This window comes from Panthera leo, chromosome D1 (assembly GCF_018350215.1).
Source record: "Panthera leo isolate Ple1 chromosome D1, P.leo_Ple1_pat1.1, whole genome shotgun sequence".
Taxonomy (NCBI): Eukaryota; Metazoa; Chordata; class Mammalia; order Carnivora; family Felidae; genus Panthera; species Panthera leo.
The window spans coordinates 9,358,239-9,602,031 of record NC_056688.1 but is presented as its reverse complement, the minus strand read 5'-3'; the positions used below and the strand labels follow the sequence as shown (position 1 = coordinate 9,602,031).

General features: G+C 44.0%; 3 protein-coding genes and 1 long non-coding RNA gene across 5 annotated transcripts; 1 reads left to right on the top strand and 3 right to left on the bottom strand.

Annotated features, from left to right (window-relative positions):
- The first annotated feature begins 974 nt into the window (after positions 1-974).
- On the top strand, positions 975-23,897 carry POU2AF1 (POU class 2 homeobox associating factor 1). Of its 2 annotated transcripts, none has more exons than XM_042905508.1 (5): positions 975-1,508; positions 19,702-19,832; positions 20,357-20,399; positions 20,484-20,749; positions 23,383-23,897. In XM_042905508.1, exons 1-5 carry the CDS (start codon positions 1,493-1,495, stop codon positions 23,695-23,697), a joined length of 771 nt encoding a protein of 256 aa, XP_042761442.1. In that variant the 5' UTR covers positions 975-1,492; the 3' UTR covers positions 23,698-23,897. The 2 variants fall into 2 exon arrangements, with proteins under 2 accessions (XP_042761442.1, XP_042761441.1); XM_042905507.1 differs by lacking the exon at positions 975-1,508 and adding an exon at positions 6,687-6,784.
- A 7,012-nt stretch (positions 23,898-30,909) lies between these two features.
- On the bottom strand, positions 30,910-52,669 carry LOC122200726. The gene is made up of 5 exons (XR_006193906.1): positions 52,507-52,669; positions 50,126-50,185; positions 33,408-33,512; positions 32,784-32,918; positions 30,910-31,091 (listed from the first exon to the last, which is right to left on the bottom strand). It is a non-coding gene; the product is annotated as an uncharacterized LOC122200726 (long non-coding RNA).
- A 6,756-nt stretch (positions 52,670-59,425) lies between these two features.
- Positions 59,426-67,926, bottom strand: COLCA2 (colorectal cancer associated 2). The gene is made up of 5 exons (XM_042905939.1): positions 67,715-67,926; positions 67,071-67,179; positions 62,926-62,980; positions 61,420-61,649; positions 59,426-60,023 (listed from the first exon to the last, which is right to left on the bottom strand). The coding sequence occupies exons 1-5, from the start codon at positions 67,924-67,926 to the stop codon at positions 59,652-59,654; spliced, it is 978 nt and encodes a 325-aa protein (XP_042761873.1). The 3' UTR covers positions 59,426-59,651.
- Positions 67,927-78,528: 10,602 nt separating this feature from the next.
- On the bottom strand, positions 78,529-107,905 carry CD1H11orf53 (chromosome D1 C11orf53 homolog). Its single transcript, XM_042905937.1, has 5 exons — positions 107,866-107,905; positions 105,121-105,230; positions 83,844-83,886; positions 80,501-80,799; positions 78,529-79,273 (listed from the first exon to the last, which is right to left on the bottom strand). The coding sequence occupies exons 1-5, from the start codon at positions 107,903-107,905 to the stop codon at positions 78,872-78,874; spliced, it is 894 nt and encodes a 297-aa protein (XP_042761871.1). The 3' UTR covers positions 78,529-78,871.
- Positions 107,906-243,793: the final 135,888 nt, after the last annotated feature.

Here is a 243,793-nt window from a genome sequence, read left to right as displayed (position 1 = left end):
GTTAGGGCTACCATAGAGCTTGGAGCCTCGTAAGTAGTTGTTATTATGATTTGCTTCATGAAACTCATCATGCTAGGCCTGTGAGGAGAGACCAAGATACGTAAGAAAAAGTTCTTAACTTCGTGGAACTTGGAGAAACAGGACAAAACGCAGAACGATGTGAGACAGGACAAGCGAGGTCACATATCTTTCCTAAGAACCCTGGGGGACATTCAGAGAACTGCTTCGTAATTTTATAAACAAGGAAAACTTAGACTCAGTGTTACATGACTTGGTGGAGAGGACGCAGGGAGTGGCACAGCCTCCCCGGGAACCCACCTCTCCCATGACTGAGCTGGGCCGGATGGATGTGCCTCTGTTTCCAGTGGACAAAGTTGTGTCAGATGGCTCTGAGGTAGCATAGGGGGCAAGGCCCCAGGCCTGCCCTGGGGGACCTTCGTCGGAGGGTCTTAATCCCAAAACCTGGGTCACGGGGGCCTGAGCATGTGAATTCAGATACAGAGAGGCGGGAGGCTTCCAACCTGGGAGGGAGTCTGTGGCCTGCTACTTGTACGCTCTCAGGTGGTGAGCCTCGTGACTTTTCCTTTGAGAAGCTTCATGCTAACAGGTGGGTGGGTACTAGGAAAGAGGCCCCGCTCATTGTACCTGCACGTTCCCTTTCAGTTACCAGCTCTGGTTAAACAGCAAGGGTGTCCTCTCCTCTCTTCCCTGAGCGAGTTGGCCTTTTTCTCCACGGGCATACGGACCACGGGAACCAGCGTCTCCCATATTTAAGCATGATTAGGCCTCGCCATTTTGGTCATGGCCGGGGGGCAAGGGAGGGGCTGTTGTGTTTCAAAATGGAATAAACAGAAAAGCAGTATTAAAAGAATGAAGAGGTTGTTTAGTGAGGCTTGAAGAGACTACAGGTGTTTCCTCCTGTGTTGAGAACCAGCGGCCCCTGGGAATTGCATTTCCCGTTGAGCAGGGCCCATGGCGGACTGAGTCCTGCTAACATGCCTGTGGCGTAGAAGCCTGAAGGGGCGCCGCAGAAAACCCAGAGTTTTCCAGGGGTCTTTTGGGCTCCTCGTGGGTGTGGAGAGGTCCAGGACTGACACACATGCTCGCTCAGCTCGCACGCACAGACATTTTCACGCTCATCGTGCACCGCACCACACTCTGATGACCCCGGTCATCAGGACGCAGGCTTCTATGCTGCGTTGTTGTTCAGATCCAGCTGGCTGGCTCTGCGGGTCTGTGGCCGGTGGGCCTCCAAGGGAGCGCACAGTGGGGTGACGGGCAGCCCTGCTACAGAAAAAGCGCCCGGGTACCTGAGGTGGGAGGATGTGACGACGCTGTGCCCCCGCGCAGCGGGGACTCGGGCCTTTAAAAAGCCGAGGAAACAGCCTCTGAGCAGGCGGTGGCTACACTGGAGGAGAGCACACCCAGGTCTCACGTGAAAGCAGCCAAACTGTCTGCTTCAAAGAGAAAAGGCAACATCCTGTCACAGGCCATGCTCTGGCAGAAACGTAAGTGGTTTGACCGTGGCTGTCAGAGCCGTGCAAGCACGGGCAGGGGCCGGGGCTTCACCGGCGAGCCCACCCGGGGACGGGGGAGGGGGTGGTGGCGATGGAGGCACCGGGGGTGCCCGACCCCAGCCAGGGGGGCGCAGGGGCCAGGTGGGCGACGGAGCCCGGTGGAGAAAGCGACCTGGCAGAGGTGATGCTGATTTTCCAGGCTGGAGGGGAACGAACTAGTGTTCCAAGGTGGGACAGCTCATCGTGTCTCCGCTGCGAGGCATGAATCACTGTGGTGAGGAAAGGGCAGTTCATGATTCACACAACAGAAAAGCCAACTGTGACATTGGTTTGGGGCCGAGAGGGGAAGGCCGTGGGGTCCTTCACATGATTGGCTTTGTTTTTCATCCACGGCTGCCCTGTGGCCTGGGGTTCAATTCCTCGGGCCTGTTGCTGTCTGAGTGACTTAGGTTTCTGCCGAAGGCGTGATTTGTTTGCGTGCGTGCCCTGGGACAATGTGGAAACTTGGCTTTGGTCAGGCGTGCCTCCACTCGCTCCGCTGTCCTGCCTAAGTCACTCTTCTCCGCGCCTTGGTGGTGAGGCCCGTGTGTCCCAGTGCAAGAGGGCAGAGGGTTTATCTTTAACCTTAATGTTTATCCCTGGGGTCGGATGGAACAACTGTGAACTTTACTTTCCATTATGTGGGATCAAACAGAGACTCCTGTTATTAATAATGGAAATCATACAGAGATTATCTACAACATTCCTTTCTTGAAATAACAAAGTCAACTCAACAGCCTCATGAGACTTGAACCTTACCGGGGCTCAGTTCTGTGCTACCTCAAGAGAGAAATATTACCAAAAAAAAAAAAAAAAAAATCACTCTGTCTTTTCCAAGGTGCTTGGGTCTTTACAATGCCTTTTAACAAATTCATGTACACCCTACTGCAAGCAAACTTCATATAAGAGAATCTAGATTTACAGAAGATGGTACATTGGGGAGTCTTTGTTTATTTTACACAAAGATATTCTCCTGGAGGCCTTGTAGTTCTGAAAATACACCTTCATCGATGAAAATGTAACTTAGAGTCCTTTATCGCCAACTCACTGTTCTCCTTTGTTACTTGTGTAAATTCTCTGGAATTGAACTTGTTAATGTATAATTTGGAGGAGTGATTTCAAAATCTCTCAGACTGCGAGCTCTCATCGTTGATACTAGCAAGATGCAATTTTTTTTTTTTTTTTTTTTAATGAAAAGAGATGAACTTCCATTTGGGCTTGAGAGCTATGGAATCCTTCCATAGCAATTAGAGGTATGCTGATATGGGTGGTGTGCACAGTTACGTGAAGCAAGACCCTGACCTGCAGAGGTAACGGCAGCCGGCCCCACGGGACAGCTATGCAGCCGAGGCAGGCATTATTGTCTTTACTGGAAGCGCTGAGCGTCCATGAGCCCTTACGCTTAGAGCTGAATTGGTGGATTTTATATGAGCCCTTGGGGGACTTCTGCCTTGGTTCCTACCTATTCAGAGTAAGTCATTTTCCTTTTCTTTCTTTCTTTCTTTCTTTCTTTCTTTCTTTCTTTCTTTCTTTCTTTCCTTCTTTCTAAAGTTTTAGGTTTCTCATATGTAAAATGGGGTAAAAATACTACCTATTCCTCAGAGCTACCCTTACCTTGGTGAGCTGAGATGCCACCATATTGTTGATCGCTGTCGTTTGCCTTCAGTGTCTGGGATACGGGTTGCTTTCCTGCGTTCATGAGCCGCCATATTCCCCCTTTTTGGTTATACACTGCATTTTTTCCTTCTCTAATTCCTCCTGCGATATAAGCAGTGTTTTGTTTGTTTGTTTGTTTTGCTTTTTAAGGGGATGCTGGAGGCACGTTTCTTGCTGATACCCAGAGGTCGGTCAGGTCCAGCAAAGCCGCATCCTTAGGGAGACTGTATTGTAAACTCCTCAGTGGAATAACCGGAGTGAATGGTGTTACAGGTTCGGATGCATACAATCCAAATTATCTTTACTTGCCCTTTGGCACCTTAAAGGAAATTAAGAAAGGCCCTGGGCACCGGACCCCTTACTCTGGATTCAAGTAAAACCTTCCTCCAGGACACTGAGGGGTCATAGGAGACTAGACTCTGTGGGGAAACCAGTAAAAACAGGGCAGCATTGTCAGCCCACTTAGAATCACCTGATGGAAGGGCAGAGTTTGAAATCAGACACCAAGAGTGCTGAAAAGGCACTTTCTTTTTTCAGAAAACACCCTCGGGCCATGATCTGAAATGACTGTACTAGGGGGTTCTGGAAAGGGTTAAGAAAACATCCACTTTGTAAATGTTGCCTCCTCCCTGCCTGGCCCATGATCCCTGTTTGTGAACGAAATGTGAACGCAGACTCTGGTTCAGATCAGCTCGGAAATGCTGACACACAGAAGTGGAAATCTTCGGGCCTCATCCATGGATCTGAGCTTTGCTTGACTGGCCGGTTAGATAAAGAAGTCACGGCACCTGCAGATTCCCTTCTGGGCTCTGCACTTCGTCCTACAGGTCCCGAGTGGATATGAATTCACATCCACCCCAATGAGAGGTCCTTGTTAAGGCCAACTGGCTACAGTGAAGTAGAAACAGCAGAAGCGATGGGGTGAGGCAGGTCTGGGTTTGAAAGTTGGCTCGGCAGCTTAATTATTCAACCTTCTCAGGTTCTTAAAAATCTGGAAAATGGGAATTTTAATGCCTGCCTTACAAGGCTTCTGTCAGAGCTAAAGTAGGGAATGTACGTAGTGTTATCAAGTCTCCTGAGCGTGGTGAGAGAGAGTATGTGCTGTCCTGTGATATCTCCCTTGTGTCCATCTGGAAGGATCAGGGTTATGCTAAATTCCTTCCTGTCTCTCCTTTTCCACAATTTGATTAGAAGAGTTAAAAAGACATCATCAAAATATTCTTGAGTGACAGCATCTTTCAAACAATTTTTCGCGGGTCTAAATCAGGGATCTGCAAACCACAGCCTTAGTGCCACATGGGTCCCACTAACTGTTTTTGCAAATAAAATTTTATCAGAGCATAGCCATGTCTATTCACATATTGTTGGGCTGCTTTTGTTACAATGAAAGAGTTGAGTAGGTGCCATATGACCTACAAAGCCTACAGTATTTACTATCTGGTCCTTTACAGAAAATAGTTTGCTGACCTCTGAACTAAAATGATTTGGTTCATACTTTAGATACTCTTTTCCTTAGGTTTCTCTGCGTCCTGGGGTCACACAATGCCAGCGCCAGTGGGAGGTAAAATTTGCAGTCAATTGATTAAGCGATTTGCATAATGCTGAAATTTGATTTGATTGACTTCTTCCTTGAAAGCTATGGAACCGTGTATAATAAACTCAACACCATTTGTTACAAAATGAATGAGTCACATAACTGCTTTTTCTTGTTGTTCTTTGTGTAAGGGAAGGTTTACACGATAATGAAAGGCAGGCTGCCTGATTTTCTTTGAACTGGCTAGTTGCCTTGATACCCCATAGACATGGCCTTGGTGTTTCTTTGCTGTGGTGCCCAGGGAGGCACTTTACGAACAGGAAATGGTTATTAAACTATTATGGCATGAATGTGCCTTTGCTTTCTGACAACTTCAACAGAGCACAGGTTCACAAATAGATACATTAGGTGTCAAAATTGTCATTCACGTTAGAACTCTGGATTTTACTCCAGGGTTCCACTAAATAGTCAATTAGAAAAATTTTTTTTCCTGACATTTATTTTTGAGAGACAGAGAGAAACTGAGCATGAGCAGGGGAGGGGTGGAGAGAGGAGACAAGAATCCGAAGCAGGCTTCAGGGTCTGAGCTGTCAGCACAGAGCCCGATGTGAGGCTCGAACCCACAAACTGTGAGATCATGACCTGAACCAAAGTCCGATGCTTAACCAACTGAGCCACCCAGGCACCCCTGTAGCCAATTTTTTTTAATGTTTACTTATTTTTGAGAGAGAGCACAAGCAGGGGAGGAGCAGAGAGAGAGGGAGACAGAGAATCTGAAGCAGACTCCAGGCTGGACTGTCAGCACGGAGTCCGACATGGCACTCGAACCCACAAGCCTTAAGATCATGACCTGAGCCAAAGTTGGATGCTCAACTGACTGAGTCACCCAGGCCCTCCAAAATAGCCAATTTTTAAAGGGAAGTGAAAATTCAGTAAAACATAAGAAACGCCTATAGTAGTCATCTACTATTTGGAAGTCTATCTCTTGCAGGAACTCAGTCAAACTGGTAACAAGAAGTAATTTAGGTCTGTGCAGTACCTCTAACATTTCTATTGTGTGTTACAACCTTTGCCCACTTAGTAAGCACCTTTACTTCTTACCAAGTTTATGTTATTGATTCAGTGGTTCTTGTTGATAAGGACAAGTAGGGTCTAAAAGACAGACACAAAGTCACATGCACAGAAGGAAGTAAAGTAAGTGACAAACATCTACCAAGCACACAGATTAACTGGTAAAAAGAGTAATCTTTCAAGGTGGACACTTCCTTCTCCCTGTATTCACTAAAGAAAAATGCCAACTTTGTTTTTCTCTATACCCAGAAAGTTCCCAAGTCAGAGGTTTGGAAATCTCTCCTCCAGTTTAAGTCGGTAAATCTGTTCTGTTGTAAGGAACAAAAAGAACCAAGGTTGACTACACTTATTAGCTAAATACCTGGACATTTAATTAGCTTAGAAGTTCTGTAAATTTTAGTTTCTTTCCTCCTTCTGACTTCTTTCTAAAGAAGTTTATTTGCCTACTGATGAAGATGTCCACCAGTTTCTGACTTTGAGCCAACCAAGTCAAGGTTGGTTAATTAAGATTATTAACGTAAGTTTCACATTTATAAAGTACCTGGCAACATTCTAGTTTAATCATTTTTGTAGAACAAATGCTTGAGGAGAGTGGGCTTGCCTGGGATAGAGAGGCTTTCTCTGGAATCTTCTTGTCCCGGTTGTGTGATGGTCTGCCCAAAGCATTGTTCTTTAAACTTTTTTTTTTTTTTTATGTTTTCATTTATTCTAGAGAGAGAGAGAGAGAGAGAGAGACAGAGTGTGAGTGGGGGAGGGGCAGAGAGAGAGAGGGAGACACAGAATCTGAAACAGGCTCCAGGCTGTGAGCTGTCAGCACAGAGCCCTATGTGGGGCTCAAACTCACGAGCGGCGAGATCATAACCTGAGCTGAAGTTGGACACTTAACCGACCGAACCACCCAGGCGCCCCATGGACAAAGCACTGTTCTTGCAGACAGGAGACGTGGAGTTTACTTTCCAATCTACAGGTAATTAGGTGTGGGGTTACAGGCAAGCCACCTAAGCACCTTATTTCTCAAGTGTTCCAGCTATAAAATGGGACTTGCCTTTTCCTGGCTAAGAGCAGGGAGAGTGCACTTGACTTCCTCTTCTTTTTCTAGCTGTAATTTCTGAGCTTTCATGAATGCTTATACCAAATAAATACATGTTTTCAAACCCAAGTCTTTAATTTAGTAGAAGGCATGCTCCCATCTGCACAGAGCAGTGCTTTTCAACCTTGGCTACGCATTGGAATGTTCTGGGGAATTTAAGAAATCCTAATGCCCAGGTCCCAACCCGAGGGTTCTCATTAAACTGCCCCGGGCATTGGGTTTTCAAACCTTCCCAGGCAATTCTCACGTGCAGTCAAGGTGAGAACTACTGGGCTGGAGGTTACAGGGGACGGCTTCTAAGATTCCTCTGGACATTGCAGTGCCGTGGGCAGGACACGTTCCATCCTGTTCATAGGGGTACGTACCAGCTATGGGGCACGGAGTACTTACTTGGTGCCTTGCACTGTGTCACATGTTCTGTCGCATCAGACTGATTACATTTGGTTGCTAGTGAGGAGACCTGAAACAACGTGGATTTGAATAAGACAGCGGCATTCGCTCTGTCACACTGAGCAAGTCCACAGCAGGCTGTGCAGGACTGTACGCAGACTCTACGGTCCCAACGACGCCTCTGGCTACTTCCGTCTTTCCGGTCTGTTGTCCTTGGCATGCAACTTTTGTCAAAGTTGCTTTGTGGTTGTGCCACTTTAGCTCCAGCCACCACCTCTGTGTTTTGGACACGGAAGAAGAAGAAAAAAAGAAAAAAAACAACCCCCCCACCCCCCATCGTGTAGGGTTGTTAAGTCAGAAAGGATAAGGCTGATGTTGGGTGTGGCAGTGGCCAGTCTTTGCCACACTTTGGATGTATTATCTCACTTAATCCTCATAGAAACTCCAAGAGGCAGGTTCTGTTTCAAGCTCCATTTCCTGGATGAGAAAATCTGAGCTTAAAGATTAGGTTAGTAACTCACGCTGAATATTGTCTTACAAAGCTGTCCTGTGTCCCCGCCACAGGGCTCGGCTCACTCCCGGGGCTCAGAAGGATGCTCTTGGTAAAGGCACAGGCCTTCCGCGTGAGATAAAGGAATGGACACCCGATGGCAAAAATCAAGTACGGCAGCTGGCAGACTGATGTTCATACTTCGCACCCTCATTCCGATGCGTGCGTTTCATCTAACTTACTGAAAGAAATAAGGTCTTTGCTTCCTTACCTCCCGCACCGGGCTCTTTGCACACATTTCAGCTGCAATGGGAGGGCTCAAAGCGGAGAGAGTGACCCAGAATCTCCCCCTCCTGCCAACGTGCAGCCCATCTGTTTTCCGGGCAGCACTAATGAAGAGCTGTGTGGAAGCCTGAGCTGGGACCCAAGCTTCTGCCTCCTCGGCACTGCCTTCTTTTTGAACTATTTAGACTTTGGAAGAGTCAGGCTATCCGTTCACACACGCGTGTGGTGTGGTGTGGAAAGCAACATCTAGAGAGTAGGGGTTTATTTGGAATCAGAGTGCCGTCTCTGTTCTTTCTATGCCGTTGGCGGTTTAAAGTTTAGCCTCTAGTGCAGACAGATCTGAGTTTGAGTCCTAGGTTTATGCCTCACTTTGTTGCCATTTCCTTAAGTATATAATGGGGCTGTAGCTCTTACCTCACAGGCTGTGTGGTACGTGTTTACTACTGTGCTTTGCATTAAGTCAATGCTTAATAATAAATATTAGTTACTATTCTTAATTTCCCGCTCCCTCTCGCTCTACGTCTGAGAATAAAGCTGATGCGGCTAATTATAGATCGTAATTTGTGTGGCCTCTGAGTTCTGCATTTCTTGTGAAATAGCAAGGCGGCACATTTCCAGTCTTGTAACTTGTGGTGGGGTTAGTGATCAGGGCTAATGCCGATGGTGAATCTGGCCATTCTGTGACCAAACCTGGAACTTGGGCCACAATTTTCAATCACGCCTCATCAGGCGGCAGGCTCATACTGACCGACCAATTGTGTTTGTTTTTTTTTCAATTCACAAAATTGGACTGAGGTGTTTATAATCTAGTCGTCAGGAGAATGACCCTTGAATTTTTCAAGAAATAGCACAATGATACCGAAAACTGAAACACCAGTGTGCTGCCTTTCTTAGTAATGGTTTCATCAGTATCACTTTCTGGGAAGAACAGGCAGCCAAAGAGTTATAAACCAGAGATATTCTCAGACCAGGTGTTGGGACCAAAAAGGATCTGACCACACGTGAGAAAAGCTGCATTCCTCTTTAATCCTCTAGAAAGACTCATACATTTAATTGGAAGATAGGAAGCAAATATACAAAGATTGTTATAAATTTCCAGGACTGAGAAATTCTGGGGAGATAGAAAAGAGAGAAAAAAAAGAGAGACAAGAGACTTGAAAGTTCGAATGCTGGATGAAAGCAACACCAATTCAGGAAAGAAACGCATGGAAGGAAAATCAATCACCCGTGTGTCATCCTTTGCGTGGGGACGTCCACCCAATAATGGAATTATTCCTAGTAGGGAAATCAAGCGATGAAATAAATTATCTTTAGCAGTGGAGAGTGGAGGATGGAATCAGGGAAGGTATCCTGAAGCAGGTGGCATTGGATATGGATCTTCAAGAATAAATGATAAAACGATAGTCAGACTTCTTGTTTAGAACTTGGGAGAGGAAGAAGCCTATGAGGATATAATATATGAGCATTAGGAAGAAAATCTGAGGATGTGTAGCCTGGTGTTTACAACATTTTTTTTTTTTTTTTTGGCACAAACCTCTTTATTCAAACCAAACCTACTGCAGAACTCCAATACAGAAATAAAAATGGAGCCATTTGGGGAGGATATTGAAGCTCTGACTGCTTATTCACCCCCAGACTCTCCTACTTCCTTCCCGTTGTTGGCCACTCCGGGTGCCTTCACTGTATTCCAAAGTTCTTTAGGTCACAGCTGGACAACCATGACCTGGACCCATCCTCCACTCATTCAGCAAGATTCCTCACAGCTGGTCATAAGTCCTTGGGTTAAATACTTCCAGGGTAAAGGCTACACTCCCAAAGCAAAGTGAGTCACTGTGAAGCATGTTGTATTGGTCTCCATTAAGCTCTGAAACTGTGAAGGTCATATTTTCAGTCTATGTGGGTATCTTGTGAACAAAGAAGGGCATCTGTTCCTCAAAGATTGACCTGGTGACTCCTCTCCCCGGCTTGCTATTCTAGCAACTTCATGAGGGAATGCTCCCACGTCATGAGGCATGGTTAGTAAGCCAGAGACTTGGCAAAAAAGCTCATCTTGACTGGCAGTTATACCTCACATCGTGAATCAATTATAAGGTCTAATTTCACTCACAGGGGCTCTGCCCCAGGCCTTGGGGTTGGAGAATTTGGATCTGACCCCAAATGTACAGCTGGTGTTGGGTCTGAAGAGTCTTCCTCCAGGGAAGTGGTCTTGGGAAAATTTGATTTCCTTAATCTCTTTGGTCTGGAAAATCTCAAACTAGATATTACTTAAATCAACAAATAAACAATTGGGTTTCTTCTCCTCTAGCTGCCTGACCATAGGTTTTTCCTGTTGTTGATCAGACTGTCAATTCTAGATTCAGCCTCCAGGTCGTAATCTAGTAAGGAAAGTTATATTTGTCTCCTCTGCTCAGTCTCCTCACTTTGGTGCTACCTTGCTACAAAATTTGGGTAGACACCTTGGATTGGCTCATGCCCTGTTACGGTCTTGTGCTCTCAGTGTAGACCCTCTCTCTCCCCATTCTGATTCCTGTTTCTCTTGATAATGCTAAGGCAATGCTCCCAGTATGTCAACTGGAAGTCTGCCTTGCTCTAATAGGTGATAAAACTTCCCTCCCTGACCACCGAAGAGCCTTCCCATTCACACTGCCATGTTTCCAACCCATATGGGATATGTGCTCCTAGATTTCTAGCCCTGTGGAGAAGTACCATGACCATGGTCTCAGTCATGGCTCTGTCCCTGTCCTTTGGGAGATACACAGAAATTCCTTGAGGGGCTGTATCTGAGGTCAGGACAAGGACATGCCAAAATCTCCCAGGTGCTCCTTCCTGGCATTCTTTAAAAATTTAAATCTACCACAAACGTACTCCTCTACTGGCTTCTGAAGAAAGACATAAAGGCATCCTTCTGCTCAGCTCATGGTACCTTTAAGAGAGACCAATGCTAGGATTTTGATGTCTCCTGTCCAGGCTTGTTCTGTTTTCAGTTGCAGTCTTTGACCAGTCTCTCTGCAGCATCTTTGGCCCCCTGTCTCCTAAGCATGGCTCTCCTGCTGCTTGGAGACACCAGGCCCAGATACCTGAGGGATGACTTCCAGGAGCACAACGAAGGCAGGTTGAGACAGGCCTTGCTGGCCACAGACGCTCTGGGTGTGTTGAGGATAGAGACATTCAGGATCAGGATGTAGCAAGACAAGGGCAAGTTAGAATCACCACACAAGGATTAGCTACTTCCCTGATGAGCGAGGGGCTGAGGTCACAGGAGAAATAGCCATTTGATGAACACCTGCTATGTACTAGGTGCTTAACTGTGTTAATTTCATACAATCCTCATGATAATCCCATGAGATGGATATCATTACTCTCATTCAGCAAATAGGGAAACTGAAGCACATACGTGTTAAATGATTTGGCAAGGGTCACACCGTGATAAGCTATGTAGTAGGCTTTCCAAACTAGGTCTGCTTGAGTCCCAACAGCAGCATGCCACTTTTCAAGGCCAAGGATTTTAGGGTTCCGTTAGATGCTTCTTCCCCTCCCCACTGAAAGAAGTCCACCCTTAGATGGAAGTGGATTTTTACTTCCCTGGGAGCAGTTGTATCCTGACTCAAAAGCTCCTGCAAATATGAATCTCAGGAAGTTAGATTTGAGATATAGAACCTCTGGAGCCAGCCAATTTCTATCTCAGAATCTGAGTTCCTAGGACTGGCCTTCCATGGGCTAATCGGCCAAGATAGGATAAGACCAGCTGGTGTAACATCTTTGGAGTTCATCCAGGACCCCTAGGCTGGGGGTGGACCCTGAACATCTGGAACTACTTTGTGTGTCTTGGGCAGGACTTACATTCGTGGTGTGGGCTGAGCCTGACCCCAGACTAGTTTCTCTGCCTCAGAAGGAGAACAACCATGCCTCTTGCACTGTCCCCTTTCTATAGCCCCTACAGACTGGGGACCCCCATTTGCTGCTTAAGTAAGTCCAAGTAAGAATAAAGTGGTGGTGGAGACCAGCCAAACAAGCTAAAACACTTCAACTGTGAGGCACTTGCAGCTCTGTCATAGTTTGTAATTCTAGCCTGTGCATTTATTCAATTAATGTCGATATCCCACTAGACTAGACGGTGAGCTCCATGATGGTTGGGACCTGGTTTACTCTGCTTAGTGAGTATTTGTTCAGGGCTCTCCTAGTCTTGTCCTCTGCACTGGGACCCAGTGTATCTCAGATGGGAGCACTTTCTGCTCTGGTGACCCGGGTTTCTGTAAGAGACAGGCAGATGCAGCTGGTTTCTCAGGTGGACCTATCCACTGTCATTTCAGTCGAAAATACCAAAAATAAAACTTTGCGGGGAATTGTTTGGGCCTCTCAGTTCTCGTCACTCATGTGAGCACACTGCTGGTAACCTTCTCATGGACTTCTTTTTCACGTCTCAGCTGGGAAACACTATTTCTTGGGGGAAATTGGCAGTCAAAGGAGACTGGATCAGGGTGGTCCCATCCCAGACTCCAACGAGAGGAATGAGGGTCAGAACCTGGCAGGGGACATTTGGTGACTGACCTCCAGGGTTACCCAGAGAGATAAATGGACTTGCCCAGGCAGAGGACAGGCAGGTGATGAGGCAGAAATGGACTGTGCTTGGAATCAGAGGTCCTGGGTTTAGCTGATGACAAAGCTATTTACGAGTGTGGACTTGGGCAAGCCACTTAACATCTCTGGGCCTCGTGTTCCTCATCAGTGGAAAGGAGGGTGAGAGGGAGACTGACCCTGCCTATTTCAGGAGTTGTGGTGAGGCCACACTTGAAGTCATTTGTGTCAAGGCTGTGTGAGTCACAGAACATTGTGTGCAAACGTGAGCATGGTGATCTCTGAGTTCCTGGGGGCTAAGCTCACGACCAGGAAACACAGGCCCAAGTCTCCACAAAGAAGAGGCAGAACACAGACACTGTCTCTGGGAGTAGAGAGAGCAACGCAAGAGCCTTGTGTGGTCTGCTTGTTCTGCTGGAGGTTTGGAGGGAGGATGGACGTATGGTGTGGAAGGCCCTGAGAGTCCTCGGGGGAAGGATGTCTCTGCAGCGGTGCCCATGAAGAGAGTCTGAAGGCTCTGGCACTAGCAGCCTTTTGGCTGACCTCTCCCAAGGTCATGGAGTGGGACATCCAGAACTTTGGGACAATCCAGGTAATATTGAGGCTGTGGAATGGGAACACCTCATGCAGGAACCTGGTGGAGGAGAGCAGACTGCAGGAAAACTAGCTCTCTGCTTAAGCCTAACATAACCTGAGAGCAGTGTGGTGACCCTGGGTATTCATTCCAGGCTGACTGGGGCTTCCCTTCAACAGGGATCACTCGGCCCCTAGACCCCTTTGGTCAGGGACTCTGCGCTTTCTAAGACCGAACAAACCTCAGTGGTCACCCCAGATGTACTTTAGGAGCCTTCCCTGGCTCTCTCAGGTCGTCAGCTCTAGGTCCTTTTGGCCTGCCCAGGTCTGTGGCTCTCCTTCATCCTTTCCCAGTGACCTGCCTCTGTGGGGCTGATGGAAGTATGCCTCTTAGAATGGAGACAAAGAGAGAAGAAATGTCACTACTTTTCCCTTTCCTTCTCTGGTGAGACCAGAGAGCCCAAGATCAGCTGCCATCTTGGAGCTCTCCTGGTGGAGACGCACCAGTCTACACATCAAGATGCCACGACTCACTCCTTTTCGGCTGCCTTAGCAGCCTTACAAGCAACACCAGATTGTAATTCGGTTGAGGTTCTACTTTCTCATATCTTCTAAACACCTTCAAAGGCATTTTTTGTCCATCTATCTTTTTCCGCCTCTGCCCTGCGTGTTATCCAGATTGCTAGAACGTATGAGTGACGTGGTGGTACCTCCTAGCAGCACAGCCCTTTCAGTTCAAACACCAGTGAGTGGAAAGCCCACATTTACATGCGCATGAAATCTCTTTGTTGGAGTCCATTAAAAAAAAAAAAAAAGTAAACAGCAATCCAGTGTAAATTGGGCGGGAAAGCTTTTCTGTAGCGTGTCAAGTCCAATCTTTGGCCAAAGCCCAAGTTCTTGCTTCCTGTTTGGAAAAAACTCAGCCATTGTCCATGAATGGAAAGAACAAATTCGAAAACTTTGACTCAGATCTTCACCAGAAGAGGAACATTCACATTAGTGTTTCAATTAAGGATGTGGATAATCCTTTAGCCACATGAGCTAAACTTTCCCAGGCGCCCTCAACTACCTTAGGCAGAGAACACAAACAAACTTCTTTACGTTAAAGTGAAAAGTGTCAGCAACTTTTATGACTTTGTTTTCACTTAGAAGCTAGGACAAGTTTGTTAGCCCTGGGCTTGAATTCCTATTGCTCACTTATTTGTTTTTGGTTTTGCTACAAGTGAAGAGAAAATTATTTGTATTTCTCCTTAGTGGATCTTTAAAAAAATAATACTGAAGGTTCAACAGCAAAAGAGAATAATATTTACCGAGGTTACTTGGAGTGATCAATAGTGTGTCATGTGTCCTTCTGGGCTAGGAAGGTTTTGTCTTTCAAAATGGCATTGTGTGGCTGCAGGAGGGAGGTTCAACCAGTCAGTTGTAAATGGAAAGCACTTTCAGCGAGGTAGATAGTCGACATGAGCGAGATGGGTTCCTCTTCCGGGTTCCTTGATGGTAGAAATGTAGGCTTACCCTGGATCCCAACTAGCCCTTACAGCAGCAGTCCTATCTGCTGTTGAACTTACTGCCTGGCTCTGGTGGCTCGCAAGAAATCTGTAACAGGACAGCGGCTAGGAGAAGCGTCTTCTTTCAAGAGGACCCTCGACACTGTTCTAGGTAGAACCTGGCTGGTGAAGGCTCTCTGAAAGCTGACTGGAGGAGAAGTTACAGTGACAAACGCCTGGGTGTCAGCTCCACCAGGAGCCATGAGGAGGGACTTATCTCCTTAGCTTCGTCACTGTGGCGTGAATGTGGTTTACATGGGGCGATTAAATAAACAAGTGCTGACAATTTTGCATATGTCCTCGGTGATATTTATTATCCCTTCTTCAGGGAACTGGAGGGCCGTGTTTATTTAAATGAGTAGCATCCATATGCTTCCTAAGCTCGGGGCGAACACACACGATGCCTGCATGCAGACAGAGCACTGCCAGAAGTGACCAGTCGGCTTGATCTGTCATGGTCTGTGCCCTCCAGTGGAACGACAGCTGCAGGGCTCTTATTTTTGTGAGGTGGAGCCTGTCCGGCTGTGTGGCAGGGGGAACTGAAATGTCTTCTGCTGACTTTTTATACCTTCAGATTTTTTTCATCGCTTATTTTGGAAAAGGAAAGCCCTCACTGGGGCCAAAGTTATAGGTTTTTCTGTAAACGAGTTTTGTGGGGTTTTTGTTGTTGTTGTTTGTTTTGTTTTGTTTTTTTCCCCCAAACTCCATTGGCGACTGTCTTCCAGTGGTGGGAAGTAACATGGCTGAACGTTACTCGGCCCGAGGAAAGGAGATTCCTAGCAAAGGCCAAGAGGCTCATGTTTAGGTGGAAAGATTTTTCTCAGTGACGGACACTTGGCTGCTCCCAGGAGACTTAACGGGCCTTCGACCACAGGATAAATGGTGAGGAGGCTTCAGGCTTTCAGGACAAGCTGCCGTTTGGCCAGGGGGCTCCTAACACTTCTGGTCAACTCTACTCTGGGAAACTGGACCGGGTAGCATCATTTTGATCTCCTGCTTTCTTTTCTTTGTCTCTTATTTATTATTAAGAAATTATTTTAAGAATCTTAAAAATGTTCTTCTCAGTATTCTAGTTTAGTAGTTTTAAAGTGGCTCCGTTCAGGGATCCCCACGCCCCCAAGGCAAAGCAATCTCGATTTCAGACAAATTTCTTTTCACCTTCCAAATTTTTATGCTGGTTTCTCAGGCTGGTGGCGGTAGGGGGGTGGGTACAGTGTTTACCACAGAATTAGAAACGTTTATTGTTGCTTTACAAAGGTTGGTGTGAAAAGGACTAACTGCAGGTTTTGGCTTTGCAAATAGGCTTGGCCACTGGGGTCCTTTGGGAATTGTCCTGAGGCTTCTGATTCTGGTATTTCACGGTCACTTTGCAAAGACACCGGCTGAAGCACCCTCGAGCACTCGAACATGCGCACTGGCAGTCAGTTTCTGGATTCCTTGGCAGCTGGTTGTGGGCTGGTAGGTGGGGAGGCAGCAGGTCCTTGAGAGCTCTGGGAGTTTTGTACTAGGAAGAGGTGGGGACTTAGAAACTGCTCTCCATATGGTCCTTGTGCCAGGGCACACCTGTTGACACTGTGGCTTCGAAGGAAGTCCAGACCTCAGAGGGTGATGCCCTCGGCTCACAGCACCTCCCCCAAGCCCTCTTTGTTCATTGATTCAAAAACAACAGGAGGTAGGAAGCCCTCCCTTGACAAGATCCTGGAAATGCCCAGCTGGCCCCTTTGCAGCCAAGTGTTCGATGTGTCCACTTCCTGGGAGGGAGCGGGTGGGGAGTCCTCTGGGCCCTTCCCCACAAGCGTACATGCAAATCAGAGAGGGTTAGCCGTATACCTGTCTTTGGTCTGGACTGAGATGTGAGCACGTGGGATGGAGCCTTTCTTGCCCCTCAGCTGAATTAAGAGTGTGGCCACCGTGATCAGACCCCCAAATAACCCTGTCCCCTGAGTTTCTTCTGAGTGTGCAATGCCTCAGGCTGCACTCGTGCCTAAGAATAGCTGGAAACCCAGCTGCAGACAAGTGTGGTCTGATATGGGCGCGAATAAAGCCACTGTGGGTGACTGAGAATGAGTGAACAGAGTGTGGGAGGGCAGGCGCCCCTGTTTGCTGCCATGTGGGGCCCCACCTGGGGTCTGTGGCCAATGCTGGGCATCACTGATCATGAGAGAAAGTGGCACAAGGAACCCGTGTAGGAGGGAGGCATCCAGAAGGAGGGTTAGAAGGATTCAGAACATGTCATTAAGAAATAGCTGGAAGAACGGATATGCATTCAGACTACGGGGGACCTGGTATCTGCCTTCCAATGCTGGAAAGGGATATGACTACTGCTGATACTATTAGCTCACATGTATTTAATGCTTGCTGAGCACACGCTCTGTTTCAAGCATTTACTTGGAATTCTCAAGCCTCCCAGGTATGTGCCATTATGATCTTCATTTGCAGAGGTGAGAAGGCTGTCAATGGATTCTGAACGGCGAGTTTCATCAGAAGGCAATGCCAGGCAAAATGGCGCTTGTTACCATGCGGCCGGTCAAGCAAGAGCTTAGAGCTTCCTGACCCTGAAGCTCCCCAGAGGAAGGTGGAAATGGGTGGAGGGAGGGGAAGAAAAGTAGCATCTACCATAGCTGGCCCTGGCCATGGCTTTGAGAACCTCTGGCGTATTATTGCAGGGAATCCTCACAACTACTGTGTGAGACGTGGGTTATGGAGGCCCAGGGGTGTTAAATCATCCGAGACCTTGCCACCTATAAGCAACAGCCCAGTTTTGCATACAGGTATTTTTGGCTCTCAAGTCTGTTGTTAATGCTGCTTTTACAAAGGTGATGGTGCCCAGGTAGTGCTGGGGCACCGGTATGGGACTGGATCTCTCTGCTCCACACTCTAGTTTCAGTCTGATTTTATGTCGGTTGTAACTGTTTCATTGCATGTCTCTCCCACTAGATGCAAGATGCATGTGGGCAGGAGCCATAGCTATCTTGCTCAGTGCTGTATTCCCAGTGCCCAGGGATAGTTGGAAGAATGAATGAGTATCAGTTGAGACTCCTTGTTACGATGGGGCGGGGTCGGGGGTGGGGGTGGAATTAAAAAGAGGATAATTTATCTATCAGGACGTTAGAGGGAAACTCCGGTATTCGATTAGGGGTGGTTATCAGTGATGCTAACCCCAGCAGAGCTTCAGAATCACCCAAAAGACTTTTAAAATATAGATTCCTAGGCCCACATCAACCCCCCAGAATCGGAACTACCTGGAAGCAGGGCCTGGGTATCTGCACTGCGTACCACTCCCTGGTCAATTCTGCTACCTGGCCAGGTGAGGAGGCCCCATGGATGCATCTGAGTCTGGGGTTCTCTGTATTATGTGTCCTTGGGGCTCTTGGACACCCCTTTCCCTCCCCCTGCTGCCTCTCTACCTGCTGGGCTTCAAGACCAACTGCGTGTGTGCCTGGAGCATGGATGGAGGTCTGGTGCCGGGTCAGGCATGAGTTCTTATCAGTTGGGTATTTACTGAGCAAAGTTCAGCCAGGTAGCCCTATGGTTCCGGGTTTAATAGATACCTAGGCTTCCAGGCTTTTGATTCAGAGTCCAGGTCCCTGGGACCCTTATCAGTGGATGATAATGGGCTCCCTGTGTGAGTCCCCAGGGCCAGGGCTACTCACTATTCTTGGTTGACCCAGGCCTGCCCTCCAAAGGCCCAGGGCCCTAGACTGTGGGCTGTCTGGGAGGGCAGATGGTCAGTGCCCAGCCATGACTGCTTCTGGCTTGCTCTCCCTGGCCAGGAAGTGCCCGGTTCCAGCTCAGTGCTTTGGTTTCCCAGCTTTGATGACAAAGGGCACAGGGAGCCTTCTCTCTACAGCAGGGCTGGACACTCTCTGGCTCCCCGTATGTGGATCACCAGTGGGTATTGGTCCTTTGCCCTGGGAGCCACGGAGAATCAAGGAACCGTTCACTGCAGCCCATTCTATGGTTCCAGGAGAGGGGAAGGGTGGGGGGCGTGAATGGCAGCACATTCCAAATAATCATCCAACCGGTTAATCAGCAAATCCCTTACTGAGCTCGCTGTGGACATGCTACTTGGGAAGATATAGAGAAAGAAGGTATAGTATCTCATCTTGAGAAGCTTATCATCTGGTTAGGGGCATACGAAATTTACACCGAAGGATTACTAATTATTATATAGCAGATTGCAAATTTATTAAATGCTTGCTCTGTACCTGCTTTATACTAAGCATATACTGCGCTCCCCATTTACTAGGTCAGCGACCCCTTATGACATTCGTTTGGTAAGAAACTGCACAGAGAGGTTTAGTAACTTGCCCAGGATCACATAGCTAGAATGTGGCAGGGGCAGATTTCGAGGCCTGTGCCATCCGACTCGGAGTCCCTGCTCTTTTGCCGTCCTCTACTGCCCCCTATGATGAGCACTAACCAGGCCTGTCTAAGAGGCTGGAGGATGAAGCCACTTCTGTGGGCGGCCATGGGCCACCAGGAGGGTTGCACTAGTCTTGAGCGAGGACAAATCAGGAAGCTGAGAAGTGTGAGCGTGAATCCTGACCACTGGAAATCTCAAGTAAAGGTAAGGAGAGGAGACAAGCAGGAAACCAGAGAAGTCTGAGTAGACCTTCTGGCCAGAGTCAGGGCTTATTAGTCCTTAGTGTGCAAAGTGGTCAGAAAATGGGTTGGGCTGACGCAGCCCAGGACTTTCAATTGTACATTAAGTTTACAGGACTGAACGAACTGGTCAGGCAGAAGGGAGCTATAGACGGTTTGGGGCAGGAGGAGTGGCAATACTGGGGGAAATTGTCTAGGAAGTCTCCCGGGTCCGCCCTGCTCAGGCACAGCTGAGGTGAGCCGGCAGACCCTTGAGAAGAGGGGAGCATACGCTGGGGTGGGGGCTCGTCTGAGAGGCCGATGAGCACCAGCAACATTGTTTTTCGCAGCCTCGGCACCAGAACAGGCCCCGGCTCCACCCCGGCCATACCAGGGTGTCCGTGTGAAGGAGCCAGTGAAGGAACTGCTCCGGAGGAAACGTGGCCATGCCAGCAGCGGGACGGCTGTCACACCTACGGCGGTGAGGGGGCCGCTGTGGCCCGAGTGTGTGTGTGCGTGTGCGGTGGGGTGTCCAAAGGGGCCCTGGCTCTAGGCGAGGCTCAGCGAGGCCACAAAGGCAACACGCTGCCAGGTACGGCTGCTGAGGAATGGGCTTAGGGGAGAACAGGTCAGTGATCCCTGGGTAGACCAAGGAGGACTGATGCCATGGGCAGGCTGGCTTGGGACATTGAACAAAGCCAATGCCGGGGGCCTGAGTGAGCAGATGACTCACACGTCCTGGCGTGAGCTGGGTGCCCCCCTTGGGAAGACGACGAGGCCAGTTCCCTACGTGCACAGGCTTCTTGCTAAACGGAAACACGAATCCCCCAAAAGTATAGGTGGTGACGGCTGGGACATGACATGGATGTTTTAGTCTGAGAAGGAAGATTCCCCCCCATCATCCCCCAACTTATACTTTCCTCCCCTGGGGCCCTCTGGGCAAGTTTTCTGCAGAGGGCCAGTTGGAGAGAGCTGAACACTGATCCTAGTCTCTCCTCCCTCTAGGTGGTGCTGCCCCATCAGCCCCTGGCTACCTACACCACAGTGGGTAAGAGCTCCCCACAGCCCTGGTCCCCTCCAGGCCCCTCGTCTGGGCCACACCTGCAACTCTGTAATTTCCTTCTTCCCACAGGTCCTCCCTGCCTTGACATGGAGGTCTCCGCTTCCACAGTGACAGAGGAGGGGGCCCTGTGTGCCGGCTGGCTCTCCCAGCCGGCCCCGGCCACCCTCCAACCCCTGGCCCCGTGGACACCCTACACGGAGTACGTGTCCCACGAAGCTGTCAGCTGCCCCTACTCGGCTGACATGTACGTGCAGCCCATGTGCCCGAGCTACACGGTGGTGGGGCCCTCCTCCGTGCTGACCTACGCCTCCCAGCCGCTCATCACTAATGTTACGGTACGTCACACAAAAGCATTGCTGCACCAAGGACACCCTTTGGAACCTGGGCTGACTTCCTGACCCCTGATCGTTCTTGCTACTGATTCTCAGGATAACTGAGTCATCAAGCCCTTCCTGTCCTGCAGGGAGGCCTGCTCTTCCCATTGACCTTCCGCAAAGAAGGTGGATGGCCTCCCTTGTCGTACGTTGTGCTCTTTGGGGCGGGGATGTTCTCCAGCCTTTCTGCCCTAAATCTCCCCGTCCCGCCCCCAAAGCAGAAGGTCTTGGTTGGAAGTTTCGGTTTTCAGTGACTGGGGGTATCAGGTGAGGTCTGACTGGGGCCTTGCGCCACACCAGGGCTCTCTTTCTATTCCCCTGACTTAGAGGCTGATCGGTCACCTAATAGTGGGATTTGCAACAGGTGACACGACTTTTCAGAAAACTACTTTTGATGAAGTCAGACCCACCTATTGCTTGGGTTCAAATCCTTGTCCCTTACTAGCTATGTGATCCTGGACCGAGTAGCTTAATTTCTCTGAGCCCCGGTCTCCTCATCTGTGAAATGGGTATATTAACAAGAGGGCTGATGTCAGGCTCAATCGGGATGATGCCCGTGGAGGACTTAACACAGCTCCTGGCATACGGAAAACACTCAATAAATGTTACGTTATGATTGTCTCAAAGTTGGCCAGCAACATTAACCAAGGGCTGCCTTCGAGTGCCCGATGGGAAAGAAAGGGCCTGCTCCCCCAGACACAAAGAAAGGAAGAGAAGTGGTTTTATGTGAATAGTATCTGTTTGAGCAAAGGAATGGGAATCCCCTAAGCGTTCGGAGGAGGAAAGGTCTATGGGTGTAGCTATATCCGGCCTCAGTTCAGGGAACACTCTGGGGGTGCGAGTTGGGGCCTCAGGAGTAGCTGCAAAGCCCACACTGAGGTGGAACTGGCTTTGGTTCCCCACCTCCCCCCACCCGTTTCCCTCAAGGGTTCAGCGTCATGCTGTTGCACCTGCCCTTTCATCACCATCCAGGCCAGGGCCCACAAGAGCTCTCCTCCCCCAACCCTACCTGGCTACTCCGCAAACCGGTTGTGGGCATGGATGATGGTGGCTAGAGGAGTGAATTCAACATCTTTCCCAAGAAACTCATTTCCATATCAGGGGCCTTTGGTGGGGGCGGGAAGCGGTGGACGTAATGGTTCTCAGTCATTTCAATCCCAAGGATTTCTTTCATTATTTATCCTTTCATTATCCCCACCTCCTACCTTGAAAGGCTCTGTGTATCAAACAGACCGTATTTATTAAGAAATAATTTGTTTGTTTTGCCGCTTTGTAAATTAACGCATCAAAGCTGGTGAGAGCTACTAGTCAGCACCCCTGATTAGCAGGAGATAAGACCTGTTAAAGCCCGGGGTTGATGGAATTCTATCGCTGAGCAAAGAAACCTGCAGTCCCCGGTTTCTGACTCCACAAAGTAGGATTTCCATGGGAATTTTGAAACGCTGGAAACAGTCAGGCTTTGCTGGGAGGCTGGAAGGCCTCTGAGACCCTTCCCAGCTCTATCATTCTATAGAAAAACACCCTAAAGCCTTGCTACTCGAGCTACGTACGGTCCCCGGACCAGCCACCCTGGCGTCACCAAGGATCTGATTGGACATGCAGAATCCCGGGCCCTACTCCAGACCTCTTGTACCAAAACGGGCACTGTAGCAAGATTCCCAGGGGACTGACATAATCTCTTTTCTAAATGACTCTGTTCCCAGGGGCGGTAGGGGGAGACTTCAGCCTCTCTCACATCATTTCATGCAGAGATCTTCCTCCCCGTCCCTGCTTCCTCAGCTGTGGGAGATAGTCGGAATCCAGGCCCTGCCTCTCTTGCAGGCTTGACCTCAAGTGTGGTTTTATAAAGTGACCTTTATAGTGTGGTTGTTGCCCACGTGAGGGGTATTGTTTGTAGGGCACCTGCGAGAACGGCCGGGGACAGCCACGGGGGCCCAGCTCAGAGACAGAGGAGGATGAGGATGTGGCAGGCACCGGGCTCCCCCAGCGGCCGGGTGGGTCCCGAGAACATGGGAGATGAGTGGCACCGTGTGGGCGGACCTCAGGGCGGACCACACACCGTGTGTGTCCAGGCGTGACAGTGGCCGCCTGGCGATACAGCTGCTACCCAGGGGGCAGGCTCGTTAACATGCTGTATTTTCACCAGTTTTTAAGATGTGCATCCCCCCCTCCCCCGCCTCCACAATTTAATATCTCTGAAATTAGGATGGAATTCATATGCAATAAAATCTGGAAAAGCGTCTCCAATTGGCTCAGCCCTGCGATGTCAGTCCTGCTCGTAAGGGACCCCACAGAAGAGAAAAATGGAGGCGGGGGGGGGGGGGAGGTGGTGGGAGCCAGGACTTGTAGCTAGTGAGAGTCAGGGGTAGGGATCCAGCTGAAGTTTGCGTGGCTTCTCCTTGGGGGGCAGACACCGAGCAGGTGGAAATGGAGCCCCCCCCCCCACCCCCCCCCCCCCCCCCCGGGCTGAGAGCGCAGGCAGGGGCCAAGTTGAGGGGGCCGGAGAGCTCCCCACCGGGAGCAGGACGAGCGCGGAGGACGAGCGGATACCCCCGGGGCTGCTAACCCTTGGTCCCGTGTCTTCCCCATCACAGACGAGAGGCGCGGCCGCGCCCACCGTGGGGCCCCAGCTGGAGGGCCCGGAGCACCAGGCGCCCCTCACCTATTTCCCATGGCCGCAGCCCCTGTCCACACTGCCCGCCTCCACCCTGCAGTACCAGCCTCCGGCCCCAGCCCTGCCCGGGCCCCAGTTCGTCCAGCTTCCCATCTCCATCCCCGAGCCGGTCCTTCAGGACACGGAAGACCCCAGGAGGGCCATCAATTCCCTCACCATCGACAAGCTGCTTTTGGAGGAAGAGGATGGCGACGCCTATGCGCTCAACCACACGCTCTCGGTGGAAGGCTTTTAGGGCCTGCTCGCCGGGGAGTCCTGCTCCCCAAGCCTGGGATTTTACACTGAGCCTGGGATTGAGCCTCAGATTCACACCTGTTTGGAGTAGCTGTCTCACAACTACACTTTCCACCCTCAACTAGAATAATTGGCTTTCCTTCCTCCCTCCGCTCTTCCTCCTTCTTTCCTCCCTCCCTCCCTCCTCCTCCCTTCCTTCCCCCTTGCCTTCCTGCCTTCTTCCTCCTTTTCTCCCTCTCCCCTCCTTCCCTTTCTGCCTTCCTCCCTCCCCCCTCCTCCCTTCCTCTTTTTCTCCTTTCCTCCCTCCCCTGAGCCCCTTCCTCCTTCCTTCCTTTTTTTTTTTTTTTTTTCCATTTCTGTTCCTATCTGAGAAGGAATTAGAGAGATTTTTGTGGTAATATTGATTCCAGTGTTGCAAACCCATGTCGCAGGTGCTTTTATTTCTGCCTCATTTTGTTCATTGGAGCAGCAGCCCAGCTGAGCTGTCTTGGGGCCAGTGCCGCCCTGCCCTCTGTCATTTTGAGGTGGATGGGGTGGCCTTGCAGACCCACTGCCCAAGTCCTTGAGCTGTCAGTTCTCACAGTTGATTCTTTGTTTGCTGTTCTCTGTGCTGGCCAGATTTACAGTCTAGGCAGCAGAGTCCCAAGGCCTGGGGCTCAGTTAGGTGGTGGGGGTGGTGTTCGGGGGGAGAAAAATCAACAGCAGAGTGGGTGGGTTGAGGGACAGAGGAGGGAGGGGAACGGGGTGTGTGTGTGTGTGTGTGTGTGTGTGTGTGTGTGTGTGCGCGCGCGCGTGCGCGGGCATGTGTTGCGGTGGGGGGAGGGGGAGGAGAAGGTTGGGTGGGGAGAAGGAGGACTAAGGAACCACTGAGCTTCAGATTACTTGGTTGTTAAGAAGGAGAATAAACTTAAGAGCCATAAGTGCTTCGATTGGTGGTTTTGTCGCTCTCCTTGAGGATACTTGCCAGGAAAGCCGAGCTCTTATAATCGGGAGGGTTGATACCTCTGATCGCGCCTTCCCACGTGCGGACCCTCCGTGGTGCTCGCTGTGTGTGAACAAAAACTCACTGAAGCCCCGTGGGGGCGGGGTCCTCGCTCAGTGCCACATGTGGCTCTTCTGTGTCTTATAAAGAGCCATCATTGTGTGGGACCACAGCCTCCTTCTCCGGCACCTTCCTGGGGGCTTCTAGAACCTCAGCCAGAAGTACCACTGGGTTTAATTTCAACGGATATTTTCTGGCTGGGGGGCCTCCAAACTGGCTGGTGCTGGAGCACAGCTGTTGCCGGGGGCGTTCATCTCCTGACAGGGGCTGTCATCTGCTGGCTAACCCCACGGTCAGCACTGGGCAGACAGCTTAGCTGGCAGAATCCATGACGAGGTAATAAACTTTTCTCAGAAACAATGGCTTCTTGGACACATTTTCTTGCCCTTTTAAAATAAAAACTCCAGAAAGTTGTCTTTCATTGGATTTTTTTTTTTTTCTGCTTTGGGTTTATTTTGACCCAAATGTCTCAGCATCTGCCTAAAATCTTGAATTATTTTTACTCAGACTTACTCTTTGGATTTAAAAGCGTAAAATTTCAGGTACCGAATTGACATCTTTGTTGGTAGTGATGGCGAGTAGGCAAAGGAGGTGGGGGGGGGGCGCGGTTTCAGGCCTGTTGGATCAAACACCCTGGTTTCCTTTAAGAAAACACTATGCAAGATTTTTCAGCCTACTCTTGGAGGGCTTGAGAGGACGTAGAAGCAATCTCTGGAGGGGAGTTAAGTTGGCAAAAACTACCAAGGAAATAAAGTACTTTAAGTGTTTGCTAAGATTTAAACAGTGTCTTTTTGTCTCCTTACCTTGAGGTGCAAAGGTCTTGGTTGTAATAACCTCCCTCAGTTTCTTCCTGGGTTTTCCTGCTAAAATGGAAACATGTTAATAAAGATTTGCTCAGACTCCTGTGCCGAAGCGTTTTATTTCTTATCAGATTAATCCCCCTTCACCTGCAGTTCCGTGTCGGGCAGTGTGAGTGTAGGCAGTCGCTTACACTAGTCTTGTTGACTTTGCAACTTGATCTACAGCAAGGGAAGAAGGAACCGGCCCCACCTGCCTGCTGCCCAGCTCCCGCGGGCACAACGTGCGAGGCCCGTAGCCTTGTCTCCAGGCGAGCAGGGATCTGAGATGATGAAGGAAACTGTTTAACCCTATTGCCCCTCCTGGGTGTTATTCATGCTACATGAGTCAATTCTCGTGATGCTGGGTGTCCAGAGGTAAGTTCAACCACTGGTACCTCCATGTGTCAGAAGCTAGGCCCACAGGAAGCCAGCTCTCAGGGCCAGACATCACAGGGAGAGGGACGGTCAAGAAGCCTGCCAGTCCTCTGGAACACCAGTCCTTAGAGTGAGTAACGGTTTGGAAGGTCTCCTTTTCCAGGTGATTTTCTGAGTTACTAAGAACTTCTGAGATCACTGCCTTCACTGTTCATCTCTCCTGGGGTGACCGTTTTTGTTTTTTTTTAATAGTCCACTTTATTCTGCCATATGTCTTGTGTCCAGATTTTGGGGGACAATAGTATCTCCAGCTATTTCGTGTGCTTGACTTGATCACCCCTGTTGTCTTTCTTCTTAGTCTCTGTGTAGATCATAATCCAGAATAAAGACACGAAAGGACACGTCCTCGAGGATTTCTTCCCCCTCTAGTTTTACCAACACTCAGTGGGAGGGGAAGATCTTTTAAAAATGTACTTTGCCTCTGTCACCAGCTTCCGTGATGCCCTCGGTCTGCGGTGTGGAACATATGGCCGCCCTGGTCTAGGTCGGTGCCCTGTCAGATTCTGATCCGTGAAGCTGCCCATTTCCAGCGTGAAATGAGGCAGAAAGGAGAAGATGGGTACCTGCTGGGACAAAGAAGCTGGGCCTCTACGAAATAATAATGCCACCACGAGGCTCAAATTCTCTGATCCTTCGTCTGCAATCATCTCTCAGTGCAATTTGGAGACGTGTTCTAAACACGAATTTCCTGAAATCAGAAATCAAAGATCACTCATTTTGTAGTAACCTACTTTGTGAGTCAGAGGTGAGGTGCTCAGTAATTCCTCGCTGAATTGCATGAATTTGGGAGATTTTCCATCGATTCTGTTGAAGGAATGCGGATATGGATGACACAGTTGATTACAGTGGAGCCTCCTTTCTGAGACTCACAGACACATGACATTTCTCAGATGCTTCTTTTTTTTTTCCCCCTTAAAGCTTGGGTAGGAACTTCCATAAGCTGGTGTTCTTATTCGGTAGTTCTTCCAGGTACACCTATGGATTCTTCGGAAGGGCTTTACATTTTTTTCTTAATTAAAAATTTTTAGGGGCACCTGGGTGGCTCAGTCGGTTAAGTGCCTGACTCTTCATTTTGGTTCAGGTCATGATCTCGCGGTTCTTGAATTCAAGCCCCGTTGGGCTCTGCTCTGGCAGCCAGAGCTTGCTTGGGATGCTCTCTCTCTGCCTCTCCCTCGCTCTGTGCCCTTCCCTTGCTCTCTCTCTCCCTCAAGATGAATAAAATAAAATTTTTATTTTTTAAATTTTGTTATTATTTTTTTAAATATATGAAATTTATTGTCAAATTGGTTTCCATACAACACCCAGTGCTCATCCCAAAAGATGCCCTCATCAATACCCATCACCCACCCTCCCCTCCCTCCCACCCCCCATCAGCCCTCAGTAAAATTAAATTTTACAAAATTAATCAATTTTGTCAAGAACACTCAACATACTTGTAAGTATACCATACAGTATTGTTATCTCTAGGCACAATGTTATACGTCAGATCTCTAGGAACTTACTCATCTTGAATAACTGAAAGGGAATACCCGCTGATTAGCAACTCCCTCTTCCCCCTCGGCCTAGCCCCTGGCAACCACCATCCCATTCTTTGCTTCTATGTGTTTAACTATTTTGGCAAAACACTCGTGGACATGGACTTGTACAGTGTTTGTGCTGCTGTGACTGACTTTTTCCACATTAGCATAATGTCCTTGATGGATAAAGAAAATGTGACCTATACATACAATGGTTATTCAGCTTTAAAAAAGGCAGTCCTACAGGACATGACAACATTGACGAACGTGACCATTCATTCACTGAATATATGTTATTCAGTGGCAGCTCTGGGCTAGGCAGGCATCAAGAGTTATTACAGATTTCTGCTTTGAAGTAGTTTGCTAGTGCAGTGATCTTTTTTCAGTGTGAGTGTCCATCCCTATACATGTATATTTTGTTATTTATAAATCGTATCCCTGAACTCCTCTATGAACATAATATCCATTATAGAACGGTCACAAGAGAAATTTAAAAGATGAAGTAAATATAAAACATAATATTTTAAAGCATTATTTCAGTCATTAATATAATAAAATTCTTTTAACTTTATTAATAATTAAAGTTATTTGTTACTGATAAATAACAAATAATAATAAATAATGTTTAGAAGGAGAAATATTATTGAATATATCTAAATTGATTTTTAAAATCTTTGTGATTCTCCAGGGATACCTGAGTGGCTCAGTCGGTTAAGCGTCCGACTTCGGCTCAGGTCACGATCTTGCAGTTTGTGGGTTCGAGACCTGAGTCAGGCTCTGTGCTGGTGGTGTGGAGCCTGCTTGGGATTCGTTCTCTCTCTCTCTGCCCCTTCCCCTCCTTGTGCTCTCTCTCTCAAAATAAATAAATAAACTTAATAAATTTAAAATAAAATAAAATAAAATAAAATAAAATAAAATAAAATAAAATAAAATACTTTGTGATACTCCAAGTTGGAGATCTGGGTCTAAGTTCTATTATTTAGGTACTTGGTTTCAATGGCTGTCATAGCTGAAAAAGATACCATACCAAGATATTGAGATCCAAATAAAAATAGTAAATCATTGGCTGTGCTAAACAAATTAAAAAATCATTTCATAACTGCTTCCATCAATTTTGCAAAGCTTTATTTGTAAATCTGGCTAGTAAATTACCATCCTAGCTGACATCAATTAGTCTTATAAACTCACTGAGGGGGCTGCCTTTTTATATTTTCAACACACTGAGTTAAAACCACTCAAAATCTTTATCTGGAAAGTTCTTAAACAAGCTAAAACATTCTGCTTCTACTTAAAAAAAAAAAAGGTATGAAGACAGTTTTCATAGGTGACACACACCTAAATCATAATTGTCAGCAACAATAGCCCATGATGATGGATATATCCCTCAAGATCTACTAAACTTCCACTTTCTAAATGTTTTCCCCATTGCATGAGTTTATAAAAACATCATTAAAGTGTCATCTTTGTTTTGATGGGCTGGTTAAATGTAAATTATGTTCGTTACTTAAAAAATATCTGAGGCGCCTGGGTGACTTGGTTGGTTGAACGTCCGACTTCGGCTCAGGTCACGATCTCCTGGTTCATGAGTTCAAGCCCCAAGTCGGGCTCACAACTGTCAGCCCAGAGCCCACTGCGAATCCTCTGTCCCCCTGTCTCTCTGCCCCACCCCTGCTTGCACTCTCTCAAAAATACATGAAACATTAAAAAATCTGCAGGTAACATATTTTGCACAGTAAACTTATCAACCAAAAAAGAATAGCAAGTTTAGGTAAAAAATATCCATAATTCATGTTTCAGTCTGACAGTTCTTTGGAGTTTTAGCCGGGAGATAATCAGTGATTCTCTTCATGGTGCAAGAGTCCCATCCCACTATAAAGCTTGCGTCACTGAGAGGTGCTGTGTCCATAAGATTAATCACACAGATGATCATCCTGTAAAACTCACTATGTTGCAATTTGATGGAAGTGAATGAACTGAGCAAAGGCACCGCCATCAACCTTTCTCCCCCGTACAGGACGTCCTTGTCTCTCTGGGGACACTCTCAGACCCACTTGTCACACAGTTTGGGCGCCAGCCTTAGTCCATGCTGAGGTAACAATCCACTCATGATTGAGCGCTGAAAATCAAGTGTTCTAGGAAATCTTTAGTCTGAGGCAAACAGGGACATCTGGTCCCCTTAGTTCACATATTCAATCCAAGTAGATTTAATTTCTTTTTTTCTCATAAATGAGTAGTTTCTTTCTATACCCCAATGGATTGTCTCTTGTGATACCTAGGATATACACACCCCACTTTGGAGCTTGGATTAAAGATTCTTGCTTGCTGGAGTTGTCACTAAACCCCCCCCATGGGGACCACCCGAGGGAAGCTGGCTGTGGCCTGAAGAACCTTGGCACTAGAACGACCCATGCAGGGCTGAAAAATCTGCTTATCCCAATGATAGGGTGTAACTGAGCCATGACTAATGTCTTTAGTTACGGTCTTAAAATTCTATCTATTTCTGTGAAACAAGCTGTTGGTGTCTACAGTGACTCAGGAGGGCTCCAGAGAGGTTGTAACTAACTTCTGATAAATGAGACTGGAGACTCTTGCCTCATATGCCACATGCAATAAATAACATGTATGTACCGGGTACTGGGCTACTTGTTGGGGAATTTAAAAAGTCAGGCATAGCCCTCATTACAAGCCACTCAGGGTTTGCGGAGCAAATGGAAGGTTATTAACGTCGTGAAATGAGTGGTAAGTATAAAGCCAGGTGCTTTACGTATCTCACATTTACTAGTAAAGGTGTTGCCACTATCTCATTTAATCCTCACAAAAAGCAACGAAGGAATGCACCATTTTAACTCCTGTTTATAGGGAGAAGAAACCCTTAAAGAGGTTAAGTAACTTATCCAAGTTCACATGTTCACCTCAATTCATCCAGCAAGTATTACTGTTTGCCCTGCGTGTAAAGATGGGTGCAGAAGAAGATACGGATGAAGACGTGTGGTTGGCTGGAATGTTCCCACGTGGACGACCTCAGATTGCAATCACTCAGGGGTCTACATATTGGGAGAATCACCTGGTCAGCACTGAATCCAGAATGGATGTGCAGAGAGAAGGGCACCATTTTAGGTCAGCCGGCTGGTGGCTGTTTGACCTTGAGATCTAGAATCTTGATGGTTAGTGGTGTCCCCCTCCAAGGCCTATATGCTCTCACGGTGCTAATTATCTATGTGCCAATATCCAAACCCTCCTGTTTTGCTACTAAGCGAGGTAATATCATTTGGACCTGCGGTATACACACAATACAGATAGAAAACTGAATGGATGTAGATTTACAAAACAAAATATATTTAATGGATTACACAGACTGTAGCCAGAAGTCTTACCTTCTCGTACTTTTGTGGTCTCTCTGAAAGTGTGTCCTTCAATGGACCTGTAGCCAACGGGTGTGTCCCCAGAGGCGGTTTCTCAGGTGTCGTGACTTTCAAAGTTGCTGTTAAGATTCCGAGTCTGCCATGCCACCTGTGTGCCTGGGTTGTTTTCCTCTGTCGAGGGGAGTATCATTTGCCCATTTCTGAGGGTGAGGAATTTTGAGAATTAGTAGATTGTAGCTCCAAAGCGCTCCGTGCACACTTCTGCTTGGGTGCTTTCCAAATCCAGGGACATGATGATGGTAGCTGTGTATTCATTATGCTCCTTTTTTGCATTCCTTTTGATATGTTAGCCACCCATTTAACAGGTGCTTTAGGGAGTCCAGTTCTGTTACCCATGTCTGACACCATCACCTGGAAATATCTCGGATCCCACAGGTGACGGACTCAGTCCCAGGAGACCGCACCCCCACTGATTATAGATTGGGGGTTCCAATGACCTCCTCCTCAGTTTCCATTAACTTGCTAGAGTGGCTCACAGATGTCAGAGAAGTATTTTACTTAAGGGCCGGGCCAGTGGGGGGGCGGTGCCCCGGGCAAAGGATGGGAGAAAGGAAGCTGTGCTCCCCTGCTCTCTCCCACGCACCGCACGCTTCTCTCCAAATCTCCAAGTGTTCACCAACCCAGGAGCTCTCTGGACCCCACCCTTTTGGATTTTTATGGAGGCTCATTACACGGTCACTGATTGACTTAAATCATCCGTCCTGGCGATCAGTTCAATCAACCTCTGGCCCCTCTTCCCTCTCAGGACTATCTAGCCTCAGTTGGCAGGTTGGTTTCTCTGGCAACCAGCCCCTCCTCAAGTTACCCAGGGGCTATCCTAAACTGCTTCATTAACAAAACGTCTTTATCCCCCTGGTCACTTAGGAAATTCCAAGGGTTTTAGGAGCAGTGTGCTAGAAACAAGATGAAGACCAAATTTCTATTTCTTAAAAATCACAATATCATAGTGAGCAGCTACCATGTTCAGCCAAGGTGCTGGCACATTTCCTAAATCTAGAATTCCTTGCCTTTCTTTTTTGTTTCCTGACATCGTTAACATAAATCAGAATATCTAAGGGGCTGAAATTAAATGGGTTAAACACCTTGGTAAATTTCAACACAGAATTCAGTTCTGGCAAATTATTCATGAGACTACCCTGTTCTGTAGATTTGATTTAAAAATGCCTTTCTGGGGCGCCTGGGTGGCTCAGTCGGTTAAGTGTCCTACTTCGGCTCAGGTCATGATCTGATAGCTGGTGACTTGGGAAGCCTGAGTAGGGCTCTGTGCTGACAGCTCAGGGCCTGGAACCTGCTTCAGATTCTGTGTCTCCCACTCTCTCTGCCTCTCCCTTGCTCTGTCTCTGTCTCTCTCAAAAATAAACTAAATTTAAAAAAATGCCCTTCAGAGGAAGGAAAGATGTAGTCGGTATGAAGTTTTTATGAGATAATGTGAAACAGGTATTTCTCTTTATTCTGAAGGGGATCCTCTTTTGTTTTTCCAAATCTCTTAGACTTACAGATCTACTTTCTCCGTTTTAAACAGAAATCTACACACCATCTTACTAAACAGAAAAAGCATAATCCTTTCTGCACAAGCCAATAAAGAGTGCAAGGGCTTTGGGGTAAAGATGCATCGAGAACGCCTAAATGCCTTTGCAGACCTGAATTTCTGTCTTTCTGCCTCAGGAAGTAAGTCAGGATAAATATTTTTTTGGAGTTGTGGCATTCGGCCCTATTGACACCCCCCCCTCTCCCCCCCCCCCCCCCACCGGGGAACAGTGACTCTGGTCTATGAACTTGAAGACAAGAAGGCTTTTGAGCTGAGTCATTGCAGTGACTCAACACCGACTCACCTGGGGCGAGTTCAGACGCTAGGCGTTTGCTGCTGTGTGCCCTGTACAAGATCTGTTTACCTGCACCTTTGAAATGGAATAACAGACTCTTTCTCACATCAAAAGCCATTGTTACCCCATCTGCCGCAGAGGTACCTGGTGAAAAGGAGAACAGCTTAGAGCAGACGAAACTAGGTTTGAATGGGTATGATATATGTCAGAGTAGAATTAAAGTGCCCGTGGGAACATCTGACGTAGCTATCATAAACCTTCCATGAATGTTAGTTCCTCCTGAGTAGAAGGTAAAGAAGATCTTCCGGCATCTTGTACTGAAACTTTAAAACCAGCTCACAGGTATGGTAGAAACACTTCCGAAAAAAAATTTAAAGGCAAACTACCTTTCTTATAGCTGATAGTAAAACAGAATCACCTGGCTGCAAAATAATTATATTTTTTATAGTTTGCTTATTATATAAATATAGTTAGAGTTTTATTTATTACACAAACTGCTGTATATAGCAGTTGTGTGTCACTAGCTTTACATCTGAAATAAGGGTACCTTTCATATACTTAAATAATGTACTTATCATAAACCTTATCATACTGGCAACCACTATTAAAATTAGAAGGTACGCACAGACTTACTGAAAACACTGTATATTCTTTTGGGCAAGTTCAACGTAATGATGTGGGTTTATCAGACGCCTGTGTTTAGAAGAACCCATTCATGGCAACAGGTGGGCCGATGGGCTGGAAAGAAACAGGAGAAGCGCACATACCTTTGCCCTGAGGCTACCAGGAAGAGTTCTGATATTTCCCATCACCGTTACTTTTTTTCCCTGCATTTCATCATGAGAATTTTCAAACAGGCACCAAAATTGAAAAAAACATACAGTGAATGCCCATATGCTCACCCCCCACCCCGAGCTACAATGAGCATTTCTCTCTAGTTTATTATAAACTGATCTAATGCATCTTTTTCTCCATTAATCGATTGTATATTTAGACGTATCTCAAACTAAGTCATGGACATCGGTGCACTCACCTCTAAGTACTTTAGGACACGTATGTTAAAAATGAGATGAGAAAAAAAAACAACTGAGATTAGGGCTCTTATTTTTTAAAAACAACTGAGATTAGGGCTCTTATTTTTTATTGGGAGGGCAAATTTACGTAAAACGAAATGTAAGAATTCAATGAGTACACCTGTATAACTCGAATCTCTATCAAGATCCAAAACGTTACCATCGCTCCCAAATCCCCTCATGCCCTTACCTAGGCAGTCTCCACTGCCAACTCCATGGAGGCAACCACCAATTATTTTTCACCATAGATCAGTGTTGCCTGTTGGAGAATTAACATGAATCGGATCGTACAGTATACACTCCCTCGTGTAACTCTCCTGTCACTCAGTATAATGCTGTTCATACTTACCCCCATTGTTGAACGTATAGTTTCTTTGAACTGCTGAGTACTACTCCATGGCAAGAACACATCACAGTCGGTTTACCCATTTTCCTATTGATTGACACCCGGGCTGTTGCCAGTTTTGGGCTATTCCGAATGCGGTTGCTAAAAACACTCCTGTATGAGTTGGTTTACTTTGCCTATGTCTGTGTGGGTACACATAGGTTTTTATTTATCTCAGGTAAATGCCCAAGAGTGAATTACTGTATCATATAGTAGGTATATATTTAGTTTCATAAAAAAGCTGCCAGATCTTTTTCCAAAGTGGTTGTGCCATTTTACTCCACATCCTTGCCAATGTTTGGTGTATCTCAGTTTGCATTTCTTTGATGACTAATGATGTTGGATACTGTCCTACACATATTTATTGTTCATTTATCTTCCTTTGTGAAATGTCTGTTCAGATATTTTGCCCATTTTTTAATAAGGCAATTTGTCTTCTTTTTTATTGAGTTATAGGATCTTTATGTATTCTGAATATAATTCCTTTGCCCCGTATATATTTTGTGACTATTTCTCTCAGGCTGCAGCTTGCACATTCATTTTTCCCATAGTATCTTTTGGTGTGAATAAGATCTTAATTTGAGGTAGTAGCTTCTTTTATGGGTATTTATTTCTGTGTCTTACCTAAGAAATTTTTGTTGCCTACCCTCCCCACCAAGTTGTGAAAATATTATCCTATTTTTTTTCTAGAAGCTTGGTAGTTTTATGTTTTATGTTGAAACCTAATATCCATTTTTTTGGTGGGGTATGAAATAGTCTTTGTTGAAAAGCCTTGCCCTTCTCCATCAGATTTTTCTGATGTTTTTTGCTGAAATTAGATAAGTACATAAGTCTAATTCTATTTCTGGACTTTCTTTTCTGATCTATTGATACATTTATCTATTCTTATGCTAGTATATACTGTCTTAATTATTATAGCTTTGCAGTGAAACTTAAATCAAATATGCAAGTTCTCCAATTTTGTTCTCCTTTTTCTCAAGATTGCTTTGAATATTGTAGGTCCTTTTCATTTCCATGTAAATTTTAGAATCAGCTTGTCAAATCCTACTCCCACCGCCCCCCCCCAAAAAAGCCTGGTGAGATTATGATTGGATCTTATTAAATTTGTAGATCAATTTTCAGTAATTCACATATTAAAACATTGCATAGTCCAATACATGCACATGGTGTATCTCTCCATATATCTAGTTCTTTAAAAAGTTTTCTTACCAAGGTTTTGTAGTTTTTAATGTACAAATCCTATACATGTTTTCAAAATTTATTCCTAAGTATTCATTTTTTATGTTATCATAAAAGAAATTATATTTAAAGATTTCATTCTCTAATTGCTGCTAGTATATACAAATACAATTAACATTTGTGGATTGACCTTGTACCCCACAATCTTGCTAAACTTATTTATTGATTATAGTCGCTATTTTTCATAGGCTTCTTAGGATTTTATACATAGACATTCATGTGTGAACAGAGTTCTTTCTCTCCAGTCTGTTTGGCTTATTTTCGTTTCTTGTTTTATCACATGGGTTAGGACCTCTAGTAAATGTTGAACAGAAGTGGAGAGAGGCAACATACTTGCCTTATTCCCGATCTTAGAGAGAAACCAATATTTACCATTATGTATAATATTAATTGTAGGTTTTAATGGATGCCCTTTATGAGATTGAGGAAATACCTTTTTATTTCTCATTTGCTGAGTTAAAAAAAGTCCCAATGATGCTGAATTTGTCATATGACTTTTTCTGATCCATTGAGATAATCATGCAGTTTTTCTTCTCTTTCTGTCAATATGGTGAATTATATCAATAGGTTTCTTTGGAATTTAAACTAACCTTGTATTCTTGGAATAAATCTCACTAGGCCACAATGTAACTTCTTTGGTAAAAAATTTTCACCTGTATATATGTCCTGTCTTTATCAGGTTTTAATAACAGGTTATGCTAGCCTCATAACATGAATGGGGAACTGTTTGTTTGTTTGTTTGTTTTCCGTATTCTACAGTAGTTTGTGTAAGATTGGTATTCATCGTTTCCTGAAATGTTTGATACAATTTACCAATGAAATTATCTGGGCCTATAGCTTTTTTTGTGGGGCTGTTTTCCAGGCCATATTTAATTCCGGTTTCTCAACCCTGGCACTATGGACATTTTTGACTGGATAATTCTTTGTTGGGGGAGGCTGTTTGATTCGTTGCAGGATGGTTAGGGCCAAACCTGCCCTCTATCCATTAGATGCTAATAGCTCTCCCTCACCCAGTCGTGACACCAAAAATGTCTCTATACATTTCCAAGTATCCTCTAGGGAATAAAATCACTCCTGGTTGAGAATTACATTTGACCTATAGTTTAAAGATATATCTGAGGTCACTGAATTTTCTTTTAATACCTTTTAAAATATGCATTTAGAGCTATAAATTTCCCTTAACATTACCTTAGCTGTGCTCTGCAAATTTTTATGTGTAGTATTTTAATTATAATTAATTTAGGGATATTTTTAATTTTCCTTGTGATTTCTTCTGTGGCTCATGGGTATGTGGGTATGTTTTAATTTCCAAATGCTTTGGAATTCTCTAGAAATCATAACATTCCTGGTTTGCAATTTAATTCTATTGTGGGAGAACATATTCTTTTTTCTTTAATGTCTATTTATTTATTTTGAGAGAGACAGAGAGAGCATGAGCAAGGGAGGGGCAGAGAGAGAGGGAAAGAGAAAATCCTGAGTGGGCCCGGCATTGTCAGTGCAGAGCCTGACATGGGGCCCAATCCCATGAACCGTGAGATCATGACCTGAGCCGAGATCAAGAGTCGGATGCCTAACCGACTGAACCACCCAGGCGCCCCTGTTGCGAGGGGATACAGTCTGTAAGATTGCGATCTTAAAATGTATTGAGGCTTGTGTTTATGGACCAACATTTGGTCCTTCTTGGTGAATATACCATGATCTCTTGAAAAAAACATCAAATTCTGTAATTGTTGGATGTGGTATTCTATACACGTTAATTCAATTAAGATGGTTGATAGTGTTAAGTCTCCTACGTATTTACTGATTATTTTGGTCTACTTATTCTATCAGTTGCTGAAAGACGGGTGCTAAAATCTCTATGATTGTGAGTTTATTTATTTCTCTATTTAGTCCTGTTGACTTTTGATTCATGTATTTTGAATTTCTCTTGTTAGGTAGATACACATTTACGTTGTCATGGCTTCTGTATAAATAGATTCTTTTATCATTATGAAATATCCCTCTTTGTCTCTGGTCATGCCGTTTGTTTTGAAGTCTACTTTATTTGATATTAATATAGCCACTTCAGCCTCATTGTGCTTACTGTTTGCTCATTGGTATTGTTCTTTTGTAAGTAGAAATAATACTGTGATATTTTATATTTATACTGCATTATTTATGAACAGATTTAGCTTCTATGTTCTCCTTTGATCTCCACAGCAATCTTACGAGAACATGATGCTGTTATCTGCATTTTACAGAGATGAAACTGAGTCCACAGGGATTAAGTGACTTTTCTAAGAGCACAGTGCTTAGTGAGTCCTGTTCTGTCAACTGATAAGTGAGGGCAAATGTAGGAAGCATATGTGAGAAGGTGGTCCATTTTCTATCATCTAAAACCATGGATGCTCACAGTTCCTCTCCAGGGTTCCAGGCTGACGCTAAAGAAACAGCTTTTGGTTATAAAGGCAGTGAGGGGCGCCTGGGTGGCTCAGTCGGTTAAGCGTCCAACTTCGGCTCAGATGGTGATATCGAGGTTCATGAGTTCCAGCCCTGTGTCAGGCTCTGTGCTGACAGCTCAGAGCCTGGAGCCTGCTTTGGATTCTGTGTCTCCCTCTTTCTGCCCCTCCCCCACTCAGGCTCTGTCTGTCTCTGTCTCTCTCTCAAAAATAAACATTAAAAAAAATAAAAATAAAATAAAGGCAGTAAATATCGTCACCATAGGGTGAATGGAATCAATAAGATCTCTGAGCATCAAAGGACAGGCTGGGCTGGGAACAGTACTGTCACAAGACACATTTGATGAGCATCATCTCTCTGTCTCCATTTTTTGTTAGAGGTAGTACAGTTGGGCCTAGAAATAGAAGGATGGATCAGGTGCTCTCTGGTTGGCCACCCGCCCTGAGATCCCATGACTCCTTCTTATGGAGGCCATAAGAAAAGCTGATGTCTCAGATTGCCACTCACAAGGGGAAACTGGCCTTTCTGAGGGACCCTTTGCTTGCTTCTCACTTGGCAGTCTAAGCCCCAGGTGGCCAAGCTGTTGGCCTTCCTGGGGCTTGTCTGCTCCAGCTGGACCCGGGAGCTCAGCTATGCAAATGCCAGTTATGAGTTTGTATTTGTGCCGACCTTACCTTTTGCTTTGGAACCTCCAATGCCCACATGCCTGCCGGTAGGAAATCTGTCTAGTGAGTTTGGGCAATTGTTTGTTTGTTTGTCTTTTGTTCAAGTGGTAAATTTTATAGCTCATAGATATGAACTTGGTGATTTTAGTAAATATCCCTAGCTTTGTTACACTGATTTCTGTAACACAAAACGCACTTTGCCTTTGTTTGTTACCTAGTCCGCTTAAACCACTTGCTGTCCTCAATATAAACCGAAGACTTTTCTGCTTCTGTGTCCCTGACATGCTCTTTCTCTCTGGTTGATTCACCCCCAATGTCAAGTTCAAATACCACCTTTCTGAGAACCCCCACCGCCTTGTCAGTCAGAGTAAATGACTCTGAGCTCCTGGGGCCCGTTGGAGGAAACTCCCACCCTCAGTGAGCCCCAAGGATCCCCTGGAGGAAACACATTCCCCTTCAAGAGGTATGGGAAGGCAGAGTTCGGGCTTCAAACCAGCTGTAAGGGCAAACCGCAAACCCACTGGGTGAGTCCCGTGCCCGTCACACCCATCCTGAGTGGTCACTGTCTGCTCATCAAGTTATCAAGTCCTGGGAAACTTCGCATTGATCAGCAGTGTCTGTTTTCAATCTGGAGCTGGATGGAAAGGGTTAAGCGGTTAGGCAATTCCCCTGTGGCTTGGTTATTTCTGGAGAATCCTGGCACAAGTAATTTGCATAATGCAGACTTATCTCCTGGATGATGCGGTGCCCGTGCGATCCCAATGCAAACGAACTCCAGCTGTATTAACGTCCAGGCTTAGGGGGCTGAGTGTAGCCTTCCTGGGAGCCCTTGCAGGAGATCACTCTTGCCCTTTCCAGCCCCAGGGACCGTCAAGTACAGGCAGAGCCAAGAACTGTGCCGGTGGCTCCCACTTCCTCCTCAGCACATGGGGTTAGGGGGACAGTCAGGAGTTCGAAAGGGGCAGAGATCTGAGAGGCTCTTCAGCCTGGTCCCAGGCCACTCCTCCATTTGTGGGCTGCATCCTGGCCATGCAGATGCTCGGCATCATCTTCTCCTGTGGTCCCACAAGGCTTGTTATGAATTAATAAACCCTGCACAGTGTTACAATGTTGTAGGCTCTGCTCTAAGTACTTCATGGGTAGTAACTCATTTCATACTACGGTAACCTCAGCGGTCTTGCCCTAGAGTCTCCGACTGGCTGAGAGCTGGTCTATGAGGTCGGATGGATCTAGTTTCAAATCCTGATTCTGTCACTTAGTCGCCACGTGACCAAGGGCACGTTGGTTGCTGCCTCTCTGCCCTAGTTTCTCCATCTATAAAATGGGTTCTCAAAGGATTACCTTGAAGATTAGATGAGCTACTATAATACACAAAGCACTTGTGCTAAGGCCTGGTGTCTTGAGTGACAGGTGGCACCGGGGAAGAACGAGAGAGAAAACCTGACGTCTCAGAGATCCGTCTCTGTGGCCTATGGGATCCGACACCAAAACATTCTCCCCTGAATAGAAGACCATATCCAGCGTTCTAGAGGCGTGTGGCTCTTCTCTGTCACAGAGCTCTGGAACTCGTGATCTCCTGCCTGGGGAGCGGTGGAAGGGAGTGTGAGATGGCAGCGAATCAGAGCTCTTAACACAAGGGTCTTAGGATGCGGCGCAAACTGAAAACTTGGTCTTGAGCATTTGTGCTTCTGATTAGATTCACTTGTCTGCCAGGGGCTGTGGGGTGGAGGCGGGAGGGGGAGAGAGAAACCTCTGACTCACACCTGCAGAGCAGGGGACCTGCCTGGGGGAGTCACAAGTGCCCACCCTCCTTTCTGCCATCAGAAACCCTCCTCGCAAGGGACACCCTGATGACCTCTGCCAACAAAGAGACCTAGGGCGTGGGATCACCCCTTCCTCATCTCCTGGGAGATAATCGTAATCTAATCTTGCCCCTTTAGCAGGGTGCATAGTGGGGAAATCAGGGGTCCGAAGCAGGGGGCTGGCATGTTCCTAGGGAAGACACAGCATAGAGGTCCGGGTCCTGGATGGCACAGAATAGCCTGAGGGCCCCGAGCGACTGGGCAAGCTTGGACTGAGGGTAACATCCGCCCCCTGAAGATTTCACTTCAGGCTAGTCCTTTCTTTTAGGTCTGGCATTCTTGGACTCCCTCAGACCTCGCAGGCCCTGGCCCTGGATGGGGAGGGCCTGGATGGTCAGCAGACTCAAGCACAGGCAACAGGGATCTGCGCCCGGGCCTTTCACACCACCCCCCACGGAACCTGCCAGGAGAAAGTTAATGAGTGATTTATTAAGTCACACAGGTGACATTCCTGCTATTCACCTCCCAAACCCAGATGGCTGAAGGAGACTTTTATTTAGGCTTTAACAGTCAGACAAACGATTTTGCTAAAGTAAGTATTTAAAACACAGATTTGGATTTTACATATTTTAGAGCAGTTTCTTTGCAGAGATGACTCAAGGAAATCTCCTTGGCATGTAGCACAGCAGGTAAATCCCAGCCTGAATGCACAGCTCCCCGGGGACCAGGTTTCCACCAGATCAAGATAAGGCAGGTAGAGCTATTACCAATATTTAATCAGGATACATAGCATTCGGCTCTGTAAAGGCAACGCTCGGGACGTGTGCTTGTAGACTCTGGCTAAGTGCCAAGGAAAGTATTAGTCCCTCCCTCGCTTGAAGGGTAAGATTACAGAGTTATTTGGCCCCGAAGCCAGTCACTGGAATTCAGATGGATATGTTGTGCCGAACAGCAGCCCTGCTTCCCCGGACTCCTACATCCTTAACAGCCATGCTGTGGTTCTGGGTCTGTGCTGGGCTGGGATAGACACAGCCTGGTCTAGCCTTACTCTCTGTAGAAAGCCCCCTACCCCACCACTCTCCTAATTGGACCTTCCCAGCCACCACCTCATTATTGTCCACCTTCCCTGCTCAGCCAGCGCTCAGCACAGTCAACTGAGTGGTGGTCTTACAGGAAGGAAGAAATGCTCTCTTTCAGTTCTTATATTTGCTCCTTTCTATTTCCAAATGCCTTCTTCTAGGGATCTGATTTCCCTGGGGGTGAACTCTTGCCCTCAGAGCTAAGGGGATCAGCCATGTTGGGGAAAGGATGTCAGATGAGTCCTGGGTTTTGGGGACCTGCTTCAGTAAACATCCTCTGACCTCAACAGACAAGAGCTCTCATGCCTGTTCTCCATCCAGCTTCCCTGTTGGCTGTCACTTGTCCTGCCGTTTCTTCTCCCCTGGTGTGTGTGTGTGTGTGTGTGTGTGTGTGTGTGTGTGTGCATGCTGGGGGTGAGGCATGAGCTCTGGATATTTCCCTGATAGAAATCCTGCAGTTGTGATGAGACATTTAGTAATTGCCAGTAGATCTCTGCCAGTTCCAGGGCAGAAGTCACAGCTCCTCATAGGTCTTCAGGAACCAGACGAGTTGCCAATATTACTTATCACTTAATGCTCTAGGCACAGAGTTGAGTGCTTACTCCATTACCTCATTCAATTCCTCCCTACACCTTCTGAGCTAAGTGCTAGCATCAGCTTTGTTTTATAGAAAAGGCTGAAGAGACGCAGAGAGGTTAAGTAAACTTATTTTAGGTCACACAGCTATTGAGTGGCCAAGTCAACGTGGAAGCCAAGATCTGAACCTACGCTGCATCCTTTAACACCATATGTTACCGTTTCTCTAATGTAAATAATCAAAGCGACTTTATTTTAAGTTTTCTATAATTGCATAAGCAGCGCACGGATACATTATTCTTGTGGAAAAATTAAGACGGCTCAGAAAAAGCTGCAATCCCCTATTTTTGTGTCACTTTTCCCCATTCTGGTGGTAATTATTGTCAGTTTGGCTAATTCAGAGCTTTTTCTATCTCACATTCATGTTAAGTAAATGCAGAGAAAGCATCAGCATCCCTTATTATCCGTTAATACACGGAATGGTGTTTACAAGCATCGTTTTCGAGATTCTTTCACTTCACAATATGTCCTGACCCTCTTTCCATGTACACATAGCAGATGCATTCATCCCTGTCTGCCACTGCCTGGAGTTTCCCGTTGTGGGTACGTAAGCCGTAGTTGTCTGGTTCCTCTGTTGTTCGTTGTTTGTTTGTTGGTGAACAGTTGGTGAACGTTTGTTACCCAATTTCCACCACCATGATGTTTTAACCAAAATCCTTGAACATGGATATATGAAGCATTGATGACAATGGTCATTAGCTACAGGAAGGAAATGATGACAGGGGAGACTCAGAGGTGTCTTTCCTGGGAAATCTTTAAGGATGGCAAGCTCACACCTGGACTGGACCCAGGAGCCATCCTCCGGGGGCGGAGGACTGGATGACAGGGTATTAGTGGCCAGTCGATTTCAGAGCAGGGCTGTAAAGCCACAAGCCATGACCTTGACTTTGACCAGCCAGCCTAGGAGGGGTGGAAGGCCAAATACCATGGACATTCATCACTTTTTATGAGAATTACAAATTCGCAAGAAATGCTCTTGTGCTTTTGAAATGTCAACTCTTTGCCTTTGAAGTGTCTTAACTTTGCAACCCTAACTTCTCTCACATTTTGTATGGCAAATGTGCGGGCGTCTAGACCACCGAGGTAATGCTGATAAAGTAGTGATGCTTTCATTCGGTGGGTTTTATTTTCCTGTCAGCATTGCACAGTCATCTTGGCTCTGACCTTCACTCGGTGTGAGTAACTTTGAGAAAATGGTGGAACTGTCTTAAGTGTCAATCCTTTGTAAAGATTGGATGACAATCATGTCTGTAAGAAAAGCTAATGACTATGGAACACCTAAAATGCACCAGACATTGTGGTTATTTTTTTTGAAATGTTCGTTTATTTGTTTATTGAGAGAGAGAAAGAGAGAGAGACATGGGGGAGGGGGGAGAGAGAGAGAATCCCAAGCAGGCTCCTTGTTGTCAGCATGAGATCACGCTCACAAACTGTGAGCTCATGACCCGAGCGGAAATCAAGAGTCCGTCGTTTAACCGCCTGAGCCACCCAGGCGCCCCCAGATATGGTGCTATTACTCACTTCACATGTGTGATTGGGTTATTACCTAATTTAATGCCACAGCAAGTAGAAGTAGGTGGTGGACCCTGGAGGCAAATCTGGGTTGAAATCCACTAGCAGTGTAGCCTTGGGAAAATGACCTAGTGTCTCTGTGGCTCAGGAAGTTTTGCTGAGAAGGGTAAAGGACTGATAAACCAGACTCCAGAAACAGCCCATGGGCTTTCAGTGTGAGAAGTCCCTCCACCCCCAGCCGCGATGTCCCCACCAGGTACTACCCTGGTGTTGGGCTGGCAGCAAGGGAGGTAAAGGCCTTGGTGACAACCTAGGTAAATATAACCATGACAGCAATAACTGACCCCACCTGCCAGGGCTGGGCCAGCTCTCCTGAGGAGTGGTCTTCTCTTGGGCCTGGTAGATGGCCCCAGTGTGGACAATCCTTGGCTTGAGAAGAAGCAAAGGGGGGTCATACATTCCAGAGGGAGGTGGGGCCTCGGGGGTTATTTTAAGGAATTGGCTCATTTGATTAAGGAGGCTGGCAAATCCAAAATCTGCAGAGTGGGTCAGCAGGCTGGAGATAGGGGAAGGGCCGATGTTGCATTTCAAGTCTGGAGGCCAGGGAAGAACTGATGAGAATGGACACTGAGGCACAGAGAGGTGAAGGAACTTGCCCAAAGGCAAACAGCAGGGAGAAGAAGAGCCAAAGTTTGGACCTCGGCAGTCTTTTCTCCAGAGCTTATGCCCCTAGCTGCTCTATAGTCTGTGGCCTTTGTATAATGAGGCTATTAGTGTATCTGTTCCCTTGTTGAATTCTCGTGAGGTTAAAAGAAGGCACGTAATGTGCATGGTGACTGGCAAAGAGGAGACACTCAGTGCTTGCTAACTCTGTTCTCTTTGCTCTCTTCTGTTATGAAAACTGAGGCACGGGGCACCTGGGTGGCTCACTCGGTTGGGCGTCCGACTTCGGCTCGGGTCATGATCTCACGGTCCGTGAGTTCGAGCCCCACGTCGGGCTCTGTGCTGACAGCTCGGAGCCTGGAGCCTGCTTCAGATTCTGTGTCTCCCTCTCTCTGACCCTCCCCCGTTCATGCTGTCTCTCCCTGTCTCAAAAAGAAATAAACATTAAAAAAAAATTAAAAAATAAAATAAAATAAAAGATATAGTAAATATTTTAAAAAAAAAAAAGAAAAAAAGAAAACTGAGGCACGTGCCCACAGACAGCCTGGTTGCTATTACCATTTGACTCAGATCCCTGTGCAGCCAGGAATGGATTTTTAGCCAGTGGAGAATGCTGCATGTGCACGTGTGAAGCTGGGCGGCCCACGGCTGCGGCACCTGCATTCCTCTGTGTGTGTCTCCACGTGAGACTGGGGCTGAGCCCTCAACAGGGCAGAAGCCTGGAGAGAGATCACAAGGCTTGAGGCTGACCTGTAAAGCCCAGGGCCCTGCAGCTAGCGGGAGATTAGGGGCTGGGAGGCTTCAGGGGCCTTTATGAGGGTGCCCTTTGTCCTGGACTGTGGCCTTGGCATGCACCCAACCCCTGTCTCTGCTGCCAGACGCCAGGCACGATCGGGAGGACAAGGAACCAGTCAGACGATGATCCCTGAGGCCACCACACCTGACCCTCTGCCCCTGTTATCAGTCCATCTGACTTGAGACCCAAGATGAAACAGTTGAGCCGTCTGGCTGTGGCCTGTGCGAATGATACTCCCGCCCATGTCTGCGGGCTGTGCACACTGGCCCCTGTGGGGTAAGTGACCAAGTGCAATGAGGCAAGCTCTGGGGCCAGCAGGCCTGGGTTCAAATCCTGACTCCATTTACTAACATCATGACACTGGTCAAGTCACTTTCCCTCTTCAAGCCTCAGTTTCTTCATCTGTAAAATGGGGGTTATATGACTGATCTCTGAGCTGCTGGTTGGTTCAGTGAAAGGTGCTCACATATGTCAAAGGTCTTGGCCCCAAACAGGAGTTCCTTTCTTCTTGTCTGTCCTTGGAATCACTCCTTTTCTGATTAAGACGTTGGTCCTAAGGCTACCTTCTCTGACAATCTGCTGTCTTCCTTGAGACCACAAGCACGGAGGAGGGTCCAAATCACCCTGGGCTGGCCCCATACGTGGGGCCTGGGCATAGAGTGACTGACAAAGCCAGGCCAGGGTCCCCGCCCAGCAGTCTTGAGAAGGGGAGGCCCATTTGGCTGAGACCCGGACAGTGGTGACAGTCCCCCTTCAGGGAAAACACCCCAAACTGCTGGGGTGGATGAATTCTTGTACATTTCAGTTATATCTCCTGGGAACATGTCTCAGCTGGCTCTGATTGATTTATTTTGGCTTTCAAGTTATAGCACACGAATTTCTGAATTTCAAAGCCCTCTAGCCAATATGCAAATGGTTTTAATTTGAGGTGTAACAGACAGGTGGAATTAACACTCAAAAGCCAGCACTTTCTTGGTAGTTCCTGCCATAGAGCTGATCACTAAAAAGCAACATTATTTTTTCTTGTAGAAATCGTAGGGGTCTCTTCTATCCCGTGGTTCTTTTAGGCTGTGGTGTTAAAGGGAAAAATCACTTAAGGAGAAAATTCTAAGAAGAAGGAATTTTTTTTCCTTGTTTTTGAATACAATACATTGTTTTCTGTGTGTGGGTGTAGCACGAGTGGGTTGGGGGCTGTCGTTCGAATGACAGTTGGGTCCATCCTGGATCAGAGAGGAAGATGTCAGGCAAATCTGGGACTCCCCCCAGAATTTGTTTTGGTCCTTCCTTGTCTATTTTTCCTTTTTTTTCCCCCGTTATTTCTTTGCGGGTTTTTTTGTGGGACGTTCTGGGCCAACAGACTAGATCGTGAGTAAGTAATGGGAATTAAGATAATGGTTAAAAGCACGAGCTTTAGAGTTGGACAGATGTGGATTCACATCCTGATTTTTTCCACTTCCTGTCCTTGTGACCATGGGCACTTTGTTTGACCACCCGAACCCACAGGTAACTTGGTTACCTATAGAATGGAGAACAGCACCTGCTTCATGTTGCCAGGACGAAATACATAATTATGTACATCATACGGCACCCAATCCTTAAAAAGACTCTCATACAACGTTCAGTTCTTTGTTGAATGTGTTACCAACGAACTTAGGAGCCCAATGCACCAGCAACTGCTAAGTGCTCTGTGGGGAGGTAAGAGAAAGGCTGGCCTTGTGTTTTGGCTCTAAGATCTGGGAAAGAGAGGACTCACACGCGACTGGAACAAGATGATGGATCCAAGCCGGGGCGCGACAAGATGGTAAGATGAATGAGGCGGGTGGTGATAGGAACTGAAATTCAGGGAAGGAAGCCCCTCGAAGGGAGGAGGTGCCTGGCATTTCCTGAGCACTTACCATGTGCCCTGCAGCCTTTGCGGCACTGGACGGACCCCTCCATTCTTGCCAGAGCCCTGGGAGGTGGGCATTTTTACTCCCATTTTATTCGCAAAAGGGCACTGAGACTCAGAGGCATGAAATGACCTGTCTGAGGCCCTCCAGCCAGAAGCGGCTGGGTGGCAATGGAGTGTGTACCATGGCGGACAGGCTTGAGCTGACCTTGAAGGAAGGGTAGGGTTCAGAGAGGCAGAGGCTTGGTTTGCTGCCTTCTCGGCTGTGGGAATGTGCCTCACTGGGAAGCGCTGGGGCGCGAGGAGGCCCTCTGGGGACGCACCGCCGGGCATGTCGTGGCTGGCAGGCTGTGGACATCTGTGCCAACCAGTCCTGGCAGGTAGAGACCACATACGGCTTTTGCCCCGCCACAGCCCGGCGGCGAAACCTGACTCGCATCTTGGACACGCAAGGTGCCCGTCATTTGCCTTCTTATCAGGCTGGGCACATGCCACGGCCAAGTGGCCACCCGGGCCGCCCCTGTCGGGGTAGATCCACTTCGCGCTGTGTGGGCGTTTGCACCGCCCGGACTTCGGGTTTTGCATTTTTGAGGGTTTCGCCTGTGGCTGCAGGGGGTGGGGCGGGCAGGAATGCTGGGTGCTCGCTCTTGAGCACCAACCAGGCTTAGGGCGTCCAGGGACGGGCCCGGTCACGGTGTAAGAGGGGCTGGTTTGAATCCTGCCCATCTTTCTTGGTCGTATGCCCTTGGGCAGGCCACCCGGCCTCTCTAGGCCTTCTCTTCCTTACCATAAAACGGGAATGGCAAAAGATATTAACCTTCAGTTTCATTTTGAATATCAGATATTATAAAGAGCCTGCTCTACCTTGCCAGGTGCCCCGTCAAATGAATCATCATTATTTTCAGGGGTGTTAGCTGCTTCTGGAGCAGTGAGAGCTCTGAACGCTAGAAGAGTGCCCAGAGAGGAGGGTCCAGGGAAGAGTGCAAGACTGTGTCGGGGGCCTTGATGCTAACTTGGTGCTAACACTCGGAAGAACCCCGGCTTCAAACCCTAAGCTGCCAGGGGGAAATGGTGCTGCACGTGAACAGGTGGAAAACCCGTGTTTCACAGATTGTTCAAAAAGGCCGCGTGATTGTGACACAGCGTTGCCCCTAAAAGGTCACAGCTGCGCTCAAACAGGGCTTGAGGAGGGTGTAGTTCACACGGGATCGTCCAGTCGGCAACTGTAGCAACCACAACGTGCAGACACAGGCGTGTGCTCCTTGCCCGTCAGATGCAGGGCTCGGTGGAGAGAACAGAGTGCGTGTCAAACACCCTGGATTTAACTGCCACTTGCCACCGTGTGACAAGTTCCTTCCGCCCTCTCTGACCCTTTCTCACGCCTGGAGCCTGTGTCCCTTCACCCCTCCAGTCCCCTTGGCATTTACAAGAGCCCTGTCAGGTTGGCATTATTACAATTATTATGATGATGAGCAAACAAGTGCAGACCGCTTAAGGGACTCGCCCAAGGTCACTTCTAAGAAAGCCAGAGTGAGAACGAGGTGTCACGCTGGGATTGAGCCTCCTGTGTTGAAAACCTCTCAGCCAAGGGGCGCCTGGGTGGCTCAGTCAGTTAAGCGTCAGACTTCGGCTCAGGTCATGATCTCGCGGTTCATGGGTTCGAGCCCTGAGTTGGGCTCTGTGCTACCAGCTCAGAGCGCAGAGCCTGCTTCGGATTCTGTGTCTCCCTCTCTCTCTGCCCCTCCCCTGCTCATACTCCCCCTCTCTCTCTCTGCCTCTCTCAAAAATAAATAATAAAGACTAAAAAAAAATTTTTTTTAAAAAAAGAAAACCTCTCAGCCAGGACCCCTGGGACCCTCTCGAAGAAGTTCTGGGCCAGTGGAGACCCTGAGCCTGTCCTTTGGCATCGTGATCACTGCGTTTTTCCAAACTAAATTCCTGTTCTCTGGTGATACCAGCTGGATATTTGCATACTATATCTCTGAGAACAATCTCAGGCCAAAACTCTGACATTTTACGAGAGGTTGGCTAATTATATGAGGCACCATTGGTCTGCTGCCACGGAACAGTTAGGGTAGAGTGACTATTTCAGAGGGTTGTAAAAATTCCCTGGACAGTTATTGCCAAAAAAGCTCTCAGTGGACTGCACAGTGTTTTTATGGAGACATTTTTTGGGAGGGTGGGTCTGGCTTTAGGGAGCGTCTCTAAAGAATAGTCTTCATTGGTCTGGGGTTTTGACTTTGATCAGTTCAGTCTTAAATCAACTTTATTCTCAAGTACTTGGCTGACCAGCCTGTAGCTTCAAAGCCCCAGTCAAGTGAAGGCAACACAGGGTTGGGCCAGAGAGTGGAGGGTAGTTCCAGTTCAACTGGGGTTCTCCCCTGAGTTGCAGAAATTGGGCTGTCCCCTTAAACATGGCGGTCCAGTGGATCAAACAAGAATTTTATTTTTTTCTCCAGCAATTGTAGGAACGAGTCAGCGTGGTTGGAGGAGAGGCTGTGGCTTCCATAGATGCAACCTTAGCAAGGTTTTCTCCCCTTGGCCTTACACTTGTTAGCAGAAGGGCATGGAAGCGTATCGCTGTGAGAGGCCAGGGAGCAAGAAGTCGGCCCTTCTTGGCCCTCTGCACGGGGCCAGGAGGAGCAGATTTCTGCAAATCGGGCCTCACGGAGGTCCAAGACCTCAGCTTAATCTTACCTTGCCCAACGGCCAGCTTGCAGAGTCATGTATAATCCCCACCCCACTCGGTGAGAGGACGTCGTGGCAAGAGGGGAAGGGCATGGGTAGAGGAGTCGGGCCTAGAGCTGGAGACACAGTGGCCAGTTCTGAAGACATGTGACTGGGGCTGGGGAGCTGGCTGACTCTTCGTTCCATTCCTTCACCCCCAAGGGGAATGCCATCCCTCCCGAGCTTCCCGTGCTGAAGTAGAAGGAATAGTGAACAAAGAATTTCTCACAATCCTCCTTGAAGAAAAGGTAGCCCGTCAAAAGGTACAAACTTCGAGTTATAAAATAATGAAGTCCTGGGGACACGGTCTACAGCGCTAAGGATACTGCATTGCAGATTTGAACGTTGCTAAGAGAGCAGTCCTTAAAAGTCCTCAAAAGTTCTCATGAGCCAGAAAAAAACTTTTTTTTGGTAACTACGCGCGCTGTGGATGTTAACTAGACTTACCTGCCGTGATCGTTTTGGAATGTGTACAAATATCGAATCCCCAATCACTGCGTTGTATACCTGCAACCAATATAATGTTATACGTCAGCTATACCTCAAACAAACAAACAAAATAAATCAGAGGCTCAGTCCTCACCCTAAACCTATTGAATCATTTTAACAAGATTTCCCCTCAGGTGATTCATATGCTCATTAAACTTTAAGAAAAAAGGGGGGACAGAAAAGAAAAACGTAAAGGTAACCCAATAAGCCCTTCGCAGCACAAGCTGCCAAAATCCATCAAATTCTTTGAGTGTGAGCAGTTCCCCTCCCCCACCCGCGGGTTCAGGGGTCCCTGCGGAGGAGGGGGGCTGCTGTGGTTCCTGGAGGAGTCGGGGTGCATCCCACAGGGGGTGCTTCAGCAGACTCGCACTTGTTCCTTCTGTTTGATCAGCATCTGTGACACATTCTTGGAATAGACTCCTTACTTTTCTTCTTTCCCTCCTTTCCCCCACCCTTTTTCCCTTTCTCTCTCCTCCTTCTTTCAACTTCCTCTGCCTCCTTGGTCCTCCTTTTTTCTATCTTCCGGTCCCCAACTTTCCTCCTTCCTTTCTTACTAGACACTGATTTTGGTCCCTCCTGACAATCTCACCTCCTTAACAGAACTGTGGGCTCCCAAAGCTGGAGACCACGTCCTGAACTTGCACCCCACCTGGCAGATGCAGAGACTTTCTAGAAGTATTTGTCAGCCTGGTTCTCAGTGAGGCTGTGTCCTTCCTGGCCAGTGCCTGTGCTGCAGAGACCACAACAGAGGCACTGCTCTCCCCTCCAAGCCTTCCTGGGGCTCCTTCTTTGGCTGTGGCTCTGCCTCTCGGGCAGCTTCAGTAGGTGATGATAGCCTGCCTCTGCCCTGGATGGCTTGTCCTGTCTTCTACAGCCCAATGTTCCATCCACAGACCCTTGTTTCTACTGCAAAGTCCCTTTTCTGGAACCGAACAAGCAAGGTTAGAGCTCCCCTTTTCTGTGTTTCTTTATTCCCCTGATGGAAGCAATTCTTAGTGGCCAATGAAAAACTAAAAAAGTCTGAGCCTTAAGTTTCTGACTCAGACTGTCTGAAAAAATAACACAAAGTAAAAAATGAATTTGCTGAGCTCTATCCACAGGATATTATCCACACAAACATGTATCATTATCCACACTTGAAGGGCGAAATCTTGGCGTTTCGCGAGGACTGTGCCCATGATGCAGAGATGCGTGGGGGTGGGGGCTCAGGAAGCCTTAAGGTTAAGCAGCTAATGGCAGTGGTGCCCTTGCTATGAGGCAGGCACCAAGCTAGCTGTTTCACGGACATCCTCATGGAGTCCCCCAACAACTGTGGGAGGCAAGCAAGTGTTATTTACATGCCCATTTTACAAAGGAGAACACTGAGGCTTAGGAAAGACTAAGTCATTTAGTGAAGGCTTCCACGCCTTGGGATTCAAGTCAGAGATGACCCTGGTTGTAGCCCCTCTATTATACTACCTCGGAAAGGAAAACCACAGTGTCGATGTTTAGAAAGGCTTTAGGATTAGACAGATTATGTTTGAATTGTGGTCTTCTAACTAATTGGTGTGGGCCTTTGGCTCAAACTCCGGATTTCAGTGGTCTCATCTATAAAACGGGATAACAACACGTAGCCCATTGGTTGGTTATGGGGGCCAGATGAGACAGTGGGTAGGTGGTCTTGCTGACACAAAGCAACTGGGAAGCCCCATCTAGCTGATGTCAGCAGAAACACGATTTTCTCCTGAAGTGCAGAGAACACATAAAACCCAGATAGGCACAGGAGTCTTTCCCGAAGGCTTGAAGGATGACATCTGTGCCCTTGATGATGCTCTCAGAATCCCCATTCCCTCCAAGGCAGGATGGCCCTTGTGTGGGCCAGAACACAGATGATGCTCTCAGAATCCCCATTCCCTCCAAGGCAGGATGGCCCTTGTGTGGCCCTTGTGTGGGCCAGTGTCTCAGAACATTTGGAAAGGTCTTGGAGGTTCTGGGCATACCATGGGACCTGACTTCCTGGGATGACCTCCTCGTCATCCAGAAAAATAGCATCCCACAAGTCATCCCCAGGACGAAAACCAATGTTGAAGAGGTTTTCTGAATGAGTGGGTTTTACCCCAATGATTGGTGTGCTTTGGGCACTACATGGTACCCGGAGACGTTAGAGTCCTTGTCCAACGTTACAGAGCAAATGAGTAAGTGGGGGATCCAGGAATCAAACCCAGGTCCGTCTGCCCCGAGGGCTCTAAAGTCTGGGCTGTCCTGCTCTCTGAGGAGACCATGAGGTCAGTGTCTGGGAAGCTGGACTCCTACTCCCCGCCCCCGGGCGGCCGGAAGGGGACCTACAGAAATGCACGCACCTGTCCCTGCGGTTGGGTGGAGGGAACACCGAGGCCCAGGCTCCGCATGGCTGACCAGGTTGGAAGGCGCCCTCATGTCCTCCGCAGGAGAGAAAACTAGCCTTGGAAAAGGGCAGCCAAGCCCATCGTAGCTCTGCTCCTTTCTCTCGTCCCCGCAGAGCGCTGGGTGCAGAGAGGAACGCTTGGCCTTTTCATCTCCTAATTCACAAAGCCTGGTTGCCGGGCAGCGCATAGAACCCTGGGAAGGGAGCCTGAAAGAGGCCGCAGCGGGTACTTGCGGTGCAGGTGTACCTCTGCTCACGGAGCAGTAGCCCGGGTACTTGTGGATGGTCCGGCTCCTCAAACCCAACTCAAAGGGGCTGCTGCTGGGACCGGGGCGCTCAGAGAAGGAGAGCTGGCTCAGGAGCTCCAGGGGTCAATTCTGCCACACTCATCTCCGGAGACCCTCAGTTCCCCACCTCGGCTGTCCTGGGCCCAGACTCCAGTGAAAGTGTAGCTGGAGTCCTGGCTGTGTTTGTCTGTTTCAGGTAAAGGGCGGTGTGCAGAAAGATTTGCTGAGACCAGGGAGGTGCTCAGGCTGAGAAGGGCTTCGGCTGGAGCCATGTCCCCCATATGGGGCTGTCTTCTATGCCCCCCATTGCATGTGCTTGCCTGTCACCAGAGCAGTTTGAGGCTCACCGTGTAGGAGCAGGCTGCTGGAGAAGGGAGAAGCATTTCTGTGGCTTTCGTCAAGGCCAAAGAGCGCGTAAAATGAAGACACCAGAAAGTGAGCTCTCCCACCCGCCTGGCTCAATGCCTCAAGTGGATGTAAGAAGAATGTCCCCCAGGGAGAGCATGGCAGGAGCTTTTTTTAAGCCTGACACTGTGTTCCCAACCATTGACCAGTCCCTTTGCAGCAAGAAGAAAACAGAAGGAGCCACACACTGAAAACGTCATAGAACATGAGAATTTCCATGTGATGCCAGACCTGTGATCTCTCCAGGTCAGAATTCGCTGATAATAATGATGAACACGGGAGGTGGGGGGAGGATGTTCACTATTGGCCGAGACCTATGCTTTTAACGAATTTTAAAACAATGTCATTCAACAACCTCATGAGGTTGGAAGAGCTACCAAGAGTGGGGTTTTGTGTTTGTCCCGTAAAGAGTCCTCAAAAATTAGGCACACCCTTTTACCTCCTGCTCTGACCCTCAACCAGCTCTTTTTCAGTAGCACATTGTTGACTCTTAACAAACTTATGTGCAATAAAGATTGTTGGACTAAGAAAGTCTACTGCCTTCCCTACTGAAAGATGGCAGTGTCCTTGGGCAGGGTACTTTGCTACTCTGGACTCAGTTTCCTCACCTGTGGAAAGAGGGTTGATCGGACAAAACCACTGTTCAACCCTGGCTGTGTATTAGGATCTTCTGAGGGAGTTTAAAAAAATACTAAGGCTTATTCATTAGAAACCTCCATACACCCTCGATACATGAATACATGCCTGTAGAAAATAGTGAAGATTGAGCAAGATCCATGGTCTAGTTAGCTCCGGATAGAGGGTGTGCATTGTTTTGTAACTATAATTTCAAAATAAGGAGTTAAAAAAATCCTAATGCCCAAAGGGATTGTGATTCATTGGTGTGGGGTTTGGACGTCAGCGTTTTTTACAACCTCGTCAGGTGATGGTAACGTGCAGCCAAGGGTTGAGAACTACTGAACTAGGTGATCTCCGTGTCCCTTTCCAGCCCTAAAATATTATCAGCCAAATTAATCTCGACCCCTCTTGAAACTATTTAAATGTTCAACTTGTAGGGGTAATTTTTTGTAAATGCATTACCTGCTATGTGAAAACTTTTTTTTTAATTTGTCCTAAAGTTACCCCTTATTTGATGGACCCAAGCTCTTGCCTGCTTCACTTGCAGGTATTGTTATCCTCTGGCCATATCTTGGAGCTGCCGCTTCTCAACCGATCCCTTCCCGGGATTCCCGCCGCCGGTGGGGCCACCGCACGGGCTGCAGACAGCTTCCAGTTTGCCCTGGACCACAAGTTCCTGCAGCTGGTGCCACCAGCACTGCTCAGGTCTCGGCAGAGAGCGAGAATGCTTCCCTTTAAAGTGCCTTCACTTTATCCTCTGTACTTCTACTCAAAGCTCTACGGGGAACCAGATGTCCTGAACAGCTGGGGTTCCTATAGGAATTGTAATGTGGCGGGGTGCATATTCAAGCAATGCTGAATGGGACTGTGCTCCCACAGTCTGAAAGGAAAGGTCCCCCAAACTGGACCTCTCACAGGAAGCCCACTTGAGGATGCTCCCCAATTCTTTAAAAAAATTTTTTTAATGTTTATTTAGTTTTGAGAGAGAGACAGAGAGACAGAGTGTGAGCAGGGAGAGACAGAGAGAGAGAGACACACACACAGGATCCGAAGCAGGGTCAGGCTCCCAGCTGTCAGCACAGAGTCTTGAACTCCCGAACTGTGAGATCATGACCTGAGCCAAAGTCAGACGCTTAACCGACTGAGCCACCCAGCTGCCCCAGATGCTCCCCAATTCTTAATCTGGATCCTGTGTCCTCTGATGGGTCCTCCTCTCAGAAAATGCCTCCTTCTTTGCACAACCACAATGGAATTCTTACCTTAGCTCCCCTTTAGGGTGACTGTCACCTAGCCACAAATTGGTCTCTCCCTAGGATTCACCACTTCCCCTCATCAGGACAATCCTAGGACTTGAGTAACCGTAGCAGGGCTCCTCTTGAAATCTGGGTGATCCAACCAAGAATTGCACAGGAGGGGAGGGACGTGGTGGCCTCGAAGCTGGGAGGGAACTGGGTACTCCAGATCCATTCTTGACAGGCTAAGGGTAGATGTCTCCTCTTTCCTCCTGATTATCCAGATGGCAACGAATGGTGCTCTCTCTCTCTCTCTCTCTCTCTCTCTCTCTCACACACACACACACACACACACACACACACACTCTTCTACATTTGCCAAGGACCAGCAGCATGTTCTCTATCCATTTAATTTAAGCAAGAAAAACTATTTTCTAAGTGGATGCTGATTCCTGCCCTCAATGCATTTGATGCTTAATTATAACGCAGAACTGTGTCCTCTCAGATTTTTTCATCCTTCCAACTCCAAAGTCATGCCCAGAGGCCTATTGGAACCTAAGACATGGGGCCACTTATGCTACCTTTTAAGGCACAAATCCATGTGGCTCTGAAGACCAGAGCTAAAATCCCAGCTCCCAGACCTTGAGGTACCCCAAAGACCAAATCTCCTTCAGGCAGGGCATCTCTGTACCTTCATCTGTAAGGGCAGGGGAGGCACGACAAGAGTCAATTACTTTTTTGAGAAGCCCTTCCGGACGTTGTGCTGGGGTTATTTAGGGTTTGAGGATTTGGAAATGGTGGTGAGTCCATATTTATTTTAATCCATATTGTTCACAACTTTGACTGGCTTTGATTCCGGACTGAATATATGATTTTTAAAACCATTTCCGGGGCGCCTGGGTGGCTCCATCGGTTAAGCGGCCGACTTCGGCTCAGGTCATGATCTCGTGGTCCGTGAGTTCGAGCCCCGCGTCGGGCTCTGTGCTGACAGCTCAGAGCCTGGAGCCTGCTTCAGATTCTGTGTCTCCCTCTCTCTGACCACCGCCTCTCCCCCGTTCATGCTCTGTCTCAAAAATAAATAAACGTTAAAAAGTTTTTTTTGTAAAAAATAAAACCATTTCCTATCAAAAGGTAGCACCCCCTTCACCCCCTCCTCACCATCCCCTCTTCTCTATATGTCGCTCCCCGACACCCACTTGTAGCTCAGGCCAGCAGCCAGGATGTCACCACGCTGGGCCATCGCTTGAGGCAATAATTACCAAATGGTCACTACCTTCAACTTTGTCTCAGGCTCCAAGGGTTGACCCCAAATTTAAGTTTCCCAAGAATTTGAAAATTAGTCTATGCCTACTCTCCCTGAACTTCTCCCTGTTTTATGTTTTTGAAGTCACATATCCTCTTACCTGTCGACCACATTTTGAGGGCACATAGTCAACCATGCACACAGTAAGTGCTTAATTAATATTTTGTTGGATTAATTGAATGGTTCCGAATAACAAAATTATTCACTCAGTGACTCTCCCATTTATAATCTTATTAAATGCCTCTGTGGTGTGAGAAGAGGGGTACAGATGTACATACAAGAGATCCAGTTCCAAACAGATGATTCCTCCAGGTATAATACATGGAAAGTATGCAAAGGGCATTGGACGTTCAGACCTCCTGGGTTGGAGAACTCCTCCTGATGACGGGTTGTGTGACCTTGGACAGGCTAACTCACCTCTCCAAGCTGCACTTCCATTGCTGATAAAAACAAGGACAGTGATAGGATCTGTCTTGTGTTGCTGTTTGAAGATTACATGAGATGAATGCCCACAGCACTGGATCATAGGAAGGGCTTAATACATATAAACTATCATTGTGTTGCTAGGTCCCAGAGGGGAACAATTTGGCCATTGAATATGTGACTGTTTTCAAGTGTAGACAGAGGACCGTCTATATCAGATTCCACTTGGGTCCACTTAAAAAATGAAGATCCCTGGGTCCTACCACAGACGTACTGAATCGTGCTTTCTCACGCTGAGACACAGGCTTCTGGATTTTATGCGGCTTCCCAGGCATATGCAGAGGAGAGGCACTCCAGCTTGTCCCCGTGCTGCGGGCAGATGTTTTACCTGCCACTCTAGGGCTCCTGAGATGTTCTGTGTGAGCTGTCCTGCTTAAGAGACCAGGTGGGCAGTGTTCATCCGCTTCTTCGTGTGCCAGGTGACCTGTTGGCCCAAATTTCTGGAAAGATCTTAAAGGCCAGTTTAAGGTGGGGTCATTCATTGTGATGCATAGCAGCTCTGTTAGCCCATGTTTCACATTCTTCATTTTTAATCTCTTTCTAGACTAGACGTAGGCAAACATGAAGGGACATATGAAGAAAGAATAAGAAGCAAGAGGGGAGGCGAATGCTGTTAGCAAAGCAACAGACACAGAAGGCACAGGCTAGAAGCAGAGAATGAAAAAAAAGAAGAGAATGACATCAGGAAGAGGATATTTTGGTGCCAGCCACTGGCCATCTTCGGGTTCTCTGCTCTTTGTCCCTTGGGGACAGCAGGGGTGAAGTGGGGTGGATCGTAGGCAGGGGCTTTACAGCGTCAGAGCAGATGTTTGTTAACAACGGGCCAGTGTCAGTTCAGTGTGAAACTATTAAAAATTTAGTTTTATTGGCATCTCAGAAAGGCAGCAATTGTTCTATTTCCCTGGCACAACGCTCCCACGAGGCAGGTTGCAACTTGCCGTGTTTACCCAAGCCTCAGCGGAGTGCCCAGGGAGGCGACAACTAGGCACGTCATTTTGAAAGCCTATCTGCCTCCCGATAGGAAAAGGCCCCCTGAGGTGGGGGTTTGTCAGCTTCTTCTCCTCAGTCCCCAGAGGAGGGGCCTCCGGCAGCTCTTGGGCTTGGCATCTTTATGTCTGTGGACAGTCAGCCCTTCTGGAGAGCTCTGACTAGCTGTGTGGAGGCACACCTGTGCTTGTATGAGGAAGTCGAGGTTAACGGGGGACGATTTCACAGGTTCCCGAGCAGCCTTTCACAAACGACGGCTCAAACTCTTCACCACCGGAGAGTGCGTAAAAAGCACAGCTTTGGTGTTCTTCAGACCCAAGCCTGGGTGCTCACTGGCTGGGTGACATTGGGTAGGTGACGTGACTTCTCTGACTCTCAGACTGTTCATTCTGCTATCAGTATTGCTGTGAAGATTAAGTGAGAGGATGTGTGAGGAAACCCTCAGGCAATTCTGGCACACAGGAAGGGTTTGCAAAATGGTAGCCGTGGCCACTGCCAATGGTATGAATGTCGGTGCCATTGTGCAGAAACTTGGGACATGGAAAACGCCCCTCCAGGCTTCACTGCAGGGATTAAGTCCTGTGATTTAATGCCCTCAGTGAACAGGATTGAACAGTAGAGTGTAGCGTAGGTAGCTTAAGTAACTGCCCTTCACCTTGAAGGATGGTTGGGCTTGTTCAAGTAGATTAATCAGAGGAAGTCGACTCTGAAATTCAGTTGTAAACAACACGGTCAATCCTATCAACCAATGTGTAGAAACAAATGGCACAATGCGTATTTAAGGACTTAATGAAGACACTTGGAAATACAAGATAACGACGACTTCCAAGCTTTGTGATACATCAACAGCATGGCGGCTCTCAGGAGAAAAAAAATCAAGTATTTGCCCTTAAAGTTTACAAAACAACATTTTGGGAATGAAGAATTATCTACAGGTTAATATTGCTGTAGGTAAGATGTGCCTTTTGGGCATATTAACATTTCATTGACGAATGTTGGATAGGAGAAGCTAATGATTCATAAATGTCTTTCTCTGATGTTGCCTTAAGACGTACACCCTCATTTGGAGGTGAGGCTGCCCCTCCTTTTCAACCACCACAGCTGTGTCTACCCTCCACCCCCATGGGAGCCAAGGCATCTGGCCACATTAAAATAATTTTAGGGGCACCTGGGTGGCTCAGTTGGTTAGGCGTCCAACTCTTGGTTTTGGCTCAGGTCATGATCTTGTGGTTTTGTAAGTTTGAGCCCTGCGAGGGGCTCTGTGCTGGCACCAAGGAGCCTGCTTGGGATTCTCTGTCTTCCCTTCTCTCTGCCTCTCCCCTGCTGGCACTTTGTCTCTCTCAAAATAAAATAAAATAAAATAATTTTAAATTCATGAATAAGTGAGTTCAAACTATTGAAGACTAATTGGTGATTTACCAGAATTAATTGTTATTATTCAAACCAACTGGAAACTGCTACTGGAGAATTAAAAATATGTGAGCCAATTTTTAATAATACAAAATTTATTAGTAAAAAAAAATTATAATTTGTTCATTACATAGAAAAGTAACACAGCTGAACATTCCCTACAGAAATGTTAACCGTAAGCACAAAGAATAGGAGTGACGCAGTGATCAGGTCTGAGGACTTCCTATTAATGCCTCGTGAGCCTCGGAAAATCGAAAATGGTGACGTGCAAGCTGGGCTTGTGACGTTTTGTCAATGGGTTGGATATTTCGAGTTGTCATTTGGGGCGGCCGAAAAACAGATATGTGTACCGTGTTCCGAATTACCGTAACTGCCATTAACTATAGCAGATGTCACAGTCTGTCCCCCTCTTATAGAAATCACTGGTGGCCGCTGCAGAGGGGGCAAAGTTCACGTAGTCCGAGCTGGGGTAGGACAAGTACTCCGATGCCCTGATGGTGTCCAAGTGTTCTGCCTCACACGACGCACAGTAGCAGACGGAGGTGCCGGCCGAGGAGAAGCAGTCGTACTGGGCGTCCGGGGGCAGGTGGGCATAGGAGTAGTCTTCGGAGGGGAAGCCACAGTTCCTGGTGTCCAGAGAAGGGGGCGAATTGTAATTCTCTGGGGCATATGACGGTAGCTGAGCCGGCGAGTAACTGTAGTCTAAGGAACCGGAGAGAGTGGAGGAATCAGAAGGCGATCCCGGCGTCTAGAGAAACCAAGGAACAAAGAGCTTGATGATACTTTAGACGGGATTAAAAGAGCTGCATGGAGTGGATTTAGTAACTCAGAGTAAGAACACTGGGGGAAAGAAATACAACACAACACAACACCCAACCTAACCCAAGTGTGCAGAAGTAATTTAATTTGCAGACTGCATGAGTTCACGACACCCTATTCTGTATTTGCCTATTTCTTCCCCAACAATAAATTGCCTTGCTTCACTGGCCTCCTTTGTTGTGAACCATACTTTAGAGGATGCTTTGTTCTTAAACCACAAAATCCCATTGTGCGTCAAGTCACCTGCATGTCAAATCTTGCCGTGTGCCCCGATATAAGCCGCAGGTGGCACCTGGGATGTTCCTCCACACCCTTGACTGTGGACAGACGAGTGAGCGCGCACAGGCAGAAGTGAGATCTTCAACAAGCCAGTGTCTGGGAGACTCCAAGACGTGACTCACAGTCACTACAGTCTTGTCCCCAGAGGAGAAAGATACCTTCTGCTTTCTCATAAGCAGGGCTACGGTTATTACTGAGAAAGCCTTCTTTGGAAGCCAGAAGTGAACTGGATGACTGGGGCCCTGTGTGCATATTCCGTGGAGTTAATTTCCTAGACCCTGAAAATTTAGTCTGCTACATTTTGACAAACCAAAAGAAAAAAAGTATTTGCATTAAAAAAAAAAAAACAACCTTACTTTTTATGGTTTTAAAAAACTGTATGAGTATCTAAAAGACATCTCAAACAATTGGTATCTATTAATGGCAACCTTACTCCATTGTAAATGGTACCATATTTTCCAACATTTGAGGTTCATGAAGAATAGACTGTCCAAATTCTTAGAAGGATTAAGGCTTCTTTTTCACTAGCCATCTCAGACCTAAATGAGTTCTTGTGCCTACACCACACCAAAACAGGCACTTAGGAGAGCCAATTCAGTGTCAAAAATGAAACAAAAACCCGTTACTGGAATGAATGCCAGTTTCATACTGTGTAGATGCAGCCTTAATTCCATTTTCAAGAACTCAAAATCAAAAATCCAAGGACTGCTGTTTAAATCAATGATTTCCAGTTAATAGATGTCTTAACTACAGTTTTTAAACATTAAATGAACACTGTCAGGAAACCTCTTTTTACTGCCACCCACCACTTACTTGGGCATGGCCAACTTGGGAAATCACGATTCCGCGTGTATCCAAAGCTTTGCCCCCTGCGATGTGTGGTTATTTTGACCCCCACTGAATTTTAACTGGTTCTCTGCTTGTTTCCTGGATGATTTCCTTGTTGATAGTGTGATTTCTCACGAGATGATGCAAACTCTCTTACAAAGCATTACCACCCCAGAGTAAGCAACAGTCAGGTTTTGTAAAGAACCGAGATAAATTACCAGGCTCTGGCTAATGCAGAAAGGGGCGGCTTGGAAGCTGTCAGGGAAATAGTGTGGAGCACTTTGCGCGGAAGTGAGCGAAGGGTCCAGGTGTGTCTCTGTCTGAAGGTAGGAATCAAAGATCTGGTTGAGGCAGCTTGTGTTTTCCTCACAAGAAACACAACTGGAAAATTCTCGGGGTTGAAAATAACTGGGTGTGGAAGAAACCGGTTCAGGCTCAAAACACAGCCCTAGAAGAGAAAGGAATAAGCTTTTTGTTGTTGTTGTTGTTGTTGTTGTTGTTGTTGTTGTTGTTTAAAAATTGCCCTTACAACTTTGAATAGAATTCTCTCCTATATTCTGAATATTTATCATGTGTGGGGGGAGGGGCAGGGGGGCTTAAGAAGTTCTAGAAAAGTAAATAGGCAGGCAATTTGGATTTTTTTTTTAGTTGCCTTAGTGAATTCAAATCTCAATGGAATAAATCTGGTTAATTATGTGGAAAGAGGCTGTAAATGTGGCCAGGGCACAAAATAAAACAATGACAATCCAACCTGAGTCCAACTGTCATAGTCAAATAATGGCTCAAGGCTCTGCTTTCTTGGACTATAAGGCATCAACATCCCATTTGCAGTTCAACTTCACCTCTCAGAAGTAACATACAGAATTGCATGAGGCTTTAAGAAAACTTCTGATGCCATGGGAAACAATTCTCTTGATTTTGTGTTGCTGCCTTTCTAAACTTTCACACTTACTCAGTAACTTAAATCTTGAGGAGTGATACAAATAGCCACGCAAATAATACAAATAGATACCAAGAACATAAAGTGAATTAGTGGTATTTGTTACGAGTTCAAAAAGCAAAAATGTTTTCTTAGTAGCCATGTTAACGCGATAACAGAATTAAAATAAGTTGTCAGCTACCAAACAAGAATAATTCTGAGAACAGGGCTCCTCTTCCGTGTTTTTTATTAATAGGCTCGATTTCTGATTGCAATCTTTCAATGCTCAAGGAAGATAGGTTTAGACTGTGTTCACCAGAGGACAACAGAACCCTGGATTTTTGGAAGTCTCACGGTTCCTTCAGGCTAAGCTACAGTGGCCCCTTCAGTAGGGTGCTAGCTGTTGGATGGCATAGGTAGTGCAGTTGTTCGTATTGGGCTGAGAAAGCATATTCTGGAACCTGAGGGGGTCCTGCATTCAGCAGTAAGTACACTGAAAAGGATAACAGGTTCCTGAAAACAATGCTGATCTGAGTTTAGTTCCTTGGAGATTGAAGGAGGTGGAATAAAGGTGGAGATAGACTCTTGGGACAGAGCAGGAAGCAGAGAATAGACGTCTCAGAAATGAGGACGAAAGCGTGCCCTTGTTCCCTTGCTGGGCTTGCATCTGGAGGCACGATGCGATTGGTCAGATTCCAATTAAATGGTGGTGCCTCTCTTAACCCCTGAATCAAGCACCTGAAAGGCTTTCGAGAGGGACTTTTGGGAGAGGTTTTGAGGGAACCGCAATGCTGGCTGTACTGACCTGTAGAAGATGGTAGGACTTGGTCTGAAAGACGGACGCTGTTGCCTCCGGACGGCTGCCAAAGCAAGAACGTGACCACAGAGCAGAGTGAAATCAAAGTGCTATGAGGGGAGAGCTAAGACATTGTCACATGAACTTTGTTGCCTTCTCCTCTAAGGTAAGCCAGATTCTTTCTTCTAGAAGACAGTGGCTGTCGTTACATATGACCAATGTTACATTTTGTTTAGACTCAGTTTTTGTTTGCTTTTTTTTTTAATATCAGATTCTCCCACTTACATTTTAAAGGTTAATTTCAGTAAAAGTGAATGTAAATGATTTTCATATTACAGAGAAATGGAACAGTTTGAGACTGCTCAGCAAAGAGCTTTTCTATTAAACTATTTAATTTAAAATGAATAAGACCTAACCTTATTTAGCCCCAACTATCTATGACTTCATCCATCATCTTCTTCAAAATTTTCATATACTCTCTGGCTGCTTAGCCTTAGGAGTTTTGTGTTTTTTTCCCCCCCAAAAGCACGCAATTCCTAACTTTGCTCATCCTGGGTTAGCTGAAAATATTCCCATGTGCTTACTAGCTATGAAATAGTAAAATAGAAAATATTTTCTTAAATCTGTAGTCAGTGAGCTGAAGCCTATCTGCCCTCTAGGTCACGGTCAGTAAGTATTTAAACTCTTTGTATGTTCTGTACTCCTTTCTATAAGAATTGCTTTTTTCGCGACTATATCTAAATGCTTGAAGTTTATGAGATTATTCCTTTTGAATGGATCATTGTATTGAGCAATGTAGGATTTTCTTTTCCTTTCTTTTTTTTCTTTTTCTTTTTCCTTCTCTTTCTTTCTTTCTTTCCTTTTTTTTTTTTTTTTTTTTTTTAAGGTTTCAGATGGTGGCTTTAAAGTTTAAAGGGACCAGCATTGCTCTGTGATTCTGCACTGGGAAGCCTCGCTCACCACACCTCTCTCTCGGATTACAGGGTATACTTACTCCCGTGCACCATGTCACCCAGAGACTGCACACTCAGCCACCGCTGAAACAGGAGGTGGTGTTAATTTTGAAAATGATCCATGCTGTAGTGTCATGAACCAGGAAGCTGGACTCCTTCACTAGCTCTTTATGCAAATATTTGACTTCAGCTTGAGCTGAAGGACATGGAAGGAGTGGGTTTTAAAAAATCTGCTTCATTGTGGAGCTCTCCTTAACCCCTTTCCTCCCCGGGAATGGGAACGGTCTGTTTGTCCGCCTGCCCACGTTATCTCCCTCAGGTATGTTTACAATCTCCTACTCGATGTTATCTTTCTGGTCATGGGTTCCCTTTCTACTCTGCTCTAGGAATACAAAGACAGACACCGTTCTCTTCAATTTCAAACAGCACAAAAAGCCACAATCTACAATTTATGAAAACACATCGAGGCTGTTTAAAAAAAAAGTTAATGGTTGAAAAGGGTAAAATATCTCTTTTGATAAATACTAACTCAAGTTTCCCTTTCTCCTAAAGGTAAAAGGTGTGTGTGTGTGTGTGTGTGTGTGTGTGTGTGTGTGTGTGTGTGTAGGGTTGTTTGTAAACTGACCTGGCCGAAATAAGTTTGTTTTTTTTTTAATCCAGTTCAGAAATCTGGCATAAACACACTTCTCCTGGCACCCTGTTTGTGACCTGACATCTGCCTCAATCTATAACTTCCATTCACGATTGCTTTCTTAAAATGTCAAACTGTGGCTACTATTCTGACTTTATAACAAATTACGATAAATTTCTTCCTGCTTTGTATATTTGAGAAAATTAACTCTGTTCTTGGCTCGAAGCTTCCCAGAGGCGTCCTTTCACTGGAGATCATCTCTGCTAAACTAAAGAGTCTACACCGGGAAGCAGGCATACACTGTCCCTTGAGTACACCCTCACAGCTTTCCTAGAATCCCAGATCCTCCTGCTGGCTCCCAGTGAGGGCTTTTACATCTGGCTCTCATAATGAAATCATCTGTGTGCTACTTCTCCGTGCCCGTGAGGGCACGGGTCGATATACTCTTCCAGGAAGTGAAGGAGAGCAGGCTTCGCTGTGCATGTTCCTGCAAGGCAGTGGTTCAGAAGTACGGCTTTATTATTTCTCAGGGGTGGTGGCGGTGATTCAGAAAAACTTAGACAAATCAAACAGCTCCAGGAAACAGATACTGGTCAGATACACAAGCGAAATGTTCTACCCTTGCTTTCATTCCCGCAAACAGCTAACGGGCACAGAAGCCAAACCTGCCTGTAGGAGGCCAGCCTTACAATAAAATCACTGTGCCGAAAGGGGGTTTCTCTGGGTGCATCGAAGCAGAATTCTACCATGCCCCCCAAACTCCTTAATGAAAGATTATATTTTGTTGTGAACATCCTGATGAGTTTCTTTTCCTTTCGCAACCAGAAGCATTTCCCAGTTCCCGTGTTCCTGTTTTTGTTAATTTTATAACCATCTCTGAACTGAAGGAATCGAGAGCTGAGGCTACCAGATTCCTGCTCAGCGCAGCTGGACATGTGGAAGGGTGAATTTAGGGAGCCAATAGGTGGGAAGGTTTTTTGTTTTTTATATGGAGAGTAAGAAGACATTGGTCCTGTTTTTTAGCTCTGCCTGTAGTAACTGTAAGACTCTGAACATTAGCTGTAACAGAGGCATGGAGATCCTGATTTATTTACCCCACCCGGTTGTTACAAGAACTAAATGAAATAATGAGTGCGCAAAAGTGCTTTCTTTTTAACCACTGTAACCCGCCCCCCCCCCCCCCCCCCCCCCCCCCCCCCCGCCGCGCCCCGCCGCAAATGGAAGGAAGCTTCATTGTGTTAGCTAAAATCCTGTACGTGGAGGTACTAACCTCTCCAGGAAATGTAAATTTTGCTGTGCAGGTTGTATCACGGCAGGCCCACACCTGAACTCTAAACTCTGAGCAAAGGGAGTGAATGGACATTACTGGATGGCCGGCTTTCAATTCTTGGCTATAATTTTATTTTAGTTGCTTTTTGCAAATAATAATAACGACAGCTAACATTTATCGAGCACTTGCTAAATGAACATACTCTTTCATTTCAAATAAAGTGCTTTATTATATGCTTTATAACTCATTCAGCCCTCATTAAATTCTATTATCTCCAGCTTAAAGATCTGCTCAAGGATACGCTTGCACCACGGAGGTTCTGAACCCAGCCTACTGGTTCTAGAACCCATGCTCACCACTTCCATATCGCTTGCCTCTTCCCACAAAGGGCCATTTCAGGAAGTCGTGCGTTGCACACAAAGAGCACCAGGCTCAAAAAGCATCGTGGGGAGGATGCCAAAAAGCTGGGGACGGGACCAACCCTAACGCTGACAATGTGGGCCCATCTGTCATATCCCACACGCACACCCAAAGCAACCCACAAGCGATTGTATGACCAAGGGCTTTCAGCAATGAATGGCCCTACGGTGGAGGATAACCCCACCTAATTTATTGGGTTCTGCTGCTGCCCTGAGCACTCCTAGCAATACTATCTGCTTTGGAAAGTATATAAAGTGGCTGGGTACCCTTACGCCTGCCTCATATCACCTCATGATAACCTGGAAGTGCTTAAGGCTTTACTACATATTAAGGAGGAGGTTCTCTACCCCATGTATCTGTCTCTTCTGCAGATACATGGCCCGTTTGTGCTAGGAACTTTCTGTGCCTGGTGATTTACAGATAAATGACCTTAGAAGCTGGGTTTCGTAAGAATGAGAAGCAGGGGGCATGTCCACAGAGATTCTCTCCTTGAAGGGCTCCCTAAAGGAAACGAGTTTCTGGGAGAGATTTTCTCTCCATGTGTGAGGGCACATACAACTGTCTTCCTACCCGAATAACCACCGACTTACCTGCTGGCTGCTACTGTCCCTGCACCAGGTCAACAAGCCCTTTGTATTCAACTGTGGCCAGTGAGGGATGGGCTCCCCTGAATCCTGAGCCCCACGACATGCCCCAGCTGTGTGTTGTGGCTTCCTGTGCTGAGCTGGGAAGAAGCTGGGCACAGAAGTTATAAAGGCAGCTTTGGAAGGCCAGGTCTGGGGTTGGTGGCCGAGCTTAGGGTGGCCTCCCACATCTTTCCAGACACAGGGTTAAGTGAGGCCGAGCACTAGGTGGGGAGTAGGTGAGGGGTGATGCTTACGGTTCCCCCGGAGGCTGCCTGGTGCGCCCTTCTCTGCTGCAGCAACTCCTTCACCGTTATCTTCACCCGGACACCTTGATACACCTTCGGTTTTTCTGGGGAAAGGCGACTGAGTCAGTGGTCAAATGTGAGGTTTGGGTGTAGACAGGGGTCGGGGGCAGGGGGTCCTCTTATAGACTATGACACCGGAGGCCAGGTTTCTAGGTTCCAAGAATGCAAAGAGAATGCTACAAGACAGGTGGGAAGGGACCCCAAAAGTCTCCGACCTGAGAGGATGAGGAGGAGCTGGGCAGGTTTCCGGGTCCCCAGTGGAAACAGAATCTATGGGAATCTGTGGGGCCACCCACGCCAGGCTGGGCCCTATCCCTAGGCCAGTAGCACACGGGCGTTTCTGCTCAGGAATGCGGACAGCAGTCTAGGGAAGCTCACCACCTTGGCTAAAATAGGGGGACCTCGGGCTCTGGGCCCAGCCTGCCGCCGGGGAGAGGGTATTGCGGGCCTGGGAGGGGCCCGATGGCCAGAGCAGGGACGGCTGCTCTGATCTGGAGCCGGGGACCCAGCCCACTCCCCTGTGATGCTGTGCGGAAGCTCGGAGTCCCTATCTTCTCCATCAGGCCAAACGCGGCTTCTGGGGAGGCCCCGACCCCTCGTGCCGTTGGTCTGGAAGCCAGCCCCGGGACGAGCAGCGGCCAGGGGGCGGGGGGCTGGGGTGGTGGAGAGAGCTGTCCTCGGGCTGCTGAGGGACCTGCTCCACCGACCTCAGTAAAGGGCCCAGGCCCGGAGCACTAACCCCCTCCCGTCTTTTTCTCCGGCCTGGTCTCCCTCGCCCCCTTTCTCCGCCTTTCCCGCTCGCCATCCTCTCCCCCTCCCTCCTTCGGCCCCCGCTCCGGCTCTCCCTTCCTCCCGTCGCTCCCCACCCCCTCCCTTTCGAGTGCAGGCGTTTCCCGGCGGCGCACGGGGCCTCCGGCCTCGCCGAGCGAGGCTCCCGGGGGTGGCGCGGCCCGCCGGGAGTCAGCCCCGCGGAAGGGGTCGCGCTCGGGGCCGGCGGGGCCCGGCCGGACTGCGCGGCCGGCGGGGAGGCCGCGCGGCGGCGGAGCGCCGGCGGGGAGGGAGCCCGGGCGCCGCAGGCCGGCCCCGCGGAGCCGCAGTGAGTAGGTGGGACCGCGCGGGGCCGGGCCGAGCCGGCGGGCTTTGGCGGTCGGGGGTGGCCGCGGGAGCGCCCGCGCCTCCGGCCCTGACCCGGACCCGGGAGGGAGCGCCGGGGCAGTCGCGCGGGGGAGGGGCCGGGCCCCCGGACTCGCGGCGGCCGCTCGAGCTGCCCGGGCGCCTGGCGACGGTGCCGCCAGCGCCGCGCCTGGTCACTGCGGAGACCGCAGCCGGACAGCCGGGAGCCCCCGCGCCACGTCCCGGGAGCCGGGGGTCTCCCCGGAAAAGCGGGCTGCGCCGCTCGCCGCGCAGACCCAGGGCATCCCGCGCCTGGCCCGCGAGGCCCGGGCGCCGCGCCCTCTGCGCGGCCCGGTCTCCCGCACCCGCCGTCCCCGCGCGGCTCGCAGCCCAGTGGGCAGCGGGTGCAGCTCGGGGGCCGCAGAGGGGGCCGCCTCCGCCCGGCGCCGTGCGGCCGGCCCGCGCGCCCTCGCTCGCGTCCCGGGCTCACCGCGAGCCTCTAGCTCCCCCCGCCGCCGCTTCTGGGCACGCAGAGTCCGCGCCGCGAAGTCCCAGGGTCACAGCCGTGCCAAAGTGGAAGGGCGGGTCGGGGGTCGGGGGTACGCGGACGTCCACAGCGGCCGGCCGGGCCTCTGGGCCTCAGCCCTCGGGAGCAGGCGCCGAGTGGGAGCAGCCACAGCGTGGCCCGTGCCCTCTCGGGGTCCCGGGCTCATACTTGCACGCCCTGACTTTGTGCCTCTCTGTTCTGTGCAGGAGAAGCTGTGGAAGTACACCCGGATCGAAACGCCCCTGGCTCGCGTGACCCTACCCCGGGAGAAGCAGCCCAGTTACCCGACATCGTGGTCAGCAGAAGCTGGGTCGGTGCCTGGGTGCTGCAGCTGCAGGAACTCGGTGCCTAGGAGGGCTCCTGTGCAAGGAGAGAAGCAGAGATGCCACATTTTTAAAGTTTCACAAAGCATCCAGCTGCACCCAGGTTCCTGGAGCAGGAGACAAACAGAATTAATGTTTTATACCTTCGGGTATAGGTTTGAGTTTTTTCCCCCTCATGCCAAGTATTTAAAACCTCTAGAAACCCATGATTTGACAATCAATGATTGCGCGATACTTTCAATTTGAATATTCAAAGGCTTAACAAAATGGACTATCTTCTGCAGAAATCCTGCACACAGGCACCCCACAGACAGTCCAGAGAAACAGGGAGTGAGACCCCTGTGGGTCCTGGGCCTTGCTTTTATTGTATTTTAAGCATTTTGCCCACCTTTCCACAGACAGAGCAGGAGTCCTCAAAGATGCTCTGTATTTCTGCCTCAAAGGCAGCTCCAGGAGCCCTGAGTGACTCAGGCTGACCTTCATGACCACCTGAGCCAGGCCGGCTGGCCAGACCGATTCCCACGCCCCTAGTCTCCATTTTAAGGGAAAATCTCAGGTTTTGGGGAGCGAACACGGCAGGCAGTAGGTTCAGCTTGGGAAGGAGTCTTGCAGGCCCCAGGTTGCAGGCCGGAGGCCTGGCAGAACGCTCAGCTGTCTGTGCAGCATCTCCTCCTGGCCACTTGCTGCCGGCCCTGCCTTGGGTCCTGCTCTCTGTGTGCGCCCCAGACCCTGGGGTTTCAAGGCAGAATGCCAACCCATTTGCTTCTCCACAAGGAGCTGGGGATGCCTGTGTGGCCTCACTCTGAGTTTTTTTCTGAGGCTGGCGTTTCTTCCTGATGAAGTTCCCTCTTCTCTCATCTTTCTCTGTCTTGAGCCACCCCTGCCCTGTTTGCTGCAGGAGTTTGTATTGAGAGACGATGTGGACGAGCTTGGGTCCCGCTCATTTGAGCTGAGAGGAGGTGGATTTGTGTTCAGGCATTCACACTTTGGGTGAGAGGCGGGAGAGGCTTGCGCTCAGGATGCGGGGCCCGTAGGTCCAGGCCTAGGCCCCTCAAAAATGACGGAACTGTGCTGAGTTGTGTTCTCCGAGCACTTGCCGTGACTCTTCCGTGTGATGTGGAAACTTGAGAAGACAGGAGTGGTCCAGAGAGGGAGTGAGGGCCAGGCCAGACCCTCTTCCAGCTCCTGAGGGGAGGGGGCAGCACCAGATGACAGAGAAGCAGGATGGGGTTCCTTTTGCAAATGAGCCAAGACATTCCCATGAGGCCGGGCCAGGCGATGGTGACGGGCCTCTGTTCCCTGAGTTCTGTGAAATGCAAAACCCCATAGGCCACCAGAAAAATAATCCGAGTTCCCTTGAATGTGTCCAGTGCAGGGTAGAACGTACATGCCAATGGGAGAATGGAGGCCCCTTGGGGCGACAAGATGCTGGAGTCTGTGATGGGTAGGAGTTGCTTGGCAGAGGATCGGGGCTGGGAACACCTGAGATGTTAGCTGGTGGTGGAAGGCAGAGTGGGGTGTGTCCGTTCACAGCCCAGCTGGAATCTCTCAGCTTCCGGAGTCTCTTTCGACAGAGGCCTCTGAGTCTGTGTCCTGAGTTTCCCTGATGGGCGTCAAGCTGGAGGACGAGACTGGTGAGGAGGGGAAGGACACTGGCAGTTCAGAGAGCCCATTTGCTCTCCCCCAGCCCTGCCTGGTCTGGGCACCGCTCCTTCTAACGGAATTGAGAACAGAACTGTGGACTTAGGGATGGTGGTCTCTTGCCCTCAGAGTTTCGTCCATTACTTCTTTTCTCTTGTGTCTTCCTCCTTTTCTTGTTTTCCACTTAGTGTTTTGTTTGCTTTTTAAAATCTTCCTCTCTGTCTTTTGGACTATTTACTTTTTTCCCCAAGTGTCTTTTTCTTTGTCTCGCTTCCTGTCACTGCTTTCCTCTATTTCTTGACTGCATTGCTGTTTTTCTCCCTGGGCCCTTGAGTGTGTCAGTTTCCCTCTGTTCTGGGGTGCTTTCTCGTTTTTTTCAGGCTTACTCTCCTTGCTGACCTCTCCTTTTGCGTGGAGATGGACAGAGGTTGTCGGAGGTCACTGAGTTCCCTTGGCAACATCACTGAAGCTGATGCTGATGATTGGTACGTGATGTTTGCAGAGGGCAGGTGGGGGGTCAGGGACAGCGAGAGATGAGGTCCTTGGAAGTCACGGGTCTTTGGGACAGCGAGGAGCTCAGTCCCTTCCTTGAGAAGTCTCTGCCTGAACCATGGCAGCCGTTCTGGGGGCTTCTGTGTTGGCCCTGCTGCAGGGATGGATGTCCCAGGGCTGTCGCTGGTGAGCGACTTCAAGAAAATTGGGTTTCCTCAGGCCTCAGCCCTGTTTGGAGAAATATGTCTCCCAGTTTTCACCCCAGTATGAATGGAATTTTGTTTCCTGCTCTTTCTGTAACTGCAAAACCCCAGCCCAGATATTTCATGTCCAAATATCATGCTTGTGGATGCAAGGGAGTGTTCTTTCTAATGAGTCCTATGAATCTTTCCCGCGGATCTGCATGTGTCATGAAGTCTGGAGTAACCAGGTCTACCCTGAGACCCCATTGAGTTGGATGGTCCTCACAGGAGACTTTTTTCAAGAAGTTGTCATTTACTGAGTGTTTATTGGATATCAGGCACCGCATTGTACAGCCTCCCCCTTTCACAGATGAGGCTCAGAGAGGGGTAAGCAACATGCCCAAGGTTATTGAGCACATAAATGGCAGGAATGGGTCTCAAACCTTGACAAGTCTGATACTAAAGGTCTTGCCCTTAACTATCGTTGTCTTCTTGATCTTTTATCACAGAGGCTTTCAAAGCTTTTTGACTTCAACCCATAATAAGAAATTCATTTTACATGTTCACATGCTATACGGCAACATCTACATGTTTATTAAACTCCTCACGAAACAACGTATGCCCGTGGATAAGAGGCATTCTGACATTTGCTATCCCATCTTGTCCATTTCATTCTATTCATGAAACATTTATGTCGGTTGGGAGTCGCTGAGATAATTTGCTGGCCCACTAATGAGCTGTGACCAGCCCTGGAGAGATGCTACATGCAAGACAAACACACTTGTCAGTGGTGTGCGTGTGAAAGTATTCGGGACTGTTTTACTGTCAGGGTGTGTGAAGGGACACACAGGGCAGCATGCAGACTGGAAAGCATTCTGTAAGGACTGGGGACACAGAACCCTGAAGGAGACTGGCCGGCGGAGAGGTTGAACTGTTCACTAAGCTAATTATAGTTTGTGCTTCTCAGACTAGCAACTCTTCCCTCTTGCGGGGGGCGTTGTCACCTCCAGGGTATCTGCCCCGAAGTCCTGATAATCACTCTGGGGTTTTAATAAAAGGCTGAAAATAATGTTGTGAGCTTTCAACAGCCTTTAACAGGCTCACCTGCTTAAAAATCTAACACAGGGTCCTGAATTTTGGATGTTGAAAGGGACCCTTGAGGTGCCAAGAGAGATGTGGAGCCTTTCTCCAACATTCCTGCTGGTGATCATCCAGCCTCTGGCTCCCTCCGCTGCCTGGCTGAGCCCCTGGCCCCTGATGGACGTGGGTTAAGGCAATGGGAACCGACTTTGTAAGGGAGCATGTTCCGCCATCAGCCTGCTTTAAACACAATGATCATTGACTGAGCCAAAATCCAATTATGTGTTAGTTGACCACCAACTGTTCTCTCGCTTCCACTCTCTCATTGTTTGGTTTGTTCACGGATTCATGCTTCCAACAGCATATACTGATTATGAGTATACACGATACTGAGATCATGACCTGAGCCGAAGTTGGACACTTAACCGACTGAGCCACCCAGGCGCCCCTGCCCCGAGCCATTTCTTTTTGAGGCTTATTATCTGTAGTTTCTCTAGTTTTTCATATATTCTAGTTTTTCAGATCTCTGAGCCACTGAGCTCAGCCACTGAGAAACCCTTCAGTGTATCAGAGACCTTCTTAGAGTCACTGAGCATCCAGGGTAATGGGAATAGAATACATTTATTTTAAAGGTTTTAAATGGAATATTGAACTGAATTTCTTTGGCAGGCTTTCGTATGCAAATGACACTGGTGAGCATTATATTTTACCCCCAAAGTAGGAGATTTCATGAATATGAAAAGACTTTCAGTATAAGGAAGGAGGAGTCTATTCCCTCCAAATTTGACTACAGCTCTAAAATTCTCTTTATTAATGCAAAGTTCTTTTGTCATTTTGACTTTGGGACACTGTTACCAAACCTTGGGGGAAATATCAAGTTCCAAAAACATGGCAGACACGAGTACTTGCTGGGTCCGGAGTGAGTGTTTGGTCCATATGAAAATGACCAGGAAGACTTACAGATGGAGGTTGTTTAATGATTTGTGATAACTCCGTCTCCTGCCGTAAAACATATCCAAACTTTTAACTTTTCCTGAAGAGGCTTCTGTAGGGAACAAGCATTTGCTAATTTATCATTTAAATAAGGAAAATATTATCAGACACTGCTTGAAAAGTTCACCTTTTACTTAAAACATTTTTATTATGCCATATAAAAACATAGAAAGATGACTGTGATAAAAACCAATGAATATATTACCAAGGTTAAGAAATAAAACACTTGAGTGATCTTTCATTTATGACTAAATTAATTTACTAAGCATTAAACTTTTGGATTATTCCACTCAAGGTATTTCATCAGGAAGAAGGCCAGTAGGGACATTTATCAGTTTTCCTAATGCAAAGGAGCTAATTCTTAGATATTTTTTTCTCTACGTTTTCTTCCTTTTGGAACTTGTAAAGATCTTAATACTGTCCTCCTCTTTCAGCTTATAAATGCACTGACAATGATATTGCATACTGCAAATCCACACATCTTATTTACTGGAGTGAAAGAGTAGAGGACACTTCTGTATCGGAGATCAAAGATAACACGGTGTTATCATTTACAGATAATTATAGAAGATTTTATTATTATTTATTTAACCTGATCTTTAGGGATTCTAGTTCCTTATCGATTTATCATATTTGTTTTAATCACAGCAGAGAAAACACCCAATGTTGAATAACTTTGATTTATAAGATTTCTTAGCAACATATTATGCTATGTATACTACGTAGATACTAAATGAATATATGGACATTTTCTGTGTGCTACATCAGAGTTCAGTAGTATTCTTTCTTAGAGATATTTAAAAATACGAAGTCAATCATCTTAAATATATTACCATTAACACCCAGTATCTACTACTGCCATCAACATTTGCAGAGAGTTTGGCTCATGTCAGGTAAGAAACATGGTAGTGTTTTCTCATACATCAGTCTCAGAGACCTGTCACCCATAGTGTCAGGATGCAAACAGTTACTCATTTTTGTGGTGCTCTTTTAGTTCAGTTTAACAAAGATATTACTGAGCACCTACAACATGCTGGGCACTAAGCCAGACACATCGCTGAGCCACTTGTGAGTGCTCTGCTTGATGAGTCTAGTCAGAGAATCACTCTTTACCCAGAATGAATGATTTTACATTTAAACACTCTACAGTCAGTCGTTACTGAATATAATCTGTAAAGGCACAGACTGATGTTTTAAATAGAAAGGATACTTGAGACAGAACATAACGACGAAACCTAAAGAGAGTATGATTTTGGTGTGTGGTTGGTAGAATCACTATAGTGTAATGTGACTTAAACCTTGGATCAATCTATAGTTACTTCAGTTTTTTAAGTGTAACTGATGTCTTCTTTCTTATGACTGTACTGTTTAGATTTACATATTAAAAAATGGATCAAGGGTGCCTGGGTGGCTCAGCTGGTTAAGCGTCTGACTCTTGATTTCGGCTCAAGTCATGATCTCATGGTTCGTGGGATCCAGCCCCGTGTCTGGTTTGGTGCTAACAGTGCAGAACCTGCTTGAGATTCTCTCTCTTTCTGCCCCTGCCCTGCTTATGCATGTTCTCTGTCAAAAATAATTTATTTTAAAAAGAAAAAAATGGATCACAAAGATACTAGTAACACATATGTATGTGTGTGTGTGTGTATATATATATATATATATATATATGCATATTTATACATATATGTACAAACACACACACGTATATATACACATACGTATATATGTATATATGTGTGCATATGTGTGGGTACATCTGTATGCATGTAAATGTGTATTTTATTATTGGGATTAGGAATTATTTTCCCTTTGTGGAATTTCTTGTAAAGAATTCAATGCTTAAGAGAACTGGAGTATTTCTTCCCCTACCACAATAATACCATCATATTCTATTAAGTGAGCTGTCAAGTCGTAATGCTCATTTAAAAGCATTTATTAAATAAACCAGGTAGGGGCGCCTGGGTGGCTCAGTGAGTTAAGCTTCTGACTTTGGCTCAGGTCCTGATCTCGTGGTTCACGGGTTTGAGCCCCGTGTTGGGCTCTGTGCTGACAGCTCGGAGCCCGGAGCCTGCTTCAGATTCTGTGTCTCCTTCTCTCTCTCTCTGTCCCTTTCCCGCTCATGTTCTGTCTGACTGTCTATCTCTCTCTCTCTCTCAAAAATAAATAAATATGTTAAAAAATGAAATAAGCTAGGTAAGAATGTGGTTTCCTTTCATTCTCTGGGGTTTGTATAACATTGTGGGAGGAACACAAACACTCAGCTACATACCGTAATGTCTGTGTCCAGCGATTTGGGAGGACTGTGGATACTGCGGTTTCTGCAGGGGCAGATTTGCTTTCTGCTTCTTCTTGACATTATCATCTAGCCAGCTGTCTTGGGTAACTTGAACGTGCCATCCCCATCTCGGCCTACTTTAAGCCTCACGCACCTAAAAGAGATCGTGTTTTGAATCCGAGTTCTCTAATTTTCCCTCCTTTCCCAAGAAAGTTATGAGTCTGAGGAAAGCAGGTTTAAGGAAGGAGAGGGAGAGGATGATGAGCATTTCTTTCTGACGCCGGCCTTGTACATTCTTACGAGAAGGTGCAGTAAGTCCCTGACGTGCAGCAGGAAATAGAGAGTAGTTGGGACTAGGGAAATAGGATTAATTTCTGTGTCATAATTTTGTAGCGTGGTTTCGCTTTTTAACAAAGTATCTCAGCTTCCCAGAATAAACCAGAACCAACTTGAAATACATGTAATAAGATAGAAACACTTTGTCAAGGAAACAGAATTCCTAAAAACCATCTACCACTTGGAATTACTAACCCCACTCCCCACACCCCAGTCCCCCTTAGACTGAGCAGCCAAAATGGATACTTAGGCACCGCGTGGGCCTGTGCAGGTCTCCTTGCTTGTAAATTAATTTTGTTAAATGCTACAATGCTTCAAGGAGAGTATAGAGTGCACCGAGCTCGCTGCACTTACCCTGGTCTGAGGTCTGGTTGTGGAGCTGTACTTACCTGAGAGTCAGTGCATCTTCAGGTTGTGAGGAGACGATCGTAACGCGTGAGAAGAGCAGAGCAAACCACGGGGAATGAGCACGTCTAACATTCAGCGTTAACAATCAGAAGTTAAAGCGATGTGGACACATATTTTTGGTTTACACAACTACTATTGTGTTGTGTGCTTCTTAGTAACAATGGTAAGCAGCAGTGGACATAACCAATATAGAAAAATGGCTTTTGAGACCCTTGTGGAGACCCCTAGATCCAGAGAGAGGCCAAATCTCTTCTTTCTGGTGCAGGGGTCTGGATGAGGGAGGGCTCTGCTAACGATTCCGGGACCAGGACTGAGATGTCAAGTCTCACCAGACTTAAAGAGCAGCTCTCTGGATGCCTGGGTGGCTCAGTCGATTGAGCGTCTGACTCTTGATTTCGGCTCAGGTCGTGATCTCACAGTTCATGGGATCAAGCCACACGTCAGGCTCTGCACTGTCGCAGAGCCTGCTTCAGATTCTCTCTCTACCTCTCTTTCTGCCCCTCTCCTGCTCTCTGGCTTGCACATGCTGTCTCTCTCTCTCTTCTCTCTGCCCCTCCCCCTGCTTGCAAGTACACACACTCTCTCTCTAACTAAAGACATAAACATTAAAAAAAAGAAGAAGAAAGAGCAGCTCTCTTGTGCACAGAAGTTGCCCCACTGCACTCAAGAGCTAATGTTGAGGGAAGTGAAGATAAGGCTGTGACAAGAGGTGGTGAGAGAGAAGAGCTGGGGCAGGGGACCCAGGAGAGGGCAGCCCAGTGGCCGGGAACCCACCAGTGCTCCTTCCTGATCTGCTTCTGCAGGGCTGCTCTGCCAGGAGGGTGCTGAGGGGTGTGCGGCAAAGGAAGGCTCCCTATCCAAGCATTTCTGCGGGCACCCCATAAACAGGGAGTGTACTTGCTTAGCCAGAAAATACCATTGAAGGCACAGAGGAGGAGTATCAATTAGTCACTTCTAAGTGTGAATTAATGCCCTTATTTGGTTTTTCTGGACTCCTACCTAGATGGGGTAAAGCACAGGACACCATAACAGAGGATGTGATCAAAACTGTATTAAATGGCTTTACGCAACCAGGTGGAAAACGAGAGCAATGGCCCCCAGGAGATGGAGGAAAAAGGCATTGGGTCAAGAGGGACCAGAGGGGTCAGGAAAATGTGATAAGGGAATAAGGAAAAGAAGGTGGCAGGAGAGTAATAGAAAGAGTGTGGGTGTGACCTGTGGGCCTTGACTCATGCTTTGCGAAGTCAAAGGGCATGCAAGGCTTTTGTGACGGGCTTTGTGAACTCCACTGGCAAAGGAATCTACAGCAGTCAAACTTATACATGAGACAGACAGAGGCTTCAGATGTCAGTTTCTTCATTTATACACAATAGGAGCTATACATTTCTGAGCAATGAGCCACCAACAAGGTCTTCCTTCAAATGGGGGATGTTGTGTGTAATGCTACTGATGCACACGTGACAATCTGTCTTTGCTTCTTGGTATTCTGTGGTCTGTTGTTTCTTGTCGACAGACTAGTCCTGTCCTCAGCATTTCCTTTATTCTTACTTGATCACAGAACACCCATTTCACTAATCCACTCTAATAAGTATATATATATTTTTCCATCTGAGAAACAATGTAGCTTAATTAAGGCTATCATGGATCAAAGAAACTTTGGGGCCTATTTTTTTTGCTGGGAGGGGGGATGGTGATTAGACTTGTTTTTTGACATTCTAGGCTTTAGGGCAGAGTCAAAGCTGTGTATTTATGAAGCCATAGTCTCCTGACCTCATCCAATTTTAACCACAATAAAGCATTTATATATGGTACCATATCTGTTACTGGTCCTTTTTAAGTCACTAAGGAGAGACACATGGATAACACTTTACTCTTCAGAAATCCCATGGTACAAAATGAGTTTGGTTTTACGTGCCCTAATCTACACTGTATCCTATGCTTTCTCTCTTACTGTAGGACACACATAGCTCATCACCAAGAAAAACTGCACAGGAGAATCAGTGTATTTCACGATCTGCATAAACTTTTTAATGTAATTTAGGAAAACTACGAGCGCTAAACATGATAGTTCAAAGATAACAGAAATTCAGAATGTAAGGTGTTACTAAAGTTCCAAAAAGGCATCGCTCTCAGGTGTCTCACTAGAATACGGTCTGATGTCCCGAATTAACGTACGTTGTATTTCATGGGGCTGTGGTAGGGAGGATTACAGATGAATCCCGTGGTCTGTTAACAAAGGGCAGCCTGATGGCCTGTTCTGAGAATCTGGTTCTGAATGAATAAGCTACCACACTGCAAATGGTCCGTGAAATACAGAACCCCAGAGAGAAAAGCCCAGCAGAAGTCCTTCAGTGCTCCCTTCAGTAAGCTCTACGGCACTCATATGACCCCCACGCCATGCTCCCGTCTTCTTTGGTCCACGAAGAAGGGTCCTGAAGGGAAGGGGTGTCTACCCCCTCCTCTGGGGCGAGGGGCACCACCTTGTGCGGTAGATCATTGGACATGGTCATGAAAGGGGTGAAGGGATACGGGGGTGGGGTGGGGTACCCTGGCACATGATACAGATCCTCTAGTGCATGCAGGGAGTAGGACTGAGCCCCAGCTAGGGGGGCCCCCCAGCTGGAGCTCCTGTGCTGAGTGCTGGTCCCAGACTCCAGCGGGGAGAGACATCCTGTGCTGGGCGGCAAGGTCTGCGGGGTATCGGCGGGCACGGGGTCTGCCTGGCTGAGACCATCGGGCACCGTTTGCTCCCATGAGTCCCTCTGAGGAGAACGGAAAGGTCACTGGGGTTAGTCATTAGATGATACTCCGACGTGGACAGATTTCCTCACCAACACTGGCTGTGGTCACACCATGGCTTCCAGAGGGGACTTGGTGTCCCCTCTCTGCTGTTCCAGCTTCCTTACCAGGCACCTGTTCCCTCTGGTGTCTAATACCAGCAGTGAGAGTTTTCGTTCCTTTCTTACTCTAGAATTAGATTCTCTATATTTATTACAATTCCTTTCCCCAGAAAACACCACTAAAGGAGTGAAAGGAGGGAATAAAACAAACATTTATACAGCATTTCACCCATTACGACGTACTATGTCTTGCATTCTTTTTAAGCTTCACCCTACCCGGGGTCCTAGAATGCCGTTTCCACAGTGGGGACGCCAGCGCTGGCCGCTCCTGGGAGGAGTACGTCTCTAAACTACATGGTGGGCTTTTGCCCTCAGAGAGCCAAGAGGTAGAACTTCCATAGGCTTAGAGCTGGAAAGACTTGGGTTCACTTCATGGCTGTGCCACTTACTAACTTTCTCACTCTGAGTACCTCACTTTGTTCATCTGTAAAATGGGGCTTTAAGAATTGTATCCTGAGTCGTTGCAAGTATTAAAGGAACAAAGGCACACAGGAGTTCCTGGCTGGAGGAGGTAACTCCATAAAGTTAATTCACCCCCTTTTGTCTAAAATCCCATCTTTAGAGATTCATTCCTTTGTAGTTGAAGGCTTTACAGTTTTCTGTAAGTTGGGTGTTGGTATTCTTCAGATCTTTAGGAACTCACCACTTTGTTAGGATTGAGGAAGAACAAGATTCTATAGGGTAGAAATATTGTGGGAGAGGGTGCAGGGGGACTGGGAGGTTAGGAGACACCTTGGTGGCCTGCCCTGGCAGATTACAGCCTAGTCTCGTGGGAGATATCACTTCAGTGAGCTTTCCTTGTGTGCTGCGGGAACGATGGGGGAGCGTCTGGCAAAATGAGTTGAGTCCTAACAAGATGGATATAAACTTGCCTTAGAGTTGTTCCCTCCCAAGACCCTAGACAGACAGACCTTGCGGGGGTCGTGGTCTGCGTGGATTTTGAGGAAGGGCCCCTCTCGGAGTGTATCCTGGGAGAACAGCCTCAGAGGTGTGCCGGGCAAGCCAGACCTGACTTCCACCTGGTTACCAAGCGCAATGACTGGCCAGACCTCACCTTACTCCCTAAACGGGAGACCCCTGCATACTCACAAGCACGAAGTGCGTGGGGTCCCCAGGGAAGGGTGGAGGCAGGAGCGGCGGCAGGGGCGAGGCGCTGAACAGAGAGCTGGTGCTGGGGGTCAGGCCAGGCGGGGGCCGGTGGTCTGCGTAGGGTTCCGGGAAGTAGGAATCCAGGAGGGCCGGGTGGCTCTGCCCTGCGGGGGACTCACAGGGAAAGGGCTTCGCCGGTGAGGTGCAGACGTCATTTGCAAACTGTTTCGTGTTGTGGAAATCCGAGTCAGAGAGGAAAGATCTTCTGACACCATAGTAACCTGACGTTACCGGTGAACCTGTTGCCAAAGGAAAAACAAACTGGCAACAATCTCTCCATGGGAAGTCCAGGCAAATCTGTTGCAGCTGAGACCCTCCACGTGGGAAACGGTCTTTTTTTTTTTTTTTAATTCAAATTTTCATTTAAATTCTAGCTAGTTAACATACCAGTGCAAAATTGGTGTCGGTAGTAGAATTCAGTGATTCATCACTTACATACAACACCCAGTGTTCATCATAACTGCCTTCCATTTTTTTTTTTTTTTTTTAAGTTTATTTGTTTTAAGAAAGGGAGCGCCAGCTGGGAAGGGTCCTAGAGAGGAGGAGAGAGAATCCCAGGCAGGCTCTTTGCTGTCAGGACAGAGCCCATTGTGGGGCTCAATCTCACAAACCTTGAGATCATGACCTGAGCAGAAATCAAGAGTCAGACACTTAATCAGCTAGGCCACCAGGGTGCCCCAGAAGTACCCTCCATAATGCCCATCACCCATCTAGCCCATCTCCCGCCCACCTCCCTCCATCAACCCTCGGTTTGTTCTCTAACGTTAAGAGTCTCTCATGGTTTGTGTTCCTTTCTTTCCTTCCCCCCTCCAAGATGTTCATCTCTTTTGGGGAAACCGTCTTTCTAACATGGCTGAACACCAAGGCAAACATTTAAATAGAGAAATGCCTTGAAAAGCATTAAATATTGCTGCATTGCCCCTTTTAACTGGTCCAGCCCAAATAACTAATATGTTTAAAGTTCATTCCGCCTTTGGAGAGGAGCTCATTGGAGACGGTGCCGTAACTTCTCATTCGCTCACTCCAAGTGCATTTACTGTGCACTTTCTGTGTTCCAGTCACTGTGCTGGGAAAAGTTTGGGCTTAAGGAGACAAGGAAAGGAATCCCTTGACGTTTACATTATATCAAATGAAGCGGCTTTTTTTTTTTTTTTTTTTTTTTTTTTAACAGCTTCTGAGCTCTGTCCCCATAGACTCAAGACTGCTAACAACAGGCTGCTTCTGGGTGTGTTATCCGAGATGCAGTATCTCTAGATAAGGTGATAGGATAACCCCACCCCCAAATCAGAGGTAGGCTGTATGCTGCTTCCACCTCTTTGTATACTGACCTTTTATCAGATGTCTCATACCTAGCAGGCATCAAGAAATGGCTTGCTTGCTTTGGGATGATAGAGCTTCTCTGCAACCAAGTCAGAAAGAGGACTGCCAAAAAATGTGTTTGCTGGCTTTGAGGAGTCTGGTGTTATTTGCTGCCCTCTTGTGTCCATGCCGAGTCCCTGACTCAGCTCACCTGGGCCCTGGGCGAGTTTGGGAAGGGAATACCTCCCACAGAAAGCTTCCCTCGGTGAAACCAGGGGAACCAGATGAACCTGAGAAGAGTCTCTTTTACGGCAGGGCCAGTGAAATTGTCCCATAGGGGAAACGAGGTGTTCGCTAAAGACTTTCAGACCCAGTGGCTCCGCTGTAGCAGGAAACACATTAGCGTTTAGAACATGTTCCGGGAGGTAGACTCAAGCTCTGTACAAGTGATGGTTTAATTATTCCAGCTGGTGGTGGATGTGGTCTAATTAGCTAAGATCTGCGCCCTGAGGTCACAAAAGGGCTGAGCTTGTCTTTCTTCCCTTCCCTCAGCCAGAGTGGGAGCTCTGTCCCACCCACTCTCTACTCATCCTCCCCAGACATCATACCCCTTTGTTATCGTGACACAGTCATCCATTACTCCACCGACACAGGACTTTGGCCCTTGACACGAGGTGTGGAACTTTATATTATGCTCACTACTCCCTCAGCTGAGTTGCAGCCCTCTTTCTAATCTACCTGCCAGCTCCATGGGGGTCAGGGCTTATGTCTTATATTTTGCTGTAAATCCAGTAGCATAACACCGTGTTCCACAATTATATGTAAATTTATTCATTCATTCGGAGGATATCAAAATTCCCCGTAGAAACTTACAGCAAATTCTACTCCTTCTACTGGCATCTGAAATTCTATAGCCCCAGACTTCTAATCTGCTCATGAATTTGAAAGCTGCAGTCAGGGGTTTCATCATAAGCATACTTCCACAGGGGGAAAAATGTGCAAGTGAAAATTAATATCAATAAAGAAAATTCTGTTTCATGCCATGAATTTGTATCCACGGGAGTGACTGAAGCTGAGGGGAGAATGAAGAGTATGTAAACAAGTCTTCTAGGATCTCATGTCTATATTCCCAGTTTCCAAATAAAAACAACCATGAAGAAAAGAAAGAAAGGAAAAAAAAACCACAAACCCTTGTGCTTTCTTAAGTGCATATTTTTCTCCTTAAAAAGAGGAGGAATAATTCTGGAAAGTACGGGAAGCTGCAAAAATTTCCTTCTATAGGAGGGAGCAGATGTAGCCAGATTCCAGGGATGATAAACATGTTTGGGAAACACAACATACAGACATTCAGATATGCGGGGTCTCCTTTTGGCCCTTATTCCTTTTCTTATCCAGCTGCGAAGCTTCCTAAAATCATTTGAGAAAGCCTATGCCATCTCCGAGTTTGGGCTCTGAAAGGAGTGTGTGTTAGTGTGCACAGGCGTGTGCACGTGTGCAAAGGCATCCCCAACACTTTTGCTAAGAATCAGAATGCCCCTTTCCCACCTCTGCAGGAGCACTGAAGGACACATATGTATTGAAATGAATACCAAATGCTTAAGGTGCCTGATGCACAGAGAGCCCTCCATAAATGGTAGTTTTCTTCACCTGCCTTTCTGTTTCAAAGCAGGCGCATAATCTATCGGATCATGGTCCCAGAATTGTGCACATTTTAAAACCATATCGAGGGCCTGTTACTGCTTTCGCTCACTAAGCTTCTGCAAGGCCAGGGATGGAAAGGCCGCCTTCAAGACAGAATGAATTCCAAACTCAGGAATGATTGAATTAGGTCTGTCTTCACTGATTTTCTATTTTAAAAATAACTTGTTCGAAAAAGTAAAATTTCGAAGGAGCTGTAAGGCACTTATAAAAGAATGGAAACCCCAATGCCGGACTGAAACTCAAAAGGGAATTACGTAACTGCTCGTTGAGCTTCAGCACTCACCTGGCATCTGGGCAAACGGAGACGGGGAGTTGCTGACTCCGCTCTGGAAGGCAAAGAGAGTGTTAGTGTTTTCTTTAGTTCCGAGCTCAAATTAAAAAAAAAGAAAAGATTAGGGATACATTTGATAAGGTTTATATCCTGATACTAAGAAACATTACTTGGGGGCTGAACTGGGAGGGCAACCTAGGTTAAGAATTCAAGTATCAGCGGGGCGCCTGGGTGGCTCAGTCGGTTAAGCGTCCCTCCGACTTCAGCTCAGGTCACCGTCTCATGGTTCGTGGGTTAGACCCCTGCATCAGGCTCTGTGCATCAGGCTCTGTGCTGACAGCTCAGAGCCTGGAGTCTGCTTCAGATTCTGCATCTCCCTCTGTCTCTGCCCCTACCCTGGTCATGCTCTGTCTCTCTCTCTCTCTCTCTCGCTCAAAAATGAATAAACATTAAAAAAATAAAAACTTCAAGTGTCAGAGTACAAAGTTTTATGAGGGACAGAGTCAGAAACCAAAGTTCGATTCTAGTAAACATGCCGAAAAGCTCAGGCTAGATGAAATGGAATAATTTGTACTTCATTGTTTTTACTGTTTGTGGTAATATAAAATATATACCATGTGCTTTATATACACACATACATATGTTTGGCATTTGGCTTCAGCACTGAGTGGTCACTGTTTTACGGTGTGCCTTTATGTAGAATCAAAGCTCCAGCCAGAGTAGGGACCTTGACTGTGGCTTGTGCTCAGTGCCCAGAACAGAATGTGGTTCATAGTAGACACAATAAAAATGTGTGGAATAAAGATACAGTCCTCAAAGAGCCCACGGTCTAGTGATCATGGGAGGTTGGGGGATGTTGTCTGTTTGGTTATGTCCCCTCAGAAGATGTATGGGAGTCCTAACCCCAGTACCTGTGAATGTGACCTTATTTGGAAATAGGGCCTTTGAAGATACAACTCGTTAAAGTAAGAGGAGGTCATACTGAATGAGGGCGGGCCCTAAATCCAGCGTGACCGGTGTCCGTATAAAAAGAGGAGAGAGAAACACAGAGACACAGACACAGAGGGGAGAAGGACACGTGAAGACAGAAGGAGAAGTTTGAGTGATACAACGTCAGGCTGAGGACCACCGAGGACTGTGGGCCGGCAACAACCAGCAGCTGGAAGAGGCAGGGAGGTGTGCTTCCCTAGATCCTTCAGAGGGAGTCTGGCCCTACCGATACCTTGATTTTGGACTTCTAGTCTCAGAGCTGTGAGACAGTACATTTCTGGTATTTTAAGCCACTCCGTTTGTAGTTAATCTGTTCCTGCAGCTTTACTTAGGTGATACCTAAGCTGACCTCTGAAGGAAGCGTATCCGGGGGTGCAGAGTCTTAAAATATACAACTGCAAATTCTGGCTCCACGATGCCCCCCCAACAAAGTTGTGTAGGGAAAAAAATAGCTGTTGCAAAAGTTGAGAGTCCTCAGCATCTAGTTCTTTGGATCTGAGCTCTTAGCCTGGCATTCAAAGTGCTGCAGACCCTCGCAAGTTGGAAGAGACTTTATGGAGAGCCTCGTGCAAGCACCCACTCAATGCCAAGGTCCTGTCCATGTTATTAACGCTGAGTGCATTGAGCTCCGAGGGATGGAGAGCCCAACACCCTCTGTGAAAGCCCATTTCTTCTCTGGGCACTTTCGACTGTCACAAAGCAGGCAGAAGAGAATCATTTTCTTATTTCTCATCTTTTTGGTCCATATACAATAAGTTTAACCCTTCTTCCATATATGGCTCTCCAAATATTCAGAGACAATCCACCATTTCCCCAAGGTCTTAATCAGTTTGGGCTTCTCTACCAGCAAATACCATGGACTGGGGTGGCTGAAACAGGAAACATTTCTCCCAGCTCGGAGGCTGGAAGGGTGCCCATGTGATCAGGTTCTTGGTGGGGAGACCTCTCTTCCTGAGTGGTTTGAGCATGGCCTTCTTCTCACTGTGTCTTCATGTGGCAGAAAGAGAGATCATCTCTCTCATGTGTCTCTTCCATGAGGGCACTAATCCCAATCACAAGGGCTCCACGTTCATAACCTAATTAGCTCCCAAAGGCCCCATTTCCGAACACAATCACATGGCGGGGTCAGGGCTTTAACATATGAATTCTGAGGAGTCGACGAACATTCAGTTCATAGCACCAAGCTGGAATTCAATCTCGTCCAAGCCAAAATGTTCTCCAACCATTCAGAAGTAGCACAAGTTAATTTGAGCGAAGAAGATTCTGGACCCAGAGTGTATGTGTTTGAATCCCAGCTCTGCCTCTTATTAGCTGTGTGATCTTGGGTACGTGAACATCAAGTTGTATCACACCTGCACGTAGGTATGCACATATCACGCAAGCACATAGAATAGCTCCTGGCATAGAGTGAGCAGGAAATGAGTGCTAGTTACGTAGTGCTTATCATTCACATGCGTTCTTATGCCCCTTCAAATCTATGGCAAGTTCCTCTAAACATGCTCTGATTTATGTGTCTTCCTGTTGAATAAGTTAACACTTTTACGTGGCAGGAGGGAACCACGGGCAGGCAGGGCCAGGGGTGCCTACATCTCTATGGGAAGCAAAGGAAGAAGCAGTGATTAAGCACAGAAGCACTTGTGTTTGGGCACAATTTCCCATGTTGCGGGGCCCATCTTATCCTGGGGTTCCTCCGAGTCTCAGCTCTGTCTGGCTGGGTGTTTTCTCGAAGGCGGGCACCAAGGCCTACACCCTCTGGCTTCTGCGTCCGCCTCCTTCCGGGTGTCTGTGGGCTGTGTCCTGAATGCTGGCCAGGGGAGATGTCCTGCTCCCCTTCTCCCACCTTTTCTCCCTGCCTGCTACCCTTAAGCCGTTCTGGCCAAGGCTGGGCCAGGCTGAAGGCTTCTGTGAGACGCAGACATAGGCCCAACCTGATGGACGAAAGTGTCAGCACCCTATTCTGCTCTCAGACGGCTCTTCGTCCAAGCCTCTTCCCCAAGGCGTGGATAAGGCCCAGTCTACGCCCTACACATCTCTGCTGTGAAAGCTTTCCTGTCATTCACCTGTGCCACCAGTCAGTCCCGGGGATCTCCTCACACCCCTTCTCCTTCTGCCCAGGCCCCCTCATTCCCGTGGAACTGGAGCGCTGTATCCTCCCCAACCCAGATTCAATACCCAAAGACCCTACAGCAGTTTCCCAGTTACGGGTCTCATTGATTTTATTTATGATTTGATGAAAAGAAGCCTCTCGTGTTCATTTCTCCTACACGGTTTTTGCTTTCTACCTGCTGTGGAAATTACCAGTGTGTTTTCGTTGTTTATGGTTACCCACAAAATTTTACCTTGTGTATTTAACAAAGACTACGATCGATACCTGAAAACTCCCACTGACAAAGTCCTCGGAACATTAGCTCTCACTAGGCCTCTCCCTAATTTATGTGACTGTGCTATTTTCCGGCATTTTAGGTTGTTTCTTTATATTGCATCTTTCCAATTAGACATCATAATTATCATCATTTTTTAAAAAAGTTTACTTATTTATTTTGAGAGAGAGAGACAGAGAGAGTGAGCAGGGGAGGGACAGAGCTAGAGGGAGAGAGAGAATCCCACGCAGGCTCCGAGATATCAGTGCAGAGCCCAACTTAGGGCTCGATTCCCTGACTGTGAGATCATGACCTGAGCTGAAATCAAGAGTCAGACGCTTCACCGACTGAGTCACCCAGGCTCCCCATCATCATTTTATTAAGTAAATCTGTATTAGATTTACTTATGTATTCACTATTTTCTTTGCTTACTCTTCCTCCAGACTATTTTTTTTTTAGGATTCATTTTCCTCCTTCTGGAGTAATCCTTCAGGGGCACCTGGGTAAAACCTGTTTGAGATGCTCTCTCCCTTCCTCTCTGCCCCTCACCCCCTCTCTCTAAAAAGTAATCCTTCAGAAAATTCCTTTCCTGTAGGTGATGTTGGTGGTAAAATGCTTCAGTTTTTGTTTATCCTGAAAATATAGTTTTTTTTCTCTTGTACTTAAAAGGGAACATTGCCAGGTTCACAAATGTAACTTTATAGTTCTTCCTGTCTCACCACTTCAAAGATGTCACCCCACTGTCTCAGCTTCCATGATTGCTCTTGACCTTATAGTTATTCTTTAGACAATTTTTCTTTCCTTTATGCTTTTTAAAAAAAAATTATTGTGGGAGTATAGTTGAATACAATGTTACATTGGTTTCAGGTGTACAAATGTAGGGGTTTGTCAATTCTACACATTACTCAGTGCTTACCCACGGTAAGCAGAGGTGCCCTCTGTCACCATACAATGTTACTCTAATATTATTGACTACGTTTCCTGGGCTGTGCTTTTTTTCATCCCTACGACATTCATTTTATAACTGGAAGTTTGGACCTCTTACTCCCTTCACCTATTTCACCCATCCCCTATATATATATATATATATATATATATATATATATATGGGATATATATATATATATATATATATATATATATATATATATACCACATCTTCTTTAACCACTCACCTGTTGAAAGACACTTGGACTGCTTCCATAAGTTGGCTATTGTAAATAATGTTGCAAGAAACATAAGGGTACATATATCTCTTTGAATTAGTGTTTTTGTTTTCTTTGGGTAAATACCCAGTCATGGAATTACTGGATCATATGGTATTTCTATTTTTAACTTTTTGAGGAACCCCCATACTGTCTTTCACAGTGGCTGTACCACCTTGCTTTCCCACCAACGGTGCACAAGGGTTCCCTTTTTCTCCACATCCCCCCAACAATTGTTTCTTGTGTTTTTGATTGTAGCCATTCTGACAGGTGTGAGGCGATATCTCATTGTGGTTTTGATTTGCATTTCCCTGATGATGAGTGATGTTAAGCATCTTTTCAGGTGTCTATTGGCCATCTGGATGTCTTCTCGAAAAAAAATCTCTTTAGGTATTCTGCCAATTTTTAAAGTCTCTGCTTTTTAATATACTCCTTTGGTCTTCAAATTTCTTCAAAGTGACCTCATTTTAACTCTGGAAAAGTTTCAACTGTCCTCTCTTTAAATATTGTCTTGTCTGTATCGTCCCCATTCTCTCCTTCTGGGGCTCTGTGAAGATGTTTGTTAAACCTTTTACCTTCACCCTCTATACCGAAAACCTCCCATTATGCTCTCTATATCCATGATTTTCTTTTCTATATTTTGGTATAAATTGCTATCGACTTCTTCAGAAATACATCCAGTTCACTAATTCTTTCTTCAGCTAATTTGTTTTATTTATTTATTTATTTATTTATTTATTTATTTATAAGTTTATTTATTTTGAGAGATACAGAGACAGTGTGAGTGGGGGAGGGGCACAGAGAGGGAGAGAGAGAATCCCAAGCAGGCTCCACACTGCCAGCACACAGCCCAATGTGGGGCTCAAACTCACGAAGCTGCGAGATCATGACCTGAGCTGAAACCAAGAGTTGGACGCTCAACCAACTGAGCCACCCAGGTGCTCGCTCATACGTTGCGTTTTAAACATTGTCAATGAATACATATTTTTTCATTTATATAAATTCCACGTGATTTTTTTAAAAAAATCCACCGCCTAGTGATTTCTGTTAGTCTCTAGTTGAATGTTTGCTACTTAAGTGACTGCATATTTTGTATTTGGTAGTTCTAATACCTAAAAGCTTTAGGCATTTGAATGTATTGTTTATTGTTTATGCTGACTCTCGCTCATCCTGGTTTGCTTCCTTATGCATTTGGCGATCTTTGATTGAAACTCATATCTGGTTAACCTTCATCTGTGAAAATCTGGGGTTCTAATTTGAGATTGTTTTCCTCCAGAAGATTTATGTTTGTATTTCTGGGGAGCCAGCTCCCTTCCCGGTTCCCCAGTTAATCTTGGAGTCCCAAGTTCAGCTCCAACCTTGGCAACTGTTTAAGGACTGTCATGCATAAAGCTAACTTGGACACCTGTTCTCAGGGGAACTTGCCTTTTTGGTGTGATCACCTTCTCATCATTCAATGTCTTAATTTCTCATCAAACAGTTTCCCCAGCCTCCCATACCAGCACTCCTTGCCCCTCTTCCCCAGCCTTGGAGACTTCCCTTACTTCCTGCCAAGTCAACAAACTCTTACTAAAATGTGTTTTATGCAGGACCCAGTTTTGTTGTGGGTGAGATCTCCCCACCCCCAGACCATCTAGTCTGACCCAAACAATTGAGTACCTAAATATTGAGTACTTAAATTAGACATAGATACCTTTCTGTTTTTTACACAGCACAAAATATTTTATTTTCTCCTAATTTCCAAATTCTCTCACAGAGATGTAAATTACAATAGAAGTAATTCATAAACCCATACTTGCCATTTCATAGACAAACTGTTAAGCATGTGCCCAGATGTGTTATATGTATTATCTCATTTAATTATCACCACAGTCCCTAAAGAGAGGGAATATGATTCTCATTTCAATGATGAGAACTGAAGAGTAGAGAAATAACCCAAGTTCCCAAATGGGTGGAGGTGATGGTGATCGTGGTGGATGGACTCAAATAAGGACCTTTGGAATTTCAGATCCTATTCATTAACTAATATGCCATGCTGTCCTCCAAGAATTTTAATATCTCAAAAATAAAAATAGAAAAATTTCCTATGTAGCTAATTTTTTTTAAGTATATAGGAGACTTGGGGACATCCAGGGAGAGGATGTAATTATACCAAAGCTCACAAAGAAAATTGCCACTTTCCTGTCTGACACCTACATATATATATATATATATTCTTAGTCCTCCAATGGATATACTATTTTGGGGGGTCAGCTTTACTGAGGTGCAATTTACACATAATAAAATTCCCAAATTTTAAACATACAATTTGATGAATTTTGACAAATTTTGACAGACTCCTGTGACCCACCACTATAATCATGACCTAAAACATTTCCATCAGATTAGTTGTTTTATAGCGATACTGAGCACTGCCCTCTCTGTGGTGGCCTGGGAAATATTTAGGGGGGTGGATATAAAAGGCAATGATCATGCCTGTGATCACCCTGTCACCTGGCCACCCTGTCAGCTGGCCTCACAGAACATAGAACTGAGTTCCAATGGCTCTGTGTAGGGACTGGAAAGGATCTCCCTGGACAGAGTTCAGGGCTGGTACTTACTCCCCATCTCCTTCTCAGACCTCATAGGTTGAGGAGGAACAGGCTACCACGTGAGTCTTTAGCACGCGCCCTCGCTGTCATCGCACGTGTGAAGGGAAAGCTCACGTCCCCTTCTTCCTGCTTCAAGATACTATGTTCACACAGTTGCCTCTGATCATATGAATTCTCCAGAAATAATATTGAAATTAATACTGAAGAGCCCATAACTTTTGACCAAGCAAGATGGTATATAATTTTTATTTTGCATATAGCAAACAACAGGATCTCACAATGCCAGGTAGCCAAATTCAGAGGTTTATATTTGAATGAAATTTGCCAGTCTGCAACTTCCTGTAGCTAACACAGCAGCCTCACAGCTGCCCCAAAAGCCCCTCCATGAAAATGAGTTAATTTGAACTAATGGGTCATCCAGGTAGTGAAGTGATAAGATTAGGAGTTTCACCTTGAGTACATTTATTGTCATTTTTATGACCCAATAATATTTTCAGTTGCCAATCTGGTTGAAGAAATATACTGAAATGTATAAGGAAAAGATCTCCGACTGGTATAAGATTTTTCACACTACTATATAATTTATTTCTAAATTCTAATGACATACTTTAGAATGTGGCTCTTTAATCTTAAAGATAATTGCTACTAATTAGTAATTATTACTAATTACTAATAATAATCATAGCCACTCATGGGTAGCTGGGCTTCCTTTTCAATTTCTATTTGTTTTTGAGAGAGAGAGAGAGAGAGACAGAGTGTGAGAGGGGGAGGGGCAGAGAAAGAGGGAGGTACAGAAGCAGGCTCCAGGCTCCCAGCTGTCAGCACAGAGCCCCATGAGGGGCTTGAACTCATGAACTGTGAGATCATGACCTGAGCCAAAGTCAGATGCTTAACTGACTGAGCCACCCAGGTGCTACCCAGGCACACAGGCACCCAGCTGGGCTCCCCTTTAAAGGAATTCATAGCAGTCTATATATTTAATACCTCATTGTCATCACACCTTTGGTTGAGAGAGGGGTTGAGGATACTATACTGTACATTCTAAAACCTTGTTTTAATATCTGAATTTAGGGGCACCTGGGTGGCTCAGTCGGTTAAGCGTCCGACTCTTGGTTTTGGTTCAGGTCATGATCTCACGATTTCGTGACTTTGAGCCCCATGTCGGGCTCCAAGCTGACAGTGTGGAGCCTGCTTGGGATTCTCTCTCTGCCCCTCCCCCACTTTCACTATCTCTGTCTCTCTCAAAATAAATAAATAAACTTAAAAAAAATAATATCTGAACTTAGACCCATCATAAGTCATACGATTTTCCTCCAGCTTTGAAATTAATGTAAAGTTAATGCTGGATGTAACACAATTAGTCTTTCAGTGGATCTCCATGTTAGGCTGGAATGTCTTCTTCTTCCAGAAGAGAACGGGCATAGAGAATCAGATGCCTTACTTAACGTTAAACCATGTAGTAGAACCAGGCGCATTCTGATTGGTGTGAAATCTTATACTGTGAATAAACTATACTAACCTTGCTCTAATGAACTTTATTAGTTTTGCAAAGTTTGAAACAGGTTTTGATTTGTGGGCCACTTATCTGAGTTCCATGGTAATTAGCCATACGTAAGAAAAATATTCCACAGTGAATAGGAACTATAGTTAGAAGCATCTACCATGTGCCAGGTGCTTTCTATAAGGCTATCTTATTATAAACTAAATACTATCGTCTCAGTTTTACAAACAAGGAAACCGAGCATCAGAGAAGATAAGTAATATGCCCAAGATCCCATGTCTAGTAAATTATGGAACTAGCTATAAACCCAGAGTCTCTGCCTCCCATATTTCCGCTCTGTCAAGCTCTCAGTGACCTAACAAGCAAGTTCTCTGCACATGCCCCTTCCGTCAAACCAGATATTTCCCGGGCACCTCTGATGTGCATGTCACAGTGCTGTGTAGACAAAACGCCACTCAGAGGCTTGGATTGGGATCCACTTAGGGAGACAAGCCAGTTCGTGGTAGATTAAATATGGTCACAGTTTCTTTGCAGCCCACCCCCCCCCCCCCCCCCCCATTAAGAAGTGGAGTCTGTCCCGCTACCCCTCAGGTCTAGGATGGTTTTGTAACTTTCTCTGACTAACAGCATGTAGCAGAGGTGATGATGTGTGCACTTCAAACTCTAGGCATCAAGAGCACGTCCAGTTTCACCTTTGCTTGAAATCCTGCCTTATGATCTCCTCTTCAACAAGTCAGTCTCAGCTCCTGGAGTATGACTGACTGTGGAAGTGAATTCCATCACTCCTGCCGAGGGCCAGAACTGACTGCCAGATATGGGAAGGAGGCCATCTTGGACTTCCAACATGGTGGAACCTCTGGCTAAGTGCAACCACGTGACTGAGCCCCGAGGAACATCCGGCCGACTCACAGGATTGTGAGAAAGAATATGTAAGTCTCATCACCTCCTAAGGTTAGGGTAGGTTCTCATGCAGCAATAAGTAGCTGATGCAGATGTACCCAGGAAAAAGTAACTCACGGATGCCAACCCAGGCTAGATTATACAATGTGAAGGCAGAGTGGAGGGGAGTTACTGCCTTGGGGAAAGGTGACTGAGTCCGTTATATTGTGGGAGATATTGGAGTCCTAGTTTCCAAGTGCATGGTACATACTCTACATATTTAATTGATTTAGTAAAAATGTATCACGTGCCTAGTATGCATCGGGATTGTGTAATTTCCAGAAATAAAAAGGATAGGGCATGGGTTCTGTTCTTAGGGAGCAAACAGTTTCATAGGGAAGACAGTTGCACAACTGTATCAGTGGGGTTGGGAGGACTAGCATTTCATGAATATTTACTTCATGCCAGATTCTGTACCAAGCACTTGACATATACGGGTGTGTGTTTCATCGTTTTTATTAATGGCTCATATTTTTGTGCTTTGTGTCTTCTGCTCTGCACTAAATGATTTGTGCAACATTATCATTAAATCCTCACTAATGAAATAGATGGTTGTAAGTTATTATCTCTAGACTACAGACTGCAAAACTAATAGACAGTATAATGGACTTGTCCAAGGTTGCAAAGCCAGTAAGGGATGTAGCTTGATTTAGTGCAGATGGGGGTGGGGGTGAGCATGAGGGCTGGGGGTGGAGGTGAGTTGCTGTCTTGGGGGAAGGTGACTGAAGACACTATATCGTGGGAGGTATCTGAGTCCAGTTTTGAAGGATGAAAGGAGATCAGTAAGAAGACAGGGTAAGGGGCATTGTATATGAGGAGAAAAGCAAAGGCTTGAATGTGAGGCTAGCATGTCACAGACACAGAAATGTGTGCAGGAAGTATGCAGGGAGAAAGCTGAAGAGAAGCTGGTGGAGGGTGTGGGAACCAGCTTATAAAGGGTCCGGTAGCAGGCAGTGGTCATGGAGAAGTTCCTTAGCTGTGCAGACATAGTGGTAGTAGTATTGTAGGAAATTTAAACTCGTGCTGAAAATGATGGGTCAGAAATGGACGATGGGTGAGGGCAAGGGCTCTTGTAACTGAACAGAGATCCAGCGGTGAGGGTCTGATGGGTTCTCCTTAGGGGAGAAGTGTCAGGAGGCCAGCAGGTGATTTTTTTTTTTTTTCAAACTCTATTTGGCTTTGTGTTAGAGCCTGCCAAGGGTTGATCCTCACCGTGGGAGTGTTGAGGGCTGCTGGCCACCTGTCCCAGTTGTACCAGTTCCCAGGGCTCTTTCTCTCTTTTCTTCTTTATCACCAACTTCCCCACTGATGCTTGGGTATAAAGAGGGGGCTGGCCCTTCTCCCTCATGCTGTACTTTCACAAAGCAAAAACCCCTACGTTCTTAAATGATTTGATAATATGTTGTATAGGTCCAATCCAGAAGCCAATAAAAATTTGTGAGGAAGGAATATTGACAGATGTATCCTTAAAAACATTTGCCACATGTCTACAAAGCCTAGATTACAGAGGCGGATTTATCTCGCAAAGAAACAGCTCATCTGGGTTTGCGCAGTTTGTTTTCATTATCACCAGCCTCTGGCAAAGTAGGTACTATGTAATCGATCTAAAACGGAGAACATAAACGGGTTAAATGATTTGCTTAAGGCCTTCAAATGTATAGAGTTAAAAGGAACACTAAAAGTCTTGTTGAGGTTCTTTCTTGGGGGAGAGGATTTACCAGGAGAACATTAATTTGTGCATTTTTATAATAGTGCTTGTAAATACTGAACACAGATTTTGATGTTCATTGACTTATTGGTATAGCAACTTAATTTCTTTCTAATAAAGTGTCATAGAAAAATTCTGGAAGACTGTACATGAAACTCAGTATGGGAAATAGAACAAGGGGAATGGGTAAGCAGGAGAGGTCATGGACTTCTATTATTTACTTTATACCCTCTATTCTGCTTGAAAATTTACTATGCATCCTTTTGTAATTAAAACACCTAGTTAATAAAAGTTTAAAAATAGAATTCAGATCCTTTCTTTATTGCAAATCTCAAAATTAAAAAAACAACAACTGTGATTCCAAGTGTCTTACATTTCAGGTGTATGAACTATTTTATGTCCTTGGGAGAGATAACACAGTTATACAATTCCAACCTTCTGACAATTTCTTGAAATTCTACTGTTAAAACTCTCCTGCTTGGCACAAAACTATGTCCAGGCTGTCTCTGTGGGAAAGTGATTTCTGTTGCCTAAGTTACAAAAGCAAACACTTTTTTTTTTTTTTTTTTTTTTTTTTTTTTTTACCCCCGGTGTGCCTTTGGAATGCTATTTGTATTTATTTAGCTAAGTAATAACAATGGCAGCCACTGGGATGCTCGTTGATAAATGGTCCCGCACACCATGGCCAGAACAGAATCTGCAGAACTTTAGCCCTTCCAGACGGACTTGCCATGGCAGTTTCACTGCAAACCTGATTATTTTGGCAAGCTGCGTGACAGAATTCACCACCAGGAAATATTTTAGATTTCGTGATAGTTAAACAACAACAACAACAACAACAACCTCAGAACCAATAGAGCAGCTGAAAAAATAAGTTGCTTGCAAAAGGTCTGCCTTTATTATTATTATTTTTTAAGAAATTCTGTAATTGTGAAGGAGCAGGTGGTTGGGTGGAGAACATCCAGAGCCCTGGAAATGTGGTTCAGTTCTATAAACAAGTCAGGATAGTGGGCTAATTAAAGTCAGACAATGGGCTATTTTGAAAAGCATAGATCAAGCATTCATTCAAATGAGTGCCAACGACATAATATGTACCTCTTGTATTCAAACATTGGCATTTTGAGTTTAGAAGGCATTGCCTACTCAGAAAAAAATTTTTTTTCTTTTTTAATTCTTTCTGGGCTCACGAAGGGGGTTGGTTGGCAACGTTAACAAGCAATATGCAAAGCGCTGAGCTGTAAGAGGGAGCAAAAGGTTAGGGGCAAGACACTCCCAGGGTGGACCCTGATCACCTCGAAAACATTACAAATAAATGGAACATTACAAATAAATGGATCCATCTGCTGGCAATTCAGAAAAAAAGTAGCAAGGGCAAGTGAAATGTACTTATTAAAGAAAAATTATAGTTTTCCTAAGAGATTTAGTAATCACCACAAAGAGAGCAAGTACTTCTAAAAAATAAGAAAAATAAAACACTAGCAAAGCAGAAAGACACACACTGGGTCATCTGATGGCCATCTGCTGTGCGCAGGCAACTGGGGAAATCTTACTGAAGTGAAGTCACATTGTAGGATGAGAGGTGACATAATTAGGAGAGTTTATTTTGAGAGAGAGAGAGCATGGGAGGGACAGGGAGAGAGAGAGAGAGAGAGAGAGAGAGAGGAAGAGAGAGAGAGAGAATGAATATCCCAGGCAGGCTCTGCATTAAGTACAGAGCCTAACACGGGGCTTGAACTATCAAACTGTGAGATCATGACCTGAGCCGAAGTTGGATGCTTAACTGACTGAGCCACCCAGGTGCTCCAAAAATAATTTTTATAGTAAGTTTTAAGAAAGCAGGGAAGAGAGTATGGGTATTTCTTGCACTTTGTATGCCTTCAGAGCTTGGGACCACTGTCCAAATCGTACCCTTCTTCTAACCATGGATTCAATTTCACATACACATGCTCTGTTCTTAGATTTGACAAGACAGGGCTGCAATGGCTGTGATTTCTTCCTTGAAGAAGGAGGGTGTGGCCAACTCCCTAAATTTAAAGCATGGATAATCAGTTCGTAGTCTTATTTACAGCTGCTTCTTTCTTCGTTTGGCGTCTTCATTGTTGTAGCACCACTGTTAGAATACCATAGTGAAGTAGCCCAAGATATAAATTGTCCAAGTTCTAGTAGGTTTGGGGAGGTATTTCTGGATTAAAATTAGATTTTGATATCAGTCAAGGCTTCTGTCTGTCTTTAGCATGGAATACTAAAAATTGGCTTAGTGTCTAGGAAGTGAGACCATTGGTGGTCCCCTCTCTTCATCTTTTCCCATACTTTCATGAGAAGTTGACAGCATAAGGAAATTACTCTCCCCTTTCCTTAGTGGCTATTATATTTGTTAGGAATATGCATAGGAGCCTTTAGTGTGTAAAACTATGGGAGAATGCATGGAAACTGGGAGAGCATCTAAACGGTGGGTCACCAGAGACAGCAGGCCAACTGAGCTGGTAAGCTCTGCTTTTCCCTAGGTTCATGGATCTCTTTCAGACCTCAAGAGAGAGCCAACAGGGTCTCTGCCTTCTCACGTGGTGGAGTGGCATTCTACATCCATTCCCAGGACCAAGCCAGGGGATACCAGCTTCTCAGGCAGCTAGATAATACTAAAGAAACCGCACTTCATTGTAAGTCATAGCAGGAGAGTAAGCGATAGGGAAGAAGAAAGGTCAGGGAGAAATGGGTTGGGTGAGGAAGGACCTAGGGATCTCCAGGAGGGCAGCAAAGGGTTCTGCAAAGGTCAGATGGTATGCTGTGACTCCGGTTCAGGAAATGTTTTCCTCTTTTTATAGAGAGGGCCAGGTGCCATGGTGAGCCCAAGAGACCAGAGGTGCAGGAGTGGTGGGGAATGACAGGGAATATTCTGGAAGCAAGTTCTAGGACAGAGCTAGAGATAGGTTCTAGAAGGAAATTAAGAACTTTTTGTGTCTAGTTCTTTCTAGGATCTCTGGGTGTCACAGGAAAGGAGAGTGCTGCTTCTGGTTCAGGCTGGGTGTGGCATCATCTAAACAACCTACAGAAGCACTGCAGGGATGGGAGGGTTGAGAGGGAGCAAAGGTCATGACCAAGACCCAACATCACATATGGAATCTGAAGCAGAAGCCCTGAGGCAAAGTGGTTATTCCAAAGCTAGTCCTTCCTTGGACCGGAAATGTAAATTAAAAAGGCAACAGGAAGCAATCCAACAAACCTGGGTCACATCTAAGCTCCATCACTTTCTACCTGATATTTATTCTTCTCATCTGAAAAATAGATGTGAGTGCCATCCTCTCAAGGCCACTGGGCTTCTTGTTGATAAATGACATATATTTTATTATCAATGACATGTATTTTATTTAAAAAAAAAATTTTAAGGTTTATTCACTTTTGAAAGAGAGAGACAGAGCACAAGTGGGGGAGAGAGAGAGGGAGACACAGAATCTGAAGCAGGCTCCAGGCTTCAAGTTGTCAGCACAGAGTCCAACACGGGACTTGATCTCACAGACCATGATCATGACCTGAGCCAAAGTCGGACGCTTAACCGACTGAGCCACCCAGGCGCCCCAATGACATATATTTTAAAGTATATAAGTGAAAATATTTATAAGTCTATCAGTAAATGACAATGATTATTATTAAAAATTCTCATCTGCCCCAGAGAGAACTGAGGTGACAGAAGGAGATCCGGGCTTTGAAGTCACCTCAACTGTCTCACCCATACTGATCTTTGACTAGATATTAAAGTTAGGGTCAGAACATTTGCACTGTGCATAATTGGTCTTGTGCTTTCTGTGATTTTTCTGTTCCCTCTTCCCTTGAAAACTCAACTTGCAAAGCTCTACCTGAACCAGAGGAAAGGAGGTATATCTTTCTCAGAACAAAGAGGGGTTCAGCTTGGCTTTGGAAGTTGGGGAGAGGGTTGTCAGTGGGTGGGACATGTTCTGAGGTCAGGAAAAGCTATCAAGTCAAATTGAATACTGAAATGGGAAGAATCTAACCCTCCCCTTCTACTCACAAGGACACTGAGGCCCAGAGAGAAGGAAGGAATCGCCCAGGACAACTGAGAGCCAGAAGGAGGGGTTGAAACAGACTGAGGAAGGAACTTTTCTGTTTTGATGTAAAAGAGATGTCTTAGATGTGTTTTCCAAAGCTTCAGAGAAACCAAAGAGATCTTGAGATGCTATAATAAACAGTTGCCAATTGCATATATATATTTTTTAACACTTCACAAAAAATCCAAATGCAAATCACAGATATGGACATCCCAGTGTTTATACTCGGTGGTAACTGAAGTGTGCGTGTGATTGGTACTGCAAAACAGCAGCTGGATATATAACTAAACAAAACTCTAACTAGCAGTCTTGATCGAAAGGCAGACAGTTATGATGGATGGAGCTAGGCAACACACATCTGGCTCACAGTTCGAGGTTCGCCATCTCTCCATAAAGATCAAACACTTCCAATTACCCTATGCCATAAATGCACTATCTGGCACCCACTTACCTGCTGTTACTCCAAATTTGTCATCGATATGTACTATTGTCAGGCTTCTTCCTGTGTTTACAATGTTTTCCTTCCAGAAATAATTAGGACATATTGTGAACCAAGACACCCAGCTGACAATATGGCCTTATCCTACGTGTTCGGGGCATGGACATTTTATCAGCTCATTTAAATGTAAGGATTTAGGAAAATACACAAAACAAAAGCAATTGTAAGTAGTTATGATGTGGAAAGCAAACATTCGAGGTTGATGTGAAAGAATCATGACAAGTGGAAACAGTTAACTTTTGGTTTGTATATGTATAATACATAGAATTCAAAATATAATCCAAATCCATTTCCCACTTGGGATTTATCTCCTTAACATTTTCTTTAGTTCAGGCCTTCCAAAACACCTCAGAAGTCTTCATGTATTTTCCCTCACATTTACGTAGAATATTAATTTAAAATAACTTTCATATCTATTTCCTTGTTGGTCCTCACTATAGCATTTTTTGAGGAGTGAGCAAGAGAGTGATTAGGATGTCCATAAACCAATAAAATAGACTGAACAGCAGACCCTGATCCCAGGCTGTTCATAATCTCTTCCAAACTGCCTTGTAAGCCCCCATTCTGCGGCACAATTTTTACTGCAAACTGATCTCTGCTTCCTACTTAGTAAGTTGAAATTTTCCCCCTCATGCCAGCTGTTATGTACTCAAGGCTTTTAAATGAATCTTTATGATAGCTTAAGAAAAACTTGATTAGAAAGCTCAATAGCCTGCAAATTGTTCATTGGATTTCAAAGCAAAATGAAAAATTGTGGCTATGAGCCTCACTGCATCTTCTTGTTAAATCCTTTTTTTCCTGTACTATAAATAACTGAGAGTTAACTAAATTTTGTGATGTTATTAAAATTTTTCAATGATTTGCTTTTATGAAACTCAAGTGAAATAGTGTAATTGAAAAAACATGCAAGAAAAACCTACATCAAAAGTCTCATTATTTATATTTTTTGGTACTAGATGTGGGTGAATGGCTCACAGTTTAAATATTCTGCTAGAAAATGTAGGAGTGTGGTAAAGGATGACCCAGAAAGATTTGAGGAAGAAAGAGAAAAACCATTATTTAAAAACAGATGTCCACAGTAATAGTGTGAAACCACAGGATCATGGCTAAGATGTATAGAAATGGTTTTAGGTCCAGTCTTTGGTGAAAATCTCTTTGGTGAAAGGGATTTCTTTCTCTTTGATTCCTACTGCAAAGATGTGAAAAACTTAAAACATTTCACGGTATCAAAAACAGATGTTCTGGAAGGAAATTGCGGTAACGATGGACTAACACAGCCTGTGTAAACTTATCAAAGTGTTGTCGCAAAGAAAAGAGCACCAATTTGGGCATCAGATGGATACTTCCTAAAGGATACTTATCCAGAGGGAAGTAGCTTTCATCATATATGTGCATTAGCTTCCTAGGTCTGCGGTAACAAATGACCATAACCTGGGTGGCTTAAAGAGTCAGAAATGTCTTATCAGTTCTGGAGGTCAGAAGCCCAAATCAACGTGTTGTTAGGTCTGTGCTCCCTGTAGGACCCTAGGGGAGAATCCATTCTTTGCCTCTTCCAGCTTTTGGTGGCCACCCATGTTCCTTGGCTTATGGCTGCATGACTCCAGCCTCTGCCTCCTGACCCCACTGCCTCTTGCTCTTTTGTGTGTCTTTTCCTCTGTGCGTGTGTCTCTCTCAAACCCTCTCTTAGAAGGATGCATGGGATTGCATTCAGAGTGATGCAAGACAAAATCTACTTGGATAATCTGAGTAAGTGCCTCCTCTTAAGATCCTTAACTTAATCACATGTTTTGCCACATAAGGTAACATTCATAGGTTCCAGCGTTTTGATGTGGGATTATTGGGAGGGTCCACTTTTTGGCCAGCACACTCTATGGTAAAACCGCATGGTAGGGTCTCCAACCTCCTCAAGTTAGCCTCTGATTGGTTATTACCCATGCTGTCAGTAGCCAAGTTTGAACATGGTCTTGTTAGGATGGCTTCCCTAACCAAACATATTCAAGATATTCAACCCATAGCTGCGTAGTGTATTGGCGTGAAAAAGAGAAGGTAGGCTCAGGATCATCCATCCAGTTAGAACCCCAAGTGCCCACCAGCAATGTGATTCTCCATGATTCCTGCTGAACAGGTTAGCATTTGCAATGAGGACAGTAATAGGACCTCTAAGGAATACGGTGTCTTTCTTAAGATACGCAGATATTCTAGAATAGTGGTTGACAGATGAACAGTCAAATCAATTCATGGAGGTAACTTAAGCCCAAATAACCATACTTTGGGAATATAGACATTTAATTACCCCAATTTAAGAGGTCATTGGAGTGGAGGATACAAGTAATACACTAGTGTTGAGACCCAGGTAAAAATATATGCAAACCTGTAGATAAGGCTAAGTTCATGCAGCCTATGCACTTGGTGCCTGAGAGTAACTACCAGAGTTAGGGCGGGTTTGCACCTTTCTTGTCCTAGAAATTCTTTCTCGATGATATATTTTCCTATATTTTGATTTTCCTTGTCTGAATATGCTATGGTCTGAATGTTTATGTCCTTCCAAAATCCATATGTTGAAATCCTAATGCCCAGAGTGATGGTATTAACAAGTGGGAGGTGAGTAGGTCATGAGTGTGGAGCCCTCACAAAGGGGATCAGAGCCCTTATAAAAGAGCCCCCAGAGAGTTCCTTAGACCCTTCCTTTACATGAGGGCATAATCAGAAGTCAGCAGTCTGCAACCCCAAAGAGGGTCCTACCATAATCTAGCCATGCTGGCACCAAAAACTTGGACTCCCAGCCTCCAGAAGTCTGAGAGATAAAATCTTGCTGTTGATAAGCCACCCAGGCTGTGGTGTTTGTTACAATAGCCCAACTGGACTAAGACAGCATGAATCAGGGACTGTTCTACCTCAGATCCCAGTGATCTGTCCCTTTTAAATGTTGAATCAGGAGCCAGAAGACCTGCCATTTGCTAACTATGAAGCCTGAGAACAATCACTTCCCACCTCTTCTTCTCTTCCCTGTTTCCATCTGTTCAATGGGAAACCATGTGAATATCAATCTCACAGAGTTTGTGCGTCTGTCCGAAGAAACGACATACGAAGAGGTGCCCTGTAAACTGGATTGTAGTCTTCCTAGCATGTGGCTATGCTCCTGGTCTTTCGTCTTTAGTCTGATGCTTGGGTATAGGGTCTTATATATATATTTTAAATAAATTATATTTATTTTGAGAGAGAGCACACCTGAGTGGGGGTGGGGGGAGGGGCAGAGAAAGAGGAGAGAGAGAATCTCAAGTAGGCTTCATGTTGTCAGCACAGAGCATGAGGGGGCTAGAACTCACGAACCGAGACATCATGACCTGAGCTGAAATCAAGAGTCAGACGCTTAACGGACTGAGCCACCCAGGTGCCCCTAGTCTTATATTTTTTAAATGGATACACAGATTTTCTTCTCTACCAGGGTTTTTGGTGTTTAATGACATAGACCATGTATCATGTGTTTCTTGTATCCACTTTCACGATCACACTTTCAGTGTCACGGGGCCAACAGCAATAGCTCAACAAATTGTAATCTGGGTGGAGATAAGAACCTTGGCTGTGTGAGCGAACCCCTGCTCTGTACTCTATGGTAAAGTTCTCAACCTCTGGCGAGCAAAGGAATCGGCCAAGGGGCAGGTTGAAAAATGACCATTCCTTGGCTCCTGTCCAATATCTCCACATTTGTATACATGGGACGGGACAAGGAATCTGCAGTTTAAAATGAAATCAAACAGTATGTTTATTATGAATCATGTTTATATTGTTATAGCACTGAGAGAGTAAAAACATCAAAAATTAAAGAAAACATACTATTTGATAGTCACAGATCTTGAGCAAAAATTGTTAGGTAGTTTTAAAAAGAAGAATATATTTATATATACCATTTGGAAATACTATGATTTCCTGGGTTTTTTTTCTTCTTCTGTAATTCTGTCTGGGATAGTGCCTTATCTTTGTATGTATGTCTTGATGATAATGATGATGCCAAGGAGTGAGTTATAGCCTCACGCACACTGGGCAGATACAGTATCTGTTCCTTGACTGTGTTTTGACATCACTGTGATTCCTGTCTTCCCAATGCCTAGAACGTCCATTAGGTTTCACAATTCTGACTGTAGCTGTGGCCAAGCCATCCACATTACTTCCACAAAGCTGTGGTTCATTAGAAGAGACTCTGAATTCTCTCTCTCTCTCTCTTCCTTTCTTGATATGAAATTGGCATGGATATTTGTAACACACACCCCAGATGACTCTGAGCAGCCACTAAGAAACACTGTACTAGGAATAGACAAGGAGCCGATGATTTTGATTTTCTTTTCGTCAGCTAAGCTCCGTTTGTTGCACCAGAAGAGAGGATGTGGTTTAAAATAAAAGAAGACAGAAGATGTGCAGTGAAAGCTCTTGGATGGGAGGAAATAGGATCTGGAGTTGGTTCATTTGAAACATGTCCCAGAAATTTGATCCCAGAGCAGCGTTGGATGCAGTGCCCATATCCTGAGCAGCCGCAATGGAAGAACCGGTACCCATTGTGTACCAGCCCCTGTGCTGGGCGCTGTACGTCGTTACCACATTTGCTCTCATGTCCTGCATCCAGCAATGCACGACAGATGCCTGACATTCATGTTGTTACATTTTGCCAATAGACTAAGTGATTATAAACCCATCTTGCTAGCTAATTGCTATTTCCACTCTAGGAGCATTTTTGGAGATCTGGGTGCAACTACTTAAACATTTTAAGTGCAGGGTAGAGCTATTTATGAAGACACGGATGGCAGATAGAGAGGTTTCAGACTTAAGACATCTCCAACTCGGATATTTCCATCTGATTTTGCTATAGGGAGGGTTTTTCTAAGTTGTCTCTATCAGATTTAGAATAACGTGTCGATGAAGATTGGCATTGTCCCCACCAGCTAAGCCTTCATTAATTCACGATTGGGAGAAATGAAAAAGTCAGGACATATCATCCATTCTTTGCCATGAGCTGAGACAGCCAGCCAGTAAGTTCACAGAGCTCTCCAGGTTTTTGCCCATGGGTTGACATTTGTACCCCAATATATATTTTTTAACGTTTATTTTTGAGAGACAGAGAAAGACAGAGCAGGAGCAGGAGAGGGGCAGAGAGAGAGGGAGCCATAGAATCTGAAGCAGGCTCCAGGCACTGAGCTGCCAGCACAGAACCCGACGTGGGATTGAACCCACGAACTGTGAGATCATGACCCGAGCTGAAGTTAGATGCTTAACCGAATGAGGTACCAAATAATGTTAATAATGGTAATTATATAGTGTGTGCTAAGTAAATGAGGGCTTTGCCATTGAGAATATGAGACTCAAGAGGAAAGAGCGGAGATAACTAGCTTTCAAAGAGGACTGAGGCCCCCAAAGACTTCAGAATGAACTAAATCGAGACTTACATTAAATCTTGAGTTACTCGTCTGCCTGGATCGTTTTTCCGCCAGTAAGTCTTTGACCGTGTGCTTCACTCTCACGCCTTGATACACGCGTTTGCTGTAGTCTCCTGTGACTTAAGCAAATGGAATAGTAACAATCAAATGTGGATAGAGTAATAGGTTAACCTCCCCAGGGACGCATTCAAGGCCTGACAATTGTGACTGTTTGCTCACTGCGATGATAGACTTCTTGAATTTGCAGTGGCTCCAAAAGAGGACGTTTAGTCTTCCTTCCTTGATAGAAACTCATCCAGGTTCTGTGTAGGCAGAAAAAGCTCCCCCCTATTCCATCTTCTACGCAACAGCTCCTCAAAGTGTCCTCTTTTTTGTACTCTGACTTGTCAAGATTTATTCCGGGAAGGCTTATAATTTATGCTTTAATCGCAAGACAGGAATCAGATGCAACTTATTACCTGATGCAAAAGTTAGATTTGCATGCTTCAGTTTATGGAGTGACAGTATTCTTGCCGTATTGTATTTCTACCTGATGTGGGTGAGCAGGTCACCTGGACTGTTTTCAGATTGGGTTCCTGAGAAGAAAATCATGTGTTCCTGTTTACTGCACTAAATTAAGCAGTTTTTATTTTTGAAAATACAGTCTTTCGACATGGGGAGTTGCTGCTTTGAAACTAGGTCAAGGATAAGGGAAGAGTCATTCATTCATTCAACAAATATTTATTAAGAACTTACTACAAGCACCCACTGAACATATTACAGTGCTCAGTAATTTACCTGCATTATTTCACTTGAGCCATTTTAAAAAGGAAGGACCTGAAGTCTGGGGCTCAGTTATCTGTCAAGGTCTCATAGCTGCTAATAAGCCATAAGAGCTGGGATCCAGACGTGGGTCAGATTCTAACCCTAACAACTGGAAAAATTAGCTGTTTTTTACCATGAAGAAATTACAGAGAGATAACAGACTATAGAGAAAAATGTGTCCCCAAAGTTCTGAAATTGACAACTCTGTTTCTGGGGATAGTGAGTTCCTTGTTAGCGAGGACGGTCAAGCAACAGTAGAAGAACCTTTTGTCTAGTGAATTGGAGAAAGCATTCAAGCAATACATCGTAGTTAAACTGCAGGAATTTTAAGATATTTTGTAAGTCTGAAATCACTGTTCCATTGTAGGTTGGATAGTTTCAATTCATTTTAATCGAGCTGCCACCTGGTGTATTAGCAATGCCACCTGGTGTATTAGCAATGCACCGGTATCAGTGCACTAGGCTGGATGTACCCATGTGTACGCACATGTATACACATATCACCAAAAATATTCTCTAATCTGCTTAAACTGGTAGTCTAGGATATATTTGACTTATGAGTCAAATACCATCACAAGGAGAATAAAAGGAAGGAAGAAAGGAAAAAATAACACAACCCAAACCAAAAGCAGAGCGACCCATGGGATGGAAGAGGTTGCTGGCCCAAAAAGCAGTGCCTACGTGATCACATGTTACTCTAGTCACTGCACCGGGACAATCGTAACCTCTCAGGCCCATTTTCTTTGTCTGTAAAATCTCTCTGCAGTGTTCTATAAGACAGGCATATGAAAATATGCCAAACTATTAAGTGTTATACAAAATGCCTATACAAAATTAAGAGGAAAAAAAAAATCTAGGTTCCAAGGCAATGTATCATTTAGTTTAAATGAAGCCACCACACAAATGATTTCAGCAAAATAAAGTTATTTGAAAGGTCCTTTCGGTATAATTTTAACAGGGTCTAATTTTGGCCTATATATCTTTTACTTAGAGAGGCTTGAAGTACTTTCAAATCAGCCTCGAATTTAAAACTTGATGACTTTACGTTTGTTCCAAAGGAAACTAAACTCTGATTCTAGAGTGTATGCTTCGCTTTTGGAAAAGCCTAAGGCTACATTTACTCATCAATGATGCATTGAAGTATTTCCTGTGTGTCAGGCATCCCGTCAGAGCTGGGGATGCAAAAGAATTTGCTATCTAGTGGGAGGAGAGTGGAGCTTAAAAAATAATTTTAATGCAAATGTGCTAAGGGCAACAGCAGAATCATGCCTAGGATATTCAGAAAAACACAGATGTGTCAATTCCTTATGAGGGCGGGGAGGGACTAGGAGGGCAGGGGACAGCACAGGCTGGAGGGATGCTGCGTAGTGATAGGAAGGTGGGCAAGAATATTCCAGACATTGAGGACCACAGGGGCAAAATCCTGGAGGCAGGAACAGAGCAAGGTGTGTGAGGGAGTGAGGGAGGGAGGCCAGAAGAGAAAAGAAACAGCCTCAGTCATGAAGCTTCTGGTGGGCAAAGGAGTTTGGACTTCATCCTGCCGGCAAAGAATCAATGGAGGCTTTTAAGCGAGGAGCCAATACGGTCAGATTTGCATTTTAGACAGGCTTTTCTGGCAGCTGTGTGGAGGGTAGATTTAAGAATCACAAAGCCACAGGGAGATCAGTCACGAGGTTCTAGAAGAATTCAGGCAAGAGATAATGGGGTCTGAGTAGTAGATAGGAGGGCAAGGAGCAGACACTTGAAAATTATTTCGGTGTGGGAGAGAAAGAAGAGGGAAGATTCGAGGGTGATTCTCGAGTTTTCCCCATGGGATTGATCTGGGTACATAAGTTCTGGAGCCATCATGACGCTGGTGGTAAAGAAATCAGGAAAGAGGACGGAATTGCTGGTGGGAGGGGGGAGTGCTTGAAAGGTAGAGTCACATGACGGCACACAAAGAAATGATACCATCCCGCACACCAGCATAAGCAGACCAGGCTGCTCCCATGGCCTGAGAGGATCAATATCTTGGAAACTCCTATCATCCTCATTCCTGACATACTGGTTGGGGAGCTCTGGACTAAATGGTTCCAGACAGAAGCCTGGGAGCATCCACATGTGAAGTGTGGTCAGAGGAGGAAGAGAGACATGAAGAAGAATATAATTGAGGACATAGTTGGAGAGGAACCAGGAAAAGCCAGGGGAAGGAGGCATCACAGAATTCAGGGGAAGAGACTTCAGGAAAGAAGGAAAAAGTAGGAAGGGTGGCAGAACGGTCCAGAAAGTTAAGGAAAGCAGGGCACTCACTGCTTTCAATTCAGTCAACCTTAGAAGAGAAACTCTGGAAGCCTAGCTAGAAGCCAGATAATAATGTCAAGGGCCAAGACAGGGATGGAGATTTCTTCTTGAAGCTTGAATGAGAAAGGGAAGGAGGAGCTGGATGATAATTGCAGAGAAGTACAGGGTCAGGGAGAGGTTTGCATATATATAAATATACAGTATATACATGTATATATATGTATATATATACACTATATATGTATATATATACAAGCAGAAGAGGGGCAGAGAGAGAGAGAGAGGGAGACCCAGAATCTGAAGCAGGCTCCAGGCTCTGAGCTGTCAACATGGAGCCCAATGTGAGGCTTGAACTCGTAAACCGTGAGATCGTGACCTGAGCTGACGTCGTATGCTTAACCGACTGAGCCGCCCAGGCACCCTGCTTACATTTTTATATCTATATATTTATGGGTAGCAGAGATTTGAGGATATTTGAGTAGGTCAGAGGAAGGGACTACAGATTTAGGAAAAAGGGAGAAAATGAGGGAATGGGGTTGAAGAGGAAGCAAGAAATTGGGGGCAAGGGCATGAGTTGGCTCTCAACCCCCGAGACTAGGGTAAGGAAAGGCCAGAGAGGGGTGGAGGCCAGGTGTGTGGTCAGTGGCCGAGACAGCTCTAGCGTGCAGGGGAGCAGCCTGGAGCAGGAGAGTGACTAGGGCACCAACAGTGAGAACAAGGCAGGGGGCAAAGCCAGACAGACAGGTCAAAGTGAGAATGCACCCCAGTGATCCTCAAAGTGTGACCCCCGGACCAGCAGCACCAGCATCGCTAGGAACTTGCTAGACGTGCAGATTCTCACGCCCTTACTCCAGATGTACTGAGTCAGAAACTTTAGGGCTGCGGCTCAGCAATTCATGTTTTAATAAGCCTCCCAGGTGATTTTGATGTTTTCTGAAGTTTGAGAATCACAGGTATACATAACAGTAAGGACTTTATAGTGCTCCTGTTCGGGTGGGGGCCAACCGTAGGTATTTGTGTATTCCTGGCGGGGCCGAAAGAGGAACGTCTGGTGATTACCAGTGGGAGTGGACACAGGTCTGAGAGAGAGGAGGGGGTGGGGCTGAAGGGGTCCAGCCTGGATCCCCTGTGGGTCTGCAGACAGAATTGGCTTCACTCTTCCCTGAAGGGCTTTTTAATTGGTGATTTCAATCTGACTCACCAATTTGTGCTTTATGTGTATGCCAAAAAGCCTAGAAGGAATACACCTATTTTAAATAAGCTTAACAAATAACCACACGGTAATTAATAGAGGGAGAAAGTTCGTGAGATGGCAAATAAACACATGAGAACTTCTGAAGGTTTGTCGTAAGCAGTCAGTCTTACACACCCGTTGGCACGGACTTAGTGCAAAGCAGGGGCGAAATGCCACAGGGGATGCAAAAGAAGTTTAGAACATGTAGCAGATGTCCTCAAAGAGATCTCAGTTTGGTGAGAGAGGTGAGGTGTTCACACGTGAAAGAGTAGGGGAGGGGCAGAACACACATTGGGTGGTCGGTGACAGTTTTGGGGGAAGGAACGTGATTCAGGTGGACGTGATTGCATGTGGATGAGTTAGGGGCAGGGAGAAAGGTCTCGCGGGCGTCAGGCACGGCATGAAGGAACACAGAGGTGGGCAGGAACAAGGCAGGTGCGGAAAGGGTAGGGAACTGGAGTAATGGGGGTTAATGCCACCTCCACATAGATGAATTTCAAATGGACATCATCCTTTAGCCCAGACCCATCCGGCCCGGACTTTAGACTTGGATGTCCACGTTCACACAGCTGTCTGCTGGACGTCGGGAACCCCACGCATCCAAACCTGAACTCCATCCCCCGCCCCTCCGCATTTGCTTTGTCTGGAGACCTCCTTTGTCTCAGCTGAGGGTTACTCCCTCCACGCCGCTGGTTACTCACTCCCAAAGCTATCGGGATCCTCCTGGACTCGCTCCCTCTTGTACTTCACAGGCTGTCCTCGAGGAACTCATGATGGTGCCGACTGTTCCCCGCCTGCACCGCTATTGTCTTGCCATCTGTCGTGTAGATTACTGCAGGAGCCTTCAGCATCCCTCACCCCCAGTGTCCCAGTCTATTCTCAGCCAGAGGGATCCGTGAAAAAACAAAGCACAACGGTGTCACTTCTCTTCTCAATACCATACTGAAATGGCTCCCTGTTTCAATCAAAGCCAAAGTCCTTAGAATGGCCCCAGGTAACCTTGCTGCACGATACCTCTGATCTCACCTCCCAACACTCTCCCCTTGCTCACCGTACTCCCATCAGCCTCTGAAATGCACCAAGCACACCACTTCTGCCTTAGAACCTTGGCACTGGCTGTCCGCTCTCTCTGGATTATTCCTTCCTCCCGTTATCCGCGTGGCTACACCCCTGTGTCCCCTTCACGTCTTGGCTCCAATGTCATCTTTTCAACGAGAACACATTTAAAGTTGCATCTTTCCCACAAAACACTCCTAACCTGCCCCACCCCATTTTACTTTTTCTTTCTATGGACCACTTGTCACTTTACGATGGCCTATATAATTTCCTTATGCATTAGGTTTATTGCCTACTGCTGTCTGCTGTTTGCTAGAATGTAAGCTCCACGAAGGTGGGGATATTTGCTTGTTTTCTTACTCACTGAAACATCTCAGGTGCCAATGCCTGAATGGTGTCTGGCACATAGTAATTATTTTTAATTATTTCTTAATTATTTGTTGAAAGCATCCTGTTTTTTGGAGTCGGGGAGGGGTGGCGGTGACATTAACGAACATGTTGAAGGTCTTGAAAAACAGACTGAAAAATTATACTTTATGTTGTAAGTGATGGAAACCACTAAGCCTTCTGAACAGGAGAATCTTGTGATTTTATCATTTGGGGAGAAGATTTGGAATACCGTTTTGGAAGATTAATCTGAAGTTAGAGCCTAGGATGGGTTTGAGGGCGAGGGACCACAGAGGATGGGAAAAGGTAAAATAGAGGCTAACCAGAGACAGTGGAAATGACAAGGAAAAGACAGATTTAAGAAAACTTTCAAAAGAAAACACACACATGCACATACATACACACATGCATATGCACAATAAAAAAAAAGACCACCAGGATTAAGAAGAACAATCAGGAAGGCAGGGAAGAGAGTCAGTTTTAATGGGGAAATAAGAGTTCAGTTTTGAACATGGTGACTTTGAGGTTGTGCTGGCATAATCAAACTCAAATACCCTATAGATAGGATGATGGCTTTGACCAGCACTTCTAAGAAACACCTTTAAAACTATGGTAACCAAAACTACAAAAATAAAGGGCTCAAAGGAAGACTTTGTGGCAATAGGAGACTAGGTATCCAAGCACTGAGCCTCAGTGGCAGCTACAGTTCTGATGTCCAGGGGACCACAGGGGACAGGGAAAGTGGAAGCAGGGAGGAGAGGTCAGAAATGAAGGCATATATTGGGGTGCCTGGGTGGCTCAGTCAGTTGAGCGTCCAACTTTAGCTCAGGTCATGATCTCACTGTTGGTGAGTTCGAGCCCTGCATCAGGGTCTGTGCTGATAGCTCAGCCTGGAGCCTGCTTCGGGTTCTGTGTCTCCCTCTCTCTCTCTCTGCCCCTCCCTTGCTCACGCTCTGTCTCTCCCTCTCTCTCAGAAAAGAAATAAACATAAAAAAAAAATGAAGGTATGTAATGTACCAGAGTGTTAGCATCAAGGAAGTGAAAAAAAGATGGACTATAGAGAAAGGAATAACCAGTGGTGTCCAGAATCTGGCACCTAGTACATGATCAATAAACACTTGCAGAGTACATAAAATACCTTAGAGGAAAATGAAGGCACAGAAAGGCTATAAGGTTTGGAAAGATAAATATTCTCAGAATGTGGGAGACGGCATTTTCACGACAGGGGGGATGAAACCCTGTCACTGGGGCTTCTGAGCCATCAGCACAGAGCCTGATGCGGGGCTCCAGCTCATGTACCGCGAGATCATGAACTGAGCCAAAGTCAGACACTCAACTGACTGAACCACCCAGGGGCCCCTCATATAAGTTTTAATTAAGCAGTGGAACCTGGTACAATTTCTTTAAACTGTCACCTGGACTATTCTTGGTGTTTTGAGGATTCTGGAAAGTTCTCTAACCTTTCCTGCCCTCCCTCTTTACAGAGGAGTCAAAAATTCTATCAGTATTCCTTTTCCCAAACATTTCCCCCCATGTGCATTGTCTATTTAAAGAATCCACACCTGCATAAACCAGGAGATGCTTGAGAGTTTTTATTCAAATACCCCTAGATACAAACTTGCATTCAGATCAGTTGTTGAGAGAACAAAGACCCATGTTTCCGGAAAGAAAGCACAAGCAAATTTATTATGAAGAATCAACTTATCCTTTAGAATTTGGAAAAAAAGTTTTTTGTATTGCCATATTGTCATTATGTACATGCAGCAAATTGTCTGAGTCATGTCCGCTCCTTACTGCTCTCTATTCTGATAAAGAATTTGGCCCATAGTACACTCAATGGTACTGTTGCTTTAAAATTGTTTTTGAAAATTAAACATTTTCTCCATTAAAACAAAATAATATAAATTTTAAAATGTAAAATATAAATTATAAAATATATATAAATATATAATATATATAATATATAAAAAGTTATATATATATATAAATATATAAAATATAAACCAAAATATAAATAAAACAAAATACATATTAAATTTATATTATAAAAAACACATTTATAGTGTTTATTTGAAGTAAACACCGTATTATTTTACTATTTTATTTATTTTACTATTTTTGATAACACCTGTCTGGAATACACTTCTTTGCTGTCCCTAAGCAGGTGCTTGTTGTCTAAGGTAAGGGAACAGAGATCATTTGAAACAAACAAACAAACAGAGAATAAAATAGAAAACCATCCCATAACTTCAGGAAAGAGCAATTCATATTTTGAGTTCTATCATTTGGTGACAGAAAAATTCAGATAATAGATGATGGGCTCGCACATGCTCACTCAAGACAGATTAGAATAAAAATCCTGAATGATGGGTAATTGATGGACAACATCCATGCTTGTTCCATTTCTTGGCCTGCCAGCGAAGTACCAAGAATGAGGTCCGGGACAGTCCGGTGTCCCTAGGGTGTGCGGCTCGGAGGCCCCTGACCACCGCCCTAGCCCAGCTCAGCCTGCCTCACTGAGGATCAGAGCCCCCTTGCCAAAGGGAGGCAGACACCCACGTAGGAATAAAATGTGCTAGCTCCACACTCTCTAGGGGCTTGGTGTTTGTGATTCCACTCCAGATCTGTGGGGCTCCTGTCATGTCAGGGTTATTATGGGAAACCCCCAGAAGGATACAAGGAAAGGCAAGTTCAGCAATTAATAATGAAGTGTTCAAATATCAACTGCTAGGCAGAAAATAATATATACTATTTATGAAAGCTTCAACTGGAAAGAAAGACTAAAATTTTTAAGTGAGGCCAAATTAGTTAGCATGTTAGGATTTTGCACAAGTTCGGTTCGCTCACAGACCCCTCCCCATGACGATCATTCTCCCACCCAAAGCCTCACGGCTGCATCCAAAACTTAACACTTGTGTCAATAACCCATTCCGTGCCACAGCACACGGATGCACTTGTGTGATGGCTCTATCCGCTTATTTTTTGAGATCAGACTTTGAAGAGCTGAGGCATTTACAAAAAATACCAATTTTTCCTTCAAGGTACCTCACAAGGCATTTTTTGAAATACTCTGTCATTATTTGTTAACACGTAAAATTCTAATTTTTTAATCTCAAATTTGTTCCTGGATGGGTGGGTTTTACTCCATGTTGCCACTCACATTTGTGTCCTCAAGAGTGAACAAACTGGGAAAGATCTATATTCAGTTTGAACGCATGAGACAACAGCTCGGGCTGTTCTCTATCACACGTATGTGGACAGCCCTCCATTCTTAGGCTAAGAACCTAAATCAAGATGCATGAGTAAAAGACCTTTCGAGTTCTCTATAAATCTGGATTCCTCTCCTGCACCTTCCTTAACTTTGAGAGCTTACTGAGAGTTTTTCCATTTAACACAACGTTTCGCTCGCCTGGAAAAGAGTGCTGTAATACCTAAGTCTTTGTTGTATAAAAATGATGTTCAGTAGAGCTGGTCTCCAAAATAGATACCCACCTAAGCTCTAGGCAGCAAAAGTAAACCTAACAATTAGTAACTAAATGTGAAAGAATTATGAAATGTTACCAAGAGTTCTAAATTGTTGGTCTCTAGTCTGCGTTTTTATACTTTTATATGTTCTAGCCAGAATTTAGGGCTATTTCTTCTTGTCCTTTGCTCTGCATTATGACTTTGTGATGCCAAAAATAAACAGGATTATTAAAGTTTTTTTTTTTTAATTTTAATAATTGAGAGTGACTCACCATTTTCCATTCTGGATGGTTCTGGTGAATCTCCTTCTTAACGGCAATGTAGGATATCTGGTGACTGTGTTCTCCTTGATAAGGGATCCTGGTCTCTGGAAAGGTCAGCCTGGTCCTGATGGGAAAGGCTTCTGTACCTGTCAGTGATGCTTCTGAAATGACTTGCTTTAGATTTGATTAAATGCAAATCCTTTGGTGTCTGTTTCTCTACAATTTGCATCCCCAATGTGGATTATATATAAGGTATTTTTTTCTTCCTCAAGATTTTTATTTAGTAACAATGAATTTCCACTAGGAACAAACTCTCTTAAAAGTTTATTGTAGAAGCAAAGAATACACGATTTGTTTTCTGAACAACAGCAGCTTTTTCTATTTCTTTAATTTAATTTGGAGTTAAATTTCAAAAAATAGTGCTTACGGAAAAGCTCATGTGTCCCAATTAGAAATATAGGTTCTATGCCTGTATATACTTATGGGTATATATCACGAGTATACAGTTTTTAGGCATCTTTCAGATATAGATAGAATTCTAGGAAGAAACAAAATCAAAATGAATACAAAATAAATACATTTTAATACAATTGGATAGCCTTATTATACATAAAACATAAATATATGATCTAAGGTACAGGTTCTTAAACCTGGTAGTACCTCAGAATTAGCACCAGAGCTGGTAACAGGTAGCACCTGTGCCCATGCCCCGTCCAATTCTAATTCAGAATCTTTGAAATAGGGCCCAGATAGCTACATTTTAATTAATTAATTAATTAATTAATTAATTAATCTATTTGTTAAAGTTTATTTTGAGAGAGAGAGACAGAGACAGAGCACAAGTGAGGGGAGGGGCAGAGCCAGAGGGAGAGAGAGAATCCCAAGCAGGCTCTATGCTGTCAGCACAGAGCCCGACAGGGTGCTTGATCCCAGGAACTATGAGATCATGATGAGCTGAAATCCAGAGTCGGAGGTTTAACCGACTGAGCTAGCCAGGTGCCCCCAGATAGCTCTCTTTTAAAACAAACTTGCTATTTTTTTTTTAAAGAGTCTTTTTGATGTATACTCAGTGTTATAAACTCCTCTAGAGCAAAAAAAAAAAAAAGACAGATTTTAGGTACTTTCTGACATTTCCCTTATTCATCTTCAAGAACCCAGAATTGCTTCTTGACGTAATTTTGGTTCTGTCTCCCAGTCCCGAATAGAGTTAGTTCCTGAACACCCTCATAGTCAGCCAGGATTGGCATAAGACCAACCCTGGAGTTTCGGGACTTGACACAGGTATGATGTACTGGTCCTCTAACCAAAACCGGCTGTGTCTCACATGCCCTTACCCCATTTCGGATCAGTGGGATCTGGAGAACAGCATCTGGCAATGTGCCGGATAACCTGCATTTGAAACGTGCTCCTGACCTCGCGAAATTCTTAATAAATACTGAAGGTTGCCCCCCACCCCCTGGGCTTGCTGTAGCTGATACCTCGGGGGTTTTCAGATAAGTCATCAACTTTCACATCTCTTTACCTTTGTTGACGGTATTCTCTCACATTGAAGCATGCTGCCCTCACTTCGGGGGATTAAAGTTCTACAAATCTTTCAAGACTCAGCACCAATGCTATCTTCACGGAGATGAATTTAATGGCCCATTTCATGGTGCTTCTCGCTTGAATCTCTCCAAGGGCACTGATTTCATGCTGCTTTCCATGCAGGTCAGTGGTTTGCATATCTGTCCCTCATCCCCGACCAGACTATCTTTCTCTTCTTCTCGAGATTCCCATAGCACTTCACTGTGTTGGCGTTGGGGGTGCTGTGCACATAGTAGGTCCCCAGTGAGGGCCGGCCATGCTGAGGGAGCCCTGCCGTAGAATCCACCAGAAACAACAGTTTCTGGGTACAAGCAGCAATATCAGGGGGATTTCGTTCTTTTGCACCATAAAGAAATGTTACCATGAGTATCACCTTTCTCTTTCCATGATCTGAACACACCACTGAAGAGTTTGTAACCATTTCCATATAGGCTGGTCCTGTATCCAAAACTCAAAGACATGATGATTTTCTAGAGGCAGGTTAATGGAGAAAAGTCCAGAATCCTGCAGAAGTTTTTCAGATATTAGATGTCATTGGAAAAGCTGGAATGCATTGATCTGCAACAGATGCTTGCTTGTACTTTAAAATACCCTTTAGGGGAGCCTGGGTGGCACAGTCTTAAGTTAAGCATGTGACTCTCGGTTCCAGCTCAGGTCATGATCTCATGGTTTCATGAGTTTGAGCCCTCCATGATGATGGTGCAGAGCCTGCTTGGGATTCTCTGTCTCCCTCTCTCTCTGCCTCTCCCCCACTCGCATTGTCTCTGTCTCGCTCAAAATAAATAAACTTAAAAAAAAATCCTTTCTTGTGCTGTATTTGCATACAACTCCAGAATAGTTTCCATAGAACTAAGTACAAGCTAAATAAAAATTAAATGAAAAGATCCCAGAAAGGTTGCTTTCTTATCCCAAGGAAACAAATCTTTGCAGCTTGGAGTGGATGGCTGTTGCTGGCAGGGTGTGGGTTGGCAACAAGTTTTGTCTGTGTTCACTCCAGTTGCTGGTGGGTTCAGAAACATGGCACAGACACAGTCAGGCAGGACGCTGGGTCGAAGTCAGATCTGGTGATGGTCTGGGGCAGCCCGTTAAGGAGGAGGGTAAAACAAGGGTATGTTTTGGTAGAATAAACACAGATCCACATAGCTCAGGCATGATTAGTATTTGTCTCCTTTATCTTGTATCGGGAACACCCCTCAGATATTCCGACCACAATGTTTCTGTATCAGCTTTTTTATTCATTCCAGGACTGGGCACCTGCTGCGTGGGTTGGGTAGCTCCTGACAACTTAGCAGGGGCTTCAGTGATACATTTGCTCTAAGGTGGTTATGGGTGAGGGTGTGGAGGGCAGGTGTGAGGGACCCCAGGGCAGGCCTGCCAAAGCAGGGACCAAGGCACCCTGTCTCCCCCACCCTGCCTTTGTTCCAGGGCTTCCCTATTTCTCAGGCCTGTCTTTAAGGGATGGTTACGGGGAGCAGGTAAGGCTGCTCAGTGGCTGTGCTCTACTGGTATAGAGCATAGAGGTCCAGGGACACCCTTATTATAGGCTGTGGGAACAGAAGGGAGAGGCTTCACATGCCTCTCAAATGGAGAAAAGAATGGGCATTGTGACATAATAAGAAATATATATTTGGTCTCTGCCCTTGGTTCCTGACACAGAGCTCCTAAAACCTTTGTAATTTCCTGAATGACAGGGACGCTAGGAGCATTTTGTTTTTTCTAATATTTGGTCTTTGACTCTGGTTCCTGGCTTAGAGCTCCTAAATCCCTTGGAATTTTCTGGATGGCAGGAGCATCTTTTGCTCTAACGAGGTGACTCTTGGTGGGCTCCTAGGTAGCCTCAGGATAGGAGCTGGTCACCAGAAAGACAAGGCCATGATCAGAGGAATTTTCGGCCTCATGCTCTATCCTCTGGAAAGGGGAGAGGGGCTGGAGACTAAGTAAATAACTGCTTTTGTCTGTATGATGAAGTCTCCATGAAAATCCCTAAACTACATGGTCCAGAAAGCTGAGGGGTTGGCGAACATGTCCAGGCACTGGAAGGTGGCACCCTCAGAGAGGGCATGGATGGAAGTTTCACACGCTCCTCGGCTTAGGTATCTGCTTCATTCAACTGCATCCTTTATAATAAATCAGGAATAGTGAGTAAACCGTTTCCCTGGGTTCTGTGAACCATTATGGCAAATTTATTGAATCCAAGGAAGGGCTCATGGGACTTCCTGTCAGTCTGGCTTCAGTCAAGGGTACAGGTGACAACCTGTGACTTGGAATTGGCATCTGAAATGGGGGGGGGGGCGGTGTTATGGGACTAAGCCCTTAGCCTGTGGGGTCTGCACTCACTCTGGGTAGTTAGTGTCAACATTGAGTTAAATTGTAGGATCCCCATTGGCATCTGCTGAGAACTGGAGAATTGCTTGGTGTGTGAAAACCCACACATTTGGTGTTACAGGTGTTGAGAGCAGAGGAAGGAGACACATGTCTTTCCTTTAGGCATGAGCAAGCACATGCCCAGTGGGCCCAATGGGGTTCTCACATGCAGACAGAAGTTTCTTTTCTCCCTATACTTGGATAGGTGTGGAGATTGGTGGGGCTCTGGCGGCTATATGTCTGCTTCTATGGCACGGAGGCAGGTTACTGGGTTCTGCTTCATTGAGGACGGGGTCATCATAATCCTGACGGAGACTGAGCAGAGGAGGGGCTTGGACATCATAGTTTGCCAAGTAAAGGTGAGGACAGCTTGAAGCGGACTTGAGGTACAGAGAGGGGCAGGCTAGGTACCAGATATGGCCATTCTAAGCCAGCTGAATTGTCATTTAGAGAGACCTGCCTGGGATTTGTAATTGTGTGTGTGTGTGTGTGTATGGGGGGGGGGGGTACTTGGCCACTTATCATTCAGTCCTTCTACATGTGGCCAGGTTCATGGCCATAGCTTTCCCTTGAATCTGAAAATAACGATTTTGCAAATACTCTGGCATTTGGGCATATGGAAGCTTGGTTGGTAGATTTTCTCCACTGGGTGGGGGGGGGGGGCACTCAACAGGCAGCTTGTATTCCTCAATTTGCATGGGAGGAAACGCAGCCCTGGACCTGCTAGGTCAGAGGAAAATCATTAAATTGATCCTGGTGTTTTGCCGGAGGCACAATGGAGTTACAGCCATGAGGGGTCTGGAGGCCCCTCCCCAGGGGGGCTTCTTTGGCAGCAGGACATGCTTCTGGGGGAGGCTGACCCATAGCCATAGGAGAGGGCAAATGAGACGGCCTAAGAAGCCTTCGGGAGGCAGTAATTTTATTTCGCAGGCTACACTATTCTGTGACACCCTCGGGACTCTCCAAGAAGCATGAAAGCGCTCAAAGGATCTCTTCGGCACAGGGGAAGGGGGATGGATTTATCTGCTGAAAAGTACACAGGGCCAGAAGAGAGCTCTTGGACTCTGAGCCTTACACTTGAAGAAACCAGTCCTTTCCCTGAGCCTATTCCCAGAATCCCTCAGAGAGGGGATCTTAGGGATTGGGGAAAAAGCTGAGGGAGCTGGTATGTTCGTGCTGAAGGTGAATGCCTACCCATTCCCATCCCTGGGAAGGTAGGTGAGCCCGCTTGAGGGATTCTGGCTTCCTGGCAGGAGCTTTGCCTGAAGCTTGGCCCGAGCATACTTCTAGGAGGAGCTTGGAGGACGTGATGAGCCGCCATAACAAACAGATTCTCGTCAGGTGCAGCCTGGTCTGCAGTGATGAGAAGGTCTTTGCCTTTATTTGGATATTGTCTCTCCCTGAAGCTAAGGCACCATTGATTGTAAGACAACCATGATTTTGTGTGTCCCTGCCACTGTGCATTCAACTGGTTGCTAAATCTTGTCAGTCCTGCCTCCATTGTGGGCTCCCATTGAAGGCTCCTTCTCTGGACCTTTAACTTGTTCCAGTCTGTGTCTTCTCCTCTCTGGCTATTGTGCTGGTTTTCTATGAGTTTCTCTATCCCCAACCGCCCCCTTCACTCCCCCTATCCCAACCAACCTCAGAGCTGTGATCATTCATTCCCCAACTTGAAATCCTAGAAGATACCCTAGAGCTCACCAAGTGCAGGAACAGGTTCTCATCTGGTCTTCCACAGCGTCATCTGGTCTTTCACAGCGGGGCCCTCGCCACCCCCTCAGAATCTTGTTTCACTCGTACCTTAAACCCTTATGCTCACTGCTTCCTAGGTTTTCCCCACATTTCATTATCTTCAAGCTTTGTCTCACACTGTTCTCTCCACTAGGAACATTTTGTTCTCTTCTTTATCTCCTGAAAATGTTCGTATCCTGAGCTTAGCTTAGAACAAAGGTGAAGAAGCCACACTTCACTCGAGGATGGAACCAACGTTGAGAAATGAAAATAGAGGTGAGCCAAAATACACAAGAGAGAACCTAGTCAGCAGAGCCTGGAGGTTTAGGAACTTGAGCAGAGAGACTAACAGGAAGGTGAAAAGTGGACTGCAATGCCAATCCAGATATGGTGAAGGGCAAGAACTCTTGAGGCTCAAATAGGGGAAGTACTGTCCTCTGCCTTGGTCTGAGTACGGGGGGCTTGCTGGGGCTGGGGTGCCTGTAGAATAGACATAATCAAGTCTAGGGGCTGAAAAGAACAGTTGGAGGCTCATTCTGAGAATATGTTCCAGAACCTTGGTTCCTGCAGAGTCAGGGGGCTATTACACTGAGCACAATGCTAACCTCAACTGACTTCGGACCAGTCTCTGTAGATGGACCACCACTGAACCTGGCACTGATTGACGCTATATTTGGCTGCTTCCTGGATCTACTTTTGTCTGTGCAGACCTCTCCTGTCTGATCCTTTGATTGCTTGGACTTTCTCCATTCCCCTTAGGTTTCTAGAGGTAGAGAGGAGGGAGCCCAGTCAGCAGCCTGGTTTCCTGGGGCTGGACCCTACCATTCTGAATTGACTTTACCAGTTAACAGCCTTGTCTGTATCAGACGCCAAAGCACGAGCACGGCTCTGCATTCTAGAAGCTGTATTTACATCCTGTTCTCTCAGACTGTATCTCCTAGCTGCCTCTCTTTCCTGTAACTCTCCAATGTGACATGCCTGATCTACAATAGACTTCTTCTGGAGGTGCTGACCTGGCCTGCGAACTTCTCTCCTGCAGAAGCGCACGGCCAGCCTTGGTCTTGCTTGGTCTGTAGGACCTTGGTCTGGCCTCCTTGGGCTGCTCATTAACATGTGCTAAGTAAGACACAAGGAATGGACACCCACTAACAACGCCTGAAAGAGCAAGGAAGGAGGGTTACACCCTGAAACAGTGCATTCTATTGCCCTTCTGTTACTCTAAGGTTTTTGCATAAGCTCAGTGGAAACTGTTCTTTGAAAAGAAAGAGCCTTCTCTTTCCCATTTTCCCTTTCTTTCCCTGCTTCTTCACTGTCACTGACTTCTCTACTGAGTCTCCCCCAGATGCTGAATAAGGCCCAAAGATCTCCAGGGTGGTTTACAGTCCTGGGGAGAGATCTTAGGATACACAGTTTTTCAGTCTATTGGGGAGTATGGGGTTGAGGTCCTGGGGTTTGGGGTTCAGGTCTCCTGGATTCTAGTTCTTGCTTTTTTCCTGATAAGCTGGGTAAACCCTTAAACAGGATAGCAAAAGAAATACATCTTTTAATGATGTGTGGCTATAGGCTACAGGGAAATATAGAAAGGCTTTGAGTGTGGGTAGGTTTTCTTTTCAGTTCCCTTTTCCAGCCTTGGACAGATCACAGTTCCCTCCTTGCCTTGGATTCTCCAGGGATATCCTTAAGGGGTATTTTCAGTTTAAACCACTAGGTGGTGCATCAACCCTATCAGTGGCTCATCAAATGGCTGGCTCTGACAGCTGGGTTTTAGGACAAGGATTTTTTGGGAGGCCAGGACTGCAATGTATTAGAAGGAATGTTACTCTTTTCTTCCTGAAAATCCTGGAAGTCAACCTAAATATTCTTTCTATGACTGCTGCGAAGAAGGAGGCCATTTCCCCAACTTCTCTGTCTTTTCCCCTGACTCGTTCCACCTGCCCTTTGCTGCTAATTGGAGTAGGAAATAGGACATACAGGAGGACCGTTCTTTGGGTGGTCCTGGGGTGGGACGTCTTCTCTTGTTCATGAGAGACAGCAAACCCAACTGTTTAAGCACAGGCTCTAGATTTATTGGATCAGATTTAAACCTGCCTCCACTTATAAATTTGTAAACAATGGTGAGTCACATAACTTCTCCTTGCCTCAGTTTCCTCATAGATAAAATGGGGATAAAGAAAGTGACCTGCCTCAGGATTGTTACACTGTGGTAGTATAGCTTTTATTTATTAATGCTGTCCAGGTTAGATATTAGATCAAACCAAGCAAGCTTTAGTTTTTGGTAGGTTCAGTCTGCCATCTTGCTGGCCCTGGTGAGAGAATATCTTTTCTAGTCTTTTCTCCCAGAGGGAACTTCAGTATGCCTCCTGCCTCCAGGACTGGGGGAGCCCTACCTATGACCACAGAGCTGGTAGAAGATAGTCAGCCTGTTCCTCTGGGCTTCAGCTTCTTCTAGTTGTCCATGCTCTTGGAGGCAGAGCCTCCAGACCATATGCCAGGGCCCCAACTCAGGGACCATATGCCAGGGCCCCGTACCCCTGTCAGCCTGCTCTGGACACTTCCTCCCTCTGTGACCATCATGCATTTCACTTGGTATTTTTTTCTTTACATTTCTGGGTCTTCTGTTAGATATAAGACTCTTGGCGTCAGTTTGGCTTAAAACATTTATTGGGTGGCTCTTTTGGTCAGACGCTGGATAGTATATTCTATTCCTGCAAAGGCACTGTTCCTGGAGCATGTATCTTCCAGTAGCCTGGGAGTGGGACCCAGCCCTCTGCTCCTAGTGAACAGTAAGGACTGCAAAGTCCTCGTCAGTCCATTGGGTGACCACGGGGAGAGAACAGCCCTCTCTTCTTGACATCGGGCTGTCCCATATCTGGAGAAGTCTCTGAAAATCACAGAGGGAATATCCTGTCCTCGACTGATAACAACTCTCCTTCCTTAGATTTATCCGAAGTGTCTGCATTTTATGTTCTTCAGATTTGTCTTCCAGTTAGTGGCTTGTTGATGGAATTTTGGGGTCACGTGGGGACTGGAGGACAAAGGGAGACTGAGCATGAACTCCCTGAGGTACCAGAGGAGGCATGGGGTGGGTGGGGGGGTCTGTTCTCTGTCACCAAGCAGCTGCTTGCCTTCTTCAGCTGGACAAACAGTCCTTCCCTCCTGACTGCGTCACAAGAGAGACGACCTTTTGGACAGGAGAGGATTTCTGTGCCTACACGAGAAAGATGTGTCGTCCTCCTCATCGCTGACAGACAGATTTGTGCCTCAGGTTTTGTGGTAAAAATATTGTCTTTTTTTTTTTTTAGAACATTTTAATGTTTATTTATTTATTGAGAGAGAAAGCACGAGCAGGGAAGGGGCGGAGAGAGAGGGAGACACAGAGTCCAAAGCAGGCTCCAGGCTCTGAGCTGTCAGCACAGAGCCCGACGCGGGGCTCAATCTCATGGACTGCGAGATCATGACCTGAGCTGAAGTTGGACGCTCAACCAACTGAGCCACCCAGACTCGCCCTGCCAACTTTTTTTTTTTTAAGCCACTTTTTTTTCTGTAGAAGCCTGCTGAAGGCTGTTGAGTGACCTTTCTGCCGAAATCCCGCAAGTGGGAGCTGGGCCCACAGCTGAAAACAACAGGCAGGAACTAACTGCCATTAAGGAGAGAGTCACCAACTCGTGGAGGGCCCCGGAAGCCACCTCCTCTCTGCTTATTAGGAAGTGATGAACAGTCCCTCTACATCACCACCTGCCCCCACCCACCTCCCGCACCCCCACATCTATATAAGAAAACAAAGGAGTGAAGGAGGAGGTGGAGAGAAAACAAGCCATAGCCGTGTGGTATTTGTGCTGAGAAGTTATTTCCTCTCTGTGCCCTGGGTGATGGAGGAACGGATTGGACACCACTCCTCTCCTCAAGCCCAGCGACAGGGAGCCTCCAAGGAAATTACCTGTAGAAGGTGGAGAAGGGGAGGTGGGCATCCTGGTCTCCAAGTGGGTGACTTGTTGATGTGCCCTGGCAGGTCCTGTCTGATCTCATCAACGGGGGGAAGAGGACTGGAAGACGGCGGGGCCCAGAGGTATGGCCATGGCAAAGCACATGTGTCTCCCATGGGACTGGAGAAAACTCTGGAAGGTAGCTGGGCTTGCATCACTTAAGAGAGCTGTCCTGAGAGGGGTGCATTGATTCTGTGGCGCTGTCTTCGGCCCTCCTCTGCAGGTGCAAGCTGTGGGCGGTGGGGGTGGGGGAGAGCAGGCAAGGAGCGGAAAAGGTGGAGCCCGGCTTAGGTCTCCAGAGTCAGAGAAGCAAGAGCTCCCACAAGGGCTCTTTGAAGAGCTGGTGTTTGAACGCCAACCCCATGGGGGGTTGTCTATAGCTAGTTAATGTCACCCTGAGAAGCAGAGCCGCCTTTGGGGAGAGGAGCCACAGAGGCCAGTTAAATAAGAGACGCCCTCTCTCTGCCTACTTCCCGCCAGCATCCTAGAGACCAGACCCTGAAGGGGAGGGGAAGGCAGCTCAGAGCGTCCCATGCCCTGGTCCTCTCTCAACTCCTGGGGTCTCAGGTTGTGATATGCAAATCAAGTTGGAGATTAGAGCTTCAGTTGGACTGAGTTTTAATAACAGAAAAATAATCAGAAAAGGTTTGAAACCTGCCTGGCATGTCACTAAGGAATGCAAAGGGCCAATCTGATCACAGTTGCTTGAAGGCAGTAATCAGAGAAAAATAAAACTATATCATGTTCCTATACCACTGAGTTGAGACAGAGCAATATACTAATTACAAGCCTTTTAAAAATGATTTGTACCAAAAGAGACATAGGCATCTCCAAAAGAAATGTTCATAGTATTAATTAGAGATGTCTTTATTAGCAAGAAGTTACAAACGTTTCTGGTATAAGACACAAATGTTTCCTAACACGAGTATCTTCATCAAAAGCGAATTATAAAAGGCCACTTGGTGTTAGGTCTTAATAGATTTTCACACACTTTGAGATAAGAGTTGAGGGTAAGATTAAGGATTATTGAGTATGTGTCAACTATATTGCAATTAAAAAAAAAAGGATTATTGGCCTAAACTTGTCTTGCTAGCCTTTTTAGAGTAGGCTCAAAGTCTACCAAGGATTCAAAAACTCATGTCGATTCAACATTCCTCAGCGCAGGCTTACATTATCAGAACATCTCTGGAGCTATTCTAGAATACATCCGTTTGGACTGATTCGGTCCAAATATTCAGTCTCCGGGAGCTTCAGTTCATTCTCTCAGGACAAATGGATGGTTTTAGTAACCGGTCCCCACCCTCCACCACCAAGTCAGAAAAAAGGTACCCACCTGGTGTGGGTGGCCGTGTTTGGGCAGACACTAGGCATGCCTTCTCTCAGCCTATAATTACTTTTTTTTTTTTTTTTTTTTTGCTGGCCATTGGCTGTCAATTGTGACCTTACTTCTTTCTGACTAAGATTCCTCTTCTCATTGTCCCTGACCATGACTTCAACTTAGTCTAACTTGTTAAATTCTCTTCTTTTGCCGAGACCTTTGCTCTGCCTATTAAGGTCTGCTGTCTGCTGAAACACTTTAAAACTGTGTCACTTTTTGTTTTAAAGCCATTTTGGTATTAAAGAACGTGACATGGGGGTGAATAAGGATAGCAGTTTTTGCAAAGAGGAAAGTCCTTGTGGCAGGGCTAGATCTCATTAAATCGGTGTTTTCTGACATATGTTCAGTATATCTCTCTCCCTCTACTCTCTTGCTGCTGCCCTGGGGGTTGTTTGCTCATCCCCAGCCCACACCGAAGCAGAAACAAAGACTTAAAGGAGCCGCTGGCCTAACTCAGGAAGAGGAGACTGGGATGTAGGCTCATATTTAGCTGGGGTTTCTGCCACCAAGGCAAGGTAAGTCTGAAGGCAGGGGAAAGAGAAGAGCAAGTGGCAATGGAGGGGCAGACTGTAGTATTTGAAGTGGGGAAGGGAAGAAACCCAGGCTTGGTGAGCATTAGGGATGCCAGGGAAGGTGAGGAATTTGGGCCCCCTGGTGAGAGAAGCAGCGGTAAATGGGGAGACTTCATCCAATGGATCTCCCTTTGGCCTGAGGAAACCATGGGTGTGGCCTCCTTGTTTCTTACTTTAGGCCAGGCTGAGCTGGTCTGCTAGCTCGTGGGCGAAAATGATTCATTTCACCTGAGTTTTAAGTTCTGCGTCTGCTCACTCTAGGGGAGGCTGATCTCTCAATTAAATATGTTAATTTTGCAGATTCGAATGAATTACAGGGTACAAAATAATATTTTACCTGGGTATTACCATAGTTTTTTGGATGTTCCGTTTGCTCTGAATACAACATTCCATTGATCTTCAGGGTTTACTGCCTGATCTGGATCTTTCTGTTATGAGGGTCGTCCTAAGCAATGCCAGCTTTTTAAGTGACTAACCAGTGGTTTAGCTGGAAACTCAGAAGTCCAAGTCTGGCTTCAAATTATATGTTCCAGCGACAGATTCTTGCTTGATTGCTTTTGTAGAATTAAGTATACACAGATATATCATCAACACTCAGCTTCCAGTATTTATTGAGTCAATTTTGGGACAGCAAGTGCATTTGTTCACATGTGAATGTGTACGCACATGTATATATGTTACAAAGTAGTAGAAATTGTGATTATAGGAAGGGAGGGGTTTGTTGTTCCTGCAACAAAACAGGGTTAAACGCGAGAGAAAATTTGGTATAACTTCTGACTTCCCCCAAATGTAACCACTAATCACCTACTGTTGACCAGAAGCCTTGCCAATAATATAAAGAGTTGATGAGCACATATTTTGTTATATGTATTATATATGGTATTCTTACAGTAAGTGAAGCTATAGAAAAGAAAATGTTCAGAAAATCCAAAGGAAGAAAAAATAGATTTACAATGCCAGACAGTAAAAAAATCTGCATATGAGTGGATACATGCAGTTCAAACCTGGATTGTTCAAGGGTCAACTATAATCTGGCTAAAGTAACATATATAGGTAGTAGCTTTATATTTAGAATTATCTTATGGATAAATATTTCTTGGCCCCTGAATACGTGTTCATACAGAATTATAGCAGGACATGAACATAGAGGTCTCAACTAAGGCATTAAGATACAAAATATCCTGTCTACCAAAATGAGATGTGAGAAATAAATATATAATTAGAATCATGCAGTAGGTAGCCTTTTCAGACTGGCTTCTTTCATTTAATGATATGCATTTAAGATTCATCCATGTCTTTTCGTGTCTTGATAGCTTGTTTCTTTTCATCATGGAATGATATTCCATTGTATGGATGTTGCAAAGTTTATTTATCCATTTACCTACTGAAGGACATCTCGGCCGCTTCCAGTTTTTGACGATTATGAATAAAGTTGCTATAAACATTTGTGTGCAGATCGTTGTGTAGACATGAATTTCTCAAATAACTTGGGTAAATACCTAAGAGTATATGAAAAAACTGAATTTAGCTGTCTAAGAAACTGCCAAACTGTCCTCCCATGTGGCTGTACAGTTTTGCATTCTTATCCACAATGACTGAATGTTGTTATTGTTCTGCATCCTTGCCAGCAATTGGTATTGTCAGTTTTTTGGATTTTAGCCATTTTAATGGATGTATGGTTATATCTCATCATTTTAATTTGCAGTCTCCTAATGGCAATGGGTGTTGAGCATCTATTCATATGCTTATTTGCTATCCATATATCTTCTTTGGTGAGGTATCTGCTCAGATACTTTGCCCATTTTTTACTTGGATTCTTTGTTTTCTTATTGTTGAGTTTTAAGAATTTTTTTTCTATTTTGAACACAAGTTCTTTATTGGATAGTGTTTTGCAGAGATTCCTCCCTCCATAGTCTGTGGCTTGTCTTTTCATTCTCTTAAGAGCATTTTTTTGCAGAGCAAAGGTTTTTAAGGTTAGTAAATTTCAATTTATTATCAATTTCTTCTTCCATGGATTTTGCTTTGGATGTTGTATTTAAAAATTCATTGCCAGGGTGCCTGGACAGCCAAGTAGTTGAACGTCTCTTTTTTTTTTTTTAAACTTTTAAAAATGTTTATTTACTTTTTGAGAGAGAGAGAGAGAGAGAGAGAGAGAGAGAGAAGAGCAGGTGAGTGGGTGAAGGGCAGAAATCGGGAGACACAGAATCTGAAGCAGGCTCCAGGCTCTGAGCTGTCAGCACAGAGACCGGCACGGGACTTGAACCCACATATGGTGAGATCATGACCTGAGCTGAAGTCGAATGCTTAACTGACTGAGCCACCCAGACACCCCAGAACTCATATAGCATTTAAATAGTTGTTTCTTGCATTTGCGTTAGTGTGGGTCAAAGCATGTGCCCTCAAACACTGTAACTATATCCAACAAGTAAAAACTTGAAATGTATCATCAAGTATAAACAAATTATAAATATTGATTCTACTCTCTGGTGCCATATTTAGGAAGGAATTATGTTGTATTTCCTATTCTTAATATTTTATAGTTATAACCCAAACACAATGTAAGTACTTCCAAATAATATTTCTGTTTTGTTTTCCTTAAAGGTATAAACTTTAGGTTTCCTCAGTAACATTGCAGTCTATTAATTACCAGCCATTCCTCAGGGCTTGTGATTTTTCCTGTGGGTGTATCACCACATCAATTATGGCTTACTCTGCACAGCACAAGTACTTTTTTTAAGGTATTTTCTTTTTATTTTTTAAATTTTTTTTAATGTTTGTGTATTTTTGAGAGAGAGAGAGAGAGAGAGAGAGAAAGAGAAAGAGAGAGAGAGACAGTTTGAGCGGGGAGGAGCAGAGAGAGAGGCAGACAGAGAATCTGAAGGAGGCTCTAGACTCTGAGCTGCCAGCACGGAGCGCAACGAGGGGCTCGAGCTCATGAACCATGAGATCATGACCTGAGTTAAAGTCGGACACTTAATGGGCTGAGCCACCCAGGAGCCCCTTAAGGTATTTTCTATCTCTTATCTCATTTCAATATCTGAGACAAAATTATAATGTGCACCCTCCGATGTACTTTGGTTACAGGGTCTCATAGTTGGTGTTCTTGGGAGATGCTTAGGTAGTCTCCAGGGTTGTCTAGAACTGCCCTTGTCCAGTGTGAACAATGTGAGCCGTTAAGAATCGACCAACAATATTAAAGTAGTTTGGAAACGATTAAGCATTTGCTCAGTAACATGATTATTTTACATTTTTCCATGTTTGCATTTCAAAAAAAGAAAGATATTGTTGGAATTCACCTCTTTGCAGAAATAAACCTGTTTAGCTGAGAGTGACTAGTCAACCTAGATCAGGGGTAGGTTAACTTTTTCTGTAGCTGTCTCAGGCCTTCTGGGCCAGACGGTCTGTCTCAACTACTCAACTATACCATTGTAGCATGCAAGCAGTCATAGATAATATGGAAACTAATGAACTGAATTCTAATAAAACTTTATTTATAAAAGTGTCAGCATTTGGCCTGCAGGCTGTAGTCTGCTGATCCCTGGCTTGGAGAGTAGATGTCCTCTTCAGACTTTGTTTGTACATAAGTGGAATTAAACGCTAGTAGGCAACTTGTAAAATCTAGCAGGGAGTGGTAATTACGATGGACGCTTTTGCTATCTGCCTGTCAGGAGGACTCTAAGAAAACTTTCCACGTACCAGAATTTTATCTGAAAACATTTTAAGAATAAGAAAGAGCTAGTGTCAAACGCCATCTTGTCTGTTCAGGGAAGGAAACAAAAGAGGCAAATTCCATCATGATTCAGATGAGACAGTGGCCCCATGTGTAGCACTGCCTTGCCATTTCCGAGGGAGCCTCTAGTGGCTTATCTGGGACATTGCAGAGGTACAAGAAACACACACACACCCAAACTTACACACTTCCTTCATAGGAAAGGCTCTACCCTGTCGGTCACGGTATATTTGTTCTTACTTTAGAAGAAGTTACCCAGTTTCTTAGTCCTGGATGGATGACAATCAGCAAATTAGAAAGGGAAATTAAGAGGGGCACCTGGGTGGCACAGTCAGTGAAGCATCCGACCCTTGATTTCAGCTCAGGTCCTAATCTCACGATTTGTGAGATCGAGTTCTGCATCAGGCTCTGCACTGACAGTGTGGAGTCAGCTTGGGATTTTCTCTCCCTCTCTCTCTGCCCCTCCCAGCTCACACGCGTGCTCTCTCTCTCTCTCTCTCTCTCTCAAAATTAATAAATAAACTTAAACAAAACAAGAAAGGAGGAATAAGAAAGGTGTTGCTGGAGGCTCACGACCTGCACGGCCTGAGAGTAAAGGAAAGACATGAGCTTAAAAAAGACACACCAATTCAACCCCCCAGCTTTGCAGTCATTTACTGCTGGGATCAACAGTCCTTATGTACAGATTACTGCTATTGATTCTGGCGAAGATAATTATGAAATATGGACAAGATCAGTCGGAAGCATTGTGGAGATAAAGGGATATTGATGTATGTGTGCTTACAAATAGATGTTTTACTCAAGCTCAGCGAGACTGACTCAAGTAACGGCTTAAATGGATATGAAAGAGAGCAATTTTCTGAAGAAACACTCACTGATTGTTTAGCATCCCAAAGTACGGAGGGAGCCACTACCACATATATTTCCTGGAGACAAAGGTGGGCAAGGGCCCTCTGGAATTATAAAACAAAATGAGATTAGGAGCCTAAGTGATCTTGACCCCAGGTCAACGTGAAAACCTTAAGCATATTCTGTCTACTATCTTAAGAAAAAGGAGAAAAACACCCACATGTGTAACAGCTTTCCAAAAATGATTTCAATCCAAGTGGTTAAAATTATTAATAAAAAAAAAAGTCTTGGCACTGAAAGGCATAAAATTATTTGAAACACTTCATTTCACAATGATGTTGAATAAATAAAGCATTGCTCTCCTTAAGTAAGGCCAGGTGTAGAAACAAATTACTTTTTTTTTCTTGTCTTTTTTTTTTTTTTTTTTTTTTTTTGCTGAACGTTTTGGAGATTTGTACTTGCATAAGATTGTTTCCATATAGGACAAGGTGTGGTGGGGGATTAACTGTTATTTGGTAATTGTGATCAATATTAAATACCCGAGAATAATTGATTCTTCATATGAATTAATTTCATGCAAATAGTAAGCTTAGATACCTGACACCAATACAAGTAATGGAATAACTGCCAAACATCCTTCTTTTTTCCTATGTGGGAAGCATTTATATTACTGAGACATTATTTGAAATTCTTAAGTTATCTAAGGTTTCCAATCTTGTTGGAAACCAGAATTGACTGCACATTTTTTTGTTTTTAAAACATTTACTTGTTACTCAGACTAATTTAATCTGTGTACTGTTCTTTCCTCCTTTTCCATATGATAGGTGAAATATAGTAGATATAGATGAAGACCCTGTACTCTTCCCTAGTCACACTGTTTCTTACCCCAGAGACAACCTTTATCCAAATTTGTGTGTTTATTGTTTTGTATGTGTATTTTAATTGCTATGTACTATTCCAGTGTATTTATAAGCCACAGTTAATCCTCCACCCATCTGTTGATGGCATTTGGGTTGTCATACTGGTATAAACAATAATGAAATCAACTTTCCAATGTGTTTCCATGCACATGTATCTAGAAGCACTATTTCTGGGTTTGTTTCTCTCCAACCTGGCTTTTTTTTTTTTACAAAATTTATCTCTGCTGTGGCTGCACCAATGTACAGTCTACTCCGTGGGTGAGAATTCTCACATATCCACATCTTCAACACACTCAGTATTATCAGGCTTATCATTTCAAAAATGTTGCCAGTCCGATAATATTGAAACTGATGGGTTTTGTTTGCATTTGCTTGACTTGTTAGTAACCCTGAACATCTTAACCATATATTTTTCATGTGTTTGTTAAAGCTCATATTAGGGGCGCCTGGGTGGCTCAGTCGGTTGAGTGACTAACTTTGGCTCAGGTCATGATCTCGCGGTCTGTGAGTTTGAGCCCTGCGTTGGGCTCTGTGCTGACCGCTCAGAGCCTGGAGCCTGCTTCGGATTCTGTGCCTCCCTCTCTCTCTGCCCCTCCCCCACTCATGCTCTGTCTCTCTCTCTCTGTCAAAAATAAATAAACATTAAAAAAATTTTTTTAAAAAGCTCATATTAGACGACAGAGAATGATAATGAGTTGGGGGGACCAACTCATGTCTAGGAGTTGAATTATTCAAAAATGATGGAAGGGATTACAAGTTGAGGAGACATCAGCAGTGAGGAGAGGGAGAAGGTGTCAAGAACCTCTCAGAATCAAGAACATGTGAACAGTGGTTTAGGAGGGGCCCTAGGGACCCAAAGACCCTTACCGGAAGAATGTGGGGCTGTTGGCAGAGGGCTGAGAAGGCAGGGGGCCACAGAGTTTCCATAGGACACAGCCAGGTTTTCATTTAAAGCAAGAGAAGTCAAAGGCACAGGAGAGTTTGCTGATGGAGGGTTGGGAGGTCCAAGGATCAAGCTGAAGGATTTGGTCAAAATTAGTCACAGAGGGAACAGGACAGAGATGAGATTTGGGGGCTAATGGGTATAAGGCATGGTAGGATTGGCCCTAACATTCTTTTAGAGGAGGGTGGAAGCCTGTATAATGGGATGCTCCTCCCTCGATGGTCTGACAGCTCCCAGGGAGAATGAAGGGGATTGTTGCTCTCACTGACGTTTGGGGCCCGGGAACTTTACGTGGTGCCTTCGTCTGGGCCAACATTTCCCATGCTTCCTGCCTGCTAAAAGGCCCAGCCATCTGCAGCCAGAGCCTAGAGCCAGAAGCACTTGATAATCTCTGTTTCTAGAGTAGGATTCGCAAAAGGAATTCAGGATTTAGAAGTAAAATTCACTAAGGAGCTACCCAAAAAAGGCTTTAAAAAATATTTCTGTTTTAGCTGTATAAATATGAGTTATTTTGTTTTCAGTTCAGCCTTTATCAAAAACTTCACAGGAAAATATTTTTATTATTTAAACATGGCTTTCCAGTGGGATTACATTCTATGCAAACATCAGTTCTGAGTGACTCAGGGATTGTTTGTCTTTGTATTCTGCATAAAGTAGACTGTGTTTACTTTATGCACATTTATCTACAATTAAAGGGATGCATTTGGGGAATATTTGTGACTAAGAGTACTTGGTGTTTATAAAAAAAATCAAATTTTATACATTTCACCAAAACTTGGTACTATTGAAAAAAAATATGTCTTCTTCTGTTGTGTTGTGCCCAATTTGTAACAGCAAAGCAATTGCAGGCATTTAAAAAATACCCAAATCATAAACCTCCTAAATTGATAGAGTATTCATCCTTTCTTGGTAATTAGTGAAGACTTCCAATTTGCCAAGAGTCAGCAATGAGTGTAGACAGAGGAATTAAGGCTGGAACCCATTTGGCCCAGTGTCTCACGTCACTGCAGATGATGGGAAGGCACATCCCACTCCTACAGTTGGCCTGTCACCATGTGGCCAAGTCTTGTCTTGAGTGTCTGCTGTGTTTGCCCAGACAGAGACAACACTTTTCTTGTAATGGCATCTATTTACATACTGAAATGTGTATTTAAATATTAAAACTTTTGGTTTGATAAAAACTATTGTAAGAAATGAGAGAGCCATCATTTGAGAACAGTAGGTCTGACTCCCAATTAATCTTCAACTCTACCCTCTAAGTTTTCTGTATTTATACCATGAAACTGGTTTTTCATTTCCAATGTTTCAAAGAAATGACACTTGCCACTCAAGTAAACATGCATCTAGCTCACACTTTTGGGTCAAGTCGGTCAGTACTCAAGGCTGGGACACTTAGCCAGAGACAAAGTAGCATGCCTCTCGAAGGCTCTAACTGCTAATACTCATTCATTCGACACATGCTCAGTAAATGCCTACTATGTACCGGCACTGTAGACAGGCTGGGGAGACAGCAGGGAAGACATCTGCCATGAGCCCCTGCTTTCAAGCTTGAATTCAGCACCAAAAATTATCTGAGCAGAGAACCTGCTTCCTGGTCTTCTCACAGTGCCCTTGAACTTCCACCTGTCTTCTCTGGTCAAAGTCCGGGACCAAAGAGCAAGAAATAGCTTTGCTTTATTTACCCTGAGGACCCTGGCACCAACAGAATGTCAACCCTTGAAGCATCCTTGTGAGCATCTTAAGAGAAAAATCCTAGTTTCACTTAAAGGGAGGAGCATTGGTTTCTTAGAGCTGTCACAAAAAATACAGTGGACCCTGAACAACCTGGGGGGTATGGGTGCTGACTGCCATACAGTTGAAAATCTGTATATAACTCTTGTCCTCCCCAATACCTTAACTACTAATAGCCTACTGTTGACCAGAAGCCTTACTGATAACACAAACAGTAGATTAACACATATTTTGTTATATTATATGTATTATATAGTGTATTCTTACCATAAAGTAAGCTAGAGTAAAGAAAATGTTACTAAGAAAATCACAAAGAAGAGAGAATACATTTATAGTATGGTCCTATAGTTACAGAAAATTATCCATGTGTATGTGGATCTGTGTGGATCAAACCCACGTTGTTTAAGGGTCAACTAAACTATGAACACAATGGCTTAAAAGAACAGAAATTTATTCCCTCTAAGTATTTGAGGCAAGAAGTCTGAAATGAAGGTGTCAGCAAAGCCATGATCTGGACAGCTCCGGAAGAACCTTCCTTGCCTCTTTTAGCTTCTGGTGGTTGTGGGCAATCCTTGGCATTTCCTGGCTCATGGCACCATAACTCCAGTCTCTGCCTCCAACTCCATATGACCTTCTCTGCGTGTCCTGTGTGTCTTCAAATCTCTCTCTCCTTATAAGGGCCACCCAAATCCAGGATGACCTCATCTTAGTTGAATTATATTTGTAAAGACCCTATTTCCAAATAAGGTCACATTCACATATACGGGGGTTCAGACTACAACATATATTTTGGGGGAACACAATTCAACGCACAATAGAAGGGAATGGAAGAGACATTGTAAAATGGGGCTGAGGGAAGAGATGAGCTTGTTTAGAGTAGGGTGAGGGCTTCAGGGATTCCACTCAGGATCAGTGAGGGATGACTGGTCAGAAGGCAGGAAGCAGGGAGGAAGAGTTGTAGCCACGATGCCCATAAAGCAGGGCTCTCATACTGGGATGGTCGGGGGAAAGGTCAGCTCCTATCAGGGAGGAAGGCAGACTAGATGGGGAGTGTAGTGAATGGACTGGACAGCATGTATTCATTTTGAAGGAGCAGTCACTGCGCCGCTCCAGCTGGCTGTTATCACAAGAGAATGGGAAGCAACGTTGCCAAATTTTCCCATTTTCTAAAAAAAACCCTGTACACCAAGATTATGCATCATGTCCTGAATTTTAAGTGATGGCAGCTAATTGACAAATGTTGATGCATTGTAGAGATTACAAGTTCCTAGGCAGGCTGGATTTAGACCTCGATGGTCAAGGATCACGTGACTAGGGGAGGCAGGGCACCCGGGACAGGCAAGCTGGACAACAATGTAACAGGCATCTCCGGGTTCTCACTGGCCTGCTGCCTCTCCCTGATTGCACAGTGACCTGTTCGTGTGCAGAAGCTAAGCCCTGGGCAGTGAGAATTACACGACGGCTTCTGCTGAGCAGGCTGCTGGGAATAGGCTGTCTTCTCTGCTGGAGACAATTATGGCCCCTGACTTCCAAAAGCTTACTGTTCCTTTGAGTGGACATCACTAGTGTACCCAAGATGGAAGGCTTACTGTATAAACCACCTGTGTAGCCCCAGCCTTTACAGCTGAGAGGATTTCCACCCACAGAGGAGGTGGCAAGAGGATCCTTCCACATGGGAACAGAGAGGGGGAAGGCATGTGCCGTAAGAGCGAAGAGTACGCTGTGACTACAAGACGTCCGGAGACCAGGGACCGGTCTCTCTGTGCTCCAGATTCACCTGCCTCCTCACTCTGTGTCCCAAGAGGTGGACCTCCACGGACTGAATCAACCCTAAGCTCCCTTGCCCTTTGGCATCTGGTCAGGTTCAGCCAATGGGAGAAAATTAAGGTTGAAGGAGAAGAAGGTCAAGGTATTTATTCCCCCAGGAGCCCTCATTGCTGGGTTGTGGGTTGGCAGTGGCTGGACCAGAGGTCATGGTTGCTGCTGCCCTGGGCAGCCCTTGTCTTCAGCTATAGGTCTCACTGAACTTCTGTAAATGCTTGTCCTTGCTTGGTCAGGCCGAGGGGTGGTGAAAGCTCTCTGCTGTTGCTAGCGCCACCACGCTCCACCGATCCTGCTTTCCACTGACTCTGTCATCTTTGTGACTAGTCCCTTCATGGAAGTCTCCTCAATTATTCTGTTTGAGTGTGCCATCTGTTTCCAGCTGGGTCCCCCCGATTCCAAATCAGAGCTGTGGTCTCTACAGTCCTCTAAGCAGCAAGTTGTCTGCTTCCACAAACCCCTTCCTGGCCACAGAGCTCTTGATGAGTAGCTCCTACCTCGGTACCGGGATAGCTCTGAGACTGCCTTCCTGCTTCTCCCTGTCTGACCCTCTCCATCTTTCTCTCACTCTCTTTCCATTTTTTATTTCTTGGCTTTCTGGTCTCTAGTTCTCTAGAGCTCAAAATTTTCTCTTCAAATCACGGTTTCTTTCCTCCTCTTTTTCTTGCAGCTTCTAAAATGATTTTCCTTCCATTTCCTTTTTGTAACTATTACTTTAATTCTAATGTAGCTAACAGAGATGTTAGTTTCAGGTATACAATATGGTGATTCAACAATTCTGTACCTTACTCAGTGCTCATCATGATAAGTGTGCTCTTAATCCCCTCCACCTGTTTCCCCCATCCCCCCCCACCTCCCCTCTGCCAGCCACTAGTGTGTTCTCTATAGTCAAGGGTCTGTTTCTTGGTTTGTCTGTCTTTATTTCCTGTGTTTGTGTCTTTGTTTCTTAAATTCCATATATGAGTGAAATCATATGGTATTTGTCTTTCTCTGACTGACTTATTTTGCTTAGCATTATACTCTCTACCTCCAACCATGTTGCTGCAAATGGCAAGATTAAACTCCTTTTTATTACTGAATAATGTTCCATTGTGTGTGTGTGTGTGTGTGTGTGTGTGTGTATATATATATATATATATATATATATGGTGTATATATATATATATATATATATACACCATATATATATATATATATATATATATATATATATATACACACCACATCTTCTTTATCCTTTTATCTATTGATGGATACTTGGGCTGCTTCCATAACTTGGCTATTGTTGATAATGCTGCTATAGATATAGGGGTGCATATGCCTTTTTCAATTAGTGTTTTTATAGTTTTTGCCTGTACTACCTGAAGCAATCTACAGATTTAATGCAATCTCTATGAAAATACCAACAGCATTTTTCACAGAGCAAGAATAATTGTAAAACTTGTTTGGAGCCACAAAAGACCCTGAAAAGCCAAAGCAATCTTGACAAAGAAAAACAAAACTTGAGGTAACATAATTCCAGATTTCAAGTTATATTACAAAGCTGTAGTAATCAAAACACTATGGTACTGGCACAAAAATAGACCCATAGATCAATAGAACAGAAATAAAAAGCCCAGAAATAAACCCATGCTTATATGGTCAATTAATCTTTGACAAAAGAGGCAAGAATATACAATGGGGGAAAGACAGTCTCTTCAATAAATGATGCTGGGAAAATTGGACAGCTACATGCAAAAGAATGAAACTGGACCACTTTCTTACACCATACACAAACATAAACTCGAAATGGATTAAGGGCCTAAATGTTAGACCTGAAAACATAAAAAGCCTAGAAGAGAGCTTAGGCAGTAATGTCTCTGACATTGGCTGTAGCAACATTTTTCTAGGTATATTTCCTGAGGCAAGGGAAACAAAAGCAAAAATAAACTATTGGGACTACATCAAAATAAAAAGTTTCTGCATAGCAAAGGAAACTATCAACAAAACTAAAAGGCAACCTAATGAATGGGAGAAGGTATTTGCAAATGACATATATGATAAAGGGTTAGTATCCAAAATACATAAAGAACTTGTACAACTTAACACCAAAACCCCCCCAAAATAATCCAATTAAAAAATAAGCAGAGTACCTGAACTGAATAGAAATCTTCCTTCCTTCCTTCCTTTCTTTCTTTCTTTCTTTCTTTCTTTCTTTCTTTCTTCCCCTCTTCCTTCCCCTTTCCTTCCTTCCTTCCTTCCTTCCTTCCTTCCTTCCTTCCTTCTCTTTCTCTCTTTCATTTTATTTTTGAGAGAGAGAGAGAGAGAGAGAGCATGAGACAAGCTGGCTCCACATCCTTAACAAAGCCTGCTGATGTGGGGCTTGATCCCATGACCATGGATCATAACATGAGCCGAAATCAAGAGTCACATGCCCAACTGACTGAGCCCGTCAGGTGCCCACGAATAGACATTTTTCCAAAGAAGACTTACAGATGGCCAACAGACACATGAAAAGATGCTCAGTATCACTCATTATCAGGGAAATTCAAATCAAAACCACAATGAGATATCACCTCACACATGTCAGCATGGCTGTAATAAAAAACACAAGAAAGAGCACAAGTGTTGGGGAGGACATGGAGGAAAAGGAACCCATGTGCACTGTTGATAGGAATGCAAACTATTAAAGCCACTGTGGAGAACAGCACAAAGGTTCCTTAAAAAATTAAAAGTAGAACTACCATGTGATACAGTAATCGCACTACTGGGTATTTACCCAAAGAATATGAAAACACTAATTCAAAAGGATACATGCATCCCTATCTTTTCCTTCCATTTCAACACAACCCTGGTTAGGACCAACCTCCAAACTACTGGACTGTACTGGGTGTGCCCAGGGGCTACGTCGGCATTCCTGGGTCTCCTTGCTCTCTTTGCTCAACCACTAGTATATAAACAGGCAGACATATAACCCAGATTGCCTTCCCATTGCTTTGGCCTCAGTTGGGTTGGTTTCTCTTGAATTATACAAGGAAACTGGGTGTTGTGAAAGGGAATTATGTTGGCCTATAACTAAGTGTGACGTGATTTCCATAAAGTCATTTGTCTTCTCCGGGTCTCAGTTTCTTTATGTGTATAATGGAAGGAACTGGAGAAGTGTTTTTAGCACTATACTCTCTTCTCAAACAAAATGTTATATGTAAAATAGTTCACATTTACAATATTTACACATTATAAAGTCAACCAATGACAATGACATTAAGTGACAATTTAAATTGGGAGAGGTGCTGGTGGAGAACAGGTGATGGGTGCAAGCTCAGGTGAGCAGATGTACATCCGGGATCGTGGAACCTGCCCAGAACTCTCCACAGAGACCTAGGGTTCTCAGAACACAGTCTGGTGGCCACTGGGCTGGGAGATCTCTGAGACCTGGCTGCCCAGAGTGTAACCGTGGAAAGCAACATCAGCTTCACCTGGGAAGTTGTTAGAAATGCAGAACTTTGGCCTCACTCCAGACCTACTGAGTCAGAATGTGCACCTCTGCAAGTTCTCAAGTGATTCATTGGCCCTTGAAAAGTTAAGGAGAATGAATCTGGAAGACTGTTTCTCAAACTTGGCTGCATCCTGGAATCACACAGGGCTTCTCAAACCTTAAGTCTCCTTATGCCTTAAAGAGGTTCTTTCCAGCTCTGAAGTTCCATGGTTTTATTTTCTTAATAAAAAAATTTTTTTAAATGTTTATTTATTTTTGAGAGGGGGGGACGGAAGGGACAGAGAGAGGGAGACACAGAATCCGAAGCAGGCTCCAGGCTCTGAGCTGTCAGCACAGAGCCCAACGCAGGGCTCGAACCCACCAACCGTGAGATCATGACCTGAGATGAAGTCGGACGCTTAACCAACTGAGCCACCCAGGTGCCCCTGAAGTTCCATGATTTTAATACGTAACCTCATGAATTGGGGGTAGAATATGATATTTTTGTTAAAAACAAAACTAGTTTGATCATTTGGTCCTGTGTTGTTTTGTTTTTTCTTTTTAAGCCAGAGGCTGACAAGTGATCTAGATAGTAAAGGAAGTCTATGTTTTCTAAATGTGTGAGCCACCTTTATTATCTTTACTCTATATCTAGATAATCTCTAGGACATGAAAAATTGACATCTCGTGGCCAACAATACATGAAAAGATGCTCAACAACCCTAACCATCAGGGAAAGGCAAATCAAAACTACAATGAGACATCGCCTCACACCTGTCAGAGTGGCCAGGATCAAAAAGACAAGAAATAACAAGTGTTGGTGAGGATGTGGAGAAAAGGGACCCCTCATGTGGACTGTGGGTAGGAATGTAAACTGGTACAGACCCTGTGGAAACAGCCATAAAAAAGAATGAGATCTTGCCATTTGCATCAAGGATGGACCCAGAGGGTATTATGCTAAATGAAATAAGTCAGAAAGAGAAGGATAAATACCATATGATTTCACTTATGTGTGGAATCTAAAACACAAAAACAAATGAACAAACAAAACAAAACAGAAACAGACTTGTAGATATAGGAAACAAACTGGTGGTTGCTAAGGGGCAGGGAATGGGAGAAATAGGGGAAAGGGATTAAAGAGTTACAAACTTCCAGGTATGAAATAAATAAGTCACAGAGATGTAAGGTACAGCACAGGGAATTTAGTCAATAATATTGTAATAACTTTGTATGGTGACATATGGTAACCACACTTAACAGTGGTGAGCATTTCCTAAGATATTTAAATATGGAATCACTATGTTGTACACCTGAAACTAATATAATGCTGTATATCAACTATACTTCAATTAAAACAAGAAAACTCACTGAACTGTACCCTTAAGATTTATGCATTTCACTCTATGTAAATCATACCTCAATTAAAAGGCTATCTAAAAAAGTGACATCTTGGTAACTTTACAGAATGTATCAAGGAGAGACATCCTCAGTATAAAAGCATTTTCCCTGGTGGGTCGAGGGGGATAACCCTGAGTAACCACATCTTAGACTCCTCACTTCTGTTTTTATTCTCATTAGCTATCTCAAAGTAGCTATCAGAACTCAACGTACTTTATTTTGAGAGAGACACAGGCAGTGCAAGTGGGGGAGGGGCAGAGAGGGGGGGAGAGGGAGAGGGGAAGAGAGAGAGAGAGAGAGAGAGAGAGAGAGAGAGAGAGAGAGAGAGAATCCTAAGCAGGCTCCACAGTGCCAGTGCAGAGCCGGATGCAGGACTCGAACCCACGAAGCCATGAGATCATGACCTGAGCCAAAACCAAGAGTCGGATGCTTAGCCAACTGAGCCACCCAGGTGGCTTCTAATGTCAATAAGGGGGAAGCATCTGTAATTGGCAGTCTTTTTGATATTTGAGAAGTGCTTACTCATTTTTATTTCCTTTTAATTTCTACCATAAGCTGTACTTCAATACAGATGCAGCCTATGAATTTGATAATATTGAAAGCCCCGCTTCCCCACATTCTTTCCATTTGTAGAAATTGTATGTATAAAGAAGCTGAACAGGAAGCAGGATGACTGATGAAAATAGCTATTTTTACCTAAGCCAGGAAGCTATTCCCAGAAGAATTACTGTTGGCAAGAAAAATGAACTTTTCTCCAGGGACGTCACTAACACAGTCGGTACATGCTGTCTGACATCTTAGGAGGCAGCACTCAAGTTTCTGCCTGAATAAAAGGAACCACGTCTATCTATCAGGTTCAAAGCTAGTGGACAGTAGATTTTTCAGTCTTGAATCTTTAGATCTCAAATATCAAATGGATGAATAAATTATAATGATCCAACTACAAAATGGAGGCTACCACACTTGATGGAATGAGAAATTCACTGACTAGCCTTTCATTTGAAGGAAACTTTGTCTTGCTGTTTGTGACATCAGATCTGTCTTTATTATGATGTTCCAAACACACTGTCCTTCACTAGGAGGGAGTCAACTACCACCTGCTTGTTAGATTACAAACGGGTCGTGATCTTGCATAAACCAAGGCCAGAAGTTTAAAAAAAAGTATCAGGGCACCTGGGTGGCTCAGTCTGTTGAGCGTCCGACTTCCACTCAGGTCATGATCTCAGGGTTCGTGAGTTCGAGCCCCGCATTGGGCTCTGTGCTGACAGCCCGGAGCTTGGAGCCTGCTTTGGAGTCTGTGTCCCCACCCTCTCTCTGCCCCTCCCCTGTTTACACTCCGTTTGTCCATCTCTCTGAAAAATAAGTAACATTTTAAAGAAAGGAGAAAAAGTATCAGTGTACCTTCAAAAAACCCAAAATGTTGTATATGGAGGCAAAACAAATGAAATGGACCATCATGTTTTGGAACGTTTGTCAGTATGAATTTAGGAAGAGTTCCAGCTATCAGTGAACTTTCTTCTGTTCACCCAACAAAATTTGCATATTCAACAACTAGTGTGTTAAAATTTCTGACTTTTTGTTTCCTTCTAAGAATTGTACTCGTACCGACATACTGGGTGTTACTCTTTGCTGAGTGAATAGATCTACAGAGCTGCAGTCTAAGGGGCTGTATTTATATTTATAAAAATAATTAGGCTAAGATCAGAGGGAAACTGTGGGTCCTTTCTACTCCTCAGGGGCTGAATGCAGAGCCCCTTGTCTCCATAGGAAGAGTGGGATATAAAGCCTGCCCAGGAAGGCTTGAGGCACTCCAAGGGTTGAAACAGCTGGAGCTGTTTGTCCATCAAAGGAAAGTGTAACCAAAACATAAGGGAAGAGGTATTTTTCAAGATGGGGGATGACTCTAGCTGAGAATGACCACTCATCTTCAGTTTAAACTTGTACGGATTCCTGTTGAGGGGCAGACTTTTGAATAATAAGATAACTGATCTAAACCATCTGTCTTAAAAACACTCTGCTCGTCTGAAGAGATGACATTATGCTCTGTTAGGGAGGTTGAAACTGTACCCAAAGCCAGATTCGTGGCTGGTTACAAGCCTATCTGAAAGCTTTAGGATTTCCCCAAGATACCCTCTTTTTGGAGGAATTGCCTAAAATGAGCACACTATATAGTATTAGGAATAACAATCATTTATTTAAAAAAATTTTTTAACGTTTATTTATTATTGGAAGACAGAGCATGAGCATGGGAGGGGCAGAGAGGGGAGAGACACAGAATCTGAAGCAGGCTTCTAGGCTCCAAACTGTCAGCACAGAGCCCGACATGGGGCTCGAACTCATAAACCGCGAGATCATGACCCAAGCTGAAGTTGGATGCTCAACCGACTGAGCCATCCAGGCGCCCTAACAATCATTTATTAAGTGTTTACTATGTGCCAGTACAGCACGAGTTTTTGATGCTCTTTTTACGTATCATCCAATTCTCTCTCAAATTAAAATCTGAGCCACCAATTACACTTCCTTCTATGTCTCTCTTAGCATCCACATGTACTTTACTTTTGATCAAATCTTAGCTCCTTGACGTCAGAGACCGGATATAGGACACTGACCTTGGAATGCTAAGGCAGGCAACACAGATACCCTTTGTGCCTCACGGAACTTACAGTCTGTCCTAAGGGCTCAGCTTTTCGTTATGGCTCAAGTTTGCCAAACAGTTGAGCATATATTTATACAGATGACACACATTTGCCCCAATAATAGCCCGATGCTGAGTTAATGAAGACCGTTATGTTCATAGTGTATCTGAATCACAGCCCTCGCCACAAAAATCACTTGTTTCTCATTTCTCAGTCCATGAGGGGAGACGAGCAGTTTTACGAGAGATCTTTGGCAGTCTTTCTGAGTTCATGCTGTATCACTGTCACCCCATTATGACTGACTTTCTAACACCACCTCTCTTGTGATTTCTACTCTCACTGATTCTGGTGTTCTAAATGTTGTCTCTTCTAGTTATTGCCATCAAGATGTAAAGAATAAGTCCCCTGTCCATTGCTGTTAGAGTACTGTTCCTCGAGCCACGCACACTCATTCATTACTAGCCCCTAGGTTGTTGAGCTCTTGTGTTTTACTTGCTCTTGGTTTACTCCACTTCTCACTTCTCACTTTTAGACACGTACCTCTGTTTCACATTAAAACTGGATATATTTCTTGCTGTGGTGTTCCAATTTTTCTCCTTCCATAGTGAGTTCCTTGTCCATCTGGTATACCACCCACATTTTTCTCCTTAAGAGGTAGCCATTATCCCTCATTATTTAGAATTCTTGACCCTGAGGACCTGATGCTGGCGCTAATCCCCCTAATTATTCTGAGCTCCCTGGACTCTTCCTGGACACTTGCCTGGCATCACCGTAGATATGAAGTTTAGGCTTTGGCTCTGCGACCTTCTCCACACATACACACACATACAAATTGGAAAGTCCCCAGTGATCAAATGCCATCAGTAACAAATGAATGTTGGGATTAACTCAAACGACTGAGAATCCAAACACTCCACTCACCCCTCCACTTCAAGAGAGGATCACTATGTTGAGAATCACTACCCAAGGGTTCCAATTTTCTTATGTAGTCTCCAAATCCAATGGGTATTTTTGGCTTTCAGTCCTTGTTCGACTTGTATTACTTGACTGGTAGCATTTCACACTTCTGACCACTTCCTTCCTGAACTTGTTTACCTCTTAGCTTTTGAGCTACTACTTTCTCCTGGTTGTCTTCCAACCATTTTGGTATTCCCTCCCAGTATCCACATTATTTTGTGCATCCCTTAAATGCTGGTCTTCCTTAGGGTTCCATATTTGACTGTCTTCTTCACTTCTGCTATATACCTTATTTGATTAATGTATTTGGTTAATCCCATTACTTGCAGGGCACCAAACTTCCATCTTTATGTAAATACCTAAATTGGTATATTATACCTGAGTGCCAGACCTAAACTTCAAAGTGCCTAGTAGATGTTGCTCACTTAGATGTCTGTGAGCATCTGAAATGAACATTACAGTGGACGTGTCCCAAAGTGAACTTATTTCATGTCATTTCTCTTTCTCTGGTATTTGCCAACTTTGGTTAAAGGCATGTCATGTCTATTCTAGTTGCTCAAGCCAGAAGCTTTAGACTTCCTCCCACTCATCACCTTCAAAATCTCAAAATCCAAACACTGCTGAGTGTACCCAACTTCTCCCACTGGCCCCTCTTCTCCATCCTTGAAGTCGTTTCTTGCCATTTCTCAATGGTGGCTCCAAAAATTGCCTTTCACGTGTCCTCCATATATGTGGTCACTTTTGTTTTTATCCCTTTTCTCTGCTCCAGTTAGAGTTCTACTTCTCAAATGCAGACCTGAGGATGACTGTCCTGCTTAACGCTGCTCCACGCCTCCTTACTGACAATCAGACAAAGGTTGAACCCCTGACCTGACCCATTAAGACCTCTCCACATCTCTGGCTCTTCCCTGCCATCCCTCGCACACAGGCTATGTGCCTCAGTCATACTGAAATTGCTGCTTCTCCCTGAACAGGCCCTTCTTGCACATGATATTGTGTCTTCAAATTTCCCTAAAAATGTGTGGATTGAAATGTGACCCAAGATGACAGGCAGGGTCACGATCGGAATGGGCCCCTGAGGACACCGGGGCAGTGAAAGGGAGGATAGTCTACAGGAGGATGTGTAACTTGGGCACAAACCTTGAACATGCTGACTTACTCCTTGTAGAAGTGGATGGAGTCTTTTCTAGGAAAGAGGGGGATCTCTAGGGTGATGAAGATGTAAAGTAGCTTGTGGGGGGTCAGAAGCAGAGAAGATAGAGCTCTTGAGAAAAAAAGGTAGATAATCTGCAGCTGTGGGGTCTATACAAGGCAGGGGCCAGGTTATACAATCTTAAAAGTGAGAGCAGGTCTGAGATGATGACACCCTAGGGGCTAATAGATCCTTACAGCAGAGCTTAACACCAGAAAATCTTATGTTGAGTTCTGGATTTAATGAGTCAGGATTTCACCAATAGACAGAACAGTTTCAACCCGAAATTGAGGGGTGTATCTGCCACTCAGGCAAAGAAGAAAGTATTTTCTGATAACTAAGGGGTATGACTAATAATAATAACACTTAGAATTTTTGAGTGTTTATTCAGTACTAAGCACGGTTCTTTTTTTAATTTTTTTTAATGTTTACTTATTTTTTTTTTTTTTGAGAGAGAAAAGGAAAGAGAGAGACAGAGTGCAAGTGGGGGAGAGACAGAGAGAGAGGGAGACAGAATCCGAAGCAGGTTCCAGGATCCAAGCTGTCAGCACAGAGCCTGATGCGGGGCTCAAACTCGCAAACCACGAGATCATAACCTGAGGCGAGGTTGGCCTGTTAAGCAACTGAGCCACCCAGGTGCCCCAGCACTAAGCAAGGTTCTAAGAGTTTTATTCTACTCATTTCATCTTCACAAAACTATGAAATAGGTACTGTCGGTAGCCCCTTTTCATAGATGAGAAGATCGAGGCACAGAAAAGTGAAAACAATTGCCTAAAGTCACAGCCCTATGTGATAGAGTCAGGATTAGAACCCAGAACTCTGTCCCAGAGCCTATTCTCTTAAGCATCTTGGACTAGGAGGCAGGAGTGAAACCAGGAGGAAGCATCTGGAGCAGAGAAAGAACCTATGAAGCAGAGAGGATTTGTGACTGGTCATTTACCACTTTCACACATGCACACGTATGCAGACACACATACTCATGTACACACACACATGCACATATACATGTTCATGTACATACAGCACACACATATGCTCAAGTGCACACACACATGCACACATGGCTCCCCATATTCACACACCTATGCACACACGCATGCTCATGCACACACACATATACACTCATGCACGCTCATGTATGCACGCGCGTGCACACACACATACACACACACACAGACAGATGGTAAAGGGCATACTGGGATTTTGCCTTTGAAGAAACCCTCTCATTTCCAGTAACAGCATCCTGATGTTACCCCAGCAAGCCAAAATAGGAATGATGTGTCATCACAGTTCCTTTTATATTTTTTCTCATCTATAGATTTTTTTTTAGCTTAAAGCTAAATATAGATTAAAAATGAGAATTCTGAAATGTGGTAATTCTAGTCATAGCTATTTACAGTACACTTTATTTAAATTTTTTTTTATTTTAGAGAGAGAGAGAACACAGGCGTGGGTGAGGGGCAGAGGGAGAGAGAGAGAGAGAGTGACAGAGAGACGAAGACACAGAATCCTAAGCAGGCTCCACACTCAGGGCACAGCCCAGAGTGGGACTCAATCCCACAACCCTGGGATTATGACCTGAGCTGAAATCCAGAGTCAGGTGCTTAACTGACTGAGCCACCCAGGTGCCCCTTATGGTACACTTTAAAACAGATTAAAAGATAGCTTTAAGATACAAAACTAATGGGAGAGTTTGGTAGATAATTTGGTCTGATGATGTACAGAGTCATATGAAAGACGGTCCAGAGGCTCTTCAGCTCGAACTAGAGCACATTCCGATTTCTACCTATGGCCCTGTGAGGTGATGTGGGACTCCCTACCTCATACTCTGCCAATAGCAATAGCTATGGAGATGTTGGGACGTCTGGGATCTGGCTTCTGATCTCGTCTGTGGCTACACCTTGTTTAAGAATGACACTTGGAGAGGTACTACCCTGTCTATGCCTCTGTGGGGGGCAGTTGTGTTAGTTGGGATTGTTTGATGCTGTGATGTTTCTGGTTCTCCCCAAATTTGTATGTTGACACCTGACCCCCACTGTGATGGTATTGGGGGATGGAGCCTTTGGGAGGTGATTAGGTCATGAGGGTAGAGACCTCCTGAGTGGCATTAGTGGTCTTATAAGAGAGACTGCAGAGAGGTCTGTCAACTCCATGTGAGGACGCGGTGAGCTGGCGGCCATCTACGAACCAGGAGGCGAGCCCTTACCAGACACTGAATCTGACAGCACCTTGGTCTTCGACTTCCCAGTCTCCAGAACGGTGAGAGATAAGTGTTTATTGTTTAAGCCACTCAGTCTATAATATTCTTGTTGTAGCAGGCTGAACAGATGAAGACAGCTGCCAAGAATCAGAATGCCATGTGGATAAGCTTAAGCATGTGTGAACATCACTGAAAGGATAGAGGGGTACCTCCCTGAAGCAAGGGTAGGAAGTGTAGCTGGCCTCCTCTTCCCTCCCCCTGCTCACGTCTCTGCCCCTCTCTCTGCCTACATCACTGTTCTCTATTTTTGCAAAATGGCTCTTTCTTCTTTGCACATGCAGGACCTGATTCTAGGTTTATATCCTTTAAGATCGTGCTGGAGTCTGACCTGACTCTGAGTTTCAGAACCGTGGAAGAGAATCTGATGCTTGCGTTAGGCATCCACTCTGGGTTCAGTCGGCTGTGGCTGAGCATGGGGCTGACTGCCTGGCTCAGTAGGATTGTCGGTGCAGAGAAAGGGGTGGGAGGGATTAATTTAAACTGATTTAGAAATGATTAGAAAATGATTTAGACACCTATCGTACAGCAGAGAAAGGGGTTATTTTGTATAAGTTACTTGAATGCGCCAACTCTTAAGAGTAGGTTTGTATGAATGGGCTCATACTGACTTGAATGCCTGAATACTGAGGCACAGAATGTTGAAACACTTGCCAAAAGTCACAGCGCTACATGGAAGAGTCTGGATTCAAGTCCAGCACTAAGGCCGTCAAGCTCCAACGGCACGGGGCAAGAAAATGCCTCTCCTCTGTGTCGTATTTACCTGGGGGCAGGATGGGCTCTTATGGATCCCATGGACCTGGTGTGTTGCAGAATTGGGTGTGATGGGTCTTCCCATCCCCATGAGGCACCTTTTTCCCCAGGGCCACGCATGCTGCTGGGACAGCTGGGTTCAGAAGAGTTCAAGAATCAGCCACCCTCTGCAACGACTCTCCTTGTGACCTGCCATGTTGCTGATCCTCTCTGCCTGGCAAATTTTCTGTTTGATTCCTTCCTCTACTGTGCTAGTCCATCATGAATAGCCGAGCTGTGAATAGCTGAACCCAGTATTGGACACCGTATAGCTTTCATTAAAACGAGGCTCCTCGGGACGCCTGGGTGGCTCAGTCGGTTAAGCGTCCAACTCTGGGTTTTGGCTCAAGTCACGATCTCACGGTCCATGGGAGCGAAATCCGTGTTGGTCTCAGTGCTCACAGTGCAGAGCCTGCTTGGGATTCTCTCTCCCTCTCCCTCTCTCTTTGCCCCTTCCTCACTCATGTTGTCTCTGTCCCTCTCTAAATGAATGAAGGAATGAATGAATGAAAAATAAAATGAGTCTCCTAGTTTCCATGTAAACTAGTGATTGCACATAGATATGGGTGTCTGTGTGTGTGTGTGTGTGTGTGTGTGTGTGTGTCTGTGTGTGTGTGTGTGTGTGTGTGTGTGTGTGAGTGTCACTTATCACTAACTCCACTCAATGGGCTTGCATCTCATCCAGTGGGGACTCCAGATGCCCACAACTTGCCAGATGTTGTCTCAGAGATGCGTGAGATCTCTAGCTTCCCTACGGGCTGTGCACAAATCTTTCACATACACCACAGGCCTGTACTGGTGGTTGATAGTGTACCAGTATCCTTTAGGCATGGAGTTCTTGGATTTGTGGACCCCTGAGGTGTGCTTAGGTGAGTACCAAGAATCTGTGATTGGCGGTCTCTAAATACTCATGCACTCGGAATATATTTGATCGCAGTATTGCTCAGAAAACAAAATTTTGATCAGAGGCCCATGATATTCCCAAGTGTTTGAACACAAAATGTTATTGTTGTCTCTCATTCATTCATTATAGTGATGGCTTTTATTAATAGATACAAGACACTGTCTATTTATTTTTAACTCGATCTACCTTAAAGATACAAATGGGACTGTGTGTAGGGGTCATCAGGATTTCTCCCTCTTGCTAATAGGCAAGGTGGTGCAGTAGACTCAACTTCTTACTCCTGATTAACTAATTGTATAATCATGGGTCATTTAATTTGTCTGGTCCCCTTTTTCCTTTATTACGACATGAGATTAGACTAGATTATCTTTAAATTTTTGAAGTACCGATATAATATGACTCCTGACATTGTTTATTTTTTGGGGGAGGGGAATAAATACTATATAAATAATGTCAGGGAAAGTTTTTAAAAAGATACATTAATTCTAATCTATTCCTCAAAGTAGCTTTGACTCCATGGTCTACTTTCTAGAGCCTTCTTCAATGTAACGTAATCGATTCAACTAATGTGTTAATAGCATCTATTAAGAATACATTGGATACTAGTGGCTTCTTAACCATATGTCATATCTACTAGCAGAAAATTTTAGTTCTTTCTCTTTGTTCTTTTAGTGTTCCATATAATTGGTTAAGTCAAGGATCATAAAATAGATCTTCACAGTTCATTAGTAGACCCCAAAGCAATTTCAAACAGATTTTTTCTTTCTTCATACCTGTTTACTTTAGTATAAACATAGAAAGCACTTTATATTCCTACCTTAGAATTAGCAGCTGGAGGGGTGCGTGGGTGGCTCAGTCGGTTAAGTGTCTCACTTCAGCTCAGGTCATGATCTTGCAGCTCGTGAGTTCGAGCCCCGCATTAGGCTCTGTGCTGCCAGCTCGGGCCCAGAGTCTGCTTCAGATTCGCGTCTCCTTCTTTCTCTGCCCCTCCCCTGCTCACACTCTGTCTCTCTCTCCTTCAAAATAAATAAACATTAAAAACAATTAAAAACAAAGAACTAGCAGCTGGAGTTCCTACTATTCATGGATTAATACAAGTTGGATTTTTAAAAGGATTGCAAATTAAGGAGTTTGTCCCTTAGAGTTGAGAACGTACAAAACTTATTTCAAATTTATATAGTTGGTTGTTCCTGTTTTTTTTTTTTTTTTTAAATAAAATTTCTCTCTGAGGCTGACTTATTTGTGAAACCATTTGCACTTCTTCACTACTAAGCCCAGGGTGATGTGCTCCATGGTAGGCAGTATGCTTCTTTCTTTAAGACCTAGGGAGGCTTGCTTAACAAGACAAGCCCACAGTGATTCAGTCTCTGTCCCAAGTGTCCTTGCGGACAGGACATCTAGGGTTGAAAGGGAGGTGTTGCTCTTGATCATGCCTAGGGCAGAGTGACTGTTCTCAGTCCCCACAGCTTGGAGACAATGTTTCCCAAACTTCCCTGATGGAAGAATAATGGAAGGTACTTGGAAGACAGATGGCTCCCCAGGCCACCATCTTGGAGGTTCTGATTCCACAGAAAAGGGCTGGGTCCCAGGAATTTGCGTCATTAATGAGAACCTCAAGTAAATTTTTTTCATCAAGAAGTCCGGGAAAACACTTCACTTTGATGCACCTCCTTCCTTCCTTTTTTATTCCTATTAAATTTATCTAAAATCACAAAATTACCACATGATTATTGTGATCAGTGAGGCTCTTACTTTCTGAATGCTTGCCTGAGTTGCTGCCCTTACATCCATCATTCATTTTATACACCATCGCCAGCTTATCCTTCTGGAAATTCAGTCCTCATCACTATTTTCCTGCTCAAAGAACATCACGGCTGCTCTGCTTCCCTGTAGAATTATATCCAGATTCCTCAGCCCGGAACTTAAGGAAGTCAATAAATTGGTCCTCACTGGTCTTTTCAAATTCTTTCTCATCCAGTTCCTTCATACAGCCTAGGATTCAGCCACGTGTGGCCATTTGATTGTCCCCATACACATTCTTTAGTGTCCTGACTCTTTGCCTTGGTTTATGCTGTTCTCTCTGGTTTTCTATATATGTCCATACCTTATCTATCTTTCAGGGGCCAGCACAAAAGTTACCTCCTGTCTGAAGTGGGACCTCATTCTATCAGTCAGAGAATAAGAATTTCTTGACTGCGAATGGTATGTCAGGCATTGTGCTGAACTCTTCGTATGTATTGGCTCATTTAATTTTCAAAATAATCTGTGAGGGAAATTTCCCTCTTCTGGACCCACAGTACAGTAACCCATTTGTTGGATTCCATATTTGTGAATTAACCCACTCACTTTTATTCCTAACCCTATAACCAATACTCATGGCTCCTTCCGGGTCATTCTCGAATATGTACACAGTGGTGAAAAATTCAAATCACCTGACACACACCTTCCAGCTGAGGTCAAGCAAGGTGACACTCTGCCTTCTTGTTTCAGCTTTCATGCTGTAAACAGTGTCCTTTTCTCCATCTGTTTAGTGACATGCATCTTTTTTTTTTGCATTGTGTTTTTTTGTTAGCAAATTTGCTGTTTAAAATGGCCCCAAAAGGGGCACCTGGGTGGCTCAGTTGGTTGAATGTTAACTCTTGATTTTGGCTCACGTCGTGATTTCGTGGTTCATGAGATAAAGCCCCATGTTAGGCTCTGGGCTGACAGTGTGGAGCCTGCTTGGGATTCTCTCTCTCTCTCTCTCTCTCTCTCTCTCTCTCCCTGTCTCTCTGTCACTCTCTCCCTCTCTGCCCCTCACCCACTCTCTCTCTCTCCCCCGCAAAAAATAAACATTTAAAAAAAGAGAAAATACATGCTAAGTATTATACAGGAAAGAGTTATTGTGGAAGAGAGGATCCCATTATCATTCTTCCAGCAACAGTTTTTGAGAGTCTGTTATGAGATGGTCAGAAGCAGTGGATAAGATTGCATCCCTGCCCTTGGGTAGCTTGTAGTCCAGTGGGAAAAACAGACAAGCAGGTGGATGTCGTCACAGTGATTCAGAAAGGCACAAGGAAGCTGGTGATTCATTAAGTGATTGCATCTAAGTCACAGTCTAAGCATTCAATGATTGGATCTGCCATTTAAATTTCTTTTAATGTATGCTCTCGCCTTGTTAAGTCCTTGCCTCTGGGAAACTTGGATTCTCTATCTCTGTCTCTGTTTCTATGCCTAATTTCTATTTCTTTATCTTCCTGAAGACCTGTGATAGTTAATGTGTGGTTTGGGGGGAAAAACCCCCACAAGACATTGGTTTACATTTTCTACTACCACTGACAAGAGAAACGTAGGCTTTCTTAGGTCTGGAAGAGGAGAATTGTACAGGCTCTGCCCTGCAAAGCTGCCAGCTCATGAAATAAGAAGACAGCAGGGACAAGGGCAGAGCCCTTGAGGCTGTGGCCATGCTGCCAGAGAACCGGCCATGCAGAGCGTCACAGATAGCAATGCTCAGATGCAAAATCCACATGCTCTGCTGTGCAGAATACGGAAGGTGCCTGCACGCCTGGGTGAGCAGCCACAAGGCTCTCGTTCCAGCAGGACTTGGCTTTTCTACACTGGCCCTAACTAATAACTGTGGTTTGGATCAAGACTTTATGGTCAAATAACAAATGAATCACTTTCTTTCTTTTTCCTATTTTGGCAAGAATTGAAAATAATTAGTGATCTATTCAGCAATTCCAAATACCTCTGCTAGTCTGTTTGGTGTATTTGCTAGAATATATTTGCTAGAAGAACTCTGGCTGCTGTCCAATGAAGGCTGCTTTTCTAAGCCATTTCTTTTATCTTTTAAAGGAGGCAATTGCCCAGAAACATCAATTTTAGGGGATAAAGGGGAATGAGAATGAAAGGGAACCTGGGGTTGCTTTTAGGATTTTTCTTCTCAGCCTTCCCTCTTACGCGTTTTAGGCTTAGGCCTCCGACCTGCCTCCTAGACCTGCCAGATTCTTTGCTTCTGTGACCCTCCCATTCTCCTTCGTATCTCCAGGCTGGTAGGCGGCCCCTCTGTGGCTACTCTAGTCCCTGTGGTCAGTTAAAAGACCACCAATTAGGTGCTCGCCCTACTGTACTGTTGTGGTGTATGCTTCAAAGTTGAAATATGATCTGGCCCCTGACCTGGAGGAATTTATTGTCCAGCAGGGAAAAGTCACATGAAGTGATTGTAATGCTTTGTGATGTGGAGTGGAATCTGTAAAGCAGCAGAGTGGGTGAACGCTTCATCCCACTTGGAGGAAAATCTCACGATGCCCACAGATGCCTCCTTCTCCCGGGCTTGGGATTGTCTCTGAGTAATCTCTCTCTCTCTTCTTGGTTGTCTCTAGGTTTGGCTCTTGGAAGGACCCTCCGCTTGTGCTCCATTTCTCTCTGTCCCTGTTGGCCTCGCTGAAGTACATTCCAAAGCCATATGTCAAACTGATTCTTCCCTTTTGTAAAGCTGGCCCTTTTCTCCCATAGCTCTAAGCTAGGATTGGGCCCACTCCCACTTGGGACCTCATTTGTTGTAAATTTGTTTGCTTCCCATATATAATCTCATCTCCACAAAAGGATTATCAACTCCTGAGGCAAGACTATGGCAGTTACTTCCTTAATGTATCTTTCACAAAAACCAATGTAATTTTGAGGCCATAGAATCTGTTCCATGATAATTTTTGATTTTGTCAGTATGGCCCCAGCATTCACATGCTTATTCAGACCTATGGAATCTGATGAAAGCCAGTAATGCTGAGAGGGGTGGTCTGGGGAGATTTTTCAACCAGAAATCATTTTGTTTGTGTATTTCAAGCCTTATTATTTTTCATTTGACCCTGTAAAAATACCTCTTGAGTTTTAGAAAATAAACTGTCTAATTTCACACCCCCAGTGCTTTCCATACCGTGTCCACTTTGAGCAGACCTTCAGAACTAATGTGGTCTCCATCGTATCCTGACACAGAAGAAATGGAATTACAACTTTCCCCAACCTTTGATATTCTAAGTCAGGATCTTGAAAGTTGGAGGAAGGCTCTCAGAGTTCAAAATGTTGATCCATTTTGTCTGACTTTGGCCTCTGGGGAAAAGACATAGGATTCACATAATCTTTCAAAAATATTTCCCTACGTTTGGTGTCTTCTGAGCTCAGGGGGTCTCATTATTCCCTTCAAGGGTTCTTGTGACCTGTCAATTATCTAAAAGCTTTTTTCTCTACCCTGCAGATCCTTACCTTTCTTCCATCCCTCTGTGTGTGTGAGCTGCACTCTGATTTTTCCCTACTCATTAGCACCCCATAAAGATATGGTCAGGTCATATTAAAATTAGAGCTATTTGATTTTTTTTTTTCATGGTTGTAATGAAAGGTTTGGTGAAGAAAAGGAATAAAATTACTGCTTTCAATACCATGTTCCCTGTTGGTAATTCCAAAAGCATATGGATTGTACTTTTTTTTCACCCAGTAAGGAGAAAAAGCTTCTTTTGTATATAATCCTTAATTAACCCTTTTTTTCTGTGAATAGGGTCCCTTAATAAAATACAAGGTGGTTCACTACCCACGTTTTATATATTTCTCTATTGTTGGAGTCCCTTCTCAACTCAAACATGGTGTTCTTTTTCTACTCTTCTCCTCAAGCCGATTCTCTTATGTGAAAACGTCCCAGGATCTCCTAAAATGGTATTTTCAAATGCATTTTCTCATCCTCCCCTGTTTTCACCTGGAGAGCAAGGCGTTCTTTTTGGAGCCAAACCCAATGCTTCACTGCTGTTCTAACAGCAATATCCTTCACTTCTTCCAGCAGTTATGTTAAGAGGATAAAATTGACTTTGTTACAGAGTAAGGAAGCATTTTCTAACACATTCCTGGGTATTCTCGTTCTGTAAAATGCTTCACAAATAAAGCTTCTGTGGCCATAGAAGTTTGGACACATGGCTTACATACTTATTCCATCCCCTTCTGAGCGATTTCCAATGCACATATTGGAATATATTAAACATATTAATAAAACCTCTGAGAAATCCTGCCTTTGACAAACCTGTTTACTCTTGTCTCTTTGTCGTTTCCTGAACTATTCCATCACCAAGCCCCTTTCGTTCTTGAAACACATTTTATCATTTGGCAAGTCCAACTTTGGGAGATTCTGGGGAAGGAATTAGGGAATACAGCTTGCTCAGCCTGGATAAACTGCAGGAATGCGGTGGTGGATTCCTGTATCTGACCTTTCGGGTCCTATTTGCTTTATCAGTGAAATGCAAACTTCACGGGGGCAAGGGCTTTTATCAGTTTTCATCGTGTCACTGCTGCATCTTCAGTGTTAGAACAGGACCTGGCATGTCTTTGCACCCCGTGATCATTTGTTAACTGGGAGAATGCATGCATCTCTGGGTCACCATGGACGCCATGACTTTCTTAGCTCAGGCTCAGGGGTGACCTTACTTTCAGACCGAAACTGAACTTTTACCAGTTATCTGAATTGTTTAACCAGTGTTAACATTCAGAATGTCCTGAATTCTTCATCTTTAGCAGTGTGTGGCACACATTTATCCTATTCATAGCTCCCCATCGTATTTTGACAAGTCTTTCTGTGTATTTGGGGAAATTCTTTTGTTATGAGTCTTGCCTCTGAATCTAGCAGTCACCATTCAAATTTCTAGGCTCTTCTCAGGAAGACGCATGACAAATATGACAGCAGAGTGTTGGGAGCAATGGGCTTTGTTACAGACCAAGCGGTGCAGCTAAGGTCAGCTTTGATGCAGAAATAGAAGCATTGGCGGGGCCTTCGATGAGGCAGTGTGGATTGGTCTGGGGTGGCTGTGGAAGGTCAGCAACTGCCTTACAGGCCAGTTCTGTAGGGTGGTCTGAGCCTTGTTCCCGGAAGCTCAGCCAAGAGCCCTGTTTTCCAGGACCCAGAATTTAATGCACTCCAATATGTTTAAATGTCCCTGCTAAACATGATATCTACTCCGTCATTCCACGAGTTTCAAATTCCCATTTCAGAAGGCTGTTTGTCTTCTTCTTTTTAAAATTTTTCATTTCTTAGTTTTTAATTTAAAAATTTTTAATTCCAGTGTAGTTAATATAGACTGTTAGGTTAGTTTCAGGTGGACAATATAGTGATTCAACAATTCTGTGCTCTCCTCGATGCTCGTCATGGTACCTGTACTCTTAATCCCCCTCCCCTATTTCACCCATTCCCCCCACCGACCTCCTCTCTGGTAGCTACTAGTTTCTTCTCTATAGTTCAGAGTCTGTTTTTTTCGTTTCTCTCTCTCTCTTTTTCCTTTGTTCTTTTGTTTTGTTTCTTAAACTCCAAATATGAGTGAAATCATACCGTATTTGTCTTTCTCTGACTTATTTTGCTTAGCATTACGCTCTCTAGCTCCATCCATGTTGTTGCCATGGCAAGATTTAATGTGACTGCTAGGCCATAGGGTAGTTCTATATTTTTAATTTTTTGAGGAACCTCCATACTGTTTTGCACCAATTTGCTTCCCCACCAACAGTTGCACAAGGGTTCCTTTTTTCCACATCCTCACCACTTGTTTTTTCTTGAGTCTTTTATTTTAGTCATTCTGACAGGTATGAGGTGATACCTCATTGTGGGTTGTTTTTTTTTTTTTTTTCATTTAAATTCAAGTTAGTTAACATATAGTACTGGTCAGGAGTAGAACCCAGTGATTCATCTCTTACATATGACACCCAGTGCTCATCCCAGCAAATGCCCTTCTCAATGCCCATCACCCATTTAGCCCATCCCCCCACTCACCTCTCCTCCAGTAACCCTGTTTGTTCTCTCTGTGATTAAGAATCTCTTATGATTTGTCTTCCTCTTTTTATCTTATTTTATGTTTCCTTCCCTTCCCTATGTTCATTTATTTTGTTTCTTAAATTCCACATATGAGTGCAATCATATTTGTCTTTCTCAGACTTACTTATTTTGCTTAGCATAATACATTCTAGTTCCATCCACATTGCTGCAAATGGCAAGATTTCATTCTTTTTGATTGCCAAGTAATATTCCATCACACACACACACACACACACACACACACACACACACATATATATACCACATCTTCTTTTTCCATTCATCAGTCAATAGACATTTAGGCTTTTTCCATAATTTGGCTATTGTTGATATCATTGTGGTTTTGATTTGCATTTACTTGATGATGAGTGACGTTGAGCACCTTTTCATGTGTCTGTTGGCCATTTGTATGTCTTCTTAGAAGATGTTTTTCCTTATTGCTAAAGATTTCTGTACTTTATAGCTGCCCATACCATTTTTCTTATTTCATTTCCCTCTTTTAATTAATTATATATGCACACAAACATTCCTCCTTTGCCTCTTTGTCTTGCCTGTTTTTCTGGGTTTTGATCACACTGTGTATGTAACTCTCCCCTTCTGAAGGCTAACGTCTATGATTTGCTTTTTACAATGAGTCTCGTAAATGACTTCTTTCTATGCCTCTCTTGTACTCCAGAGATTCTTCTTCACTGAAGTGGTCATGCTTAGGATCTATAGGATTCTGTTTCCCCTTAGGTGGAATCACCTAAGTTAAATTTTAATAATTTGGCTTAATATCACAATCATTTTATCTGCCAAACACAACTGGGAAGGGAATAGTGAGATAAGATTGAATTTGGTTGCTAGTAAGAAAGATACAAAGTAAAAGTAATTAAAATAGATCAGAGATGTGTTTTTCCTCTTAAAAGAGAAGTCCAGGGGCGCCTGGGTGGCTCAGTCGGTTAAGCGGCTGACTTCGGCTCAGGTCATGATCTCATGGTCCGTGAGTTCGAGCCCCGCATTGGGCTCTGTGCTGACAGCTCAGAGCCTGGAGCCTGCTTTAGATTCTGTGTCTCCCTCTCTCTCTGCTCCTCCCCCATTCGTGCTCTGTCTCTCAAAAATAAAGAAATGTTAAAAAAAAAAAAAAAGAGAGACGTCTAGAAGTAGGGTAATAAGGTAATAAGTCTGAGGGCCCAGTGTCCTTATTTCTGCTCTACTGCCCTTAGTAAATGGCTCTCGTCTTCAGGGGAACCTGATGCTCACAAGAGGGTTGAACATCTACCGCTCTCCCATTCCGCCTCCCATATAAGTCAGTCCCCTTTCCAAGAAACCACACGCCATGACTTCCACCCGTATCTTATCATCCACTTCTATCTCTAAGAGATGCTTAGAAATTTAGTTTTATAGTTGGGCAAATTGCCACACCCAGTGATGTAGGTCTCTGCTTTCATTCAAAGGAAGAAGGGAATACATATTAGGAAAACAACTAACAGTCTCTGCTTTGAAGATTTTTTTTTAAACTTTACTTTTTTTTTGTTTTAAAAATTTTTACCATTGTTTTACAAAAGATGCTGTTGACTATAAATCCAATGGGAAGATGTTGTGAAGGTTTCTCACAAAACATATCTGTTATAGGAAACAATCATGGTTCAATTCTTTGCATTTGGAGGAGTGTCCAGAAATTTGTGTGGTCTTGTGGGCCAGAAAGTGGGCACAGATGACCTGCATTTGTAGTCACTGTGAGCAACGTTGTCCTCTAGGATATAAGCTGTGCTTACTTTGTTAGTATAACTTCTGATATGCACTTAGAAGACAGCCCAAGATGCAAAGCGTGTTCCAAAGGAAGCATTTTAATAATGCTCCATCATAATTAATTCTTGAGATTATTCACAATTCAAGGCATTTTGAGCTTTTATAAAAGATTTACAACTTTGAACACAAAACAGAGTTAGCTTTCCCTGGGCTCATTATAAAAACCAAGTCATAGCCACCATCACAGAAAATAGTTTTGTTATTTCTTCTCGTTCCTGGGTAGATAATGGGAGGTTGGGTCGGGATGGTCTCATTTGGAGCAGGATCTGCTCAAGAGAAAGACACACGATGCAGAGAAGAAATAGTCAATGCTGATGTTGCCTCCATAAGCTATGTTGGCAAGAGCTTTCTCTTACTATTTTTAAAGTGACAGGTTTAAAGCTCAAAACCAAAATCCAGCAATTCTTAACACTTCTGTTATATAATTACCCTTTTTTTAAAAAAAAGAAAAAAAAAACTCTACTCACTTGTAACCTACCAAAAGTCAGCTTCAAATCATTCATAGTACCCAGATATCCAAGAGTCAGAGTATTAAGCCATCTTTTTTTGCCGGGTCATTTACTTGAACTCATAACAAAGAATTCAGACTTCGGCAAAATGCTGTGTAATTCTTGCCTTTTCTCCTCCTTCCTCCCACATAGTTTTTCCTTGTGACAAACAACTGGTTCTGCTCAGCCAGAGTGATACATCCATAACCCCCCCTGCTTTCCCTTCCTCTTGTGGCTTTCTGCTGTATAAAAGGAGGATGCAGTGGGGGTGCCTGGGTGGCTCAGTCGGTTAAGTGACAGACTCCTGCTCAGGTCATGATCTCATGGTTCATGAGTTCGAGCCCTGCCTCGGGCTCTGTGCTGACCGCTCGGAGACTGGAGCCCGCTTCGGATTCTGTGTCTCCCTCTCTCTCTGCACACCGCTCTCCCCCTCATGCTCTTTCAAAAATAAATAAACATTAAAAAAAATTTTAAAAGCATATCTGTTGTAGGAAACAAAAAGGAGGATGCAGTGATGACTGCTTTACAAACAACTGAGGAGAACTCTGGCTTTTACCAAAATGGGGAAAAGCATTTATCATTCGGGGGGGGGGCAGGACTCTGTGACCCATTTTAGAGAAGTGGAAACACAGTAGCACCATACTGTGGGAGAATGCAAGTTGCCAAGGAAACCGGCGATTATTAGCTGGATTAGTGCTGGGTGCACGGAGGTGCGCCTGAGCTTGAGTTGACGCGAAGGAGCCTGGGTTCGGCACTGACCTGTCTTCCCAAAGCAGCCCTGCGACAGGACTGCCAACAGGAGCCCTTCCTCGGGTTTCACTCAGTCGGATGTCTCATCAGCCCAAGGATCCTGCACCTCTCGCAGGTATTCGAAGAACAGGCTGGGTGCCAGAGAAGCAAAACACTCTTCGGCACTGGTGAATTTTCCACTGAAGCCCAAGCATGGCTCAGCTGCGGTGGAGAACTATGCGCGTCAGGGCTGAGAAGTCGCTTCTCCGTGGGGTTTGGAGGCATCCCAGCAAGGGAGGAGATGGAGTAACGGTGGGGCTGGGAGGCGGGCAGGGTGCCGCGCGTGCACCCAAGAGGCACACCAGGGCAGCGTTGGGCTCCCGGCCACACAGCAAAGGACAGAGCGGAAGATGTAGCTCCAACTCCGCGTGGGCATAAGCCAGGCTCATGACCACTGCCGCCATCCCTCACCCGTCTGAGAAAATCAGACTTTATGCGCTTTACGGATCTGCCTTGGCAAACTCTGTTCCAAGTTATTTCATCCTTGTATCATTTTTTTCTACTTGCAAAGAAACAGATGCAATGAAAACATGAGCAAGAGGTGCTATCAAGCACTTTAAAAGGAGAGAAACCATTCTCCAGACAGTTTAATGGGGAACGTAAAAGAGCAACCGAAGTTTTGTATAACATGTGGTTGGTTTTTTTTTTTCCAGATTTTACTTGGGCATCTGATGCATACGTCAAGCTAGAGCATGATTATTTTGTTTTGCATTAAAATTAATTTGTCTATTTATCCGAACTCTAAATTATACGGGCGGGGGGGGGGGATCTGTGGAGCTTAAATCATCTTCCAGTTTTGAAGGGAAGTGTTCACTGTTCATTCATGAAGCCTTTTCAGCAAGGTACCCACAGGCTTTTCAACTCTTGAAATGAAGTAAAGTGCAGGTTAAAGCAGAGTAGAAACTCTGAGCTTAAATTCTGGGACTGGCCTTTTGCTTTTTTTCTTCTAGACCTTAGATACTGACTTTGTACAACGGGCAGCCTTGTGAGGGGGAAAGCTAACTCGAGCAGACTGATGGAACATTTGGAGGGGCAAGATCCTTAAAACATAAAGTATCTCAGAATGTGGAAGATCATGAAGAAATGTATGGCGTGGGATGGTAGATTGCAACAGCTTTGGAGCTCTGATAAAACAAGGATGACACGGTCAAAACTATATTTTCCTTTTCAGTGCACAGATTACGAAAGTTGGCCGAGAACAAGTATCTGCAGTTTCTTTTCCTAAAATCCTTTAGCTTCGCATTTTTCTGGGTAAGTCATTGCTATTCTTACAAACTTTTCATTTATATCTTGGCTTGCTTGGCACCTGCCTCTCTCAGTAACGTTGACATGATCTATTTCTCTCTCTCTGTGTGTGTTTTATGTGTACACATCCCCTTTTATATAGAAGTTTATATAGAGTAGTTACATGGAAGAGAGAGAAGCAAGAAAATCTTCATTTACAAATAGGAAATCACCCTGGAATCTGGAAAACTAAAGAGACAATTTTAAAGGAGAAAGGGGGAATGTCTGGAACACAGTAGGCACTCAATAAATGGTTGTTGAATAAACATTCAACAGAATAAAGGAAGCTCCTCCTTCATTACAAGATTGTTGGTATTCTATAGAGAATTACACAGGTGGGGAAAATGATGGCACACACGAACCCCGGCACACGCAGTGACCGCTTTTTCTCTGCCGTGTCATTCTTACAACCTCCTTGGGAAATGAGCCTGTCAGGGGTCGTGGCTATCCCCGTGCGGATGCAACCTGGAGCCTGCAGAAACTTGCTTAGAACTGGTCAGCGGCAAGGCTGAGCCACCGCCCGAGTTAGACAGTCCTAAATTCTGTGCATTTTGTCACTTTTGATTTCTGTCCCGTGTGTGTGTGTGTGTGTGTGTGTGTGTGTGTGTCTGTCTGTCTGTCTATGTGTACAGTGAAGCACCTTAGTTCTCAGCAACTGCTCTGACTACGGTCTGAATGTTCATATTCTCCCCAAATTCACATGTTGAAGATCTCATGCCCGAGCTGATGATGGCGGGAGGCGGGGGCTTTGGGAAGAGACCAGGCCATGGTCTCTACCCAACACCAATAAGATTTGTGTCCTAATAGAAGAGGCTCAAGAGAGCTCCCTTGCCCTTCTGCCACGCGAGGACACAAGAAGTCTGTGACCGAGAAAAGGGGCCCTCACCCAGCCGAGAGCCTGGACTCTCAGCCTTCAGGATCATGGGAAGAACTTTCTGCTGTTTCTGAGCCACCTAGCCTGTGGAATTGCGTATCTGGCCAGAGAGGGTGAGGACAGCTACCCGGCACAAGCCAGTGCGCGTGCTGGTTTCACCCCCGAGGTGATCATTTCATTTACATTTGTTTCCATTTTCCAGCTTCATTTTCGCCCCTCACACCGTAATGTCTGTTCTGTGTCGACATTACCTGTTCTGGAAGAGTCACTGAAAAACACGCTCTTTGAAAGGAGACAGGGGGCTGAGAGAAGCAAGACAATAAGGTTTACTGCAAAGCTGTGGGTCTGCTGCCTTTGTGCTGGAGAATTTTCTTAGGCTAAAACACCCATCCCCGGCATCTGTCCTCTCACACATGTGCACCACATTTCAGAAGGACACGAGTGAGCTTAATAATAACAAACATTCAGGCCTCCGCGTCTCCCCTCTGCTCAGCGACCGGCTCTCGATTCTTCATGTGGAAACGACCAGTCCAACAACCAGCAGGACAGAGAGGCGGCAAGGAGTTTCTTGGCAGAAGCAGCAGCTCAGAGAACTAAAACAAACTCCCACGCCAGGGCGATGTTGTTCCTGGACCTCGGAGAACACAGCTGAGATGAGGAGGTCTGAGTTTTACCAGGGAGAGCCTCTTTCTGAGCGTGACCTTTCCCTATGGCGTGCGACCTTTGGAGACAATGGAGCATCGGCTCCGTTTTTCAGATGGTGCCTCCCCTTCCCCCTTCGTCCTCACACATTTGTGTAAGACTTAACATCTGCCGGGGTCTCACGCTCTTAACCATTTCTGCAGTCCAGGAGTTGACCGCCGGGAGAAAACAGCACCATTTTCTGTTTCTGTGATGGATTGTGCCTGAGAACCGTTTGTGCTCTGGAGAGAACTCAGCGACGTGTCTGATTCTGCCTGCTGTTGTTCTCCAGCAACAAGGGCCCGAGCGCTCGCAGTCTTGGGAGCTCCTGCCTCTGCGGAGAAGGGCTGCAAAGAGCTGCTGAGTCCATTTTCAGGGACTCGGTACATACAGGGGTGGCCTGAGCTCTGGGGACCCACGTAAACAGGGAGATCTGGGCTTTCTTGTACCGGGGAGGAGGAAATGAGCCTGAAGAACCCCTCAGCCCTTGGCCCATTTAGTCTTCTCCTCAGGGAAGGGGCCAAAGGTACTTCCTGTCACCTACGCTCCTTTGCTTTCCTTCGTGGCATCTTGATTACGATGGATTGAATGAGACCCTGCTAATCTAACAAGGGCAACCATGAACACCACATGAAAGAGATATCATGACCTCTGAGGTAGCCAGGCTCCATCATGAATATTGATTGGGATCTTCTCTTAGGGAGGTGTTATTTTTTTTTATTATTTATTTATTTATTTATTTATTTATTTATTTATTTTTAAAATATGATTTATTGTCAAGTTAACCAACATACAGTGTATACAGTGTGCTCTTGGCTTCGGGGTTAGATTCCCGTGATTCATCGCTTACATACAACACCCAGTGCTCATCCCAACAAGCACCCTCCTCAATGCCCATCACCCATTTTCCCCTCCCCTCCCCTGACTCCCCCATCAACCCTCAGTTTGTTCTCTGTATTTAAGAGTCTCTTATGGTTTGCCTCCCTCTGTGTTTGGAACTACTTTTTTTTCCTTCCCTTCCCCCATGGTCTTCTGTTATGTTTCTCAAGTCCCACATATGAGTGAAAACATATATCTGTCTTTCTCTGACTGACTTATTTTACTTAGCATAATACCCTCCAGTTCCATCCACATTGTTGCAAATGGCAGGACTTCATTACTTCTCATTGCCAAGTAGTATTCCATTGTATATATAAACCACTTCTTCTTTATCTATTCATCAGTTGATGGAGATTTGAGCTCTGTCCATAATTTGGCTATTGTTGAAAATGCTGCTATAAATTTTGGGGTACATGTGCCCCCATGAATCAGCACTCCTGTATCCTTTGCATAAATTCCTTTTAGGGAGTTTTAATACCCACCCCCCCCACACACACACACCAGTGAAACAGAGAGGATAGGAGAGGAGCAAGAGGACATTGAAACTGAGTAAAAGACTGCAAAACCCTTGAAGCAGGGAAGGAGGCAGCCTCTGACAAGATAAGCTAGTCACCAGAGCTGTCACAGTATTTTGAGCAGTGATGACCCATTGTTTCCTTTCTGGATTGCATTTTTCTTTAAGAGCTATGTTGAGGTATTGTTCACATGCATTTAAAGTGTAAAATTCGATAGGCTTTGACACATGGATGCATCTGTGAAGTCACCATCACAGTCAAGATAATAAACATGTCCATTTCTTCTAGAAGTTTCCCCTTGCCCTTTTGGAATCCTTCCCTCCTGCCCTTCCCTGTCCTTTCTCTTTCCCTAGCCAAGTAGTCTGCTTTGTGCCAGTGCAAAGAAGTTTGCATTTTCCAGAATTTTATATTAGTGGGGCTATACCATGCATGGTCTTCTGATCTCTCACCTTCTATGCAGCGTAATTTTGCCATTCACTCACATTGTTGTATGTATCAATAGTCATTACTTCTTCCTGTTAAGAAGTATACCATTGTATGAGTATGCCACAGCTTTGGTTTTTTAAGAAACCCATTCACTTGTCGGTGCACATTTAGGCCATTCCCAATTCTCTGCTATGACAAACAAAACTGCTCTGAGCATTTGTATACAAGTCTTTGTATGAATATGTGTAAACAGCTTCTTTGCTGTTTATATATCTCAATATCCCATGGGTCAAAGAAGAAATAAAAGGGTGAGTATTCTGAACCAAATAAAAATGAAACTGCAACCATTACAACTTGTGGGATGCTGATAAACTGTTATTTAGAGGAAAATTCATAGCATTAAACACCTACAAGAGAAACAAAAAAGTTTTCTAAATTTGTGACCTCAGTTTACACATTACAAAAGTAGGGGAGGAAAAGCAAATGAAATCCAAAATACAGAGAAGATAGGAAATAATAAAGAGTAGAATGGGAATCAATGAAATTGAAAACAGAAAAACAATAAAGAAAAGCAAGAAAAGCAAATGTTAGTTCTTTGAAATTGATCAAATATAACTGATGAAATTCAAACCACACTGATTAGGAATAAAAAAGAGAAATTACAAATTACCAACATTGGGAATGAGAGAGGTTTCATCAGTAAGGATTCTACAGATATTAAAAAGATAATGAAGGAGTATTATGAAAACTTTATGCCAATAAATTTGACAACTTGGATGAGAAGTACCAACTTCATGAAAGATACAAACTATCAAAGTTTATCCAAGAGCAAACAGGTAATCCCAACAGACTGTATCTATTAGAGAAATGAAATTTGATGCTCAAAATTGTCCTACACACACATACAAAATCCAGGCCCAAATGGCTTCACTGATGAATTATACCAAATATTTACATAATCAATAATAGCAATTCTCTATAAAATCTTCAAGAAATTGAAAAGGAGGAAATATGTCCCAATTCATTCTATGAGGCTAGCCTTACTCGGACATAAGTTAAAACATTATAAGACAAAGTGTGAACATTACAAGAAAAGAAAACTACATAGTTGAAAAGTTTCATAGCAAAATTTTGTTAAATTGAATCCAACAATATACATGAAAAACAATACGTCATGACCAAGTGACGCTTATCACAAGGATGCCACGTTAATAAAACCTCTGAAAATCAATCCATATAATTTGTCATAACAGACTGGAAAAAAAATAAAAAAAAGAAAAACTGATTCTCTTAATAGGTGCAAAAAAAGCATTGGATAAAATTTTAACATTTATTCCTCATAAAAACTCTCAGCCACTTAGGACTAGATGAAAACTTTCTCAATTTGATCAAGGGTATCTGTAGTTAACATCATATTTAATGGTGAAATGTTGAGTGCTTTTCCTCTAAAATAAGGAGCAAAACAAGGATGTCTGCTCTCACCAATTCTGTTCAACATTGCACTGAAGGTTCTAGACATGTAATACAGCAAACAAGAGATATAAGAGGCATGCCTTATAAAGGGAGAAAGAAGATTGTCTTTATTCATAGGTATATGATCATCTAGGTGGAAAAATCTTATGAAATCTACAGAAAAGGCATGAGAACTTGTAAGTGAATACATAAGATCAATATAAAAATCAATTGTATTTCTTTATACTAAAATGAGCAATCAGAAACAGAAAAAAAAACCCTTACTATTTACAATTATATCAAAATAGGAAATATTTAGAGGTAAATCTAGTAGAAAATGTGCAAGACTTATAACTGAAAACCACATAACGTTTCTGGGAGAAATGAAAAAACCTAAGGAAATGGAGATATAGAGGTCACATTTATAAACTGGAAGACTCAATGTCATTAAGACGTCAAGTCTCCCCAAACTGATTTCTAGAAGACTCAATGTCATTAAGACGTCAAGTCTCCCCAAAATGATTTCTAGAAGACTCAATGTCATTATGATGTCAAGTCTCCCCAAACTGATTTCTAGATTCAAACTATCCCAATCAAAATCCTTGCAGATTTTTTTGGTAGACATTGATTTTAAAATTCCTTTTGAGGGGCGCCTGGGTGGCTCAGTCAGTTAAATGTTCCACTTAGGCTCAGGTCATGATCTAACAGTTCATAAATTAGAGCCCTTCATCCGGCTCTGTGCTGGCAGTGCAGAGCCTGCTTGGGATTCTCTCTCTCCATCTCTCTGTGCCCCTCCCCCTGCTTGTGTTCTCTCTCTCTCTCTCTGTCTGTCAGATAAATAAATAAACTTAAAATTTTTAAAATTTAAAATTCCTTTTGAAATGCAATGGACCTAGAATAGACAAATAACTATGAAAGGACAAAGGGAAAGTTGGAAGACTTACAGTACTGACTTCAAGATTTATTATAATGCTGCAGTATCTGAGATATTGTGGTAATAGCATAAAGATACGAATCTTCAATATGTGTGCACCTAATAACAGAGCTACAAAACAAATGAAGATAATGCTGATAAAACTCCGTGGAAAAATAGGCAAATCTACAACTGTATTTGGAGATTGCAACATTTCTTCAGTAACTGACAAAAAAAAGTAGACAGAATCTCAGAAAGGATGTAAAAGAACAGAAGAATATAAATTAAGCATCTTGACCTAATTAACCTTTATAGAACACCATGTGCCAGAACTATAGAGTACTCATTCTCAAATGCATATGGAACATTCATCGATATAGACCATATGTTGGGCCACACAATGAGCCTCAATAAATTTTAAAAAGAAGGAAAGAAAGAAATCCTACATACTACAATAGAATTAAATTAGAAATTGATAACAGAGCTATCTAATTTATTAATAGCCCTCCAATTTACTTGGAAATTAAACAACACACTTCTAGATAACCTAAGAACAAAGGGAGAAACCGGAAAGAAAATCAGGAGATACTTTGTACTACACATGAATGAAAACAGAAGATATAAAAAACTTGTGGGATGCCTCTAAAGCCATGCATAAGGGAAGTTTATAGCTTTAATACTTACACCAGAGAAGAAGAAGAAATGATGAATTTTTCATTTTAAGAAGCTACGGAAAGAAGAGCAGATTCAACCAAAGCCAAAGAAATAATAAAGACCTAAGAGGTAATCAATTAAAATAGAAAATTTATGAGCAATAGAGAAAGCCAGTAAAGCTAGAAGTTGGTTCTTTGAAAATTTCAGTAAAATTGATAAACACCAGGTAGATGTATCAGGAAAAAAAAGAGAATATGCAAATTACCAATATAAAGAATTAAGAAGTAAAACTACTACACACATTCAAAATTCTAATGCCCAGAGACACCTGGGTGGCTCAGTTGGTTAGTGTCCAACTCTTGATTTTGGCTCAGGTCACGATCTTCAGGCTGCGCTGATAGCCTAGAGCCTATTTGGGATTCTCTCTCTCTCTCTCTCTCTCTCTCTCTCTCTCTCATTCTCTCTCTATCCCTCTCCAGCTTGCGCTCTTTGTCTCTTTCTCTATCTTTCTCTTTCAAAAACTAAGTAAACGTTAAAAAAAATTTTAAGTCCTTTACCTATGGAAAGCCCAGTTGGTTACATTGATGAATTCAATGAAACTTTTAAGGAAAAGTAACACCAATCCTAAACAATTTCTTTTTGAAAAATAGAAGAGGAGATAATATTTCCAAGTTTATTTTATGAGTCCAGAGTTACTTTGGTGCCAAAAGTAATGACATTATAAGAAAACTACAAACCAACCTCCATCATGAATATACATGTATAAACTTTACCAAGTTCCTAGCAAATTTAATTCTGTGACACATAAAAGGGATAATACATCACGGCCAAATGGTATTTATTTCATAAATATAAGATTGGCCCAAGATTTGAAAATCAGGATCAGTTAATGTAACTTACCACATTAAAAAAAGGGCAAAAATCACACAATCTCCATAGATTAAAAAGTATTTGTCAAAATTTAACACCCATTTATTAAAAAAAAATCAATAAATGTCTCAGCAGACTGCAAATGAAAAGAAACTTTTTCAGCCTGATAAAGGGCATCTACAAAAAACCTATAGCTAATATCATAATTATAATGGCATAATTCTGCTAATGAAATCTGAAAAACCTGCCCATAAGATTGGAAATAAAGCAGAGATGTCCACTCTCGCTATTTCTACTTGACATTGTGTGAGAGGTCCTACCTCCAGTAGGAGGTAAAAGGCATAGAAGAAAAAGTAGAAGGTAAAGAAATAAAAGGCACATAGATTGAAAAAGGATGAAAAAAGCATCTTTGTTCACAGACAACATGTTGTATACATAGTCCTAAATAATCTACATAAAATCACTAGAACTAATAAGTGGGTTCAGTAAGGTGGTGGTATTCAAAGTCAATATACAAAAAGTAATTGCATTTCTACACGCTAGCAATAACTTCTGTAAAATGAACTTCAATATCATTTAGAATAGCATGTAAAACCACAAAACACTTAGGATTAAAATTAACAAAAGATGTATAAATTCTATATACTGAGGAGAAACAAAAATACGAAAATGTTGCTGAGAGAAAGGAATGAGGATCGAAATGAAATGAAGAATTATAGCACGGTTATGGATTGAAAGATTCAATATGGCTGAGGTGATGGTGCTCCTCATGATTCCACTCAAAACCCAGTAGGCTTAATGTGTGTGTGTAGACACTGGCATGTCATTGCCAAAATGCATTTAGAAATTCGAAGAATGTAGAATGGCTACAATAATCCTTAAAAAGAAGAGCTGTACTAGAAAGCTGCATTGTATAGACACAGTGTGCTGTCGGTATAAAGACAGACAGTGTAACATAATAAGAGTTCAGAAATAAAACTACACCTTATGCTAAGGAACCAAAGCAATTGAAGGAGAAAACAAAAGCCTTTTAACAAACAATGCTGGAGTAAGTGGATATCCATATAGGGAGGTGACCTTGAACCTATACCTCACCCCATACACAAAAATTAATTAGAGATGGTTAATACATTTGAATGTGAGAGGGGATGAAAATCAGCCCTTGGAGGGTAAAATTTTCTTAGATATTACAATAGTTTGTTGTCCTCCAAAGAATAGATATATAGTATATCTGTGGTTATAACACATTTCATGTTTGGGAGGTTGGGGTGATTAGAAGTAGAGTATCTAAAGACTCCTATGGAAGTATTGTGGGTTGAACTGTGTCTCCCAAAACTTATACAGAAGCCATAACCCCTGGTACCTGTGAAAGTGATCTTATGTGGAAATAGGGTCTTTACAGATGTAATTAGGAAGCTTAGATGAGGTCATACTGGAGTAGGGGATGACTAGTGTCCTTATAAGAAGAGAAGAGATATAGAGACAGGGGAGAAGACCATGTGAAGATAGCGTAGAGATTGGAGAGAAGTGTTACCAGCCAAGGAATGCCAGAGATTCCTGGCAAACCATCAGAAGCTAGCCAGAGGCAAGGAAGGATCCCCTCAACAACGCTGTCAAAGAGAACAAGACTCCGCCAACCCCTTGATTTTAAACGTCTAGCCTCCACAACTGTGAGACAATGAATTTCTGTTGTGTGAAACCCCCAAGATTGCTACTGTGTTAAGGCAGCCTTGGGAAGTTCACATGGGGGATGAAAATGTAAGAAAGGTCAGGAAACATTGGTCCAGAAGAAAACATAGGAGAACAGTTTTGTAACTTTTGGTTAGGCAAAGATTTCTTAGATGGACCCAGAGAACACTAGCCATAAAGGAAAAAAATAATGACAAAGAGGACTTCATCATCAAATTACACACTTCTGATTACCAAAAGGTTAGATCTGTTAAGAACATTGTTTAGAAAATTAAGAGAGAACTCACAGACTTGGAGAGAATGTTTGTCATAGATAGCTGACTTATAAAGGACTTGCAAACAGAATATATGGAGCACTACCATTCAATAATAAAGAGGAAACTCAATTTACTTGTGAGCAAAAGACTTGAATAGACAGTTCACAAAGGAAGATATTTGAATGGTCAATAAGCACATGAAAAACTGCTCAACATCATTAGTCATCAGGGAAACACAAATTAAAACCACAATGAAGGGGGCGTCTGGGGAGCTCAGACGGTTAAGCATCCGACTGGATCTCGGCTCAGGTCATGATCTCATAGTTTGTGAGTTTGAGCCCCGCTTCAGGGCACACACTGTCAGCATGGAGCCTGCTTGGGTTTCTCTCTCTCCTTCTCTCTCTCTGTGCCCCCCCCCAAAATAAATAAATAAGCTTAAAAAAAAACCCACAATGAGGTACCACTACACGCCCACTTGAATGGTATAAATAAAAAGACTGACGACACCAAGTGGTGACCAGGATGTGGAACTAGTGGGAGGACACAGCTACTTTGAAAAACGGTCTGCCATTTTCTCATTAAGTTAAACATATACCTAGCCTATGTCCCAGCCATTCCGCTTCTAGGTGACGACCGGAGAGAAATGAAGACAGGTCTACCATAAGAACTGCACACAAATGTTTATAGCCAAAAGCTGAAAACCACTCAAAAACGTCCACTCTCAAGAAAATAGATCAGCAGACTGTAGGGCATTTATATAATGGGTACTACTCAGCAGTAAAAAGGAAGAAACCACGGACAGTCTCAACAACGTAGATGGAGCCTGAAAACATCTGGCTGAGTGAAAGAAGCCACACTCAAAGTGTACCTACTCTACTCTTCCATTTATACGACGCTCTGGAACAGAAATTGCCCCAGTCTACACTGACAGACATCAGACCAGGGGATTCCTGCCCGGAGTGAGAGGCACGGGGTTTACTTCAAAGGGGCACATGGGAACTTGATAGTGATGGAGCTGTTCCATCCACATCCTCATGGGAGTGGAGGCTGCATGTGTGTCCGCACAGGTTAAAACTCATGAAGCTAATAAAGTAGTTAATGTCTGTGCATTTTGCTGGCCCATGTGGCTGAGGCCAGGAAAATAGCCATTTTCCCTGATGTGGCTAAGTCAGCTTGGAGAACCCCGACAGGTGAGCAGGTACCCAAGTTGAGGAAGCATCGAAATGTCTAAGAGTGGAAGCCTCTTTGCATTTTGATAGCTGTGTGGATGCAAGGGCCAGTGTCATGTGAGGACGTGGGCAGCTGAGTGTCAGAACGTAAACATATGTTCTTCTACGTCCAGGACCATCTCCCCAGAAGCCTAAACTCTTCCATACACCTGGTGGTTCTGTGGGTAAATCAAAGGAAGCACATCATGAGCCTGTGCAAAGAAAGTCAGTTCACATACTGGCAAGCCTTACTGACAGAAGTAGTGGAAGGGTCTAAGACTCCCATACAAGGGTGCCTGGGTTTAGTCGGTTAAGCATCGGATACTTGATTACGGCTCAGGTGGTGATCTCAGGGTTTGTGAGTTCGAGCTGCGCATCAGGCTCTGTGCTGACAGCAGGGAGCTCACTTCAGATCCTATGTCCCCTGCTCTGTCTATCCCTCCCCAGCTTGTTCTCTCTCTCTCTGTCTCAAAAATAAATCAGGAAATAAAAAAATCTCCCATACGTTTACAAGAATGCTGACTGTGTTGAGACAAACACTTTCTACAAGGGACCCCAGAGTTTCTCTTAAAGAGTCTACATTTGGCATGATCATTATATTTGTCCCCCCACCCCCCACCCATTTCTTGTTCACAAGGATTTTCCTGAGGGAAGGGGCAATCTACTCGCTACCACTTTTGTTTCCCCTTATCTTTGTGGAAAGGGTATTTTAGTCTCTAATTCCTTTTATAAAGCTGACTTTGATTGATGGTGATAACTATAGTTGTCCTCTCCCGCACAAAGACCTGGTTGGAGGAAAGCCACAGCTAGTAACTAACGAGCGCACGTTGTTATGGCTGAGGGTCAACATTGCAGGGGACCTGGGAGCTTACAATCAAATCCCACTTATTCTTTTCACCCTACTTCAGCAGCATTTCAAAAGCAGTTTATTTCATTGGCAGGTGGTATGATTGGTGGATTATTTAACATTTCTTTGTCAGCTTGTAAAGACTTTAGGTAATTTCTTTACTGCAGCTCAGTGGTTAGAATTGCATTACATACAGAACCCAGCATTTGATATAATATTATCCATTATATTATACCATATATATATATATATATGTATATACATATATATGTATATATGTACATATATATGTATATATGTATGTATGTATATATACACATACATATGTATATATGTATACATACATACATACATATGTATATATGCATACATATATGTATATATACATATGTATATACATACATACATATACATGTATATGTATGTATATATGTATACATACATACATATGTATATATGTATACATACATACATATGTATATATGCATACATATATGTATATATACATATGTATATACATACATACATATACATGTATATGTATGTATATATGTATACATACATACATACATGTTTGTGTGTGTATATATATATATATATATGTATTTCTTATTCAAATTACATTCCAAACTGCTTTTCAAGATTAAGCCCATGACAACAACATGTATCTGCAAATTGTTCTTCCAATGAGGTGACATATATTCAGCTGAAAGCAAACTCTTCCTCCTCCAGAGTCCTGAATCATGTGGTGTCCTGCCTGGCCTGGGGTTAGAGCGGCTAAGCATTCAGAAGTGTAAGGCCACATTGCCCAAACCTGTTTGTAGTTAGGTAGTCAGCAAATCTCTCCCATCGCTCAAAGTGGCTATCTCCTAACTTGTAACTCTGACTTCTCTCCTGGGAGGGTAAGACAGTAATTTTGGTGGGGGCACAGGTGGAAGAGAAGATATACTCCTCTGGTCGTATATTCCATGGTCCATCCTGTGGATACCCTTTGACTGACCTCTATTGTGGGGTCTCTAGTTTCTTCTGTTGACTGTAACTCCTCTTTCCCCATTTCTTAATAGAATGCCACTCGGTATAGGCACAGTGTAGGCATTCAGTTTGTGTTTGATGAATAGACTGAATGCCTGCCTGTTTTGATAGCTTCCCTTCTTCCAAGGGATGTACAGAGCTCTCTCCTGGGAGGCACTGAGTTCAACACAAAGCTCTATCGATTTTGCTGGAACTTGCCAGCCACCCAAACACTTATATTCCAGTTACAAATTTGTTCTTTACTCATTGGCCAGAATACCCTGGCTGCTATAAGTATAATCATTATAAATGTGAATATCATCTTTACAAACGTCCCCTCAGGCATGTGCTATGGGAACCTTCTAAAATCTTTTTTCCAGGAAGCCAACATTTATTGAGCCAGGCAGTGTGCTCTACCTACATCATCTAGGTGTCTGACACTCATCATGTAATGTAACCCAAATGACTAGACGATCCCCGTTTTACAGGTTAGGAAACTGTGGAGCGAGAAGCTCAGGGAGCTGATCCACGTTTTCAGGACAGGTAGTGTGCTACCAATGCTCTTTTGCACTGCTCCTTAAGACGCAGGTTTCTCTGATATGGCAGAGGATTTAACATTTCTTTGTCATGGCAGGAAGCCTATTAAATATTAAGCACACACTGCTGATGGAATTGAGTGATCCCACTCTGTTCTCTGGGCTCCACAGGGGAGGGGTGTCGCAGTGGTCAGGTCTGGGCATCCTGACCTCTTGTGAGGACAGTATGACCCACCCACTCACCCCCCATGCCTCCTCACAAGCCTCAAAGTCACATTCTGCTTATCACTTTCCTTTAGAACCACTCCTAAGTGTTTCTCTCTTTAGGTGTTTGCAACCTGTGTTTCCAGATTAAGAAGCAGGCTACGCACTTTCCTACGGGCTCATTGAGAACCTGCGGTGTGATGCTCTTACCTGCCTGCTTATCACTATCCTTGGATTTCTGTGATCTCTTGAGTTTTGCTCTTTGGCTTAGGGCAGAGACGCATTACCGTCACAATAATGTCGTCCGGTGAGATACGTTTTTTTTAATAGTTGCCTGTACCAACTCTGAGGAAGCCACAGAATTCACTTTGATAAGCGAAGTTCTTTGAGAACAGAAGCTTTGTCATGTTTACCTATGTGTCTCTGGTGCCTGGCACAGTTCCTGACACATAATAATCAACAAGTGTTGGCTTCAGAAGGAAGTTAGATGTCATTGTCTGGTACGTTGGAAAGCAGGGTCGAACTCTAGTACCCAAATGAGAGGAACATCTGTTTCTGGAAAGCCGCATTTGCTGCCTAGTTCCCCCTTCCATTTATTTAAGATTGAGCTGAGATAACATAATTGGCTTTAAAAAGGCCATTTTCCTCTACTGCGACTCCACTTTCTTGTATATTTCAAAGATGTGACCTGTTGTTTTTCTGAGTCCTTCTGTGTTTTCATTTCATATGAGAGAGTTTCATTTGGGGAGCTATAGAAATTTAAAACTATGAAAATTCATGTGAATTCTGGAAACCTAAGCCTGGACAGCAATACAGACCCAGACTATGCAGCTATGTAAGAAAGTTCAATAAACAGTTCTGCTTAAAAGGGTAGGATTGTTACAGAATACTTGGTGAAATACTTGTCTTTCTGCCTGGGCTCACTATTGAATGGTGAGCTGACTATCGAACGGTGATTCTCCAGGAAAGGGCCAGGCCTTCACTGATTTCTGTTTCCCCAGCTCATCACTAGCAATTTGAACATAGTAGGTGCTTGATGAGTGTTGAGTGAATGGGTTTGTGAGGGGATTAATGAAGGCATCAAAATGAAGTTTCTTTTAATTTAGAAAGTAATCTGGATCAAGAAGCCTAGAGATATAAGAGATCTATTTCTTGGGTGTATATTCTTTTTAGGTGTTAGAGGGCGAAGGGAATAGCTGATCTGTCTGGGTCAAGGCTTCTGTTCAGTGCAGGCAACGTAGAAATGCCCATCAGAGGTGAGTGCTCTGTGCTTGGCCCAGCTGGGCCATCTGTTTATGTAAGTGCACCCTCACCCCACGTGCTTAAGGAATATGGTATATGTTAAGGGATGACGGATACCATTTGACTGCTTACCATTCGAAACACTCAATTTCACTTATTAAGACCAGTGGCCAGAAGGTCTGAACTCATGGCAAAGCTTCAGCATAGAACACCAAAAACAAACAGAGAACAAGTAACAGCTGTGGCATCCAGGACTATTTACAATGTTGTCACATCCTAGCTTTGCCAGGGGCCTGGCTACTGCTTAGAACTGCACAGTAATAGAAAATCATGTATATTATTTATACACTTTGTATACAATGTATACATTACACAGAATGCAGGAACAAAAGCAAGGCTCCCAGAGGGGTGACACAGGGGTGGCTGAGTGTGAACGAAAAACTACCGCCTGGGCTTAGATCATCAAATTCTAAAACAGAGTAGGATTGGTTTCTGCCAACACTTTGAAAGCATAATTTGGGGCATGTTAAGAGGAATGTGGTCCAGAGTTAGGGTTCTTGCTTTCTCCATCTGAGTTATGGGTCGTCTTCTTTCTCTGCCCTCATCCCCAATCATCTATCATGTATTTATCTATTGCTGTCCACCTGTCGACCATCTATCTACGTATCTATGTATGGATGTACCTGTTGTCTATCTACCTACCCATCTATCTACTCAATGAAGTGGGATGAAATCACTTACAAGATTAAGAGTACAATACCATTATAATAGCTTGGCCTTCTTACTCCTGTTCCAAACACGCATATCTGTTTAGCTTCTATTGCTTAAAACACTTCTTTCGGTGTGCAGTGCTCATCTGAACAAACTTCCCTCAAGTTTTATTTGCCCAAACATATTAACTTTTTAAATGTGGTATCAGGTCTTCTTCCCTAGACCATAAGTTTACGAGGACAATGACTTCTTTGTGTCCCCTGCTGTTTCTGTAGACCTAGCCTAACGTTTTTATTGTTAGGCATTCATAAAGATTTATTCAGTGTAAGATTACAGGAGCAAAAGGATGAAATGAATAAGCGAATTTAGCAAACATATTTGAAGACAGCAAAATACCTACTCCACTAATACCTATTAGTGTGGGTCTTGGAATCAGACGGACATGAATATATATGGACCTTACTTTTTATTAGCTGTGGGAATGGGGATAAATGCTACCTTCTCAATGCCGATTTCCCCATCTCTGATGCATTTTAAATAAAAAAAGCATTTTGATCACCAAGGCTGGCTCCCTGGCCTCTGCTAATTACCTTTCTTTATTGCCTGCTAATTCTATACCATTTTACCATTATGAATATGCAAAGTTGGCAGAGTCCCAGGGAATTTTCACTATGGGTGGAAATTTTACGTTCAAGAAAGTACTTTGATTAGCAAGCTTCCCCTCAGTAATCATTCCATTTAGTTTTTTGGGGAATTATCTGATCTTCAACAAAGGGTTTAACATTTTAAGAAAGCGATGTGGATCTTAATCTGAACAAGATATGATCCCAGCACACTTAATTACCAAGACTAATGCATTAGGTCTGTTGAATTTAAAGCAAAGGAGTGTATGCATGTATCCTGGGGCCTCCCGTGGGGCTCGGTTCTGGGGGGGGGAGTAGTTCCTCCCCAGAGGTGAGCAGTAGTGAAGGGGGCATTCAGCCTGGACCTCACATTTGCCAAGATCTCCCCACTTTACAGTTTTAGATATTGTCTTACATACACACAATCATCGTAATCATGTGTTAAACGTGCTGATTTGTTTAATATAACATTTAAAGTAATATTCCACAAGGTTACTAACTCTTTTTTGGCATTCAGATTTAAAAAATACTATTAAATCCTCAAGAAATAGAAACGGCTCGTTTTCTGTCAATGTCTGAAAGCCCTATCTGAGGCCACCTATGTGTTTATGAGATCAACTTTTTCAGAAGAAGACACGCTTTGCACATGCCATAGAGCTGCTTGAATTCCTTTTATCTCAGAAAAGTAAGGCAGAGATCTCTTTGCCACATTGCTTTTTTAACCACCCCAACACTAGGTGATATCCAGTAGTCGGATTAGTGACAGTTTCTCTTGACCCAAAATTAAGTGCTCTTGACCTGTGGCTTGCTATACGTAGCCCCTCTGTGCCGGTTGTAGGACTTTCCTGGCACTGTCTGCCAGTTGCAGAAGCCTAAGCTCTTGAGAAATCTCATGTGAAATGTTTGCTTCTGGCAGTTTGTTTCCGTATCTAGGTAATTTGGACAGCACTGACATATTTTAGGAAGGTATTTTTAAATATGTACCTTTGTCTACTTTTTTTATGTGTCACTTTTGCTTTATATACTTTGCTGTCAAATTAGTAGCAGTATTATGTAATATAAATATAAATATATATAAATTTTGTATATATACAAAGTTGGAATCTTTAGCTCTTCCTTTTGTCATTGTGAAATGACCCTCTATCTGCAGCAATGCTTTTTGTCTTCAAGGTAATTCATTACCTTTCTCTACAGCTTTTCTTTTTTTTTTTTTTTTTTAATTTTTTTTTAATGTTTATTTATTTTTGAGACAGAGACAGACAGAGCATGAACGGGGGAGGGTCAGAGAGAGAGGGAGACACAGAATCCGAAGCAGGCTCCAGGCTCTGAGCTGTCAGCACAGAGCCCGACGTGGGGCTCGAACTCATGGACCGAGAGATCGTGACCTGAGCCGAAGTCGGAGGCTCAACTGACTGAGCCACCCAGGCGCCCTTCTCTACAGCTTTTCTAGATCTACTGGGTTTTTCTTGGGTTGAACTGAAATATTTTGTGATGTTTAAAAAGTAGAGACAAGAAAGTTCAACGGAAAGCCAGATTACTCTTATTTTATCCGAATACATTTACTACTGATGCTCTATGAACTGAACAACTGCGATCTTTTCTGCTCTGCACCCCTATGTCTATGGCTATTTTAAGAGCTGCTTTGTTCTCACGTGACCTCATCCCTGCAAGTGAGCATCTGACCTGAGTGAGCCAGGATCATATTTTGCAGAGTTTGACTAGAACTGAGAGTGCCAGTCCTTATCTGTGCTAGGAGCTATAAAAAGTACCTAGGAGATTTGGGTACCCATGTTTCCCATTATGAGAAAGAGAGCTGTCTTTAGTGAGAGAGAAGAAAACTTAATCTGAGAGATGAGGGGTACAGGGGAGGGGTAGGTGGGATGCCATTTGCATTGTTAGTTTCAATAGTCTGGGAAACCAGTTGGGTTTCTGCTATCTCAAAGGTCCTCATTTGTCTCCGTCTTTCCTGGATCCTGAGACAATAGCCCCAACCTTTTGCTCTAACTAGTTGAAGTTGAATTTCTATCATTTACAACCCAAAGAATTTTTATGAATATGTTTGGCAATGAATTTTCCGCTTTGGCTCTGGGAAGACGCTGGCCATGGTTTTTAGAAAATGAATTTCGGCTAGAGGCTCAGTGGCACCAGCTACAGCTCAGCTCTGGAATTTTAAGAAACAAGATGTTAGGCAGGGCCATCCAGGAAAGTCCGTGTAACCTCTTTTAAGCAATGCTGTCTGGAAAAGTGTTTTATCTTATGGGGTGCGCAAACAAAATCTTACCTTTGGCTTATGACCAAAGCCACTATGTGCAGAACCTGATCAGTGAGCACCAGTTGTGAAACATGACCCTACAGCGTGATGCCAACCTCTCTAGGCAAACACAGCAGTCAAGAGTATGAAAACCAAAAAGAATGTGCATGACGAGCGGGTGAGGAAATGAGTTTGAATTAGCTTCACTCTGAGGCTTTATATAACTGCAGCAGTATTTGGGGAGTATTTATCAAATCCTATTTCTTCCTTTTTGGGTGATATGAAATTACCTTCAGTGGTTGAAATCGGCTTTGCTCGTTGAAGGCTTGATTTTGTTACCCCTGTTTCTCTCTTTCAGGACTCACAGATAGCTGCCCGGTTCCTACAGTCGGCCAATGTTCCACTCCCTGTGGCAGCAGAAAAATATCACAACCTATAAATCAGAAATATTCCAAACAGACTCTAGGTTCAATATTTGTTTGTGTCTGTTTCACTGTAAGAGTGTTATGTTTTGGGGGTGGCGCCTGGGTGGCTCAGTCGGTCAAGCGTCTGACTTCAGCTCAGGTCATGATCTCAAGGTTTGTGAGTTCAGGCCCTGCGTCGGGCTCTGTGCTGACAGCTCAGAGCCTGGAGCCTGCTTCCAATTCTGTGTCTCCCTCCCTCTCTGTCCCTCCCCCGCTCAGGCTCGTCTCTCTGTCTCTCTCTCTCAAAAAAAAAGATAAGTAAATAAACATTAAAAAAATTTAAAGAGTATTACACTTTTCCCCTTGTCAAAGAGTATTATGCTGTTTCAAGGAGGGGTGAAATCACAGGAAATGAGGCTAAGACATAAGTCAGTCATGAATTACTCTTCTCATTTCTGCTTCTTAGTCTGGCCTGTCAAAGTAGCAGAAATTAGGAATTCAGATTATATAATATCATTGGACTTTAGAGAAATATTTACTCAGTAATGTCTTATGAAACTTTATTTGCAAACTTCAACTCACTTTGGGTATGACTATAAATCACATGATTCAAACTGACACTGAAAAATACCCAAGTGTCACAAAAATAAGTGAAAATAAGGTTGAAATAGTTCCTTTTTTTCATACCATAATTAGAAAATGAAGCATTCTGCATAAGTACATTTTCTAAAGGACCGAATATAATTTTTTAAATTACTGAAACTGAAGATTTTAAAGATTTTTAAAGAAACGTTTCTAGGACAGATCATGCATTTCCTTGTCTTACTATGTAGAATAGAAAACACAATAAAACTTATTTATTCAGTAAATATTTATTAAGCACCTAGTATATGCCAGGCACTGTGAGAGGTCCCCAAGCTATGAAGACACACATGATCCTGAACCCCATGAAGGTACATCTTAGCCATTTTCTAAGGACTCATGATTTTTGATGAATATGCATTACAGACCTGATACTTTAAAAAAATTTTTTTGGTAACGTTTATTTATTTTTGAGAGACAGAAAGATATAGAGCAAGAGCAGGGGAGGGGCAGAGAGAGGGAGACACGGGATCCGAAGCAGGCTCCAGGCTCTGAGCTGTCAGCACAGAGCCAGATGCGGGGCTCCAATACACGAACAGCGAAATCATGACCTGAGCCAAAGGCAGATGCTTAACCGACTGAGCCACCCAGGCACCCCACAGACGAGATGCTTCTAAGTGCTCCTGACTTACTTAGGACTCAACACCTTGTTAGTTTTGTTGTGGTCAGATCCAACAACTTTGTTTTGCCTCATGACTTCTAATTTGGGAATCTTATTTAATAAGACTTTGTACATGATTAGGTCACAAAAGAGATCTATATTTTCTTCTTTTCCTTATCATTTGATCCTTCCAAGTACAATTGTAGTCTAGCTCTGTATATTGTACAACAAAAGAATACAGTTTTATTTTTATTCATATCGTCACATCATTTTTTTTTTTTCTTCTGTAGAGGTCCTTATGTATTCTCTGTTAGGAGAAATCCAAAATATTGTATAGATTTTGCTGCATTTGACTATTACTGGCATAGAGGGATTTTACTGAATTTTGTAAGTTGATCCATCCGACAGTAAAGCTAACCTCTCACATCACTTCTTTTTGATTACTTGTTGATTCTACTGGCTTTTCTGGTTAGATGATAATATTATCTGCATATGATAAGAGTTTAGGTTTTTTTTTTTTAACATTCTTTATATCTTAGCTTTTTTGTCTTATAGTTAATTCACTAACCAGGAATTTGTAACGTAATGTATGTAATGTATGTAATGGTAAGCGGCCTTATTTTGTTTCCAATCTTAATGGAAAGTTTTAAAATTTCTCTGCTAAGAATGATGTTTGCTTTAGGTTTTTGGTACTTCATCTTTATTAAGTTAAGGAAATTTCCTTTTTTATTGCCAGTTTTTTGAGAAGTGTTTTAAAATTATAAATAGTTATTCAATTATATCAAATTATTTTTTCGCCTCAGTCAAGATAATCATATGATTATCTCATTTAGTTTAGTCATATGGTGAACTACACTGAACCAAACTTGTGTTTCTGGAATCAACCCCACTTAAACATAATGTACTATTTTTAAGACACTTTCGGGTTTCCTTAGCAAATATTTTTATTTAGGATCTTTTACCAATGTTCTTGCATAGAGCTGTAATTTTCCTTCTGTGACCTGTTCTTACCTACTTTGGGAATCAAGGTTAAGATTGATTAGTCTCATAAGAGTGTTTAAATAGTGTTGAATAGTTGGGGCGCCTGGGTGGCTCAGTCTGTTGAGCATCCGACTTTGGCTCAGGTCATGATCTCACCTGAGTTTGTGGGTTTGTGAGTTCGAGCCCCGTGTTGGGCTCTGTGCTGACAGCTCAGAGCCTGGAGCCTGCTTCAGATTCTGTGTCTCCTCCTCTCTCTGCCCCTCCCCTGCTCATGCTCTGTCTCTCTCTGTCTCTCAATAATAAATAAACGTTAAGAAAAAAAAATCGTGTTGAATAGTGTCTCTTATTATTCTACACTTTATAATGACATATAAGGATATGTTCTTTGGATATGTGATAAAAGCAATCTATAAAATTACCTTGAGACTTGGGGCTTTTGCTGTGTGGAGAATTTTACTACCATTTCACTTTTTAAATTGTTATTTGTTTATTCAGGTTTTAGTTTTTGGACCAATTTTGACATTTGATATTTTTCTTTTTAACCATGTAGTCAGGCGAATCAGTTACTGTGTGAGTGTTATTCCCTTAGTTCCTGTTGCAGCTGCTCTTCGGTTTCCCATAGTGTAATAATTTATCTGTGCACTTATACAGTATATAATATCATATAAAATTTATGAATTAGAGAATAGTACATGACATATACACACAACGTTATATGAGATACTACATATGATATATACACAATATACAATACCTATTACATAAAGGTAAAAATACACTGTACCATGTATGGTATGATATACTTCAATATACATGTTCAATTACATATATAAGTAAAATATATAATAAAATATATGTGCAATAATACACCACATCAAGTATAACTGAAAGTTAAAAGCTATTATATATATTATTCATAGTTATTCCTCTTCATGCTGTATTTATTGATCTCTGCACTGAGTGCCCCCTCTCCCTTTCGGGGCTCCCCCTGCACATTCTCACTCTCTCTGCCAACGCTTTGTTTCTGGTGCACATTTCCTCATGTAACCAGTTTCAGGTAGTTAGTCTTCTCTACTTTTCTTTTGTTCTTTCACTCATTTCTCCCTCTTATCTTTACTGTTTCCTTATTTGGTCCTCTGGGGGAGGGGTGTGCTTGTTGCTACTTTTTTCCAGATTCTTGGGTTGAATGCTTAGCATTTGTCTCCAATATTTCTTATTGCTGGCAAATGTGTCCCAAATGAGAAATTTCCCGCTAAGCACTTGTTTAACTGTGTTCTAACAATTTTGGCTTGCAGTATTTCCTTGTGTCTCTGTTATAAGTATTTTGCAATTTTCCTTAGGATATTCTTTTTAACCAAACGGTCATTTAATAGTACGTTACTTAGGTTTCAGCATAGGAAATTAAAGGAAAGTCTTGTTGCTGGATTCTAAGTTTATTGCATGATGATCAGAGAATATAGTCTGTGTGATGCTGGTTATTTGTAATTTAACACAAAGAGTTTTGTAAATATTCCATGTTTGCTCAAAAACAATGCACATTCTCTGTAGGGTATAAAATTCTCTACATCTATTGGTTTGAGCTTATCAATCATGTTATCCCAATATATAATCTTTTACTTGCTTGGTTTTTTGTTTTTACTCAATTTAAAAGTTTCTGAAAGGGCTGTGTTAAAGTCTCCAATTACTGATTTTCACTCTGCAGGACAATGCTTTACATATTTATAGGATATATTATTAGGCACATATATGCTCATTATTCTTACATCTTTGAATTACCATTCCTTTTACTAACATACAGCATCTTACACAACTCAACCAGGGAAATATCAGGGAAGTAAGAAAATTCTAGATGGCACAAACATGCAGGGATTTAGTAACCAATCCTATGTAAATGAGAAGATGGCTCCCATTGTTAGCTTGGAAATCTGGGTGGATGACAATAGGAATCACTAGGATAAGATACACAAAGGGCAAGAAGGAGTAGAAAAGATGAAATGAGTAAACCTTTATTCATCTATTTATTTCCTCATTAAGTAAATATTTATTGAGTGCTTATTATATGTTAGGTAGTATACTAGGCATATTTGCCCAGAAAGTTTTCAGGTTACGTTTAAGATAAATTAGCCCCACAACCTCATCAAAGTTTTGCTCACAAACCATCAAAGTATAAAGACAAATCATAATGTAGAGATTCATTTACAAGAAATTGAATGTAATGGACTTTCTATAGTGCATGGCACCTATAGAGAATTTCCAGGCTAGAAGTAGGTTTAAGATCAACAGATTAGCATGATTTACAAGCTACAACTTGATTCCAACTAAAAAATAATGAGTTTATTCTTACAAATGAAATGATCCTATCTATTAGCATCAAACTGGACCTATAGCATATCCTCTTTGAAGGTTTCAATCTTCAGTGAGTGCACGAATTACCTGGATGCTTGATAAAAATGCAGATTCCTGAACTTCAACCCCAGAGATTCAGGAGGTCGGGAGGGAGCCCGAGTGTCTACATTTACCAAGCTTCTCATCTTACTATGTGTTTAGCAAGCTCCTCAGGTTACTACTGTATTTTGAGAAATGCTGCTGGACACTTTACTAATTCAAATTACTGGGTGTTCATAAACAAAGAAACAGAATCCAAAAACTTACTGCCTCCAAGGCTGGGAATGGACAATTGCCAAACATGTAGATTTATTTAGATGAGATCTTGTTTCTCAGGGACTGCAAATTTGCTTCTTAAATACATTTAGAATGTTTAAAAAATGTATTAATATCGTTTAAGGGAAATAATCTCCATAGAAGGTATGAAAAACATAATTTTCTTACATTTCCAGCTACACAGTCTCCAAACTAGCCTTGTTTCTATATCTGCATAAAGGCTTTATTTTAATTTTATTTTCTTTATTTTTAAGGCTTTATTTTTTTATTGCTAGGGATTCCTCTTTTAATAATGTCAGGCTCAGTGACCACACAGATTTTTTACTAGTCCCTTCCATTGTGGAAGAGGCCCATCTTGTTGTTAGTTTCCCGGCTTAGGAAAGAGAGGGTAGTGAGCAAATTCTCTAGTTTTCTGTTAGCTGAGAAGATAAAAATTTACTCATTTTGACCCTGCTAAAATATTATTTTTCACCTCTAGAAACTACCAAAAATCAGCAGCAAGCCACAGTGTCCTGTGATTTCTGGAAGCATCTTGGGAGCATTCGGGGGAGAAAAAAAATCCCATGATCACCCTTTATCCATAAGGAGATTTTTTTCTCTTCTCCCCCCCCCCCACCCCCCACCCCCCACCCCCCCCACTTAGGAAAACACTCTAATTTGCTTCCTGCTGACAACTGAAGCAGGTTTGGGAAGCTATTCAACTTTAATAATAAAAGACTCTATGTAGATTATAATCTGCTTAAATTCAGAACTGTTCTGGGATTAAGACACAGAAGTAAATTTGAAAATAGGGCTAAAATTGAATCAGGTTTAATATCCATGGCATTAAAGGGATAAAGACAATCATTATGTATTAGCAGATATGGACCTTTGGACTAGGATAACAAGGTTGCCCCCAAACTGAACACTCAACAGATAGTGTAATGAATAAGCGTATATGATAGGCCATCCAGTTAGAGAATTACAAAAATTTATAGGCAAGCACTGTACAAGGGATTTTTCACAACATATTCTGAGCTGACAACTAGATTAAATGGAAAAACATGTACAAGATTGGAAGAGGGCCATTGTGAATGGAAAAGTACACACTGCAACCAAAATGAGCATCATCAAACATGGGGCTGTTGGAGCACCTGGATTTAACCCAACAATGAACGACCCTGCAGCAGAATGAAGGTGAAGACACACACCAGGCTGGCAGACGGAGGAGGACACAGGGGTGCCCACGATTTGAAAACCTAGGGGCACATAGTATCTCCCGTGATGAAAAGTGACTGCTATGTTTTAGTGACGGTCTCAGGTGATTAGAGCCTACACTGTCTCTCTTACCTGCTGATCTCATGATGCCTTATCAAAAGATTAATGATCTTTATTCAGTACGAACTGTTAATACTAAGCCCAGGGGGGGCAGTCAGTGATATCTCCAGTCTTCTAAATTCAACTACTTGGTTGATTAATTGTTCTGGAATTTTGACAGGGACTGGTACTGGCTTTACTGGCTTCTCACGTTTATAGCCCATTCTTTCTTTCTCTTTGAAAACCAGAATAACGTTTGCCGGTCTTAAGTCCTGGTTATTAGAAAATACATACTTAAACCACAGTGAGATCATCATGAACATGTACTGGTAATCATACGCTGCCCGGGGGGGGGGGGTGGGGAGTGGGGAATATAAAATGATTAAAATTGTGTTGAAAAACAGTCTGGCATTTTCTTAAAAAGTTAAACATACACTAACCATATATCCAGCCATTCTACTCCTAGGTATTTACCCGAGACAGTTGAAAACATGTACACACAAAACTTGTGTGCAAATGTCTGTAGCTGCTCTATTTGTAATAGCCAGGTACTGCAGTCAATCCCAACGTCCATCACTAAGTAAAGAGATAAATGAACTACAGTATATCTATGCCGTGGAATACTACTTAGCAATAAAAAGAACTATCTGTACACACAACAACATGGATGAATCTCAAAATTGCTATCATTTAGCAATTCTTTCATTAAGAACCAGAAAAAGAAAGAGTGTATATTATGCCACATATTTAAAACTCTAGAAAATATGAACAAATCTATTGTGACAGAAGAGAGATCAATGGTTTCTGGTGACAGGGGTGGACAGGAAGGGAAAGATGGAATTATAAAGGGGTACAGGAAACTTTTGGGGTGATAGATTCTTGATTATGACACGGGCTTCACAGGTGTATACATATGTCACCAGTAATCAAAATGTATACTTTACATATGTGCAGTTTATTGCATGTCAATTATGTCTCACTAAATCTCAATAAAACATAAAATAAAGTGATTGCCTTTCACCGTTAGTGTTGGGAACAGAAAGAAGGCATCGCAGTAAGACACGTGTCGGGAGGTCCAATAGCATGTGCAGAAAGAACCATTAGGGTTTCATGATCCCTGCTCAAACTGGTTTCACCCATAGTTTTAGCTAACAAATATATATTTTGTAGCTGGCAAGCAAGGTAAATTATATGATGACCATAAAAGCTTTGGTATGGTGACAGCCATACAAACAAATGACTAAGGAAATAGATGTCCCATTAAATGAAAAATAGCACCAACTTAAGAGAAAGACGACCTTACTTCCCGTTGGAGTTTCCTCTGACACATTATTGACAAGTGGCTCGTGTTGGATCGGGTGAGCCTCTATTTGCCGCTCTGGCATTGGATGATTATGTATACTAATTGGGCATAGAAATAGAATTTTGTGAAAACGCCCATCTTGTGAAGCTTCTTTGTTCTAATTTCTAGCATAGATTGCCTGCTGCTTGAACCCAAAGTATATTCCCTCTTACTGGCCCTTAAGCCAGTGGTCCTTATTTTAAATGCAGATTCTGAGGCCACAGCCAAGACACTGAGAAAGTCTGAGGAAAGGCCCAGGAATGTGCATTTTATAAATAGGTGGTATGAGACAGAGGGTCTGAACACCATGCTTGATTCTCTAAGCCTGAGGACAAAAAATGACGTCTCATCCGTACCATCCGTCCACATTACAGACTATCAATTCTACAAAACAGCTCCTTAACACGTTACCAGCTTTTTAAATCACAGGGTCTTTCCACATCTTATCCCTTCATGGGGAACACATTTTAAACCATTTGTATTGCTTCGCCTACCAGAAAAGTCAGTCAAAAACAGAAACTCTTCACAGCATTTACTGCTCTATCATCAGCCTTGGAGGTTTATAGATTACTGAAATAATTGCGATATTAGAGGATGGGCCCCCTGCTCTGCATCTGCTATATATTATTCTGCAGGCATAATAACCTCGATAAGCTTGTGTACAAGCAATTCAACTTCAAATGTGGGTTGGTGGAGGCACTGAGTACCCTAAGTACAGATTCCAGAACATGTTCGAAATAACCACTACAAGATGTTCTGGAATTGAGCTATAATGTTAGCCTAACAGATATTGGCAGGCATTCTTTTTTATTTGATAAAACAAATAAGGCAGTGGAATTTATTGTACTATTTAGTAGGGGAAACAAAGCAAAAACCTGTAAGAGAAAACAAAGAAGCTCTTTTGCTTTTAACAAAGAAACTAATGTAAATGCCTTAAAAGGGGGGCTGCTTATCATCTTGGGCAACTTGCCTACATCTGGACCTCAGCATCGCGTGCGTGGACTTCCTCCTCTCCTGGGCCCTCCCCCAGCCCTCTCTCAGCCAATCGATTGCAACATCCTTATTGGACTGACCTGCACAGCATTTCTCAGCTCGTCCTCTTGTCTCCATGGCCTGTCACCTGGGTCAGGCCTTCCTCACCTCTCACCTGACCATTTGCTACAGCCAAGGCCAATGCAGCGTAAGTCTCTACGTGTGGTCTTCAGACCTGCAGCATCAGCACCTCCTGGGAACTCGTTAGGAATGCAAGTTCTCAAGCCCCTCTCCCGACCTCCTCCAGACTTCCTCCAGAGACCGTGGGGGTGGAGCCCAGCCATGGCTGATTTAACAAGTCCTTTGGGTAACTGCTCGCTCAAGACTGAGAACCATCGCTCTGAGCGTCGTCCCCTTGGTGGGTCCTCTTCCTAGCCACAATTATTTTACCCACCACTGACAAAGAAAATTTCCAAAGCATAGATATGATCATATCACTCCCGAGGGTGAAAGCCTTCAACCTCCCTGATTGTTAATACCGGTAACATGGAATGTCTCCTGGGCACTCCCTCTGTGCTAGGCAGAGTGGCTCCCGGCTGGGCATAACAGATATTTAGGACATGCATGAGGTGTGGATGTGTGACCACCTACTCTTTGTGGTATCTGCAGTGGTCCCCATCAGTGGCTCCCAGCCCTGGATGCACATTAGAGTCACCTGGCAGGCTTGGTAAAAATATACCACCCAGGAACAATTAAGTGGGTCGTGTATCATGTTTTCAGAAGCTCCCTGAGACGATGTGTGTGAACTGGGGTTGAGAGCCACCAATCTCTGTGACCCCTATCTTCTCAGCCTGATTCTCCCACAGCTAAGGTGGCTTTGTCCCCATCGGCAGTGGCGGCCACTGCCTTGCCTCTGGCTCTGTCATCCATCTCGTTCTTGGACAAAGGAAGGTAAGAAACTGGGGGGCGGTGGCTGAGCTGACTCGGCATCCTGTCATCTACAATCCACCCAGTGTCTCCAGTTTAGAAACTGCCCTGGTCTCTCTGCACTCCAGTTTCTACACCGCAGCCTGAGTGAGCTTGTTAAATCTGAGTGGTCTTATGCTCAGACCCCTCCCTCCACCGGGCTTCCCATCCCATTGACAGTAAAAGCATGAGTTCACCCCATGACTTACGTATCTTCTCCTTTTCCCCCACCCCTCATGCCATTCACCTATTGCCTCTCTGGCCTTAGCAACTAGTACTCTCCCTCCAGCTTACTCCACTCCAGCCACCCGAACTTATCACCATTTCTTAGGCACACTCCTGCCTCAGGATCTTTGCACGTGCTGCTTCCTCTGCCTGCAATCATCCTCCCCTACTTAACCACTTTCCTTCCTCCTTTACCTCTTTCAGGCCACAGCTGTTATCTCAGTAAGGCCTGCCCGGACCATTCTATTTAAAATTGCTAACATCTTCTCTGGGTTCCCTACTTTCATCTTTGCTTTATTTATTTATGGTGTTTATTATCTACCTCTCAACACAAACTTCGCAAGGGAGGGAGCTTTGTCTGTTGTATCCCAGGACTTAGACAAGTGTGTGCACATAGTGAGTGCCTAATAAATATTGCTAGAATGAATGAATGGCTGGGCCCATGCCCATCTCATAGTCCACAGTGGAGCCTGGGCCTCTGTCTTGACCCCTAGGTGGCCTCTCCTCTATCCCAGGCCATCTAAGACAGGATCTCTCCTCTGGCCTGGCCTACAGGGATGATAGAACTGCTTGGCACACCAGCCAGGGTGCTCATCCCTCCTGCCACATCTAGTTCTGCCTCTGCCCTGCCTGTGCTCCTCTGTTAGCCCAACTGGCTCAGCCCAATCCTGCTGCCTATTTCGACAGGTGCCTATTGGCATGTGGTAGATACACTAAGTATATTAGTCTATACCATTCTGGTGGAAAACACCAGTGGGCAGGTCTGTCCCATTTATCTCGGGAGCTCTAACAGAGGATCCATCATGTATCACCAACACTGAACCAAGATCCAATGTTATATCTATTTATCTGTCTTTCTATTGTCCATCCTCCCTGGACTATAAGCTCCAAGGGACAGAGATTTCCATTTCTTGTTGTTGTTGTTTATTGTAGTTCTCCAGTGCCAACACAGTGACTGACCCATCGTCGTCACACATTACATAAATATTTGTTGAATGAATAAATGCATCCCACGGTTATTGGTTAAACACGTCGCTGCCACCGCTGAGTTCTCAAGGTATGAAAATTAAATAAGAAAAGCAACATGGCACTGATTCCATTTCAGAGAATTTACAGAGTGGGCTGCCAGGATTCCTGGTTCACACCCTTCATCATTCACACCCTTTGTTGCTTGGTCCTGAAAGGGGAGTCAGCAAGAAATAAATCACATGTGTGGAAAGTCACTTTAGGAATGCTAGTAAAGGTATAAGATAACACAAATGGAGTTTCACAGCCATATATTACAAAATCAACAAGTACCTATTGCAAAACCTGAAAAATTGACATCTAGACATTTGCAAACTTCCAGATGTGAGATGACAGGTGGGACCAAGCAGATATGTAATTGATATTTTTACTTTTCATGGTGAGACGCAGCCTTAAGGAACTTAGAAGAACAATTGTAAAGTAAGCTACATTCTCTTATGCTGAAGAAAAATGGCGATTTATGGTGCTTTCCTATGACGATATTTCCTGGGCCACAACAGTCTTGGGAACAGAAAGCAAAACAAAAGAAAACAAAATATCTGACACTTCTGATGGTCACAGAAGTGCTGGTTCTTTGTCTTGCCTCTGACAGGAACAGGAAGTACAGGGACGGTGTCTTATTCTGGGGGCACCGTGAAGGAGACCTGTGTACGTCATCTCATCTGGTTGTCCTAATCGTCTATGAGGAAGAAGTAATTATTCCCAAGTAAAAAATAAGGAAAATGAAGTTCAGCAAAATCTAAGTGACTTTAAGGTAGGAATTTGGGGACACCAGAAGGACGGACGTTCCCTCTGCTTTCCCTTCCCCCTGACCTCCACGCATCACCCACCCCCAGGCTCCTCCCCTCCTCAGCTATTTGCGAGACTTGCTCATGGCCGTGGATACACTTACACTAACACGGAAGCATAAATATTTAGTGCAAACACAGGACATACTCATACTAAAAATCATTTATTGCTTATCTGAAATTCGAATGGAACTGGCTGTCTTGTATTCTTATTTTCTGAATCTGACAATCCTATTTCTGGTATTCCTTTGGAAAGAATTACTGTTTTTGTGCCGCGATAGAAGAGGATTTAACTAAAAATAACAGAATGTGGAGGAAAACCGTAGGAAGTACTTGTACATCTTAACCTCTTAAGTACTTGTACATCTTACTCTCACCTCATTAGCCTGCAATGCCACTAACCAGACTGGGTCGTAAACCACCATTATTTGTGAGCTTGTTTCTCCCCCAACAGATGACGAGAGGCTGCGGAGAGAAGGATTATTTGCACAACCCATTCCATGCGTTTCCTTAGCACGTCATTCAGTGCCCTCTCAAAGGGGCACCATCTGTTGGAGTATCCAAGCAAACTGGTCCCACCCAGAGGAATGAGGGAGGACAAGGGCGGGGGGGTGTGGATGATTGGCGGGGAGGTATGACCTTACCCGAGTGGGAAATATACTCAGTCCTGTGTACGGAATACACAGATTCCATATTTGCGAATTCACCTGCTGGCAAACATTTATTTGTGACCCCCTAATCAATACCTGTGGCCCTTCAGTCATCATTCACAGATGTGCACAGAGCAGGAAAACGTCGGAGTCAATGGACACGCACGTTCCCAGCCTAACCTAGAGAGAGCAAGGGGAGGCTTGGACGGCTTGTTTTATCTCTCCTAGTGTAAACAAGAGTCCTTCGTACAGTGTATTAGGTACCATGTCTTCCACATTTTTGTACTTTTTGTGGGTGATTTCATTGTTTGGAATGGCCCCAAAGTGCGGCCTAGTGTTGCTAAGCACAGAAAGGCTGTGATGTGCCCTGTGGAGCAAATATGTGTGTTAGATAAGCCTTGTTCAGTCATGAATTAGTCATGCTATTGGCCATGAATCCAATGTTAATGAACAATTATATATATATATATATATATATACACACACACACACACATATATGTATATATATGTATATATATGACATATGCACGATCAATATAACATAATATATAATCAGCTATATACATAATAAGTCATCTTTAAACAGAAACACTTAATCAAACATGCTTAGGTGTCGATCTGTTGATGAAAGTATGACCATGGCTCACGGGAACATGGCTCCCCTAGGAGCCGTGATTCAGTATTCTCTCATTTAAGGTTCATAGCGACCTGACACCCTAACTGCTGTGCATAATGAGAATCAACTTCTATCTCCTAGATTTTTTCATTTCTAGGATCATGACAGTTAATTCATCATGCTGGCATATGGACAACTTTGGGTCAGAGAGATAGATTACTAAAACACTTCTCTCAAAAGAGGGAAAAAGCCTGGCAGACCGTGATATTAGAAACTGGAGAGGGGATCCAATGGACTTGCTACTTTTTCCCAAAACCGAAGGTGATCCTTTTGAGAACATTCCAGAAGCAAGCCTTCCTGTTTCTGGCATTGGCTTTTTCTTTACAAACTTAATTTTTATTCCTACTTCTCAAGGAGAAAGTTTCCTGGCAGCAGGTGATGGTGCTGATGGGATTTTATCTCGGGATCAGATATCTTTTTGTTCGGCTCCGAGAAAAATCCAAGCAATGGATTGCTTCAGAGCTTGACAAGCATAGGGTTAAGATGTCCATGAGATTTTTATTAATGTAGCCAGGAGAGGCCAGAAAAAGCCGATTTATCGATGTCAGCCCCCTTAACCCCATTTTGCCTGAATGACTCAATCATCAATTGCACAGGATCTTGTTTCTTCTGGGAATGCTAAAGGCTGTTAGAATTAAATTACCATCGCTCAAACATTTTGTACTTGTTGCTTTTGAAAGAAAGCCTTGTCCAAAAGGCCTCTTATCTCCTGGAGTGAGGTACAGAAATCCTTGAACAAAACCAGACAGGTGGATTAGAAGATGTTCTCCGAGTCCTTCTTTCTTTTTTTTTGAAGTTAGACAGAAACAGGCTCTTCAATCCCTGACTGGGTGGGAGGTGTTTGTGAATCAGCAGCTCCTTCTTTCAATTCCCTCCTCCTTCAGTGCGTCAGGCTCAGCAGACTCAGCCAGGGGCAGAGTGGTGAAGGGACTCGCCCGGATTTTGCTATTTCTTTACCTCCCTCATCAAGGTCTCTGGTGTTCATTCTCCATCCTCACTTTTAGGGAAAAAATACCAAGTAAAGGAGTTTCTGAGAGTACACATTGATAAAACCATTTTTGGGGGCAACTGGCAATATCAATTTGAATTTGGAATGTGCCTACCCTTTAACCCGGCAATTTCACTTTGGGAAATTTATCCTACAAATAAATACACACACAAATATCTGTGGATACAAATGACCACGAAGTCCTGTTTTTAACAGTAAAAAAAAAAAAAAAGAATCCCCAAAACAACAACAAAAAACCCCTAGAATTAACCTACAATGTCATATGTGAAATCCATTAAAGAACAAGGCATCTCTCCCTGTACTGACTTGGAATGATGTCTGCTAACCAAACATGGCAGGCTGCAGGAAATGTACAGTATAGTCTAGCTGTGTGAACAGAACATGTGTGCTTAGAAAATGTGTCAAAGGATGATCACAATCTGTTGATCATGGTAATCTCGGTGGCCATTTGAATTGGGAAATGGCAGGTTGGGGGGAGGGTTGGAGCTGAGGGGTGGCTTTTCATTTGTATTTTACATATGTTTTATGGTTTATTTTATTACAGTAAACATTTCTTACTTTTATGCTGCTGTAAAAACACATTTTTCGAAAGATTCCGAAAAGTTTTATTTTTCATTCTAGGAACTTCTGTGGAGAGGTAATGAATAACACCACCTCTTGGATAATGACACGTCACAGCGTTGGGCCGCTGTGTTCATGATGTGCTGACTCCATGACCCACTTCATTGATGCTGGATGGATTTAGATGCTTTACGCCTCATTTCTGGGCTACCTTTCATATGGTTATCTGTGACACACTGAAGAACAGGTATGGAGAATATTTAGCCATGAGAGGATTAGCTGCCAAGAAGTGGGGTCCAGTTAGATGGGGCCTAACTGGTGTGCAAGAGTTGGGGGCTTAGAAAGTGACCACTCAGTCACTAAAACTTAATGACCTTGACCAATGTGATTGGTTCTGAAGTAACACTACTGAAAACTCATCCTTGACATATAGCAGGAGCAAGAAAGAGGGCAAGTAAAATGCTGCACTGATCTGAATCCAGAAGGAGAAATCCAGAAACTCTGCTTTCAACAGTTTCATCCACAATCAGTTCAAAAGACATTTGTGGCCTAGTCACTGTATTTGTTGACGTGTGCTGTGTAAAAATATATTCTTTGAGCTTTGACCAATTGATTGATTCATTCAGTTATTCAGCCAGCATGGACAGAGCTCCCGCTATGTGCTAAGCCCTGGGTGTCATTTAAATAGTAAAACGATCACTCACTCATGCTTAGCAAAGCCCACAAGAAAATACTCAAGCATTTGAGTGCTGAGGAGTCGAGCATAGCAGAGGTGTGAAGTGCCGACTTCCGTTACTACAAATCAACACTAGCGTCTGTTGTAATATATTGCTTATTTGAAAATGCTAATAAAGAAACTTCCCTAAAGGTGATAGGCAAAATGTCCTCATTCAATTTTAAGCTGTCATGTTTCTTTTTTTTTATTTTTTTATTTTTTATTTTATTTTTTTATTATTTTTTTATTTATTTTTTATTTTATTTTATTTATTTATTTATTTATTTATTATTTATTTATTTAAAAAAAATTTTTTTTTTTAACGTTTATTTATTTTTGAGACAGAGAGAGACAGAGCATGAACAGGGGAGGGGCAGAGAGAGAGGGAGACACAGAATCTGAAACAGGCTCCAGGCTCTGAGCTGTCAGCACAGAGCCCGATGCGGGGCTCGAACTCACGGACCGTGAGATCATGACCTGAGCCGAAGTCGGACGCTTAACTGACCGAGCCACCCAGGCGCCCCATAAGCTGTCATGTTTCAAAACAAGTAGGAATCAGATGAGTCAATAGCGCAAAAAAATTCTTTTGGCCAAAGTCCGCAGACAGAAACTGGGAACCGTTTTTATTTCAGATCTCCAGGAAAATATCAAAGGAGAGACGGCCTCATTCAGAGGAAAGGATCCATATCATCTACAAGGATCCCTCAAGGAGAAGACAACAGACAAGCAGGGGGTGGGGGGACCAACATAAAGACTCACCTCTGAGCAAATGAAAAAACAGAAACAGGCCAACATAGGAATCTTGTACGAGGACCTGTGAGAGCGGCTTCTGGCGCTTCCTGCCAAGCACAGAGAGGATCCCAGCTCCTCTGTGGTTCTCTTCTGGACTGAAATAAGAAAAAGACAAATTCATTATTTCTTCTGCCTGCCTAAGAAACATATTCCTCCTCCCCTCTCAGATATCACCTATTTCACTGCCCCCCCAACCCCTTTCTGTTAACCAACAATTTTTGCTGAATCTATGAGTCTGTTTTTTTTGTTTTGTTTTGTTTTGGGTGGTTTTCTGTTTTGTCTTTTAGATTCCACATATAAGAGAAATCATACAGTATTTGTCTTTCTCCATCTGACCTATTTCACTTAGTATAATACCCTCCAGGTCCATCCAGGTTGTTGGAAATGGCAGAATTTCATCCTTTTTTATGGCTGAGTAATATTCCATTGTATGTATATGTGTAGGTATATATATGTACAGGTATATAGGTATATATACATATTACATATGTATATGTATACATATATGTAATACAATATTACATATTACATGTACATATTACATACATATTACATAATACATATACATTTTATATATATATATATATATATATATATATATATATATATATATATATATATATATATACACACCACTTCTTCTTTATCCATTCATCTATGGATGGACACTTGGGCAGCTTCCAAGTCTTGGCTATTGTAAATAATGCTGCAATAAACATAGGGGTGCACATATTTCTTCCAATTGGTGTTTGAATCTGTGTTTTGACATGGGTTCTCAGTGCTCCAGAGAGAAGAGAAACAAAGACATGTAAATACAAACATTCTTCACCCTGCTCTCACCCACCTGGAGGTGAACTTTGGGTTGCTACTTATTGTGTGACAGGCAGTACGCTAAGTATTTCAGTAAAAATAGTCAACATTTACTGAGCCCTTATGAACTGTTGGGTAACTTTAAGTTTTACATAGATTAAGTCACTTGATCGTCATAGTTTACCTGTAAGGTTGGTGTTCTTACTCTGTTTCACAGAGGAGAAAAGTGGGGCACTGAGAGGTTAACTTGTCTAACATAACACAGTGAGGGTTTGAACCTGGGCAGTCTGACTCCCAAGTCTGCTCTTGTATGTGATATGACAATGCCTCTCCATTCTTTATCTCACTTAACTCTTACCCCAGACATCTGCCCTAGGGACAATTACTCTCCTCATTTCACTGATGAGGAAGCAAAGCCTTGAAAAGGCTGAGTGAACTTGCCCAAGATCACAAAATGTTTCATTTTGGTAGACTACCCTGGATTCAAACTCAGATTTATTCAGTTCCTATCATTCTCTTTTATAGCATCTTGTAATTCCCTTCACTAACCTACATACTTAAAAGACTGTACTAATATCTTCTAGGTCATGGAGATGGCTTGCTGTTGGACTAAGGAGTTGAGTGAGGTCCTAGGTTTCCCACTGAGGAGCTGAGTGACTGGGTTATACCCCATGGCACCTCTCTGCCTGCCAGCCATTCTCTACCCTCCTCTGCTCTTCCCTGTGTTCAGGGACCACCTCATCCTGCTCATTTGTCCTCTGGCCTCCTGTTGGGTTCAGCTAATGGGGTATTTAACACAGTGCTTACCCTTGTCCTTCCTTGCCCCCTTCCGCCCCCCCCCCCCCCCCCCGCCACTGTGGCCACTGGTCCCCTTAGGTGGCTCTTCTTCTATGGCTCTCACTCTCCCTGGAGGATGATAACATCATGCCTCCCTGCTAACCCACCACCCAGCCCCTTTGAGCCTAGAGATGATAACAGCTCTCCACTTGTTAGTTTCCGGGTGCTTCATCATGTCTTATGGATGGGTGCACTATTTCTTGACAGAGCTCTGACTGACTGAAGACCCTTAAACAAGGCATGCAGATTTTCGGCCTCAGTTTCCTTTAATGTAAAATGGGGATATGATATCTACCCAAATGGTACTATCATATTTCAATTGCTCAGGACAGTACCTGACCCAAGGTAAGTGGGCACTAGATAGCAGCCATTTAAATGATCATTTTCATCATGACTATTCCATGCCCTGAGGACCTCAGGCACTGATCACCCATGATATGTGACTAGGCAGGATTATCATAAACAGCAGGAATTCATGCCTCCTTAGCAATCTCAGTGGGAGTACAAAAGTGGGTCTCCATGACCCGTGACTCTGTGGCCAGTACACTCTTTACCTTTCACTAAGGCTGGCCATTAGAAATAACAAAGTTTGGTTTTTTCGAGATCATACTTTTCAAATTGACCACATGCTGTGCTTAATTCTTAAGTACTTAATTCTGACAGTGACTTTAAGGAGTGGTTCCCAGTTATAACTCAGACGAAGTGGCCTACCCAGGGTCAGCCACAGGCAATGAGGCTGCGATTAAACTCATGCTGAACTCACATCTCTCTGTCCCTGAAGCCTGGTTCTGTGGTCCCTGTGGGAGCTGGAGGGGGGATGGCCATCAACAGCAGGATCTCCCTGCTTCCTTCCAAGAGGAAGCTCAGCTTTCTTAGTGGTGCATATCCAACAATACAACACTCGCCTCCCTTCTTCCCCCCACCAAGCCTACTTATTATTCTGTGATACAGGAGGCAAACTGGGTCCCCCAGGGTGCCTAATGAGTTTGGTAAGCCAGTAAAAGGGGCAATGCTGAGTCTTGAGGTGGGTGTGTGTGATTAAGCTGTGGGGACTTCAAAGTGAGGTCAGGGGTCTGTGGAATCCATCAAAGGAAGCTTCTTGCCAGGAGCCACACAGAAGGATGACAGAGGGAGAGGGACTCCTGCGGAGAGGGAGGGCTGGCTGGGGGCTCCAGACGGAACAAGAGGCTGGCAAGGCAAGCACAATAAAGGCGTCAGCAGGGATGAGGCCTCTGCATCCCCACATGAGTGATGGGGTTCCTACTAATGAGAAGCTTGGAGACAGAGTGGGCCCCAATGAGCCCCGGAGGCAGAGGAGGAGACGAGGGGTGCCCGTGCCAAGAGCGCTGACAGAGATCTTGGCTGCAAAGCCGCCCAGGACAGGGAGCTCAAATTTGCTTTCTCATTAGCTGAAATATTTGGAATAAATAAACGGATGTCTCTGGAGCCCATGTTATTGCATTTGGAATCATCTGTCATCAGGTTTGGGAGAAGGAAAGACATTCATGCCTCTGAAGTATATCCATTTTGAAAATACTTGAATAGACTGGTCACTTGCGGGAAAGAAAAGATGCACTTATATAGGTTTTCCCCTCCCCACCCCATGCTCAAAAAAAACACTCCATGTGTACATTAACCTTACAAAAAGAAAAGAAAAGAACCCCCCAGGCTTTCTTGCTGACTAACAGAGAAGGAGTAGACAGTTGTCTCACTGAGGATGCTCGGCAGGGAGCTGGGGACCTTGACATAACCTTAACACATTTAGTGAGGGGAGTCTTTCTCCATATGACATCTTCTAGGGATGGGCTTTGAGAACCAGACAAAATTGGCCTTACTTTTCTGTGGATCAATAAGGGGGTGACAGTTTCCTGGTCATCTCTGGGTCTTCCTCAGTCGACAAACCATTTCATCGGCCTGCGTATCCATTCCTGGTGTACAGAAAGCTAAGACACAAAACCAGGCTTCTTCCTTCACTCCCCCAGAAAGACTCACTTCCCCAGAAAGACTCACATACAACAGGGTGTGTTGTGTGTGCAGTCAGATCAGCTGGGGACTTTGAGGATCAGAGGAGTTATCTCCAAAGCAAATGTGAACAGACTTAAAATTGGATATTAGGTATCCTGTCCCGGAAAGTCCTCTGGGAACCCCTCCTGGGGATTTTACAGGATCACTTCATATCACAGGTGCCCCAGCCTCAAATCAGATGGGTGACCCCCCCCCCTCCTGGCTTCCCATATTTCTCTGTTGTTACTTCCTTCGCTCGTCACACACACCACCACTGCCACCACCGTGGTCATCACCACCATCATCACAGCCATTATCGTCACCACCATCCCCCCCCACCACCACATAACCACCATCACCACATGATCACCACTGTCACCCATCACCATCATTACCACCACCACCACATCACATCACCGTCACCGCCATCATTGAGGGCCCTCGCCAGAATCTCACCACGCTGTCATCTTCATATGAGACTTCCACCCTCCAGAACAGTGAGAAAATACGTTTCTGTTGTTTAAACCACCCAGTCTATGGTATTTTGCTATGGCAGCCTGAGATAACACAGGTATTTTCCCAGATAAAGTCAGTATATCCACCCCCCCCAGCCACCAAAAGTAATTTTGTTATTGCTATTAGTACAATTGATCTTTTGACCCCCTCTCCTTCTCAGTATACAAGTGTCAACAAAGAAAAAAATCTAATTTCTCCCTTCAGGGTCCTTTGTAGATAGGAGATGGCTCTGGACTTTGCCCCTAACTGGCTGGTTGGACTTAGGTGTCTGATTTATCATTCTAAGTGTAAGTTTATCTGCAGATTAAGTGCAGTAGTTGGAATAGATGATTTATGGTGAAATGTATGACTTGATGATTTACAGAGACAGCAACTGTAGATAATCCCTGAACAATAGCAAAACCTTATGAATAAATGTAGTATGAAGGCTGGGAATGCAAACTGTTGGCATCTTCTCTTGGAGATAATCTGTGAATCTGGAAGGATAATCCTGGGAAGGTGCTCCACACCTCATCTCATTGAATTTCACTTAACATTAAAATCAGGATTGAGTATGCAAGAGGTTGATAATGTGTTTTCCTTATAATACCCCCAACTTAGGGCCTACTTCTGTGAGGCCCTGGGATGAAATAGTTGAGACGTCTTACAAGTTATTCCATTAATCTGAACTTTTTCTTTTTAGAAGAAGGAAATTTTTCTATCCTGCATCATTTAAATTCTTTGTCATTCTCTAAGTATTTATGGAACCCTTAATAATATCTCCTATTATGCTTGGTAACATGATCATTTATCTCAAAAAAAAATGTGTCCTCTGAATCATCTGAGGATCTTGATAAGAAGAATTCTCTAAATCTCTTTTTAATTACAGAAGATTCAGAAGTCCTTTGTACACTGTGCTAAAGCACACTTCCTTCTCGGCATTTGCTCCTTCTCTATGAATCCAGAGGAATGCAAGAATCCAGAAAAAAAACCATTTGGTTTTATCTGGGTCAGATCTAAAAGACTCCTCATGGGAAGCATGAATTTCCTGCCTTGACAAAGATAAAATGATGACCAACTCCTCTGAATTTGTAAAACAGAAAGTTTTGAGACAGCAGCAAGTTGGGTCAAAAGCCAGCTGGACAATCCCTTTTAGGAAAAGAACGTGGGATCTTGAGTTAGGAAGTGAGAGTTCTGGTCTTGGCTCTGTCACTTGGGTGCTATTTCTTGCTGTTTACAGGGACATTCATAATATTCTCCCCCAACAGGGTTGTCCTATAGGTTGTGGTAATACAGGTGATTGATGTCTTTGAGAAAGCCCAATAAATGGCTCCATCTTCCCTGATTAAACTCTGAACTAATTGACACATAACATAAAAAGAGTCAGCCAGCTTTTACTGACAAAAGCTAGGCTGGTAAATATAGCTTAGTGTAAGAGCCAACAATAGTATGCTAACTTCTGACTCCCCAGTTTCAACCCTGCAACAATATGGAGCTGGGGAGAGACATTTCTTTCTAACCTTGGTGATTCTACTGGGATATTTCATGTGTTAGATTCTTTGCTTCAAGATACAGACACCATTCTGTCTAACTTAAGCAAAATAAATATGTCAGAAGAATAATGAGGACTCACAGAATGGACGGGAAGAAGGATAAGAGTCAAACCACCCTAGGGCTGTGTTGGGTTGAGGCTGGGTTAAGGAGGCCAAAAGACAGTATCATGGCAGGATGTTATAGTGAAGACCCTGGCCTGTTGATGACTAGAGGAACAGCCATGTGTGGTCCCCTTTTTTTTTTTTTTTTTTTTCTGCTTAAGATTCAGAGTACAAGTCAGGACTGTCTAAGTGGCTTAGCTTGGGTTGCATGGCTCTGCATGGACAAGAGTGAGTGGAGCCCTGGGTGGGTCCCATCAGTCTATAGGTATTGTCAAAGAGTTGATCCTGATAAAAGAGATCAGGCTTCTATTAGGAAGAGGAAATAAATTTTAAAAATCCAATGCAGTAACTATCATAGTATGAACTTTCCTTGCCTATGAATCTCATCCAGGGTTTGTAAACAAGGATCTTTAGAGTCTGTCCTGAGGCTACATTCTTAAGTTTCTAGGCTCATTTGTCACTTTTTTCTTCTTTCTGCTGATTGTTTCTTGCACACACTAGGTCTTTTCATGCTTCTATACCTTAGTTTTCATCTGCCTACAATACTTCTCTTACTCCTCTTCTTTCTTATACCTGGAACACTCCTACTCATCCTTCAAGGCCCAAGTGTTATGGTACTTCTTACCTTCCTTACAATGCAAGGCAGAATTAAACCATCCCCTTTCTCCATTTTTTGTGCCATCATATATATGCACATGTCTCTATTATTATACTTATCATGTTGTATCATAAGTATTTATTTATGCATTAGTCATAATGACGAGGGCAGGGAATATGTATACCTCATACTTCTGTGTCTCACACTCAGTAGTGATTCAGTATGTTTGGTTTCTGTTCCTCAAATATTCACTTTAAGACTGCTGGTATGAATACTAGACAGGATATCAGAGAACTGACTCTGTCCTGGCCATCCATATTTGTGGTCACATATTCACAATGTCTTAGTTTCCTTACCTGCCTAATAAGGAGGTTGTACTGAATTAGCCACTTATGAAATTAATAGTATCTTTAAAAAGATAGAAGTTAATTTTTCTCTCTTATGCAAGAAATCCTGAGATAAGCAGCCCAGGTCCACTATGGTGACACCACAAAGTTACCAGGGACATAAGTTTATTCCAGTTCATGCTCTGTCCTACTTAGAGTGCTGCCTCATAGCTCAAGATGGTTGCCTGAATCCATCCAGGCTTTATCAGTGAAGGAATTAGAAGGGAGGAAGGGGCAAAGGAAGGGCCATCCATCTCCTTAGGGAAACTCTCCAGAAGTTTTACAAAACACTTCCTATATCTTATTGGTCAAAACTTACTTAGTCATGTGGCCAAATCAGTGCAAAGGATGATGGGATATATAGTTTTTTATCTGGGCAACAATAGTGTCCCTTAAACATAAGGGTTCTTTCAAAGTTGAAGGGGAGGAAGGATAATGAGAATAACCAGCAGTCTCTGCCATACTGGAGTCTTTGGTTAAAGTTGTTGGAGAAGGTTTCTCAGAAATTAAAACTAAGCTTAAACTTGTTGTTATTGTGGTTTTTAGAGTACATAACTTATTCATTTAAATTCAAGTTAGTTAACATATAGTGTAGTATCAGTTTCAGGAGTAGGAGTAGTAGTGATTTAGCACTTACATACAACACCCAGTGTTCATCCCAACAAGTAGCATTAAAATTAAGCTTAAATTTGAAAGATGAAAAGGATTCGGTTATACAAAAAGCTATATAAAGAATATCTCACGAAAAGGTAATAGCAAATGCAGTTTCCCCGAGGGGGTATGGTAGAGATCATGTTATGTGTTCATTGACTGTTCACCAACTCCTTTGTCATCTTCCTATTTCACGGCATTCTGGAAGACTACATCTCCCAGCGTTTCTTGTAATTAGGCTGAGGTCTTGTGATCGAGTCCTGACCAATGACCCTTGTTTCATTTCCAGAGTTGGAAAACCCTTTCTCTACTTCCTTTTTTTTCTTTCCTTTTCTTTTGTTTTCTCTTCTTTCCTTTCCTTTCCTTTCCTTTTTTAAAGATATTTTTTAAAGTTTACTTATTTATTTTTAGAGAGAGAGAGAGAAAGTGCACATGAGCAGGGGAGGGGCAGAGAGAGAGGGAGAGAGAGAATCCCAAGTAGGCTCTAAGCTGTCAGTGCAGATCCTGACCCAGGTCTCAACCTCACAAACCATAAGATCATGCCCTGAGCCAAAATCAAGAGTCAGATGCTCAGTGGACTGAGCTACCCAGGCACCCCCTCCACTTCCTTTCTCATAGCAATGGTGAATGTCACATGTGTGGATGATGAGTTTCCAATATGGAGGGAGCCCGGATCCCTGAAACACTTTCTGGAGGAGAGTATATCAGACTCTCATATGAGTGAGTAACACTAATTTTATTAAACCACTGATCTTTGGGGTTGCTACCTCAACATATGCTACCCTATTTTGGCTAATATAGGTATGCTTAGAGAGTAAATAAAAAAGCAAGTAAGACCGGAGTACAGAAAGCAAAGTGTAAAGTGGGAGTGGTGTAAGATGACATTGGAGAAGGCAAAAGTGGAAGCAAGGAAACCAGGTAATGAGGCTGTTACAATAACCAGTAGATATGGTGCTGTTTGGCCACCGCAATGGAGAGAAGTTAGCAGGCTCCAGATACATTCTCGAGCAAGAAACATTACTTTTTTTTTTTTTTTTTTTTTTAAGAAAAACGAAGCTAAAAGAGGAGGTGTTTTGATTAAAGACAAGGTGGAAGATTTAGATCCATACCAATTAGTCTCCCCCTTGCTTCTACTGTAGCCCCAAGATTTCTCTACAGAACCCCAAGATTCATGGAGACACAGTTTGAAAAATCTCTGGGCTATATGATGCTGAAGGTCTTTCCAGCTCTAACATTCTGTAATTTTACTGACTTCTTACTTAGAAGAGATACAGCCTGGCCTATTTTCAGTCTGGATCTTTTATAAATTAAATGTTAATCTGAGGAGCCAGATTTAAAAAAAATAATTACTGAATTAAATCTTCAGACTATTGAGCAGAGTGCCAAAAAATTAGATGCCTGATAAGAACACATTTTTAAAATAATATGGGATATTTTTTTCTGATTCAATAACTAACATATGTTCCTTATGTGAACTCTAAAAAAAAGAAAATTATGGAGAGAGACAGAGAGATTATAAAAGTTACTTAGAGTCCCACAACTTGGAAATAACCCGGATTCATTTACATGTCGGTTTATCAAGGTGAAGACTGGAGTTGCCTGGGGCACGGGGCAGGGGCCGGGGGTGGGATAGTGCAGGCTTTGTAATGAGAAAGAAAAATGTATAGTGTGTGGATGTCTACTTGTATCTCTAGGGGCTCTGGGCTTAAAGGCATACATTTACAAGGACACAGAGGCACACATTTATATCAGACAACTCATTTCGAAACATTTAGAAGCAGGAATTTGGAGGAACTAGAAATAACCTATTTACCTGACTTAAAGGCTCTGAAATACGAGCCTATAGTGTGGAAAGCCAATAAAAGGCCAATGGATTCATCCTACAGAACTTGAGAGAGGGGTGTGTGGATAGGGAAATGCAGGGGTTTGGGAAAGTAGGAGGTACAGGGTGGGGCTAAAACACAGGTGGATTGTTGAAAATCCTCATTTATATTAGCAGTTAGGCTCCCATACCTTCTCCCTCAGGGCAACTGCCCCTCCCAACTCTGGCGGGTGGTGGGAGGTTTCCTTCTAGAAAGGGCGAATCACACAGGTTCTCAAATTGGAGAGGCTCTACACAACTGAGGGTGTGACAGGGGCACTTAACTGAAAACAGAGGATGTCAGCTGGAGATCTGCACACCGGAAGTGACAGCTCCCACATCCGGCCTCCCTAGGCCTCCTGAGTACCAGCAATGAAGCTTGTAACCTCGTCCCTAAACCTAAGCTAGGAGACTGGAACATTTCTGTGTGTGAAACATCACGCACCCAAGAGTGAAGTGTTACGGAGACTACTTTTTGTGACTGTTTAAAAACACAGTTGTGTCCCTAGACCTTCTTGCAGTCAAACCAACAGCCAACAAATGCCACACTGAGAAATTTAATTTCTTTTTTTTAAAATTTTTTAGAAGTTTATTTATTTATTTTTGAGAGAGAGACGGGGGGGGAGGGGCAGACTGAGGGAGAGAGAGAATGTCAAGCAGGTTCTGTGCGGTCAGCACAGAGCCCTGTGTGGGGCTCGAACTCATAAACTGCGAGACCGATTGAGCCACCCAGGAGCCCCAGAAATTTAATTTCTAACAAAATTCCCACAAACAAAGTCTTCCCACAAACAAAGTCTTCTAACAAAGTCTCCACAAATCACCAGATATATGAAGAAATACTTAACGATGACCTGAACAGGAAAAAAAAAAGTGACTGACCTTTCAGTGTTCTCAGAGAAATGAGAGTAGAAAACGTACCCATGAAAAATAGGTTTCTTTAAAACGGAAAGATCTTGGATATTAAAATGGGATAGCAGAAATTAAAAATTCAGTGGAAGGCTTGGAAAACAAAGTTGAGAAAATATTTCAAAATATATCTCCCTGGGCGCCTGGGTGGTGCAGTCATCAAGCATCTGACTTCGGCTCAGGTCACGATCTCACGGTTTGTGAGTTCGAGTCCCGCATTGGATGAGCATGAGCCCCACTTTGGGTGAGTCCCGCTTCTCTCTCTCCCCCCTCCCCACCCCTTCTGGGATTCTCTCTCTCTCTACCCTTTGCTCATTTGTGCACTCTTCTGCTCCTGCCCCCCCACCCCAAAAATCTCCCAAATGTAGTGAGAAAAGGCAAGAAAATTAAAGAATTAGTTGAGGAGTTCCACAAGATATAAATGATACAGGTTCCACACACAGACACCAGAAGAAATAAGGAATTATTAAAGGCCTATTCTAAAAAAAATTTATGTTTTATTTATTTTTGAGAGCAAGAGAGACAGAGCATGAGTGGGGGAGGGGCAGAGAGCGAGGGAGACACAGAATCTGAAGCAGGATCCAGGCTCTGAGCTGTCAGCACAGAGCCCCACGCGGGGCTCGAACTCACAGCCTGTGAGATTATGACCTGAGCTGAAGTCGGACGCTTAACCGACTGAGCCACCCAGGCGCCCCTTAAAGGCCTATTCCAAAAATATTGTTCAGACTATAGGAATTAAGTTTTGAAGAACAGGCAGCATGTTTGGTCAATAAAACGAATGATGAGAAACAGAAACGAGAAGCAAAACAAGGCATATTATCATAGAAACGTTAGGACACATTTCTCTATAGAAATTTCTCTGTAGAAATTTGGACTCACATCTCATTGTATAATTGGAAAACCTTCCAGAGATTGAGGAGGCAGATAGGTTACACACAAATGGCTGGGAATCAGAATAGGACCAGACTCCTGAAAACAGTATGGGAAGCTAGAGACAAGGGAGTTACAAAACAGAGTTCTATATACAGTCTAACCGACAACCAAGCATAAAAGTAGAAGAAAGATATTTTGGGACCTGAAGGTTCTTAATATTTTTAGGTCCCAGGCATCCTTTTTTTGGAAGCTCCTAAAGGATGTGCTTCCTTAACGACTGGACATCATCCAAGAGAGAAGGCCAGGTGTCCTGGAAACAGGGTTTAGAATGAGTGGAAGGCAATTCCCAGGGGGACCCAGAAGAAAGGTCTCAGGACAACTGATGAGTGGCATCCGTCTGGTCCAGTTCAGAGCCGCAGGAGAGAGCGCTCCATCCAGCAGGGAAGTCTGCAAAGGAAAGACTCCACAGTCTTTCGGCGTGCCGGAATTCTGCTCTGGCAGAGAGTGGGCCTTGAACTTGTGACAGTCACACACTGAACCGACCAACTGGACTCGGGGAGGAAATTGTTGATTCCAGGGAACAAGATACAACGGAGGAAAGGAAATGAAACGAGAATACGCTGCCTGGATCTACTTTGCATTGTCTTTACAGAGTCATACAGTATAAACAATAAACATTGATTAAATTGAAAAGGGTGCAAGACCTATCTCAGAAGAATAGGAGATGACTTACACGTTGGTGCGTGTGGGGATGACGGGTGGGGCTGACAGGGGAAATCTCCTCACCAGCAGCAGGAATCAGGAGAGGTGGTGCACGTGTAAACATTCATAAAGGAGCAATACGAACAAGCTGTTTAGAAATGTGGAGGTAAACACCAGGACAGACAGCCAGAGACATCGAAAAGTGTTTTGTTCCTGGGGAATTGGAATTAGGAAAGAAGACGGATGGGCAGGTGTCTGATTTTTTGTACATTATCTTAATTAATAAGAATGAAATGAAATTTTAAAAAGACATTATTTTGGGGCTCCTGGGTGGCTCAGTTGGTTAAGTGTCCAACTTCGGCTCAAGTCGTGATCTCACGGGCTGTGAGTTCGAGCCCCGCGTCGGGCTCTGTGCTGACAGCTCGGAGCCTGGAGCCTGCTTCAGATTCTGTGTTGCCCTCTCTCTCTGCCCCTTCCCCACCTCACGCCCTGTCTCTCTCTCTCTCTCTCTCTCTCTCTCTCTCAAAAATAATAAACTTAAAGGACATTATTTTGCACATTATTTTAATTAATAAGAATGAAATGAAATTTAAAAGGAAAAAGCACTATCTTAAAATCTAACATTTGGACTCACATCTCATTGTATAATGCTTATGGAATTATAAATATTCTGATTTGTTAGACAAACATCTAATGATCTGAAAAAAATTCCAAGGCAGGGAAGTAGAAAAGCTACAAAGTTTCCTGTTCCTTTCTCACAAATTATTTGAAAAAACCATGCAGTCTATTTGAAAGTATTTCATGATATCTAAATATATTCAGAAGGACATTCAAGAAATATTTTTGAATAAAAAACTGAGCATGAGTAGTAGTAAATGTTCCAAGTTTTTAAAATAATGAGGCTGTACTTTTTTCAACCATAAAAGTTATAGATTATGTGCCGTCTGCATTTAAATTCAATGCTACTTAGCACAGGGTCTGGCCATACATATGGGAGATGCTCGCTAAGTATTTGGAAGGAATTGACATTTCTGAGTGCCCTGGAGACCTGACTGTGCCAAGAATTAAGGGTGGGGGTGCTCTCTGTTGACTGGCTACAATTTGATCTCTCACTTTTCTGTTGGAATGAAAACGGAATTCACAAATTCCTAGAGGCTTTTACTAGGAGTGAAATTCCAAGCTTTTATGATCTTTGTCTGTAAAGGAACTTACTGGACTCCATGCCTTAGATTGCTGACCCGCATCTGGATTCTAGACGGATTCATGGTTTTCCTCATAGTCTATAAATCACACACCCAAAATGAAACCTCTTTAATCCTCTCCAGCCCCAGCTGCTTGTCAGTATCTTGTTAGTAAGTGAAGAACATTATCATATAAAAAGCCTTTTTGAGTTAGGAAATGTTTTTTGTTTCCCCCCATTCTTATTTATATGAATCTTATATGAATTAATTGTGTTCTTCTGCAATTAAAAACTTCCTTTCCTACTAGACCTAAGATACATACATCTTTCTACATGTTATTGATGTTCCTGAATATTTTGTTTCAAGTATGTGATAGACAATAATTCTTATATTGAAAAAAATCTTCCTTTCCATGTATTGTTAGTGCTGCTGATATTGTCTTTTTAAGTAGTGTTTTCCCACTTTTTTTAAATTTACTTTTACTATTACTTTTTAAATGCTTATTTATTTTTGAGAGAGAGAGTGAGCATGGGGGAGGAGCAGAGAGAGAGAAAGAAACACAGAATCTGAAGCAGGTTCCAGGCTCTGAGCTGTCAGCAGAGTCTGATGAAGGGCTCGATCCCATGAACTGGGAGATCATGAGCAGAGCCGAAATCAAGAGTCAGACACTTAACTGACTGAGCTATCCAGGTGCCCCTCCCACTTATTTTTAAGGTAATATTCAATCAATACATACTTATTGTTTATTGGAAGTGTAGGACAAAACACCACCCAAAACATAACACCTTCTAGAATGCTCACCATGAGATACTGTTCTAAATATTTTACTTATGGGGCACCTGGGTGGCTTAGTCGGTTAAGTGTCTGCCTTTGGCTCAGGTCAATGATCTCATGGTTTGTGAGTCTGAGCCCTGATCAGGCTGTCTGCCCTCGGCACAGAGCCTGCTTTGGATCCTCTGTACCCGCCCCCTCTCTCCTCTTCTCTGACTTGCACTCTCTCTCAGTGTCTCTCTCAAGTAAATAAACTTTAAAATAACTAAATATTTTACGTATGGAAACTCACACAATCCTCTTGTATTAGTTTTCACTGCTGCTATAACAAATTATCACAAGGTTAGTGAAATAAAACACTATACATCTCTTATCTTACAGTTTGGTAGTTTAAGAGTTCCACGGGGTCTCACTGGGCTCAAGTCAAGGTGGCAGCAGGGCTGAGTTTTGTTTCTAGAAGCTCTAGGAAGGAACGCTTCCTTTCCTTTTCCAGCTTCCAGACTGTCCACATTCCTAGGCTCATGGCCTCTTCCTCCTTTTTGAAAGCCAGCCACACAGCATGCCTCAAACACAGCTTCCATTGTCACATCTCTGTCTCAGACTCCCTTCTTCCACCTCTCTCTTCCACTTTGAAGGATGCTTGGGCCCAGCTCAGTAACCCCACATAACCTCCCTATTTGAAAGTCAGCTGATGAGCAACCTTAATTCCCTCTGCAACTTAACCTCCCTCTGCTATAGAAAGCAATGCACTCAGTTTCTGGGGATCGGGATTTTAGGCATATTATTCTGTCTACCAGACCTCTTAACGACACTAAAGTACCCACGAGGGCTACTGTTGTTTTTGCCCCCACTTTGTATACAAGGCATAGAGAAGCTATGCAAATTTCCTGCGATCACAAAGCTACGCTTTGAGGGGCGCCTGGGTGGCTGAGTCAGTTAAGTGTCTGACTCTTGATTTCGGCTCAGGTCATGATCTCACAGTTTGTGGGATTGAACCCCTCATCAAGCTCTGTGCTGAGAGCTCAGATTCTCTCTCTCCCTGGGATTCTCTCTCTCCACTGCTCCCTCACTTGTGCAAATGTGCTCTCAACCTAAACAATAAATAAATAAAACTTAAATAGAATAAATAAATAAACAAACAAACAAACAAACATTAAAAAAAAGCAAAAACAAAAACACAAAGCTAAGATTTGAACCCAGGCAGTCTGGTTCTGGAGCTGTTGCTCTTAACAGCTACCTTGACGTCAAGATAACTCAACACCAGCGTACTGTTGTACTTTTTACTTTAATGTCTTTCTTTTTGTGTACTTTTCTTTTTTTTACATAATTGTTAGATAATGATTATAATTTTGTAGCCTTTTTCCTTATTCTATTTTTACTTAACATTACTACATGAACTTGGCCCTGTATCTTTAAAATGTCTGTATGGCCTTCTAGTTCAGCATCAGGGCCTTTGCACGTACTGTTTCCCCTGCCTTCAGCGCTCCTCTGTATATCTACATGGCTTACTCCCTTTCACTTCACTGTGAAAACGTCATCTCATCAAGCAAGCCTCCCTGACCACTGTTGCTAAAAAGAGTAAACTACCACTATCAGTCCTCAAACCCTGCTTTATTTTCTTCACAGTACTTATCACTAATTGATTTCATGGAATGTACGTAAGTATGTACTCATTATTTGTCTCCCCTACTAGAATGCAATCTCTACACGGACAGGGATTTTATGTTGCTCATTGATGTAGGCATTCAGTAAGTATCCTTGAATAAACGAATGAATAGTGAAAATTTTTAATCACAGAAAGCATTTATGAAGCTACTACCCTGGCACGTCTCAGCTGTCCTCGTGTTCTCTTCAATACCCATTTGTAAATATAATTTTACGTATTTAATTATACCATAGTGGCAATTACATGTGCATGTGTTTTAACTAAATATTAAATCTTAGGCATGTATCTAACCTTTCACAGATAATTTAACCTCTTTGAGCTCATTTCCTAGTTAGGAAAAGAATATTTGGGTTATTATGTTAAATATAATAACATAAGTAAAGTGCCCAGATAATCCGTGACAAATAGTTTTACTAAGCAAATTATTAGTTTCCTTTGCTTTGATTCCATTTCCAATATATTGCTCTTACAAAATAATGCTTCACTGAGCATTTGTTATTGATATTTTTGTATTTATTTGCTTTTGGATAAATAACCAGGAGTGGTATTCCTGTGTTGGAGTGGCTCAAAATCTTCACTAAATTAATAAAATTCAATCCACTTAGGATAAATATTCATCTCGGTTTTAAGTGTGAATTTCCCTAAGGACAGATAACTGGTATTTTTCTTTATAATGTATTTTATTTAGAGTATAAGTGTTTTATTATTTCAGAAATATTTTCTTCTCTTCCTAATAATATTTTAAGTCTTCTGAGGTATAAACTCTATTTTATGCCTTAAAACTATTCAGTGTTTTGCTTAAAATTGGGAAATGATTTCAACCCTTTCTGGGACAAGTGGATTGCTCACTTACTCTAGCTCTGGATCTCCTTTGAATTTCTTAGAATTGATGCCCAAATTATTTCCTTCTAAGTTTTTTTTTTAATTTGACAAATCTTTCTAATTTAATAGTTGCTCTTAAAAATAGATTCATCATCAGTTTGTTGCTATAGTTGTTAATATCTTTTCTGGTCTTAATTTAGTCACAGCATCTGTGCAAATGGTACGAAAGTTATTTATTACTCTATCATCCAGAGGGGACGCTTGATTCCTGACATTTATATTCCCTCGAATATAAAAACCAGATAAAAAGAAAATCAAACTTCATGCTCTGGGAACTGAACAGATTGCTTACCATGGTTAGTAAGAGAATGCCCTCCCCCGCCTCCTCTCCCTGAATTATAAATACATTTTCATGGATTGTGTCCCTGAGTAACCAGATAGTTTTCTTTTACATCGCATTTGTTGGAATAATTTGAACTGGGGAGAAAAAAAAAAAAACCTGTTGGGCTGGCAAAATAGCTGAATGGTTGAGAGAAGAGTCTTTGAAGCCCTCAGCCCTGGGTGGGTCATCGACATCTCTGGACCCATGTCAGTCACTTTGCCTCTACCCGGCAGATTCCTCAGCTGTCCATGAGGAATAGCGGTCACTAACTAGCTCATAGCTTGCGCAAGGAGTAGATGAGTAATTGTATGCAAAGTGTATGCAAAATATCACACATTTCCTAAGTGCCCCCAATGTTACCTATTATAATCCTAAAGTAGAAATAAAATGAACTGCGCATGCAACACTGTGTCCATCCGAGTCATCGCTGCAAGCTTTCACAGGGTCCCCTGCCTTCTCATTGCACCTCTCCCTATTCCCCTGAGGATTTGGATGCTTTACTGAACGGGCAGGCATCAGTGGTTGTTTTAACTTCTGCACTTAATTATACTTTTGAAAAAGGCTTGTTCTTCCTGTTCTAGCATAATAGAGAGAACTCTGGTTTAGTCACATTGATAGTTACATAGAAACGCAGACTCTACATGACCAATAGGATTAATCAGGGCAGGATTAGAACTCAAGCTGAAGAGATTGTTACCTTCTCCTTAGAGGGAGCTAGTTGAGGCATAAGGAAGGGCTTCCCATATTTGGCAGACCCCATACCCAGGCCATATATGATCATGTCAGACCACCAGTCAAGGGGCAGAAAAAAACTCTGAGATTGTAGAACAGAAAGAAATCTCTATTATGAGCCTCCATGCTGCTGAGACTACAGTACTTAGTTTCATTTGATTTGAGGAGCCTCTGTCTTTCCCCCCAGATTTGTCCCTGAGTTCTGGGCTGGGGGTAGGTGATGCTGTGCTAAGGCCTGTCACCTGTCACCTACAGATGCTGACATTTGTGGGATGCCCTTCTTCACACCACGTTTATCTCCGATTGGTCTCTGCAGGTTGCTGACTGCCTGGTGCATGTTCCTACCTGAAAGACTTTTTAGGTGCCTCAAATCTCTTTGCTCCCTCTCAAGTGCCGGGGATTTAATCTGAAGCTCTATTTCCATGCCAGGCCGCCAGATGCTCTGAGGGACTGCCTGGGACCCTGGACGACCCTCTGCTGCTCTGGGCTGTCCCAGGGTTTCTCAGCTGCTTTCAGGCCCTGCAAGGACAAGGACATTCTGCAAGGCAGCTCTGGCCAGGCTTTGCTGACACAAGAGCACCCAGACTTTCTCCTCTGGATCTGTGTCTCTTGGGGTTCTGGGTTCCCCTCTTGATTCCTCACTCCTCTTTGGAGGTGCTATCATTTGTCAAGCTTCTTTTTTTTTTTTTTTTTGAGACACCCACAAGTTCTACACAAACCTTGCTTCCTCTCAGACTCTCTCTTCCTAGCCTGGCCCAGGGAACCTTCACGAGACCTCAGGATGGGAATGCTTTACCTGATGCAGCACACATTCTTCCAAATCCACAATTTATGCTTTCTATTTCTCCTAAAGTCTTTTGAGTCACAGGAAGTTGTGAGATGGGAGAAAATGTAAAATAACAAGCTGTCAAAGATCAGGAAGGGAGTGGAAATTTAAAAGGGAAAGCTTTTAAAGACAAAAGTCACATCAGATGCAATAAAAATTATCAGAAAAATCGAGTTCAATATTAAGGAACATGTCATACATTTTAGAGAAGCTGACCCCAAATGAAAAAGGTAGAAAAAAGGTTCCTTCTGGTTCCTTCTCTCAAACTCAATATTGGAGACACCACGGAAGTAGCAAGGAAGAGTATGATTCTGAACATTTCACATTAAACACTGGGATATCCCTGTGGAGACAGAGAGGGACTGTTTCCCCAGGAGGGAGAGAGGAGCAAGTATGTTAGAGGAGGAACCAGCACCTGGGGGTGAAGTTGGGGAGCTTCCCAGTGGTGTTCTCTCTCTCCTCCCACCTTACATTTGAGGACCTCTGCCTGTCTCTTCAACAGCAGATTAAAAAAACAAAGGCAAAAACAAAAACAAACATAAAACCAAAAATTCCCCTCAGTGCCAGCCCAGTGCTGCCAGGGTCAAGGCCATGTTGGTGCTCACTCTGGTGAGGGGGAAATGACAGCCAGAAGGCAGAGTGGTGGGTGGTGCTGGGCATTTTATCACTTTTCCCCCCTTCACATTTAAGGCCAGGGAATGAAAGTCAAGGCAGAAAACTTCTCATGGGGTCAGGGGATAGGAGTGGTACAGAAAAGGATGGGCAGAGGCAAGTTGTGGAACCACAGTCTTCCACTTTGTGTATGTCTTTTTCTTCTCCAAGCACATAAGGAGAGGCACACCAACTAGGAATGAGCATTTGGCTCCTTCTCCCATATCATATTACTAACCAGGGAAATATAGCTCATAGCAGACACTAGAAAAAAAAAAGACTATACAATGAATAATCTATACCATGTACAACAGGATTCATGGCCCTAACAAGACAAACACTTAAAAAAATTTTTTTAATGTTTTTTCTTTTTTTGAGAGAGATGGAGACAGAGTGTGAGTGAGTGAGGGGCAGAGAGAGAGAGACACAGAATCCGAAGCAGGCTCCAGACTCTGAGCTGTCAGCACAGAGCCCGATGAGGGGCTTGAACCCACGAACTATGAGATCATGACCTGAGCTGAAGTTGGATGCTTAACTGACTGAGCCACCCAGGCACCCCACAAGTCAAACATTTAATAATTATTTATATCTTCAAAGAGATTTGGAAGAATATTGTTGAATAAATAACAAAACAAGCTGTTATGAAGCAGAATCAAGTGGAAAAAATTGGGTAAGAAAAATATAATTACTGAAATAAGGAACTTAATAAATGAGTGTAGAACTTACGGATACAGCTGAAAAAATAGTGGGTCACAGGATTAAGCTAAGGAACTCCCACAAAAGGCACCAAGATGGCATAAAGAGTTTCAAAATCTAAAAGAAAAAATAAGAGATATGGAGGATAGAATGGAAGTGATACCATCCAAATGACAGGAGCTTCCAGAAAGGAAAAAATATATGTAACAGGGAAAAAAGTATTTGGAAAAAAATTCCAAGAATCTCCTTGAACTTCAGATTGAGAGAACTCATAGCCAAACAGGTTAGATAAGAAAAAAAAAATCACACCTGATGCATTAGAGACACTAAGTACAAACAGAAAAGTCTAAACGTTTCCATTGGGAAGGAGCATATCACTTACAAAGGAGTAAGACTCATAATTGGCACCTGACTTCCCAGAGAAATACTAGATGCAAGACAATGCAGCAGTGTTGAATTTTTATGTAGTGAATGTGCCATCCAGGTAAATTATTATTTAAATATTAGAAGGCAATAAAGATGTAGGATGTAATAAAGAGATCCTCAGGCATATGCAACCATAGAAGTTTTACTACACGGAGATCCTCTTTGAGAATACTCTTGGAGGAAGTTCTCTGAGGAAAAGAGAAATCCAGAAGAACGTGATAAAATATGTGGAATAAAAGGGTGGGTGTTTGTGTCCCCTCAAAGTTCCTATGTGGAAATCCTGTCCCTCGTGTCATGGTTTTAGGAGGTGGTACCTTTGGGAGGTGATTAAGATTAGATAAGTTCAGGTGGGTAGAGCCCTCAGGAATGCAGGATCCTAACAGTCCCTCGGGAGGGATCTTGCTTCCTCTCCCTATCCTCTGTTCGAGGCTACAAGGAACAGGTGGTTATCTGCATCCCAGAAGAGGGCTCTCAGCAGAACCTGACCGTGCTGGCATTCTGATCTTCAACTTCCAGTCCCCAGGACTGTGAGATATAAATATCTGTCACTTAAGTCACCCAGTCTATAGTAAGTTGCTATGGCAGCCTGAACTAAAATAATAAATAAATAACTCATTGACGATCATTATTATTTCCAGAGAAAGGACTAAAAACATATACTCAGAATGATCTAGAACTAAATTACAACTGATTAAAAACATAGTTGGGGAAAAGGTTTGTGACCAGAGGAATGTGAAGGGCTTGTCTTAGTGATTCCATTTTGCTATATACACATAGGTTTACATAGGATACTCTGTGTGTGTGTGTGTGTGTGTGTGTGTGTGTGTGTGTGTGTTTAATGTGCTGTGTGTTTCTCTCTCCTTATTTTTTCCTAAAGTTTACTTATTTATTTTGAGAGAGAGAGAGAGAGAGAGAGAGAGCGAGCACACATATGAGTGGGGGAGAGTACTTGTTATGTAGTGGATGTTGACATTAACAATTTAAGAAATTGAAAGATAAATATATATTCAACTTTTGATCTTAAATCAGGCATAACCATTAAATGATACAAATAGAATGTGCAACTTTCAAATCAAAAAAAGGAGAACCCGATCTATTCTTTCAAGGGCAGGAAAACAGGAAAAGGAAGTAGAAAGAAAGTACAGTAAATAGAAAATATGAAAATTGTGGTGGAAATATATTCCAATATACAAATGGGTTAGCTTACTGAACAAAAGACAGCATGTTCTAGGGGCACCTCAAGTCAGTCGGTTGAGTGGTCTACTCTTGATTTCAGCTCAGGTCATGATCCCAGGGTCGTGGGATCAAGTCCCACGTTGGGCTCTGTGCTGACAGTGCGGAGCCTGCTTGAGATTCTGCACCGCCCCCCCCCATTCCTTGCCCCTCCCCAACTTGTGCTATCTCTCTCTCTCAAATCAAATAAAGTAAAAAATATAAAAAGCATGTTCTATGAATATACTTTTTAAAAGAAACACATTTAAAACTAAAGGATACAGACAATTTGCAAATAAATATATGGAGAAATACAAACTAGACAAAGTTCTGACAGCAATTTTGATATGAAAGGTGGAATTCAAGGGGAAAAATATCGTTAGGGTAACGTGGAACATAAAAGAACAATAAATCCAGCAGCTACTTAGAAACATATATGTACCCTACAAAAGAGGCTAAAATAAAAGCCACCAAGAGACCTATGGGGGAAAATAAATAAAACCATACTTAACAGCCACACATTTAAACATATACCTTTCAGAAACTGCTAAATTAAGCAAAATGTAAATGCCTTACACAATAACTTTGGTGAAAGAGAAAAATCACTAGAAATTTGCAAGACAAATGAAGACACATGTTAAATTTGTGGGCCCAGCTAATGTGGTACGGAGTGAAATGTACAGCTCTAAGAATTATTTATGAGAAAACAACACAGACAAAGGCAAGATTGGCCATTTCATAAACTGGACAAAAGATTAACAGAGCAAACAGAAACAACGAAAGAGGAAAGACGGGATGAATACAAGGGCAGAAATGGATGAAGGACAGGATCGCAGTAGCCAGTGACTGTCAGCTAAGAGATGAAAAAAAAAAAAAAAGAATTCAGAGACGGAGAAACAAAGATAAAAAGTCTGGGAGTGGACATCCCATCTCCTTAAATGTGGAACTGAGACTAAATGTGAGGATCCCAAAGACAGAAGAGAATGCGACTGTTGTAAACCATCCTTTGTTGGAACAGTAAGGACTTTCATGTGTTAGGCTGAATGATGCCCCCTAAAGGTTAACCACGTCCTCACTGCTGGAACCCGAGACTGTTACCTTTAATGGCAAATGGGACTTGGTCGATGTGATTACATTCGGGATGTTTGGGTGGAGAGATCATCGTCCATTATTGGATGATGCATGCAATCACATATATTCTTATTTTTTTTTAAGTTTGTTTATTTATTTACTTATTTAGAGCACAAGCGGGGGGAAGGGCAGAGAGAGAAGGCACCAGAGGATCCGAAGCAGGCTCTGTGCTGACAGTACAGAGCCTGACGTGGGGCTCAAACCCACAAACAGTGAGATCATGACCTGATCTGAAGTCGGATGCTTAACTGACTGAGCCACCCAGGAGCCCCTCACGTCTGTTCTTATAAGCCAGAGTTAGAGGGAGACTTGACACAGAGGACAGATGAAGAGAAGCCATGTGACCACAGAGGCAGAGACTGAAATGGTACAGCTGTGTCCCGAGGAAGGCTGGCCGCCTCCAGAAGGTGGAAGAGGCAAGGCAAGGACCCCCTCCCAGAGCCTCCGGAGAGTGTGGCACTGCCAACACCTTGATGTTGGACTTGATTTTGACACTGATTTGGGGCTTCTGGCTTCTAGAACAGGAAGTGAATAGATTTCTGTCATTTAAGCCACCAAACATCTGGTAATTTGTTTTTTTTTTTTTTGTTTTTTTTTTTTTTTTATTTATTTTTGGGACAGAGAGAGACAGAGCATGAGCAGGGGAGGGGCAGAGAGAGAGGGAAACACACAGAATTGGAAACAGGCTCCAGGCTCCGAGCCATCAGCCCAGAGCCTGACGCGGGGCTCGAACTCACAGACCGCGAGATCGTGACCTGGCTGAAGTCGGACGCTTAACCGACTGCGCCACCCAGGCGCCCCAACATCTGGTAATTTGTTACAGCACCCATGGGAAAATAATATCATAACCAATGAAAATTTGAAGCGGGAAGAGGGGGAGGGAGAGGGAAGAAGTACAATGCAGTAATTCCTTCCTCCTCTCCATCAGAGTCAGTAAGTATTGTTTAAAGTTAAATAAAAAGACCTCTAATGACCCCACCCCTTAACATTTCCATATTTTTTGTACAAATAGTTATCTTTTGTAGAATATCTCCGATGTTTAGAAATTCATCTGTTGAAATCCTAAAGCCCAATGCGATGGTATTAGGAGGCGGGACGTTGGGAAGGTGATCGGTCGTGAGGGTGCATGAAGGGAACTGGTGCCTCAGCAAGGCAGAGGCTTGCTCCCCTCCCACCTGTGAGGACACAGCAAGAAGGTGCTGTCTACGAACCAGAAAGCGGGCCCCTTCCCAAATGACATATCTGCTGGTGCCATGCTCCTGGCCTTCCTGGCCTCCAGCACTGTGAGGAGTAGATTTCTGTCATTTGCAAGCTATTCCATCTGTAGTATTTCATTGCAGCAGCAGAAATGGACTAAGGCAGGAGGTTTGTAGAGGATGGAAATCAGGCTGTTCAAGAGCCCATTAGCATCCCATCACCAGTTTGTGTCGCTGTCGCTGTCGGGGAAGAGGAGGGTGAAGGGTAATACTCCCTTTGGGGTGCTGGCGGCCCCGTGGCTGAGTAAGTGCAGACTGACTTCATGAAGTTTCCAAAATAAAGCAAGTGACACTCTGTGCTCCCTCAGACTGCCCACATTCCCTCAGGTTGTTAGCTGCTTGCCAGAAAGCATCTTTGAGTGGCAGGGACACCGTGCTTCTGTCGGTCCCCAAGGGGGTCTGGCGCTGACTGTGCACTTACCATAGCAGATTTGTGCCTGGCGGTCTCTAGGGGATGGTGGAGAGTGACACTGTTCACAACTAGCCCTCTTTTCTTCCTCTGTTGTGACACCCTGGGCCACTTGCATGGTTAACTGCCCAGCACAGGTAAGGAACCAGCTGGTGCTGTGGAATGACCCTGGAGTGGGGAGAGGGGCGAAGGGAAATTTGAGGTTTATTTCTGTTGGGCCTCTAATTTGTTGTGTGCCCCCTGAAAAAGAATTAATCTCATTTCCTTGTGTCTTTCGTCTCGTCTATAAATGGGATGGTTGGACCGGAGCAAAATTGTTTACGGTTTTATCATTCTGTGACACTGACACGTAACATTTAAGCAGCGGCAATGTTCTGGATGCTTCCACCTATATATGTGCAATTATCATAAATAAGAGTAGTCAGCAGTGATCCTTTTGGAAGGTTGGAGCTGAAACTCTTCAAAGTGCTTTTGCAAAAATATTATCTCAAGGTAAATGACATGTATCTCTCTATTAGGTGGTGAAGGACAGGAATGGAATTTATATGCTGCTGCTGCTTTATGCCCGTATTTTATTGACTTCGTTAAACTTTGCATTTAAACACGGTATAGGTCTGTAATTTATCGGAAGATTAAATGGCAGTGCCGTGTGATGCAGGCAGATGAGACGGAAAGGTTACATTTGCATGAATCCATGCTTTTGTTTTCAGTTTTAGGTTCTGAATTATAATGGAACCCTTTCCCCAGCCATTAACTCATTATACATATGTCTTGATTAGATGATAATCTGTTTGGAACTAGGAACTGTTTTTCCTGCCCTTCAAGAAGCACTCCATCAATGGTTGAAGGGAGGAGGGCTGGAGGACGTCATCTTACCATGTGCGTGGACACTGCTTGGATTCACGGTCTAGTCTCAGTGCAGCCAGCCCTCTGTTGGTGGTCCATTCTTCAGGTGATTTTGCTCACCTTCCTCCCATTTCCCTTAGATACGGTTCCAAACCTTCATCATTTCCCAGAAGCCACCTTTACAACCCTTGCTGCCTTCGCTCTCAGCAAAGGACTCCAACACCTACGTGAGTGAGGAAAACGAGGTCGCACCAGGGGAAGGGTGCTTACACTCACTGACACTGTGCTGAGTACAGGTTGGTGCCCACAGACTGTAACACCCTCCCACAGTGCTATTAAGTGGAGCAGCCAGCTGGCTGGGAGTTCTGGGATCTGGGAGCCCATCACCAATCACATTACACCTGGCGGTGTTATTGTTGGCATGTTACGGCAAAGTACGCGATCTAGTGTCGTGCTCTGTGTCACAGACCCGAACTCTTCCAACTCTTATTCCTCCTTCCTTAAAACCTAGGAAAATGTCTGTAGACCTATCCCTTCTCTCCTCCCTCTGGCAGGATCCTTCTTTTCCAAGGCCCCCTTGCAACAACGCATTTGATCATATCATCCCCTGCCTTCTGTCTCCAAGAGCTTGCTTTTTCTCTTGCATCTTTAGTTTCTCTCTCTACTTGGTTCCTTTCTGTCAGTCCAATTCATTCTGGTGTTCATTTATTCAGATCACATTGAATTACTGATCCTAATTCTTCCCTCCTCTTTCCTAGGATTCGAAGTCCACCCCTCTGCCACACAAATTGTGGTATCCCCTTGCTTCCCTTTCTCTGGGTCTGTTTTCTCATCTGCTGAATGCAGCGGTGGGACAAGATAAAATTCTTTATAGCTTCAATATTCTGCAACACACTGAATATTTAATCAGCAGCAGTAATACAGACATTCCTATCTGTATATTTGTTTCTTGTTTAGTGTCATAATCCCGAATAATAGTGGGCAGAGGATACTCTCTTACCTCACTGATGTTGGGCTTGCTCACGGGACTTGCTGTGACCAGTGCAATGCGCATAGAGAGGTAGCGTGCCAATCACGGCCAAAGCTTCAAGAAGCATGGCGTGATTCTGCTTGCCTTTTTGTTTTCCAGTGGTCTGCTAAGAGGAGAATATGACCTAGGCAGCTTCTAGCCCAAGAAGAATGAGGAAACACCTGGTGCAGAACTGAATGCAACCCACGGCTTGGAGCCAAGCGCAGCCAAGCTCATCCAAGATCAGCTGAACTCAAGCTGACCCACAGATCCAGGGGCAGGAAAGAAATGCTTATTGTTTGAAGACATTGAGTTTTAGGATGATTTGTTATGCAGCATTATTGCAATAAGAACTAATGAATACACTACCTAATCCATTTTTTTCCATCCAACAATTGTTTATTGGGTAACTAACGGGTGCCAGACACGTGTAGGCTTCAGGGTGGTTGCAAACAGAGGCAGGTTCTGGGCTCGCCTTTTTGGCCGCTTGTCACAGGCCTCAAGGGTGGGTGGGGCAGGCTGGCTTTCACCTGCAGCCTGACCGACATCGGGTGTTCCACTGAACTGCATATCCTGCCTTTTCATTCTCTGCATCCTGTTTGGTATTGCTTGGGCCAAAGCTTTCCTATCTTAGCTACAGATGCATTACATTGTTTTCACTGGAGGCCAATAATTTCATAATTTTCTCCGAGAAAACTCCGTGTCCTCATTTTTGTTGTTTTTCCCCTGTTTTCTTTTCTTTCTTCCTTCTTTCCTTCCTTCCTTCTTTTCTTTTCTTTTTTCTTTTCTTTTTTCTCTCCCTCTCTCCCTCTCTCCCTCCCTCCCCCTTCCTTCTGCCCTCCCTTCCTGCCTTCCTTCCTTCCTTCCCCCCGTTTCTTCTTTCCTTCCCTCCTTTTCTTTCTTTCTTTCTTTCTTTCTTTCTTTCTTTCTTTCTTTCTTTCTTTCTTTGAAAGAGAGAGCACACACATGTGAACAGAGGAGGGGCAGAGAGAGAGGGAGAGAGAGAATCCCAGGAAGGCTCCATGCTCAGCAGTGAGCCTGATGTGGGGCTCAGTCCCATGACTGCAAGATCACGACCTGAACCAAAATCAAAAGTCGAATGTTTAACCAACTGAGCCAGCCAGGCATCCCATCCCCTGTTCTTTCAATAAAAGTTATATGCATACATAGCATAGGGTTGGGGGGTCCTATAAGGCTTGTTAAGAGAGACGGTCGCTATCCGTGAGCAGCCCCCTCGTGCTCTCATCCATCATCCCAGAAGCACTTTGACTTCTTTCACCTGATTACCTGGCATTTCACCTTCTTGTCTCTAAATAATAGACTTATTGCTGTGTCCTGATCTGTCACTTAAACATATTTTATATTGACTCCTGATGGTTGACTATGAGGATCCAGCTCTCTTTCCTCCCTCCTCTCCCACCAAACACATTTACCTGGAGTATCACCTTTTCCCCTCAGTGATATTATCAGTTGATAATTTTATTTACGTTATACAGTATGTTCAGTATTTACATTATTATGGTTACACCAGTGCTTTTCACAGCTGAGCCATACAATAAAATGTAATCGCTTTCCCCTTCTGTGGTAGGCAGCCTCTAAGACGATCCCCAGTGATCCCTGTCTACTAGTACTCAGGGCCTGTGCGTCCCCTCCCCTTGAGCAGGAGCTGGGGTCCCTGACTTGCTTCTAACAAATAGAAAATGACACAAGAAATGAGATGTCACTTCTGAGATGAGGTTACAAATGGACTGGCTTCCATCTGTGGCACTCTTTTTTTTTTTTTTTAAGTAATCTCTATGCCCAACGTGGGGCTCAAACTCATGACCCCGAGATCAAGAGACACATGTTCTTCTGACTGAGCCGGCCAGGCGCCCCCGGGGCAGTGCCTTTGTTCGCTCACTCTCAGTGTCTAAAGATGTCTTCCTGAATTCCCATTACATAATTTCAGAACTGGTGTGAAGGGATTTTGTAGATGGAATTAAGGTTCCTAATCATTAAGGTTCCTGACCTTAAAATGGGGAGAGTGATGAACTAAACGTTGGTGTTCTCCCCAAATTCACATTTTGAAATCCTAATGCTTAGTGTGATGGTATTAGGGGGAGGCCTTTGGGAGGTGATGAGGTCCCAAGAGTGGAGCCCTCATGATAGGACGGTGACCCCGGAGAGCTCCCTCACCCCTTCTGCCAGGTGAGGACAGAGAGAAGGCTGCAGTCTGTGAACCAGGAAGCAGATCCTCCCCACACACAGCAACTCCCAGCGCCTTGAGCTTGAATTTCCCAGCCACCAGAAACGTAGGGAATGATTATTTGTTGTCGATGGCGGTTTTATTACAGGAGCCCAAATGGATTAAGACGGGCAGTTATCCTGGGTCATCCGGGTAGGCCCACTGTGACCACATGTGCCCTTAAAAGCAGAAGAGGAGGCAAAGATGAAGAAGAAGAAAAAAAGGAGGCAAGAGATAGGAGGCAGACGGGGAGACCAGAGATTCGAGGGGTGAGAAGGACTCACCGCTGCGGGCTTTGAAGATGAAGGGGTCGGTGAGCCGGGAACGTGGGCAGCTTTAGAAGCCGAGTGTGAGCCCTGATCGGCAGCCAGCGAGGAAATGAGGACCCAGTCTTAGTTCACATGGAACTGAATTCTGCCCACAACCGGAGTGAGCCTGCAAACGGATTCTGCCCCAGAGCCTCCAGCCCGGCTGACATAGTGACTTCAGCAGAGACTCTGAGCCCACCTGGACGTCCGACCCACAGAGCCGTGTGAGAAGAAGGGGAGTTCTTTTATGCTGCTAAATTTGCTGGGATCTTGACGGCATCTATCCGTAGCGACGACACTGCGGGAAGCCAGCGGCCAAATTCTGAGCAAAGGGAATTGGGGACGTGCTGATGTCAAGGATTCGTCGCGATAAAGCGATGTTATTGAGTGAAGCTTTCTCAAAGGATTATGAGAGATGTCATGCATTCACTCAGCAAATGCTTACGGAGGGCATGCTGGGGCTACCGCCATGAGGAAGACCGAGTTCCTGTTTTTATGGAACTGACATTCTAGTCAGAAAAGAGGGTGTGTGGCTATTGATTATTTTTGTGCTCTGTTCTTGCAAGTCTATTCTTAACCACGGGAGACTAACTCACAGATGGCTTAATGCTTTTATGAAAATCCAAGATTATTCGACAAGCATTTGAGAAACATCGACTAAAGCCTCAGATCGCACCAGGTTCCAGGGATCAAATATGTGGTAGACAGTGATTCCAATCCTCACAAATCCTATGTAGGGAGAGGAAGGCAGACAGGGAAGTGCATAGCTACTGCATAATGTGAGAGGAGAGGAGAGGGGCAGGAGGCCCAAAGCGCAGTGGTTTAGATTTCTAGAACACCGATTCAGGTGCACAATAATTAGACATTTTTACTTCACAAGCAGTGGCTTTTTCTCTCTGTCCCTCAAAACAAGGAAGACACCATATTTCTTCTCATTCTCTTATATCTGATTGCAGTGCCGATCCCTGCAGTGCACAGAGAGAATGCACTGCCCATGAGCACTGTCTAAATTTTTACTTGTGCTCATAAGAATCAGGGATCTATTAGATATTTGGCCTTGAGCTGGACAGAAATGTTTGTGCCATAGCAGATTCAGATTTCCTGAAAGGCTTGGTTGCTCGTTTTGTGTTAGTGAGCACTACAAATTTCTGACATGTGCTATTCTCAGAGTAATCTCATCACCATTACTCATTAACTAATTTAGCGAGAGACCATTTGTTTGGGGGAGACTTGAGTGTGTTTTAAAAATAGCTACATATTCAGGTTTCCTTGATCGTGAAAGAAGACAACAAAAAAGGAAGCCGTTGGTTTTATGCACAGAAATAACGGATTTGAAACCAACCTGTTTTGTTTTATATACAGACGTGCACATAGATGTGTGTAACCTGCACCGAAATAGTTTTATATAAGTTTGCATACAGAGCTCTCTGTGTTCTTTTTGTTAAATATTGCTCGATGGTGGTTTTATGATAGGAGCCCAAATGGATTAAGACAGGCAATTATCCTGGGTCATCCGGATAGTTGAGTTTTCTCATTAAGATCCAAAGAGATGAGAGGCATAGCTTCACATTTGTGACTCTCCTCTATTGTTTGTTTGTTGATTCAGTCAGCAATTACCTGCTACATGCCTCGCATTGTGGTCGGTCTTAAGGATATACACATGAACGTAAAAGGGTCCCAGGTTTCAAGTAACTCTGATTGAGGAGCAGGTGTCTAAGTTAATTTCTGGAGGAGAAGAATAAGTAAAAACTTCCGTGTCCTTGAGAGAATTTGGACCAGTGACAAGATGATACACCAAGTTCTGCAACAAAAAGAATTCGAGGTAGGGGCAAAGCTTTCTCCCTGTGAGAGTGTTATCCTAGGGGACACAGAATTGCCGTAAATAGGATTCCATTAGAATGAGTCAGGCGGGAACTGGGAGTAAAAAGTGGGTGGGAGCCCTATTTAAAGAAACTGTATTATTTAAGGTAACGTTTGCTAGCTTTAAAAAAATAATAAAAGCAAAATGTATAATGCTCGAGTCGTATACATGTGTGTTTATCAATCATGTAAAGCTAGAAAGAAACATGCCTCATCGGTAGAGACTTCACTGCATGCAGTGACTCAGTGACCAAGGCTCCTTCCATAGTGTGCTTTACTACCTGGTTCCAAGGCCCCCATGTTCTGCACCTAGTCCCCAGAAGTGACAGTGCAGATGTACGTGTGGCACTCTTACAGTTGAGGCTTGGAAGCAGCACTGAGTGCTTCTTGCCCCGGTCTACTGGCTAGAACTCAGTCACGTGACCTCACCCCACCAGAAGGAAAGCCAGGAATTAGATGAACCGTAGAATGAGAGTGAAGGAAGAGGCCAAGCCTTAATTTCTGCCACAAAAGCCTTAAGCTGAATCCCAATACTTTGGGGCCGGAAAGTCCTGGAGGGTTTTGCACCTACTTGTGCTCTTCTTCTCTGGCTGGAAAACCCTCCAACTATTTCTTAAACGATGCACGTTCTAGGTTGGTCAACATTTTTGTCTCCTGAGTCTGGACGCTTTGTCATTTGTCAACATCAGCTTTAAATTTTTTTTTAATGTTTATTTATTTTTGAGAGAGAGAGAGAGACAGAGCACGAGCAGGGGAGGAGCAGAGAGAGAGGGAGACACAGAATCCGGAGCAGGCTCCAGGCTCTGAGCTGTCAGCACAGAGCCTGATGCGGGGCTCAGACCCACCAGAGTGGGTGAGATCATGACCTGAGCCGAAGTCGGGTGCCCAACCAACTGAGCCACCCAGGTGCCCCAATATCCAGCTTTAAATCGTGGGGTCCAGAGAGGAGTAAATTCTTCCAGATCTGGTTAACGGTCAAAAGCATAGTGGCACAAATATTTCTTAATTAGCTTGATATAGTCCCAGATCACATTACCAGATAGCTCTTCATAATTTTCATCATTTATTTCTTTGTTTTATTTTGTAAAGGGTCATGGGTTAGAAAGTGTAGACCATGTTTTGGTGACACCAACATAAATCTCCTGAGTCACTGTGACTCTTTCTTGTTCACCATGGTATCCCTATGTCTCTCCCAACATCTGGTACATACTAGGTATTTCATAAGTATTTAATGAATAAAAAGAGTTTTTCAGCATCTTACAAGGTACCTTGAACATAGCAGACAGTTTCATATTTTCCATTTCTTATCCTTCTGGATAAGATATCTGCATATTGGTTTTTCCAAATTAATCCTTTATCTCCTTAATGGTGTATTGTTGAGTGGGTCATCTGTTGATGAAATCAAAAAATGTTTTTTCCATGTCTGTGTTTTTAATTTCTAGAATTTCTATCTGTTATTTTTCCCAGCTGATTTGCTTTTTGGATTTTGTTCCTTTATTTCTCTGTCCATTTAAACATGTGGATCTTGGAGTCTGTTTCCGAAGCTCTAAGTCTGTAGATTCTGGCATCTGTAGGTTCTGACCTGTGTCATCCTCTTCATTCATGGGACATCCTCTGGTTGTCACAGTCTACCATTGGAGCTTCAGGTATGCTGAGGGTGGGCACATTGGTGGTTGTTTTGTTCTGTTTTGTTTTGTTTTACTTTGCCTCAGTAGAGACTCTATGCATAGAACGATTTTTGCATTAAATTTTTATGTTAATATCTCATTTTAGGGTTCTTTCACCTTGAGGATAGTAGACACTCGGACCACACACTCAAGGTATGAGTTTGCAGTTCTTGCTTCTCACAGAGGACTGGGAATAGAGCCCAGAGCTTTAATTTCCTCCTCAGTGAGCTGAAAACCATGTCCCCCTAAGGCATGTATCTGGTTCTTAGGACTTGCCTGTCATTTCTTCTTCACTTTTGGCACCCTTTCTTGCTTTTTTATGTTTAACCATGTATTAAAAACATGTAAAAAAATACATTCTCCCCAGCATTTCTAACGGGCTTGCAGCAGGCACTGGGGTTTCCCACTGCGGTGGACACTGTGATACGTGGCCCAGAAACCCCTTCCCTGAAGGATTTGTTGACCCAGCTGCTGGCAGTGCTGGCTGTAGACCGTCTTCAGCTGTCAGCCCCTTCGGGGTCTGCCTCAGCTGCAGAGAGCCGCCTCGTCCAAGGTCATGCCCCTTTCCCTGGGCGGCCCCCATCCAGGGCTTGATTCATGTGGGAGTAGGGGGGCTGGGCCGTCTTGGCCCAACTTGGGACGCTTCTGAAGAGCCTTTCTGGCTCTAAAGCTCCTCATGAGTTTGGTCAAGGAAGCTATTGGGCCTTCATAAGTTCGCATTTTTCCCCTGCCTCCTCCCTGCCCTTCCACAGGTGTTCATTCCAAGGACACACCCGATACACATCCTGTCGCCTAAAGTCCACCATCTGCTTCCCGGGAGCCAGCCTGGGACAGCACACACCACGTGATGCTGCTCTCTGTTGACCAGAAGTCTCGCCTTTGAAGGCACTCAGAAAATGTTTCTATCGATGCTCTTGGTGTAAATGTAAACAGCTGCCCAGACCCGGCATCTCGATGCATCGTCCTGTACTTGTGGGACACTCATCCACTTGTCACTGTGCACACTCATTTTTCTAGGGTTTGTTTGTTCTTTATATTTCTACCTTATGTTTCAAGCTATGACGAGCATTTAAGGTTTTGATTTCTTTCTTTCTTTCTTTTTTTTTTTTTTTGCCATTTGATCTCCTCAGTTGATCACCTCCTATACCTTCATCCCAGTAACTGATTTAAACTTTTATAATTTTTTTAAAAGTTTATTTATTTTTGAGAGAGAGAGAGAGAGAGACAGAGTGTGAGATGGGGAGGAGGGAGAGAGAGGGAGACACAGAATCTGATGCAGGCTCCAGGCTCTGAGCTGTCAGCACAGAGCCCCACGTGGGGCTCGAACCCACAAACCGTGAGATCATGACCTGAGCGGAAGTCGCACGCTTAACTGACTGAGCCACCCAGGAGCCCCCTGATAAAAATATTTAATGTGGAGGATTAAGAGCCTCTCCTGATAATTCTTCTTTGGAGCACAGAACCGCTATCTGGACTCCAATTTCAAATCGTTGTGAAGCTATATACTACAAACCATATTTTTCATTTTACTTTTAGTTTACTAAAGTGGTTGGCTACAATTTAAATGAACAAATTGCTATATTTAATTTCAAACTCAATAGCCAGAGATCAAGAGAACACCAAGAGATGCTTTATGAAGTAAATGAATTCATGAAATCCAGTTTCATTCTGTCTACCAAATATTCCTCATTTTAAAACTTCATAAAAAAGTAAGTTGGCTAATTTGATACGTGTTATTTTCAGTGAACATACGTGGGCTCTTGCCGATACTTATCCTTTCATAAATGCCCACAGGTGCTAAAAATGTTAGCTGTTCTTAATATAACTATGGAATTAAAAAAAATATCTATCATTTGTCCTATTCTGAACAGTGAACACAGGTACAACATTAGTGATTAGGTGTCCTGTCAGTCAATGTATTAGTTCTATATGGGCCTTAAAAATCTATAAAAGCTGACAGTGTTTTGTATCTTCATTTCAGGCAAAACATAAGCATATATACTGAATTTACAGTATAAAGTTTAAATTATGAATAAACCAGAGTGTTTAAACACACTGGAAAGATTTGCTATTTTGGGTGCTGAAATGTCTTTCACTGGAAATCTTTAAATAACTTTAACTGAAGGCCTTTGACAAAACAGTTTGGAAACCATTCTTGACCTAATTTTTATAAAACTAGGAATAACATTTTGCTTCCTTAACACACAAAGGACATCTTTGTAAAGACAATAGCCAACATCATTCTCAAGGTTAAAACACTGGAAAAAATTCCGGTTAAAAGACCTATCTGATCTAGATCACCACTGATGTTTTTCTGCTTTTTTGGACAATGCAGTAAAATGCAAACCAGAAAATAAAGCTATACTTACCTTGATTTGCAGATGGTTTAACAACAAACCCATGGAAAGCAAAATAATCAACTAAAGCATTCTTAAAATTAATAAAAGTTTACTAAGGTGGTTGGCTACAATTTAAATGAACAAATTGCTATATTTAATTTCAAACTCAATAGCCAGTTTTAAGACAAGAGAGGAAAAACACTGCATTCGTAGTAGCAACAACAGAAACATCAATAAAAACAAACCATAAAATTCACAGGATTAAAGCCAACAATAATTGTGTAGGACAATAATGAGGGTGACTAATACTACATTTTACTGGAATCCAAAAATAACTGAAGAAAAGGAGAGGTACAATATTCCAGATGGTAACATATACATCGTGCAGAAGTAAATTCTCTCCAAATTAAAAGTCCTGGCTTACTCCAATAAAAATCCTAATTAGGAATCTTCTAAGAAATTTTGTCTAGGAAAAAGAAATGGATTAGAATAGCTAAGAACTTGTTTTTTAAACAGGGGAGAGAAATTACTGGGGTCCCCCTTTAGCCACAGATTTGACTGAGTTCAACTTGGAAGAGTAGAGGCAAAAAAATAACCTTATTCTTCCTCACTGTTGACCCTTCACCCCTGGCTTTGCAGGCTGTTTCTTTTCTAGTCCTTGGATGAAAACATGGAAGGTTTTCTAAGTTTCTAGTTACTTTTGGATTTTTAAAAATGCATTTTGGTTACTTTAACGAGAACATTCTCACCTAAGTGATCACAACGTCCATTGTAGTGTTCAATTAAAACTCTAAGTTTCATTTGAAATTATATCCTCTCTTCTCTGTCAGCCGGGACCAGCAAGTTACAGTAATAGAGGCAAAGAAAGCCACAGGCTTCCTGGCTGTTAGGGACCTTGTTCCTCTGCCCTTTGATTTGCCATGTGCTCTGACTCTGCAGGGGTTAAAGAGAGGGACGGAGGAGGAGAGACCGGAACAGGAAAAGTCTTGCTGGCTGGCAGAGATGATTATCAGCGTCATCCAGGTGTGCTGGGACTTTGTCTCTACTCCTGATGGTCTTTTTCATGGGGAGATTTCAGAGGGTAGGTTCTTAGCACACACCATGGTTTTCCTCCACAAGCCACTTCTGGTTCTTCCTCAGCCCCTGGGCACATGGCAGGCACCTGCCAGCCTTTCGGTCACCTCTCTGAGCAGTCGTCTTAGGCAGGAGTCAGGACACCTCTCCGTGGCCACCATCTGATTGGTGGGATTCACTTCTCCTAACTGCACCCCCCAAACACGAGGGGACACGGGTCAGATCTCTGCACAATGCTCACGGAGCCCCCTCTCTTGGCTGAAGGTGAAAAAAACCTCTGTCCCTGCTCTGTCCATAAAAGTGGCAAAATGGAGGGCAGCAAGTGCCATGACAACTCTCTAAAAAGAAGTCCTTCCTCTTGGTTTTTTTAAATGTCAGTACCTTTATCCCTTGAGCTAGGTAAGACTAAAGTCTTAGTAAATCTCAAACTTACTTTGAGCTGATTGTGACAGACTCGAAGGTGGCCCCGTAACCCCGCCTCTTGGTGTTCATGCCTTTGCAAGGTCCCCTCCCTAGGAGAAAAAAAGTCCATAAAGGCTGTTAATTCACAATTCACAAAGAAATCAATGTAAATGGCCACTAACTGTAAAAAAAATATTTAATATCAAGTCAAAATAAGATATCAGTTTCCAATAACAAGGGATATCTTTTATAAAATAAAATGCCAACAGAATTTACAGATTAAAAAAATGACACTATACTAATTAACAACCTCACCAAAGTGCAGTGAGACAGGAATGATCAGAACCTGTGGTGGAAATGTAAATTATTACCAGTGTTTTGGAAAGCACTTTGATGATAACTCTCAAGAAATTTAGTAGAATCCATGCCTTTTGGCCAAATAACTCTACTTTTAGAAATCTATTATAAAGAAATCTAGAAAATGGTCAAAGAATTATGTAAAGACTTTTCATAACAGCATTGTTTCAGCTAGCTAAAATTTAGGAAAAAATACCGAATAATAGGAGACGAGATGAAAATAGATGATTCATAATGCATATATGTGACAAAATACTAATCAAACATTAAAAATCTTTAATAATGTGAAAATACTCCTCTTTGTAATATTCATTGAAAAATGGACATAACATCCCTCATTAAAATTATTTGTTGGGGGCGCCTGAGTGGCTCAGTCAGTTGAGTGTCCGACTGGCTCAGGTCATGATTTGAGGTTCGTGACCCATGTCAGGCTCTGTGCTGACAGCTTGGAGCCTGGAGCCTGCTTTGGATTCTGTGTCTCCCTCTCTCTCTCCCCCTCCCCCACTCACCCTCTGTCTGTCTCTCAAAAATAAAAAAATAAACATTAAAAAATATTTTTTTAAATTGAGTGAAAGTGCCAACTATTTTTTTTTTCGACATTGTGTTAAGTCCTGAGCAATCAGTGGTGTCGATTTTGTTATAGATCTATACAAGGAAACATCACCATATTTATCACTGGTTTTTCTGAGTAGTAGGATTATTCTATTTTTTTATTAATTGTCTTATGGTTTTCTGCATTTTCCAAAATTTCTCCATGCACATGTGAGGCAACAAATTAAATCTTCAAAATTTCATTTCTCCCAGTACCTTCATCAGAGTCCTGCCCAAACATTAGCCTGCATCAAGGCCCTCGCTGACACGGGAGGTTTGGTCACACAAATCATCTCCCGGTTTAGCACCGGTTAATGGGGTGTGGGAATGGTGGGTGGTTAAAAACAAGACAAGCTTACATTTTTGGATGCAGTGGAAGCTCGCAAGTGTTGCATAAGGAGAGCTTTTGGAAGAGGACAGTGTGGCTTCCTGAGATTCTGCAAAGCGGCGTGTATGTTTGAGCTCCCTGAGCGCCTGGCTGCCTAGCAACTACCACATAAAGTCATCTTTCTCTCCTTTAAAAAAAATTCTAGGCTATGCATGATTTAAATGAAGATGTTCTAGTTCACTGGAGCTTGGAGAGCAATTACTTGTAGCTGTCTTTGGCATTTGTGCCAGGCACATCAGAAAATAAAATGTAGAGGCTGTGCACGCCCTGTGTCTTCATCTCCAACATGTGGAAAGAAGTGCCGTGGAAGGAACAGCTGTTCTCCCGGGGCCTTGCTTCTCTCTTGCAGACTGACCCCCACCCCCACCACCCCTAGAGAAAGTGGGGAATAGCAGAGTTTGGGCTTGGCTGACCGGGTGAACCTTCTTTGAAGGCCACGAGTGGGGAAAGGGTGGGAGCAGAGCAGAGGGCACTCAGGTTTCCTGAGACTGTCTCCCTCCAGCATCACTCTTTTTTTTTTTTTTTTTAACATTTATTTATTTTTGAGAGACAGAGTGGCAGACCACGAGTAGAGGAGGGGAGAGAGAGAGCAAGAGACACAGAAACCGAAGCAGGCTCCGGGCTCTGAGCTGTCAGCACAGAGCCCTCCGCTGGACTGGAACTCACAAACTGCGACATCATGACCTGAGCTGAAGTTGGACACTTAACCGACTGAGCCACGCAGGCACCCCCAGGGTCACTCTTCTGCCCTGAGAAGCCCCAGAAAAGCTTTCTTAATTTTTTTTTTTTTCAATGTTTATTTATTTTTGGGACAGAGAGAGACAGAGCATGAACGGGGGAGGGACAGAGAGAGAGGGAGACACAGAATCGGAAACAGGCTCCAGGCTCTGAGCCATCAGCCCAGAGCCCGACACGGGGCTCGAACTCACAGACCGCGAGATCGTGACCTGGCTGAAGTCGGACGCTTAACCGACTGCGCCACCCAGGCGCCCCAGCCAGAAAAGCTTTCTAAAATATGGATGAAATAAGGCCTTCCTTCTGTAGTCGCTTCAGCCCATTGCCCTCATCCCGTAGAGATTTAACATGACCCTGGAGCCTTCCTCCTCTGTCCTGCTGTCCGCGTACCCGTGCATGTTGTGTCGGATAGCTCTTCACTTGATTCACTCCTTTCCTCCAATGAGCAATGGCCTTCCTCCAGGGCCGCTCAGATCCCCAATCCTGCTCATCTGGCGACTCTGTTCCTGCCTCCGAGTCACCTTCAGAACAGCGCCTAGGTCGCGAAGCCATCTTCTGTAGCTCTTACCAAAGTAGTGTATGCAATAGGGACTTCGACATTGCAATAGCAGTTCAAGGACGGACGAGGGAGAGAAAATGGTCTATGTGGCAAAATGGCGCTCCTCTTTCCCTTGCGAAGGTAAAAGGTATTAATGATTTTATATGCCTTCACTAATTTTATGGGTAACAGTAAAACTGATTTTAATTAGGGACTATTGTTTGAAAAACACTAGTCTGTAAGGGGTATGTGAAAAAGGAGTATGGCATCCTGCTCTCCAAGTTGCTAAGAGGTTAATGGGAAAGACATCCTAGTAAGCAAGCACTATAAAGGACAAAGAAGGTGAGGGACAGTGTTTAATGCAAGCTGTAGAGGGAGAGAACAACCTCTGGGTCTCAGGCAGCAAAGCTCATATCATGGCACTGAGGGGCTCTGGGGGCGTGGCTGGATCTGGATCTGGAGCAGAAGAACAGGCCACATGGGTGGGGGTGGAGGTGGGGGTGGGCGTGGGGGGCGGGCAGAGAAGCTGAAAAACCAGAGGAAAGACTCTTCAGGGGCCAGGCAGGGAGGTACTAAACATAATGACAGGAATTCCAACAGGCGAAGCCTGAGAAACCTACAGGAAGACAAGAAATCCCGTGAAGTGGGCAAAACCTGGGGAATCAAAGAAGCAGATGCCTTCCTTGACCAACAAGACCAGGAGAACCGGCCTGCAGAGCAGGGAGGGCAGAACCACATCGGGAGCCTGACCGGGAAGAGGACCCCAGAATCAGCAGCCCCCACCAGGGCTGGCGGGAGGGCGGCTGATGGGAGGGTGCTACCATTTCTCTAGCAGCTTCTGTGTCAGCCAGCATGTGATTGCTGAGAACTGGGAAGGTCTGAGGTTTTACCCTATGGTGTCAGCCTGCCAACTTCCTGGATGCTAGTAGGAGGCAGAAAGGGAGGCCCAGCAAGGGCCCAGCAAGCCGGGAGAGTTGAGGGGTGCGGGGCAAAGGATGGCCCAGCAAGAGGCATAGCACCCCCATATGTGCACTGGTTCCCCTTGTTCAGGTCCCACGGGAGTCCCGCGGATGGGGCCAAACAGATGCCTGTGCACACAGCAGTTTCCCTTATGGGGAGGGACCTGGAGCTAAGGGAGCCCATATTTTTTTTAGTAGTAGTAGCAGTAATGTCAGTGTTTTAGGGGGAGCCTTGGGAGGTCAGTCGGTGAAACTTCTGACTTCGGCTTGGGTCATGATCTCATGGGTCGAGAGTTTGAGCCCCACATCTGGCTCTCTGCTGCCAGCACCCAGCCTGCTTCGGATCCTCTCTCCCTTTCTCTCTTCTCCCCAGCTCGTGATCTCTTTCTCTCTCAAAAATAAACATTTTAAAAAATCAAAAAAAAAAATACAAGCGTTTTAAAGATATCACATGTAAGTAACTCAAAACTGCAAAATGCAGGCCCGAAGAAAGGCCCCCTGGCCTTGTGTTCCCACTGGCCCACACAGGTGCTTCCCTAGGGTCACGTGGAAACACAGAGGTTCTCCCCAAGAGCTTTTCTCAACGAATCTAGACGATTTTGTTTTTTCAGTTGAGGCGTAATTGACATATAACACTGTCTTAGTTGCAGATGTGCAACGTAGTGATTTGATATTTGTATATATTGGGAAATGATCACCAGGGCGACTAGTTAACATTCATCATTACACAAAGGTTATGATTTTTTTTCTTCTTCTTCATGAACAGTATCTATTTTAATGAGCAGTAACCATGCCTGCCCTTTGCTCTGGAAAGAGTCATTTCCCCAAGGCTAGCTGCCATATACATACCCTTTCAAAGGTAACCCAGAGCAAAGGACAGTCCATGCTTCTGCCTGTAAGATGCACAGACGTGCAAGAGCCCCCTGGAGAAAGGTCTCCCGGCAGCTGTCCGCTTAATATCTAACGACTAGGATATAAAATGATCTGAGAGATGTTACTGAGCATGCTTTGAAAACGGAAGTTGAGAATTTAAAAATAAGGAGTTTTATACAATTTCTAGGACGTGTGGCATTTTCCCCATGTTCCTTAATTTTGTGCCATCTTGCCTTTTTATCTAGGGGGTGCACCGTAATAGTTAAATAAAGGGATTTCAGCAAGAAAAGAGAAAAATGCAAAGAGGGCTGGGGTCTTCTGTCAGCATCCATCTGAAACAGGCTTAGGTCATGATCTCATGGGTCGAGAGTTTGGGCCCCACATCTGGCTCTCTGCTGTCAGCACCCAGCGTGCTTCGGATCCTCTCTCCCTCTCTCTCTTCCCTCCAGCAGGACATCCGTTTGCCTGTCTCTCCAGGGTCTTCAGGATTGACTCACTATCCTGGGCTCTGTGTGGCTGGGCAGCCTCTCTGTCCGTCCAGGTCCCGCCTCCCTCCAGCACTGGGAAAGATGGCAAGTAATTATACCCAGAGATCCAGCCTCAAGCCACAGCTGCTTGTGGATACTGTCTGGGCAGGCAGTTTCCTGGATCTTACACAACAATGCGCTTAAGAAAGAATCCACCTAGGCAGAAATGACAGTGCTAATTTTATGCTACTTTAACATTAATCATAATTCTCTCTTACGCTCAAGGATTTCTAGAAAAATTCATTTGATCCGTAAGATTTAATCTTAGCACTTTCAGCAATGCTGAAGTTTCTGTGCATTTGTGAAACAATGCAGTCCAATATTTAATTCCTGTTGCCGTGTGGAAGTCAATCCTTAGTTGCCACAAATAAATTGTTATGCCTTGCTGAAATTCCAGTTCCTTTTTTCAAAATCTGTTTATTTTTAAATGTCCTTTTTTTTAAAAAAAGACATTTTATTATCCATCGGCTTCTAGACCAGGAATTAATCTCATTTGGGAGATTGACAGGGTAGGAAGCTATAGACTGACCCCTCGATTGGTAGTAGTCGATCCCTTAGCAAAGAAAAATTGGCAAGAGAAAACTGAAAACAGCTGATGTCATTTATGATTTGTCACTTCTCCATTCAAAATTAGCAGTTCTCTATCTAAATTCTAGGGCTTACCACTGTCAGAGAAATAATAGTTAATGATGAAAACAATGCTACACAATAACAATGAAGCTTAACAACATTGTCTGCTACATGTAAAGGCACTTAATGCTGAGGGAAAAAATTAAAAAACAAAAGCAACAACCAAACACTGGAAAGGTTTCTTAAGGCTTTCTTTCGATGACACCTGGAAACTCATCTGGAACGTCTTACCTGGTATGGGATCAAGTGAGACTGTAATAATGAAACTCACCACATTAAAATTTATGATGCCCTTAAGAGACACAGCACCGATTCATTTTTTTCCTACAAAGTCTTGGTTTAAATTTCTTGAATATTTCCCAGAATTAATTAATAATGGCTTTAGACCAGAAGATATCCTTGGTAATGGGGTTTTGCAATTCTTTCAGAAGATATAGTTCTTAGGATTAGACAAGTTGGTGATCCATACTAAAGAACTCAGAGTTTAAGTTAATGTATCATTTTTTTTTTTTTTTTTTTTTTTTTTTTTCAACGTTTTTTATTTTTATTTTTGGGACAGAGAGAGACAGAGCATGAACGGGGGAGGGTCAGAGAGAGAGGGAGACACAGAATCGGAAACAGGCTCCAGGCTCCGAGCCATCAGCCCAGAGCCTGACGCGGGGCTCGAACTCACGGACCGTGAGATCGTGACCTGGCTGAAGTCGGACGCTTAACCGACTGCGCCACCCAGGCGCCCCAAGTTAATGTATCATTTAAGTTAATGTATGTAGGGCAGGATTACATTTATCCTAACAAATGAGCATGGGCCATGAATCAGAATCACACGTAGGCAAAGAAGTGTGAGTGGCTTGGCCAAAGGCCCTAAGTGCTATTAAATTATTGCACAGATAGTGTAGGTCTTTTGAAGGTGGGTCTACACAGCATATCCTCCATATTCCTAGGACATTATGTTCTGTGAACTTGTATTTGGCCTATTATGGAGTTGGGTATAGTACAGTGAACAAGAGCTTAAACTTAAGGATCAAAAAGAGCGAGAAAGGGAGGGAGACAGAACATCAGGATCTCTGAGTTCAAGGGAGGGCTTATTCACTTGCTAGCCAGTAATTTAACATCTTCGTCTCTAAAGATTAAGAAGGAGAAAATAAGAGCACCTACCTTCTAGAGCTCATGGAAAAAGTTTTTAAATGTTTCATTTATTTTTTTTGAGAGAGAGAGACAGAGAGAGTGCAGGAGGGGCACAGAGAGAGGAGGACAGAAGATCTGAAGCGGCCTCCGTGCTGACAGCAGCAAGCCCAGGGCGGGGCTCGAACTCCCGAACCGTGAGATCATGACCTGAGCCAAAGTGGGACGCCTAACGGACTGGGCCAGCCAGGCGTCCCTAGAGCTTACGGAAAATTAAGTAAAATACTGCACGTAAGATGGCTAGCATAGTGTCTAGCACACCGTGTCTGAGACTTGTTCATTGAACACTCACTCTTGTAATTATTAACACTAGTGTTACACTCAGCAGTCTTGAAACAAATTAGGAGTACTGACCATCAAATACACTCAGAAGGAAAGCTTAAGACTGGGAAAGTCAGAATGAATAGACTGGTCTTGGTCACGTATCTGCCAGGGAAATGCTAAGGGCTGCATTTCAGAATGTAGCAACTTCACCAATTGCTTTATAATAAATATGAAATCAGATCAAGACAGATGATAGAAACAAGAGCAACTTAACAAAATGTACTGATCAATTCATTCTTTTTTCATTCAACAGATGGTTTTTGAGGGCCAAGTGCCTACTACGAAATATATGTATGCTGAAGTCACGAAGGAAACGTCAGTAATCATCCCTGACCTCCACTTAAGTTGTTGTTAAGGGGACAATGAAAGAATTGATACTTGTTTATTTAAAATCAATGACAATTTATCTTCGCAAACTTCAAGCTACTTTCACGTTTACTTCTAGCTGTACTGAATACAGTTCCAGGCAAACAAATAAATCTAGTTGCCGAACTGTCGTTGCAAAATTCTTATTGTTTATGTTATGGGGCCTGATGACTCAGGCTTTCTTTCCCTGAACATGGGTTTTTATAAGAAATCTTGCCTGAAGATGGCATCAGTACTTCAGATCACCTCTCTTTCTTTCAGAAAGTGGTGGACAAAGATGACAAGGACACCTCCCCCCGTGGGCAGTGTTCTTCAGTGTTACTAGAGGATGGCAAGATCCAGAAAGTCGCCTGGGTTTGTGCGTGGAGTGGGAAAAACAAGAGATTCCCTGCCTGAACCGCCCCCATGAATCAATTTCCAGTATGGGACACGTGCCTAAATGCTAACGTGAAGGACAAAGTCCGGGCTAGATGCTCTACTTTTAGGTGGGAGAGATGGACCTGAAGAGCACAACTTTCCAAGAGCAACCTGAGTATTCTTTCCAGTGAATTCCACTTTCGAGAACCTTGGACCTCCTGCTCCATCAGAAGGAGGCATATGAAAACCCATGTTTACCCATCTGGAGGAAAAACTAGTTCAGGGTAAGCTTGACAGAACGAAGAGGCCATCATCCCAGAAATCTCCCTTCTCATGGAAGCCCACCCCCTAGTTAATTCTGGGTCCGTATGCAAGTGTTTGTGTGTGTGTGTGTGTGTGTGTGTGATGGAGGATGGAGACATGGGAGTTTGATCTAAGTCTTCTGGACTTTACAGCTTGTTCTGAAGAGAGACTTCTGGAACTCTGCATGTGAGAGCAAGATCTACAGCCAGCATAGGTCTGACTCATGGTAACTCCAGAGAAGAGAGGCAATCGCAGGGAGTGGAACAATCAGAAAAAGCTCCTTGAAGGAGTTGGGATGTGATGCAGGCCTGAAGCAATGACTAGAATCTGGAAAAGTGGAAGATCACTGGGTCAGGTGTCCGAGGATCTGTGTTTCAGTTCTACATCTCCCACTTGACTAGCTATGAGACTTTGGATACATTTCTGCACTTAATTTTCTCCTTTGCAAAGGAAGATGCTGGATCCAGGATCTGAGGTCACTTTTGGTACCTACCATATACGTTTGATAATAGTAAAAGTGTTTGGCAAGTACTTGATCAGTGCAGTTTCAAGGTCAAAGACCCATGTTCTTGTTCCAACTTCAGAGTTTGCTGCACTTACACTGTTTGTGAAAATGTGAATTTATTTGATGACCTATCCAATTACTTGTCCAATTCAATAAGTATTTATTAAGTACTTGCTGTGTGACAGGGTCTGTGCTAGGTGCAGGGCCTACAGAGATGGGTCAGACATAGTCCACAGAAGAGCTCAGTATTTAGGAAAGTAAAATACTGCTGTAAATGCAATAAATAATTATGTTCAGAATATAGCAGAGGGAATGATTAGGTACTGGGCAGACGAGGCCTGGGAAGCGTACTCAGAGGTCATGCTTCTGAGCTGACTTTTGAAGGATTAAAGGGTATTCCCCACAAAGGGATATTCCAGGCAGTGAAGATAAATTCAAAGGAACAAGGTGATGAACCTCGTGAGTGCAGGGATCTCCGGGGGGCTGGGTGCTGTGAGTGAGAATGTGTAGTTGGGAAGTCCAGAGAGCTGTGGGTGGGGGTGAGAGCAGGAACGGATTGTGGAAGATGCAGCCAGACAGGCGCTTGACGTAAAAGGTCAGTGGTTTGGGCATGAGGATATGTGGCCAAAGATGCTAACTTATCCTCCTAAGTTATTAGTCTAAGAGCAGGAAACTGTATGGCAGGGAATGCGTGAGTCTTCTCCAGCCACCATAACAAAGTATCACAGACTGGAGGGTTCACACCACAGGTTTACAAGGTGTTCATGAGGCTGGTCTCTGCTGAGGCCTCACCCCTTGGTTTGTGCATGGCTTGTCCATGTGTCCTCACATGTCTTGTCCATGTGTCTGTGTCCCCACCTCCTCTTCTCAGCTCGTGAGGACACCAGTCATATTGGGTTAGGGCCCAGCCACATGACCTCATTTTATCTTAATTACCTCTAGAAAGCCCCAATCTCTGAATATAGTCACATTCAGAAGTGCAGAAGGTTAGGACTTGAGCACATGAATGTGAAGGGGCATGGCTCAGCCCACAACAGAGAAAGTCACGCACTCAGAATCACTAGAACCTGAACCTTTGTGACCAGCCCATACAATCCAGAAGCTTATCAACTGTTCGGTCTGGTGAAAGGGGTGTGCCTTTTACCTCCTTCCAAAGATTCCCTCCCCATCCTCTATTGAAAAGCCTTTCCTGATTAAGTGAAAGCTAAGTGAGCATTTCCCCAAAGCCCCAATTTCTGGACCCAAGCCACAAACGTAGCAAGCATGGGATTCACAGAGTTGCCTGGTTTCCTTATCTTTCAAGGCCCAACTCAAACACTGCTTCCTTTGTAAGCGTCCTCACACCCCCTTTCCTGGAGCAGAGGACAATCTCCTCTCCTCTGTGCTCCCACGACACTTCATCTGCACCTCTCAGGGAGTCTCTCCTTGCAGTTTCTGTGCCTCCACAGCCCTGGAGTAAGCTGAAAACACCTCCACCTTGTGTGTCTCACTCCCTTGAGGCCAGAATTTTCATTTTCGCCTTATCCAACACACGATAAACATCAACACTGATAAAAGAATGAATGTAGTTTGTTGCTACATTCTTTACGGAACTTTGGCACCTGGATCACCTGGGTCACCCTTTCCAGCCTCATCACTGTGTCTCTTGCCATGTTAAGGGCAGATAACCCTGGTCCTTCCTGGAGGATTAGCTCCCAGAGGAGGAACTTTAGTACTCATGTTAGGTACTAAGCATGGAACTGCAGACTCGGAAAGAAGGTGATCCCGTGATGGAGTAAATGGGCCTATCTTGAGGAGATCGTGTATAACTCACACAGAAGGAAGGCACACCAATTATCTTCTACAGATATCATGATGAATTCTATTCTTTGACAAAACAAAAAAACAAACTTAAAGAAACACAAAATATTGCATCCTTGCTGTTTTTTCTGAGTCACCGGGATTTTAAGTCTGGGGCTGGATGACTCCCATTGGGGATAGAGTGTGGAAAGAAAGTTCTTGTAAAGAACTCCATGGTCAATATGATTTCCAAGTAACTGCTGATGACACCTGAGACTGAACAGAAGAGAGGAGCCCACGTGTATGCACACTGCCATTTTTCTTTCTTTTAAAATTTTTTTTAATGTTTGTTTATTTTTTGAGGGGGGGGAGGGGCAGAGAGAGAGGGAGACACAGAATCTGTAGCAGGCTCCAGGCTCTGAGCCATCAGCACAGAGCCTGATGCGGGGCTTGAACCCACGAGCCACGAGATGACGACCTGAGCCAAAGTCGGAAGCTCAACCGACTGAGCCACCAGGCACCCCTCATGTTGCCATTTTTCAATGGGCCCATAAATGTACAGTTGTGATTAACAAAATTACCATTCCTCTAAAAACCCTTACTGAATCTTCAGTGGATTTTTGTTGTATTATTTCCTCAACTGCTTGATACTGACAGTATTCTGAAGAGGTCTTGAAATTACCTGAAGTTATAAAGGGGAACCTCTTAAACGAAAAGTTCGGGAGCCAACTAATTTTGATATGAATGCTTGTCCTTTGTGAAAAAAATGGAGACTTCTGCTCCAAGCATTGAAATGAGCAGCTAGGGAGAATTTTAAGATTCTGTTTCCATCTTTTGATTTTGATGACACTCTGTTTTCAGTGTAATTCCTTAGAAGTGCTCTAGGGTAGGGCCGGGAGCCAGGGGTTTGTTTATCTTTCAGCCCGTGGTGACGAACTCCAGGATTCCTCTACAGGGCACACTAGCACTAGCACAGAGTACAGACAAAACAGGATATTACTTTCTGATTTAGTTCCCTGTGAGAATTTCCCAAAGGGCTCTCGGGTTGCCTCTTCTAAATAATCTACATGGCAAAGTGGCCCGAGACCTGCCCTGTGACCACTTTGCATATTAGTGTGAATGGGTGTTGCCAAAAGAAGAAATTATTCACAAAGAAGAAGGATTTAACAAAAAAAGAGAGGTGCTGGACGGAGCAATAATGAAAGCACATATTGGTGAAAGGTATTTGTGCGTGGCTTTGAGAGGAAAGATGTATGTTCACAGACATTAAGGAAGACTCAAACTTCTCTTCTATTGGGGAGGAGTGGGACCAACTCTAGACAGAATCACACTTAGAGTCAAAGGCATTGTCAGTGTGTTTGGCACCAGCTTTACCTTCCTCATCATGTTGGACTTGGACTAATCTATATGCCACGTTGAATTCCCTGAACATATCCCACAGGCGGGTTGGGTGAAGGGTGGTGTGGACGAGCCTAGGCCAATTCACCCTAGCATCCCCCCACCAAAAGGTCCAGAAAGAGCAGTGAGTGGCTCCATCCCCCATCCCTCCTCCTTTTCAGGACTCTTGACCCTTTAACTCGCTCTAAGCCTGTGCTCAG

Coding starts and splice junctions, on each gene's coding strand:
- COLCA2 (XM_042905939.1), bottom strand. CDS start 67,926: ATGGCGAGCGGGAAAGGCGGAGAAAGGGGGCGAGGGAGACCAGGCCGG. Junction 67,180..67,714: donor CCAGACCAACGGCACGAGGG/GTCGGGGCCTCC, acceptor CCACTGACTCAG/TCGCCTTTCCCCAGAAAAAC. Junction 62,981..67,070: donor AGGCAGCCTCCGGGGGAACC/GTAAGCATCACC, acceptor TTGCTTTGGCAG/CCGTCCGGAGGCAACAGCGT.
- POU2AF1 (XM_042905507.1), top strand. CDS start 6,727: ATGGACAAAGCACTGTTCTTGCAGACAGGAGACGTGGAGTTTACTTTC. Junction 6,785..19,701: donor GTTTACTTTCCAATCTACAG/GTAATTAGGTGT, acceptor TGTTTTTCGCAG/CCTCGGCACCAGAACAGGCC. Junction 20,400..20,483: donor GGCTACCTACACCACAGTGG/GTAAGAGCTCCC, acceptor TTCTTCCCACAG/GTCCTCCCTGCCTTGACATG.
- CD1H11orf53 (XM_042905937.1), bottom strand. CDS start 107,905: ATGGGAGCAGCCTGGTCTGCTTATGCTGGTGTGCGGGATG. Junction 83,887..105,120: donor CGAGTAACTCAAGATTTAAT/GTAAGTCTCGAT, acceptor TTTGCCTTCCAG/AGCGGAGTCAGCAACTCCCC. Junction 79,274..80,500: donor ACCCCACGCACTTCGTGCTT/GTGAGTATGCAG, acceptor CGTTCTCCTCAG/AGGGACTCATGGGAGCAAAC.